The sequence below is a fragment of the Cervus canadensis genome, chromosome X (assembly GCF_019320065.1).
Source record: "Cervus canadensis isolate Bull #8, Minnesota chromosome X, ASM1932006v1, whole genome shotgun sequence".
NCBI classification, from domain to species: Eukaryota; Metazoa; Chordata; class Mammalia; order Artiodactyla; family Cervidae; genus Cervus; species Cervus canadensis.
The window spans coordinates 103,219,825-103,508,182 of record NC_057419.1 but is presented as its reverse complement, the minus strand read 5'-3'; the positions used below and the strand labels follow the sequence as shown (position 1 = coordinate 103,508,182).

Sequence of the window (288,358 nt, the reverse complement as noted above, 5' to 3'; positions counted from 1 at the left end):
GATATGAGGACTAATATTCTATTGGAAATATTGATGCCAAAGCTGAAACTCCAATACTTGGGCCACCTGATACAAAGAACTGACTCATTGGAAAAGCCCCTGATGCTAGGAAAGATTGAAGGCAGGAGGAGAAGGGGGGCAACAGAGGATGAGATGGTTGGATGGCATCACCGACTTGATGGACATGAGTTTGAGCAAGCTCCGGGAGTGGTGATGAACAGGGAAGCCTGGCAGTCTGCAGTCGATGGGTCGCAAAGCATATGACACAAATGAGCAACTGAACTGGTTCTCTCTATACATATTAGTTTTATAAATTACCAATTACAAAATGAAGCATTAGAAACAGATTGTCACCTAAATTCAGTCTCTTCCCAAAAGCAGAGGTGTCAGAACATGCCTTGTGGCCAGTGCTCCTTGCTGCTGAGCAGAAAGGGCTGAAATGTAAAAGGCAGCAGCTCTTAGGAGAGATTTTACTGCCATGGACCTCTTAAGCATTCGACTACCAGGTGACTTCAGGTGCCCTCTGACCACAGGCAAAAGAGCCACCTGCCATCAACCTTCTCAGACACACCTTCAGACTAAAAGCTACACCACTTTCCCCCTTTTCCTTTTATTCCCCTTTAAAGCTATAGTAGTTATCAGTCCAATTTGCTTGATCTCAGGAACCTGGGGAAATTTGAGTCTGTGTAACCTCAGCTGGCACCACTAATCACCTGGCCCCAGCAACAGGGCATGAAACAAATGGTACTGTAGTTTATGGTAACGATGCTGATTGCTCAGTCCTATTTTTGATTACCAGCCTAGAGCTGTGTTCCATCTGGAAGTCAAGACGTTATAATTTCATTAAACATTTTGAACCCCAAATGACCACACTGTTCCCATCAAAGAAGAGTCTTCCTTAATTAGTTTATACCAGAGTTGGTCCTTTCTTTTAAACAGGTGGTATGGAGACAGCATTTCATCAATCAAATCTTTTCCCTGGTAACTTCATCAGCATCCCTAGACAGCAACTTATGATGAGTTATCTGCCATGTAAGTTACTGAGAACTGTAACAAACATTATTTTGATAAACTGACTCTGAACACCCAGATTTGAGTGTTTGAAGTTTTAACGTGTCATCAATGACCCCCCGCCCCGGCCCCGCCTGGTGCTAGAGAAGGTTGAATAGCATAATCCTTGTCACTGTTATCAAACTTTTAGTTTGGGCAAGTTCCTGTGATTGTGCTGTGCACAAGGCTATCTTTATCACTCTAACACAGAAAGTAGATTATATAAGGAATATATGAGGGGGTGTCTCTCCTAAATATATCACTATAAAGGGAAGTTACTTAATTGGTAGTAGAGATGAGGAGGCCAGTTACTACTAAGTGAAGGGACATATTGATGTTTAAATGCAATTGAAATCGAAACGTTTACACTGGGTTACACTCTATGTAGGGATTGGAACACTAGGTTGGAGAGATACAGACCAAATTCTATAGAAAGGTCATTTCTAAAAACATAAGAAAAAGAAATTCAGCCCTAAGGAAAGGATGATATCTAGTCCTCAAAGGAATCATCTTTAAAGAATGTAATACACTAAGGTATTTTATCTCTGAAATATTATTTATAACCCAGACATTGCAACACAGAGGAAATAACTGAAGTGTATTTTATGCTTCTTACCCTAGCAATATTCAAGCCTTTATCATATTTATTTTATCATATTTCTTGGGGGTTAAATCCTGCTTCTTTCTACCTAATTGAGGTCAAACCAGAATAGCATTCAAGAGTTCATCCATAGTCTCTTTAACCAACTCAAATCAAGCACCCTCTCGTTTTTCTTATGTGTACACAAAGATTAACTGAAGAAGCAGTAGTAGTGTGCTTTCTTTGGCAAGGATGTGTGCTAAGAGAGTTGATGTTTTAGTCACAATTAAAGGAATTTTTTGGAAGAAAATACACAACCCACTTAAAGAAACCTACATGTCACTAGGGAAGCTGTGTGGAAATGCAACAGGCATTTGGTGTTGTTTCTAGCAGTCCAGGATAGGAACCCCTTCCAATGTATGGAATCCTTACCTCATAAATTTTGATGCGAGGTAGGGTCCATGTCTCCCTTGTTGTTTAGTTGCTCAGTCTTGTCCAGCTCTTTGCAACCCCATATACTAGAGCCTGCCAGGCTCCTTTGTCCATGGTATTCTCCAGGCAAGAATACTGGAGTGGGTTGCCATTTCCTTCTCCAGGGGATCTGCCTGACTTAGGGATCAAACCCACACCTTCCGTATTGGCAGGCGGAACCTTTACTACTGAGCCACCAGGGAAGCCCCACTTCTCCCCGACAGATGCTGAAAATCCCAGGTACTTGCTGCTAGAGTACTGACTTCCGCTCTAGAAGAATATTTTTCTAACTCCCCTGATAAAAATCACCTGAGGTTCCTCTTAACAGCTACATGAGCTCTTCTCGGGGAGCTTCTGACTAAGCAGCTCTGGGATTAAGCCAGGCCCTTAACAAGTACTCAGGTGATTCTTCCTATCAAGGAAGCCTGGTAATCAAAACTTGGCCTGGAAGTAGCCCGGCAATTGAATCAAAAATCATCTCTGGGGTTGAGAGAGAAAGAAAGGGCAAGAGAGAGGGAGAAAAGGGAGGGACAGAGGAATGGAGTGAATAGCTTCATAGGGAATTCCATTATATAGTGAAGCTTTAAAAACCCGTATTTTAGGCCAAAACTTCAATAAAGATGTTGGAACTTTGATATATGAATGATGGAAGGAGAGGGCAACTATGACCAGGAGTCTGTGGTCACTGCAGCACAATCCAGTGGCTCAAGTAGCCTGACAGTGGTGCTGGCGAGAGCATCCACCACCCAGTGACCTGTCCTCCAAAGGACAGAATCCAGTAAAACAGTGCCTCGTTCAGCCGATTCTTTGGTCTGAGTGTGAGCACTGCTTCCATTGCATAGTTCTGAGACTAATTTTCCATCATTCCTAGTAATTAATTCCCTTCTCTATTTAAACTAGCCAGAAGTGCTTTCTTTTGCTTGCAAATGACAATACAAAATACTACTAATACAGAGCAGTGGGGGGTAGATCCTGACTTTGCAGTTACATTTGAATCCTATGTGACCTCTCTGAATCTCTGTGTCTTCATCTGTAAAATGGGGATGTCATCTAGTTTTTCACAGCAGTTGTGATGAATTAAATAGTAACTCGAAGTACTCTTGGCAGGCTCCAGAGTATCCCTCTAAGAGGGGATGAGGGACAGCAGGGTGCAAAAGTGAGAAAGGATGTGTCTTGAAGTATTATCTGCATAGCAAACATAGCACAGACTTTGATCATATAATTAAATGTGGTGACTTTGAGGGAGATTGGTGCCCAAAGCCACTCCTGGGAACTGCCACTAGAAAAGGCTTGGCTGGCACAGGGCATTAAATGTTATTTTCCTTCTTTCATTCCTTAATATTTAATGTGCAAATCTAGTTGAAGAACTAGATCCTAGGAGAATAGGATTTCAGAGCTTGTAGGAAACTATTGTTCATTAGTGACCTAGTCTACTGAATAAATAATCTTGAGTTAGAAAAATTCCAGTGTATTTAAAGAACACAATGTACATACTCCACATATTTTTCTCTGATATGCTTAATGATGATACAAGTCCTATTTATAGCACTTATTTATGAAATTAATATGTGGTCAACATCTTCCAATCAGAAGGCTGTCTTTTCAAGTATCATCCAATGTAAACTCATTCAGTAAGGTCCTGCCATTAGTTGGCTGTTGCTATAGCAAAATGGAAATTAAAACTTGAGAATTCTAAATCCGTTATCTGCCAGACGGGTAGGATGCAGACAAAATATCTTTCCATTATGATGATGATTTTTTTTATAACTTGGCTCTCCATTTCTCTTCCTCTCCCCCTCACTCCATGTGACTCCCAGCCCCACTCCACTCCTCACAGTGAGATGATCCACTTTTAACACCCCAAATTCAATCATCCATATTTTCTCACCCTCATGGTTCTATACAGACACGTATGTGCATATATCTCATACACAGGATTTTTTTTCTGTTGGATATGTTTTACAAAGATAAGATTGTGTTATACATCATCTTCAGCATCTTGCTATTTTAATTTTGTGTGGAAATCCCTTCAATTTTTTTTCTTAATGGCTGCATTATATTCTCTGATTTAGATATACCAAATTTTATTCAGCCATCTGTCTATTGAAAGATATCTATTTTTATTCCACTTTTTTACATGATCAAAAAATTCAAAATAAGTACATGTATTAAAGTGAAAATAAGTACATATCTACATATAATATTTTGCTGTTCAGTGGCTCAGTTGTGTCTTTGCGACCCCATGGACTGCAGCATGACAAGCTTCCCTGTCTTTCAATCTCTCCCAGAGATTGCTCAGACTCATGTCCATTGAGTCAATGATGCCATCCAACCATCTCATCCTCTGTTGCCCCCTTCTCCACCTGCCCCCAATCTTTCAATATACATGTACAATATACAGTGTATACACACACACACACACACACACACACACACACATATATATATGCATAGATAAGGACCTTTCCATTAAACATAAAAAGGCAGCTGTTTTGGGAGCTTCATGCATCCCAGTTCCATGGGGACAGAAGCTCCTATGCTAGAGATCATTCTGGACCTCACCTTATGTACCTCTTCATCTGACTATTCATCTGTATCCTTTACAATAAACTGGTAAACAGCTCTGGAAGAGTGCAGAAATGTGAGATAGCAGATACCACTGATAGCAGGGTGTAGATGCTTCTAAAATACAGAAGGATTGGTTGAAAGTTTGAGTGAGAAGCCCTTACTCTGCTGACAAGAGGTACACTGTGTAGAAGCTGATCCACAGAAACTCTGCATTTAGAAAGACCAGTCAGAGCTAAGGGTGAAAACATTGAAACAAGAGGAGATTAAGGAAAAGATAGCATCCTGAGCAGAGATACCCACAATGGCTCTCCATGAACAACTAACACTGTATACATGAGGAACAACTCATATGGGAAAGAATCAGTCAAAGAGAAAAACACATGGAAAAGGAAGAGGAAAAAAAAACAGAAAATATAGGAAACAATATAAAATTATACAACAAGAACAAAATTAGGATACTATAAGAGCTATCTAAAATAGCCTTAGAAAATTAAAATATGGTAGCAGAAAGTTTAAAAATTAATAAAAATATTTCAAGATAAATTTGAAGAAATCTACCAATGTATAAAACAATAAAGAAGAGTGATACACATAGGCATTTTTCGCAAATGTGAGATTGCAGAAGTTTATTCCCTTCAATATTTGGGGGAGGGGGGCAGTCCTAAGATGGCAAAGGAATAGGATGGGGAGACCACTTTCTGCCCCACAAATTCATCAAAAGATCATTTGAATGCTGAGCAACTGCCACAGAACAACTTCTGAATGCTGACAGAGGACACCAGGCACCCAGAAAGACAGCCCATTCTCTTCGAGAGGAGGTAAGACAAAATATGAAAGACAAAACGAGAGACAAAAGAGTTAGGGATGGATAACCATCCCGGGAAGGGAGTCATGAAGGAGAAGTTTCCAGACACCAGGAAACCCTCTCAACCGGTGGGTCTGTGGAGAGTTTTGGAATCTCAGAGGGCAATATAACCAGGAGGTGGGGCGGGGGGGGGGGGAGGCGACACAGAATACACACCTAACTACAACTCCCAACGGAGAAGTAGCCCAGACACTCGCATCCGCCACCAGTGAGCTGAGGTTGAACAGGGAGGCACGGGTTGCATGATGAGGTAAGGACTGGGCCTTAATGCCCTGAGGACAATCTGAGGGAGCTAACAGGAGATAGCAACCCAAACTGTGGGACAGCCAGAGAGAGAGAAAAAAAAGAGAGAACTTTCCCGTGAAAAGCTCTAACTGGAGGCACAGCCTGGCCTGCTCACAGAACAAAGGATTGAGCGAATACCAAAAGAGAGCCAGCCAGCTGTGGACTGGCCCCTCCCCCTGCCAGAGGCAGAGAAGCAGGCAGGCAACAGCTAGAGCCAGAAGGCACGGGGCAATCTCGGCCCCAAAGACAGCATCCTCCACCAAACTGAGGAGGCTCCCAGTTGCTAACCAAGTCTTCTTGGGATCCTAGACGGTTGACATCTGCCAGGAGGGTCTCAGCCAGAGATTAGCTCCCCAGAGGAGACACATGGCACAACTGAGAAGGCGCTCTCGCTGCGCACCCAGGAAACTGAGCGACTGGGATCAGGGAGGTGATTAAGACACACCGTACACCTGGACAGTGCGCTCGCCAAGCACATGGTCACCTGAGCTGCTTGTACCTGGGAAGGGCACAAAACACACGCCCAACCGAGTCTGTGCCTTTGCGGAGTACCCGGAAATCTGAACCTGAGCAGCTTAGACCTGGGAAGTGCACAAAATCCAGGGCATGTTTTGGACAGTTCCCCTGCAGAACAACCTGGAGCCTGAGCAGTGTAGACCAGGAAAGCACATAGGCCATGAGTGGGGGCAAACACAGTGTGGTCCATACACTGAGAGCATGCCCCACACACGCCAGTGATATCTGTTTGCAGTGTTCCTCCCTCGCCACAACACAACTAAACAAGTGAGCCGAAATAAATAACCACCTTGGCCCCCTGTCAGGGTGGAAATTAGACACTAAAGAGACTTGCCAACAGAGGAAGCTGGAAAAAAAAAAAAAGAGGGAATCACTCTGGAAGAGACAAGTACAACAGATTAAAACCCTGTAGTTAGCATTGACTAAGCATTGGAAGAGGCCTATGGACCTTGAAAAGAAATATAAGCAGGGACAAGGAATTATCTGAAACTGAACTGATGCCATACTGCCCTCAAAAGCTCCAGAGAAATTCCTAGATATATTTTCACTATAATCATTTTTTAATTTTAAATTTTTTATTTTAAGTTCTTCATTACTCCTTTAATTTTCATTTTTATAATGTACTATTACCTTGCAAAAAAAGACCCTATTTTCATTTATATATTTTTTACAATTTTTGTGATTGATTTTGTTTTGTATTTTTATTATTGTATTTTTCAGAGTCTAACCTCTACTCTAGATTTTTAATCTTTGCTTTTTGGTATTTGTTATCAATTTTGTACCTTTAAGAATCTAATCTTCAGTACTCATTTGTGCTTAGGGGTGTGATTACTAGCTTGATTTCTCTCTCCCCTTTTGATTCTCCCTTTAATCCCCCCGGTCACCTCTATCTCCTCCCTCCCCCTTCTCTTCTCTACTTAACTTTGTACATCTCTCTGGGTGTTCTGGGCTGTGGAGAACACTTAGGGAACTGATTACTGGCTAGATTGGTCTCTCCCCTTCTGACTCCCCCTCTTCTTCTCTTGGTCACCTCTATCTCCCTCCTCCCTCTTCTCTTCTCCATGTAACTGTGAACCGCTCTGGGTATCCCTCACTGTGGAGAATCTTTTCACCATTAACCTAGATGTTTTATCATCAGTGCTATATGGATGGAGAAGCCTTGAGGCTACTGCAAGAATAAGGCTGAAAGCCAGAGGCAGAAGGTTTAAATCCAAAACGTGAGAACACCAGAAAACTCCTGACTCCAGGGAACATTAATGACAAGAGCTCATCCAAAAACTTCCATACCTACACTGAAACCAAATTCTGCCCAAGAGCCAGCAAGTTCCAGAGCAAAACATACCACACTAATTTTCCAGCAATGCAAGGACATAGCCCAGGGCATTAAAATACAGGCTGCTCAAAGTCACACCAAACCTATAGACACCTCAAAACCCACCACTGGACACTTCATTGCACTCCAGAGAGAAGAGATCCAATTCCACCCACCAGAACACAAACACAAGTTTCCCTAACCAGGAAACCTTGACAAACCACTAGTCCAACCCCACCCACAGGGAGCAACCTCCACAATAAAGTGGAACCACAAACTTCCAGCATACAGAAAGGCCACCCCAAACAGCAATCTAAACAAAATGAAAAGGCAGAGAAATATTTAACAGGTAAAGGAACATGATAAATGCCAACCAAACCAAACAAAAGAGGAGGAGATAGGGAGTCTACCTGAGAAAGAATTCAGAATAATGATAGTAAAGATGATCCAAATTCTGGAAAACAAAACGCAGTCACAGATAAATAGCCTGGAGACAAGGATTAAGAAGATGCAAGAAATGTTTAACAAGGACCTAGAAGAAATAAAAAAAGAGTCAATCAATAATGAATAATGCAATAAATGAGATCAAAAGCACTCTGGAGGGAACCAACAGTAGAATAACTGAGGCAGAAGATAGGATAAGTGAGGTGGAAGATAGAATGGTGGAAATAAATGAAGCCAAGAGGAAAAAAGAAAAAAGAATTAAAAGAAATGAGGACAACCTCACAGACCTCTGGGACATTGTCAAACACCCCAAATTTGAATCACAGGAGTCCCAGAAGAAAAAGACAAAAAGAAAGGCCATGAGAAAATACATGAGGAGGTAATAGTTGAAACTTCCCTAAAATGGGGAAGGAAATAGCCACCCAAGTCCAAGACACCCAGACAGTCCCAAACAGGATAAACCCAAGGGAAACTCCCAAGACACATATTAATCAAATTAACAAAGATCAAAAACAAACAGCAAATATTAAAAGCAGCAAGGTAAAAGCAACAAATAACACATAAGGGGATTCCCATAAGGATAACAGCTGATCTTTCAATAGAAACTCTTCAAGCTAGAAGGGAATGGCAGGCATACTTAAAGTCAATGAAAGAGAAAAACCTATAACCCAGATTACTATACCCAGCAAGGATCTCATTCAAATATGAAGGAGAAATCAAAAGCTTTACAGATAAGCAAAAGCTGAGAGAATTCAGCAACAGCAAACCAGCTCTTTAACAAATACTAATGGATCTTCTCTAGACAGGAAACACAGAAAAGGTTTACAACTCGAACCCAAAACAACATGGCAAAAACTTTCATTGTGTGGATCACAATAAACTGGAAAATTCTGAAAGAGATGGAATATCAGACGACCTGACCTGCCTCTTGAGAAACTTATATGCAGGTCAGGAAGCAACAGTTAGAAATGGGCATGGAGCAACAGACTGGTTCCAAATAGGAATAGGAGTATGTCAACACGGTATATTGTCACCCTGCTTATTTAACTTATACGCAGAGTACATCATGAGAAATGCTGATCTGGATGAAGCACAAGCAAGAATCAAGATTGCCAGGAGAAATAACAATAACCTCAGATATGCAGATGACACCACCCTTATGGCAGAAAGTGAAGAAGAACTAAAGAGCCTCTTGATGAAAGAGAAAGAGGAGAGTAAAAAAGTTGGCTTAAAGCTCAACATTCAGAAAACTAAGATCATGCCATCTGGTCTGATCACTTCGTGGCAAATAGATGGGGAACAGTGGAAACAGTGGATGACTTTATTTTTCTGGGCTCCAAAATCACTGCAGATGGTGATTGCAGCAATGAAATTAAAAGACGCTTACTCCTTGGAAGGAAAGTTAGGACCAACCTAGACAGCATATTAAAAAGCAGAGACATTACTTTGTCAACAAAGGTCCACCTAATCAAGGCTATGCTTTTTCCAGTAGTCATGTATGGATGTGAGAGTTGGACTATAAAGAAAGCTGAGCGCAGAAGAATTGATGCTTTTGAACTATGGTGTTAGAGAAGACTCTTGAGAGTCCTTTGGACTGCAAGGATTTCCAACCAGCCCATCCTAAAGGAGATCAGTCCTGGGTGTTCATTGGAAGGACTGATGTTAAAGCTGAAACTCAAATACTGTGGCCACCTGATGCAAAGAGCTGACTCATCTGAAAAGACCCTGATGCTGGGAAAGTTTCAAGGCAGGAGAAGAAGGGGACGACAGAGGATGAGATTGTTGGATGGCATCACCGACTCAATGGACATCAGTTTGGGTAAATTCTGGGAGTTGGAGATGGACAGGGAGGCCTGGTGTGCTACGGTTCATGGGGTTGCAAAGAGTCAGACAGGACTGAGTTACTGAACTGAACTTAACAAAACAACAAAGTCAATGGCAATGGGATCATACTTACCAATAATAACCTTAAATGCAAATGGGTTGAATGCCCCAACCAAAAAACAAAGACTGGTTGAATGGATACAAAAACAAGACCCCTATATATGCTGTCTACAAGAGGCCCACCTCAAAACAAGGGACACATACAGACTGAAAGTGAAGGGCTGGAAAAAGATATTTCACAAAAATGGAGACCAAAAGAAAGCAGGACTAGCGATACTCATATCAGATAAAACAGTCGGAAATAAAGGCTGTGAAAAGAGGCAAAGAAGGACACTACATAATGATCAAAGGATCAATCCAAGAAGAAGATATAACAATTATAAGTATATATGCACCCAACATGGGAGCACCACAATATGTAAGGTAAATGCTACCAAGTGTGAAAGGGGAAGTTAACAGTAAAATAATAATAGTGGGAGACTTTAATAGCCCACTCACACCTATGGATAGATCAACTAACCAGAAAATTAGCAAGGAAACACTAACTTTAAATGATACAATGAGCCAGTTAGACCTAATTGATATCTATAGGATATTTCACCCCAAAACAATGAATTTCAACTTTTTCTCTAGTGTACACAGAACCTTCTCCAAGATAGATCACATCCTGGGCCATAAGTCTAGCCTTGGAAAATTCAAAAAAATTGAAATCATTCCAAGCATGTTTTCTGATCACAATGAAGTAAGATTAGATGTCAACTACAGGGAAAAAAGTTATTAAAAATACAAACATATGGAGGCTAAAAAACACGCTTCTGAATAACCAACAAGTCAAAGAAGAAATAAAAAAGAAATAAAAATATGCATAGAAACGAATGAAAATGAAAACACAACAACCCAAAACCTATGTGATTCAGTAAAAACAGTGCTAAGGGAAAGGTTCGTAGTAATACAAGCTTACCTCAAGAAACAAGAGAAAAATCAAATAAATAACCTAACTCGACACCTAAAGCAACTAGAAAAAGAAGAAATGAAGAACCCCAGGGTTAATAGAAGGAAAAAAATTATAAAAATTAGGGCAGAAATAATTGAGAGAAACAAAGGAGACTATAGCAAAAACAAAAAAACTAAAAGCTGGTCCTTTGAGAAGATAAATAAAATAGAGAAACCATTTGCCAGACTCATCAAGAAAAAAAGGGAGAAGAATCAAATCAATGAAATTAGAAATGAAAATGGAGAAATCACAATAGACAACACAGAAATACAAAGGATCAATCATAAGAGACTACTATCAACAACTATATGCCAAAAAAAAATGGACAACTTGGAAGAAATGGACAAATTCTTAGAAAAGTATAACCTTCCAAAACTGAACCAGGAAGAAATAGAAAATCTTAACAGGTCCATGACAAGCACAGAAATCAAAACTGTAATCAGAAATCTTCCAGCAAAAAAAAAAAAAAAAAGCCCAGGACCAGATGGCTTCACAGTTGAATTCTACCAAAAATTTAGAGAAGGGTTAACACCTATCCTACTCAAACTCTACCAGAAAATTGAAGAGGAAGATAAACTTACAAACTCATTCTATGAGGCCACCATCACCCTAATACCAAAATCAGACAAAGATGCCACAAAAAAAGAAAACTATGGGCCAATATCACTGATGAACATAGATGCAAAAATCCTCAAGAAAATTCTAGCAAACAGAATCCAACAACATATTAAAAAGATCATATACATCATGACCAAGTGGGCTTTATCCCAGGGATGCACGGATTCTTCAATATTCACAAATCATTGTGATACACCACATTAACAAATTGAAAGACAAAAAACATATGATTATCTCAATAGATGCAGAGAAAGCTTTTGACAAAATTCAACATCCATTTATGATAAAAACCCTCCAGAAAGCAGGCATAGAAGGATCATACCTCAACATAATAAAAGCAACATATGATAAACCCACAACAAACATTATCCTCAATGGTGAAAAACTGAAAGCATTTCTCCCAAAGTCAGGAACAAAATAAGGGTGCCCACTCTCACCACTACAATTCAACATAGTTTTCAAAGTTTTAGCCACAGCAATCAGAGAAGAAAAAGGAATAAAAGGAATGCAGATTGGACAAGAAGCAGTAAAACTCACTATTTGAAGATGACATGATCCTCTACATAGAAAACCCTAAAGACACCACCAGAAAATTATTAGAGCTAATCAATGAATATAGTAAAGTTGCAGGATATAAAATTAACACACAGAAAGTCCTTGCATTCCTATACACTAACAAAGAGAAAACAGAAAGAGAAATTAAGGAAACAATTCCATTCACTATTGCAATGAAAAGAATAAAATACTTAGGAATAAATCTACCTAAAGAAACAAAAGACCTATATATAGAAAACTATAAAAGACTGATGAAAGACATCAAAGATGACACAAATAGATGGAAAAACATACCATGGTCATGGATCAGAAGAATTAATATAGTGAAAATGAGTATACTACGCAAAGCAATCTATAGATTCATGCAATCCCTATCAAGCTATAAATGGTATTTTTCTGAGAACTAGAACAAATAATTTCACAATGTGTATGGAAATACAAAACCTCAAATAGCCAAAGCAATACTGATAAAGAAGAATGGACCTGGAGGAATCAACATGCCTGACTTCAGGCTCTACTACAAAGCTACAGTCATCAAGACAGTATGGTACTGGCACAAAGACAGAATTATAGATCAATGGAACAAAATAGAAAGCCAAGAAATAAATGCACACACGTATGGATCCCTTAGCTTTGACAAAGGAGGCAAGAATATACAATGGAGAAATGACAATCTCTTTAACAAGTGGTGCTGGGAAAACTGGTCAACGACTTGTAAAAGAATGAAACTAGGACACTTTCTAACACCATACACAAAAATAAACTCAAAATGGATTAAAGATCTAAATGTAAGACCAGAAGCTATAAAACTCCTAGAGGAAAACATAGGCAAAACACTCTCTGACATAAATCACAGGAGGACCCTCTATGACCCACCTCCCAGAGTAATGGAAATAAAAGCAAAAATAAACAAATGGGACCTAACTTAAAGGCTTCTGCACAACAAAGGAAACTATAAGCAAGGTGAAAAGACAGCCCTCAGAATGGGAGAAAATAATAGCAAATGAAGCAAGTGACAAAGAATTAACCTCAAAAATATACAAGCATCTCATGCAGCTCGATACCATAAAAATGAACGACCCAATGAAAAAAATGGGCCAAAGAACTAAACAGACATTTCTCCAAAGAAGACATACAGATGGCTAACAAACACATGAAAAGATGCTCAACATCACTTATTATCAGAGAAATGCAAATCAAAACCACAGTGAGGTACCATCTCACGCCAGTCAGAATGGGTGCTATCAAAAAGTCTATAAACAATAAATGCTGGACTGGGCATAGAGAAAAGCCAACCCTCTTACACTGTTGGTGGGAATGCAATTTAGTACAGCCACCATGGAGAACAGTGTGGAGATTCCTTAAACCTTGAAATAGAACTGCCATATGACCCAGCAATCCCACTGCTGGGCATACACACCGAGGAAACCAGAATTAAAAGAGACACGTACACCCCAATGTTCATTGCAGCACTGTTTACAATAGCTAGGACATGGATGCAACCTAGATGTCCATTGGCAGATGACTGGATAAGAAAGCTGTGGTACATATACACAATGAAACATTACTCAGCTATTAAAAAGAATGCATTTGAATCAGTTCTAATGAGGTGGATGAAACTGGAGCCTATTTTACAGAATAATGTAAGTCAGAAAGAAAAACACCAAGACAGTATCATAATGCATATATAATGGAATTTAGAAATATGATGTAAAGAACAGACTTTTGGACTCTGTGGGAGAAGGGGAGGGTGGGATGATGTGAGAGAATAGCATTGAAACATGTATATTATCATATGTGAAATAAATCGCCAGTCCAAGTTCAATGCATGAGACAGGGCCCTCAGGGTCGGTGCACTGGGACAACCCTGAGGGATGGTATGGGGAGAGAAGTGGGAGGAGGGTTCAGAATGGGGGACACATGTACACTTGTGGCTGATCCATGTGAATATATGACAAAAACCCCCACAATATTGTAAAAGAATTAGCCTCCAAATAAAATAAATAAATTAATTTACAAAAAAAATATTTGGGGGATAGCTACTGAGAGAAGACACATCTGTCTGTTAAGAGAATATGATGATGCAATAGTGATAGGGACCATAAGCAGTAAGAGAAAAACGATAATTATGAGGATCAGAGAGTCACCTAAGGAAGGACATATAACATACTACATTATTTAGTCATTAAAATTTCTATGATAATAGTGGGATTCCCCAGGTGGCATTATAGTTCCCACATGCCAATGCAGGTGATATAAGAGATTCAGGTTCAATCCCTGGGTCTGGAAGATCCCCTGGATGAAGACATGACAACCCATTCCAGTATTCTTGCCTGGAGAATCCTATGGACAGAGGATCTTGGAGGGCTATGATCCAAAGGGTCACAAAGAGTCAGACATGACTGAAGCAACTTAGCACACAGCACACACATGATAATAGTAATAATATAAAGAGTGAATATGGAATTAAATTGTAGTATAACCATATAGGAGGGATGGGATCAGAGCTAGGAAGTTTGCAAGCTATGTAAGAAAGCCTAGCTCTCTTTGTTAATATTTGGAAGTGATATATATGAAAATAATTATAAAGAAATAGGGATATTACATGTTATTTATAATATATGGAGGTACATAAAATGAGAAACAGTTAAAAGGAGTTTAACTGCATCTAGGAAATGGCAATGGAGACTGGGAAACACAGGATAGTTGATTGCTATTTTTATGGAATTTATAGAGCTATTTAATTTTTAGACTATAAATATATATTATATAGAAATATTATACAATATAGAATTCACTTACTATATATTTATATATTCATATAATATAAATACATTATTTATTAATTTATTATTAATATTTAATTAATACATTTTAAATATATTAATATATAATTATTATATTTTGTTACCATTTTATTTACTCATATATTATAAATTAATATATTTATATTATATAAATGCATGTATTATATGTGTGTGCTCAGTCACTCAGTTTGACTCTTTGTGACCCCATGGGCTGTAGCCCACAAGGCTCCTCTGTTCATGGGATTTCACAGGCAAGAATACTGGAGTGGATTGCCATTTCCTCCTCCAGGGGATCTTCTCAACTCAGGGATTGAATCCACATGTCCTGCATTGCAGGCAGTTTCTTTACCACAGAGTCACCAGGGAAGTCCCATGTATTATATACACACACACACATATATATATATTCTACAAAATTATTATAAAAATAAAAGTAAAATTTCAAAATGATTTTGAAAAACAAAACCAAAATTTTAGCAGTAGGTATACCCATATGGTGAGATTAAGTGTTTTTCCATTTTCTTCATTATGCTTCTCCAGATTATGAATTTTTTCTTCAGTTAATCTGAATTACTATTATAAACAGATTGTTTAAAAATACTGAGAAAAATCCCTGAGGAAACTCACCAATTATGATTAAGATTATGACCAAGATGTGTATTCTCTAAAAATAAAGAAATATCTTCAATGTGTGAGTTTTTTTTGGCTGCAAGTAACAAAATTCTAACCAACAATGGCTTATCCCAGGAAGATATGTACTGTTTACTGAATAAGAAATCTAATGAAAGCCAGTCCCAGGGTCTCTTTGAGTGCTCAAAGACATGATCCATAAATCAAGCACTTTGTACCATTCTCTTCTGCCATCCTCAACCTTGTTGCCTCTTGGACACAATATATCTCCTGCAGCTCCAGACAGTCACATGACAAGATTCAAAGCAAAACAGGAGGGAAGAGGTGGAAGGGATCCTTTTCTAAGGTCTCCATAAATTATGGGAAAAAAATCTTCACACATGGCCCCTCATAATCTAGATGGCCAAAAATTGTGTCACATGTAACCTAACACTAGACCAGTCCAGTGGGAATGGTATTCCATAATTAATTTCGACTGGTTATGTTGTCCAGGTTACTATTAGCAAAGAAAAAAAATGAATAAAATGACTATTGGAAAGGCAGTCAGGAGTGTCTGCCACAAGAAGTTATGGAATTGATTAATATACTACTTTAGACATTCTCACTATAATATGTAGCCAATGTATATCCAAAAGAAACTTATGATTCCATTGTACCAAAAGACACATAGCAATATTTTAGTACAGTATGTTCTGTAGAAATAACTGAATATTTAAAAAGCATTGACTAAATAATTGGTAACTATAAAGCATTGTGCTAGGCACTTCAGTGGGCATAAAGACAAATAAGAATTGTCCTATACAATACAGCCACTCCAGAAGAGACACAAGAGATCCAGTGATGGTTCTGAACCCTGGCTGCACATTAGAATCATTTGGGAAGCCGGGAAAATGCTGATTCCAGGGCCATACCCTGGCCAAATCAAATCAAATCTCTGTGGGCAAAGCTCGGCAAAGGCAAAAAATCCAGGGAAATTCTAATATACAGCTAAGATTGAGAACAGCCCTTGACCAGTAAAGAAGCAAAACTGTCTACCTAGTTTATACCTTTTTCCTCCTCTTGATCTATCTCTTCATTAGGGGTCATCACATACAACTCAGAAGCTCTACCAATATAAATATCCCAATATTTGTCCACTGTCCTTTTTCTAGACTTTCAAATGCCTTTTATCAAAATGACCTACCCTATGGCCATGTCCTGCCACATGTGACATCATCACAGTAACCAATCCGCTTCATTAACTCACACTTTGCATTATATGATTTTCCACCAGCCTTCTGGAAACCTTAGCTTAATGGTAGGGCTTGGGGCTACTACTTTCTTGAGGAAAAGAGTTATGGGAACTGACTTACAGCATTTATTGTAAAAAGATTCTGCCTGCTCTGTCGATGGATCTGTCCTCTCTGGCTTTTCTCCACTTGGCAAAATTGTGCCCATCTTTTGAGGTATTGTTCAGATAAACTGTGTGCTTCCTTCTTGAACCCCAGGCATGATTTCCCATACCTTCCTCTCTGCTGCCCTAGCAGTAAATTCCCACCACTCACAGTGCACAACTGTAACCACTACATTATTTGTTTCTACCCACAGTGAGTTTTGTAGAGCAAGGATCTTCTCTTCTTGCTCCTTGACCATCACTCCAGTACTCTTGACCAAATCTCTTTTGAAATCTAACTTACTTTTAAATCTCACCCTCCACAAACTCAGATTTGAAATCAGCTCTCCAACTTGCCTAAATGCTATTGTACTTTAGAATTCTCTGCTGATATAACAAATTTCTTTCCTCCCTCAAATTTTATTTGGGATTCTCTTATTTCTTTTATAGTTTTATTCCTAATCCTCAGATTTTAATACTCCAGCTTGCTTGCACAACATAAAAGGCAATGGGGAAAGAGGAGGAAGTAAATTTTGCAAAGTTTTGATAATTTTTTAATCTGAGTAATGAATACCTGAGGCTCACAACATATAACATTGTTATTTGTCTATAAATTTATGTGTATAAACATATATAATGGTATAATATTCAAGTATATCATGAATAATATATAAATTGAAAACTATAAATATGCAACAATATAAATCTATAACATAAAATATATTTTAAAATAAAATTATATATAGCATTCTAAATAGTAAAAACAATTTTTGTTCCTAGACACTTACAATTGTTTTCTAGTGCATTAATACAATTTATTTTATCAGTATATACAATGTCATATGACTTTGTTTTAATAACTATACTATCCTTAATTATTTCCTGCTAACTGAGTAAGGCTTAGAGGAATTCTTATTTTTGCTGGATTTTAGAGGTTTTTTTTCCTTCTTGGTGTCTTATTACCTCTAAATTACTTCTCTCATAAGACATTATAAACATACTTTCTCTGTCATTGTTTTTCATAATATTGAGTAGATACAAAACTTTCATGAAACTTACATAAAATGCTTTTGCACAACGAAGGAAACTATAAGCAAGGTGGAAAGATAGCCTTCAGAATGGGAGAAAATAATAGCAAATGAAGCAACTGACAAAGAATTAATATCAAAAATATACAAGCAGCTCAATACTAGAAAAATAAATGACCCAATGAAAAAAATGGGCCAAAGAACTAAACAGACATTTCTCCAAAGAAGACATAGAGATGGCTAACAAACACATGAAAAGATGCTCAACATCACTCATTATCAGAGAAATGCAAATCAAAACCACAAATGAGGTACCATCTCACGCCAGTCAGAATGGCAGCTATCAAAAAGTCTACAAACAATAAATGCTGGAGAGGGTGTGGAGAAAAGGGAACTCTCTTACACTGTTGGTGGGAATGCAAACTAGTACAGCCACTATTACAGACTATTGGAGAAGGAAATGGCAACCCACTCCAGTATTCTTGCCCGGAAAATCCCATGGACAGAGGAGCATGGTAGGCTATAGTCCATGGGGTCACAAAGAGTCGGACATGACTGAGCAACATCACTTTCTTTCACTTCCACTATGGAGAACAGTGTGGAGATCCCTTAAAAAACTGGAAATAGAATTGTCACACGAACCAGCAATCCCACTGCTGGGCATACACACCGAGGAAACCAGAATTGAAAGAGACACGTGTGCCCCAGTGTTCATCACAGCACTGTTCACAATAGCTAGGACATGGAAGCAATCTAGATGTCCATCAGCAGATGAATGGATAAGGAAGCTGTGGTATACATACATAATGGAATATTACTCAGCCATTAAAAAGAATGCATTTGAATCAGTTCAAATGAGGTGAATGAAACTGGAGCCTCTTATACAGAGTGAGGTAAGCCAGAAAGAAAAACACCAGTATAGTATATTAACACATATATGGAATTTTAAAAGATAGTAACGACAACCCTATATGCAAGACAGCAAAAGAGACACAGATATAAAGAACAGACTTTTAGACTCTGTGCGAGAAGGCAAGGGTGGGATGATTTGAGGGAATAGCATTGAAACTTGTATATTACCATATGTGAAATAGATGACCAGTCCAAGTTCGATGGATGAAACAGGGTACTCGAAGCCCGTGCACTGGGACAACCCAGCAGGATGGGATGGGGAGGGTGGTGGGAGAGGGATTCGGGATGGGGGGACACATGTACACCAGTGGCTGATTCATGTCAATATTTGGCAAAAAACACCACAATATTGTAAAGTAATTAGCCTCCAATTAAAATAAATTAATTAAATTTAAAAAAAAAAAACAGAAAACTTAACTGGTAAGCGCAAGCAAAAAAAAAAAAAAAAAGAATAATGATTCAATCAACACTACTCACACCACCTGCTTTAAGTATCACTGATACTGATGTTCCCTGCTCTTATCTCCCTCCTCTGGCCAAAGATTGCCCCACCCTGAATGTTATGTTCATCATTCTGTGAACTTCTCTATTGATTAGCCATGTTTGTCTCCTAAACAATATGCTGTTTAATTTTATATGTTTTAAATTTGCTATGAATAGATCTATACTATATGCACTCTTCAACAACTTGCCTTTCTTGCTTAAATGATGCTATTGCTAAGTGTGTACCTTTACTTATTCAATGCACACACTCCATAATAAAGTTCTCATGCATCTCAATTTTATATAAATATGTATACACACACAAATGCAAAATGTTATTATTATTGTTATTATACTTGCTTTAAAAATGTTCATTTAGATTTACCCACATTTTCTACTTTATCATTCCTTATTCATTCATGTATTTCCACATATCCATTGGGGATTACTTTTCTTTTGTGTGAATTTTACCCTGTATTGTAAATATGCACATAGAGAGTTTCCTGTTTTTATTACTCTGAAACCTTTAATTTGCCTTTATTCTATTTATATGCTTTGAAAATTTCTCAGCTATTAGCTCTTCAAATACTATCCTGTTATCAGTCTTTGACATTAATTTTAAATATATTCAAGCTTCTCATTGTATCCTCTATCTCCGACCATCTGTTCTGCATTTTCCGTCCTTTTTGTGTATTTCACTTTGGATTATTTATTTTTAATTACTCTCTACTTCACTCACAAATTCTCTCTTAAGCTGTCAAACCCCTACTTTTTAGAACCTGATTTCACTTGCTGTGCTTTTTTCTATTCTAGGCTTTCTATTTGGTTCTCTTTCAAACCTATGTCACTTTTTATTTTGATACTTTCTAGTCCTCTTCAGAGATTTTTAATTTGGTCTCATCTGGAAGATCCCCTGGAGAAGGAAATGGCAACAACCCACTCCAGTATTCTTGCCTGGGAAATCCCATGGACAGAGAAGCCTGGTGGGCAACAGTCCATGGGGTCACAAAGAGTCAGACACAACTGAGCAACAAATACTTTCACTAAGTTCTAATCATATGAATCTATGTAGTGAAAACCCATCTTGAAATGTAAGACAGGAATTCTATTTATATTTTTTGTTCTTTCTGCTGTTTCATGTTATCATCTTGTTTCCTACTGTGTGTAGTTATATTTCATTGAGTATTGAACACTTTATTTCAAAAATTATAAGTAGATCTTAATTTCTTTAGGAAATAATAACTTCCTCTAGAGAAGTTTTTTGTTTCTGCCAGGTGCCTTCCATTGCTTGTAAACCTGGGATCACCTTAACCCAATTTGAGATTTGGGGGGCTACCCAGGTGACACAGAACTGACTGCCATCTGTGCAAGGGTCCTTCTCCTTCCCGTTTACCATTACTTATAGAATGCTTCTTTCCATGTTCTCAGTCTAAAGAAGGGGTGATCAAACTACAGCCCACAGGTCAAACATGGCTGACAAGCCAATTCCAATGCAAAGCCTGCTTTTGCATGATCCATGGTGAAGAGCATTTTTCACATTTTGGAAGGGTTATAAAAAACAATCAAAGGACAAGATGAATTGGAGACCATGGCCTGCAAAGATAAAATTATCTGGCTCTCTGCAGAGAAAGTTTGCCAACTCTGGTCTAATGCACCCTTTGTTAGATTCTGTACCCCAAACCTTTCCCCCAGACCTGGAAGGCTTTTAAAAAGAGACCTAGCATCTTAGTTACCTATTCCAAATCACTTGCAAACTCTCCCAGTGAGAAAGGTGGTCTTGAATGACAGGACACTTCCCTGTTTCCCTGTCTTCCTCCATATCTTTGCCAGGTAATTATTATGATTTTAAACTCCTTTATGCTTTTAAAAAGATAATTTTAAAAGGCAGATTAAATGTAAACATTGTGTTGGAAAAAAAAAGGTAGGTATGAATTACCCAGTTCACCATTACCCAAAAGGAAAGGTGATAATTTTTTCAGCTCTATCTTCCAATTTGTTAATTAACTATATTAATTTAATTTTACAGGTAATCATTAAGTGTATTGAGTTTTAAACTTCAATTGTACCTTTATTACTATAAATTATTTCATTGTTTTTCAAAGCTTCTTGATAACCCTTATAATCTTATGCTCATATTTTTAAACTTTTATCTAATATATTTGAATATAAGAAACATGCTTTTAAGTTTGGTATCTGATAATTCCAACATCTAAAGTTTTTTTTTGTTTCTGAATCTTCTGACATTTCAGGTGAGTTTTGTTCATAGTTCCTTAATTTTTAGCATGTTTTGAGTATTTTTTCTGTGAACTCACATTTCTTTGAACTTTAATCTATGTGAATACTTTGAATACTAGCAATATGGTAGAATATATGCCCCGAATGACCCTTCCACTGAAAGTAACTAATAATGCTGGATGGATTTTATATATACATATGTGTGTGTGTATAATGTACACATATATACATATACTATATATAATATACACATATATGTATACATATATACATATTTTATATATGTGTGTGTATGTATATAGATTTTTTATGTATTTAAATGTATTAGTTATGTATTTAAATGACTTCCCTATAGCTCAAACGGTAAAGAATCTGCCTGCAATGCAGGAGACCAGGGTTCGGTCCCTGTGTCAGGAAGATCCTCTGGAGAAGGGAATGGCAATCCACTCCAGTATTCTTGCCTGGAGAATCCCATGGACAGAGAAGCCTGGAGGGCGACAGTCCATGGGGTCGCAAAAAGTAGGACACAACTGAGCGACTAACACACACATAAATGTATCAGTGGGCAGGAAAGTAAGTAAAGAATATACAAAGTGAGAATGAGACCTTAGAAAGGTAAATCTATATGAAAGTCAATCGGCGAACACTTAGTTATTCATTGCTCAATCTACATAAATGTGGCAGCCCTGGATAAAAAGGTAAGATGTCCTGTCACTAGTCATGTGAATACAATATTGAAATCTTAGTTTCAGTCTTGAAGTTCAGTCAAGTCTTCAAAGAACAATTGCAACAATAATAAAAATTATGCACATATTTTACAAGAGGCTAAATATTGCCATTAATCATCAAAGAATAAGTGACAGTTAATGACTGCCCCATAATAGCATAGCCTATGTGGATAAGATTGATGAAGTCCACTCAAATCCAGTTCTTTTTCCCAGGTGTGTAGAAAAATGCTTTTCTCATTTATCTTATATTAAGGGGGGGACATGTGAACTAGTTTTAGTGAATGAAATATGAGAAGTGATGTGTGTCATTTCAGGGCTCAAGCATTTAAAAGCCTCTGCACAATCCTCCAGCTCTCTACTTCTGCCTCATTTTGGAGGACATATTGAAGTGACAGAGCCAGAAAATGGTCAGCTTGATTGTTAAGTCACTTCATGGAGTAGAGCTACCCAGGAGAGTCATCTGACTTACATTATACTGCACGTGCAAGAAATAAAGCTGTTGATGTGAAATCATTATGTTTTCAGGGCTAATTTGTTACTGTAGCATAGCCTAGCATTTTCTCAATGGATTCCACCCTCCAAAAGCCAAAACCACAGATATTTACCCTGGAACATTACAGGCATTATGTTAATAACAGCAGCAGAAGCAGCGGTTACAACTAGCTTTTGTTTTTGCCAAACCTCATGCCAAGCACTTTGCTTACTCCGCTTCTTCCATCTCCGCCACCACCCTATGACATAGGTACTATTAATATCCCTCTTTAAACTTATGAGGAACTTAGATCTTAGACAAAAGGAACTTCTCCACAGTCCCAGAGCGTAGAAGTTGTTCTGGACAACCACAAATCCCATGCTTATTCTTTGACACTGCCTCTAACACTTCTTTCATCCAAGAAGTATTTATTCAGGTCTTACCCAATGCTGGGCACTTGACCACAGCATCTATTGAGCCTAGGAAATGAGACAGATACTCCCACTTACCTCACAGAGGACCCTGTGTAATTGCATACAGCACCTAAAATCACACACAAATGCTCACATACACACAAGCACATGTTTTCACACATAGTAACACACAGGTTGTTTCTTGATTCACCTCACATATGCACAGACCAAAGATACAACTATTCTTCTGCACTCATCAGACAAGTGCCAGGCACTACAAAGTCAAGAGTCATGGTCCCAGTTCTTAAAAGAGATTAGAAAAAAAAAAATCAATCAAATCATCTTCCTCCGGGAAGAATGGTTAAGTGGGGGCTATGAAAAAATCCAGAGGACAAGATGGCTGGATGGAATCACTGATTCCATGAACATGAGTTTGAGCAAGCTCTGGGAGATGGTAAAGGACAGGGAAGCCTGGCGTGCAGCAGTCCACGGGGTCACAAAGAGTCGGAAATGACTGAGTGACTGAACAACAACAACACTGAAAAAATCAACAAGATGAACTCAAATTTTTATTACACTTATAAGTGTCACCTCAAACTTTGCCCAACATATACTTAAGACTCATATACCCTCTGTGAAATCAATGGAATTCTGGATATTTTAATAAACCCTAATAAATCCAAACCAACAGTTATAACTCATTCCTCCTAGAATGGAGATATTCTCACCCTTAGACAACTTCCTCAGTGTTTGCAAGGAATCTCAGGCCCAGGTCATAAAAATGCTATTACTACTAACCATGATGTGCTAAGCAATTAATAATAATAACAATGTGCTAAGCAATTAAATAAACAATGTACATTAATAAAGATACATAATATAATAACAATGGTAATAATGTACTGGGTTTCCCTGGTGGTACAGTGGTAAAGAATCCACCTGTCAATGCAGGAGATGGAGATTTGATTCCTGGGCTGGGAAGTTCCCCTGGAGTAGAAAATGGCAGTATTCTTGTATGGAAAATCCCATGGACAGAGGAGTCCGGTGGGCTACACTCCATGGGGTTGAAAAGGGTCTGACACAACTGAGCAACTGAGCACACACAATAATTTACTAAGCAACTAATTAAGATACAGATCACACACTCATATATATACTCATTTCATTCTCATATCAATCCTATGAGGGAACTGTTGCAATTATTCCTTATTTTAGAGATGAGGAAACTAAAGTAACAGAGGTTAAATGATTTTTCAGAGATGACACAGCTTGTATCCCCAATATCCATATACACCTGCTTTTGTCCCAATCTTTATAGTTTAAAAAAAAAAAACCAGACATGTAAATAAATGGGAGTTAAATCATTTAAACTGGCCTGGAAATTCAGATCATATTTTAAAATATTATCAGGCAATACATTAAGCCCATCTTCTTTCAAAGAATCCAGTCTCTTCCACAACCTAATAAATATATGATCTTCATCCTACCTAATGATAATATAGGAGACAGGGATCAAAACAATCCCCAAGAAAAATAAATACAAAAAACACAAATGGCCATCTAAGGAGACCTTACAAATAGCTATGAATAGAAAAGAAGACAAAAGCAAAGGAGAAAAGGAAAGATATACCCATTTGAATGCAAAGTTTCAAAGAATAGCAAGGAGAGAAAAGAAAGCCTTCCTCAACGACCAATGCAAAGAAATAGAGGAAAACAATAGAATAGGAAAAACTAGAGATCTCTTCAAGAAAATTAGAGATACCAAGGGAACATTTCATGCAAAGATGGGCTCAATAAAGGACAGAAATGTTATGGACCTAACAAAAGCAGAAGATATTAAGAAGTGGTGGCAAGAATACACAGAAGAACTATACAAAAAAGATCTTCATGAGCCAGATAATCATGATGGTGTGATCACTCACCAAGAGCCAGACATCCTGGAATGTGAAGTCAAGTGGGCCTTAGGAAGCATCACTATGAACAAAGCTAGTGGAGGTGATGGAATTCCAGTTGAGCTATTTCAAATCCTAAAAGATGATGCTGTGAAAGTGCTATACTCAATATGTCAGCAAATCTGGAAAACTCAGCAGTGGACACAGGACTGGAAAATGTCAGTTTTCATTCCAATGCCAAAGAAAGGCAATGCCAAAGAATGCTCAAACTACTGCACAGTTACACTCATCTCACATGCTAGTAAAATAACGTTCAAAATTCTCCAAGCCAGGCTTCAGCAATACATGAACCATAAACTTCCAGATGTTCAAGCTCGTTTTAGAAAAGGCAGAGGAACCAGAGATCAAATTGCCAATATCTGCTGGATCATCGAAAAAGCAAGAGATTTCCAGAAAAACATCTATTTCTGCTTTATTAACTATGCAAAGGCTTTGACTGTGTGGATCACAATAAACTGTGGAAAATTCTTCAAGAGATGGGAATACCAGACCACCTGACCTGCCTCTTAAGAAATCTGTATGCAGGTCAGGAAGCAACAATTAGAACTGGATAGGCAAAAACAGACTGGTTCCAAATAGGAAAAGGAGTACATCAAGGCTGTATTGGAGAAGGCAACAACACCCCCACTCCAGTACTCTTGTTGGAAAATCCCATGGAGGGAGGAGCCTGGTGGGCTGCAGTCCATGGAGTCACTAAGAGTCAGACGCAACTAAGCGACTTCACTTTCACTTTTCACTTTCATGCATTGGAGAAGGAAATGGCAACCCACTCCAGTGTTCTTGCCTGGAGAATGAATCCCAGGGACGGGGGAGCCTGGTGGGCTGCTGTCTATGGGGTCGCATAGAGTCAGACACTACTGAAGTGACTTAGCAGCAGCAGCAAGGCTGTATATTGTCACCCTGCTTATTCAACTTATATGCAGAGTACATCATGAGAAACGCTGATCTGGATGAAGCACAAGCTGGAATCAAGTTTGCCGGGAGAAATAATAACCTCAGATACACAGATGACACTACCCTAATGGCAGAAAGTGAAGAAGAACTAAAGAATCTCTTGATAAAAGTGAAAGAAGAGAGTAAAAAAGTTGGCTTAAAGCTCAACATTCAGAAAACTAAGATCATGCCCTCTGGTTCCATCACTTCATGGCAAATAGATGGGGAAACAGTGGAAACAGTGGATGACTTTATTTTGGGGGGCTCCGAAATCACGGAAGATGGTGATTGCAGCCATGAAATTAAAAGATGCTTACTCCTTGGAAGGAAAGTTATGACCAACCTAGACAGCATATTAAAAAGCAGAGACATTACTTTGTCAACAAATGTCTGTCTAGTCAAGGCTATGGTTTTTCCAGTAGTCATGTATGGATGTGAGAGTTGGACTCTAAAGAAAGCTGAGCACTGAAGAATTGATGTTTTTGAACTGTGGTGTTAGAGAAGACTCTTGAGAGTCCCTTGGACTGCAAGGAGATCCAAGCAGTCCATCCTAAAGGAGATCAGTCCTGGGTGTTCATTGGAAGGACTGATGTTGAAGCTGAAACTCCAATACTTTGGCCACCTGATGCAAAAAGCTGAGTGATTTGAAAAGACCCTGATGCTGGGAAAGATTGAGGGCAGGAGGAGAAGGGAACAACAGAGGATGAGATGGTTGGATGGCATCACTGACTCAATGGACATGAGTTTGGGTGAACTCCAGGAGTTGGTGATGGACAGGGAGGCCTGGTGTGCTGTGGTTCATGGGGTCGCAAAGAGTCGGACGTGACTGAGAGACTGAACTGAACTGAACTGGATTCTTTTTGCCAGGAGTTTATCTTTTAGTACACCTACAGTGTCTGACATCCTTTATGCAACTCTTCAGCGGTTTTCATATCAATTCACAGTGTATTAGCAGCAATTTATCACAAATATTGACTATAAATAAAAGGAAAACATTAGTTGTGACCATGAATTAATGGGAAAGTTCTTTATCAACAATGGCATCTGTTGCATTTCCTCTGTGAGTTAAATTGTTGAAATTTTTATGATGTTCATTTTAGTGTCACAATAAAGTAGGAATACAGCTTCGGTTTTTGGTATCCTTATGCTTAGCATGACAACAAGTATCAATTGCCCTTCATCAAGTACTACATTTATATATTTCTAGGGTAGTAATAGGCTGTGGTAGCAAATATACTTCAAAATTTCAGGAGCTTATCAAAACACAAATGTATTTTTTGTTCATATAATAGTGCAAAGTTGTTGTATCTGTTTTAGTAGCAGCTTTCCTTCATGCAATCATGCAAGGACCCAGGTTCCTTTTAATCTGTGGCTCTGTCATCCTCTAAGATCTTACTACTTGTATCCAGTCAATGAGATAGAGAAAGAGGAAAGAAATGGCACAGTTGTTTCATAAAACCTTGATCCCTGAGTGATATATATCATTTTCACTCCCATTCCACTGAAAGAATTAGTCAGTGGCCACAACTAGAGGCAATGTAGTTTGGAAAATATAGTCTTAGGCTGGCCAGTCATGGCCCAGCAACACCAGAGGGGACATGAATTATGTTGTCTGGTATGGCAGTTAATCTCCAGAGAAAGCTCAAAATGAACCATGCCTCACACTATTCATGCCTTTGACTAGCCCCCTCCCACACTGAACTTGAGTTGCCCTGTGTCTTGCTTTAATCAACAGAACACAGCAGAAGTGACCCTTGGCCTTTTCTGGAACAAAACCTTAAGAAGGCCTTGTAGCTTCTGCTTCTGTGCCCCTTGATGTGCTGAACCACCAGGTAAAATACCAAGAAACTCTGATAACCAGACCATGTGGAAAGGCCACCTGAAACAGGAATAAGCCAGGTGTCCCATCATCCTCTGCAAGCCCAGCCTGCAGCCATCTCCCTCAAGGAGTCAAACTGTGTAAGTGAAGATCTCTTGTATGTTTTAGCCCCAATCATCATCTGACTGTGGATGTGTGACAGATCCCAAGAAAGTCAAACAGAAGAATCACCAGGCAGAGCCAATCAATCTATAGAATCATGAGAGATAATAAGATGGCTGCTATGTGAAGCCACTAAGTTCGGGGTGGTTTGCTATCCAGTGATAGATAACTGAAGACACAGCTAGCCCTCCTTGCTAAAGTTTCCAAACAAATGACCATCTCTTACTTTAAAGGTTTTTCCTGACAAAGATCAGAAACCTGAATTTTCACAGAAGGGAAAAAAAATTTTTTTAAGACTAAAACTGTAATACCAACAGGGCACTAAAATGTCCACAGTATCAAAAAAAAGGCAGAGATATCACTTTGCTGACAAAGGTTTGTACAGTCAAAGCTATGGTCTTTTCAGTAGTCATGTACAGATGTGAGAGTTGGACCATAAAGAAAGCTGAGCTCCGAAGAATGGATGCTTTTGAACTGTGGTGCTGGAGAAGACTCTTGAGGGTCCCTTGGACTGCCAGGAGATCAAGCCAGTCAATCCTAAAGGAAATCAGTCCTGAATAGTCATTGGAAGGACTGATGCTGAAGCTGAAGCTCCAATACTTTGGCCATCTTATGTGAACTGACTCATTGGAAAAGACTCTGATGCTGGGAAAGATTGAGAGCAGGAAGAGAAGGGGACAACAGAGGATGATATGGTTGGATGGCATCACCGACTCAATGGACATGAGTTTGAGCAAGCTCCGGGAGTTGATGAAGGACAAGGAAGCCTGGTGTGCTGCAGTCCATGGGATTGCAAAGAGTCAAATATGACTTAGCAGCTGAACAACAACAACAATTTAAATGGCTGCATGACAATGTTCTTTGCAGAGTCAAGCAATTTTCTTTGAGAGTGGAGGGACTTGCTGGCTTTGTTCTAATGCTACTTCATAAGTATCTACTTAGACTTCTTACTTGTAAGCTCAGCTAAGGGTAAAAGCAGGAGGGAAGAAAAAGGAAAGAGAAAAATAGGATAAGAAGAAGAAAAGGGGAGATGGAAAGGAGAGAGTTAATGAGTTGCCAAGCAAACCTCATGAGGAAGAAATGTAAAAAAGAAAACCACAGAAGAAAAAATGTCCTATCAAATAATGATCAAAGAAATTTAATGGCATAGAATATAGTTCAAAATGGGAGAGTGAAAGAAAGAGGACTAGTGTATTTATCTTAGGGTGGTCTAATTTATAATAATATGAACTGAGTATACTTATTTCACTGCAATGTGGAATAATTTCCCATAATAATAGTCAATTTTGAAAGAATTTTCCCTTGAAACTCTTCCAGATCTATTTAGCATTTCTCTGTACCATACTGCATGTTTGGCATAAAGTTGAAACAGTAGCAGCCTCAGTTCAAGTTCAAGGATTGACATATTCCATGTATTGAAATCCCACATACCAGGGTGAACCCTATATGAAGAGTCCTAACAGAATAACATTATCTTGATGAATTATCAAGGTAGGTCAAATGTCTGAACTTTAATTTTGTAGGCTCTGAAATCTGATTTTATCTTTTATTAGCCCATTTGAAATGGAATGAGTTCATCTCTGAAGGGCAAAGTCACATTAAACAAATTTGCAGATACTTATAAAACCAGAGGTCAGTGTATTAATTTGTAATGACTCATATATTTATCAATAGAACATCTTTTGTTAAGCGTCTACCACTAACAACACAAACAGCCCTTGTAAGAACACATTCTTTTGTTGATGTCTTACTATGAGGCTACATTCAAGTCCTTCCAACCCATGAATTACTGTTTTATCTTAAGGTGACTTTGCATGCCATATCTCCTTTATTTAAAGACACCTATCATTGAAATGTACTATCGATTTAATAAGAGCATAAGGGAAAGAAAAGAAATGCTCTGTTGAATGTACACTTTGACTTGATTGCATGCGGCATGCAGGTGTTAAGGGTACATTATTTGTACTTCACCCTGGGTAGAGAATCATGGGTTACATTTCCTAAGTACACACTATGCACCAAACATTTTGCTAGGCTCCAAGGTGGCTCAGACGGTAAAGCGCCTGTCTACAATGCAGGAGACCCGGGTTCGATCCCTGAGTCTGGAAGATCCCCTGGAGAAGGAAATGGCAACCCACTCCAGTACTCTTGCCTGGAGAATCCCATGGATGGAGGAGCCTGGTGAGCTACAGTCCTTGGGGTTGCAAAGAGTTGAACACGACTGAGCGACTTCACTTCACTTCACAAGGCTACAATAGTGAGCAAAAACATGTATGATGTCTGCCCTCATGGAGCTTGTATTCTAGTGGGGGAGTTAGATATCACATCAGTTACAATACAGAATGAGAAACTGTAGTAAATGCCATGAAGGAAGCCAATGGGGTGTTATGAAAAACAAATTGAATAGATCTTAGAATGGACAAACAAGTTAAGCTATGGCCTAGAAGTTAGGTAAAAGCCAGCAGATAATGAACTTTCCCAAAAGATGGGCTTCACAAAACCCCAGAGACAGGAAATAATTTGTTGTGTTGAAGGAACTAAGAGGCAGTCAGTCTCAATGGAGCCAAATGGACACCAGGGAGTGGTGTAGGAGATAAATGGGTTTTGGAGAAACTTCGGCTTTTAGGGCCATGAGTGAGATCAGCCGCCATCAGAGAATTTTGAGAAGTATGGGAAAAGGATCTGACTGAAGTTGTTGAAGGATCCCTTTGGCTACTATATGCAGGACAGACTGAAGGGGAGCAGGCGGGGAAAAGGGAGTTTGGCGAGTGGGCTCTGATAGCAACCATGCATGACAGGATGATGGCTCAGACAAGACGGCAAAGGGAAGGTTGGGATGTGGGATGGAGGTCAGACACTTTTAGGAAATAGCATTGACAAGCCAATATCCACTCAGTTGATGCTACTGATCAATACCTTCTCAAATGTATCAACTAGTGGCTTCAGTCCACATGCTTTCAGCTTTAAAAATAGCAGGCATTCAAGAAATATGTATTGAGTTGAATGTCTTAAACCTTAGGATCTACCCTTGAATCCGTACCACATGTAGTGAAAGAAATAGCAACAGGCCTTCCTCACACATCTAGGATTAGTGCTTGGGTCCAAAGGTAGAGGGTGGTGAGAAGAGAAGGCCCTGGAGTAGAGAGAGGGGCCTGTCTGGAGTCCCTCCTCCTAGTCATGTCCTGATTTTGTGTTCTGATTTGAGCAGCAGAAAGGCAGCACTGCCTCAGCAGTGCCCCTTTCCAAAGAGCCAAACACACCCTTCTGAGCACAGACTGTGTTCCTCAGGGCATCATCACACTGGGATGCCAAGTAGATTTTTTTAGAGGTCTCAAGTTGTCAAACTCTTTCATCCTCACCATATATTTGTTTGCAGCCAGCAATTAGCAAGACTTTCAACCCCACCCCACCCCCACTCCTCTTTATCATTTTCCCAGGAAGCCCACATCAGGAGAAGTTAATTGGGTTAACCCAGCCCCCCAGAGAGCCCCAAGAGAGTTAGAACCTGTGAAAACCAACTATCAGTGCCTGTGGCTTGTTGGGGACCTTTGTGGGGGACACCTGTGGGGATCCTCTGTCTACCTTCCTTAGGGCACAGAGCTCAAATCACTTCCTTTCCTGTTTGAAATCTTTTCCTATTATTTTAGACTTTTCCCTCCTAAACCAATTGTATTGCTTATGGTCTTTATGTTCTGAGCTTCCACATTTTTTCTGCCTCTTCCAGTTCTCCTTTTAATTTCTCAAATATCTCCAGTAAGTGGGCATGAAAAGAAAATGACAAACATACCTTCCCTAAAAATGCAATAATAGAGGCAGGCAGTTGAATCAAAAGTACTTTGGAAACTAAGCCCTACACAAACATATGGGGTGGTAGTGATGATGACAATGATGGCAATGTGGTTCTGATATCAATGCTATTTTGAAAAATCTTTTTATTTTATATTGCTATTGATCAAATAAATTACCATGGCTGATGGCAAAGCCTCAACTTTCCTTTCTGCAATGCCCATTACCTCCTTATTAAGGCTTTGAGAACAAACAAAACAATACAACCACTGAGCCAACAATTCCTTAAGCAAATCAGGGGAAATATAGTGCTAGTGCTATATGCCACTCAAGCTGCTTCCAATCACATGGTTACGGTACAGTCTGTCAGCTGCATCTGAATCTGAGAACTGAGGATGCTTGACTCTTGCAACTGACCTTGACAAATTCCATCCACTCCTAGGAACAATGTTCTCTACAAGCCACAAGTGAATAGAATTATTGAGCGGAACTACTAAATCATATGTCTACATCAAACCAGGTTGAGAGGGCATTCATTTGTTTCATAACATGCTTTCTATTTCAACTAAAAAGGCACTTTCTTAATAGCCCTCTCTTCGACGTGTTATCAAAGTGAAGGCTTTTCCAAGAAGCCATGTCCAAGAAGGAGAGAGGTGAAGTGCACATTCCAGGGAGGCTGTTAGATCCCCTGTGCTGCCCTCCTCACAGGAGCACCTCAGCAAATCTGAGCCTCTCCTCTTGATGAAAAACCATCAAGTACTCTCTGTTTTCTATAAGATCATTTGAAGGAATGCAAAATTGGAGTGGTATTTGTTCTTCAAGGATGAGAACATTTCCTTTGTGGTTTCAGTGAATGCAATGCCAAGTGTGAATCAGGCAAGATCTAGGAGAGCCATAAGACTTTGATAAATGTGTTGAAATAACGTAAAGGAATCTCACAGAAACATATTTATGGTTCATTTTCTGGACAGGAAAAACTGGACCATTTGACATTCCAATTCAAAATCATTTAGTGAACCCCAGGCTAGGTGCCATGCACTCCACTGGGCCCAGGATTCTGCTCTAATTTGCAGAGCCCAAGGCAAAATGAAAATACAGGGTCTCTCGTTCAAAAATCATTATGAGTTCTAAGAGGGTGACAGTAGAGCATTAAACCAAATGAGAGACTCCTCTAAGCGTAGGGCCCTGTGTGATTGCAGAGTTGAATTCCCTGGTTGGGGCTCCTTAATAACACAGGAAGAAAGTGATGACAACTGACCTGGCTCTACCTAGGGGTGTCAGGGAAAGCTGCACAGCAAAGGTGATAACTGGGCAGGGTCTTGAGAAGGCAGCTTCCTCTACACAAAGAAAAGGAGGACCCTGGAAACAGAAAGCCATTCTATAAAGAGGAAACAGTATTCACTTATTTACCAGATAATGAGCTCCTAACTTGTTCTAGACACTGTTAGGACACAAAGATGAAAAAGACACTGCTCTTTCCCTCTAGGAATTTAGAGTTTAGTAGAGCAGACAAAGAATAAACAGGAGACTATATGGACGCTACTATAGACTGAATATTTGTCTCCCCCTCAAAGACATATGTTGAAACCTAACCCCAATGTGATGGTATTTGGAGGTGGGGCTTTTGAGAAGCAATGAGGTCATGAGGGTAGACTTCATCTGAACCGGATTAGTGTCCTTACAAAAGAGACTCCTGAGAGCTCCCTTGTCCCTTCTTATATGTGAAGACACAGCAAGAAGACAGCCATCAATGAACAAGAAAGAGGGCCCTCACCAAGCCATGGTATCTGCCATCACCTTGACCTTGTACTTCCCAGCCTTTATAACTGTAAGAAATAAATGTTTATTGGTTAATCCACAAAGTCTATGGTATTTTTGTTATAGCAGCCGAAATTAACCTAGACAGAGGCATTCATTCATTCATTCAACAAACATTTATTAAGCATCTACTATGTACCAAGTATTGGGATAGGTGCCTGGGATATAATCATAATTATCTAGATTTGGTCCTACAGTTCACTGAGAAAATTTAGCAAGCACTCATAATGAAGTGTGGGATTAGCTATGATTGGAGCACTCAGAAAGAATATCTAATCCAGTGAGGATAGGAGTCAGATAGGAAATTAAGGAAAGCTTCCTGCAAGGTTTGGGGAGCGGAGTTGTAAGACATGTTTTTCAATTTAGACTTTATTCCAAGGACAATGGAAAGACATTGAAATTTTCCAATAGAGGTGGGACATAATGATTGTAAAACCACTCTGGCTATTGGAGGCAAGGAAAAGCACAGTTTATTTGAGGACTAATACTATGTAAAAAAAATGTACATTTATGTCTTCCTGTTAATGTTTAATGAGCAAAAGTGGCCTTACTTATCTGCTAAGGAAAGAAGCAACACCTAAGGTTTAATTTGTTTTGTTGTAAGCCAAACTTGGCCACAAATAATGGAAATAAGTGTGTGTATGTGTGTGTGTGTACATGCATATATGATAAACCTTAAGATATTATCAAAACTCATCATTAACTCTTCCAAAACATGCATTTTGACAGATTTTTAAGTATTACAATGCACATATTGAAATAAACATAGTACCCAGATAGGTTGTAGACTAAATCAAGTCATTTTTCGGCCAGGGAGCAGATTTCTTATTTTTGATTTCACTGGTACACTCTTTGCAGATAATAGATGTTCAATAAATGCTTGGTAACCAATATTCATCTGCTTGGTATTTCAGAGCATTGCTCCATATGATTTAACATAAGACCACATGGTCATGCTCACAAGCTGTTAGTTATCTGACATAGTCAAAGAATGTTTGCTATAATATCTGAATGTTTTAAAAGAAGTTCTTGATGGGAATCTCCTTTTCAATCAGTGACAGATCTGCTTTGGGCCATATTATATATTAATAGCCTGTCTGAAGAGATACATGGTTTGCAACGTGACTAGTCCAGACTGGGATGGGGTGAAGTGACAGTGGTAGTCGCTCAGTCATGTCTGACTCTTTGCGACCCCATGGGTTGTAGCCTGTCAAGCTCTTCCTCTGCCCATGGGATTTTCCATGGGCAAGAATACTGGAGTGGGTTGCCATTTCCTTCTCCAGGGGATCTTCCTGACCCAGGGATTGAACTCGGGTCTCCCGCATTGGAGGCAGACTCTACCATCTGAGCCACCAGGTAAGCCTGAGGGAGTACAGTAACATATCTCTAAGAACTTGGACATGGGGAAACTAAGGTTCCCCTCTGAGAGTTCAACTTTAAAATCAATACAGAGTGAATCATAGCAGGGATATGCTGTCACCTTTAAGACACAGAAAGTCTCCCAAGCCTGCAAGACTAGACAATAAACAGGTTGAACCCCTTGATATGACCAAAGAGAGGACATGTCCTTTAGAAAATGGCTTGGTTCCCTACAGAAGCAGAAGACATTAAAGAGTAGCTGAGACAAACATTAGCAGCATCATCCAAACTCTGCCATAAGCCAAGAGTTTTTAACCCCATTCTTAGAGTGAAGATGAATGCCTGAAAGTATAATATATTTATAATCTATATTATAACATAAATATAATATATATTAAGGTTATATATTTAATGGTGAAGGACCCGCCTGCCAATGCAGGAGACACAAGAGACTCAAGTTTGATCCCTGGGTCAGGAAGATCCCCTGGAGGAGGAAATGGCAACCGACTCCAGTATTCCTACCTGGAAAATTCCATAGATAGAGAAGCCTGGTGGGCTACAGTCCATGGAGTCGCAAAGAGTCGGACATGACTGAGCATTCACACACACACACACACACGTAACTCATTCACTAGGTTTTGGTTCAATTCTCACAATATAACCTTCTTATTATGGTTTTGCTTCCCATGAAGACCAACCTTTAGGCACCATTCTCAACCTTGGTTGTACATTGGAATAAGCTAGGGAACATTTAAAAAAACACACAGATGCCTGAGTTCTACCTCAAAGATTCTAATTTAATTGTTCTGCAAAATGGTCTGGGCATAAAGATTTTAAAAGCTCCTCAGGGAACTCTAATATGCAACAAGTGTGTGAATCACTGATTTATTGGAAGAGACTATGTAGTTTATATTCTTAGACTTACAGCACTCTAGGTCCTGTCAAAGTGGAAGGTATGTGTTCCAATCCACAAACTCAAGTTTGGTAAAAAACTAATTACCTCTGTTTCTTCCATATCTATAATTAATTGCTTTTTTGAGTCCCAGGTGGTGGAAATTTAAACTTGCACCCCTCCCTTTCTCCTGAGTTGTCAAAATTGGTGAGAAGACATTGTTATGATCACACCCTCTCCTTGGTCTCATTTTGCCTCACTAACAGCCACTGAGCTGTCTTCATTTTTATCCAGTCTTTGGTCATCTGTCCACACAGGTCGCTAACCACATCTTCCTGCCAAGCCCTGACCACAGGACTTCTCCAGGTTTACCAGTTCTCTATGCCATGTCTGTGTAGCCCTCAGGTACTTAAGAAGAATCCTGCTGCTGCTGTACTTCCTAGGATATTCTGAGGCTTTCTCAAGCTTGTGCACTTACCTCACCATTCAGACACTTCTACCTGGAGGCCCTTCTGCTTCACTGGACTCGATCTGGGAAAGAGAAGCAGGAAGCACATGTCTTGTCTGTTCTCCAACTCCCCAAAACTGTTGAAAATTATGACTGTGCTTATCCACCACTGGAACTCAACTAAAGAGGCAGGCAGAAGACCACCCACTAAAACCCAAGCTGTCTTTGATTCCCCATTGACTTCCTCTCCCTCAGTCTGAAGACTCCTCAGCCAGAGCAGACAGTTTCTGCTCTCATCAAAGGCAAATCAAGCACTCAGTGTTCCTGCTCCGGCTCTTTTTTCCCACCCACCACCACTCCCAGAGCTCGGCTTTTGAAACTCAACAGCCAAGAACTGACTTCTCCAATTTAGTCTGTCACCTTTCTCCTCAGGCAAAGAATGGCACAGCTGTAGCAGATGAACTGAAGAGGAGAGGGGTTGTTAAAAATAAGAAGAGGTTAATTTTTCAAAAATATTACCTTGCCATAACATTAATGGTTCTCATTTTAAAGTAGGAAATTGGGATTTAAATCACAAATTGGATTTTCACATCAGTGTACCTCCAGTGATTCTTAGTCTTCTTTGCATCATTCCTGGGGCTCTTCAGGAATCTATGGCAACTATAGACATTCCTCCAAGAAAAATACAGTAGACATATTTGCATATAATTTTCAGGTGCCCTGAGGTCATGTGAATCCTGAGACTCCAAATTAAGAAGTCCTGACCTAAGGCAAAAGAACATGTTGGCCATGCCAGTGCACATCATCACCCCTGTGGAAGCGATTTCTCGGTGTACATTTATAACTGCTCATTGTGCCTTTATATAGCAGTCCTATGAACTTGACCACTATGAATCCAACACTGAGACCTCAAACTGCTCTCAGTGGGCTAGCCAAGCATGCCCCTGTGTTTGCAAGATTGACAGATGGCACTGGGCTGAAGCCAAACCCTGGGAGGCCTCCTTTGTTAAAGCAACAGGCTTGCCTCCAGCACACAGATTTCCCCTCTCACTTAAATGTTTTCATGAATAAGGCATCTTATCCACACAGCAAAACAACCTATCAGTAAGAATGTATAGGGCACTGCTGTGTGCAAAGGGCTTCCTCGACGGCTCAGCAGGTAAAGAAACCGCCTGCAATGCAGGAGATGCGGGTTCAATCCCTGGGTTGGGAAGATTTCTGGAGGAGGGCATGGCAACTGACTCCAGTATTCTTGCCTGGAGAACTCCATGGACAGAGGAGCCCAGAGGGCTAAAGTCCACAGGGTTGCAAAGAGTCAGACATGACTGAAGTGCCTGAGCACGTACACACACATGTGCCAAAGACCCTGTGGGAGAAAGCAATAGTCATGACCCTCTAGGAAGTTAAAATCTAGTACAGTAGAAAAAAATAAAGTACAGACCAGCTAGGACAGAGCTTGGCAAACTACAGTCCACAGGCTATATATGGCCCAACACTGCCTGTTTTTGTAATAAAGTTTTATTGACACACAGCTATACGCATTCATTTCTATAGTGTCTGTGACTGCCTTTGTGCTATAATGGCAGAGCTGAATAGCTGCAACAGAGATTCTATAAACCTACAAAGCCTCAAATATTTGCTCTCTGGCCTTTTAAAGAAAAAGGATGCTGACCTTGGCTCTAGGGTCAGGCTTCTCCATGTTTCATGTGCCTATGAATCACCTGGGCATCTTGCTGAAATGCAGATTCTGACTTGCTGAGTCTGGGGTTGGAACCAGAGATTGTGCCTTTCTGATAGGCTCTCAGGTGATGCCAATGCAGCTGGCCCAGGGACCACCCCTTAGGTAGTGAGGGTCTAGAATTCTGAACTGCTGGGTTTATTCACTGAGTGTTCCTCTGTGTCTCAGGAAGGTTCTAAAAGGTATTTTTCTCATCTTTACAATAGGGCAACACATTGCTCTTGCATGCTTGTTAATATACACAGTGTTTATTTAGAACTTCATACAGTGCCTGGTGCACAGTTCTCTTCACAAATGGTAGCTAGTGCAGTAGAAAGCTCTGCTGCCTCTACCTTTTCCTAGTGGAAAAGATCCCAGAAAACTCTCACATTTGAAAGAACAAATTGCTGCAGAAATATTAAGTAATTCTATTCTTTTTCATAGGTCCGGGCTCTCTCGGGGTGGGGTGGGGGGGGTGATTAAGTTCTATTGTCTAGTATTCTAGACTTTTCCCTAAAGGGTTGAGGGTCTTACAGATCTATTTTAAGCTTTCCACTGCAAGCTCAACTCAGGCCTGATTCATGGAAGAGAAAAATGTTATTTCTAGATCAGGTTTTCCTTTTCAATTCCCCTTTCCATTCCTTGAGAATACAATAAAGAATCCTATAGCCCATATATAGCCTATATCATACAAGGCACTGATACTTGTAGAATACTGTATTCTGAACAGTCATGCCAAAACATACATTGCACCCTGGGTTCAGTGTCTTACACTCTTTTCTCTCAAATGTTTACAGCAACACAGGACAAAGAAAAAAATCGCCTTCATATATTCTGAGAGGTTTTTCAGTTGAAATGATGCCTCAAGTCATCTTTGTGGTTTCTGATACTTTTAAGAGTTTAAAAGCATGAATGGGGACAAAAAATACCTGAAAGTGTTAAGTTATTTAAATGACATGACCCTCCAATGGACCTTGAAGGAATATACCTTTAAGATATTGGACTCTCTGGGGAAGGCATGTCTGAAGCTGTCTTTGGATAAATGTTAGTTCCAAATACCTCAGAAAAATGTGTTGGACATACAGAGTTCCAGTGTACAGCAACTGCAGGCCTCAAAATGATACTGGTCTTATCCCCCAGCTACAGTGAATTAAAGCCTTCCTCAATTCACAGAATTAAAAAAATAATTATGAAAAACTAACCCAGACTAGCCAAGCCATTTCCTGACTGTACTGGTTACTTCCTGACTTTCTACCACCTCCACAACAACCTTTTTCTACTCTATTCTATGGTTCTCTGGCTGGGACTCTGCACACATTTTCAAGACTCTCATGACAGCTGTCTCCCTAATGGTTTTGCTGAAGGGTGGATAGATAGAAGGAGACTAGAAGTCAGGAGGAGGGGAAGACAGACTCCCTTAGTGCTTGTGCTTACCCTTGGCATGGCTTCAGCATTGGAGATCAGCTTTGTTTTGCTCTAGCATCCTGCTCCTTTGAGAACTCCAGCATCTCCATTATCAGATTGTTATATTAAATCCCTGCTATTTGAAACACTCAGAATGGACTGGTTTTCCTGATTAGACCTAACTCAAAGTTATCAGGTCCAAGATCAGTAAACCAATAAAGAAAGAAGCCCCTGCAAGCAGCAGGATTCTCAGCCACCTTAGCCTCTCTCTGACTTCTTCAGAGTGGGAGAGGGGTCTGTGATCAAATGTTAAGCTAGTTATAGCATGCTGTATATAGGCTTATGTTCTAACACTTAATGACTCTATCAAGTCCTCCATGGTAGAGTTTGCAGATATCAAATTTGCAAGTCTGGATGGGTTGCTGTATGATCAGGCCACCCAAGATGGCTGTTCTCTTGCTCTCTGTACATCCCCTGCTGGACCAGCCCCTGCTTCACCTACAACCCACTCCCATGACAGACCTTCCCTCTTAGTCATAGAGGCTGATCAGTAAATGCCTATGTTCTCGCTACTGGCCCCAGCTAGTGATTGATCTAATCTTTTGATCAGAACTATCTCCACTATGATGATTTATCAAAGTGGCAGTGAGGGGTGCACCCTTCTACTGCTTTCCCTGGCAACCAATAAGCACCAACCTGACATCAATTCCCCCAATAACAGGTAACCTCCCTCCCCACCCCATCCCTAAGGAAGTGTCCTCCTGCCCACCTCTGCTGCCCTTGGTGGGTTGTCATTCCAGGACCTTGCTTCAGACAAGTAAGATGATCTCTATTCATGAAACCATTGATGTCTCTGTCGCTGACTCCAGGCTCTTTGGTTTAGAGGCTGGCAAACACAAAGCTTACAGGACAGACCTGTGGGGTACAACCCAACAGTTACTCAGCCACTAAGATAAAGGGAAAGACGCTGAAAGCCACTCACTTGTGAGAAATACTTGTCAGCTGGGGTACAGAAATTCAAGATAACTATTTACCACACCCACAAAATCTCCAAAGCACAATGTTTGTTTCTGTTTTAACCTACAAACTTGGTGGCCACAATTTCAGCAAAAAGAAATCAATATGACATTCTGAGTATATGTCTGTGATGCCACCAGGAACGACAGCACAGTATTTACCTCCAATTTCTCCTTGATAGAAGCATGGTGCATCTTCTTGCATCTGTAGCTGCTGATTGATTCTGTAAGCAGAGAGGGTAGAGAGTAAGGGACTCTCTGTAAGGAGAGAGTCCTCAGAGAAAGAGAACCAGGCATGGCTCTCTCAACAGAAAAGAAGACATTTTGGGCCTGACCATTTTGTGATCTGCGCTTGGCCACCACAATGCTTGCCCTTGAACAAGTTTCAGGAATAATGATTTTAAGAGAACAGAAGGAGGAACTCATCCGGCAAGAGAAGTAACAATAGCAAACATAACAAATCAGTTGTCAAGACTCCCAGTTCTATTTTAGGGGTAAAGACTAGCCTAAAGCAATGTCTGGAGCTGTCTTGAAGAATTTAAATACCCCCCTGGTGCTCAGCCACCAGATTAAGTGGAATCTAAGGAATGAACATGGTGACCTTTTCTTACCCTCTGATTTCAGTCAACTAAAGCTTGGACTCTGCCTGCTGGCCAACTCCCTTCATGCATATGCATGTACCCATAACTTAAGACTTGCCCAATTTTGCTGTTTGGGGAGACACTGCTTTGGGAAAGATTCCCGGTGCTCTCCTTAGCTGCTGCAAGTAATGACAAATCTTTCTTTCTCCCTTTGACTTGGGTGTGTCTTGTGCCTCAAGAGGTGAACTCAGTTTGGGGTTAACCATTTCTCTGGAATGAGTGTGGAGAGATCACCCTTGGTAAGCATAGAACCTTCAAGACTAATTAGAGTAACCATGCTGGCCACCTTCTGGAGGAACGCATTGTCTCTGGGCAGGAAGACTCAGGATATTTCCTGTACTCAGTAGTGAAGAGTGAGCAGAAAGGTGAAGGCTGGCTACAGATGTTACTTCTTGCTCCAAGGAGAACTAGAAGGGGAAATCGCTCCCATATATGATGAATTAGAGTCAGTCAGGGAAGAATCTGTGTGCAGTTTCCCAAGCAGAACTTGAAGGTATGCGAGGGAAAGGAGTGAAACTTGTGAGACAGAGTAAGGAGATGAGTGCAGGAAGACTACTTAAACATTACAGGACACATCAAGAGGTGGGTTAAGAACCATATAAATTAAAATTCTGGCTCTAAGTGGCAAAGAGAGCAAGAAAATTAAATAGCCTTCAGGCTCAGCTGCACAGCATTTGGGAAGCCTGGGGAGAATACCACCCACACGCCAGAGCACTGTTTTGTGTGTGGGAATTTCCATCCTAAGGCTCTGGATGAAAAACAGAACCAGAAAGACCTTGGGAAAATGCTTTCCATTCCATTCACTAAAGACAAACTACGAAGGGGTATGGATATAAAAAGATTTTTAATCTCGGCTTCAGTGACAAGGGCCTTGGTCTTATCTCAAATCATGTAGAAGCAAACGAAGGGATAGGCAGAGAAGAGAATGTGCCCTGTCCTTCTTCCTCCACTCAAACAGGTTGAACATGTGGCTCCCTAGAGTTCTTTTAAGAAGATATAATAGGATTCTGAGGAAACAATGCAGGGTGTTGCTCAGCTCAATAAATGATGAATGCTTTGAGTGCCTTTGGCCCTGTGCCACAGACCCAGAGGCCCAGGAGGAGCTAGGATGGGGGGGTGGGCAGGCACTATACTGATTCGTGAGCAATGATCAGTCCGGGTTACAGCCCACCCAGGCGTCTACCACTTTTATGATTCTCAGCTTCTCAATTGCTATGGGATGTGAAACTAGCTCATCACCCCAGTCACTACCTCAGTCACATCTCACCTCCCCTTTTCTGTACTTGGGCGTTGGCACTTGTTACTTTCCTTAGTTGTTCTGTGTGCTGAGGGCCGGAGCTTACATTCAACACTCTAGGGATGGACTGGAAAACACGGGCACACTCAAAGCTGGGGAGACAAAGGGATGGCCGTCCTCATTACACCATCCCCGCAGCGACCTGGCCCATACAGACTCTGCAAGCGCTGTTCCTTAGGGTAGCCTCAGGAGTTATTTACATTTAAATACAATGAATTAAAATTAAAACTCAGTTACTAAGCTGCACCAGCAACATTTCTGCTGTTCAAAAGTCACACATGCCTCTGTGTGTGTGTGTGTGTGCTCAGTTGTGCCCAATTCTTTTTGCAACCACCTGGACTGTAGCCCTCCAGGCTCCTCTGTCAATGGAATTCTCCAGGCAAGGATACTGGAGTGGGTTGCCATGCCTTTCTCCAGGGGATTTTCCCAATCCAGGGATCCAATGGGTGTCTCCTGCAGAGGTAGGTGGGTTCTTTACCCGCTGAGCCACCTGGGAAGACCCACATGTGCCTAATCCCTACCATGTGGGACAACACAGGCAGAAGATGTCCATCACTGCAGAAAGTTCTTTTGCAATTTCAAATCCCAGCCCCGCCACTTCCTAATTGTGTGTCTTTGGGCAAATTAGTTGAGCTCTCTGAGCCTCAGTCTTCTTGTCTGTGAAGTGGGATGCTTGGATAATGTACCTCACAGATAAGGGCCCAGTGAGGTCATGAAGGTGAAGTGCTCAGCAGAATATCTCGCACATAATCATTATGATGGCTTCCTCTGCAGCTCAGTCAGTAAAGAATCTGCCTGCAGTGCAGGAGACCCGGGTTCGATCCCTGGGCTGGGAAGATGCCCTGGAGAAGGAAATGGCAACCCACTCCAGTATCCTTGCCTGGAAAATCTCATGGACAGAGGAGCCTGGTGGGCTGCAGTCTATGGGGTCACAAAGAGTCAGGCATGACTGAGCGACTAACACTTACTTACTTACTTAATCATTATGATTAGTCTTTTGTCCAAGTCAACAACAACAACAAAATAATCCTGTCTGCCTCACTGACATGATCTTTAGAGTCCTGCACAGGGGGAAAATGAGCCAGTGGTTACAGAATGCGCTGCTGGACCAGACAGCTGGGGGAGAAATGGAACTGCCCTTTTCTAACTGTACCCCAGCAGAGCAGATTGTCTCCCATGTTTCTTTTTTCCCAGAGAAAGAATTGTAGAGGCTTCTGGTGAGCTGACTTTCACTTTGAGAAATGCCAGATTATTCCAATTTCATAAAAATGAGCTTTGAAACCATGAGCAGAGCAGAAAACTAGCCAGGTTTAAGATAAGCTTGGGAATTCTTAAGTAACAGATAAATTACCTCAGATAAAAACTAGCCAGGGAAAGAGGTAATCTCCTGGGAATGATGAGCTTAGAAGCATTTGTATTCAGGCACTGACATTTTCCCAAATGCTTTTAATTATCATTATTCCCAGGGTATTTGCAAGAGAAAGCCTAAAGCAGATTTTCTGAGCTGACAGCAGTCATGATTGGCAATCAGCTGGGGTTGGAGTCCCTCAACTATGACTGGTCACATTCTGTGATACTGGCTTCAAGTTCTGTTGAGTTCCCTGACCCTCTCCTCACTCTAACTAGGTCCCTAAGGTTCCTCCCACTGCTAGCCCTAGCCCATCATTCAGATTATGGCACCCACTGTCCCTGAGGCCACATCTCTCTTCAATCCCAGCCCCATTTCTCTGCTCCCCTTAACAGCACAGCCTTTTCTCTTCAGTTCAGTTCAGTTGCTCAGTCATGTCCGACTCTTTGCAACCCCATTGAATGCAGCAGGCCAGGCTTCCCTGTCTATCACTAACTCCCAGAGCTTACTCAAACTCATGTCCATCGAGTTGGTGATGCCATCCAACCATCTCATCCTCTATTGTCCTCTTCTCCTCCCACCATCAATCTTTCCTAGCATCAGGGCCTTTTCCAATGAGTCAGTTCTTCACATCAGGTAGCCAAAGTACTGAAGTTTCAGCTTCAGCATCAGTCTTTCCTTCAACCCACTTCAATCAGGCTTCTGTCCCCATCTCTCCACCAAGACCATTCCTGGGGCAGTGATTTTCTTCCATATTGCCAAGTCAAACACCAATTTCTGATTCTCACTGTACTTAATCCTGAAATCAAGCAGGCCCCTATGGGGCTCACAGGCACGGAGGCCTTTTTGTCCTCCATTTCTTGTAGGCAAGACTCCAATCTCCGTGACGTTCCCTGAGTTCCAAAGGGCAGACTTGAACAGTTGCTCATCAAAGGAAGAGCAGGATTAAAGGGACCAGAGTAGCTCAGGAAGAAGATTAACTGAGACCACATTAGAGGAGGGCAGGCCCTGCACACACCCTAATCTTGTCAGAGACCCCATCTTTGAACCTTGCCATAAAACTCCTCACCAAATCCTCCCAGGTGGGGACACAAAGTTTTTCAAGGCAGAAGTCTGGTGTCTCCCCCTTTGCCTGGCAAAGTAATACAGCTATCCTTTCCTACTTTACCCAAAACTCTGTCTCCAAGATTTGATTCAGCTACCATACACAGAGGCTGAGCTTTCACCATCAACCCCTCATCGACTGTCAACACAGTTAGCCACAAGCATCTTTTTGACCCTGTTTTGGTGACTTCTTCAACTGGAGCTCCTGGCTTCCCTGCAACCTCCCTGGCTCACCTCCATTTGTCACATGCTGGTCAGCAGAAATTTGGCTCAAAGTTAGCTTAAATTATGTTACCCCCACTCCCACCTCCACCCACCCCCTGCTTGAAGCCTTCACAAATCTTTCTCCTCCACTTAGAATGCAACCCAATCTCCTTACCTAGGCTTGCAGGGCCCTCTGTGATGGATCCCTATTTCCCTTCCCAATTTTCTGATACCACTTTCTTCCTTGTCTGATCACTTTCAGCCACATTGGCCTTTCCTTCGTTCCACAAGTGCCAAGCTCATTCCCACATCACAACTTGTGTCCTAACTTTACTCCCTCTCTGGAGAGCTCTTCCCCCTGACCTTTACATGGCCAGGTCCATCTTGTCATTCATTTTGTTGGCTAAAATACCCCTTATCCCAAAAAGCAAAAATTTGACCTGATCTGACTATGCTATTTTTAGTATCTACTGCACTCATTGTGAATGTTCATAGCTTTTGTTGCAGAAATATTAACGTATCTGATTACAGGATGCTGTCCTTAACGTTGATGAAGGCATTACACAACATACATGACCTTTCTAGTATTCTGAAAATTTTCGAATTCTCACTCACATCTGGACTCAAGAGTTCTGGGTAAGGGGTTACAGATCTGTTTAACTTCCTATTTTATACTTGAAGAAATCTGTTCCAGAAAAGAAATGAATTGTCCAAGGTATCATAGCTAGGTGGAGAAGTCAGATCTCCTATTTCCTATATCGATGCTATTTCCACTATACTATGTTACCATGATATAGATACTAGCACATACCTGGGATTTCTTACAAGGGAAATTTGTCTTGCACCATTTGACAAACAGAAAAGCAGGCCCACAGTAGGCCTTAATCCCCACAGTTCCCTTAACATACTGAAACAGTGTAGAGTAAAGTTAGAGTTCCAAGTGCTGTTTCAGAGATGGAGAAGGGGGGGGGATCAGGGTGTAGAGAAAATACTATTCTTCTCTCTCTTTATCCTATTGAGATCTATATTGGTGTGGGTGGATCAGAATGTTAAAAAAAATCATAAATTGTGTAATGGGAACAAAGAGGGGCAGTGCCACTCATTCTCCCTTGATGATAGACAGTGTCACCCACAAATCTGTCTGGAACAGTATTCAAGAATTAGGTGGATTTTAGCACCACCATGAGTAGAGTCATCCTTTCCTAGCTGGCTGGCTGTCTGTATCAGTTGCTCACTGAGCAGAAGACACTACCTAGCCTTTCCTCTCCTTATCCCACTGCTTTTCTTCTCTAAATTTAAGTTCATACCTCATCCTTAAGAAGCTTCCATATCTGGACCTATTGTGCCTTGTTCAGCAATCAAGAAAGAGAACCATGGGCCAACAATGGTCAGGGATGAAACAGACTGGAGCCATGGACAGCAAAAATATTCTTCCCAACAATGGCCACACTGTAGAGACTTCTGAGCAAAGAATGGATTCAAAGGTACAAAGATACAGCACAAGATTTTGTCATGGGATGGGATGGGCAACAGAATCAATTAAGGCATTCTACTGATGATAATAACAATGACAGCTACTGTTGACTGAGCATCTATTTGATGCCAGTGGGGTCCCATGGTGAACACTTTACACATAGCACATAATTTCACCCTTCCAACCAAGGTATCAGAGCTTTTCAGGAAAACAGAGCTACTCTGCATTTTAAATGGGAAGGTTGAATACAGAGAAATAGAAGCTTTGCAGTCTTTGGAAGGGCCAGGGGAATGAGCAGTGAAGAAGGCTACTTTCCAGAAATTCAAAAGCGCAGAGATAGTAAGGAGAGTGCTGTGATGATCTCAGCTGCTACAGCACTTGGGTGGGAGAGTCTCAGGAGGACCCCAAATCCAAGGGAAGCAGTTGGTAATCCAGCTTCTCTTTTTCTTTTGCTTTTAAAATGCACTCAAGTCCCTCTCACACAATGGCTGTAACCCAGGCTGATGCTGGAAACGGATTCTATGACATGTTGCTCCGAGTTTAAACTTTGTGAGTCAGGGAAACTTTAGAAAGAGCTGAAGATGATGCTAGTTGATAACAAATAATCCATCCCACCTATAATATAGGCTTCCTGACCCTTAATGACAGATGGGAAAACTGAGTAAATTTCAAAGGTCACACACATAGAAAGAAATAGAGCTAAGACCAGGCTACTCCAACTTTCTCAAGCTGTCTTTTCCAAAGGAAAAAAATCGTCAGTGAATCATGTTTCCTAATAAATAACTGGATGTGAGAGGCTAAGGGGACCCCAAAGGGAAACAAATTTTAATTCACACTCTCAAGGATCTTGGAGTTTGTGGAAGAAGAAGACTGAAAAGGCAAAGCAGGATGCAAGTTTAAAGGAGTAACAGATTATCTGTGAACGTGTGGGTTTTCCTAAACTGAGGCAAACACAGGGTCCCAAATGCCTGAGACAGTCCTGGTATATACCTACTGTCCCATAATCCCATTAAGTTTGGCATTTATCCTGGTAATTTTTTAATGAGGCATTAATATTAATGGTTGCATTGAAATCAGCTAGGGTGTGTTTGGTACCTTGTTCTCTGAGGATCCAACTTCTGCCATGTTTTCCCGTAGAAGAGTGAGAGAGGCCTGTGTAGGGCACAGAGTGCTCACCTTAACACACTGCTGAATCTAAAAGGTACCGACAAAGAAGACCATCTCTGCTGAGGCATGATGCACACTTTCCTTTCAAGGACATACTGAAGCACAATCACTGCTGAAATCAAGTGCTCTTTGACATGAAGAGCTAGCAATAGTTGCCTCCTCTGGCTTCAGGTAGAAGAGAGGATTATTTGTCTCTGTTGCCCTAGTTATATATTGATACTTGATGTACCAGCCAATTGAGCTGTGACCAAGGCCTTGACTTGCAAGTTACACAAAGCAGGATATGTTCGATGTACGTAAATAGGCAACAGAGACAGCAGCCTGGTTGCAGAGTATGGGGCATAGTTTGATTGTCCTTGCTACAGTGATTCTGCTATTTATTGTAGAGGATAAATGTACAGCTAGTTATTTTATTGTTAGGCAATACTTTTTTATTTTAGAAGAACCCTTTGGGGTGACAATAAACTCAAAATATTTAAGTGCATATTTAATGAAAAATTAAGTACTCAATTTCCATTTTCTAAGAATATTGACAATGAATGGGAAACTTGCACAAAATATTTGCCAGCATTTACTCTCCACCATGGGAGCCAAAGTGGTATCACTGTGCCCACAAGACAACCAGAAGAAACAAATATGCTGAAGAAACGTTCAAAGCTCCTTCAAAAGTGAGTATTTTAAAAAGAATCTGTACAAAGAAAACATGCAGCTGCAGAAGGCAGGCTTAGATATCACTCTGCGAAATGTGATTTTCATTTAGATCAAATGACTACTCTTAATTAATTTAACTCATTTTCCATGACACATTTCCTAATACTTTGAGGAAAAGGAAAGCTACAACTGTTAATATATTAGTTCCATTATCAGGAGAATTTGCCAAAGAGTTAAAAGATGCTAGCTGCATCTGGGCCATCAGATGCTTCAAACAGAATATTCACTAACTATCTGATTTCTTTTTTCCAATTCATGGAGTCAAAGTAAAGCTATGGAAGTTAATTCTGGGGAAACACCTGACTCTGTTTTGAATTGGATTGTAAATTCAATTAAAAGCTTCAACAATAAAGAGAAAATATTTGGTTTTGAGTGGGAATACAAATAACAGTGGTGAGGCACAGTGTCACTCACTGTAAAAATGTTATTTTTACTAATTTAAGAAGAAACCTATGGGGCAGAAGTGTACTATGATTTATTTGTGGTGCACACATAATTCCTATCTACACTCAAAGTTGTCAAAATAGAAGCTACAGTTGTCAGAAGGTACAAATATTTTTACACATACACAGGTACAGAAGGCAACTACAACACTGTCATCAAGAAGCTAATTTAAACCTAGATGGAAAGAGAATTTGAAAAAGCACAAATAGATGTATTGGAATGGCCAAAAAGTTCATTAGGGTTTTTCTGTATGATGTTATGGAAAAACCTGAACAAACTTTTTCACTAACCCAGCATATGAATCATTTTGCTGTACATCTGAAACTAACACAGTGTTGTAAGTCAGCCAAACTCAAATAATTTTTTTAAAAAAGAAGCTAATTTGAATCCTCCAATTTACCCTATTATATTGGTACATGCTTTCTCACCTTGATGACCATCAACTATTGAATTTTAGACATTTTTGAGTCTTGGAAGAACTACATTTTAAATCAACCTCAGTATTCTATAAAATTGAACTTGTAAATTAGTTATGTAAATTTTGGTTCCATTTTGTTCAAAATCACTTAATAATCTTAACTGGGCCTTTAATGAGTAGACTGATAAAAATGTTACCTCTTGAAGCTTTTTAGTAATTTCTATGTATTGAAAATGAAATTTGAAAGAGACACTAAAATATATTTCTACAAAGGCAAGTAAGTGACTAAAACAAATCAATGACAGAGCATATGGTGTGCAAAATTTTTATTTCTATATTCTATAATTGTGTTTTGGATTATTCCTATTTGTGAAAAGAGACTTTCAAGGAGTTCCTTTTATAATTGGACAAATATACATTCTGTACCATGATGGAATGAAATTGAGAAGGCCTATGATTTTGCACCATTTAGAATTGGCAAAGATTTGTTAAAATCATAAATTCAGACAATATATTTGACACGTTTTATCTCATAAAGTATTTGTTGAGGAAAGCATCTCCAGAGAAAACAAAGTCAGTACCTGTGAAAATTTCAGATTAAAATATTTGCACAATTAAATATGAAAAAATTAGTATTGAGATTATCTTCCATTAGGCAGAATCTGGTCTGAATTTACTAGATACCTGAGTACTCATGGACATTGACTTTTCTCAGTTAAAAATATTATGGCTCACAAGAAAAGAGGCCTGCAGGACCTTTCCTCCATTCCCTGCCTCTGGCCTTCTTTGCTCATCTGATTCAGTCTTCTCTCCCTACAACTCTTTTTCATAAGTCAAAAAAAACCTGGCAACAAATGTTCCTACATTTTACATCTTATAGCTTCAACCAATAGGTGGCTGTCTAACTTCTAAATCCAAGAGAATGGATTCTTTGGTGAAGATTTGGTCTGGTGTTTTGGACCACTAGACAGAGGACGTCATTGTGCAGCCATGTGGAGGGCTAGGAGAGAGGGGTCCCAGCACAGATGTGCTGGACAAGCAGTTCTCAGGTGTCCGCTATGTTGCAGACTATGGCACCATTCTCAGATATAGGGAAAGCAGAAGGAGGAGATGGTTTGGGACTAATAAGGAGATTATGTACTTTTTGCCCAATTGTTTATTATTAAATTTTTCAAATATACAAAAAAGTTTCATAATGGTACAGTGAGCACCTCTGTATAGCAACCATCTAGATTCAACAACTATTATCATTTTGTCATATTTGCTTTTTTGTCTCTATGCATATTTTGAGTGCATGTATGTGAATTTTTTCTAAACTATTTAAAAGTAAGTCACAGATATTATGATGCTTTCCCCCTCAATACATCAGTATAGCTCTTCTAAGAGTAAGGTTGTTTTCTTATGAATTCATAATGCTAGTATCATACATTAAAAATTAATAATAATCCCCTAATATCATATTTAATCCACATCCAAATTTACCCAATTTTACAAAAGTCTTGTATAGCTGGTTCTTTAAACCAGGATCCAATCAAGTATGAATTTATTTTTAGATACATACTTTAAAATTTCTGTTCAGAGTACTAGATGTTCAGCATACAGTTCAAAGTACAAGTCTGAAGCTCAAAAGGCAGTCTATAGTTAGAAAGAACATTAGAGAATGATAAGGTTCTATAAGAAATAGGAAAGAAGAGATGAGAAGCTTCCAAATGGAGTATCAGTGAATCAAAGGAAGAAAAGAAGTGGATCGGATCTGAGGAAAAACCCACTAACGTGACAAGCCAAATCCTTAGAAGAGCCGTTCTGCCAACAAAGGAAGTCAGATTATAAAGGGTTAAATGTAAGTGAGTTATGAAGAATTGGAAGTACAAGTATAGTTCTCTCTCCAGAAGTTTCAAGTTGAAAGGAAGTAAAGAGGATAAATGAACCAAAAGTTCCCATTTTCTTCATCACCATGAGCCTTTTTCATTTTTCTCTTCCATAACCAGCATCACTATCTTAGAGGCAATGTTTTGAAAGTTACTGTTTATCAAATCTTGTTTAATGATAATTAGAGTCATAGTTTTTCTTAATCTAGGCTTGTTGACCATTAGAGCATCTCATAATCACAGATCAGAGCTCCCTTGAAGGGACAGAGCTGGTAGACTGTGTAGTGAGCATTGCCAAAAGTGAAGGGCCATCTTTATCTCCAGGACACAAGGCAAAGAAGAGATGGACAATGCAGTGTTGAGGTAGAGAGGGTGCTTCGGGAGACATGTGTCGTAAGCTGTAAGCAGGAGGAAAAAGAATTTGAGAGAACACTTCTTGGAAGACCTCAAGCTAAGTTATGTAAAGAGGGTGAGGAAGGAAGGAGTACACTGGAGACTTGAAATATATGGAAAAGAATTGTAACAGCTGCTGTGCTGACCATGAGAGAGTACAAGTACAGCTTAGCAAGGTTGCCCATTCCAGTTCAACCAGTATTCAGTGAGCATTCAATATACTGCAAGCGCACTCACAGGCAGTGGGGTGACAAAGACACACAACCCAGATTTCACCTCCTTTCTAACAAGAATTATTACCCTCTTAACTTGGTTTTCATGACAACAGACTGCTGCTTTTCCTCCTGCCTCTTACCCTCCTCAATCCCCTTTCAGGGCCACTTTCTTCTGTAACTCCCTTAAAATTTAGGGCTTAAACATTGCTGGATATTAGATTTCCATCCTAAGTCACCTTCTCTTCTCAATTTACAAGTCATCTTCAGGTGATCACATGCACTCTCCCTGCTTCAAGCAAAAGCTGCCTATTGTTAACTGCCAAACCTCTACCTTCAGCCTACTTTCAAGAGCCAGACTCATGAAGGGAAACAAATGGGTATTTAAAATCAAAACTAACTATGGTGATGTTCCATCTAGGGGATATCATTCAAATCAGTGGTGAAAACAGTCATATTCCTTCTCCTCCACACAAAGATGGAGTGGGTGGGGAGGGGGATGAGGAGGGCTGGGGAGAACCTGGAAGATACATACCACTGTGGAAAGAGCACATTATGAATCTTTGAATATGTAAAGATGTCTTGAAGAAAGGAACTATAAAGAAATTTTGCATAATATAATGGGAGGCTTGTTTTGTTTGGGTTTGGTTAGTTTGCTTCTGTTGCTAGGAGGCACTGAGACAGGGAAAGTAGAGAAGGCAAAGTAACTTAGGAGAAGGTTGCAGCTCAGGTTGGCAGGCTGGCCAAGGGCTTCTGAAGAACAAGGATGATAGTTATTCATTTTTAAACTGTACAGCACTGCTTCTATCCAAACCCCTGGCACCTCTGCAAATTGTGAGCCCAACCTGCTGCATACCCAGTGGCCTTGTGTGACTGGGCTTTTGGTTGGGGTTTTGTGAAAATTAAGAAAAGTAGCTTAGTTCAACAGCTGGGAAAGTGTGGCACAGAACCAGGATAGGAGGATAGATGACCCGTCAACTGAACTAATTCAGCAGAGATCAGAATTGAGGTCTAGAGGCAATGAGGAACAACATTAATCACCCCCTCTAGACTCTGTAGAGACTTTAGGAAGGAGGCAAAGTGTCCACTGCATGTGGAGGGGGTGGGGCGTGTTGAATCATTTGCATGTAAATTTCAAAGGCCAGTCTGTCTCAGCAGAATGTGGTTAGACGCAAATCCAACTGACTGCAGGACCTCCCTACTTAGACTGCCATGGGACACCAGCTGTGGCATGGCCACAACCCATCCAGGATCACACATACCCTGCCACATACCCACACACACACGTACACACACTTACAGTCTGCTCCACCTGAAGCTTTAGTGAACAACAGATAGCTCCATTTACTCAAGTTCCCATGTCACTCTTCTTACCCCTCTCCCCCGACATCCCATCAATCACTAAGTCTTACTGTTTTGACTTCCTAAATATCTATCACATTCTGCCTCCTTCCCCCAACTCCCTTGGTTCAGGCCCCCTGGGTCTCCAGCCAAGGCCACACTGAGCTCATGGCTCCCATTCTCAGCCTCCCACAGCCCTGTCTCCATGCAGTAGCCTAACTGATCATTCCATAACATTATCAACAGTCACTCATAGTCCTTGGGATAAAAAGTCCATCTTGCATAGGTCCTCTGTGATCTGGTCCCTCCTGGTCTCTCTACCTTCACGTGCTCCCTCTTTCACTTGGACTCCCCACTGCAGCCACACAGAACTACTTTCAGTTCCAAGATTGCTTCATGCTCCCTCCTTTCACCCCTTAGGTTTTGCACATTTTTTCTTGGTCTACTCATTAATTTTATAATTTTTTCCATTTATTTTTATTAGTTGGAGGCTAATTACTTTACAATATTGTAGTGGTTTTTGCCATACATTGACATGAATCACATTTTTTAATTAATTTATTTATTTTAACTGGAGGCTAATTACTTTACAATATTGTGGTGATTTCTGCCATACATTGACATGAATCAGCCACGGGTGTACATGTATCCCCCATCCAGAACCTCCCTCCCACCTCCCTCCCCATCCCATCACTTAGGGTCATCCCAGTGCACCAGCCCCAAGCACCCTGTCCCATGCATTGAACCTGGACTGGCGATGTATTTCACATATAATAATATACATGCTTCAATGCTATTCTCTCAAATCATCCCACCCTCGCCTTCTCCCACAGAGTCCAAAAGTCTGTTCTTTACATCTGTGTCTCTTTAGCTGTCTCACACATAGGGTCATCATTACTATCTTTCTAAATTCCACATATATGTGTTAATATATCGGTGTTTTTCTTTCTGACTTACTTCACTCTGTATAATAGGCTCCAGTTTCATCCACCTCATTAGAACTGATTCAAATGCTTTCTTCTTAATAGTTGAGTAATATTCCATTGTGTATGTGTACCACAGCTTTCTTATCCATTTGTCTGCCAACAGACATCTAGGTTGCTTCCATGTCCTGGCTATTGTGAACAGTGCTGCGATGAACACTGGGGTACACATGTCTCTTTCAATTCTGATTTCCTCAGTGTGTATGCCCAGCAGTGGAATTTCTGGGTCGTATGGCAGTTCTAGTTCCAGATTTTAAGGAATCTCCACACTGTTCTCCATAGTGGCTGTACTAGTTTGCATTCCCACCAACAGTGTAAGAGGGTTCCCTTTTCTCCACACCCTCGCCAGCATTTATTGTTTGTAGACTTTTAGATAGCAGCCTTTTGACCGGTGTGAGATGGTACCTCATTGTGGTTTTGATTTGCATTTCTCTGATAATGAGTGATGTTGAGCATCTTTCCATGTGTTTGTTAGCCATCTGTATGTCTTCTTTGGAGAAATGTCTGTTTAGTTCTTTGGCCCATTTTTTGATTGGGTCATTTATTTTTCTGGTATTGAGCTATATGAGCTGCTTATATATTTTTGAGTTTAATTCTTTGTCAGTTGCTCCATTTGCACATTTTGATTCCTCTTTCTGGAGCACTTTTCCCATGCAGTCCACTCCTTCAGCTGGCTAACTCCAAATCAAATGTGTAGGTTTCAGCCTAGATGCCACTTCTTCCAAGAAGACTTCTCTGACTATCCCCTTCAGCTAATCTGGGTTCTGTGACTGTCCTATAGGTTTTCTTAGCAACAGGTGCTTCCCCATCATATCCCTTACTGTTCCCTATGTTAATCGCCTATTTGTCTGCCTGTCTCTCCCCACCAGCTTCTAAGTTCCTAAAGGGCTTGGATCACATCTGCCCATCTGGTTCACAACTATACCCCTACCATCTAGTACAAAGCTTGCCTTAAGAAAGCCAGTAAACAAATAATGAATGAATGTGTAACATGCATGAAACATTTTGAAGTTTATGAAGTACTTTATCTCATTTAATTTTCACCACCATGTTAGAAAGTTATAGTCAAGTTTGACATAGACTATATCTGTGAATATTTCATTTCATTTATTCAGTATTTCATTTTATTTATTTGATTTATATAATAACTGATATACTAACCAATCAAATTTTTAGACAATTCTAGAGGAAATGTGACTTATATAAGCCTTTTAAAAGTAGTGTAATAATAAGTAACTGCTAACAAAGTGTCCAAAAGGAGAGGATACCCGTTAGATGCCCTTTAGTGAATATAGGACAGTCTGCTGTGCATAGCAGAATATTTTTGCATTCATAAATGTTTCACTAAAGTCCCAGAAAACACTTAATACTCTTAAGTGGATTAAACCTGCCTCCTGTGATCTGATTTATACAGTAAATGTGCCAAGTAAAACCTTTCTCTGCAGAGAGATCAGATTGTAAACTTCAGTTGAACTCTGATAAAATTATCATAAATTCTAAACTATTGGAGCTCAAATTAATGAGATTTTCCTTTAAGCTCTTCTCATGAAACGGCCAGCCAATCTTTGTTGAACATTTTCAATGTATCAAAAATGTTCTAAAATTCATGCTGTTTACTATAGTAGTCACTAGACACAAGTGCAGACCACTTGAAATGTAGGTAGGGTGAATGAGAAATTGACATTTAAATTTTACATCATTTTAAGCAATTTAAATTTAAAAGCCAAAGCAATATAATTTTTATGTTGATAATAGGTTAAAATGAAAATATTTTGGATATGTTGGGTTAAATAAAATTATTAAATTATTCTTGCCTATTTATTTTTACTTTTTAATGTAGCTACTACAACATTTTAAATTTCATATGTAATTCACATTATATTTCTATTGGATTTCACAGTTTTAAAGCACACACTCTCTAGTTCAACTCAGACAGGAAAAAGAAATGCACAATTTATGTAAAATGATACTTGCGATTTTAAAATGTTATGCTTCTTATCCCTGATAGTGAGTTAAACTCTTTGGACTAGATGATTTCCAAATGCCTAGAGAATGTTAAATGCCTTCCCAGCTCATGATAACACCAGGTTATAAAGCATATTCTAGGAGGGGATAACTAACACTTAGCTAATTATACTATCACATAACTTATCCAGATTTGTCCTTTTTTAAAGGAACAAAAGTTGTTTCATTTTTGTAGATGTTACTTTGAATTTTTTTTTTTTTTGGTCATCTTGTGTGTCTGTTAATGAAATCTTAGCTTCGGTGCATGAGATGATGTAAAGGAATACTACTCTGGTTGGTTAGAATGGAGGCAGAGTGCAATCACTGGTCCCCGTGTGACACAATCTATGACCCTAACACTGCAATCACGCCTCTACACCTACACCTATACTTACACCTACAGACACCTCTCAGCCACCTCTGGCTTCTCTTCCTAGGCCCCTGTGATAATAAAGAGTGTGAACACCACCGATCTAGGACACAGCCTAGAATTGGGAGGGAAACAAAAAGAACCCCTGAGAACTCAAACAACATGTGTCAACATTCAGACGCTCTGTTCCCACGCTTCCCTCCTATTCGTGCTCTCTATGACCTTATGCAATCTGTTCATTCCCTCTGCTGGTACACACAGCTCTAATGTGCTCAGTCATAGTTTCCCAGTGCACAGTATATCAGCTATAGGAAACTAAGAAAGGGGTCTGTGGGGCTGGGGAGATGGGGAGTGCAGAGGGATTCTGCAGGCAAAGAGAAGATGAAGGAAGGAAGAGATGATTGCAACTGGTAGCTCCGAGTAATGAAAACAAGATAGAGAGAGAACTTCCCAAAGCAGGGACCAGGATTAATACAGCGTGACAGGCTGGGGTAATGAGTAAAGCGATGAGCGGTTCCATACGCCTTACTAGTTCCTGAGGACAGCACTGGGTCAGGACACAATGAAATCACTGATGCTCATTTTCACCCTTATGCTTTAAAGAAAAGACTAATATGGCTTATTCTGTTCAGTGTAGAAGGCAGAGGACCATCCAGTTCATTTAAGCAATCTATCCAAAAGACCAGCTAAAATAAACCAAGCTTTGGTAATTAAAGGGTAGCATCCAGCCACCTGAATAATTCACATATGTGAAACAGCTCATCTCCCACCAAACTTTGACAAATGAGGTGTTTGAGGAAGGAAAGAAGCCTCCGTGAATTACCACATATAACTAATATACATCTCCAAACAGTCAACACATTCTTGAAGATACTCTGCACCTATGGACTGTAAACTTGGCACATGAACAGAAGGCTCATTCCTGTAATTCATTCATCCCATATGGTTATAAGCCGAGTCTGTGTTCTGACAAGTGTTTCCTGAATCAAAGCAGCTGTCTGGGATCTAGATCCAGGCCGCTGTATCACTGTGGAATTCTGTAATACAACAGACACCTTTCAAGGCTAACGGGGGTACTGGTGGAGAGGGAAGGCGAGGGGGCAATCACAGGAGGCCCAAGAGGGACACCATTTGGGAACAGAAAAGTGCACCCAGGAAAAGAAGCAGCAGCTTCTTTGCCAAGAAGAAATCATCATGGGTCCTTGCCTTCAGCCCTGGACATTGCCAGACCATCACAACTGTTGGTGTAGAAGGAATGTGTTCGAGAAACATAATATCCTTCTGACAGTGCTTATCATTCTTTCCTAGTGGGAGTGTGCTGAACATGTAGGCGATCATTATGTGAACCCTGATATGACCCAGATCAGAAGTGACTAGTAAGAGACCTTGGCACTTCTCTTTTGATGAAGTTCTACTTCAGAACCTCTCAGGTGGTGTGATAGAAACAGAAAATAATGCATCTGGTAGAAGAGTACTGGCGCATAAGGAGCCGCAACAATTGGTCTCGCTCGTCAAGCTCCTCTCCCTTTGGTTATGACCAGCACACACAGTAGCCTCAGAAAAGTGCTATTATATGACCACAGTGGTTGCAATTATTTTCCTTGCATATTGATTTTCCTCACATCTATTAACATACAGTGAAATAACTCTTGTGGTATGTTTTAGGAATACATACAAGAGTCAAGGTGAACCATTTCTTATGGTAGGCAAATCATTAGACTAAGAAATAGGAGATGTGTTGTGCATCTTCGGGTGAGTCAGTTTGCCAGTAATCCTCTTCAAGAAAATGAGGAGAATGAATCTAAGTATCACATTTATGGCGCTGAGAACACCTGGGATGTGGTGCACAGAATCTCTCAAGACAAGCATTGGGCAGAAAATGTGTGCCATCATCTCGATCATGCAGTCTTAGCCTCTAACACTACCATGTTCCTACATGGCCTTGGCTAAGGGTGTCTAGGATACAATGTCCTTTCTGACTGATGGCAGCAGGCTCTCTGGATGTCTAGATGCAGCTGGTAACATGCCAACTTTTAATGGACTGTCCAATTGTTCTCGTGAATTTTATGAAAATATTAAGAATACCTTGTTGAATACCTTCTGCATTCTCCTTCCCTGGGAGCCCCCTCAGTTACCTCATTTAGGGACAGTCTTACTTCCCTGTGACTCACATTGTAACCATTAATTCAGACGAGGCAAGGACAAACTGCTGTGGGGATCTTTTGCCTCCATCCTTGGTTCATCCTCAAATGGTCATCATATGCTTATTTATATCCAAATATCCTGAACATGAAAGAAAAACACCAATATAGTATACTAACGCATATATATGGAATTTAGAAACATGGTAATGATAACCCTGTATGCGAGACAGCAAGAGAGACACAGATGTATTGAACAGTCTTTTGGACTCTGTGGGAGAGGGTGAGGGCGGGATGGTATGGGAGAATGGCATTGAAACATGTGAATTATCATATGTGAAGCGAATCGCCAGTCCAGGTTCGATGCATGATACAGGATGCTCGGGGCTGGTACACTGGGATGACCCAGAGGGATGAGATGGGGAGGGAGGTAGGAGGGGGGTTCAGGATAGGGAACACATGTACACCCACGGCGGATTCAAGTCAATGTATGGCAAAACCAATATAACGTTGTAAAGTAAAATTAATTAATTAATTAATTTAAAAAATCCAAATATCCTGAACATAATAGATATGTATGGTATGTGTGCTGTACTGTGCTAAGTCACTTCAGTCATGTCTGACTCTGCCACCCTATGGATTGTAGCCCACCACACTCCTTCGTCCATGGGTTCTCCAGGCAAGAATACTGGAGTGGGTTGCCAGGCCCTCCTCCAGGGGACCTTTCCCACTCAGGGATCAAACCTTCGTCTCCTGCATTGGCAGGTAGATTTTTTACCAGTAGCACTACCTTGGAAGTCCCAAGTATGGTGTAGTTGGCATTAATCAAATAACAAATGAGAATCTCATACTGAATAAATGAGCTCCCAGGAGGGGATTCATTATTTGAGTAATCCCCTAAACCATTTCACTCCACTAAGTTTCTATGTCATAATTATTAATGTTAAATTAATTGTTAATGTGCATGCATGCATGCCAAGTTGCTTCACTCGTGTCCAACTCTTTGTGACCCTATGGACTGTAGCCTGCCAGGCTCCTCTGTCCATGGGATTCTCCAGGCAAGAATATTGGAGTGGGTTGTCATGCCCTCCTCCAGGGGATCTTCCTTGCCCAGGGATTGAACCCATGTCTGTTAGGTCTCCTGCATTGGCAGGCAGGCTGTTTACCACTAGAGCCATCTGGGAAGCCCTAATTATTAATACATATATTTAAAGGTTTCATAATTTACAAAATTTATTCCCATTTTAAAGAGGAAACCAAGGTACAGAGAATCAGCAAGTAATGTCTCCCATTTGTTAATTTTTTCTAATATGCTTTACACCTAAAGCAGTGCTCACTGCTATTGTCAGTAACTTAGTATCCCACAGCATGGAGTGACATCAGTCCATTTTAGATTCTTGTTTAATTTCAAAACAACCTGCTGATAGAAGGAAAAGAGAAGAGATTTTCAGTTCCTCACCCACCATAGTCAATTAATAAGCCTTACTGGAATATGAATCTCTTTATCATATTAATAATAAAACTTAAAAAAGCTCGCTTTGTAATGTTACTAATATTAATATAGTAATAATAACCAAATACCGCATTGGTATGAATTGTGCAACTCCACAGCAATGTTCCTATAATGTTGTATTGCTGTGTCTTCACACAGTGAAGCTATTTCCTCCTGTAGCTTCTCTTTCCAAACAACAGAAAGCATACACGAGCAGTCCTTAGTAGAAGTGTGATGACATTGGCAAGGCTCTGCATCACCACTAAGTGACAACCTTCCTTGTCTTGAGGTAACCCGTAATTCCTATTCTGAACCATCTTTCCATCAAAGTGGAACAGGATATGATATTAGTCATTTTAGGGGAGAGTAGGGACACTCCTTGCGCTCTTGCAGCTTAGTTAGTAAAGAATCAGCCTGCAATGCAGGAGACCCGTGCTTGATTCCTGGGTTGTGAAAATTCCCTGGAGAAGGAAATGGCAACCCACTCCAGTATTCTTGCCTGGAGAATCCCATGGACAGAGGAGCCTGGCAGACTAAGTCCATTCAGTCACAAGGGTCAGACTCGACTTAGCGACTAAAGCACCACCAGGGACACCCCAGTCTTCCCAGGTGGTGCTAGTGGTATAGAACCCACCTGCCAATGCAGGAGACATAAGAGACGTGGGTTCGATCCCTGGGTTGGGAAGATCTCCTGGAGAAGGAAATGGCAACCCACTCCAGTATTCTTTCCCAGAGCATCCCATGGACAGAGGAGCCTGGTGGGCTACAGTCCATGGGGGCACAAAGAGTCAGACATGACAAGCAACTGAGCATGCACATCCACACACAGGGACACTCCAGAAAGACCCTTTCACCAACTGGCTTATGGGGTGAAAGGGCATTTTCACACTCCCCCAGTGCAGGTATAAGCTAGAATTCATGGCATTCTGGCCAGCTCCCTAAAAATGTTACCACTGTTAACATTTCTCTGTAACGGGCTAAGGAAAGGGAAAGTAAAAATTAGCATATCATCTATTTTCCTGCCTCTGGTCTGTGCATGCTTGGATGCTTCACTGACCTAAATTTTGCTTATCAGTCAATGCTATGCTCCTCTCAGGGCAAAATATAGCCACAGGAATTTTCATAGGAAGAGGTTCAGAGTAAAGATAGAAATTTAGAGCTAGAAAGAATCTTAAAGAGGTTCTAGTTCAATCCCTTGGCTTTAGAGATGAGAAAATGTGAGGCTCCAAGATGGAGGGTAGTTTGCCCAGGTGCAGCAGACAATGGACAGCACTAAGGTGTCTCAGATCTGCTCTTCTACCCTACCTATCTGACTAATGTCTCAGCTCAGAGTTTCCCTGGAGCTTCATCACTAATGGGCCCTCAGGGAAATGCTGCACATCTATCCAAAGGGCAAACTGGGAAGTCAGCCCCAGTCTAAAAATACCACTACTAACTAACAGAGCCCGACTCACCTGTCTGAACCCAGTGACCAAGAAAGTCAGGGTTACTGGTGCCTGAGCACATACATCCAGGACACTGTCACCCTCTTTTATGAAAGTCTTAGATTTCCCTCCAGTTTAGGTGACAGGATACTGCAATTTACTCATTTCTAACTCCCTTTTTTCTGACAAATGGTCTCATCTATCTCTTGAATCCAACTTCTTCACTTCTACCAAAACAATATTTATGTTTTCCAGTACCTTTTTCTGATGAATTCTGTTGTATTGTCATCCCCAAATCTACCTTTCCTAATGTCCTCAACTGCATTTCTATGCCTTCCATGGGATTTTTTTCATTTTGTTTGGAAAAAAAAAATGTGTCCATTATTAAGCAAGAAAATGGAAAATACAGAGAAGCAAAAACAAAAATAATCCCACCGCCTCTAGAATCATCACTGCTAACATTTGCAAAGTTTCAGAGGATAATTTGAATCATTGTAAGGCTTTCTTCCAGTTAACAATGGCAGAGCCATTAGATCAATGTATCCTATTCTACTGAAAAATTATACTTTTTTTTCCATTTATTTTTATTAGTTGGAGGCTAATTACTTTACAATATTCTAGTGGTTTTTGTCATACATTGACATGAATCAGTCATGGATTTACATGTATTCCCCATCCCGATCCCCCCTCCCACCTTCCTCTCCACCTGATTCCTCTGGGTCTTCCCAGTGCACCAGGCCCGAGCAGTTGTCTCATGCATCCAGCCTGGGCTGGTGATCTGTTTCACCCTAGATAATATACATGTTTCGATGCTGTTCTCTCGAAACATCCCATCCTCGCCTTAACCAATCATCTTTCTGACACCTGACAGCACCAAGTCTATTTCTACCTCAGGACCTTTGCACCAACTGTCCCCTCTGCCTGGAATACATTTCCAAAGCCTTCTCATACAGGTTCCTTGTTATTTCAGGTTTCTGCTCCTTCAGAGGAGCCTTCGTTACCAACTTTCTCACACTATAACTGTCATTTTCAATCAGATCATCCTCTTCTATTCTCAGTATAACACTTATCACCACCTGATATTTTCTTTTTTAAAATTTTTATTTATTTAGTTAGTTATATTTTATTTTTGGCTGTGCTGAGTCATCATTGCTTTGTGCAGGCTTTCTTGAGTTGCTCTGTGCAGGCCTCTCATTGCAGTGGCTACTCTTATTGTGGAGCACAGGCTCTAGGTACGTGGGCTTCAGTAGTTGTGGTGCAAGGGCTCAGTAGTTGTGGTGTGCGGGCTCCAGGACGTGCAGGCTTCAGTAGTTGCAGCACACAAGCGCAGTAGCTGTGGCTCCTAGGCTCTAGAGCATGGGCTCGGTAGTTGTGGTATACAGTCATAGTTGCTCTGTGGAATGTGGAATGTGGCATGTGGCATGTAGAATCTTCCCGGGCCAGGGATTGAATCATGTCTCCTGCATTGGCAGGTGGATTCCAATCTACTGTGCCACCAGGGAAGTCCTCTTCTTTATTTCATTACTTCTTTATTGTCTGTCTACTTAACTAAGCTCCATGAAGATACAAATGGTGTCTGTCTTGTTTACCATTAGATACCTCAGCACCTAGCATACTACCTGACACATATTAGGTAGTCATAATGGTTTGAAAAAATAAATGAGTCATAAGAAGACAAGTACTTTTGGTGGCACTGAGTGATCCATGCTTTCTTAGGTTCTCTCTCATAACCGGTAGCACTGGAGTGCCTGTGAACTCCCTGGCACTGAAAAGTGATAACAGGCCTATACAAGGTTAAGCTTAAGACTTAGGAGCATTATCAGTGAGAATGTCATTGGTTCACTCTCTTACTTTAAATTAGTCATAGCATTAAAAACACCTTAAATTCACTGAATACCACACAATATAGGTAACTTGAATAAACACAAATAGTGAAGTTTGCCTTTAGAAGTATGTCTATGTTTAACTGAGGCTCTTTGAATAAGCAATGTTTCTCATAAGTAGTTACCATTTCTATACCTTTTAACCAAGACTTAACTATGATAGTATGATGTCAACATGAAACTCTACTCCTACAAATCTACTACAAGCCTAAATATTAGTGGCCAAACCAATCCTGATCTCTAGCACATTAGATACTTGAACAGTCTCTCTTTCCAGAAAGCAGGACCTTTTGATACACAAAGTTGACTTGTCTAATTCCTATCTAATTTGAGGGAAAGACTAATTCAACCTTTGAGGCCTTTATTCATTTTACCTTTGAGGCCAATATTCAAATTGATTGTAAATATGCAAAAAGTAATAAAAATCAGAACTTTCCTTGAAGGAAACAAAGTGCTATACCCATTGTGGGGGTATTTGGTAGTCATGTCTATTCTAACTTTTAGGGGAGAAATGGCCAGTGTTGATAGGTGATCACTGAAGGCATTGATTTTACAGGCAAGAGTCCTGGGTCACATCTAAGATTCACCACTTACTAGGTAAACTTGGGCATAAGGTTTAACCTCTTTAAAACTCAGAGTGCTCATCTGTAAAATAGGTAATAATAGTGCCTACCTCTGAAATGGGTTATAAAGATTAACCAATATACACTGCACTTTGGAATGTACCTACTACATAGCACACATTCAACAAAGAATAGCTAATATGACTCCCTCTATATATATATATGTGTGTGTGTGTGTATAAATTTAATTTCTTTACCAAATGCAAGTGCTTATAAGACATAGTTAGTATGAAATGGAGCTTCCCAGGTGGCACTAGTGGTAAAGAACCCACCTACCAATTCAGGAGATGCAAGAGATGCAGGTTTAAACCCTGGGTCAGAAAGATCCCCTGGAGAAGGGAATGGCAACCCACTCCTGTATTCATGCCTGGAGAATTCATGGACAGAGGATCTGGCAAGCTACATACAGTCCATGGGGTTGCAGAGAGTCTGACATGACCAAAGCGACTGAACACACAGACATACGCATGACTGAGTCTCTTCACTGTTTGCCTGAAATTAGTATGAAATAGCTGGGAATCATCTAAGACACAGGACAAATCAGCCATGGTGACATTTCTCAAGGAGTTCAAAGCTGGGTACAAGGGATGAACTGCAAACACAAATAACTAGAATCCAGGAAATTTATAGTTAAATGCTCCAAGAACTGAAATTGTAAAGGTCAGGTTCTGCCAATTGAAGGTGACAAAAACTCAAACCAGACCAGCTTAAGCATAAGGGTGATACATTTGTTCTCAGAATCAAAAATGAGTCTTGGGGACTTGGACTGCCATTGATCACTCACTTTTGCTTGATTCCATTCGATTTTAATACAAGAAGAATCCTTCCTTGTTGTAGGAATTATGGCTACAATTGATCTCCAGTTTTAATCCTTCCAATTTACCTCTGGACCAATCAAGGTGACCAGGAGGATGGAGTATTATGATTGGCTTGGTTTCAATTATCAACCCACCTGTAAACTGCAATGAGTAGAAAAAATATTTCCCAAAGGAAGGTGGAACATGATACTGGAAAAATATAAAGAACAGATTTCCAAAAAGGAGACAAGTGAGGAAGTGGAGAAATTATATGCCAAATGGTGCAGCTGCTACAGAAAACAATACAAAGTTTCCTTAAAAAGAATTAAAAATGGAACTACCAAAAAAACCTACTCCTGGGTATTTAGCCAAAAGAATTGAAATCAGGATCTCAAAGAGACACATGCACTCCTATGTGCATGGTAGTTCTATTCACAACAGCCAAGATGTAAAAGCATCGAAACAAATGTCCATCAACAGAGAAATGGGTAAAGAATACTTGGCATATGCATATAGAAAATTATTCAGCCTTTAAAAAGGATGACCCTTCAGAATATCTTACTAAGTGAAATAAGCCAGTCATAGAAAGACAATGTTATATGGTTCTACTTCCATGAGGTATCTACCTTTTTTATTTATTTTTTTTTATTGAAGTATAATTGCTTTATAGAATTTTATTGTTTTCTGTCAAACCTATGAGGTATCTTCTATGAGGTGAACAAATATCGACTAAAACAGTCATCTGATAATACTATCATATTCAGTTCAGTTCAGTCGCTCAGTCATGTCCGACTCTTTGCAACCCCATGGACTACAGCACACCAGGCCGCCCTGACCATCACCAACTCCCAGAATTACTCAAACTCACGTCCATTGAGTCAGTGATGCCATCCAACCGTCTCATCCTCTGTCATCCCCTTCTCCTCCTGCCTTCAATATTCAGGGTCTTTTCAATGAGTCAGTACTTCCACATCAGGTGGCCAAAGTATTGGAGTTTCAGCTTCAGCATTAGTCCTTCCAATGAATATTCAGGACTGATTTCCTTCAGAATGGACAGGTTGGATCTCCTTGCAGTCCAAAGGACTCTCAAGAGTCTTCTCCAACACCACAGTTCAAAGGCATCAATTCTTCAGCACTCAGCTTTCTTTATAGTCCAACTCTCACATCCATACATGACTACTGTTTCCCCATCTATTTGCCATGAAGTGATGGGACCAGATGCCATGATCTTAGTTTTCTGAATGTTGAGTTTTAAGCCAACTTTTTTACTCTCCTCTCTCACTTTCATCAAGGGGCTCTTTAGTTCTTCCCTTTCTGCCATAAGGGTGGTGTCATCTGCATATCTGAGGTTATTGATACTTCTCCCAGCAATCTTCATTCCAGCTTGTGCTCCATCCAGCCCAGCATTTCTCATGATGTACTCTGCATATAAGTTAAATAAGCAGGGTGACAATATACAGCCTTGATGTACTCCTTTTCCTATTTGGAACCAGTCCGTTGTTCCATGTCCAGTTCTAACTGTTACATCCTGACCTGCATACAGATTTCTCAAGAGGCAGGTCAGGTGGTCTGGTATTCCCATCTCTTGAAGAATTTTCCACAGTTTGTTGTGGTCCACGCAGTCAAAGGCTTCGGCATAGTCAATAAAGCAGAAGTAGATGTTTTTCTGGAACTCTCTTGCTTTTTTGATGATCCAACAGATATTGTCAATTTGATCTCTGGTTCCCCTGCCTTTTCTAAATTCGGCTTGAACATCTGGAAGTTCACGGTTCATATACTGTTGAAGCCTGGCTTGGGGAATTTTGAGCATTACTTTACTAGTGTGTGAGATGAGTGCAATTGTGCAGTAGTTTGAGCATTCTCTGGCATTGCCTTTCTTTGGGATTGGAATGAAAACTGACCTTATCCAGTCCTGTGGCCACTGCTGAGTTTTCCAAATTTGCTGGCATACATCATGCCAAATAACCCTGAATTTTATTAGGTACATATTTTAAATTATGAAATCATTGGGAAAATTCTTTTTTTTTTTTTAAATCATTGGGAAAATTCTTAATATAAAACAAGGTCTATTTCTTTTTCTAGCTTTCTTGTCTGTTCTTTATCTGGCAGGAAATGGAGAGAAAGTCAGAATTTTTTAAAATATCCTGGTTATAATGGACTCAGTCTCTATCAGATTCTTAGTGACTCAGAAGTCCTAAGTAGTCAATGGGTTAATTTTAAAATGTAGAAATAGATTACATTTTTCTCAAGAAACAGAATCAAAATCAGAATAAGCAGTTAATTCTCTCCAAAATCTGTCATGATCTTGCCAGCTGATCATGAAAACTATTATTGAGAAATACATAAGTCCAGAAGGTGGAACAAACTTCACAAGTCCATGAAATAGGAAAAGTCCCATAATGCCAGAGGCACTGCTGGAATTTGATAGAATTCACTATAGATCTGACAAAGGTCAATGGAATCATCCAATAATGATGACATGAAAAAACATTCACATTTGGATAAGGGAGGGAAAGGACTGTTTGCATTCCCAATATCCATTGTCCCTTTCTTCTTAAGACCCCAATTTTTCAGCTGCTCAAGTAAGAAAACTACATTCCCAAGACCTCTTAGCAGTTTGAATTGGTGGAGTTCAAGACAAGTATAAGTCTGGTATGATACTTCCAAGAACAATGGAGGTGACAGCCTTCTTGCTCCCTATTCCCCTTGTCTGGCACAGGGACTCTGGATGCAATGGATGAGTCTGGGTCTCTTGGCTGAGCAACAAAGTAAGAGAAGCTTGGGCCCCTGACACCATGGAGCTGCCATCCTAGCCTTGAACTCCTCTCCAGACTGAAATAAATCAATGTCTTATTGAAGGCACTAATTTTTACGTATTTGTTACTCACAGCCAAGCCTAATCATAATTGATACAAAAGATGTCCTTAATCATTGCACCTTATTTCATTTGAATTAAGAATGCTAATGGCCTTTTCTCTGTGAATACATCGCCTGGTATCATACTAAAACCAGAGACAAATGCCTTTGACCCATTAAACATTTTTCCTAAGTTAAATGCTACCTTTGCATGAATCATAAACCTAAATTAATATAAATGTTTTCATGAAGAATGTTTTAATTTTTCTTTTAATGAGAAAATACAAAGACAAATATAAAAATGAACCTAATATTTTATGTCAGTTCTTTATAGATTCATTGTATAACTGAATAGTTTAACACTCTTGAGAGTTCCTTGGACAGCAAGGAGATCCAGTCAATCCTAAAGAAAATAAACCCTGAATATTCATTGGAAGAACCGATGCTGAAGCTCCAATACTTTGGCCACCTGATGCAAAGAGCCGACTCATTGGAAAAGACCCTAATGCTGGGAAAGATGGAAGGCAGGAGAAGGAAATAACAGAGGATGAGAATGTTGGGTGACATCACCAACTCAATGGACATGAGTTTGAACAAACTCTGGGAGATGGTGAAGGACAGGGAAGCCTGGTATGCTGCAGTCTATGGGGTTGCAAAGAGTTAGACATGACTGAGCAACTGAACAATGATTCTAGATGAGTCAGCTCCCAAAAAGCTAGCTTTAAGAGGTGAGTCAATCTAACTGTTCTGTCAACGTTTGTACATTTTATGTTAATGTTGGAAGGGTCTCAATGGAAATGCCTGTGTGCATGCTCACTTGCTCAGTTGTGTCCGACTCTTTGTGACCCCATGGACTGTAGCCCACCAGGCTCCTCTGTCCATGGGACTAGCCTGGCAAAAATACTGGAGTGGGCTGTCATTTCCTCCTCCAGGGGATCTTCCTGACCCAGGGATCAAACCCACATCTCCTGTGGCTCCTGCACTGCAGGCATATTCTTTACCACTGAGCATCAAGGAAGTCTCATGTCATATTTTAAATTATACATATAAGCAATATCATATGATATTTGTCTTTTTCTGACTTCACTTAATAGATAATCTCTAGGTACACCCATGTTGCAGCATATGGCATTATTTCATTCTTTTTTATGCCTCTGTAATATTCCATTGTACATATATACAACATCTTCTTTATCCATTCCTCTGTTGATGGGCACTTAGGTTGCTTCCATGTCTGGACTATTAGAAATAATGTTGTAATGAACACTGAGGTGCATGCATCTTTTTGAATCAGAGTTTTCATCTTTTCTGGATATATGCCCAGGAATGGGATTGCTGCATCATATGGCCACTCTATCTTTAGTTTTTTATTTTTTAATTTATTTATTTTAATTGGAGGCTAATTACTTTACCGTATTGTGGTGGTTTTTGCCATACATCAGCATGAATCACCCACGGGTGCACATGTGTCCCCCCATCCTGAACCCCCCTGCCACCTCCCTCCCCACTCTGTCCCTCTAGGTTGTCTCAGAGCACTGGCTTTGAGTGCCCTACTTCATACATCAAACTTGCACTGGTCATATATTTTACATATGGTTATGTACATGTTTCAAGGCTATTCACTCAAATCATCCCATCCTCACTTTCTCCCACATACACATAGTCCAAAAGTCTGTTCTTTACATCTGTGTCTCTTTTGCTGTCTCACGTATAGGGTCATTGTTACCATCTTTCTGAATTCCATATACATGCATTAACATACTGTATTGGTGTTTCTCTTTCTGACTTACTTCACTCTGTATAATAGGCTCCAGTTTCATCCACCTCATTAGAACTGACTTAAATGCATTCTTTTTAATAGCTGAGTAATATTCCATTGTGTACATGTACCACAACTTCCTAATCCATTTGTCTGTCAATGGACATCTAGATTGCTTCCATGCCCTAACTATTGTAAACAGTGCTACAGGGAAAACTGGGGTACACGTGTCTCTTTCAATTCTGGTTTCCTCGGTGTGTATGCCCAGCAGTGGGATTGCTGGGTCATATGGCAGTTCTATTTCCAGTTTTTTAAGGAATCTCCACACTGTTCCCCACAGTGGCTGTACTAGTTTGCATTCCCACCAACAGTGTAAGAGGGTTCCCTTTCTTCCAACCCTATCCAGCATTTATTGCTTGTAGACTTTTGGATAGCAGCCATCCTGACTGGCGTGTAATGGTACCTCATTGTGGTTTTGATTTGCATTTCTCTGATAATGAGTGATGTTGAGCATCTTTTCATGTGTTTATTAGCCATCTGTTTGTCTTCTTTCTCCATACTGTTTTCCATAGTTGTTGCGCCAATTTACATTTCTGTCAACAATGTAAAGAGGGTTGCCTTTTCTCCACACCCTCTCCAGCATTTCTTATTTAGAGACTTTTTAAGAATAGCCATTCTGACCAGTGTCAGGTGGTACCTCACTGTAGCTTTGATTTTCATTTCTCTAATAGTTAGCTATGTGGAGCATCTTTTCATGAACTTGTGGGCCATCCAGATGTCTTCTTTGGAGAAATGTCTGTTTAGTTAGATCTTCTGCCCATTTTTTGATTGGGTTATTTGTGTTTCTATTATTGAGTTGTATGAGTGAACAGGCTCAGATTTTTAAAGGACCATTCTGGCAATAACATTAGGATAAATTGAATAATAGGGGAAAAGCAGAGAGACCAGTAATAGTCTATTGTAGTCATCCAGGAAGAAAACAATGGCGGCTTGAACCAGGGTAGTAGAAGTGGAGGTGGTAAAAAATAGTGAGATTCTGTATACACATATTGAAGGTAGAGTCAATAGAATTTTTTGAATGATTGGATTTGGCATATGAGAGAGAGAGAATTCAAGAAATAATCCTTAAGTTTTAGGCTTGAGTGACTGGAAAGATGGAGTTGCTCTCAGTGGAGAAAAGGAAGGCTATTGGAAGAACTGGAAATAGTCATTTCAGGTCTGGACAAGTTGAATTTCAGATTTCTACTATTCAACCATTCGGAAATATTAAATAGAAAAATGAGTCTGGAGTTTAAGAGCTGCAGGCATTCCTTCAGCCAATGCATTTTGTTATGGCAGCCCTAGCAAACTAATCCTGCAGACTACCTGTCTATTGGGGCTGGTGCACTGGGATGACCCAGAGGGATGGGATGGGGAGGGAGGTGGGAGGGGGGTTCAGGATGGGGAACACATGTATACCCGTGGCAGATTCATGTCAATGTATGGCAAAACCAATACAATATTGTAAAGTAATTAGCCTCCAATTAAAATAAATAAATTTATATTAAAAAATAAGTAAATAAATAATTTTAAAAATTTATTACTTTTTTATCATCTGTGTCTATCCCTCCCGTTGGAGATACTGGCTCATCTGATGTTTTCAAGCTTACTAGAAAATTCTGTTACTAAATTAGGGGGTCAGTAAATTCTGGATCAAGGTTGCCTTCTGCTATTCAGTGGAGAAGAAGTGGGATGCTGAGATCCAAAGAACCAGTCTGTGTTTTTCTTACTAATTTTCTCCTACTTTTTCAAGTGTCCATTGGTTATCTGTTTCATTATTTCTATAGTTGTGCTTGGCAGAGAGGAGCAGGAAGAAACCATCTTGTCCAGAATAAAATCCAATCATTTACTTAGCAAAATAACATGTTCACAGAAAAATTTTTAGCATATGTATGTCACAAATATTGCATGGAACATACTTTACTAAAACCTAATTTACTTAAAATTCAAATCTAACTGGGCATCTTGTGTTTTTATTTGTTAAAACTGAAACTCTATCTGGGGCTACAAAACTAGAGCTCCTGTCTGCTTAATAACATTGTTATTCAAATGTGTTATTTTCTTCAATTTTTAATGTGAGATCTTATTTATTCCAAATGGCAAGAGGAAACTAATTTCCATACAAGTAGATTTTTTAAAAATGTTTTCATTTTCCTTTTTAAAAAAAATGAAACCTGAAAAATAGAAAACTGCTTGTGTCCTTTAAGGTATCCATCAGTGAGTTCAGTGTGGGTAACAGGATAAGCAGATATACATATGGCTTCCAACTGAAAACTGAAAATAAATGAAAGAATATGAAGGGTGAAACTTGCCATCACCATGTAATTACCTTGTAAAGAGATGTTCTATATAATTAGTTAATTTCATTTAATAAAGCAATCTTATTGATTATAGGATCAGTTGGGGTATACTAATGAATGTCACCTTGTCACTAAAAAGCTAGATGTGCACATATTTGGGACAAAACAAACTAAACTTATAGTTCAGATTCCAACCTGGAAAGAGATCAAGACCTGTAGAATTTTCCCAAAGACAATGGCCCATGAGGTTATGACATAATGACTCATCAAAAATGCCTGAAAATATCATCCTTCTCTTTTATAAATGTCAGAGAGCACTTGACAGAAAAAGCATTTTACTTTTGTTAAATGAAGAATTATCATTTAAAAATTCATCCTTTATCTAGAGTTAGAGAGCAATTCACCTTTAAAACAGATTTCCTTTCTTAGGAAAAAAAAAATCTTGCAATAGCCCCTTTAAATTATGCAAATACAAAGCAAGCACTCCATCACTGTTCTTAAATAAGGACTGAAGATTGCCATAGAGTGGTGGAGGTGGTCTTGACAATGGCTTAGGGTTTCCATAGTCTCACTGAGTGATGGTATTAATAGATACTAGCCCTCTTATTTCCATGCATATTGATTTGTACCCATAAGTTTATGTAGGAACCAAGGATCATTATGGCAGAAGGTGGAGTAGAATTTCTACTACCCACCACCTTGCAGTTCAAAAACAGTAAAACCAATATGATGTCTGAGGTGGCCCCAACTGAGGCCAGATGGCAGAAGACAAAACGGATTCCTGGGAGAGAAAAGAAAGTCTGAACTAGTGACCCAAATGTGATACTGGAAGCCAAGCTAGTTCTGGTTGGGTGGTGGTTGACATATCAGTGCTTACTGACTTAACTTTATTAGTGTTAAAATTGTACATTAGGAAAAAAAACTGAGGAGTGTGTGTATATGTCCATGAGAGATTCCCACAAGTTTTCTCTCTTGAGGCACATACCAGTTAAGATTACAACACCCAAGGGTGATCTTAAGACCAGGAGAAGGAGCATAGTATCTTGTATTCTGGGGTTCCAATGGTGTGGTAGAGACAACAGCAGCGACAGTGGTGGGAACCAGGGCTGAGTTTCTGTAGAGATCCTAGGCCTTCAGTGTGGAAGAATAGTGGCTATCAGAGCATTTCACAGTTCCTTTGCTTAATCTCCAGCAACAAATAAGGATATTCAGAATTAACCCTTTAAACTTAGAACCCCTGGGAACCTAGGGACTTGCCAGGGGGACAAGCCCCAGGGAAGGGTGTAGAAAGATCAGACTGCTTGAGTGTTTATATGGTTAGGAATTGAGGGTCATTATAATCTCAGGACAAAATAGAAAAGTACACTTAGCTGGGAGCCACAGATAGGTGAGGTCTGGGCTCTATGATTGTTCTGGATATCTTACTTTTTTGGAGGATAGGACCCTTTATTCCATGGCCCTCTCCATTACATTCTCCCACCTGGCATATTACGCATGCTAGGTCACTTTACTCATGTCCAGCTCTTGCGACCCCATGAACTGTAGCCAGTCAGGCTCCTCTGTCCATCAGATTCTCCAGGCAAGAACACTGGAGTGGGTTGCCATGCCCTCATCCAGGGGATCTTCCCAACCCAGGGATTGAACCCACATCTCTTACATCTCCTGCATTTACCACTAGTGCAACCTGGGAAGCTGGACAGTGCTTATTTCCCTCATGAAGATATCCTATACTTGGTTTTGCTACACAAAAGGGTAATTTAAATGATAAAAATAATCTTAGAGGAAGGTTGACATATGAAAAGAGATGCAAATATATTCAGATTCTTTGTATAAAAGGGAGAAGATTGAGAAGGGGCAGGTCCAAAATCTATAAAACTGCAATATGGATAGAGTAAGCCTAGACTGGTGAACAAAATCACAGAATAGCAGAATTACAGGACAACATTATGCTCCCCACCTTCATTCCATCCTAAAACTTCAAAGTGGCAATTTTAGAAAGCACAGAGTTTCCTCTGTTTAGCAAGTAGTACATCCAGCAGAGAGTGGCAATTCTGCATTGTGGTGTTTTGTTTTGTTTTTTAATTCCAGTTGATGACATAACTCTATCCCAAAAGAGATTCCCTTAATTGGTAGGTTCCTTCCAAGCTTAGTAGGAGTTTGGTGATTGATTAGTGGTGACTTCTACAGTTGGGCATCAGCATGAACAGCAGTAATGGTACCAATTTTCACCATCCTTGACCAAAGTCTTAGGTGAGATTCAGCATGGAATTTCTCAAGTTCTTAGGAATCTGTATAAATTCAAATGTGTTTGTTTCATATATGATCATTTTTAAATATACTGGGATTACATTTAATGAACCATTGAAGGGGACTAAAAAGATGTTGGAACAAAAGATTTACAAGGAAAATTTTGCCTATACAGAGCTACTTTAAAATAATTTTAAAAATACCTTCCTCAGAGATTTTTTTAAAAAGAAACAAAAAGCAAAGTTTGTTTTTTTTCTCGACACTCCACTGAAGAAATCTCCTAAGGAGTTCCCTGGGATATAAAAATCAGAAGACTAAGTAGGAGAACGTGTCATGCAAAGATGGGCACGATAAAGGACGTAAATTGTATGGACCTAACAGAAGCAGGAGATATTAAGAAAAGATGGCAAGAATACACAGAAGAACGATACAAAAAATATCTTAATGACTCAGATAACCATGATGGTATGATCACTCACCTAGAGCTAGACATCCTACAGTCTGAAATCAAGTGGGCCTTAGGAAGCATCACTACAAAGAAAGCTAGTAGAGGTGATGGAATTTCAGCTGAGCTATTTCAAGTCCTAAAAGATGATGCTGTAAAAGTGCTGCACTCAATATGCCAGCAAATTTGGAAAACTCAGCAGTGGCCACAGGACTGGAAAAGGTCAGTTTTCATTCCAATCCCAAAGAAAGGCAATGCCAAAGAATGTTCAAACTACTGCATAACTGCACTCATCTCACATGCTAGCAAAGTAATACTCAAAATTCTCAAAGCAAAGCTTCAAGAATACATGAACCAAGAACTTCCAGATGTTCAAGCTGGATTGAGAAACAGGAGAGGAACCAGAGATCAAGTTGCCAACATCTATTGTATCATCGAAAAGGCAAGAGAGTTCCAGAAAAACATCTACTTCTGCTTTATTGACTATGCAAAAGCCTTTGACTGTGTGAATCACAACAAACTGTGGAAAATTCTTAAAGAGATGGGAATACCAGACCACCTGACCTGCCTCCTGAGAAATCTGTATGCAGATCAAGAAGTAACAGTTAGAACTGGACATGGAATAACAGACTGGTTCTAAATTGGGAAAGGAGTACGTCAATGCTGTATATTGTCACTCTGCTTATTTAACTTATAGGCAGAGTACATCATGAGAAATGCTGGGTTGGATGGAGCACGAGCTGGAATGAAGATTGCTGGGAGAAATATCAATAACCTCAGATATGTAGATAACACCACCCTTATTGCAGAAAGGGAAGAGGAACTAAAGAGCTTCTTGATGAAAGTAAAAGAGGAGAGTGAAAAAGTTGGCTTAAAACTCAACATTCATGACATCTGGTCCCATCACTTCATGGCCAATAGATGGGAAAACAATGGAAACAATGACAGACGCTATTTTTTGTGGCTCCAAAATCACCGCAGATGGTGACTGCAGCCATGAAATTAAAAGATGCTTGCTCCTTGGAATAAACGCTATGACCAACCTAGACAGCATATTAAAAAGCAGAGACATTACTTTGCCCACAAAGGTCTGTCTAGTCAAAGCTATGGTTTTTCCAGTAGTCATGTATGGATGGGAGAGTTGAACTATAAAGAAAGCTGAGTGATGAAGAATTGATGCTTTTGACCTGTTGTTGTTGGAGATGGCTTTTGAGAGTTCCTTGGACTGCAAGGAGATCCAACCAGTCCATCCTAAAGGAAATCAGTCCTGAATATTCATTGGAAGGACTAATGCTGAAGCTGAAACTCCAATACTTTGGCTACCTGATGCAAAGAACTGACTCATTGGAAAAGACTCTGATGCTGAGAAAGATTGAAGGAAGGAGGAGAAGGGGACATCAGAGGATGAGATGGTTGGATGGCATCACTGACTCAATGGACATGAGTTTGAGCAAGCTCCACAAAGTAGTGATGGACAGGGAGGCCTGGCGCACTGCAATGCATGGAGTCACAAAGAGACAAAGAGTTGGACACGACTGAGCAACTGAAATGAACTGAAGTAAGAGAAAGTGGCTCATGATGGTGATGCTAATGTTGCATTGAAAAGTTACTCTCTGATGAGTCCACAGGTCTGTATGTGGGACTTAAAATAAGTCTCATTTTCATAGGTGAGGAAAGAGGCTTCATTCATAGATCCATTACAGTGCTGGGCAAACAGGGGTCATTCTAGGTTCACAGTCTTTAATCAGCAAGCTTTTTTTTTTTTCTGGTTAGAACCAGTTGTCATAAAAGCCAGAATTTTGTTTTGATCATGATGCAGTAAGATCCTGTCCTGTTCCTTTCCAAAGCACCCATTTGGTGAGATAAACCTGTCTCTTCTCCATCAAATACAAACAGGCTCATTGTGACAAGATTTTTTCCAACACAAAGTGCTGTCTAATGCAAAGCAAAGTACAGGACTCCTTTGATGCTCTTTCAATTTGAGTCAAATAGCTTTGAGTGCAGAGTGTGTGGGTGAAGTAGTATCCATGAGACTGACTCCTGTCCAAGATAAGTTGGTTCAATGCCTGGGTTCCCTGAGCTAGCTACAGCCATGAGGATTTGCCTAGCCAAATTCACCCTACCCAAAAGTCAGAAATAAATTTTTTCCTCTTATTCCTCAATAAGTGTCTTTCCCTTGAAATACTTTGCATTCCTTTCTGTATGGCAGCAGGAATAGAGTGGATCTCACCTAAGGAAACTCCAAACTATTAGAACAAAGTCATGTCCCCTGCAGTCAGGACAGGAACTCTGAGAACTATATTCCTAGAAAGAGTGGTTAAGGTAAGTCTAATGGAAGGAAGACAGGAAGTCCAGGAGGAATTCTTGGTACAGGAGGACTGAGGACAAGGTGTGGTAGACTGGATAAGTAGTTCCCAAGGACCTACCCTTCTCTTCCCCTTAAAAGGACATGAGTTTGAGCAAACTCTGAGAGACAGTAGATGAAACAGGAGCCTGGCATGCTGCAGCCCATGGGGTCACAAAGAGTTGGATACAACTTAGTAACTGAACAACAACAACAATATCAGCCACCAAGAGTTTGGAGTTGTTTGTTACCACAACAGAGCTGACTAATGCACAAGGTACACCTCAGCTGTGTCCAGAGAGGCAAGGTGGGAGGACAGAGGAGAGGATGTGGGAGATGAGTATGTTGCAATTGTTTTGCTTTTTTTTTCCCTCAAATCCCAGGATCTACTCAGGGAAATTCTATGTCCTTGTATCATGAAAAGGCATAAAATCTTTCATTGCCACAGAACCTATGTCTTTGGGGGATCTAGTATTCATTCCTTGGGGGTCATTCCCTGTTCCATGGTTCCCTAGATAGGGAAATTCATGCCAGTAGAGCTCTACAAGAATGGATTTTTTTTCCCCTCCTCCTCGTCCTATCTTCACTGCAATTACAGAAAATCAGAGCCTGAGTTGTTTTAGCAGGAGTTCTCAAGAAAATGATGCTGTTACCCAGCATAATATCTCTAGTGATTTATTAAAGTTCATTTAAATATTTATGGCCTCACATCACTTCCTTGCCTCACTTATCACTAGAACATGCTACATATATATATATATATATTTTTTCTTTAATTCTCAGCAGTAGAAGCAGGTGAGCAGATGTTCTCAAGCTGTTACCAACAACCAGCGGCCAATCAGTGTACTACAAGTCAGCTAAATTTCACCATATGCAAAAGTAGCTTCACACATGAGCAAAGACCCTTTTCCTTTCTATTAAATATCTCCTCTCCCCTCCATTGCTCATTTGGATGCTTCCACATATGAAGCTATCACAAACTACCAATTGTATGCCAGGCAATTTATGTATGTGATCTCTAATCTTTACAACAACCCTTCAAGGTAGGCAGTTGTTATTCCCAATTTATAGACAGTAATGCACTGTATAAGCTTCCCACTGCTGCTGTAACAAATCACCACAAATTGAACAGCTTAAAACAATACTCATTTGTTATCTCACAGTTCTGCAAATGAGAACCCAGGTGTGGCATGGCTGAACTGAGTCCTCCATTTAGGGTCTCACAGGCTGAAATCAGTGCATGGGGCAAGACTGGGCTCTTTTCTGGAGGCTCTATGGGGGAATAAATTTTCAAGCTCCTTTGGGTTGTTGGCAGGATTCAGTTCCTTGAGGCTGTAGGTCTGAAATTCCCATTTCCTTGCTGGTTGTTAGTCAGGAACCTCTCTCAGTTCCTTAAGGTTCCTGCATTCCCCATCACATTGCACCTCCATCTTCAAACCAGCAAACTCGAATCCAGTCCCTCTCACGCTTTGAATCTCTCAGACTTCCTATTCTGCCAAGGCTCTCCTGCCTCCCACTTCCCTGCATCTGAGTTCAGCTGGAAAAGATTTCTGCTTTTAAGGGTTCCTGTGATTAGTTTGGACCCACCTGCACAGCCAGGACTGTTCCCCATCTCAAAGTCCCTAACCTTAATCACATTTACAAAGTCAAGTTTACCATGTAAGGTAGGATTCACAGGTAAGGATGTGGGCACCTTGGGGGTAGGGGCATTATTCTGCAACCAGATTACCCCAGATCACGTGTTTAGCAAGTGACAGAGGTCAACGTGAACCAGGTCTATTTGGCATTAAACCCAACCTCTTCCCATGAGGCCACCCTGCCTTTCTAATACATCTAATACGTTAGAGCATATAATAAATGAAAAAAAAGGAGGGGGGAAGTGTCTTAAGCAAAGCAGAAATCTACTTAGTAAATAAAGTCTCCTTCTAATTTTCAACATGATTTATACCTTTGGAATAAAGAACTCAAAATAATCAAAGCTGCAAATAAATCAATGTTGTTTCACTCTATATTCCAAAGGAGCAATAAGAGTGTGTATTAAATATACATATACTTTTCACAATAAATAGAGATGAAAATTGCCAAAATCGTTTCACTAATTCATCCAAGACTGAGTATACATTTTCCTGGCAGAATTGAAAGTACATGAAACACAAAGTACTCTCTTAGACCCACTGTCACTAAAAGGAAGCACAGGGTTTCAACCCACTAGGCACACGTTGCCCCCAATCATCAGGGGTAACCCAGGCCCACAATACTTCCCAGAAAGGGACACCATGACTTCCTGGCCAGAGCAGAGTTTGATTTCCTCTTACCATATGCTTGAATGTAGCACCCACACTTATCTAGATCCAGGTATCAGCAGAGTTTTGTCAGAGTTAAAAGCTGTAATGTAGAACAGAAAGATGACAATTCACTTTTGGAGTTGAATCTGCCTGTCACTAAAGCCCCAGCACAGACAACAGGGACCTAAAGTAGATGCTTCAGAAATGCTTGCTTACAATCTCACCAGTGAATTCCCATCTCCAAGCATGATTTTTCCACTTATTTATTCAACATTTATATTAGGTATTTTGATCTGGCCATCACTGAGCAAGGCATTGAAGATACAAGCAATGTTTCCAATGGCCTTTGTTCTCAAAAAGCTCATGGTATAGCTGCAGAATTATAAGCCATATAAAAAGAAAAGAATGACTTGCCCAAAAAGGGATTAGTCGATATCTTTTGAATAAATAATAAAGGTTAGGATCGTATTGAAAATGTGTGAAAAGATGCTTGACATTATTAGTCTTAGAGAAATGCAAATCAAAACCACAGTGAGATACTACTTAACACCCACAAAGATGGCTATAATCTCAAAAAATAGAAAATAACAAGTGTTAGCAAGAAAATGGAGAAACAGTAATCTTCCAACATTGCTGGTGGGATTGTAAAATGATGCAGCCACTTTGAAATACTGTTTACCTGTCCCTTGAAGGATTAAACATCGAGTTACCAAATGACCTAACAATTTCAGGAATTGTTAAAGTTCACTTAACAGAATATGCAAATTGTGGAGCATTTGGAATAATGGAGTATATATACTCCTAGGTTCATATATACCCAAAAGAAACAAAGAGAGGCATTCAAACAAAAACTTGTACATGAATGTTCATAGCAGCATTATTCACGATAGCCAAAAAATAGAAACAACCCAAATGTCTATCAACTGATGAATGCATAAACAAAGGTACTATAGAGCCACAGAGGGCTTCCCTGGTAGCTCACATGGTAAAGAGTCTGCCTTCAGTGTGGGAGACCTGAGTTCGATCCCTGGGTAGGGAAGATCCCCTGGAGAAGGGAATGAGTACCCACTCCAGTATTCTTGCCTGGAGAATTCCATGGACAGAGGAGCCTGGCGGGCTACAGTCCATGGGGTTGCAAAGAATTGGACATGACTGAGTGACTAACACTTTCCCTTTCACTTCATAGCCATAGAAGGAATTATGATTCTGCAATAAAAAAGGGATGAAGTACTGACACATGCTACAACACAGATGAACCTTGAAAATATTATGCTAAGAGAAATAAGTCTGACAAAAAATATAAGTATTGTATGATTCTGTTTGCATGAAACATCCACAATAAGAAAATCTACAGACTCGAAGTAGATTAGTGGCTGCCTAGGGCTGGAGACGTTGGGGGAATTGGAGGGTGATAATTATTTGGGGTGATGAAAATATTCTAAAATTATGTCAGGTAATGGTTGCACAGCTCTGTGAATATACTTAAAAACCACTGACATGTACATTTTAAAAGGGTGAATTCTGTGGTATGTGAATTACATCTCAAGTAAAGCTACTGTTTAAAATATCTTATTGAACTTTTATGGTCCAGGAACTTTGCTGAATTACTTACATGTGTTATTTCATTTAAGTCTGACTATAACTTTATAAGGAAGTGCCATGTTTCATCCTATTTTACAGTTAGGAAAGCTGCAGCTTAGAATGAGTCCCATATCACCCAGCTAATCAGCAGGGGAGTTTGAATTCAAACCCAGGTAGCCTGGCACTAGACCTGTCTCTTCTCCTCTGTGCTGGACTGAATGAACTCTCATGGTCAGAGAGGTGACTTGGTGATACGATCTGGGGGCTGGGTCCAGGCACAGATGGGGAGATCTCCTAGAAGGCACTGGAGAAGAAATGGAAGGGGCCATGTAATCTGGCTCAACATCTGTGCTTGGCATCAGCTCCTGCCTCCACCTAAGGCCACATGACCTATGGGTACCAAAGACTTATACCCTCTCTGATTCCACAAAGGGAATACAAATATTCAGAACCCCTCTTGCCTCTCTCTCAGAGTTGTTAACAGCAGCCAAGAAGATAATAAGTGTTGCCGCTCTTGGAACCTGAAAGACGCTGTGCATATCTTGGGAATTATTATATTCACTGCTTCAAATACAAAAGTCTGGAACCGTGTGCATAAAAACTTATGTATCAAAATAGTCACCAAAGCATTGTTAGTAATGGCAAAACATGTGGACACGACCCGAGTGCCTATCAACAGGGGAATGATTAAATAAATTTCATGATGTATCTACACTATGGAATGCTGTGTTCACTGAGGTGGTAGTTTGTATGTACTGACATGATAAAATTAGTGATAAAGTAAAACTGCAAAGGCACATGCATGCTACTATCCTATTTCAGTGTTTTAAAAACTATACAAATGATTTCTGTCTTGATCTAGCTAGTGGTTACGTGTGTATGCCGTGTGCTGAATCGCTTCAGTCGTGTCTGACTCTGCGACCCCATGGACTGTAGCCCTCCAGGCTCCTCTGTCCATGGAATTCTCCAGGCAAGAATACTGGAGTGGGTTGTCATGCCCTTCTTCAGGGGAATCTCTTCCCAACCCAGGGATCAAACCGACATCTTTTACGTCGCCTGCATTGGCAGGCAGGTTCTTTACCACTAGTGCCACCTGGGAAGCCCAGTGATTACACAGGTATATACGAATGTTTTTAAAAAGCAACATATTTAATACTTGTATACTTTTCTTTATATGTAAAATTTTTAAAGTATATTCTCAAACTGTCAACAGAGGTTACTCTTATGGAGTTAGATTTGGGAGGGGGAGGAATGAAAAGGGATTTTCCTTTTTTCATATAATTGTATATGCTTCTTACAGGGTTTTGATTTTTTTCAAACTAGACACATTTTTGGCATTATTTTAAAAAACAAAGATCTTTAAGAATAGCCAGGAATCTAAATCCTGAATTCTATTTGAGCATAACTTAAAGAGCATCTGCCCTCAAACACTTTTCCCAAAGGGCACAATCCTTAGCTAGATTTAGGAGATGCATGTGTTTATAAAGCGGCTAAAGGAGCCACTCACTCTGATGGCTACTGGGCACACTTAATGGTGGTCTCTGACGTCAAAGTGCCCATTTTCAAAGGGCCTCCATTTTCAAAGGGCCTCTGTTCACAAGTTCTGTGGTGCTACCTTCAAGTACTTGCCACTCCTAAGTACTCAAATGAGTAGTTACATCTGCCAAGAGGAAAACACAGTTCAGATCCAGATCTCCAGTGGGTTGATGAAACTCTTAAGAGACCAGGCATCTTTCAAGTCAGTGGTCAGCTGGGGTATGGCCAAGGGCTACAGAACGAACAAGGCATCAGAGTGACTTCTGTCCAGTGGGAACCATTAATGAAGCACCTTTTGGGGAGGCCATCCTCTCTCCCTCTAGGACTGCAAAAGAGTATTGGCTTCATTTGAGTGCTTGACAAATAACCACTAGTAGGGCTCTGAGAGGATTTGCATTTTACCAAATATTTACATCTGTTCAAACAATGAGGGTAGATGATTCCTGAAAATTTCTCCTTTCTTTGCCCTTAACATACATTGTTTATGTGGTAAAATCAACCCTGGACTACAGTCAGCCTTTGGGGTGAGTCTGGGCTCTGCTATGTTTCAGTTGTATACTTTGGGCAACTCCCTCATCTGTCTGAGCGTCAGCTTCCTCGGGTGCTTAGTGGAGGAGAAGCCATAAGGGGCTGCTGAGGAGCACAAATGATCTTTGTGAGTGTGTTTTACACTGGAAAGACATTCACTATAACAGAAATTTTTTCTGCATGATATAATTTTTTTTCATTATGTTAATCTATACTTTCCAGATTTCTACAGAAAGCTAGAGGGATAAAATAGCATGTTATAAATTACAATGCAAATAGTAGAAGTTGCTTCTATTTAATGAATTGGATTGGAGAATCCAATGACATCGTCTTGAGGTGGGGCTGGTTTGGGTATATCAGAGAGAGCAGGCATGAGTAGGGAAGACCCACTAGTAATACAACCTCGAATGAATCAGTTAAGCTCACTTTTCCTCAGTTTTATCATCTGTAAAACAGTGATAATAAACATGATATAAAAATATTTTGTGATGATTAAATGCATATGAAAGCAGCTAGCATAAGACCTGACCCATAGTAGGTGGTCAATATGTCTGTTCTCTATACTTAGAAGGAAGGGAGGGAGGGAGGAAGGGAGGAAGGAAGGGAAGGACTTGAGCTTCATAAATTCAACCAACCTAACTTAGTGTAAGTACTTTTTAATTAATAGAGAGGGCTCTAATTGAGAAAGTGTAAAGCATTCTAAATCTCTCAGATAAAAATACATGCCATCTATTTCATGCCTCTAGGAAAAAATAAAATCAATACATGAATTAATGGGAGAAATTAAATGGCTGCAGAAATAGTTTTTGAATTTAACAAGTTTCAATGAGAAAGTAGTTGGTAAATGATGATACCGACAGCAACAGAATGCTTGCCTTTAAAACATTCTTCACAAAAATTCAGAAAGAAAAATCAATCAGTCTATTGCCTAGTAGGAACACTGGCAGATTAGCAAAGTTAATAGACCTGGGGTACACCCAGGCACTATTACTCACCAAAAAGTCAAGTCATCTAAGGAAATGTGATTTTTTAAAGAAAAATTTTAACAGGTTAGCAGTTCAGTTACTGAGCTGACTAAGTTTAGTCTCTGTGGCTGGGTAGTACACAAAATCCTAGATAGTCATCACTGAACAAGCCCACAGAGAAGGAGTCCGTGAACCATCTCACGTTATTTTAGAGATGAAGGAATGAGACCCAAAGGAAGGAAAATGGCATACTTGAGGTCCTTGAGCTAGTCACAAGCATTGGGACACCAGCCCGGAACTCCAGACCCACAGTTCGCTCTTTTTTAACAACTGTTATTTGGAGATTTATGTCCATCCAACACCAAAGCATGAAGAGAGCACATGCCTTCAATTATTCTCAAAGTTCTGGAAAAAAAGATGACTTCACTACTGCTGCCCTCCACAGGCTCCTGCCATGTACTTCACGGAAGCCTCCCCAGGGCTGAGCCCTGTCTCGAAACAATGCTCCCAGACACTTACTCATTCAACACATACTGTGACCACCTACTCCCCTTAACAGTTTGCTTTTGTAGAGCCTCTCAACCCACAAGCCCAAGGGCAAAACAAAGGCAGAAATGGAAAACCACTTGCAAAGTCAACAGGCCAAGAAGATTAGGAGCAGGATAAAATTCAGGGAATTGAGGAAGTGGTTCAGAACTAAGCCTTGGGATGTGGTGGTGGTGGTGTGTGTGGTCTGAAACAGTGCTCATACACAGTGGTTAGTGTATGCCTTAGTGCAGATGGTGGAGCTTAAAGGAGGCAAGAGGGCCAGATATCATGTCTCCCTCATGAGCTGCTGTGGATTTGTGCATTGCACAGGTGTGTGGATCTAAGGGTAACTTTGGAAAATGAGAAATTCACAGTAGCTAATTTATCATCTTGTTCTAATTTCAGTATTGTTAGACATGAGACACTTCTTAAAATTGTATTTGTGTTTATTTCACTCTGATAATGGGGAAAATAAGTCATACCAACCATATGTTGGTTTAAAATGTTCTGGTCAGTGAGCTCTGGCTACCAAAGCTTGGCTTCTTCATATTACTTAACTTTGTCTCTCTATGCAAGATAAAGAGACTGAGCTCACAATTAGATGCCCACTCCTCTGTGCAGGTCTCAGGCATAAATACACCAATGAGAAATAGACCCCTGACTCTTAACTATCTCAGGTGACGTGGACCAGCGTGAAGTAGGAGTGTGGCCCTGTCAGAGATCTGAATCATAACTGTCAAGTGATAAGTAGTTTTCCTCAAGAAGGAGGGTTTTAAGCAGACTGAATAACAGATATCCTCTACACTCTTGCCACTGGGTAGTAGCATGAAACTGAAGCTTTGGAAAGTAGAGTCTGACAGGACTTTACCTTCAATGAGACAGTGCTTCCAGCAGCTAGGCTGGGACTCAGGGTGCCTTGGAAAGCCAAACTTGCTCCTCTTCTCTGGGTGCTCCCTACACTTCCTGTAAGATTTGGGATCCTTTGGGAAATGAATCAGGACCTTCACCTAAACTTATTCTGAACAAAAGTAGTTACTTGATCTTTTCCCAAACTCCACGGCCCTCCTAAAAATGTTGTCATCTTGTCTGATTCATCCAACAATACTCTGGTGGTATTATCACACCCATTTTTCAGATAAGTAAGCTGAGTCTTTATTAACAGTAAGGAGGTTTCCCAAGGTTACAGAGCTATTAGGAGTCTCAGTAAAGATTTAACCCAGCTTTACCCCAGAATCTTAATCAATTGATGCAGTTTTATTCAATCTTTGCTTTTTTCAGAGATATAAAAAAGAAGTTTGAATTACATTAAGGATCTGAGATCTTGGGTGTTTTTTTTTTTTATTTTAATGAGAAAAGAGAGGATTGCAACAAGATTTGCCTCATGAAGGCTACACTTGAAAAGAAAACTGATCGAAATATTAGATTCCACCCACCACCCCCTCCTTGCCAAAAAATTGAATCTTGGAATATTAGAGGAGGAAGGCCCTCCAGGGTCACTTAGTCCACCTTCAATTTATAAACAGGGAAACAAGCCCAGAAAAGGGGGAATCATCCTGCCTGGTTAATAAACCCCCATGCCCAGCACAGTGCTCTTTCTATGCAAACTCTCCATGTGCAATCCACAAGGCAAGTCACCACTATATTCCAATTGCATGCTTAAACAACAATTCCTGGAATAGTGTGTCCGAGGAGTCTGAAAGCTCTTCCATATGTTGAGCTGAAATTCTGCTTCCCTCTAACTCCCTCCCCATCATTCTGGGTTTGACTCTCTGGAGACATATTCAGACATTCTTCAGACATTCCATTTTAAAGCCAGGAAAATATCTGAGTTTGGGATATAAATTTAGTTGTCTTAAGCCTCCCATGTGCTCATTTCATCATAACTTCTGCAACTTGAATTTATGCTGCATAATGACAGTTTATGCTATCTGCTTGTCCATGGCCCAGCTGATGTTTTCTTGGTTTCCAGTGAAATCTAAGGCAATCTAACCCAGCTGGCCCGTGAGCAAGGCACATCAGAAAATCAGTTCCTTCCAGCAGGTACAATACACAAGTGGAGCCCCCAAGGAACATTTTTCGAGGCTGCAAAGTGAACAAAGTTCTAGGTCCACAAAATGCAGGAGTTATTGGGAAAGAGAGGGATGCTTGCAGGGACTGGTTCTCTTTTGTACAAGTTCATTTTCTACTGCCTTCTGCACTTGATCTGTATAGAACAAGCCTCTTAAGGTAGCTTATCAAACTGAGGTTTCTGCCTCAAGGCGCATACACATATGGAGCTTCTGAGGTCTGCCATCGTGCTCTAAGTGTGCCTTTTTGGCATTCAAGCCAACTGCACGCTTCCCAAACGAACATGCCATTCATTCTACCTCCACTTACTTCGAAACTTCTAGAAGAGTGGCTTCTGCCCCCTACCCTTTTTCCAAGGGTCTTCGAAGTCTACCAATGAACTCCTAAATACAAAATCCAAAGTTACTTTCCTGTTTCTCAATAGCCCATTCGCTTATGCAGCTCTGACACTGCTGACAGTGGTCTCTTTCTTGAATCTCTTTTTTTAGCTTCTGGAACAATCCATACTTTTGCTTTTCTTTTCATCTCCCAGGGCCACTTCCCTGTATTTTCCTTGTTTCCTCATTCCGTCTAAGGGCTAATGTGGCTGGACTCTAACATTCTCTCAGTGCACTCAATTTCTCCGTGGCTTCCCAAATTCCTTCCATGTGGAGAAATGTTTAGAATTCCTAATCTCCAGGCCAGATCTCTTTTTTGGACTCTGAACCCAATACCTATTAGAGATTTCTACCTGAATATCACACAGACATTATCAACATGTCAAAATCCATACTTGTTTTAGCTTTACCTCTGAAATCGGACAGTCCCATCATGTTACTGATCTCAGTTCGGGATATTAATATCATTTAGTCACTCAGGAATAAAACCCCAATCACCTAACTCTACTTATTTCATCTCTTACTTTGCAACTGTTCTCAAATAGAGTTGGTTCTACCTGCTCAATGTTTCTCACATCTGTCTCTTCCATTGTATCATTACCACCACCTTAGTTTTTAAGATTCAGATTATACTTCAAAAGCCTAATTAATCTTTCAGTTTCAATCTCCCACTCATGACTTTTAGAATAATTGTCTTGAGTTACCACTTTGATCTTGTCATTCCTTTGCTCAAATGCTTTCAAATCCTCATTGCTGAGATTAAGTATCCATAAAGTTTTTCTGTAAAGAGCCAGAGAGCAAATATTTTTGGCTCTGTGGGCCATATGGCCTCTGTTGCTACCACTCCAACTATGTTGTTGTAACATGAAAGCAGCCACAGGCAATTTGTAAACAAAGGAAAGTAGGAAGTGCCATACCCAGCACTAAATTCCCCAATGATTACATGAATCCTATGAAAAGTAACAGGCACAGCAGAGATGTTTTGGCTTCTTTTCTGTTTTGTGCATTCATTTTTTTTCTATCTGCTTATTTTTCCAATGTGCTTTCTTTTACATATGAATCTATTTTTCCTTATTCTAGGAGAACCACAAATGTACAGAAACTATGCAAAGATTATTGTGAATTACAAAAATAAAAGGCAATTTTTACATCTTTACATACTTTCATGTATAATTTCATCATTTTTACCTGTAAACAACGGCAAATTTACCTCCCCAGGCCTGCCAGAGGCTAACCAAACTCAGTGTGAAACTCTAGTATTACTCACAGAATAGAAGATCCATTCATGATATACTAATTCAAAAAGGTTTCCAGCTCCATATAATCTTTGTATTTGGAAAGCAAATCCACATGTGGCACACACTAGAAGTTCTCAAGAGGTCAAGTTCAGAAAGCGACTCTTAGCACTGGGTTCTCTGGGTGTTTAACTCTTTATCAAATTAGAAAGAACTGCCATAGTTCTTAGTATCTCATTCTCAAGGGAAAGGTAAATATCAATATTAAGTATTTGTTTGATTCTAATAATCACTTGCACCCCACAGAAAGACATATCCCTTGGGACAATCCTGTAGAACACAAAATAGATTTTTATTTTAAGCATTCCAGTGACTGTTTTTAAGTCTGCATAACAAATACCAGAGTGAACCCAATTCTCTTAACTAATCTGAATGGCACAACAAAGAAAATATGGTGTCTGTTAAACTGATTCAAATTATGTAAAATCCAGGAGAACATCAGCAAGACGTTCTTTCTCAGGATAAACAAAAAAAAAAAAAGGAAAGAAGTTAGGTATGAGGCCTAGAGCCAAAACCATTACGAACAAACTTTGGGAGAGAATGCAGGACTGTCTGGCAACAAAACAGCACTGCTACCTGGAGGGGTCTCTGATCCATTTTTTTCCAATTAATGCTCCATGTGTAACCTTTAGGGAGGAAGAATAGAATGGCTGGCCTAGAAATTAGGGTAGGAAATCCATGAGACCTTTATCAAGTATCCACACATTAAAATAAGCTATTTCACAGACTATTTGGCCAAAGGTGCTTCCCTGGTGGCTCAGTGGGTAAAGAGTCTGCCTGCAGTGTGGGAGAGCTGTGTTCGATCCCTGGCTTGGGAAGATACCCTGGAGAAGGAAATGGCAACCTACTCCAGTATTCTTGCTTGGAGAATCCATGGACAGAGGAGCCTGGTGGGCTACAGTCCATGGGATCACAAGAGTGGGACATGACTGAGTGACTAACACTTTCACTTTCACTTTCTTTCACCTTAAAGTCTGCTGCTATATATTAAAAACTCTAAAGGATATGACCTAGCAACATTACTCGTAGCAGTGACATTCTGTTGAGCTGCCACCAGCTTAGGCTTCCATCCAAGTCCTAAGTTTGACACCATACTGCAGTGATTAGGAAATTGTGTGTATAGTACTCTGCTTTCACAGGCAAACGTTGTTATGTCTTGAGCAGGCCTTGGCCATCATTGAATGAAACTGATTTACAGAACCAATAGTATCAGTTTTGCTTCAACCAAGGCAGTGGATGATGCTAAGACAGACATGTTTTTTCTGCATTAAGGTGATTTCTCAATTGGATGCTTTCATTTCTATCTCTGGAGAATTTATCTATATTAGATGCTGTGAGTGACACTCCCTATTTTCTAATGGTAAACAGACCTATGAGAAAAATAATCAAAAGATAAAAGTTTTCAAAGTATTTATTTCACTCCCTTTGAGAAATGAATGTGGGGGCCTTCCCTGGTGGCTCAGTGGTAAAGAATCCGCCTGCCAAAGTAGGGTACATGGGTTCGATCCCTGGTGCAGGAAGATCCCCCTTGCTGTGGGGCAACTAAGCCATGTACCACAACTACTGAAACCCAAGGGCTCTAGAGCCTGTGCTCTGCAACAAGAAAAGCCACAGCAATGAGAAGTTCAATAGATCGTATCTAGAGAGTAGCCCCCACCTGCCACAACTACAGAAAAGCCCTTGCAGCAATGAAGAGCCAGCACAGCCAACAACAGATAGCTAAATAAATAAATAAAATGTAAAAAGAAAAGAAATGCACAAGGAGAAGCTGTTCTTCATTTCCCAGGGATAGGGTAAGACTCACTGTCACGTTGAAACCCCGAGACTTGGGATCTCCCCTCCAGGTGGAAGTCTAGAAACTCCACAGAGGCTGGTAAAGCAAAAATTCCCAGGCACAGTTAAAAGAGCTCTTGCCCAGTCCCATTTCAGCTTCCTTCAGGAGAGGGCACCATGGTCATCCTCAAAGACCTACAACTAAGAAAGGATAAAGCTTGGGAGGAGGTATGGGGGCCCTACCTGGGGTAAAGTGAAGGGCTCTGTCATGCTCTCACCCCCTCCCAATGGAGAGGAGCACAGTGCTGAGTGATTAGATGGAATATTTCCAGGGCAGACTAAAGCAAAAATTAATTAGTATTAACATTTCAAAGGGAGATGTGAAGGGTCTTTTTCCCTCTCCCATTTCTGAGCTCTGTCTGGGGGGGCATCTTCTGAGAGGTACATCTGACTTTGGAGAGCTAAGAAAGAACAAAATATAGCCCAGGTGACATATGGTAGGGGACTGGATCCCCAAACTGGTTATGGGCTCGAATGAAGATGGAGAGGGAAGAGAGACACAAGTCTTCCCCTGAGGTTGCCCATCTCAGCTCATTGGAGAAGGAAAGAAAATGGGGTTTGGGGGACCAAGCAAAACATGGCTCAGGAATGAAAATATGCTGAGCTAGAACATTCTCTGCGTGTGCTCAGTTACCCAGCAGCCTTACGTCTGTGAGTGCCAAATGGACAGCCCCATCAACAGAAAGAGGGACCGCTCCCTTCCCAATAGTCCACATGTGCACTTTAGAAACCTTCAACCTCAACTCTACTCTTACGGCCTGAAGAGTCAGTTCATCAACCTGGGCTCAAACCAGGACAAGAATCAGTGCCCAGGAAGAACAGTGCACACTTATTTTGCTGTGACAATTTAATTCCAACACTAATTCAGTATCCCTCTAAACACAGCAATTATAGATTTTGAAAAAGGCACAGGATGGCATTTTCCAAAAGAACACTACTGACTTGTAAAATTGCTATTACTGTTACTATTACCTACAACCCCTGGAATTTGCACCTAGATTTTTTTGTAGCAAGTTTACATTGTGCCTAATATCTCTAAAAACAAAAGGTTATTCTGAGATTACAGAGGCAATTGTTCAGGATTGTTCACCAGCTCAATCTGAGGCCTTGAACGAGTTGCTGAATTTGTCCTTCAACTTCACATTTTTAAGAAACGCAACATAAACTGAAGAGATACTCTCACAAAATGTTGAGGTGGATACATACTAGGGTTCAAGTCTGTTACAGCACTCCCCATAATCTTTTATTTATTTTTATTGCCTGGTGCCTTCCTAAGAACAGTCATAGATACAAGGCTATTGCAAATCATGTTTTCAGTTGCTGTTAAGTACTTCCTATTTTAAAGGAGGAAATGCAACTCCCTCTTTAACAAAAATATTTTTCTCTAAGGAATTGGCAAATACTTGATATTCCACATGTCCCACCGGGGTCCACTTGATGCAGGAAGTTCTAGACCAGCCAGAAAGAAGGGAGGTTTGAAATCTCATTGCCTTCCTTCTATTCCAACAGCTGCTGATGTCTTAGCACTTTCTTCAAAACCATGATTAACATTTCTATACTTGTCAGTTAAGTGTTAGTACCATGAAAGATGCTTGTTATTAATCTTCAAAGAAAATACAAGCACACATATGGGAAGAAGGCAGAAACAGATTATGTGCTGGTTCTCCACCTAGATTCTTAGCCACCTTGCCTGCACAAGACACCATGACTCTCCCTGTCCAGCTTGGTGACAGGGCTTGCATGGCTCCTCTACTTTGAACACACACTGAGATCCACTAGTTGACTGGGGAGAGAGTGTCAAGGTAGCCAAAGATCCCGAGAGGCCACACTTTAGTTGTCTGCTGTCTGCATTCTGACCTTTCACTCCCAGAAACCCAGTGCAATTTTATGCTCCTGTGGGAGTGCTCATCTTCTGACGATGCCTGAATTGGTAACTGATGCAATTAACCACTTGTTCCCCACCTTTTTTTTTTTTCTGGTACCAAGAATGAGGATGCTCTATTTCCCATCTTCAGACACAGGGCAGTCAGGGAAGGCTTCAATTAGTCTGCGGTTTGGTTATTGTTCATGAATGATTGGTGAGGAAGTTTCTTCCCACAGCAGAGTCCTGGAAAGTCCTTGGACCACACAAGGCTACCAGTGGAGTCCAGAAGACTCTTGCTACACTTCAGCTTCCTTAACCGGCTGACTTCTCCTACCCCATTTACAACAATGCAAAGGGACAGAAAGATTCAAGAGGAAATTCAAGCTTTCAACCACATCCAAAACTTCTGTCTCACAAATGAAGATACAGAGGACAAAAGATTAATGATGTCACGTGGAAACATTAGACCAATACTAGAGATAGGTGTGCTCAGGCTGTGACTGTAGTGCAGGTATGACTCCTAAGGAGGAAGTATCTGCTGCCCTACTCCTCACTGATGAATGGTTTCCCTGCATCTAGAATTAGTGTCTTCGTTGACCTGTTAATGCAATTTCCAGTGGGATCCAAATGCAGTGGAGAAAGACAAAAGCCAGGGCTATAAGTGGATTCCTCTGGAGCAAAGTGAAGATGTAGTCACTTTGCTGGTTGCCAGTTGGCAAGGATTCTCACAAGAACAAATAGATGCCTCTATAGAAACGCCATGAATGGTTAGACTTAAGAATGGATGTAGCTAATGGTATGGTACAGTATGAAGAGCTTGGGCTTCACACTCAGGCTGTTTTATTCTGCCACTTACTAATGCACAGACTTAAAGCTGAGATGGAACTGGCTATTCTTTCTTTCACTCCATTGGGTACCAGGGTAAAAGAGTCAGATCTGACTGGTTAAACATTACCTTCCTCCTTTCCCACCCCATCCACATCCCACCAGAAGCCCTACCAATAGCTCAAAGAAAATAATAATCCCAGACAGTCAATGGTACAAAGTAGCTTTAGATGGCTACTTAACCTCCCTGAACCTTGGTTTCCTGTTTATAAAATGAGAATAATGCTCCACCTGGCAGGCCTGGTATGAAGCTAAAATAAGAGGGTCTTATGTCATGGAGGTACCCTTTGTAGTAAGATTTTATGCTTACCCACATTTCCGGCAGAGCAAAGTGGATTTCCTGGACTCACATTTCCAACAGAGCAAAGTTTTCTACCTCAGATACATGCCACCACACTGACAAGAAGTGCTCTTTCAGAATGCAGTAAACAAAGGGAACTCAGTGGGAAGCTGTTGCTAGTAGGCAAAAAGGCAGTGGTAGCTATAGCTTTTTACATGGGGAGCTACAGGACAAAAAGGCCCACCCACTGAGATTGAAGCTAGTAAAAATCAACATATGGCAGGGGAGATAAGACACAAGGATAAGGAACATCTTGCTTACCTCTTTGGGGATTTCTGAAGCATCCATCAAAAGCCCAGATTATCTCCTGGGAACAAGAATGTAACTAATGGAAAGATATAGTTTATCCAATTGCATGGTGACTGGACTATGTGAAGCGACCACTTGGCAACAATTGGGTGAGGCATACTTGGAGTCAGGCCAAAGGGTCGGACTAAATCTAGAGGTCTGCAGCATTACCCAAGCCCAGCAATTCTGGTCATCAAAAAAATAATTCTCATTTTGCCCTAGTATCGTCAGGATGTGACAGCTAATGACACTGACATGGAGGCCAGCAAGTTTTCTCTACTCTCAGTCCATGCAAATCAAGACATGTCCTACTAGAAGCTTTACTTCCTCTTCTATAGTTTCCTAAAAGGCAGAGGATGGGGTTATATTTCTCAGTTTAAATTACACTGCTGTATTGTGAGCTATAGGGCTTCCCTAGTGGCTCAGAGGGTAAAGCGTCTGCCTGCAATGCGGGAGACCTGGGTTCAATCCCTGGGTCAGGAAGATCCTCTGGAGAAGGAAATGGCAACCCACTCCAGTACCCTTGCTTGGAAAATCCCATGGATGGGGGAGCCCAGTAGGCTACAGTCCATGGGGTCGCAAAGAGTCAGACACGACTGAGTGACTTCACTTTCATTGTGAGCTATACTGGTAGGGTCTCTTCAGCAAGAACAAGATTTCTGTTTTGGGCTCCACAATTAATTCTTGAGGAGAATGACTCAAAGCCAGCCTAATTCTGTTTATTCCATGTTAGTCTCCTGGCCTCTTGCATTTCTTTATCTAGTCAGTTGCCCAATGATGACTATTTGTGATTTGTCCTAAAACACCTTCCCTTCCATGTACTTGCTAAGCAGCTCTAAAATTCCTGGAGTTTGATTTGTTGATGTTCAATAGAGGACATGGGCCCCCGTCAATCACCAAGGTGACTGAGCAAACCCCATTCCTTGGTTCTTCTTAGGCAGAGCCTCACAAGATGCCAAAGCACCCTGAACAAATATCTTTGACTTATTAAACATGAGTGTCATTTTGGAGTTAGGTAGAAAAGAGTTAACACCCAGATACCAATGGTGCTCAAGATGTCATGACATCCACAGAGCTTCTGCAGAGGATGGAAAACCAGGTACTTCTTTTCTTTTCAACTTCCTCTAGACCCCATGAGTTAAGGCTGAGGACTCCATCAGTCTCTTGTGAATGGGGTTAATTGAGTTAGTTCCTGCAGCTTGATTCCCTCTGCATTCATAAGACCTCATCCAAGTCCTGAACTGGTAAGGCCAGGAATCAGACTTAGCACTCTAGTGACCCCACCCAGGAATGCTACCCTATGAGGTTGACTCTCTCTTGAACTTTATTCTTAGGTGCCAGAGGAGGAATTTAGCGGGGGACCCTGGGTTTCCACCAAAGGAAACACTGAGATTTCTATAATACTGAATGTCAATGCTAGAAGGATCTTACGGAACTAGACATCCTATTTCATAGACACAGACTTTGCAGCCAGTACGCAAACTCAGCTCTGCTGGCTTTCCAGTGTGCTTTTCACCTCATCACATTGCCTTCTGTGTCCAGGTAGGTCTGAGTGCCCTAACCCTCAATGTTTTCGAGACAGAGCAAAGGAAGAAGGAACAGTAAGGGCCTGCAAGCCCTACAATTTTTTTCAACCCCTGAAACAGGGCTGGTTGAAGCGGTCCTTTTTGGATGACAGTCTCCTTCAGGTAAATGTTTGCTCTTTCATATTTCTTCCTTAGCCCTTCGACCCCCTTCCTGTTGAGAAGGGGTGGCTTACTTCATGTCAGAGAAGAAAGAGAGCAATGATAACTCAGATCCCCCGAGACCTCTGGACTCTTTCTTTGCTCATTTCAGGGGAATGGCTGCCCTGGTGTGGTCCCTGAAGTGATGACCACTAAGAGGTCCTAATCTGGTGTTAACTGGTTAACACCTAATCTGGGTGTTAACTGATCCTATCTGTTGGCTTTATATACTGCTCACCCCTGGACCCCATTGGTCACAGTCTTAAAGTTCCTACCTATGATCACCTCTCTGACATGATCCCTGACTTGTGTTGACCTCATGTGTGGGACACCTGGAAATGTGGGTCTGCCACACACCTTGTTCAGGCCATGGAGAGCCTGTTTCATGTATCTAGCCACTTCCTCCATTACTGCTGGGCTATCATATCATTTTCCCAGTACCACAAGGGTCTAAACAGGAAGTGAAGAAAAAGTTTATCTGCTCTTAGATTTCTGTGTGTAGTAGCCTCCCAATTCTAGGCACTGCGCCTAGAGAGGGTGGTCAGGACTCATGTGTCTCATGGTAACTTCCTCTACATCAGCCTTCTTGCTCTTCCCAGAATCTGCTTAGACAGATGGGTGGGTTTCTTCCCCTTTCTTTTCTTTTGCAGTGGAGACTTTCCTTATGTCATAGCCAATTCCTTTTTCTGAGGCACTAAGGTAAATAACTGGGCTTCCCTTGTGGCTCAGCTGGTAAAGAATCCACCTTCAATGCAGGAGACCTGGGTTCGATCCCTAGGTTGGGAAGATCCCCTGAAGAAGGGAAAGGCTACCCACTCCAATATTCTGGTCTGGAGAATTTCATGGACTGTACAGTTCATGGGATCACAAAGAGTCAGACGTGACTAAGCAACTTTCACTCAAAGTCAATAACTAAGCCTTACTGGTGGAAGAACAACCTAGACACATGATAGAAGAAACCCCGTGATCTGTGTTGGCCAGGAATGATTTTTGATTCAGAAGCCCTGAGAGGACTAGGAACTACAGCTTAGCAAGAAAGGAAATACATTGGCTTCAGTTACATTGGCAAAATATTGTGTCTATCACACAGATAAAAGCAAAGATGTTCTGGTTAAAACAGGAGAATGGGCTCAGGTGATGGCCTGTCAATACCCTTCTCTCACTGCTAACCCCAAAGTATGTCCAACATTCACTATGACTCGATGGAGTCCAGGTGAAAAAGGACCACACCTAGGTAACCTGGGAAGCCACTTTTCTGCACCTGGATATGTTTCCTCAGCTGCAAAATGAGGAGCATGAACTAAATAATCTGCAAGCTTGTCAAGTGTTCTGGTTAATCATTTAAATATATATATACCTGTAAAAAATCTCCTTAGTACTAAAGCTCTGCAAAGCTGTTTCTTTTCTTATGATTCAGGAGACACGGAGGATCTTCAGTGTCTCTGGGTCATCAATAGGATAACCTCAATAGGAATGTTCCTCAATAGGAACAGCAATCCTCAATCCTGGAGCTACACCAAAATGTGGATTTGTAGGACTCTCCAACTGACTGAACATCAGATAAATCAGCATTTGCAGCAATAACCTTCTATTTACTTTATTCTGGAAATTCGTTACAAAAAACAAATTGACAAGACTTGTAATTTGCAAATTCATTGCTACACTCACAAAGTTCATTTTCATTTTCTTATCCTGGATATTTTTTAAGATTTGCATATCTGATACAGCTACAATAACACAATTAATCTATAATGAACTCTTCTTCTGAGGATGTTACTTGCAAAACCCCTCTGCAGAAGAAAAACAATACTTAAAACTGTCTTTGATTTGAATGTTCAACAAGTAAAATCTTTCCACAATGAACGTCTCATCCTTCATTTTGCTAAGGCAAGATGGAGCTCTAAACTTGACTCAAATGTGTTTGTGGGCTCTTGCAGGGAATAAAATAAAGACACCTGCAGGAAAATAACCACCAAGAGAACCTTTTTCCCTGTAACAGAAGTCACACTTCATTCCAGCCTATAAAGGTCAGGCTTTGTTGGAAACAGTGTGCTCTTATCTACAGTGAGATAGCAGCTCCCCCATGAGGCCTCAGCCAGAACTGAGAGAAACAAACAGAACAGAGAAGCAGAGTTTTTGGTCTCAGTTATTATCACTCTGAGTTTGTCCCTTGAAGCTGGGGGTAGCGGTGAATACAGGGAGGGTGGGGAGCAGAAGGGTGAGGGGATGATCTAACGCTTCTTCGGAAATAGCCCTTTCTCTTTTTTGTTTCCCTACATGCAAATTCTCTAGTGGAAAAGAAAACTGACTTCTGGTGAAATATATCACCTACAGACTTGAACATTTTAAAAACTTTGGCAATCCATTGAGTTCAGCAATGATTTCTAAAGGGAGTTAGAGAGGGAGAGAAGAAGGGAGGGGGAGAAATGGGGAAAGGAGAGAAGAGAGGGCAAGAGAGAGAAGAGGAAGAAGAGGGAGGAGAGAGATTCAGAGCAGGGGCAAAAGAGGAAAGTGAGGGGGGCTGCGAAAAAGTAGGAGGCAGGAGGCAGAGAGAAGGCTGAGGGAGGAGAGAGGAAAACAAGATAAAGAAAGAGATGAGAGAAGGCAAGAGTATGAGGGGGGAGGGCAGGGAAAGCCAGAGGCTGAACCTCATGGGGTCGGCACCTCAGTAGTGATCACACGGGGCACTTCATTTTCTCCAAGTCAATCATCCTCTTGAGAATCTGATTCCAGTTGTGTGCAAGAAATCCCTCTCTGCTCTGTGACTGGCCTGCACGGCACACGAGGCACCAGGGAGCTGGGAAATGTAAGTTTCCGGTGATTTTTTCAGCCTGGAATGAGAGTGAAGGGACTGGCCGAGCTGCTGGGCGGCTGTCTCCAGGCTGGGATAAGGGCTGGCGAAGTCATCACCTCCCCTCCAGTCCCAGCACACTCTGGGAGCTGCACGGTTGTCGGCAAGACACAGAGACTGTCTCCTGGGCCAGGGCTGGCTGCAGACTCGGCCAAATTCCTTCTCTTTAGCTGCTCTCTTTTTCCAGCTGCATTCAGGCCCAACCCTTCTGCCATGACAACACAGCACCACCTGGGAGGTGCTCCAAAGTGTTTCTCTGCTGCAGTCTTGCTGAAGGAAACCTTGGGGGCAAACAGGACTTCATGCCCAGGCCTCTTAGGACAGCTTTCTTGCTCATGGACCCACCTTCCACAACGCAGCTCTTCTTTGGATCATGTGTTTTCCTCGGCAGGGAGTGATGCAAATGTCCCTGGTCCCTCCCTACCTAGTTTTGGGCATTGCATGCCTCTTAACTCAACTGTCCTTAAAGCATCTTAGAGAGTCCAAGGAGTGCTGCCACAGGTTTTACAGTGGAATAGTAGCAGAACCCTAGCCTGGATTTCACAGGGCCATTACATCACCCTGGTATGCACAACAAATTCTGTTGCAGCCTTCCTCTGGCTGTACCCCTTCCCAGCGGGGGAAGAGTCCACAGAGCTAAGAGAATGTGCCTACCTGCAGCCCATGCTAAGACCTTTTAGACACCTGGGACCCAAGAATTCACTTCACAAATGACCTCAGCATGCTTCCAAGTTCAGCTTTAGGACTCTTTATGATGTTTGTCCTCTTAGGACCAGTTACACTCACGTGGGCTTCTCAGCAGTAAAGAAACCACCTGTAATGCAGGAACCACAGGAGACACAGGCTCAATCCCTGGGTCAGGAAGATACCCTGGATGAAGAAATGGCAACCCACTCCATTATTCTTGCCTGGAAAACCCCATAGACAGAGGAGCCTGGTGGGCTACAGTCCATGGGGTTGCAAAGAGTCAGACACAATTGAAGCGACTTAGCATGCACACAAGAACTGTATAAGGACTCTGTCCTGGGCTGAGTGTTTGGAGTACTGTCTTATGGCAGCTCTAACAAATCAATACAGGCTTTTAAAGGAAGACATTCAAAATCTCGCACATGGAGAAAACCTCTCATCCAGACACAGCATCATTTCCTTCCTTTACATTTCTGAAATTTCCAGTCACGCCATTTTCTCTATATCTAGTTCCCTTCTCTTGGCTTTACCACTACCATCATCCTCTGTGTGTGGGACAGGCATCAGTACACTTTTGAAAGAAAGTGAAAGTGTTAGTCATTCAGTCATGTCCGACTCTTTGCAAAACCATGGACTGAAGTTCACTAGGTTCCCCTGTCCATGGGGATTCTCCAGGCAAGAGTAGCAGAGTGGGTTGCCTCCAGGAGATCTTTCCGACCCGGGAATCGAACCTGGTTCTCCCTCATTGCAGGCAGATTCTTTACCGTCTGAGCCACCAGGAAGTATACCTTTAAGGCCTCCAATTACTTCCTTGAAGACTCCAGTGGTGGCAACTAGTTGGCTGTAAGGTTGATCAACTTCTAGATTCTGTCTTATTGACCTAATCTAAAATGCTTTCCGGAAGGAACACTTGAAGCTCTTCAGATCAGGAAGCCATTTATCACTGGGAATCTTTTTGTAATTTAGGTCAAGAGGAACCCTATTATCAGCTTTATATTATCCTTCCCTCTCTTCTGGCACAGTTTTAAAATTTTAAAACATGTTACTCATCACCAGAAACAAGCTGCTGACCTGACTGGATGTATCTGTGTCTGAATTTTCAGGGACAGAATATCCAAGAGAATTCAGAATTTGCTTCGCTTCTTCGTTGTTCTCTAGCTCAAAGGCAGATTTAGTGCCATGGGTTAAACTTTCACGTGCCATTCTCCCTGCACTATATGACAGTACAATTCCTCATTAATGCTGTAACCATCACCACTTGTCCCTTACTAGCTTCCCTGTCAGATGATCCTCTTTTCTCACACAATCATGCATGCATACACACCCTAAACAAGTGTGTTTAGAAATAGAAGTGAAGAAGATAGGTGGTCATGTGCCACTCACATAGACTGAGATGTGAATGGGGCTCCCTGGACTTGCTCAGTGTCCAACGTGCAACTCTTATGAGGTGGTCCTGGAGAGAACAGAGCAGCAGGGAGAGGAAAAAGTATACAGGAGATAAAGTGCAGGAGTTCTGATTTGCTGACAGCCTGAACCTGAGGCCAACCAGTCAATACTAATATTAATTACATTATATCACAAGCTTAAAATTTAATAACCAGTGGCAAAAAGATAATATTAGTTTGAAAAACCATCTTTACTGTGCACCTGTAGCTTTCAACTAAGAGTGTGTGTGTGTGTGTGTGTGTGTGTGTGTAATCTCCTATTTGGCAGACTTCTACCATGTTAGACAATTATCTAGTCAATTTAACCAATGGAAAAAAATTCAAACATGGTGATTTAAATTTAAAAACACATTAGTTAGGATCATCATTAATTAATTCATGAATAAATAATGTAGTAAAGAGACCAGCTTTGGAGACAAACAGACTAGGATTAAAATCTTAGATCTTCTACATAATATGGTGATTGCAGCCATGAAATTAAAAGATGCTTACTCCTTGGAAGGAAAGTTATGGCCAACCTAGACAGCATATTAAAAAGCAGAGACATTACTTTGTCAACAAAGGTCTGTCTAGTCAAGGCTATGGTTTTTCCAGTAGTCATGTATTGATGTGAGAGTTGGACTACAAAGAAAGCTGAGCGCCAAAGAATTGATGCTTTTGAACTGTGGCATTGGAGAAGACTCTTGAGAGTCCCTTGGACTGCAAGGAGATCCAATCAGTCCCTCCTAAAGGAGATCAGTCCTCATTGGTAAGACTGATTTTGAAGCTGAAACTCCAATACTTTGGCTACCTGATGTGAAGAGCTGACTCATTGGAAAAGACCCTGATTCTGGGAAAGATTGAGGGCAGGAGGAGAAGGGGACGACAGAGGATGAGATGGCTGGATGGCATCACCGACTCGATGAACATGGGTTTGGGTGGACTCCGGGAGCTGGTGATGGACAGGGGCGCCTGGTGTGCTGCAGTTTATGGGGTTGCAGAGAGTTGGACACGACTGAGTGAATGAACTGAACTGAACTGAACATAATACCTCTGTGGCCTTGGGCAAGTCACTTACCACAAGCATCAGTTTACTCATCTGTAAAATGGTAACTATGATGTCAGCTTTGCCCAGTTAGTATGACCATAGTCTATAAAGTGCATGCTGTTTATAGGCACTCAATAGACAATACTTATCCCATGTGACTGCATGCTGGAGCAAGTGTCACAAAGTCTCAGATCACTAAAGAGGAAAAGGTAAAGTTAGCAGTTCAGTCATTATAGGGTCTGGACATATTCAAGCAGCTTTGAAGATCCAGGAGGAAGACAATGGAAGTGCCAAGGAGAGCACTGGGCTGGTGCAGCCCCATCACACTGACTTCCTATCTGAGACACAGATCACATCACAAGACTCCTGATTTTCCTTCCATAAGGCCTTCTATATTTTTTATCCAGGAGCCAGGATGTTGGCCTTCGAAAAAGACTGTATGTAGCCCTGCCAGATTTGGTGGAGGGACAGTCTCTATAGTATAGCCCTCTCACCACCTTCCCTGTCATGGGTGCACTTTATTTTTTCTGCTATACCAGCCTCATACTGTTCTTGTCATTAGTCACCTGGCAGTCAGCAGACAGCAGGCTTTTCTGGAAGGTCAGTTTGCACTGGTAAAAAGTATCCAGTGAAATTGACAAAGCAGGCTCCTGAAACAATAAATCTCTCAGGGACCTCCAGGGAACAGCCAGTTTTCTGCTCTACTGGAATAAAATACATAAATTCCTGCCGATAACTCTTTCTTTGTAAACAAAGAAACAAAAAAATCTCTAATCAGTCTAGTGCTTCTGGGTATGGATGGAGAGGTAGACTTCTAACTTGTTAGTAGAAAGCAAATGAAGTTCAGTAGTTCATTTTCATTCCATCAGAATGATTGAATGATTCCATTCAATCATTTTCTCTCCCTCCCTCCCTCTACTCTTTCCCCACCCGCTCCTGTCCTCCCCTCCTTCCTCCCCAACACAGACATTCTTATGAAAGAAAGACTACTTAGATTATTTTTCATAATGTGTTTGTATATGACATGGTTGTCAAAGTCTTAAATTTGTTCTCTAATATAAAAAGCTTTAGTGCAAACAGCCTAAAATATGAGATAACAACAGTAGAAATGCAATTGTTCTTAAAATGGGAAACGGGATTACTTGGACATACAATGGCAGAATCTCAGAAGCTCTGAGTCACAATGGACCTTGAAAAATTATCTACTTCCATTCTTACATGATGCCTGGATTCCAACTACTTTATTAAAAGGAAGGGTTCTACATGAACACCACTCCAGGGATGAGGAAATAAGTATATTCCAGGGTAACCCTGTCTATCAGTGGCCAATTTGACTTTTCATAACGATCTTCACAAAATTACAAAGTCACAGAGCTTCATAAATAGGAACTATTATACAAGTAGAATGCTAAAAATAGTTATTAACATTTGAAATAAAACGATTCATGAACTTTCTCTAAATGATGTTTCTTCTTATTACCAAAAGAAATCCCTGGTGATAACACTAGAGTTTTGAGCTACATGAAAGTATCAGATCACTCAGTTTAGTCACTCACTCGGGTCCGAGTGTTTGTGACCCCATGGACTGCAGCATGCCAGGCCTCCCTGTCCAGCACCAACTCCCAGAGTCTAGTCAAATTCATGTTCACTGAGTCGGTGATGCCATCCAACCATCTCATCCTTTGCCGTCCCCCTCTCCTCCTGCCTTCAACCTTTCCCAGCATCAGGGTCTTTTGCAATGCATCAGTTCTTCGCATCAGGTAGCCAAAGTATTGGAGTTTCAGCTTCAACATCAGTCCTTCCAATGAATATTCAGGACTGACTTCCTCTAAGATGGATTGGTTGGTTCTCCTTGCAGTCCAAGGGACTCTCAGCAGTCTTCTCCAACACCACAGTTCAAAAGCATCAATTCTTCAGTGCTCAGCTTTCTTTATAGTCCAACTCTCACATACATACATGACTACTAGAAAAAACATAGCTTTGACTAGACAGACCTTTGTTGGCAAAGTAATGTCTCTACTTTTTAATATGCTGTCTAGGTTGGTCATAGTGTTTCTTCCAAGGAGCAAGCGTCTTTTAATTTCATGGCTGCAGTCACCATCTGCAGTGATTTGGGAACCCCCAAAATAAAGTCTGTCACTGTTTCCACTGTTTCCCCATCTATTTGCCATGAAGTGATGGGACCAGATGCCATGATCTTAGTTTTCTAAATGTTGAGTTTTAAGCCAACATTTTCACTCTCCTCTCTTACTTTCATCAAGAGGCTCTTTAATTCTTCTTCACTTTCTGCCATAAGGGTGGTATAATCTGCATATCTGAGGTTATTGATATTTCTCCCAGCAATCTTGATTTCAGCTTGTGCTTCCTCCAGCCCAGCATTTCTCATGATGTACTCTGCATATAAGTTAAATAAACAGGGTGACAATGTACAGCCTTGACATACTCCTTTCCCTATTTGGAACCAGTCTGTTATTCCATGTCCAGTTCTAACTGTTGTTTCCTGACCTGCATACAGATTTCTCAGAAGGCAGGTCAGGTGGTCTGGTATTCCCATTTATTTAAGAATTTTCCAGTTTGTTGTGATCCACACAGTCAAAGGCTTTGGCATAGTCAATAAAGCAGACATAGGTGTTTTTCTGGAACTCACCAGCTTTTCCATGATCCAACAGATGTTGGCAATTTGCCTCTGCCTTTTCTAAATCCATCTTGAACATCTGGAAGTTCACGGTTCATGTATCATTGAAACCTGGCTTGGAGAATTTTGAGCATTACTTTACTAGCGTGTGAGATGAGTGCAATTGTGCGGTAGTTTGAGCATTTTTTGGCATTGCCTTTCTTTGGAATTGGAATGAAAACGGACCTTTTCCAGTCCTGTGGCCACTGCTGAGTTTTCCAGATTTGCTGGCATATTGAGTGCAACACTTTCATAGCATCATCTTTTAGGATTTGAAATAGCTCAATGGGAATTCTATCACCTCCACTAGCTTTATTCGTAGTGATGCTTCCTAAGGCCCACTTGACTTCTCATTCCAGGAAATGAAAGTATGCATGGTGGGATAACAGAAAAGGTCAAATGGGTCCAGGGAAAGACCCTAGGATTAAATGGGATGGCATCTTTGGACTCATTGCAGAGGAAAATGTGCTGTTGACAACAACTTTACCATTTGCTGCCTTGCTCCAACCCCTTCTACATCTTCTGGAAAGTTTGCTACCACTTATCCCCTGCCATTCATTCAACACATATTTATTGAATGTCTACATATGGCTTCCCAGGTGGTGCTAGTGGTAAAGAACTCGCCTGCCAATGCAGGAGACAAAGAGACCTGAGCTCGATCCCTGGGTCAGGACGATCCTCTGGATAAAGGAATGGCATCCCACTCCAGTATTGTTGCCTGGAGAATCCCAGGGACAGAGATGCCTGGCAGGCTACAGTCCATGGGGTTTCAAAGAGTTAGACATGACTGAATTGACTTAGCGCACACACACATATGTGCCAAACAGTGTTGGAGTAACTGATGATGAAAGAGACTTTCTAGTGGCATTTTTACCTTCTCCTTCTTTACTTGTTGACCCCACATCTCTATCGAGCTTCCACCCAGACCCTCTATTATCTTCTCATCTAAAATGTCCCAAGAGAGTTTGGGATGGACATGTACACACTATAATATACAAGGACCTACTGTACAGCACAGGGAACTCTGCTCAATATTATTTGACAGCTTGGATCAGAGGAGGGTTTGGGGGAGGATGGATGCATGTATATGTGTGGTTGAGTCCCTTTGCTATCTACCTAAAACTATCACAGCATTGTTAACTGGCTATATCCCAATACAAAATAAAAACTTTAATAAACAAATAACATAAAATAAATAAATAAAATGTCCCAAGACAGTTGTTCACACTTACTACCTCCACTTCATCACTTTCCGTTCACTCCCCTACCTGCTGCTATCTTCTCACATGCCTGCCCTTCCACTTACATTGCCCTCCCTCTGGTCCCCATGATGTCGTAATTCTTCAACCTAACAGACTCATCTCTCACCTGCATTTGATGCTATTCATGGCTCCCCAACCTTTTAAAACCCTCAACTCCCTTGCCTTCATGACACTTGTCTCTCCTGGCTCTGTTTTCCCCTCCTTTCCACTGCCTACTCGTCAAATGTTGACAACTCCCAGAGTTTAACTCTCAGCCAAATACTTTTTTCACTTTACATATATTTCCAGGGTGATTCCATTCTCTCTTTGGGGTTTAGCTACTATGTCATACCTTTCCAAGCTTTAAACCCATACACCCAACTCTCCATCTGAACCTATCCACCTGGATGTCTCACAAGTATTTCTATCATAAATATGCAAAATCTTCCTCCTGAAAAGTCCTCTTCTCTCTGTTCTCTCCATATCCACGAATAGCACCATTATCCATTTAGTCACCCAAGCTAGAGGCTTAGACTTTGTCCTGAAACTGCCCATTCTCCCAACCCCACATCTAATCAATCAAGTACTGTTGATTTTACCTTTTCAATGTTTCTAGAATCTGCACACACTTCTCCCTGGCACCACTGCTTATTTCGTGCATATACTGTTCTAACCGCCTTTTTTCTAGTGTCAAGGTCCTCTACCCAAAGACTACCAGCTGCATGCCTATACTTGAACAAGTTGGGTACATCACTCACTGCGGTGAGAGAGAACATATACCAAAGGGAAAACAGATTATCTCAATAAGAGAGTGTTAAATGAACTTATTATAGGAGTTAATAATCTAGCTGGTCTAAGGAAGTAGGACTTCACTCTGAATTGAACGTCCTCAGAAAATAAATAGGGACAATTTTATGATTGGGTGTCGCAGTAAATCTTACACATGTGGAGGCCAGACTAGAGCAGAAATAAAGATGGAATTGGTAAAGAAGTATCAGTCATTCATATTAGCAGAAAGAGGAGGGTGCTTGATATTCTGTGTGCGGCACAGCAACCTGGTTTCTGTCTGTGCTTAGAGAAAATTAGACAAGATTATGAAGTGGCCTTGTTTTGTTTCACTTTATCATCATCTCAGAGTATTTTTGCTTGCTTTGGTGTTCTGTGAGATTGTGTATGTCCAAGAGAAGAGCATGACCTTGCTTTGAGTGCCAGCCCAGCTTCCACATTTCAGTGGTTGCTCTTTTATTTTTTCTTTCTCATTAGTATCCCTAGTTTAATTCCAGTCTTTTTCTGATTCAACTCCCACACTTCAGCCAAGAGAACCCCACCTAAATGCAAATCTGATTGCGTCACATCTAGGCTCCTTCATGAAGTCTCTTCCTAAACCCCTGCCAGATAGAACTCCTGTCTCCTTAGAGGGAGCATGTTGTCACTGCCATCGTGAAGGTGCACATACCCTGGGGTCTTCCACTGTAGTTACTTACGCTGGACTCTGCACCCACCCCCACCACAGTCTCAGTTTTCAATATGATGAAAGATGTTGATCCGTTACCATCTCAGACTCTTACCAACTGGGTTGAGATCAAGAGAACATGGGCTACAGTCATACTGCTTACAAATCACCATAGACTTTAAAGATTGATACGTTCAGATCAAAGACCAGTAGAGGGTGTTAAATCATCATCAAATGCATTTTTGCTTATTAGGTGCACATTTCAAATGATACTAAGATAAGAATTCATCAAATTGAGCTAAGCAGACTCACCCTTACCCTCAAGAAATTTACCACATGGTATTTAGGAAGTCAAGAAATACTTGGAGTAACAGGCAAATTTGGCCTTGGAGTACAGAATGAAGTAGGGCAAAGGCCAATGGAGTTTTGCCAAAAGAACACACCGGTCATAGCAAACACCCTCTTCCAAGAACACAAGGGAAAACTCTACACATGGACATCACCAGATGGTCAATGCAGAAATCAGACTGATTATATTCTTTGCAGTCAAAGATGGAGAAGCTCTATACAGTCAGCAAAAACAAGACCGGGAGCTGACTGGCACAGACCATGAACTCCATATTGCAAAATTCAGACTTAAATTGAAGAAAGTAGGGAAAACCACTAGACCATTCAGGTGTGACCTAAATCAAGTGCCTTATGATTATACAGCGGAAGTGACAAATAGATTCAAGGGGTTAGATCTGACAGAGTACCTGAAGAACTATGGACAGAAGTTCGTGACACTGTATAGGAGGCAGGGATCAAGACCATCCACAAGAAAAAGAAATGCAAAAAGGCAAAATGGTTGTCTGGGGAGACCTTACAAATAGCTATGAATAGAAGAGAAGCAAAAGGCAAAAGAGAAAAGGAAAGATAAACCCATTTGAATGCAGAGTTCCAAAGAATAGCAAGGAGAGATAAGAAAGCCTTCCTCAATGTGATCAATGCAAAGAAATAGAGGAACACAATAGAATGGGAAAGTCTAGAGATATCTTCCAGAAAATTAGAGATACCAAGGGAATATTTCATGCAAGGATGGGCACAATAAAGGACAGAAATGGTATGGACCCAACAGAAGCAGAAGATATTAAGAGGTGGAGAGGTGGCAAGAATACACAGAAGAACTATATAAAAAAGATCTTCATGACCCAGATAATCATGATGTTGTGATCACCCACCTAGAGCCAGACATCCTGGAATGTGAAGTCAAGTGGGCCTTAGGAAAGCATCACTACGAACAAAACTAGTGGAGGTGATGGAATTCCCGTTGAGCTATTTCAAATCCTAAAAGATGATGCTGTGAAAGTGCTGCACTCAAATGCCAGCGAATTTGGAAAACTCAGCAGTGGCCACAGGACTGGAAAAGGTCAGTTTTCATTCAAATCCCAAAGAAAGGCAATGCCAGAGAATGCTCAAACTACCGTACAATTATATTCATTTCACACACTAGTAAAGTAATGCTCAAAATTCTCCAAGCCAGGCTTCAGCAGTACGTGAACTGTGAACTTCCAGATGTTCAAGATGAATCTAGAACAGGCAGAGGAACCAGAGATCAAATTGCCAACATTCGTTGGATCATGGAAAAAGCAAGTGAGTTCCAGAGAAACATCTACTTCTGCTTTATTGACTATGCCAAAGCCTTGACTGTGTGGATCACAACAAACTTTGGAAAATTCTTCAAATGATAGGAATAACAGACCACCTGACCTGCCTCCTGAGAAATCTGTATGCAGGTCAGGAAACAACAGTTAGAACTGGACATGGAATAACAGACTGGTTCCAAATAGGGAAATGTGTATTTCAAGGCTGTACACTGTCACCCTTATTTAACTTATATGCAGAGTATATCATGAGAAATGCTGGGCTGGAGGAAGCACAAGCTGAAATCAAGATTGCCGGGAGAAATATCAATAACCTCAGATATGCAGATTATACCACCCTTATGGCAGAAAGTGAAGAAGAACGAAAGAGCCTCTTGATGAAAGTAAGAGAGGAGAGTGAAAATGTTGGCTTAAAACTCAACATTTAGAAAACTAAGATCATGGCATCTGGTCCCATCACTTCATGGCAAATAGATGGGGAAACAGTGGAAACAGTGACAGACTTTATTTTGGGGGTTCCCAAATCACTGCAGATGGTGACTGCAGCCATGAAATTAAAAGATGCTTGCTTCTTGGAAGAAACACTATGACCAACCTAGACAGCATATTAAAAAGTAGAGACATTACTTTACCAAACAAAGTTCCGTCTAGTCAAAGCTATGTTTTTTCTAGTAGTCATGTTCATGTATGTATGTAAGAGTTGGACTATAAAGAAAACTGAGCGCTAAAGAATTGATGCTTTTGAACTGTGGTGTTGGAGAAGACTGCTGAGAGTCCCTTGGACTGCAAGGATATCCAACCAACCCATCTTAAAGGAAATCAGTCCTGAATATTCATTGGAAGGACTGATGCTGAAGCTGAGACTCCAATACTATGGCTACCTGATGCAAAGAACTGATGCATTGCAAAAGACCCTGATGCTGGGAAAGGTTGAAGGCAGGAGGAGAGGGGGACGGCAGAGGATGAGATGGTTGGATGGCATCACCGACTCAGTGAACATGAATTTGACTAGACTCTGGGAGTTGGTGCTGGACAGGGAGGCCTGGTGTGCTGCAGTCCATGGGGTTGCAAACACTCAGACACAACTAAGTGACTGAACTGAACTGAGGCCAAGCCACACACATTGAGTGGGCATTAAGCAAGTGAAATACTAAAATTAAATATTTAGATTATGTTCATGAGTAAATAGTAGTGACAAATAAAGCAAGAATTATAAGGCTTTTATATTGGAGGACAAGTTACTACAAACTGATATCTTTTTTTTTGTTTGTTTTCAGGAGTGATAAGAGCTTTGCGAGCACTGAGCAGACAGAACAATGGTTGGGTCAACAGACTGCTGGTCAGGTGTTTGAGAGGGCAGCAGCGGACATGTGAGCAGGTGATCATGGCTCAGGAAGGTAGGCAAACAAGCAGGGGAGCTACTTTGGGGAGCTTCCCTGTGAAGGGCATAGAATCCTTTCAGCCGCTTCCTGCTTAGGCTCAGATCTGTGGCTTAGAACTCAGTGTCTACTGAGGGGACAACTGAGATACCTGAGTCAGGCTGGCCTCCTTCAGTGCAAGTATGGCAGTAGGACCGAGGAGTGTGTGGCTCTACTGTCCCCAAACTGAGGAAGAATCAGTTTTTCACGGCACCCCCTGCAGAGGTCCAACCACAGCAGTTTGGAGAAGAGGTTGGCCCTGATGCTGCCCTGTAATGGTGCACGGCTCAAAAGGGCCTCAACTTGGAGAAATTCTAGACTGGGCTCAGAGCTCATCTAACCGTGAACACTGATTAAGTTCAGAAATACGTGTAAATCTATGGCTGATTCATATCAATGTATGACAAAACCCACTGAAATGTTGTGAAGTAATTAGCCTCCAACTAATTAAAAAAAAAAAGAAACTGAAAAAAAAAAAAGAACCTACTGACCCCTATTCAATTCTAAAGAAAATGTAGTGATAAGAAAGACAAAGTTCTAACCCTCAAAGAGCTTGCAATCTACTAGAAGGAATAAGACAAGGAAGGGATTTTCCCTGGTGGTCCAGTGGTTAAGAATCTGCCTGCCAATGCAGGGGACATGGATTTGATCCCCGGCCTGGGAAGATCCCACATGCTGAGGAGCAACAAAGCCCATGTGTAAGGGGTGGGTGGGGAAGAAGAAAGAGTCACTGAATGACACTGAGGAGGAATGTTAATAAAAGTCACGAGAGAACAAGAGATTAGTGTCACACATACTGAGGGAGGAAAGAATTTCAAGAATTGTGAGATGATCAATAGGACAGTGTCAAAAGCTACATAAGGGTTCACAGGAATAGAGACTGAAAATAGACCATTAGATCTGGCAATCGGAAGGTCCATGATAACCTCAGTGAGTGCTTCACTGTGGTGAATTGACAAATGAATAGAATGTGGATACAGTGAATAAAAACTTCTCTTTGAAGAAGACTAACTTAAAAGAGAGAAAGGATTGAATGAGGAGTTCTTTTTTTAATGCTCCTAGTTGTAAGAATAGAAGAGAGATAATTGCTGGAGAAAGATGCCAAGGTGGCAGGAAAACACGGAATTCAAATGATATTTGCATATCCTAGAGAGAAACACATACAGAAATCAGAAGAAGGTAAGGGGACAAGTCAGTCTAAAAAAACAAGCAAGAGTAGGTGGGGAAGCTCATTCCTAACTAGTTCTGTCATCTCTTGTCTCTAGATGTATAAAAGGGATTAGCATGGCTCTGGCTCCACAGTCCTGAATTCTACTCCCAGTTTAGTCAAGTGTTACCCCCATGACCTTGAGTATAGTATTTACTCCCTAGGTCTCCAGTTTTTCATCAGTAAAACTGAAAAGACAATTATTTCCTTCCAGCAATCTTTCCATAATAATAATGCATGTAAAGGGCATTGCAAAGGACCTTGCTCATAGTTGTTGTTATATGATCACTATTATGATTATCATTATTTACAGTGGATGATAAGAAAATTATTATTATTTTTTAATACATAAAATGGAGAGAATAATATGTATTGCCCAAGTTTGCTGGGATAATTTCTTTAAAGACGGTTTGTTCGAATCCCGTGTCAATCTTCTCCTCTGCAAGAAGCACCTTCTTCTAAGACACACTGAGAAAGGGATATCTCACAGCTGCTCCTGAGTCTCCCACCTTACAGCTGCTCCTCCTTACTATTCTCAGCTCGGCCATGAGCCACCTCTTTCTTAGATGCTGGTCGTCTCCAGACAGACTTGAGCACAGTTGCCCATTAAAAAGCACACTGCTCCCCGCAAATGGACATCAGTCGCAGGGAGAATATGGAACAATTCACACTTCCTTGTGCAGCTCCCTCCCTTCCCTCCTCACACTTCCACCACTGACGGTGGTGGCACAGTAAGTCTCTACTGAGGAGTTGAGAGTAAGGGGACTGCAACACAGAAGGGAAAAGATTTGGAACTGTCCTCTTCCTATATCTGTTCCCACGGCCCAGGAGAAAAGCACCCTCAAAACTCTTCACAGAGTTCCCACTGTGGATATTCTCAGATCTCAGCCGTTTTGCTCGATTCTACAGGTCCATCCTCCTGGCCCCTCAGCACAACAGCCTGAGTAGCTGTTATCCTCTAAACCAGCTCCCCTTCCAAAATCTTCCTGCCAATGGAAAGAGCAGAACGAGGGGATATTCTGCCCACCCAGAGGGCAATCAAACACCAAATAGACACCACTCCCTTCCTCCTGAAAAACAACCCCACATACTACGATCAAGTTATAGTGAATTATTTGAAGTTGGTCTATATGTGTGTGTGCATGTGTGTGTTCTAAGTTGCTCAGTCATGTCCAACTCTTTGCGACCCCATGGAGTCCACCAGGCTCCTCTGTCCGTGGGGTTCTCCAGACAAGAATACTGGAGTGGGCTGCCATGCCCTTCTTCAGGGAATCTTCCTTACCAAGAGATCAAACCCATGTCTCTTTTGTCTCCTGCATTGGCAGGTGGGTTCTTTAACACTAGTGCCACCTGGAAAGTATATATATATATTTGTGTATATATATATATATGTATGTATATATATATATATATTTGTGTATATGTATACACACATACATATCTTCTATCTAATTTCTTGCATTCAACCCCATCTTTATATTTGTGGTTTTCTTTCTCTTTTTGGCTGCTTCATGCAGCATGCAGGATTTTACTTCCCTGACCACATATTGAATCCATGCTCCCTGTAGTGGAAACACAGAGTCTTAACCACTGGATCACCAGGGAAGTACCTCTATATGTGTATTTATATCTTCCTCCTTGTCCCCCCAGCCCCACCCCATACTATGTTTCAACCATGAATTATTTCACAGGCTTCAATGTAATATGCTACTCTTGCCTCTGAGCCTTCTTAAATGCTATTCTTTCATACAAAATCTGGACTAGAAAGAGTTCAAGAGCAAATAAGAGGAAAGGCTGTCAGGAAATAGACACTCTCAGACTTTGCTGTTGGGGTAATACAGGACAGCCACTGTACAGGGCTTTCCTACCAAATTTCAGCTGATTCTGGGATGTTGTTTATCAGTTATATCCCCCATGTACAAAATTATGCACATATATTATATATATATTTTTTTTCATGCATTTTATGAAGCTTCTGAGGTGGCTCAGTGGTAAAGAAACCACTTGCAATTCAGGAGACCTGGGTTCAATCCCTGAGTCGGGAAGATCCTCTGGAGAAGGGAATGGCAATCCACTCCAGGATTCCTGTCTGGGAAATCCTATGGAGAGAGGAGCCTGGTGGGCTACAATCCATGGGGTCTCAAAGAGTGACTGAGTGACTTTCACTACACTTCATGTATTATATACAGTATATAATCTAGATCTAATCTAAGTAAAAAGAGCATTTCCCTAACTTAAATGTGATCAATGCCAAAGAATTCTCAAACTACCACACAATTGCACTCGTCTCACATCCTAGTAAAGTAATGCTCAAAATTCTCCAAGCCAGGCTTCAGCAATACGTGAACCGTGAACTTCCAGATGTTCAAGCTGGTTTTAGAAAAGGCAGAGGAACCAGAGATCATATTGCCAACATCCGATGGATCATAGAAAAAGCAAGAGAGTTCCAGAAAAACATCTATTTCTGCTTTATTGACTATGCCAAAGCCTTTGACTCTGTGGATCACAATAAACTGTGGAAAATTCTGAAAGGGATGGGCATACCAGACCACCTGACCTGCCTCTTGAGAAACCTGTATGCAGGTCAGGAAGCAACAGTTAGAACTAGACATGGAACAACAGACTAGTTTCAAATAGGAAAAGGAGTATGTCAAGGCTGTATATTGTCACCCTGCTTATTTAACTTATATGCAGAGCATATCATGAGAAACGCTGGGCTGGATGAAGCACAAGGTGGAATCAAGATTGCCTGGAGAAATATCAATAACCTCAGATACGCAGATGACACCACCCTTATGGCAGAAAGTGAAGAGGAACTAAAGAGCCTCTTGATGAAAGTGAAAGAGGAGAGTGAAAAAGTTGACTTAAAGCTCAACATTCAGAAAACTAAGATCATGGCATCCAGTCCCATCACTTCATGGCAAATAGATGGGGAAACAACGGGTGACTTTATTTTTCTGGGCTCCAAAATCACTGCAGATGGTGATTGCAGCAATGAAATTAAAAGACGCTTACTCCTTGGAAGGAAAGTTATGACCAACCTAGACAGCATATTAAATAGCAGAGACATTACTTCGTCAGCAAAGGTCCATCTAGTCAAGGCTATGGATTTTCCAGTGGTCATGTATGGATGTGATAGTTGAACTCTAAAGAAAGCTGAGCACCAAAGAATTGATGCTTCTGAACTGTGGCATTGGAGAAGACTCTTGAGAGTCCCTTGGACTGCAAGGAGATCCAACCAGTCCATCCTAAAGGAGATCAGTCCTGGGTGTTCATTGGAGGGACTGATGTTGAAGCTGAAACTCCAATACTTTGGCCACCTGATGGGAAGAGCTGACTCATTGGAAAAGACCCTGATTCTGGGAAAGATTGAGGGCAGGAGTAGAAGGGGATGACAGAGGATGAGATGGTTGGATGGCATCACTGACTCAATGGACATGAGTTTGAGTAAACTCCGGGAGTTGGTGATGGACAGGGAGGCCTGGCGTGCTGTGGTTCATGGGGTTGCACAGTCGGACACGACTGAGCGACTAAGCTGAACTGAACAACAGGGAAAGGCAGTTTGAGACCCAGGACTAGGGAAAAAAAAAAACAGCAATTGCAGAGCTGTTATCCACCAACAATGGCTCCACAAACAAACTGCACAAGCTTTTCCCTGTACATAGATATCACATTTCTATATGTCACCAAGCTGTTTTCTCCAAGACGAAAGGATGTGAGTAAGGATTTGGGGTCCTCCTGACCTAATACACTCCTCCAATTACATACACAAAGGAGCTCTTGCAGCGCCAGGCATGTAGTAGTAGACATTCAATGAATAGTAGCTAGTATTACATCATTGTCTTGAACGAATCACCCATACATTAAGAAATTGGAGCTTCAGCCTTTCCAATAGCCCCATACTTTTTGAAGCCTAATAGTCTTTCCAAAAACATGTTGCACAAACTTTGCCATAATGGGTTGAAAAATATCAGAAATATCAGAAAAATACCAGCAAGCTAACTGATGGTCTCAGAACTCAAAAGACATAACCTTAGTTTCTAATTTCCCATTTGTAGTGTGGAGCCCTTATTCAGACAACTTATGTTATTATTGTGCTCTGAAGTTTAATTTAGATTTTCAGAGAAACCAGTGAACTTCCATCAATTTCACATTCAGGAAAGAGTGAGAGAGGAACTATAGTTTATTGAGTGATTGCTTCTTGCTGGGTACTTCTATTCAGTTCAGTTCAGTTCAGTTGCTCAGTCGTGTCTCTTTGCGACCCCATGAACCGCAGCACACCAGGCCTCCCTGTCCATCACCAACTCCCGGAGTCCACCCAAACCCATGTCCATTGAGTCAGTGATGCCATCCAACCATCTCATCCTCTGTCATCCCCTTCTACTCCTGCCCTCAATCTTTCCCAGAATCAGGGTCTTTTCCAATGAGTCAGCTCTTCCCATCAGGTGGCCAAAGTATTGGAGTTTCAGCTTCAACATCAGTCCCTCCAATGAACACCCAGGACTGATCTCCTTTAGGATGGACTGGTTGGATCTCCTTGCAGTCCAAGGGACTCTCAAGAGTCTTCTCCAATGCCACAGTTCAAAAGCATCAATTCTTTGGTGCTCAGCTTTCTTTAGAGTTCAACTATCACATCCATACATGACCACTGGAAAATCCATAGCCTTGACTAGATGGACCTTTGCTGACGAAGTAATGTCTCTGCTATTTAATATGCTGTCTAGGTTGGTCATAACTTTCCTTCCAAGGAGTAAGCGTCTTTTAATTTCATTGCTGCAATCACCATCTGCAGTGATTTTGGAGCCCAGATAATAATGTCAGCCACTGTTTCCACTTCTGTTAATGTTCCCTCATTTAATCATTTAATCCTCACAATAACCATGTAATAGAAGGATCATGTCAACTCCAGGGCTGAGGAAATAATCTATTCAAGGTCACAGTTTTTGCAATTGATGGCCTTGACAACCAACCCTAAGTTACTGCAGGTATTGGAAAATTTTCTGAAATTCTCATGCTTCATTAATTCAAAGAAGTCTCTTCCCAATTAACTCAAGTGAGTTATTTGTTCTATAGTTCAAAAGCAATTGAATTTGCATATGATCACTTAAAGCACCTAATGAAAAGTATTATTCTACCTTTTCTTAAAAGATTTATATGTACACACCTGTCTCTCAGGTTTTCTCCTCATAAGATGTGCTCAGTTCTCTCTCACCTGTACAAAGTAGACTATTATATTAATTGACAACTGACCTTCTTCATGTTATGTGCCAGGTATGAATCTCAGTCCAAAATGTCAAATATGTAAAAATATTACTTTCTTAGTCTACAATGCAAATTAATTTCTATTTTGAGCTCCATTTCACTGGATGGCAAAAACATAATCTCAGTCAGTTCGAGGTCTCCCTATTTCCCCAGGGTTGTGTCTACATTCCAAAGACCTTCTAAAATGCCAAGGCAAAAGAGGGGTGTGTCATCTGGCCTGGAGCAAGCATACATTCCTTGACAGGGTCTTTTGTTTCTTTAAGATCTCAAGCCTTTCTGCAGCTTCTGTACTGGAAAGACAAGAAACTCAGTGAGACTGTGTATGGAGCCATCTGTGCAGACACCTCTCACAGTGATTCCTTTGTTGCCTCTTGGAAGTTGTGCCTGAAAATAAGAAAGAGGGTACAGGGTCCCTCTCTCCAGAGCCCACCAACATTCTTGCCCTAATCAAATTCCTTCTATTATTTCTTCCCTCCAACCTGGAAGAATCTCTCTCCAGTCCAATGAGAGAAAGTTACATTCTTTTCCTTCTCCTATCCTTTGCCCCCCAAAAAGGCCTTAGGCTTTTGAAGCACAAACTGAGAGAGGACTTGCATACTTTTCCGCTTTCTGTCCTGTAATATCCTTCCCTTGATTATATTCCTCACTAATGAGCAGAGAGACAGCTGCACGCTTGAAAAAAGAAATGAGAAAGAAGTAAATACTCAGAGGGGAGAAAAACACAGCTTAATACCTCAAAAATAATACCCTACCATTATTACGTGGCTTATTATTGACTGTACATCCTCCTCATTCTTATTAACAATTCTTTTTTTGACAGCCCTCTTCATTTAGGAGGTATTCAATGACTTGTTCCCCAAAGTCATAAAAACAAGGGCTCATAATCTCATCTAAAAGATAGGACATCTACTCTAAATGATACTTAACAGAGCAAAGATTTAATCATATATTAACAACCAACAAAACACAAGTAGAAGGCAAAAGGAATTCTGAGGAGGGAATAATTACCAGAGGCCTAAGAAGTCAGGAGCATTTTTGTGAAAACTACCTATTATGTGGCAAGCCTTGAAGGTCCTGTGGGTTTAGAAAACTAAGATGGATCAAGAAGGATACTAGAGACAAGGAGGTATGGAATGATAACCTGCTTCTCTCATCTCCCCCTTTCCATCCATCCTGTACATAGTTGCTGAAACAATTTTGCTAAAACAGCAATTTCATCATGACTTTCCAGTGCTCTCAAGTAACTTTTCAGCTTGGCTTGCAAGACACTGTTACATAGTGGTTAAGACTGTGGGCTTGAGAAAAATGGTGGACTGAAGATATAACATGCCTCCATTCACTGTTTATCTCATAAAACAATATGAAAATGACAGGAGTTGAAAATACATATGCAGAATGGAGGGACACAACAGAATCAACATTTTAGAAGTCAGAAAGCAAAAAAAAAAAAAAGGTGGTAAATGACTAAGCAAACACAAGAAACCTGAATCTTAAGCAGATTGTAGGGGAAGCCAGGAAACAAACTGAATTGTATTAAAGAGTGTCCCTAAATCCAAACAGTTGACTGTAACAGGTACTTCCCATAAAAGGGGTGGAAGAGAGGTTAAAAACAATGAGAAGTGCTGGAAAGTTTGTTTAGGAATCCCCTAGCCCCCTAGATCTGCCCCTTCATGCTCTGTGTTCCAGGGCTGTGTGACTGAATACCATTCCTCAAACTCATCAGAAAACCAAGGTATACTCTGTGGAGAGGGTAAAACAGATGACATCTGGACTGGAGGACACTAGGCACAGATGAGGGTGGGGATGCCGAGATTAAGTAAAAGTCTCTGAGTGTTGAACATTGAGACATACAGCCTTCTCCATCAACTGGGTTCCCAGAACACTAGCAGCCAGTTTGTACAATCTAGGCAGGAGATAGGAGGATTTCTCTTTGCAGAATACATCTAACTCAACAGGAAAGATCTAAAGATATTGAGTCTAAAGATACAATCAGGGGTTCCCCCAACAAAACAGTCCAGGCACACCGCTGGCAGCCACAGAGCCCCGCCCACATTTACATTGCTAGTAATCTTAGTGCCTCACTTTTAAGTATAACAGACGTCCAAAGACCAAAGATAGCTGAGGAAATTAACATGAAAGAGAGACCAAGCAGAGAGGAAAAACCTGAAGGAAACAGACAAGATGCAGGGAGAAGGGAAAAAAGAAGAGAAAAATCCATGGACATCAGTATCCCCCATGTCATAATAAAGTGAACACCGAATACTGGACTCAGTAATGTATAGGGAACACAAAGAAAAGGAGAAACAGGAAGTGTGCTTGTGTGGGGAGTGCAGGCAGTAGTTTCATAGAATGAATTTAAAAGCTTTTCATTTTTGTTATATGACTGGCACAATTTGCATAGCACTGTAATTATATGTCTATTGAAGGTTTGATAGAACTCAACTGTAAAATCATCTGAATCAAGTTCATTGTGAGGGTAAAATTTTTGAATATCTTTTCAGATTCTTATATTGCTATTTTTTATTCAAGTTTTCTAGTATTTCTTGAGTTAATGTTGATAACCATCCATTTTCTAGTGTTTAAATGTAGGGTATAAAATTGTTCACAGAATTCCTCTTATAAAGCTTTATGTGTCCTCTATTCACTTTCTCATTCTTATCATTGTTTGTTTGTTCTTTTTTCTCATAATAACACTTTCCAAAGTTGTTTTTTCCTTGTTCTTTCCAAAATCAGATTTTACTTTCATTGATTTAATTTAGTGTATCATTGACTTGTTTCAATGCTTTTTATTGTATAATCTATATCAATTCCTACTGCATTATTCCTACTTCCTCTGGGATCAGTTGTTCTCTCTGTTTATAGTGGTCTTTCTCTTTCTAGTGGCACATAGGTGTTGCTTCATTTTTATGAATGAAGGACCTAGGTTCCAAATATAGATAGTTGATAAGGTTTTTCTGTGCAGTTGTATAAGTACATTCTCCCAACAAGGCTGCTTGAGTGAATGAGAGGTACCTTCTGTGAGCTCATGTCTATGTAAATTGATAGGGCATGAAGCATGACTTTGGACATTTTTCTTTAAAATTGTTAAACTTAAGTAGACCATTCTTGCTGCAAATTCCAACCTATGGAAGGATGTATTTATCTCCTAAACAGAACTCTTTCCTTCCATCTTACCCTCCTGGAACTGTCATGAAGTCCAAAACTAACTCAAGTTCTGTTCTACTTATGTCTCAGAATCCAATACCCACACTAAGAGCAGTTCCTAGGTAGCTAGTTCACTTCTCAAAAGTGCAGTCTCATTACTGTTTCCCCCTCCACAGTTCAATGTGTGTCAGCCTTCAGCTTAGTAAGAGTGGAGGGGTGTTCTGGGAAGGGGTTGAGGAAAAAGAGAAATTAGTCCTATGATTCTAATGCAGTTCTATAATCTCACTGGCAGTTGACCCAGGACCCCTTCTACTCCCATTCTCTACCCCAAATTTATTGACTCTGTATTTGGAGTTGCTTTGGTTTGTTTTTCCATCAGTGCTGTGCTGTGCTGTGCTAAGTCGCTTCAGTTGTGTCCAACTCTTCGCGACCCCATGGGCTATAGCCCACCAGACTCTTCTGTCCATGGATTTCTCCAGGCAAGAGTACTGGAGTGGATTGCCATTTTCCTTCTCCAGGGGATCTTCCCAACCCAGGGATTGAACCCGTGTCTCCTATGTCTCCTGCATTGGCAGGTGGGTTCTTTACCACTAGTGCCTGGGAAGTCACATTCTGGGATGTGGTTTATTTTTTTCTTGTCCGATCCTATTCACTTCCTACCTTTCAGGAATCCCTCATAATTTCTGGTCCACTGGTGGTACACTCTTTTGTTTATTAGCATTGGTAGTCATTCAGTAAATACTTACGGAAATACTATGGCATATCAGTCACTGTTCTAGGTACCAGGGATATAACAGTGAACAAAACCAGACACAATTCCTAGTTTTTATGAAATTTTATATTCTAGTGGAGGGAGAGAGACAACAAATACATTATTTAAATGCCCAGTTTATCATATGGTGATAAATGGTGTAGGAACAAATTTAGCAAGGCATTGGGGAAAGAGTGCTTATTTGGATCATGTGATGGGGCGAACTGGACCCCATCTGCATGGAAAAGAATGAAATTAGAACATTCCATAACACCATACACAAAAATAAACTCAAAATGGATTCAATACTTTATTGGATGCATGAGACAAGTGCTCGGGCCTGGTGCACTGGGAAGACCCAGAGGGATCGGGTGGAGAGGGAGGTGGGAGGGGGGAACAGGATGGGGAACACATGTAAATCCATGGCTGATTCAGGTCAATGTATGACAAAAACCACTACAATACTGTAAAGTAATTAGCCTCCAACTAATAAAAATAAATGGGAAAAAAAAATAAAAACATAATGGGATTATCTGCAAAAAAAAAAATACTTTAATGTAAGGCCAGACACTATAAAAATCTTAGAGGAAAACATGGGCAGAACATTCTTTGACATAAATCACAGCAAGATGATTTTGGACCCACCTCCTAGATAAAGAAAATAAAAACAAAATAAACAAATGGGACCTACTTAAAAGCTTTTGCACAGCAAAGGAAACCATAAACAAGACAAAAAGACAATCCTCACAGCAGGAGAAAATATTTGCAAACAAAGCAACTAACAAAGGATTAATCTCCAAAATATACAAAGAGCTCATTTGGGCCAGTATCAAAAAACAAACAACCCAATCAAAAAACGGGCAGAAGACCTAAATAGACATTTCTCCAAATAAGAAAATATACAGATGGCCAAGAGGCACGTGAAAAGATGCTCAACATCATTAATTATTAGATAGATACTGATCAAAACTACAATGAAGTATCACCTTACACCAGTCAGAATGGCCATCATCAAAAAAAATCTACAAATAATAAATGCAGGAAAGGCTGTGGAGAAAAGATAAATCTGGTATACTGTTAGTGGGAATGTAAATTAATACAGCCTCTATGGAGAACAATATGGAGGTTCCTTAAAAAACTAAAAATAGAACTACCACATGACCCAGCAATCCCACTCCTGGGCATATACCCGGAGAAAACCATAATTCAAAAAGATACATGCACACCAATGTTCACTGAAGCACTATTTACAACAGCCAGGACATGTAAGCAATTTAAATGTCCATCAGCAGAGGAATGGCTAAAGAAGATGTGGTACATACATACAACGGAATATTACTCAGCCATAAAAGAAATGAAGTTGTGTCATTTGCAGAGACATGGATGGACCTAGAGACTGTCATACTGACTGTGAAGTAAGTCAGAAAAACAAACATCATATATTAGCACATATATATGGAATCTATAAAAATGGTACAGATGATCTTATTTGCAAAGTAGAAATAGAGACACAGTCGTAGAGAACAAGCATATGGATACCAAGGGGGGCAGGGGAGTGCACTGGGAGATTGGGATTAACATATATACAAGACTATGTTAAAATAGATAATTAATGAGAACCTACTATATAGCACAGGAAACTCTAGTCAGTGCTCTGTGATGACCTAAATAATAGGAAAAAATCCAAAAAAGAGGGGGGGTATGTATGCGTATGGCTGATTCACTTTCTTATACAGCAGAAACTGACACAGTAATGTAAAACAACTATACTGCAATAAAAATAAAATTAATAAAATTAATAAAAATAAAAAGATCAAACTATAATAGAAAAGATTGATAAATTTGACAATTTCAAAATTTAAAATATCTGGCCAAAAGCAAAAATACCATAAAGTGACTGATAAAATGATTCACAAAGTGGGAGAAGATATTCCCAATATATGTAACTAACAAAGGATTAGCATCCAGAAATACAAGAACCTTACATAAGTCTACGAGAAAAAAAAATAATAGAAAAACTGACAAAAGACATACATAGACATTTCACAGAAATAGAAAAGAGAATGACCAGTAGAAGATAACCACATTAGTAACCAGGGCAACACAAATTAAAATCACAATGACATACCATTTCTCCTCTATCAGAATGACCAAAACTAAAGTATTTACTGATGATGAGATGATTAGGTTGAACCAATGGAATTCTCATACACTCCCAATAGTAGTAAAAATTGCTACAATCACCTTAGAAAACAATTTGTTGTTACCTAGTTAAATATGCACATCCTCTATGAGCCAACAATTCTACTTCTAGATATATTTGGAGGTGGTTGTTTTTGTTTAGTCACTAAGCCATTTCTGACTCTTTGTGACCCCGTGTACTATATTCTGCCACTTTCCTCTGTCCATGGGATTTCCCAGGCAAGAATACTGGAGTGGGTTGTTCTGCCTTCCTTCAGGTGATCTTCCTGACACAGGGATCGAACCCATGTCTCCTGCATTGGCAGACAGGTTCTTTATCACTGAGCCACCAGGAAAGCCCATATTTGGAGGTAACAAGCTATTTAATAACCAGTGAGTCAGAGACATTAACCAGTCAGAATGGATGTCAGCCTGTACCCAATATTAGTGTGGACCTACAGAGTATCAGTGTTAATACACCTAAGAGAAATTCTTGGACATAGGTACTAAAAGACATATACAAAAGTGCTTTCAGCGGCATTTTTTGTAACGTCCACCTACAGTTAAATAGATGACAATATTGTGGTATTTTTCACACCGTAGAATACTTTGCACTTACAAAAATGAATAAACTAGTCATACGCATAAACATGAATAATCTCAAAACATGATATTATTGGAAATAAAGATAAGCTCAGAAGAATATATATAGGTAGAATGATTCCATTTACATAAAAATCAAAACCAGGAACAATTTGATTTTCACCACTGCTTTCCAGGAAACAAGACCTAGTACCTGACATCTAGACCTAGAGGCTCAAAACTTTAAGGAGACATTAGGAGTTATCCAGCTTACCCACATTAATTTTTTTTGGCATAGGGGACAGCGGGTGATGGAAGCATTCTGGTTTAAGGGAATTAGTACAAGACTTGAAGTCATAAAACTTGGGAGTCCAGCCCTAGACCTTCAAGTAATAGCTTTGCAGCCATGGGGGAAGTTACTCAAACTACAAGAGAATAATACCTGCAATAAGGAGACTCGGGTTCAGTCCCTGGGTTGGGAAGATCCTCTGGAGAAGGAAGTGGCAACCCACTCCTGGAGAATCCCATGGACAGAAGAGCCTGGTGGGTTACAGTTCATAGGGTCTCAAAGAGTTAGACATGACTGAATCGACTGGGCTTCCCTGGTGGCTCAGTGGTAAAGAATCCACCTGCAATGCAGGAGCCTCAGGAGACTCAGGTACGATCCCTGAGTCAGGAAGATCCCCTGGAGGAGGGCATGACAACCCACTCCACTATTCTTGCCTGAAGAATCCCAAGGACAGAGAAGCTGGTGGGCTGCAGCCCATAGGGTGGCAAAGAGTCAGACACGACTGAAGTGACTTAGCACGCCTGCACTATCCAATTACAAATATAAGACGTTACTCTAGAGATAATAAGCAGCATATAATTTTTAAAAGTTTATTAAATGTTTGGTAGTAACTGTTTTGACATTATAAAGATGTATATATTTACATTAAATTAAATTTTTAGCAGAATATTGCAAATCCAAAGTGCATACATGACTCATTCTGAAGGCATATACTCTTATTCAAAAAACAAATACATTTGTAAGTGACTTAAAGTGACTTAATGACATTCTGTAATCAGAGCTCTTCTGGTCACTCACCGCAAATTCTTACTCATAGATGAGGAGACAGAGCATTGCTGAATGAAATAAGATTCAACAGAATGATGGCAGATCAAACTGGAAAATGTGTTATCTGAAGCAGGATAAGGGGAGAAAGTCAAGGGTTAAGGTCAAGGTCACAGCAGGAAAATGGCATCAAGCACCAAACTTCAAAAAGGAGTGGCTCTGATGGAAATGAGAGCATGAACTGTAAAATTAGTAGCCAGGGAAGTTGGTCCTAGGACAGAAACAGGTACTTGGAAGGAGTCAAGGAACTTGATTCCAATCTAAGTCTGGGAAGAGCAAGTGTAGGCTGAAGCCAGGCAGGGCTGAACCCCTTAATACATATAATAACATAGTCATTTCCTGTCTTGATATACTACTGCATGAAAATCTTCCAGTCACTACCTACACAGAACTAACATCACAAAGTATGGCAGGCTTAAAGCAATGTTCCTCCTTTACCAAAGAAATGTTCTATACATCCTGAGAGGATTAAGGCTTAGTTAAAAGTAATAACTGTAATAAAAACAAGCATTTGGGGGTACTTAATATGTATGCTGTAGTAAGCACTTTATATGTGTTATCTTGTTTAATCCTCAAAAAATTCCAGGATCTAGGTACTATAATTAGCTCTAGTTTAGGATAAAGAGACTTGCCTGTGTCCTAAAGCTGGTGTGGGATCAAAGCAGGACTTGACCCTAACCTGTACATCTTCACATCCTGTGTTCTTAACCACCATACACTGTCTCCTCATGCCTACTGAAATGGTACTTTCGGTGACCTCAAGTTACTACTTAGAGTGCTTATATCATGTGCTATTTTTAAATAAGATCAAAATGGATTACCTTTTCAGATTTTAATAAAGGCAGATGTGAAAATATTATTGTTGACAGTGAGATGTTTTCCTAATTACAGTTCAGTTTAATAAGATAAGCACAGCTGAAATTTGAGCTCAACTTGTCTTTGCAGGTCCTCTTGTGGCACAACTCAACTACTACAGTTTGGATCTTTCAGATAGCTTATAATTTTGGAGATTTTCCAAAAGTGACTTGTGAAAGATAAAAGTCAGCATTTAAAGGCCTGGAAACTTTAGTCTGGGAAATGTATTTTTGAGAAGAGTATTTTTAATTCCAAATAGCCAAAAAATATTTCATTATGTGTTATGTGTTATGTGTTCATTATGTGTTAATAGCCAAAAAATATTTCATTATGTATCTCTTCCAGATGACATTTATACCTGATTTTTGGTGGTAGGTACCATACCAGTAGAGCTGCACTGTCCAACATGATGGAAATGTTCTAGATTTGTGCAGTCCACTATGGTAGCCACGGGCTACATGTGGCTATTGAGGACTTAAGATACAATGCAACTGAAAAACTGAAATTTTTGTTTTATTTCACTGCTTTGATTTTAATTAAATGTAAAAATTGAAGCAGTGTAAAATATTTTTATGTTAAATTTTCATTATTTTGATAGGATAACATTTCACTTTACCCACTGAAATTTCAGCATCTGAATTGAGGTGTGCTTTAAGTGTAACATGTATACCAGATTTCAAACACTTAAAATGAAAAGGAATGTCAAGTGTTTTATGAATAATTATGTATTAAATATGTAGTAATACATTTCAAATATATTGCTTTAAATAAAAGATAATATTAAAATTAATTTCCCAAAAAAAAAAAATAAAATAAAATTAATTTCCCTTGTTTCTTTGAACTTTGTTGATGTGACTAGATCATTTAAATTTATCTATCTAGCTTACGTTGTATTTCTATTGGACAGTGCTGCTCTAGAATGTTTATATGGTAATAAGTTCCAGCAGACACTCTGTTTTGTAGAGAGAATCCATAGCTGGGATATTATACCTGTAGTAAGGGTCACAGTCAGGCCTAATCTTCATCATAGCCCAAGCAGATTTTCTTACAACTTCATGTCCCAACAGGTACAGGACAGGAATGCAAACCAGCATGTGATGACATGGATTACCACCCCCATTCCTGCACTCAGAGTTGGGGGCTGGGAGCAGAGCAGTGTCCAGACAGAGGCTACTGGCTGGCACTTCTCCAAGCATTGGCCCCAATCTATGTCCACACATGTTGGACATTACTGTCCATTTGTGGCTGACATGACCTTTTAATGGTATCCAAGCTAGCCCCATGTTGACTGATCTAAGAATGCATAGATATTCTATATTACTGAATAAGTTGATGTGAAAATACTCAACTGGATACAAGAATACACTTCATTACCAAAACTCATTATTACACTTGTGAATGAAATAAAAGAACAGTTGAATTCTTTGTATAGTTTCAATTATTGTACATTTTGAATTATAAACAATGATTTTACATTTTGAATGAAGTTTCTCATCAATGATGACTATCAAGAATTTGATGCTGTTGAGCAGCTTCAGCTGCAAGCAACAAATTCTGGTAAATTCTCTTTTAATTTTTATTCTATTACAAATGTTCTCTAATCTTCCTTGTAATGGCTTCTTAGATACACCCATCATTTAAAAGTAGATATTTAATTTCCAAATACATGAGCTCTGTTTAAAGTATCTTCAAAATTAATCTCATTTTCATAATAATTTCTCATTTAAATGCTTTCTTCTCTGCAATCACCCTCTGTGTTTTTTTCACACTTAACTTTATCAAGGCTTTTGATGGCAAAATTGAAGATCTTTCTTGGTAAATGTCACATTGCACTTGAAAATATGTGGGTTATTTTCAAATATCTTTTGATATTGATTTCTAACATAATTCCACAGTGATAAGAGAACAGACTCTAAGATTTCAGTACCTTTAGACCATGAAATTTTTGCAACTTGTTTTATGTCCTTGGATATGTTCCAGTGTCTCCTAGTTTATAGTCTATGGGAACTCGAGTAGAATTTGTATCCTACTGTTGTGTGAAGATTGTATAAATCTTATTTATATTGAATCAGTTTACAGTGCTTTTCAGGTCTACTATTATCTCTCTACTTCTCTATATATTCATTCTATTAATTTTTGAATGTTTGATATTGAAACTCCAACCAAAAATCTTAATTTATTGACTTAAAAAAAAATAATTGTAATATATAGTGGAACTGTATGTAACCTTGCTGTGTATTTTCCAAGTCTCCTGTAAATGTGTTATCATACTTTCATAATTCAAAAAATATAACATTTTTTAAAATATATGAAAAATTGAGCTGGATATACTACATTAAAATAATTTTTTAAAAAGAATTAATTCTGATCAGGAATTATAATGAGTCTTTCAAGTATAAAATCTTAATTTCCTCCTTCCTTTAACAAATTCTTTTAGTGAACAAGTTTATGGAGTACCTACTCTGTGCCCAGACTACTCTAATGCATGGACTAAATCAGTAAACAAAACAAATAAGATACCTTGCCCTCACTGTGCCAGAGGTTGGGGTAGGCACAAGGACTATTGGCCACCTCTATTTGCAAACACTCTTCTGAACATGAAATTTACTCTTGTAATATATCGTACCATCCACTCATCTTACAAACAAGAGGACTGAGCCCTATATATTGCTTGATGGTATTAATTTCTTTCATTGACCAGATTTTAATGATTTGTGTCTTAATGTTTAAAACATAAATTAGGATATTTACTTCATTTCTCCTAGATCTCAACCCAGAGGTCTGCTTTTCTTTCCCCACACCCAGTCCCTTATTCATAAGAGAATGGAATCAGATCTCATTAGGCTAGGACTTCCCTAACCAGGATTAGGAAAAACTACCAATTTGGCTGAAAAAAAACAATGATACCATCAGGGGGAAAATGCTGAACTGTAACCTATTTTTATTTAAGTCTTGTATAAAATCTCAAGACCTACCTTTGAGTCTTCTCACAACCCCCAAGTTGTCGTGGCAAGTTCCCCATCTTTCTAGGGGGCACATTTTTCTAAAGGTTGTGTGTCCTTATCTCCCCTATTTGCCTTGAGGGTCAAATACTTCTGGGACCTAAATTTGGCCTCCACAGTCCCCTCTATAGTTCTCTCTAAGAAGTCCAGAGACCTTTATGAAAATGACCTCTTGTGCTTCTCCTGACCTTACATAGAATCTGCAGTGAGTTATCTTCCCCATATATAAATAGTCTCACTAGAGTATCATTGGGTAAGACAGTATTTCCTAACTTTTTCATACAAGGGCACACACAGAAAGTGAAGTCTGCACAATGTAGTGGGGTAAAGCGGAGGGTATCTGGGGCATTTAAGAAGGACTTGTTAAAAAAAAAAAACTACAAATAATACAAGTGAACTTACTTACAAAATAAAAAGAGACTCACAGACTTAAATAAACTCATGGTTGCTGGGGGGAAGGGATAGTTAAGGACTGTGGGAAGGTCATATACACACCTGCTATGTTTAAAATGGATAACCAACAAAAACCTACTGTATAAAACATGGAACTCTGCTCAATGTTATGTGCCAGCCTGGATGGGAGGGGGTTTTGGGGAGAATGGATATGTGTGTATGTAGGGCTGAGTCCCTTCACTGTTCCCCTGAAACTATCACAATATTGTTAACCAGCTATACCCCAATACAAAAATGCTTTTGGTGTTAAAACATTAAAATAGTTTTTTAAAACTACATTTTTCTTTATATTATACAATTATGAAAAATATATTAAGAAAAATAAAATACCAAGCATTATGAAAGAAATTAAAATTTGAATTTGATGAAAACAATGAGAATTTTAGCTTCCATTTGTAAAAACAATTTTCTATCTGCTTTTCAGCAAAATTATCACAAGTTGCCAATATCCTGTCCAACTCCTCTCAATACTAATGCCTCTTCTTTCTTTTGTAAGTTTATTTTACTAACTCTTCCTACCCCATCTACACTTTTCTTATACCTTGTCTGACCCTCAATAGGCAGTTACATGTATTATTTTCTTTCTTATCCTTCCAGTGTTTCTTCATAAAAAGAAAGCATTTTATGAATGCATAGTCTCATCTTCCTCACTTTTTCTTACACATGTACTGTTCTGTGTACATGGTTTTATACACTTAGCAACATATCCTAGAGATCTTCCAACATCAGTGCATAGAGATTGTCCTAATTATTTTTCAGATGCATCCTCCTCTATCTCACAGATGTTCCATAGTTTATTTAGATAGTCTACAATGGCAGAGCACCTGGGCTCTTCTACTATAATAAACAATGGAGGGATGCATACACACACACATATATATATATATATATATATGTACGTATATAGTTTTTGACATATGGGGGGTGAAACTGATGAATAGTGTACTTCTGAAATGTAGTAGGTCATCCTATATTCATCCCACTAGCAACATCTGACAATGTCTGTTTCGGACAACCTTTTCTCTCATTCTCCCTTGAATTCTTTCCAATCAGGATTTTGCATGGAAGAACAGCATTTAAGAAGGCTCACAGGCAATAGGAAGCACAGTATATTGAAGCCTGTTAAATAATTCAATATGGTTGAAACATAGTATGGGCAAGAGGCTGGGGACAAGGAAGAAGATATAAACACAGGTATAAAATGGGGTTAAAGGCAAGAAATTAGGCAGGAGAGGCATATATATATGTATATATATATACACACACACACACATATACATAGGGGCATATATATAGAGAGGCATACACACACACACACACACACGTAGAGAGCAACTTCAAATAATTCCATATGACTTGATTGCAGTATATGTGTGTGAGGAGGAAGGGACATAGATGTAAACACAGGTATAAAGATGAGGGTAAAACCTGAATAATACATAATGTATTTTTTTAAATATAAGGATGAACCAAAAATGAAAAGTTAATCTATGGTGAAACAGATCACCAGCCCAGGTGGGATGCATGAGACAAGTGCTCGGGCCTGGTGCACTGGGAAGACCCAGAGGAATCGGGTGGAGAGGGAGGTGGGAGGGGGGACCGGGATGGGGAATACGTGTAAATCTATGGCTGATTCATATCAATGTATGACAAAACCCACTGAAATGTTGTGAAGTAATTAGCCTCCAACTAATAAAAATAAATAAATAAATAAATAAAGATATGCATGGAGAAAGAAAAAAAAAATGAAAAGTTAAATGGTTATCTCTAGAGAGAAAAGAGGACCAAGGTGCCTGAGACAAGGATGGAAATGTGCCTTGCTTCATAGATTTGATTTTGGAACTATAGAAAAAATTTTTATATAAATGTAAGAGAAAACTAAAATTTAAAAAACAACCCATAAAAATCAAAAGCAAATAAACCCAACTGTATACTGAGTTGGCAGAGACAGCAATGATACTATTCTGTTTCTATGTACATTTGAAATTTTCTATGTGGTAGGGAGAAAGAGGAAGGGGCAGAAGGAGAAGAGGAGGGAGAGAGAGACAGCAGGGAAGAGAGAGGCTAGGGCTGTCCAGAGTGATGGGAGGAGAGGGATGGGAGGAAAAGGGAAAGAAAGCAGAATCATAGAAATCATTCTTTAAGCCAGTAGGGGGATAATCCAAACAATCAAATCCTGCCCTGAGGTCAAATAAAGTAAGTACTGTGAGGCATTTGTTGCACTGAGCATCACTTGAAGAGAGCTGATTAAACATCACAAGTGGTTTGAAAAGGGCAAATGTGCTTACAACTTAAAAGAAGGTGAAATCAAGAATGAGCTGCATAATCCAGAGTGTGTGGATGTGGTTCCCTAACCTGTGGTCATTGAAATATCTGGATTCTAATTCTAATACCATTTATTCTGTTGTTGTTTAGTCACTAAGTCATGTCCAACTCCTCGCAACTCTGTGGACCACAGTCCACCAGGCTCCTCTGTCCATGGGACTGCACAGGCAAGAATACTGGAGTGGGTTACCATTCCCTTCTCCAGGGGATCATCCTGACCCAGGGATTGAACCTGGGTCTGCTGCTTTGCAGGCGGATTCTTTACCACTGAGCCACCAGGGGAAGCCCCAACCATTTACCTATGCTCTCCCATAAGACCAGTTTGACTTTGCCAAAATGAGGTGAGCTCAGGGCTTCCCTGGTTGCTCAGTGGTAAAGAATCCACCTGCCAATGCAGGAGACATGGGTTCAATCACTGATCTGGGAAGATCCCACATGCTGCAGAGCAATAAAGCCATGTGCCACAACGACTAAACCTGTGCCCTTGAGCCCGGGGAACTGCAACTACTGAGCCCACATGCTGCAACTACTTAAGTCCATGAGCCTAGAGCCTGTGCTCTGCAACAAGAGAAGCTGCTGCAATGAGAAGCCCACGCACCACAACTAGAGAGTAGCCCCTAATTCTGCAACTAGAGAAAAGCCCTCACAGCAACAAAGACCCAGCACAACCAAAAATAAATAAATAAATAAATAATGAGGTGAGCTCAGAAGGCCACTGTAAGGCTCTGAAGGCATCAGAAAGGATAAAGTAAGATTAGATCCACTTGAGTTGCAGCAAATCACATTATTATTGCTGCTGTTATAATTATTATTTAACAGATATTAATACTGTGCTAAGTGCCAAGCCCTATCTTAAGCACTTTCTAAATGTTAACTCATTGAATCCTCTCAATAGCCCTATGAGATGGATACTGTTATTATGAATTTTTGCTCTGGCCCTATTACTTTCTCACCATGTGACACTGACCAAGTCATTTCTCTGTTCTGTGTTCCAGTTTTCTCCTCTGTACAATGGAAGCTTTTGGATGTGAATTTGAAAAGTTCTTTTCAACCTCAACATTCCATAAGCTGTGGTACTGATAAAGCAGCCTCAGCCACTGATCTAACATGGTGGGAAGGAACATAAAGCTAACATGTCTCCCTTTTATTCCTTCTCCCAGCTTAGAACTCTATTACCTGTACTCCATCCTTCTCCCTACAAAAGGCAGGAAATGTCACCTAACTACAGTACCTGGCTTTTAGCAGGTATTTAACAAATATCTGTTGAGGACATTAACAAATGAAAATTAAATTATCCCAACCCCCCATTTCTTAGAGACCCTGCTATGACACTTCTCTATCCAGAGAAAGTGCTGAAGTTTGGGCTACAGATGTATGGGCACATGTTTGCACATGTATATGTGCCCATGTGTGTATTTCAAAAAGTATGTTGCATTCCTATCTAGATTCTTTTTCCTCAAGAAAAAGACTGCTATGGTCATTGAAAAGCTCTCAGTAAAGAATTTTCTTCAGCAAAAATTCAAGGTCAGATATTAAGGGAACAGATTTTTGGAAGCAGTCAAAAGTGACTTGAGCTCTTAAGAAATTTACCTAAGTAGTCGAAACCCTAAAAAGAAAGCTGCCTGTCAAACTCTGCTGTTGATGGTGTCAATGAAAAGGCTGTGCCTTCAGGCTGTGCATGGGTCTGTTAAAGCGTTCTCATGTGTGTTGGCTTGTGGATCAATCAGCAAATCATCAAAACTGGAAGGTACATTCTTTCAATGTTCTCCTATAAAATTATTGAGGTAAAATAAAAATGTGGGGGACCCATGCCTTAAAAGAACCAAAGTTGCACAATAGATACACAAGGAGGAGGTCATTCATGTTGCAAGTAAAAGTTCACTGAGTGCAGAGTTCCTTTAAATAGCCTGCTCCCTCAGTGACCTTAAGATGTGACTGGATTTTCCAAAATTGTATCTATACAAAGCTTTTTACCAACACACATGTTTTGTAAAGTGAGGCTCCTCTGTATTTAACACTTACCAATTTTAAGCTGCTACCAAAAGGGCATTAATTTTAACATTTATTTGGACTTAAAACTCAGTTTGGAGAAGTTAAAAGTAAAATCCTCCCACTGGAAGCTGTTCAGTAAGCACATTATGGAAAGTCCACACTACACGGTTAGTTTTTATGAATAGTTGGTCATCTCATGTTAGAAGCCCTACATTTTCACAGTTGCACATGAGTTTCTGGGTGACATTTTCCATGAATACATTCCAGTATAACACCTAGATCAAGGTTATCAGAAACTCTTGGAAATTCCACTCTGCTCTGTATTATTATTTTTGGTTTTGCTTCTGTTTTTCCAATGCAGCAGTCATGATTATCTTGATACCTCTTATAAATGTTTCCTTTTGTGCTATAAATGCACTACCTAGCTGATGTTAGAGTTTGTAAACCGAAAAGGAGACTTAATGGAACCTGCATGCCACGGTGGGGGAGAGAAGGAGGATTTAAAGCAGGAATATTTGAAAATGAGAAGCAGAAAAAGTGCTGCTCCTGAGGGAATAGTCTTTCTCGTGGCATGCTGCCCAGAAGCTGCTAGTCCTTCCTGGCTAAAGCCACAGAGGAGATGAAAAGTGGAGTCCAACAAACAGAGCCGAATTGTGGTGGGAAACAGAGCTTCATGGAAGTCAGCAGTTTGCAAAGCTGGGGTATGTGGTATGAGAGCACAATGGGCCAGGGGGCTACACTGCTCAGTCGGTGGCATGCGGGCAGGCCAGAGCCAGATTCAGGGCTGTCACTCAGGCCAGAAAGCGGTGTTCATGGTGAGGGGGTGACCTTGTGCTCAGGCGACTCCTGGTGAGGTTTCTCAGGAAAGTCATGAGACCTACGGCCCACCTTTTGTGCGGACAGAGCCAGACTGAGAGATGGTAACAGACCAAAGATGGGGACATGAGGAAACTTGAACCTAAAACACAGCAAGGCACAGATGTGCAGAGGCCAAGAGACAGCGGTGCAAACAGCAGTGGCCACAAGAGCAACAGTCCCAGCGGCAGCAGAGAACAGGTAGGGAAAGCACCTGATTATGCATCAAGATCATAGACACGGGCAAATGCAGAGGCAATCTGGGAGCCCCAGATGTCCACTAGCAAGCACTAATGAGCCATCCAAAATAGGGATACAAGTGCTGCCAAGAGGAAAGCAGACAACAGGAAAAAAAAAACCAGAATTGAGACCTAGCCTACACGTTTAATGTTTACTGATGTGGCAGTGCATGGAAGAATTATGTCCAATGTCCAGTGGAATCAGGTAGGGTAGACAGAACCAGGACCTAAGCAAGGTGTGCCTGCAATGGTGGTACAGGGGCTTCTTTTAAACACAGTTTCCAAAACGACCTTCCTGGGAGAAAGCCCTCCCAACAGATACTGCTCCTTCAAAGCGACCCCACCCCAGCTGGGTCTGGTTGGGCCACTTTAGTTACCTCCTGCCTGCAGCTCAACTCACTCCAGGCAAGCTGGTGCCAGCAATTAACCCTCTAGGTCACGGATTCCCCCAAGGAGTGTGACACCTGGTTCTGCAGTTTGAGCAAGATTCCAGGCCGAGTACCCTTGCATTCCATTGGCTTGTTTATTAAGCCCCACATCTACTGAAACTGTCAGAAAATTTTCAAGCTGGTTTCTCATGAGCAGAAACATAATCCTATAATCCTTGAACAATATTTTGCACAGATAAACAGTGCAGACTAATATCTGCCACAGCCTGGCACCTGCAGGCCAGCCATCTCTACAGCACAAGGCTCCCCACAGCAGATCCTTCTAGTTAGTGGGCCCCAATGCTTGCAGTTAACTTGTACCAGTCCAAGTCCCAAGCCACCCTTGGAAATAGGGCAATGTTTTAAAATCTTTTCCAGTAGGGTGCAGGTTACATTCAAAAAAGAATACACAAATAAGGTCATCTGGAATAGGCGTTAATTTTCAACAAAGAGTATTTTTGGTTGACCCAAGTGCCTAAATGGGTTACTTTGAAGGTACTATTTTCCTATAGAAAATATAGATGTTTTACCTTTGGATAATTAAAAGTTGATATAGGGGTCTGCTTTTTTTAAATTTCCCATTTAACGAAAAGTTTGGGGATTAGTTTAGGTTGATTTTTTTCATTAAATGCTACTTAAAATTTGATCCTAGGTGGTTTTGAATGTTTAAATTTCATATATTTACCTGAAAGAATAGTGACAATGTAGCTAAAGCCCTTATTAAATATGAAATGAGTACTATGTGCTGCTCGCCTGATACTATCATTTCTAACAACTTTAAGCAACTGAAGCTCAAACTGGACCTTGTAAGTAAGTGAAAACGTATCTGAACCTTTAATGTGACACCAGTACCAAAGGTCATGCAGTTAGTTTATTATGTATTTCACAAGGCTTTTCAACTAGAAACAATTATTTGTGAATTATGTGTGCTGTTTCCTTATTTGGTTTCCCCTGGTAACCTTCCATTCTTTCTAAAATTACAGTCAAATTAGAAACAATGAGGGGGTGGAGGAAGAACCCTGTGATAAATAAGTTCACTGAAAAATGAACCCCAAACAGAGGAAAACAGTCACTAGAAGAGCCACAAGAGCCTCAGCAAACAACCTTCCACACCTCAATAGCTGAAGGGCCCTGACAGGGCCACAAATACAATACAATACAATACAATACAGAATGTTTCAAGGAGTCATCAAGAAAGGGTTAAATCAGGTGGGATAAAGCACAGAAAGTATGTAAGACAGTTTAGAAATTCTTCAACGTTTGGCAAACAAAGGGATACATTTCAGTTATGTGAAAAATGCAGTCACAGAGAACACCCCATTCCTTCACAGAGAACACCCCATACCTTATAGTCCTCTGTGATAAACAGTAAGACTGGTTCTAGCTTATTGACTACCTTCACTCAGTGCCTGAGCTCAAGTTCAAATCCAGGATTTCCAGGCTCCAAATCCTTTCCATTATTCAACAACTCAACAATAAAAAGAATATCTGATTTTAAATGGTCAAAGGATTTGAACAGACATTTCTCCAAAGGAAACAGAGAAATGGTCAAGGGGCATGTGAAAAGTTGCTCAACATCATAACCATCACAAGAATACAAATCAAAAGTCATAGTGAAACACCATACCTACTAGGATAGCTATAATCGAAAAGATGAATAATAACAAGTGTTGATGAAAGTGTAGAGAAAATTCAAATCCTCATACACTGCTAGTGGGAATGTTAAATGGTGCGGCTGCTTTGTAGAACACTCTAGCGGTTACACAAAAAGTGAAACATAGAATCACCACTCCTGGCAATTCCACTCCTAGATATAAACCTGAGAAGAATGATAACAAATACCCTCATAAAAACTTGTACACAAATGTTCACAGCAGCATTCCTCACAATAAACAAACAAACCAAAAAAAACAACCCAAAAGTCTACCAACAGATAAATGGATAAACAATATGTAGTATAGCCATGCAGTGAGAATGAACCTGGGTCTCCAGCATTGCAGGGGGATTCTTTACCATCTGAGCCACCAGGGAAGCCCAATGTAATATTATTCAGCCATAAAAAGCAATGAAGTACTGATACATGCTACAACATGGATGAACCTCAAAACTATCATGTAAGTAAAAATAGCCAATCACAAAAGACTGCATTTTGCATGACTCCATTTTTAAAATATATCAACATGCAAATCTGTATAAACAGAAAGTAGATTAGTGATTACCAGGGACTAGGGGAGTTGGGTGTAGAGAAAGGAGGAGCTAAGAGGTTCAGGGTGTCTTTTAGGGGTGATGACAATGTTCTAAAATTGACTGTGGTAGTGGTTTTGTAATTCTGTGAATATCCTAAAAACACTTGAATTGTATACTTCTAATGGGTCAATTATATGATGTGTAAATTACATCTCAATAAAACTGATAAATGCATGAGTATATGATTCTTAACTCAGCCAGTATATCTGAATGATCATTAACACAGTTTATTTGCTAATGAATTTTTTAAACTACTTATGAAACAATGCTGTTTTTGGAGAAATAGTCAATGATGTACTTTTGTTTCCTTTGTTTTAAGTGTGTGCTCTTCCAAAGATGCTGAAGAGAGCCAAGATTTGATGTTGTTATTTACTCCCAGCTACAGCATAAAATATTTAGCAATTATATTTCATGGTATACTATATTTATACTAAGGCATAGAGGCAAATCTATCTTGGCATGGAGAAGTTTTTTTCTTTACATTTTAATTTATAAAATGATTGCCCTATTATAAAATAATGCATAGTCAGCATAGAAAATACAGACAAATGCAGAAAGATGAAGAAAAAAAGCCAGTCAACTCTGTTCCCACCCATGAGATAACAACTGTTAACATTTAGGGTTATTTTTTCTCCTTGTTTTGCAATGCATGTCTTTTTCACATAATTGTGATCACATGGTATACTTCAGCATTTATCTACTGTCTGCTTTCATAAGAGCTTTGAGGAATAAACTAAGTGAAATTTGGACCAGAGCACTAATCTCTCTCTCAACTTGCTCCTCCCTCCCCTCTTCTGCCTTTTCCTGGAGCTCCAGCACCACCACCGACCAAGCCTGAAGATAATAAAGACATAAGAAGTAAAGCTACCAAAAAAAGGCCTGAAGTGCCCATCACTTTGAAGTGCCCAACCATCATCATAGAGCTTACTGCTGTCTCTCCCAGGCTCACAGAGAACGAATCAATACCACAGCAATGGTTCAATTTCATCTTTGCAAAAGAGGTCATGAATACAAATGGAGACTCAGCTCTCTACTAATCAAGCATGTACTTGACCCCCTTACCATTTCACAGGCGCTCTGCCATGCTGTTGCCATCCTCTTTAACATTGTGAGAACACACACAGAGTGACCAGTTCTCCAGAAAACAGAAGGCTGCTTCTCCACTGTTAGAGCATGCTTGTTAGCAGTGTAGAATCATTCCAGGTCAAGCACCGTCCTTTAAAAGCTGTCTGTAAGCAGTGTGGAGCCTGCCTAAAGCACTGGGAAACAGAAGCTCTGTCTATTCCAAAGTCCGCTGCCAGCAAAAGACAGATAGGTCAAGCGCTTGCAGATACCAGGTTCCTAAAGACACTGCGTGGGAAATGTACACTTACAGGGCATATGTGCTGTGTTGGAGGAAGTGCAATTAGATCCCACAAAACCCAAAGCCCCGCAATTGAAAATGCTTTGTGAAGGTCAGATCCACATGGGGACTGCAAAATTTCACAAGGCAGCACCTGAAGAAGTTGCTGAGGTGTTTGGTAGACACCACACAAAAAGAGACCTGTTGCTAATACCCTGGTGAATCATAAACCCCAATTTTCTCTATTATGTGTTCATTATTAAAGTGCCTTAGTCTCTCTTTTATACAGATGCAAATAACATGTTTTTTTAAAAAGGGATAAGTCACCTTAAGCCAGTTGTTGTTTGGATCTAACTGTGATCAAAAGAACTATTAGGACAAAAGCAGAAAGAAACAGATTATGCAAAGCCTGTAACATTAGTCACTAATAGCGTCCTGTGGGAGAGAACCAAATGTAATAAGATGGGTACATAGGATGATGTCAAATTAACCCATCTTTTCAAGGACTATTGTACTAAGAAAAGCAAACTGAGAAAAATGTGCCTACTTGCAAATCCAAAGGTTAAAAGTTTTGAACAAAGCTCTTAATTCATGCCATTTCCCCAAATGACCTGAAGTTGAAGTAGCCAGTCCAGTAAATGGGAAAATACTTGGTTAAAACATCAAAAGAAGCACCACTCAACTCTTGAGAAAACACTGAGTGTTATGAAAGACCAGCTGGGGAGGAATAATTAGTTAAATGGAGGTTCGTCTTGATGAACAAGCACCTGTGAAGTAAAGTCTTAAAGAACAAGCACGATGTACAACAAATGATGACCAGGGATCAGTAAACAAGTGATTGAACTCAAAGTTCCCTTCCAAGGCTAATACTCATCGGATTTACTAATTTTTATCAAAAGCACCATAGATCTTGAGCATCCAATAATCTATCCAACACAGAAAAGAGAATCATGGAGAAATACTTCATTGTCGTACAATATTTTTTCTCGAATGTAGTCTTGTTGTCTCAAGATAACTGGAAGACACCATGATGTCACTGTTTTTAATGCCAGGGAATGGTAATTTACAGATTATTCTTTAGGCCATTCTGTAGATTCTATTTGGAGCAAAGAAAAATAATTTTGGAAGTTCATTGTCAATTTCAGTTTGTCATCTTTCTATATCAAAGACAGATGGGATTAGATGCAAACATATGGGAAGATCTTTTTTCTCAGCTTTTTTCTAAGCCTAAAATGTCTTGTATATTTGTATATTTTCTCATTATTATATGGGGTTGGGCTGTCACTTGGCTGTCACTTTCACCTGGAACATAAACACTGTCCAGTCACAGGTTAACGAAGAATATAGGAAACAGCTTTACTTAGCCCACTGAGTTTTGTTCTCAACCCTTCATAAAAACTACTTTTGACCACTGTGCTAACAGCAGTTCTAGCTATATTATGATTCTTCTTTCAGCAAACTTCAGAATTTACATGAGGCTTGCAGGATTTTCCATGGCACAACTGCTTGCGAAATTGATCTCTGTGCTATGTTTCCATTTGTATATTCATACTCACCTGTTATTTCTGAAATTGAACCGGAGTCTTTGTTGCATGTTCTTTCCAGTCAGCATTTGAACTTTGTTTGCCATGAAACATCTCCTGCCATTAAACAGGCCACCAAGAGTCTCCCTTACCCAGCTCCCTCCACTGCCCACCACTGAATCTTGTAACATGGGACATTTTCTTGAAGACTTGGCAGGACTGGGTTGTTTTTCCCACCTTCAGTGGTAGTAGATTAAATTTGTTTTCTCTGTTCCTTGGCACCCACATCTCTGAATCACTCCTTCTCCAGTTTCAGGTAAGAAGTCAAACAGGGTACCATTCCAGCTTTTAAAAATTAAAGTGACACCATGAAAGATCAAGAAGAAAATATGAAAATATATTCATCTTTTCTCAGAACGGGCCAGGTTTTTGTAAGCACAAGAACAAATAAGAAACCATAAAATAAGAGGTATGGACCTAAGAATTAAAAAATAATCAATCTTCTGTATGTTGAAACAAAACTAAACTGTAAACAAGAAGCTGGAAAAATTTGCCAAACAAATATGACATATACAATAAAAAGCGGGGGTTGTATATTCTTACTATACAAAGGAACACTACAAATCAGTAACAGACAAGCATTCTAATAGATAAATAGACAAAGGACTCTGGACTGTTGATCGTCCAACTCAGCAAGCATTCCCCACCCCGTTGTCCTTTTCCTGAATCACAGGCACCTAGGGGTAGTAATGTGACACAATCTTGCCAGCAAGCATCTGCTGGAGGAGACGGGCATTTCTAGGAAAAATCATATTTTCTTAATTCAAGTACAGAGGGCACACATATTCCTTACCTCATTTTTCCTGCCTTGGACAAGGATGGGGTGGCTGAAGCTTGGGCAGTCCTCTTGCAAATGTGATATCATTGAGCTGCTGACCCAATACCACCAGCAGCTGGTTACGTCCAGACTCCTGTTTGTGTGAAGAAAAAATGAATCCTTATTAGTTTAAGCCACTGTTAATGAGGGTTTCAGATACTTTGAGCCAAAATCATTCCTCATGGATGCTCTTCATATGATTAAGCAATTCATACACAAAAAGTAAGATACAGATAGACAATAGGCATAAACGTTGCTTCACCTTGCAAATACATTGAGAATAAAATCGCAATACTATTATGCTAAGTGAAATAAGCCAGCCACAAAGACTCTTACTTTATGATTCCACTTACATGAAATACCTAGAATCCTCAAATTCATAGAGACAAAAAATAAAATGGTGGTTTCCAGGGGCTGGGGCAAAGGGAGGGGAAAACGGGGAATTAGTCTTTAATGTTAGAGTTTCAGATGGAGAAGATGAAAAAGTTCTGGAGCTGGATGTTGGTGATGGCTGCCCAACAATGTGAATATACTTAAGGCCACTGAACCATACACTTAAGAATTACTAAAATGGTAAATTGTATGTTGTAAATATTTTTACCACAATAAAAATATGATACCAATCAGAAAAAAATAGCAACACAATACTAATTTTCAGTGTTTAAACTGACGTTTAAAATTCTTTTAAATTTTGTCAATGATGGTACACAGTGTTTCTAAGTGTGGGGAAACAAGGATTGTCACATGCTTCTGGTGGGAGTCTGAACTGGCCCAGCCACTTTAGAGGAACTGAGGTAAACTGTACCCCAAGATCTTATAAATATTCATATCCTTTGTGATCATACTTCTAGGAATACAGCCACTAAAATAATCAGAAATATAAGGTTCTATGTCCAAAGATGTTCATAATATCATTGTTTACAATAACAATTTGAAACAGAAAGGGGTTGGTTTAAATGCATTGCCATCCATCCCTTTTGTGGATACTGGCATGATGAACAATGGTGTAAGTCAAAGGCTCTTAAACTTTGCTGTATATTTGACTTGTCTGGGATTTTATCATTCCCAATATTGCAATACCTCATAGCCATTCAATCAGGACTTCTGGAGGTGGGACCCAGACATTAAAGCTTTATAAAGTTCCCTCTACCCCCACCACCCTGTGATTCCAATGTGCAGCCAAGCTTAGGAACCACTGATGTAGATTTCTATTTATTGACATGGAGACAACATAAATATTCACTAGAATTTGTTTGATGATAAAACTAGATTATAGAACAGTCTGTATAGCATGAGCTCATTTAAAAATATAAATGTGTGGGACTTCTGAGTAAAGATGATGGATTAAACACCCACATTTGCTTTTACTTCTTCCTGAAACTCCACAAAAACAATAATAAAAAGATTTTTAAAAGGTACAAGCTGACAAGGAAAAAACAATAGGAAGCGAGAAAACAGCAACACAATTTTGAAAGCTAGAAAGCATTTGAGTGGTGACTTAGTAGAAATCAGAAAGCCAAATCTTGAACTAATAGTATGGAAAACTGAGAAATAACCCAATTTCCAATGCAGAGCCCCCACCCCTGATGACAACTTAATTAGTGGAAGCAGGTACTTCTGGAAGGATGGAAAAAAAGGTCACTTGAAAGTTGACTTAGGATGTAGTTGGAACTCCAGATCTCTTCCCTAAGCCAGCTGATCTAAAGGCTTATTTTCTGAAGAGGGTAAAACAGAAGGTCTCTAGACAAGAGGGCATCAGACACAGTGGTGGGCTGAGGGTACTGTACCTGAAAGCAGACAGAGTGGGTACATGCTGAAACCTCTAGCTCTTTCCCCCTACTCAGTTCTCAGAGCTGTGGTGGTGGCCAGTTTTATGCTCTCCAGGCACAAGTTTGGAAGAAATCTGATCATCACAAGAAAAGAAATCTAAAGGGACTTGTTATGGGCTAAATTATGTGCCCCACGAAATCTGTATGTTCACGTCTTACATATGAATGTGAGTATATTTGGTGACAGGGTCTTAAAGAGGTAAATAAGTTAAAATGAGGTCATTAGGGTGGACCCTAAACAAATATGGTTGATATTCATACAAAAAGAGTAAACTTGGACACAGACATATATAGAAGGACACACACACACATATATATGTGAAGACAGGGAGAAGAGAGCCATCTATAAGCCAAGGAGAAAAGCCGCAAAAGAAGCCAACCCTGCTGACAGTTTGTCTTAAACTTCTAGTCTTGGGAACTGGTGAACAATAAATTTCTTGTGTGTAAGCCACCCAGTCTGTGGTACCGTTATAGCAGCCATAGCAAACTAGTATAGGACTATTTCAAATTCCCCTCAAAATGGCCCAGTTTATCACTCTGCAGTGAAACTCTACACTGACAAGGTCTACCCACAACCTCCAAATGACTGCTTCCAAATGACTTTTGGTCTCCCACTGAAGCATTTTAGCATACATCCAAGGATTATCAGTTATCTATGGAATGCTTCCAACATGAAAGATAGAACCCAAAGCAAGAAAACAAGAAACAAAGAAAAAAAAATCCAAGAAAGCAGAGACTATTCATGAAGGAAAAAGAAAACGCTTCTAAAGTACTAACACATTCTACAACATGGATAAACTTGAAAATAGTATGCCAAGTGAAAGAAGCCAGACACAAAAGGCCATGTAGTATAGGGATACATTTATATGAAATGTCCAGGATGGGCAAATTCATAGAGACGGAAAGTAGGTTAGTGGTTGCCAGGGGACGGGATGGGGAGGAAACAGGGAGAAACTGCTAATGGGTACAAGGTTTTAGCAGGGAGTGATGAAAAGTTTCTGCAATTAGATAATAATAATCATGGTTACACAACTCTGAATATACATTAAAAAAACACTGAATTTATACTTTTAAAGATTGAATTGTATGTGAATTATGTCTTAGTAATCTGCTATAAAAATTATATAATAATATTCTCAGAGATATCTGAAAAGATAGTGTATATAGATGTATATAAACAGAATGCTATAAACAAGGAAAATTTAAAAAAACAAAAACAAAAAAGAGCTCCTAGAAATATATTATGGTAAAAAGAATTTAATTCAATAGAAGGATTGGAATATAAAATTGAGAAAATCTCCCAGAAAGTAGAGCAAAAAGGTGAAGAAACAAAATATTAAAATTAAAAAAGGTAAGAAAATTAGAGGACCAGTCTAAGATACAACTTGCAAATAATGGCAGAGAGAAAACAGGGGAATGTATTAGTTATCTATTGCTACACAACAGGTTCCTCAAACATTCGGTGGCTTTAACAACAATAATCACTACCTACTGCGATTTCTGTGGGACAGGAATTCAGATGGGGCTTAATGGGGACTGTTTATCTGTGCTCCACAATGTCTGGGTCTCAGCTGGAAGGCTCCAGGACTAGAGACTGGAATCATCTGAGAGCTCATTCATATCTCTAGTGGTTGGTGTTGGCTGTTGACTGAAGGTCTAGCTGGGGCTGTCAACTGGTATACACATGTGGCCTAGGCTTTCTCACAATGTAGTGGCTAGATTCCAATAATAAGTGTTGGGAGAAATAGAGAGAGGGAAAGTGAGATCCAGGCAGAAATCATATTTCCTTTTATGACCTACCCTTGGAATAAGAGCAATGTTAATTCTCCCATATTCTATTGGTTGAGGCAGTTACAAAGGTCCACCCATGTTCAAAAAGGAGAGAACACAGACACTACCATTCCTTGGAGGAATGTCAAGGTCACATTGTAAGACAAGTATATGAGACAGGAGACATATTGGCATGGTCATCTTTGGAAAATGCAATCTTTCAAGATGAAAAACTTCAAAGCAATATCAGAATATTAGAAAACTTTCCAGATCTGAAGGATATGAGTTTCCAACTTGAAAGGCACCATCGCATGCCCAATATAATGAAAGAAAATAGAAACATACTAAGTCATCTCATTGAGAAATTTTAGAACATTGAGGTCAAAGGGAAGATCCTAGAAGCTTCTGTTAGTTTTCTCACTGCCCTACACCTTTTCTTTTTTTTTTTCTTTTTGACTTTAAACTTGTTATTCTGTATTGGAGTATAGCCAATTAACAATACTGTGATAATTTCAGGTGAATAGCAAAGGGACTCAGCCATACCTATCCATTCTCTCCCAAACTCCCCTCCATCCGCACTGCCACATAACATCCAGCAGAGCTCCATGTGCTATACATCTTTTCTTTTTAGAACCTTCCACTGCCCCACTGTGGAGACAATCCATCTCCACTCAATACTTCTTCCCCTACCTCAGGAGAGGGTGCCTCCTCCAGGTCAATTGAGGTGTCTGGTTGGTTCAGGAGTGAATACATTTAATAAATAAAGCCAAGCCCGACTCTTTTTCAGGGACTGATACAGATATAAGTTATGAAAGGGCCTCTTCTGAGATTGTAAGCACCAGGGACACTATAAGCCTAGAGCTGCCAGGGGCTGTCTTTGCAGCCAAGTGTGAGAGGCCCATTTGAAAATGAAGCCAACACGAAGGGAAGTAAAGCCAAGAGATGGAAAGAGAAAGAATTGAAACGATATTGTTTGAATGCCTGGAACCAGCTCTACCCCTGACCATCCAAGGTTATGTAAGCCAACCAATCCCCGTTTTTTGTATAAGCTCACTTGAGATAAATTTCTGTCACCTAAAACCAAGAATATTGACTAATTCAACAATTCATTACATTGGTATTTCAGAGGAGAATAAACATATGAGACAGTAATCACCAGAATATGCTAACTTTGTCAGTTTCCCAAGGGTAGATTCCAATAGTAGCAAGCATTCCTAGGACACTCAAAAAATTCAAGTAACAACTATAAAGATTTCCCCCCCAGATTTACTTACATTTCAATGAGATCTTTTAGTAGAAAGATCTTATTTGTCTGTCAAGTTATTTTGTACCTGTAATTCATCATTAGTGTGATGTGGGTGTAAAAATTTTACAAAGGCAGTGTTATTTTCATAAATGACATATATCTTAAATGTGAGCTCTAAGATATATGGTGTGACTGAAGACATGACAAAGGTTTATAATTCTGATCTGCTAAGTTTCACAAATCCTTTGGAATCTCTTAAACTTTCCAAACAGTATTTTTTAATTGTTCCAATTTCCTATTCATAGTCTGTATATATGTATTCTCCTCAGGGTATATTTTCAGAATTACAAAGAAAAATCTTTTTAAATACTGCTATAAACAATATGTTTATGTGGGACTCAGATTAGTGTGAGGTTCTAATTTGTTTTTTTTTTTCTTTTGGAAATTGAATACATGCATTTTTCTTTCCAGAAAGGAGGAAGGAAAATGAAAAAGAGAGAGGGAGGGAAAGAAAGAAAAAGCAAAGAGAAAGGAAAGAATAAGTTGGAATTGAATTATTATTTGTTAATTATGAGTATAATTGCTAATTTAGGGGTGTAAAAATACAAAGCAGAAGATTTTTGCATAATTATAAGTCTATCATGCCAGGCCCCTAAACTGATGTGTTCTAAGCTGGGTATAAACAAATAGTAACTCAGGAGTGTGTATTTTCCCACTACAGTATCTCAGAAGGAAAGGAAGTTTTCAAAACCAGATAGCTTTACCTTTACAGTTTAATGTCACACAGTTGCCAGAATGAAGAATCAAATAAACCATCTATTACTAGACATATCTCAAGTCACTTTAAATGGATTTAGAGTCATCAAAACACTTGATCCAGATTTTTGGCTTTGCTTATCTATTAAACATGTTACTCACCATGGAGGATACAGAGTCAACTAGGATTTTTAGGGGAGTAGAAGACTAAATATTCAAATCACTTTGATTCTTTGGAATTGACTTTCAAAAAAATTAAAATACACGAAATTATTGGCTTCTGTCTCCATTTCTTAGGTAAAAAGAAAGGTATTTTAGAGCACAATTTTCTGATGGCTCTTATAGGAACTGGACAGTTGTTTTGTCTCAGACACAGAAATGACATATATCTTAAATGTGAGCTCTAAGATATATGGTATGGCTGAAGACATGACAAAAACTTATAATTCTGATCTGCTAAATTTCACAAATCTGCTTAAAATATTTCACATATTTTATCATACTTTATTGTCACAAAATACTGGGTGGTGAGCACTGTTATTGTTTGCATTTGAGAAAGGAGGAAACAGAAGCATCGAGTTATTAAGTAACTTGCCAGAGGCCTGACAGCTAGTTAAGCAGAGGAATCAGGATTTGAACCTCCAGCACTACAGTCTCACAGTCTTAACTACCACTCTCTAGTTCCTACAACTAGAACTAGTTTTAAAATGCCCCCCTAGAAGTAGCTAACCAGTCTTAAAAAAAAACCTTAGTTTGTCTTGTTTAACAGAAAACCACATAATATACAAGTTGGAACTATCAGCCACATAATAAAATAAAATATCTTTCTATTTGATAAATATCTATTCAGATCAAATCATTATTAACAATATAAAATACAGATAAATTTCATTGTTATAAATATCCAATTCATGAGAATAAGAAAACATCTGAATCTAATTAATCATGATAAACTTTGTATTTTCATATTCAAAAAGCAATCAAATTTACTCTGTCCAAAATCAGCTAAGAGTGAATTATGGTAATTCATGCATATTGGCTTATCTCAATGCAAAACAGTAAGCATCTTTCCCTGTCTTTATTTTTATTTTATAAAAGCAATGAATGTAAACAGTAATCCACTAACAAAAAATCCAAAGACAAGAGGCCACAGACCCTCTCCCATCTCACTCTTTCCCAACAGGAAACCCACCTCTCAAAAGCAATCTCTTTTTGCTATTTCTCTCTTTAGCTCTTTGGAAGTATGAATGATATGCTTAGACATCTATTTCCTGATTTGTATCTGCTGACGCCCTGACAGCCCTGATATGAAAGAAGCACTTAATTTACAACATCCTTCTGGCCCTCTCTCATCTTCCTGATTGTTGATCTTTGTTATTTTTAGTTCTCTCTCTGGTTACCTTGGTAACTTTAAATATTGTACTTAAAGCTCTATTTCTAGTTCTATCAACTTTTGATAGTATCTCTTGGACAGCATGCAAATATAAATAACATAGACAGTATAGGAGGTGGAATGTGGACAGGGCCGGTCTGTTTGGCACGCAACCTGTGCAATCTACACAGAGCCTCGCACCAAGAAGAACTAAGCACTTGGTTTAATACTCTGCTGTCATTATCTTGAAATTCTTAAGATATTAAAGAAAATCCTCAAAATGGAAAAAGATGCCTTGTTCATGGTCAAGTGATCCATAATTCAGTGTAATTACAACTCAAATCCCAACAAATTTTTTAAAGGAATTCAACAGGCACATTCTAAAATGTACATGTTCAAGAATATCCAAGGTTTGCCTTTGCTATATCAGATGTCAAAAGTTACTATAAAGAAAAATTAACATAATATTGGTATAGGCCTAAAGAGCTGAAAATGAAACAGAATAGGGTATGGAGAAATAAACCCATAAATATATAAAAATGATATGTGCTAGAAATGGTACTATAGAAATAAGACAGATTATTCAACAAATGGTGCTGCAACAACTGGTTATCTGATCATAGTTCATACTCAAAAATCAGTTGCTAGTGGATTAAAACTTTAATATGAAAAAACAAAATTAAAAAAAATTAATACAATATAGTAGGATATTTTTATAAACTCAAGATAAGGAGATATTTCTTAAATAAGACACATAAAACAATGACAAAGAAAATACTGATAAATTTGACTCCATGAAAATTATTAACTTGTTTGTCAAAAAAGAAAGTAAAAAGTAATAAACAGGGAGAAGACATCTGCAACATATCTGGAATACATAAAGAATTCTTACAAATCAAAAAGAAAGGACAAACAACCAACTAGAAACTGGGCAAAGACTTGAACTGACATTTCATAGAAAAGAAAAATGAATGGCACATAACCATGTAAAAAGATGTTCAAACATATTAATAATCAGAGAAATATATATAAATTATATCATGATTAGACATCATTTAATATCCACTAGACAGAGGATGAGATGGCTGGATGGCATCACTGACTCGATGGACATGAGTTTGAGTAAACTCCGGGAGTTGGTGATGGACAGGGAGGCCTGGCGTGCTGCGATTCATGGGGTCGCAAAGAGTCAGACATGACTGAGCGACTGAACTGAACTGAACTGAGGCTGCCAAAAATTAACAAGTCTGGTAATACTAAATGTTTGTCAGAATACAGATCACTGGGAACTTCTGGTGGGAGTATAGACAGGTATAAACATTTTATAAAAGAATTTGCATTATGTTATTAAGTTAAGACAGTCATATATTCTGTAAGGCAGCAATTCCATTCCTAGGAATATAGCCTACATATATATGGATATACATATGTGTGTATGCATATACATATTTATGCATATATGTTTATGTTCTTGCATGTTCACCATGATTATACACAGTTCAAAAAAGCAAACAATAAAAATGGGGAAAAAAACTCTAGCAACAGGCAAATAAAGACAAATGGTTGTAAATTTAGACAATGGAATGTTAGGCCGCAGAGAAAATAAATTCACTATAACTACAGGCAACATGAATAAATCTTACAAACACAATAGTGCATTTTTTAAAAAAATAGCAAGTCACAAGACTATTTTAGTATTTCATTTTCATAAAGCTCAAAAACAATCAGGTATTTGTGTCGACACAAACACATAATCCCAAATAATAGTCAACTCTGGGGGAAAGCTTGAAGGCAGGAGAGTGAAGGAGCACATAGGTGTTTCTAGTTCGTTTTTCACTGAGACTGCCTCAATATTATTTGAGGATCTCAGTTTAAGTCTCCATGTCATGCAGTCACATGGGCTTATCTCCTGTCTGGCCACAGTCACTGTATTCTAAACCTTTTGTTACTGACGTTGGCAGAATGATACTGTAGGCTCAACTTCAGCTCCAGCTTACCCCTCTGGTTTTCAGCTCTACTTGGGAACCGCCCTTACTTTCTCTTGAGCTCAGATAAGCTTTTGACAGGATGTTTGTGAAAGTTTATCCAACATTGTCTGGTGGATTTTGCCATGGTATATCTTAAATCACTTTTGCAACCTCTTTAATGAAATTGATCTTCCCCAGTTTTCCACATCTACTTTGATCAATTTTGGTCACCACATACTTTTTAAAAAGAAATCAGTGATCTCTCAGTTTTCAGATCTGCTGCCAAACACATGTATGTAATACTGACATACTTCTTTCACTATATGTTACACACAAGTTTATGTCTCCTGTCTGCTTACAAATTTTAAGGATTTCTGTTTTTTTTTCTACTTTTTTCCCCTTAGTCTAGCAAAGAATAGGTATTTTCAAAGAATAAGCTTTTGGATTTTTATCCTGTGTATTACCATTTTTGTTTCCCAATTTATTAATGCTAGCTTTTATTTTTCTTAATTGCCTTTTCCTAGTTCTTCTGGTTTATTTCATTGTCTTTCCCCAATGTTTTTAAATAAGCACTTAGTTTATTTTTCATGGTCCTTTTAAAAATGAAGATATTTAGGGCATGAATTTTACTCTGAGAATATACATTTTGATACATATTGTACATTATTTTCTAAATAGTTTTCAAATTTTTCTTTGATCCAAAGATTATTTGGAAATCTGAGAGGTTTTTGATATCTCAATAGATGAGCCTTTATATTATTTATTTCAAATATTATTTAAATTTTTTTTCAAATGTTATTTAAATTTTATCACTGAGTATAATCTATAAAGGAACTACTTTTAAAATCCTGCTTCATGTCTGTTCTTGGACCAAGTCATGATTGGCAGTGTATTCCCCCTTCCATTCACCCTCACAAAATAGTATACTTATCAATACACATATAGTTACTAACTGAAGTTTATTAATTATATTATTCAAGTCCACTATGTACCAGACAGGAATTATGCTCAGCTGCTAGAAAGAGGATCAGTACGACAGTAGCTTAAACAAGGTACTGGTTTTCTCTTTGCCTCTCTCTCTCTCTCTTTCACACACACACACACACAGAGTAAATTTCAGCTCAGGACTGATACGGCATCTCTATGATGTTATTAATGTTCTGGGTTTCTTTTCTCTTTCTACTCCGCAATTTTTAGTGCCACAATTCATCCTCAAAGTTGCTTCATGGCCAAAAGAGGGCTGGTAGTTTCAACCATCACATCCAATATTCCAGGCAGAAGGAAGGAAAGGAAGGGGCAAAAAAGATCTTATAGTTAAGTCATCCTTCTTTAAAGAGCTTTCCTAGAACCCCCATCCAATGATTCCTTTTTATAGGTTAGTGACCAACCCTACCTTATGTATTTAGTTGCTATGTTGTTTCCTGCATATAGCTCTATGTTTCTGTTTATTATAGCCTTGCCCCTTATAATTACATAATGTCCTTCTTTGTCCTCTTTGGTTCTCTTACTTTTAAATCCCTCCTACATTCTTTTTATTTGTGTTTGCCTAATACTTTTTGCTCATACACTTAATTTCAATCATTATCATTTTAAGTGTGTTTTCAATCTACTGAACAGTCTCCATATTTTAAAGAGATAAAAAGTCCATTCAAATATAACATAAAGTCTGATGTGTCTAATTCTATGCTTTGCATTGAGCACCTAGCTTTATGTTTATTATTTATTTTACATTGCTGTTTGCTATTTTTCTTTCTAATACACATATTTCTTTACTATTTAAAATAAGATATCAAATGTTGTCTCCATCAAAATGCTCCATTTCCTTCCCCATTTTCCCCCATTCCAGGAAGGTGAAACATTTAGAATACTTTCACTCTACCCTCTTCTGCCTATCCTCATAAAGGCCTTTATTTCCTCTCACCTCCCATCTTTCAGTGTAGCCCCTACATTTTATGCTGGAACAATTCAATATCCATTTGAACAAAAAGTTTAAGTTCAACTCGATATCTCCCACCTTACACAAAAGTTAAATTGAAGTAGACGATAAAGCTAAACCTAAAAGCTGAAAGTATAAAAATTCTAGAGGATAACACAGGAAAAAAGTTTTGCCACCTTGGTGTAAGCAAAGATTGCTTTTTAGGTAGGAAATACAAAGCACAATCTATAAAGAATATATAAATTGGACTTGATCACAATTAAAAATGACTGCTCTTCAAAAGACGTATTAAAAGAGTGAAAAGACCAACTACACATCTAGCAAAGGATATGTATCCAGGATAATATGAGAAATAAACAACCTATTTTTAAAACAGGGAAAAGATTTTAGAGCAGTTTACACACAAAAAGAGATATACAAGTGAATAATAAACATATGAACTTAACTACTTATCAGAAAAATACAAATTAAAACCCAAATGTGATATCACTACATACCTATTAGGATGTCTATTTTTTAAAGTAACAATACCAGATGCTGGCAAAAATGGCTGAGCAACATGTGTTGCTGACAGAGATGCAAAATAGCACAGCCATTTTTGAAAACAGGTTGGCAATTTCTTATAAAGCACACAGTTACCTTATGATCTAGCAATCCCATTCCTTGGTACTTACTTCAGAGAAATTAAGAAACTGTATTCATACAAATATCTCCATGCAAATGTTTATATCATGTTTACACACAGTCTCCCAAAACAGGAAACAGTTTAAATGGCTTCCAAAAAAGTGAATGGATAAACAAACTGGTACACATGCATATGGGACTTTCCTGGTGGCTCAGTGGTAAGGAATTTGCCTGCCAATGCAGGCAATGCGGGTTCAATCCCTGGGTCAGGCATGGAGAAAGAAATAACAACCCACTCCAGTATTCTTCCCTGGAAAATCCCATGGACAGAGAAGCCTGGTGGGCTATACTCCATAGGATCGCACAGAGTCAGACAAAAACATGTGCATATGCACATAATGTAATATTACTCATCAATATAAAGTTATGGACTAGTACTAATACATGCAATTTCAAATGCATTTTGCTAAGTGCAAAAATTCAGACTCAAAAGGCTACATACATATTGTATGATTCCATTAACATGACACTCTAGAAAGGGAAAACTTTAGGGAAAGGAAACATATCAGAGTGGTTGCCAGGGGCTGGGTATGAGAGGCAGAGGTTATGGTTATACAACTGTAACCATTTGTCAAAATTCATAAAAAGAACCATACACTAAAAAGAGTAAATTATATTTTATGTAAAGTACATTCAAAAATAAAAACAATCCAAAGAAAGAAAATAACCCAATTCTGCACTCTATGATTGCCTCATAATCAACACAGTGATAAAGCACAAAGTTTATTCCTTCCAAGTGATCTAATGAATACACCCCATAAGAGACTCAAGTATGGGATGCGGTTTTGCCAAAACCATAGCAAGCCAACTAGGGATTGAAATTCTACTGAAACTTGGGTGGGACCAGGACCAGTAATGTATTCTTCAGCAATTTAACTGCTTGAGATTAACTCTTTTCTAGTGGCCTGTAATACCAGCAGTTCTCATTTTGCATGTCTAATCAGCACCTGCTGTCAGCAGCAAACTGACTTTGGGGGCAGCGCTCAGTCAAGCTTGGCTCCCCAGAGTTCAGTTTTCTGAACAGTGTTTTCCCCAAATTCTACATCTTCCCTGTGCCCATGCTCTGTCTCTTCTCTGAGCTCTGAAACTGAGGAGCAGCTTCTCTTCTACCAGGTCTTATATGACTTCCTTTGCCTTTCTGATTCATGACATCTTTCACCTTGGCTGTGCAAGCAGGAGGAGCCCATTGTGACCTGGCAGGGTGGGAAAGTGGGGGTTCTCAGACCTCCTGTGGAATTTCCTCCTCCTACTCTCCCCTCCCATGTGCCCATTGCTAGAACTATTATGGCACCATGAATACAATAGATTTCCATCCTGTCCATTTAACATCGCTCCCATCTTTTACAGTGTGTGAGTCCCCACCTTCTATTAAAGGAATAGTCCAAATTCTCTATTCACCAGCTCAGATACCTCAGCCTCAAGTCAAGATGTTTGTTGAAACATTCGAAGAGGAAAAAAACAAAAGAAAAGGAAACAAACTATTCTTTTCCCAAGACGCAGCCTTAGAGAGGAACTATTCAACAACAACTATCTGTGTTTATCTACAACAACCACCTCCTTCCTCCCAATGTCAGTTACATACAGCTCTAGCAGGAACATCTCCCTTAAATAAAGTCATGTCTGAAGTAAAATAAAGTGCTTTGTTTTAAAAGGTCATACTTATTTTAACCATTTAGGTAAATCGTCTGAAAGCCATTTCAGTTCAGTATACTTAGCACAGATCATCATGTAAATGCTGAAACTTAGGGATCAATTGCTCAGATCTACTAAAAGTCCAAACACTGTCTGATCTACTTACCCAAAATTCATGCATACACTGATTTGTCTTTGAAGAAAAATGTCAGAAACTGTTTTTTGTACTATTAGCCAATGGAAGCTTTATGTCTTATTCAGATGTACATATTTGGGCAGGGGGTGGAGGGTCACATTCCATGAAGAAAATCATTTCTGAATTCTTGTCCTCTGACCATCAATTAAAAACAAAAGAATTCACTCACATAAATCACAGAGCTCAAAGATTCCAACTGCTTTTAAAGAATTCTTTCAAAGAATTACTTCTAACAAAATTTCTTTTTAACTTGAAGCTCATTTCCTCCTTAGCCACTTTTGCAGGGAAAGTCAATAAAAGCAAATTTTAAAGCTCTATTGATATTACTATTATCCCTTCCTATATTTAAAACTTCAGATATTGATTTAAATCCCCTTGTTTCATAATCTCTGTACTTTGCACCATTTCTGCAAGAGTTAGCTCCATGAAAGTTAAAGCTTTATCATCTCTGCTGTCACCACTTTCTACTTCTAAAAGCCCTGGTTGCTATCAAACCCTGCCTGAAAAGTCAGCTTAACTGTTCATTTGTTAGGGTCTCAAGGTGGTCCTCAAGACATCCTTCATTTCATATAGGAATTGGGGCATCCAACTGAGATACTTTCCTCCCCTTCAGGGTTCCAACTCTCTTTTTGCTGTTAATAGAAATAAAATCAACCAAAGCAAACAAACAAACAAAGAGGGCAGCAATGTAATTTACTATCCTTTTCCCAGAACAGGAGAGAATTTGAATTATTTGGTAAAGAGCACTAACGGCAACCACAGTACAGGAGCTGATGCAGCCTAAATTGCCCTGGCTTTTCCCTGGCCTCTATGTTCCATGTGCAGGCGCAGTGTCCAGTGGCACTGTCCATGCAGGCAGGGTTCCCCAATCAGGAAAGGAGCTGGTTAGTTTCTCCACCACTGCCCTTCTAGTCTCAAACTCATGTCACTTTCTGGACAACTTGTATAACCTGCTTTCCTTTAAGGAAACGTTGATAAATAATGAGCTCTAGTGGGTCTTGGCCGGGATTCGGCACCTGTCAGGAGCACAGTCAGTGCCCTGGTGTCCCCAGCCAATACTTCATCCTCCAGCTTTTTGGTGTCCTGGACAGCCTATCTCCCCTTGGTGACTCTTCCCATCACCCACTTGGGAGTTTGGTGATCTCCTTTAATCTACGGATTCTGGTCACCCTCTCCTTTCTTTACTGTGGACTCTCCTCTACCTGTTTCTTTATCTCCTCCTAGAACTTCTGTTAATTTGTACATTAAATCTCCTAAATCTCTCCTCCAACTCTGTCTTTCTTCTCTCTCATGATTTCCATCACTCTCTATTTTTGTGTGTTTCGAGTTGATGTTCCAGGTCACAAATTTGGATCTCAACAGGGACTGTTCTCTCCTGTGATTCACTGGCTGTATGATGTAGTTGGGAAATCAACTTGCAGAGCTTCAGACTTCTTTTTAATCTACTCTTGAGTCGCCTCAAATGCTCTAGTTATTTTCTATTCGAGTTGTCCTGTATCCTTCCAGCAGGTTGCTGACTGGGATGCATCCTAATGGATCTTCCTGTCTGGCTGCTAGGCCCCTGGGTTGGTAGTTATTTTACTGTTGTTGCCCCCTCTTTGAGGCTGAGTTCTGGATTTTAGAGAGCATAAAGTTGAATCAGTCCTCCAGGTGAAGGCAGGTGAAAAAGACTCAGTCCCCAGGTCAAGAATTCGGAAGCAGACAGATTGCCAGTGCCCTGCGAGCAACCACAGAAGAGACTGCCTTTACCTGAATCACCAGCTTCTCCCAGGATAGAGAATGTCCTCCCTCTCAGACCATGGCTCTTGCATGCTTGTCTCCAGGCGTTTCTACAGCCCATGGAGAAGAAAGTCCCATACCAAATCTCTCCACTGGAGCTTCCACAAAGTTCAAAGCTTCATTTGCACCCAATAGCTGGAGGTCTCAGCGTCTGTTTGCCTCAAGAGAAGCAAAGAGACATATGATCCAGCAATCCCACTCCTGGGCAATTATTGAGAGAAAAGCATAATTTGAAAAGATACATGCATCTCAATGTTCATTGCAGTGATGTTTATAATAGCCAAGACATGGAAGCAACCTGAATATTCATAGACAGAGGAATGGATAAAGACGGTATGGTACATATATACAATGGAATACTACTCGGCCATTAAAAAGAATGAAAAAGGAAAAAAAATGAAATAATGCCATTTGCAACAACATGGACGGACCTAGAGATTATTATGCTAAGTGAAGTAAGTCAGACAGAGAAAGATAGATATCATATGATATCACTTATAAGTGGAATCTTAAAAATTATACAAATGACCTTATTTACAAAACAGAAACAGACTCACAGATTTAGAAAACAAACTGATGGTCACTGAAGGGGAAAAGGGGCAGGGAGGGATAAATTAGGTATTTGGGATTAACATACACACACTACTACACATAAAAGAGATAACCAACAAGGACCAGTAACTGGTAACTCTCAAAACAGTCTGTAATTACCTACATGAGAAAAGAAACTGAAAAGGAATGGATATATCAATATGCATATGTATAATTGAATCACTTTCCTATACACCTGAAACTAACACAATGTTATAAGTTACCTATGTGTGTGTGTTAGTCGTGTCCAACTCTTTGCAACCCCATGGACTGTAGCCTGCCAGGCTCCTCTGTCCATGAAGTTCTCCAGGCAAGAATACTGGAGCGGGTTGCCATTCCCTTCTCTGGGGAATCTCCCAACCCAGGGATCTAACTCAGGCCTCCCACATTGTAAGTGGATTCTTTACTGACTGAGCCACCAGGGAAGCCCATAAATCAACTATACTCCAATATAAAATTAAATTTAAAAAAGAAAAGTAGAGAGATTGGAATCAGGACCTGTATGTCCAAAGGCTCTCTCTCCACTCCCAGGACTTTGTAACTCCACTAATATTAGGGAATGTATCATTTTAAGCTGCAAATTGACTTTACATTAAAAAAAGAACTCTGCCCAATTTTCTGCTAGGTTTATTGCAAGCACTACAGAAATTCATGATAAAGAAGCCCCTGATTTTACAAACTACAAGATTTGTAACATTTTTGGTTTTCTTCACAGTCTTATCACAAGACCTGTCAGTGATCAGATTTATACCAGCCCCAAACCCTGGTGCTGAAGAATTAATTTCTCCTGAATAATCAATTGGTCAGTTTCCATGAATAATAAGTGTGCTTAACATGTAGCTTGTTATTTTCTTTCTTACAAGGCAAGATCACCATTTATTGGGGAGAGTAATATTTTCAAGGACACATTCTTTCAAGCCAAAGTGATTTTCATTTCCTTTTTTATCATATTGTATTTGGTCAGCATCCATAAGTTAGATTTCACACACTAAAAGAACCCAGCAAATAGCAATCAGTTCTACAGTGTTGTTATTCTATAGTGAGGCCTTACAAAATGCATTCTCGCATAAACTGTGATTCTCAGGTCACATCAACCAAGGTGTCAAAAGAGAGTCCCAATGTCAGCTGTATATTAGTGTGACTCTGACTATGCTTCTGTACAATTCTGATAAAATCTTTGCCTCTTCAGCTTCTCAAAAATACTTCTGGTGAGTCCCTGATTATGCCTCATGTGATCTCTTAGAACTAGCCTTCTTGGCTCCTGAGGCATTTTATATTTCTTTCTCCTGTATTTAGATCTCCTATCACTAAAACTATGCTACCATGGCTAACTGGAAACATGACTGCTAGTACCTCTGGCCTCCTATTAGGTCACTGATGCTCGGGGCCATTGCTAAAGGTCCTGTGACCAGCAAACTGAAGATGGAACGCCCATCACTGCTAACAGAGCCAGTGTTATGTCCATCACTTGAAAAAATCATGGGCTCAATGTAGCCGATACCTTCCATCCTCAGTACAGCTTTAAGGGCTCTTTTACTGCTTCACCTTTTTTTTTTTTTTGGTGACGTCTTTTTTTTTTTTTTTTCATTTATTATGTTTTTATTGGAATATTAGAGGCTTCCCTGGTGGCTCAGATGGTAAAGAATCTGCCTGTAAAGCAGGAGACCCACATTCAATCTCTGGGTGGGGAAGATCCCCTGGAGAACGAAATGGCAACCCACTCCAGTATTCTTACCTGGAGAATCCCATGGACAGAGGAGCCTGGCAGATGACAGTCCATGGGTTCACAAAGAGCTGGACATGACTGAGGGACTAACATTTTCACTTTTCACTTTCTAATTGGAGTACAATTGCTTTACAATGCTGTATTAGTTTCTGATGTACAACAATGTGAATCAGTTATAAGTGTGCATATATCCCCTCCCTCTTGATCCTCCCTCCTACCACCAACCTACCCCTCTAGGTCATCACAGAGCACCAAGCTGAGTTCCCTGTGCTAAATAGTAGCTTTCCACTAGTTCCACTAGCTATCTGTTTTACACACAGTAGTGTATATGTGTGAATGCTACTCTCTCAATTTGTCCCACCCTCTCCTTGCCTCTCTGTGTCCACATGTCCATTCTCTATGTCTGTGTCTCTATTCCTGACCTGCAAATAGGTTCATCAGTACCATTTTTCTAAATTCCATACTATATCTTATATCTAGAATTCTGGCATGATGCTAGGGGTTCTAGAACCAGGAAACAATCTGAATGACTATTACCACACTAACAATCAGTCCTGTCCCATGGTGGCCTCAGTCCTTGGACCACATCTGCTTGATCTCTCTACTCCAAATCTAAGTTTTTCCTAACAGGCTTTGCATCTCTCATGAAAAACAGACTCATGGTGGCCTTCCTCCCATCCATTTTCTGGACATGCATCAATTCTAGCTGTGAAAAATACCTTAGGCTCATTCTAGTACATCTGGATCCCACTCATTCTAACTACAGTGGCTACTAAGGAAGTGTAAATACTTCATTTGTCATGTAACAACTTTTTCCTCCAGCATTCCCTTAATTCTTCAATCCATTTTTAATATTGAGATAATTTTGAATTCACAAAACAGTTACAAAGCTAATCTAGAGTTCCCATACATCCAGTTTCCCCTAAGGTTAACACATCACATCACCTTGAATTTGTCACAACTAAGAAGCCAATTTCTGCATGTTACTATCAACTAAACTACCAACTTTATTCTGATTTCACTAGCTTTCCCACTACCTTCCTTTTTCTCTCCCAGGAGCCAATCCAGAATACCACATTGCGTTTTGTCAGCATATCTTTTTAATCTCTTTTTGTCTGTTAACATCCCTCAGTCTTTCCTTGTACCCCAAATTTTTAAATAGTTGAAATATTTTTATGTCAGTTCTATGAGAAGAGTCTGAGCCCTGCTCTGTCTAGATACAAAAGGGTATAGAAAATATTTCTTCTTGTTAATTCTGAAAAGGCAGGTTTGTCATTAAAAAGAGGAGCGAGAAAGCTCTAGAGTGTTGCTTTATAATATAACAATCCCAGATCCTATTTCTGAGGTTGGACTTTCCTCTACTCCTTCAAAATAGGCAACCTTTTCATGGAGGCTGAGAACAAAAATCTCCACACTTTTTACCCACATCCTTTACTCTATCAACTAGCTTGCAACTGTGAGCCAGGGTTACCCCAGTTATTACTGTTCTACAGTCGACACTGCGGATGCAAAGTGTGGCACTCTCCGCTAGCTGCATACCCAACACCACTCACAATTTTCTCTTCCAAAAGAAGCCTGGTTTTGTTTAGCACAGCAATGTGTCTGGCTAAAAAAAAGTCAAGCTTCAGGCTTCCTTTCAGCTCTGCATGGCCAGATAACATCATGCTGGCCAATGAGACGGAGGCAGAGGTCTACAAGGGCTTCTGAGAAAGTTATTATTTTTCTGATTTGAAAACTAGGGAGTGGGGAAACGAGCAGTTGGCATATGCCTTGTGCACTCTGTTCTTTCCTCTTTTTCCTGCATAGAATGTAAGCTCAAGACCTGGAGGAGAAGCAGTCAACCTGCAAGCATGGCAACATCAAGGACAGTGAGTGTGAAGCAGAAGGAGCTCCCATAGCTGCTCCACCCAACCTGTCTCCAGACTTTTTATTACATGTGATAATGAAATAAAAATAAAATCTTTTAGTTAGGTCAATATTTGTTAGGTTTAAGTGATAGATAATCAAATGTAATCATACTGATAAACAGAGTCACACTTGCAACATGCACTGACCCAGTACTGCAGTACAGTAATGGTCAGTAACCGCTGTAAATCTTCTCTGAGAAATGAAGAGGATGAGAAAAATGCCAGGAGACTGGAGACAGACAATATTCCCCATTTCATAAAGGACACACAGACCTCCAAACTCAGTTAATTCCCAGTAGAACTCTAAATGTGATTGTAACTAAACAAATCCACACTTCTGAAGGACTTTGCTTACTGCCTTTCAGGTGAAAGTTCACTTAACTTTGGCAAGTTATCAAGTTCCAATGAATGATCAAACCAAGGTCCATCATAGCTTAGAAATATTTCTCTGCCCTGATAAGAAGAGCCATTCTTGGAGTACTCCACTGATGTTAGGAGAGCAAGCCATCAGGTGTGCTGCTCTGCAGAACGAGGCAGAGTTTGTACGTTTGTGGCTGGTGATGGCAAAGCAAGCAGAGGACTACATCCACAACCCAGTCCTAATACAGTTGATACAGCCCTTACTGTTTGTAGACACTGGTTAAGCTATTCACATAGATTATCTCCTTTGATGCTCACAATGCCCCCAGTGAGCTGCATTCTATTTATTATCCCCATTTTACAGATAAGGGCTTCCCTGGTAGCTCAGCTGATCAAGAATCCACCTGCAATGCAGGAGACTCCCGTTTGATTCCTGGGCCGGGAAGATCCCCTGGGGAAGGAATAGGCTACCCACTCCAGTATTCTGGCCTGGAGAATTCCATGGACTGTGTAGTCCATGGGGTCACAAAGAGTTGGATATGACTGAGCAACTTTCACTTTCACTACAGATAAGGAAACTGAACACAGATCAAATAACTTTCCCAAGAGGACTGGCAAATTCAGAAAACTCTAGCAATCCATCCTTAGACTGGTTCCCTCTGTGCAGTACTGGGATACTGCTGCAAGCCCCACCTCCATGAAAACTGCCTTTTTCTCATGCTTGGTCACTGGTACTCTGAACTTCACAGAATCAATATTCCCTCCACATCTCACGTAACATATGTAGATAACAAATGGCAGTCAAAGCTCTAGCCCTCATTATTTCAACATTAAGACTAATCATTCCTTTCATTCTTTGAATAGGGTAGGTGTCAGCATCACTTGTTCATTGTAACCAAATTTACTGCTGCTTTTCCTCCTGTTTATCTATTAGACTGATTTCTTGGTTTTGTACCCCAGATTCCAGTTCGGTTAGGTGCTCCATCAGTTAGAACTGCATATGGCTGCAGGTTATAGAAAAGCTATCTTTGGAAAGCTTAATCAAGTAGGGGTTTATTTTTCTGGTGGTAGGTGGCTGCTGGTGACAGTCCAGTGATACCACCATGATTCTCTTGGCTCCCCTCTCATGGTTTTCCTAGCTTTCTCAGGGTTTTCCTCGTTTTCGGCACCTCATCCACTGCCAAGGCAGGCATTACAGAGGAAGAGGCAACATCAGCCAAATTTGTCCCCTTTTCTCAAAAAAAGCAAAAGCTTCCCCAGAAACTTCCCAGTAACTTATGTTTACATCTTCAGTTCAGTTGCTCAGTCATGTCCAACTCTGCGATCCCATGGACTGCAGCACGCCAGGCTGCACCAACTCCCAGAGTTTGCTCCAACTCCTGTCCATGTTTACATCTTAATTGCAAAGAAATACGTCACTTGGCCATTCTAGCTGGGGGGTGGGGGTGGAAATGTGCATATTTAGATTTTGCAGCCTCTAGGGTAGAGGCAAGCAGGAGAGAATGAGGCTGGGAATGGAAGAGGAGTTAGCCAACCCAGTGTCTGCCACAGATCACACGCTTATTTGTTCTTAAACGATAAAGAGAAAATAATGTGATTATCTTTTTATGAAGTAGCTACTGAACTGACCTTGAGCATTAATACTTCCACCTGTGCAGGCTTATTGGTGATGTTTGGACTATGAACATGAATCCTGACATTCAAACCCCAAGTACAAAAGAAATTCCAACCCAAATGTTTACTATCAAGCTCTGAAGTGTAGAGCTTAGAAATTGACGTGTAGAGTAAGAGCTTAGAAATTGTCACTCCAAGCCTTAAAACAAGAAAGACATTGAGGCAACAGAAAAGCAATGACTTTTCTTAGACCTAGAGAACTGACATCACCAGGCAAATAGCTTGCCCCAAATGTGGAGAGACAGGTGAATACAGATAATCACAACAGAGATTAGGTTACCTGAGGCAGAAGCCACTGGAACCAATTATTGGTAGGAATACTTAAATGCTGGCTTTGATGAATTGCTTGAGGCTGAGTGGGACTAGCTTGAGAGTTGAAAACTCCTGGGGGAATCAATCTTGGGATAAGTCCTATATTTTCATTGCTTTTGCCTCTGGGAACCAGCCTGCCCTTCCCCTACCCCCACCCCACCCCCATCCCACCCCCAACTCCAGGTTCTCAGAGTGAAGTTCAGAGAAAAATTCCCTCCAGTTTCCTGCAGGAGGATGGAAAACACAACCATTTTAAAATACACATAGTGTTCTTTGTAACAAATGCCTGCTTACTCAAGCCTTCCCAACCTGGGAGAGGGGCTATTAGCCATTGCCAGTCCCCTCTAACCTTTCTGTATCACCTAAAAGGAGGGGAAAAAGCTAAGATTTGCTTTTGAAGATCATAGCCCAGGGACTCAGGCCCACTAAAAATCTGGGAGTTAATCATAAGATGACAGAATGCATCCCCTCCCCAACGCCTTGCCACCACATCAACAGGGCTCCAGTATAATAGTTGATTAGAACTAAAAGAGCTGAGAAACACTATGTAAGGAGGAGTTCTTAGGGAAACTCAAAATAACAAAGTAGACAAACATAAGGTTACTAGAAGAAACTGACATTGAAACAGCTGAAGCAAACACAGCTCAGCCCCTAGTCAGATTAACATAAGACTTCAGGTTCACATGGAACATTCACCAAGAATGGCCCATAACGAATCTGAAATAGTAGAAATTACACGGGGTCTTCTCTCAGACCACAATGAAGTTAAACTAGAAATCAATGACAGAAAGATAACTGGGAAATCCCCAAATATTTGGAGATTAAACAACACACTTCTAAATAACACATGGGTAAAAGTAGTTTCAAGAGAAACTTTTAAATATTTTGAACTAATGAAAAAAATACAACTTTTCAAAATTTATGGGATATAGCAAAAGCAGTGGTTAAAGGGAGATTCATATATTAGCAATGAACAATTGGAATTTGAAATTAAAAATATAGTATCACATCAGCACCAAAAAAAAAATCAGATACTAAGGCATAAATCTTACAAAATATGTACAGTATCTATATGAGGAACACTACAAAACCTTGATGAAAGAAATCAAAGAAGATCTAATGCAGAGACATTCCACATTCATGGATAGGAAGATTCATTACTGATAAATTGTCACTTCTTCCCAACTTGTTCTATAGATCAAGTGTGATCCCAATCAAAATCCAGCGAAGTTATTTTGTGGATATTGACAAACCGATTCTAAAGTTTATATGGAAAGGCAAAAGACTCAGAATAGCAAACTATATTGAAGAAGAACAAAGTTGAAGGACTGACTTTAAAACTTCCTTTAAATCAACAGTAAAAACTAACACATTGTAAAGCAACTATACGCCAATAAAAATTATTTTTAAAAAAGCAACAGTAATCAAGACAGTGGTATTAATGAAAGAATAAATACATCAGTGAATTGAACAGAGACCAGAATTAGACCCATACAAATATAGTCAAATGATCTTTTCCAAAGGAGCAAAGAAAATCAATGAAAAACAAGGTCTTGTAAAAAAGAAAAAAAAAAAAAAAAGAAAAACAAGTCTGTAAAAAAAAAAGAAAAGAAAAACAAGTCTTTTTTTTTTAAATGGTGCTAAAATCATTAGACATTCATAGGCAAAAAATAAGTCTAGCCACAGACCTTATACCTTTCACAAAAGTAGCACAAAATGGATCACAGACCTAAATGCAAAACACAAAACTATAAACTTCTAGAAGGTGACAAAGGTGAAAATCCAGGTGAACTTAGGTTTGTTAACGACTTTTTGGGTACAACCAAAAGCATAATCGAGAAAAAATTGATTAAGTCGGAGTTTTCAATGAAAAATCTCTACTCTGTGAAAGACAGGTGAAAGAAAAGACAAGCCATAACTGGGTAAAATATCTGGAAAACACAATCTGATAAAGAGCTGGTATCCAAAATATACAAAAGACTATTAATATTCACCAATAAGGAAACAACCCAATTTAAAAATGAGCAAAAGATCTGAGCTCTGGGACAACCCAGAGGGATAGGGTGGGGAGGCAGGTGGGAGGGGGCTTCAGGATGGGGTGGACACATGTATACCTGTGGCCGACTCATGTTGATGTACGGCAAAAACCATCACAATATCATAAAATAATTATCCTCCAATTAAAATTAATAAAAATGAGCAAAAGATCTGAAAAGAGACCTTCTCAAAGAAGATATACATATAACAACAAGCATACAAAATGATGCTCAATATCATAAGTCATTGTGAAAGTCACTCAGTCATGTCCGACTCTTTGTGACCTGAATTCTCCAGGCCAGAATACTGGAGTGGGTAGCCTTTCCCTTCTCCAGGGGATCTTCCCAACCCAGGGATTGAACCCAGGTCTCCCGCATTGCAGGGCGGATTCTTTACCAGCTGAGCCACAAGGAAAGCCCAAGAATACTGGAATGGGTAGCCTATCTCTTCTCCAGGGGATCTTCCCGACCCAGGAATCCAACTGGGGTCTCCTGCATTGCAGGTGGATTCTTTACCAACTGAGCTATCAGGGAAGCCCCTATTAGGGAACTGCAAATTAAAACAAAATAAGATTCCACTGCACACCTCTTAGAATGGCCAAAATCCAGAACACTGACAGCACTAAAAGTTAGGTTGGGCTGGTGAGGATGTGGAGCAACAGGAATACTCATTCATTGCTGGTGGGAATGCAAAATGGCACAGCCACTTAGGAAGAGAGTTTTGTGGTTTCTCCAAAACTAAACATCCTGTTAGCATGGGACCCAGCAACCGCACTCCTAGGTACTGCATATACCCATATGAGTTGAACACATATCCACACAGAAACACACACATGGATGCTTATAGCAGCTCTACTCCTGTCAAAACTTGGAAGCAATCAAGATGTCTTTCAATAGGCAAATGGATAAATAAGCTGTGATACATACAGACAACAGAATATTATTCAACCCTAACAAGAAATGAGCTATCAAATCATGTAAAGACAAGGAGGAGCCTTAAATGCTATCAGTAAGTCAAAGAAGCCAAGGTGGAAAAGCTCTGAACTGTATGATTCCCACTCTATGACATACCTGAAACAGCAAGTGTATGGAGACAGTAGAAAGTTCAGTAGTTGCCTAGAGTAGGGGGTTGAGCTGATGAATACATAGGTGAAGCACAGGTCATTTTTAGGATGGTGGAATTATTCTTTATGATACTATAATGGGGGATACATGACATCATTCATTTGTCAAAACCCATACACCATACAACCAATGTACATGTGTGTGTGAGTCGCTCAGTCGTGTCTGGCTCTTTGTGACCCCACAGACTGTAGCCCACCAGGCTTCTCTGTCCATGTGATTCTCCAGGCAAGAATACTGGAGTGGATTGCCTTTCCCTTCTCTAGAGGATCTTCCTGATCCAGGGATCACATCCTGGTCTCCTGCATCGCAGGCAGATTCTTTACCGTTTGAGCTACAGGGAAGTCCATTTAAACTAATGTATGGACTTTGGTTAATAAGATGAATCAATTTTGGCTCACTGGTGATAACAAATGTACCACAGTAACACAATATGTGAATAATAGAGGAAACTGAGAGGGAGGTATCAGGGAAGCAATATGGGAACTCTCTACTATCTGCTCAATGTTTCTGTAAATCTTAAACTGTTCTAAAACATAAGGACTATGATTTAATTTTTTCCTAATGTCTAGTTCAAAGAAGATGTCAAAGTGAAGTGAATGAAGATGAATGTGTCAAAGACTGTGTCATGGAAAAAGTGAGGCTTTAGGTAGGTCCAAGAGAGTACATAGGTTTTCTAGAGTTGGAAAGGGCAAAGGGCATTTCAGTTGGGATTGAGGCAGGAAAAACGTTCAAAGGGCTCAAATTTCAAAGCAGCAGGAAATAACACAGAATAAATCAATGCAAAGACAACAGGTAACAATTTAATGGAAGCTAGGGGCCAAGGCAAGCCTAGAGGTGCTGAAGCATCATTCTCATATTGGGTAAATATAAGTACGGTAGCAGATTGGAACCAAGCTACATCCTCAACACGGATTCATTCATTTCATAAATATTTAGTAGGTACGTGCTATGTTCCAAACGCTGTGGTAGGCACTGGGAACCAGCAGTAAATTAAAAAAAAAAATCTGTTCTCACTGAGCTTACATTTTAGTGATAGAAGACAGAACTTACGTGATGTTTTCAAGAGACAGCAAAGAAGCCAGTATGGCTGGAATGGAGATAAAGGAGATAAAAGGTGAGAGACAGAGGAGATAAGTGAGGCCAGTGACTGAAGGGCACTGAGGCCAGAATGAATAAGGACTTTGGCCTTCCGCTGAGGCATTTAGGGTACAACTAGAAGGTTTTGAAAAACAGAATGACTTGATTGACACCTGAATAGGGTCAATGTCTGTGCTGAGAACAGACAGAGGCTAAGAGTGACTGCAGGGAGACTAGGGAAGTTGTTAAAATAATCCAGGTAAAAGAGGAATGGGACTTGAACCATGGTTTTAGCAGCACAAGTGGTAAGAAATAGGTTGTGGACTCTGAAAAGATTTGCTGATGGATTCAATGCATGAGAGAAAGAGAGGGTCAGAATGACAGTTTTAGGCCTGAGCAATCACCTGGAAGAAGGGGTTGCTAGGGAGAAAGAATATGGGAGTAACAAGTTCATGAGTGGGACTGAGCCCGTGTCTGAATTCAGCTGAGCTGTCTTGAAAGTGGGCATTTCAAGGACCTAGAGATCAGAGCAAGGCTGAGACTTACACTTAACTGGGAAAGACCAAGTCATAGTACATAGAGGTAGTGAGGATAGGCATGAATTCATTCATCCAAGATTTCCTAAAATCAACCACTCTGAATGTGCCAGGGACATAAAGATACCTAAGACATCTCTCCTGCCCATAAGGCACTCACAGTCCAACAAAGAAAACAGAAATGTAAATAAGTGATGACAGTACATCAAGCATCATAGGTGAGGTATTCAACATCGACTGAATCCCTTCTATATGCTGAGTACTGGAGTGAGAAAAAGGAGGCATGTACAAAGTCTTTAAGAGCACAAAAGAGGTTCTTGCAAAGGTTCATAAAGACACTCACAAGGATTTTCACCACAGTGTGACATAAGGGAGTTGGCAGTAACCTAGACGCCCATCACTAGGGAAACTGCAGTATTGTGGATATAGCTCAAGAACGTAGCATTGAGTGAAAACAGTGGGAAATAAGAGATTTACAGTCGAGGACCATCTTCATAAATGTAAAAGGCATACACAAAACCCCATGTCTTAAATGATCAAGGATCCATACCAAACATACTGCAGTTTGTGTCTAGAAAAAGAATGAGAGTGGGTATTGAGAAAGACAAGGACAAATAAACCAAAGTAAAACAATATAAATAAGAAAAGGGCCTTGCAGGGACTGATGATAACATGCTGAGAATTGTGGAGCAGAGTAAACTCTCTGCACCTGAGATACAAATTACAAGTTAATGGGAATCCAGCCGATAACTCTAATGAGAAGATTTCTGGGGGCCAAGACGCACTGGGACACACGAAGGCATGAAAGTGCATCAGAGCTTCAGGGAACAGCACCAGGTTTAGTGTTGCTTGCAGTGGTTATGAAGAGCTGATAATATTTGAAAGCCTGGAGTAAACTGAACAACATCCTACACGTGAAAGTTAGAATCATCCGTATCAATCTGTCCCCCTTTATTATATTGGGGTTAAGGCTGATGCTCTGCTCTGCTTCCATCTAGTCAACAGTGATAAGTCTCTTTTAGCCGCACTGGAATCTTTGCCTCTTGCGACTCCAGAAACCCTAGTTCAACAAATCACTCCTGTTTACGTGGCCTCAAGGAATGTGGCCTTGATCTGAGGCTTTCATGCTGGAGCCCCACCAGAGGCAAGGCGGCTGCTCTGGCCAGGAGTGGGCTGGGAAGGGAACTGGAGGCCCAAGGATGCCTCACATTCTGGGGAACCTGCCTGGGGCAGTTCAACCGCCTCCACCAACTCAGTGCTGCCAGTTAACTCTCACTGGTCACATTCCAGGTGGAGTCTTTTCCCAGCTGTGACCACCCTTCCCCCACCCCACAGTGGGTCCTGCACCACTATCATAGGTGTACCTATCCTTCAGAGCCCTTATCACAGCTGCCACTCGATTCTCTTTTCTGATAATTTATGTTCATGGGACGGGGGAGCCTGGTGGGCTGCCGTCTATGGGATCACAGAGTCGGACACGACTGAAGTGACTTAGCAGCAGCAGCAGGTTCCTCTAGGTTCCAAGTTCAATGAAGGTGGTCCTTTCTTTACTTCTTTTCACTTTTTTTTTCTTTCACCAATGTTTCACGAGCGCGCAGCAAGCCGTCTGGCACATAGTTGTTGTTTAGTCGCTAAACCAGGTCTGGCTCTTTGAGACCCCATGGACTGCAGCCTGCCAGGCTCCCCTATGGGATTTCCCAGGCAAGAATACTGGAGTGGGTTGCCATTTCCTTCTCCATTGGTATAAGGTAAAGGCTCAATAAACTTCTCAGTGGAATACAAGCCTTCAAAAGGAAACCGAGGTCGAGGTGGGTACAAGCATAGTGCAGAAGCAACAATGTGAAAAATTTAGGGTTTGTTCTACTGTGAAGGGTAAGGGGGGAGAGCTGCAAAGAGGTGCACTGGCCCCTGTAGACAGGTCACCTCCGGTGCAAGGCGGGCATGCGACAGGCATGAAACAGTAGGGAAATTAACTGCAAAGAAATCAACGGGTGTTTAGCGCATTTTTTTAAACGTGTGTCAAAACGGTATGAAACAGAACAGAGGGAAGGGGAGTACGTGGGTCAGGGCTGGGTCTGAGGAAAAACATTTCCAGAGGTCCTGACACAATCCACTGCCCCTCCTAGCACACTGGAAGGCCCAAGATCTCCCGGGGAGGGGAAAGCGTTACTCTCAGCTTCTGTCTCTAAGGGTCACACAAGCCTGGTCACCGCTGTTGCCACTGTTAACTAGTTTAAAGTCTTCGTCAATCTAATTTTTCACCTCCATTCTTGTCTCCCACTCCACCTCCAGCTCCATTAGGCTCTGCCCCACTTAAAAACACAAAACAAAAACCACCTCCGACCCAAGCCAGTCCAGACCTGGCGAAGTGAACACACTTGTTCGCTACGGGAGGCCCTTTCACGAGCCCTTGGCTTGCCCCCCAGCCCCCACTAACGGAACGGGCGCTCAGGACCCCGCCAGGCCACGCCAAAAGGCGCGACCTCGGCCAGCGATAAGACCTGTCGCCGCCCTTCCAGTCTTCCCGCCGGCCGCCGAGCCCGCGCACGCCGAGCCCGCGCGCCTCACGTTGCGCCCGGCCACCCTGGCCCGTCCGGAGCAGCGCGCAGGCGCGCGCTCCTGGGCCCGCCAGGGGAAAGAGGGCGGGGCCGAGGGGCCGAACCCGCGGGGGGAGGGGCGGCGTCGGTCACATGACGCGGTTTCACTGTTTACACGCGGAGCGGCCGGATCCTTCGGCCTCAGTCAGGCGCTCGGCTCCGTTTCGGTTTCACTTCCGGTGAGGGGCCGCTTCGGAGCAGGCGGCGAGCCGACGGCGAGCGCAGGCGGCAGCGGTGACTGCGGCGCCACTGCCGGGGGGCGTGCGGTAGCGCGGCGGCGGCGGCGGCGGCGGCTGGGCCTCGAGCGCCCGCAGCCCACCTCGAGGGCGGGCTTCCGAAGCGAGCAGGGCGGACGAGAAGATGGAGGAGCTGGTGGTGGAAGTGCGGGGCTCCAATGGCGCTTTCTACAAGGTACTTGACTCCAGGGCAGGCCCCATCTTCGCCCTGCTTTCGCTCCCTTTTCTTCTTAGCCTCGGCCGGAGGCAGGCCTGGAGCCCTCTTCCCGAGCGCCGCGCCCGGGGGCCGGGGCGCACTCGGCGGGATGTTGTTGGGGAGGGAGGGAAGGACCGGACTTCGGGCCTTTGGGAAACCCCTGGAGCCCCACTGCCTCCCCGGTGTGAGGCCCCGGCGTCTGTCGGAATGAGAAGCGAGCAAGGAAAAGAGGGTGCCCTTTTGGGAGCGAGCCCCAGCAGGGAGCGCTGGGGGTGGGCGAGGGCCGACGGCAGGTAAGAGATCCGGGCGGGAAGCACCAGTATCCGCGCGAAGTGACGGTGAAGGCTTATTTCTGTTTTCTTAAATAACCTTTTCCAGTGGGATCCGGGCCTGACGTGTGGGTAGTTGCCAAGGAGCGGGGGGCGCTTCCGTCAAGCCGCCTTCTGCCTTGCAAAGACGGTTTGCGTTCTCCTTTGGTTTCTTTTTTCCGGTCCAGCTTTGGAACTTCGGAGAGCTCCACTGTTCTGGGCGAGCGGTGTGAAGAAAGAGTAAGAAGCTGTAGTTGGTACCAAATCACAATGGCAACTGATTATTAGTGACTTCTCTTTGTGGATTTCAAAAGAGATTTTAGATTCAAAAGTTTCAGGAAGACCCTTACATATCCGAGTGATGGATTAAAGAACTTGGTAATCTTGAATGTTTGCGCCCTCCCCACCCCCGTTATAAATGTGGGAAATTTTGGAATACAGATGCTTCAGCGTCAAAAAACATTGGCAACTCTACTACTTAAGAAAAAAAAATAACCCTCCAAAGGCCTGGATATATGCCATGAAACTTTAGGAAATTTACTAAGCGTATATCATTCCTATGGATTTTTTTTAAGTGAGTGGAAATGATTTTTTTGTGCTTCAAGCGCTTGACTTACCTTTGAACGTGTAATGCTGCAGCTAACTATATTGTTGAGGTTTTAAATAGGCATGCGTGGTTTTGCTACAGGCTTTAAGTACAGCATTTCATATCTCACTAATATGTTACGTTTTCAAAAACAGGATTAATAATATTTTCATATGTCAGGTAGTGCCTCTGTTGGTTCATACTTGCTGCAGATCTAGCAATCTATAAGTCCTCGTGTCCTCTTGAATGTCTCTCTGTAACTTCGGTAGGTAATGTCCCACCTTACTACAGCATTTTGGCAACAGAAGGTGCATATGGAAGAAAGTGTGGAAATTAAATATTGCCAGTTGTCCAAGCGCCATTAAATCTACATAGAAAAACATAAACGTTTCAAACGAGGTATAGGCATATAAACATTGACTTAACTATATATGTGTTTACCTATTTCATGGAGAAATTTGGAGAGCATTATATTTCATAAGTGAGTAAAGTACGTAAACTGTTCCATGCTTTTAGCAAAATGATAAAATCTTTTGCTGTAAAAGGAGGAGAAATTTAACCCAGCATTTCTGTTCTTAAGTCTCACCAATATAAAATTCTTCCAGTTAACTGCAGTTTCTGGTTGCATTTATTTCAATGATCCATAATTATTGCTGATTAGTTTGCATAGAACCCTTCTGTTTCCTGCTGCTAAGTCGCTTCAGTCGTGTCCGACTTTGTGCGACCCCATAGACGGCAGCCCACCAGGCTCCGCCGTCCCTGGGATTCCTAGGTTGGTAGTTTTGCTCACTATATTTGGGACGCTAAATACAATAAATATGAATAGGGGCTAAAGGTGGAGCGGTAGTCTAATAGATCTGTGATATTAGATCGAATATCACTCTTACTGTCTTTTAGTGGAGTTAGCTTGCTATAGAGGGCAAGCACATCCTAGTCTTGAAGGATTTATTGTTCTCTTCCAGCAGCCTATGATTTGCTTTGTGATTTTAGTTGCAAACTGATTGGAATATAAGAAACTCCCTCTATCTCTCCTCTTTATCCCCGCCTCTTTTTTGTTTTTTTAAACAAAAGTTGCTTAATATGAAGGTGAATAGAAGGAGTGGGTTGTCTGTTAGTTCCTTGAGGGGAAATGTTAAATGGTGAACAGACACATGCAGAAAAATTGCTGAGATGCTTATAATGTTTTGTTTTTAAGAAAACCTCAAATGGTCTGTGTTGGTAGAAAAATAGTTTCTAGAATGAAAAAGGTTTAAATTCTTATAGGACTCAATACTGTTCTGAGTTATAAAAGTAAAGCAAAAGTAAGTCACTTGTCCATTGGGATGGACAGAAAAGATGGGAAATAAAGACAAAAAATGAACTGTTATGAAGAAATGTTACATTTACGAAAAATTGGAAACCTAGGTTCACCAGATTGAAAAGACTTAAGGAACTAAACAACTCGAACGACTTCACTATAATTGAATTCAGACTTTGATTTGCCTACCAGAACCGCCATACTGGAAGGTGCAGTTCTCTGTCTTCTGGGCACATGGTCCAGATTTGCAGTATAAACTGGATAGATTGTATGCTGGTAACAGGTGGGTTTTTTCCTCTAAAAAATTAACTAAAACTTCAGGTTCAGAATCAACAGAACCATGACATCTAAACCCTAAGATCATAACAGCTCATTTGTATTTTTCCCTCTGGTGTTTATTCTTAAAAACTTGAAAGTTAAATTTAGTAACTGTCAGAGCCACTATTTTTATGCTTAGGTATTTCTTTGACTTTGGAAAAGTCATGAGTACACCATATAGAGCCTAGGTTACTTAAGACATGAGAACACTTGAATTATACATCACAAAATTTTTTACAAAACATCTCCTAAACAAAGAATGTTGAAAAAGGTCTTTATCATCAGGACATCTGCCTAAAAATGTACGATCAAGGGGAAATTTTTTAACTTAACATTTTCTTCATATTTTCTCTGAAGTCTTCTGTACTTCAAGGAAGTACAACTTTAGGTCAGCTGTATTTTTTTTTTCTTCCCAGTCTAAACACCCATTTTAGTGTTTTGCAAGCAGCATTATTACCCTTTTGAATTGAGCATTTTCCAACTTCATACTCATGCACTCTGAAAATCTCCACATATTATTAAGTAAATGTAAAATTCAGTGTTATAATAGTTGGATTTCTGATTCCTGACCACTATGAGAATGTGGTTCTTGGCATAACTACGAGCATAACTGTTAACAGATACTGAGAGCTTTCTAGGTGCCAGGCACTGTTCTAGGTGCTTTACCTCTTTTAAATTTGTTTAATCACCACCCACAACCGTGAGGTACTATTGTTACTCCCATTTTAGGTAATAGATAAGGATATAGGTGTACAAAGAGATGAGGTAGGTGACTTATTACTAACTGGCAGAGCTAGTAAGGGTTAGATTGGGGCTTTGAGATGAGGTACTCTGACTTCCTGAAGCAATGAAATTTAACTTAAAGAAGTGAATTGGCTTTCCTGGTAGCTCAGACGGTAAAGAATCAGTCCGCATTGCAAGAGAATTAGGTTCGATCCCTGGGTCGGGAAGATCCCCTGGAGAAGGGCATGGCAACCCACTCCAGTATTCTTGCTTGGAGAATTCCATGGACAGAGGAGCCTAGCAGGCTACAGTCCATGGGGGTCCCGAAGAGTCAGACGTGACTGAGCAACTAACACTTTCACTTTCAAATTTTCATTGTACTTTTTTTATTGTAATTGTTATTATAACACTATCTTAACATTATTCTGGGCTTCACAGGTGGCACTAGTCATAAAGAACCTGAATGCCAATGCAGGAGGTGTAAGATTTGTGGGTTCAGCATTATTTTATAAGTTCATACAATGACATCATGAAATACTCCGTTTATGTATAGGCTTCCTTTTTAGCAACTCTTGCACACAGTAATTCTTCATGTGAATGCCTGTTAATGAAAGATAAAGTTTGAAATCTTTGATTTTCCTATAATATTTGCTTTTGTTACATTAGGAGCAGGTAAGAACTGATGCATTCAAAAGTTAGAATACATAGGCACAGGGAAATTAATAATTCATTTCATACTATTCTTTCTGTACCTGTGTGTTGTCTTTGGGTCAAGGTGAACCAGAAAGAATGCATTTTTCTCAGAATTTGTGGTAAATGCCCAAATGAAGTCAAGTATTCCTAGTCATGCACTGTGGTTGGAAGAATTGTTGATGAGCTTTATTGTACTTTGCCCTCTCTGTTGTTGATTCTCATATGTTGTTAGCGTCCACATTCAAAGGGTGGCAAAGCAATAACTCACTTTGTATGTGAAGCCTTGGCTTTGAATCATATTTTATCAGATTTCATATGTCCTTATCATCTTATCTCCTACAGCTTTTCTTGAGGAGGGATATTTTGCGATGCTTTTAAGTTTTCTCTAATGAGAATCATCATTGCACTACATGAGCTGTCTTCAGTGATAATGTAATAGCTGTTCATTGCTGGTCAGTGGCTTACACTGAAATTTCTCTACACAGTCATCTCTGTCATGTTTGTGAGAAGAGTTTGCCAAGGTGTAAGGTGTAGTGGGAGAGTAAAAGTTCGCCAGAATGGGGACAGACTTTCTTTTGGTTTCATCAGTCCGGGTGATGTGATGTTGGAATTAGATATCTAGTCATGACACACTTTGGCTAGTATGATGTTATGATTGCCTCTTTGGCCCAGTTGCCAGTAAGGTGGGGGGATCCCATAATGATTTTTTTTTTTGATTTTGTGTTTATTCCCCTTGATGATAAGTCTGTGTTTGTCTTTTTTTGTTTTTGGAGTATAGTTGCTTTAGGTGTCTTGTCTTTAACTGCACTTTTAGCAGTTTCTCAAACCCCAAAAGCTTTTGTCACTTTTTTTTTTCCTTTTAAAAGTCTGAATGACCTGTTAGTATTTAGTATCTTTGAGGAACTACCCTTTTCTTTTTCTGTCCTAAGTTTTAATCTTTTTTTTAAGTATGATTTTTTGAAATGTAACTTTCTCAAATGCAAGAGTGTTTATGGCTCTGCGTCTTTTATAAAATATGCCCCTCTCTGCTTTACCTGTAACTTACTTAGTGCCAACTATGTGTTAAGCCTCATGCTAGGCACTAGACATGTGTGATATCTTTATTCACAACAGCAGACAGCAAGTCCAGTTCTGTATCCATTCCTTACTTATGCAGACAAGGCATACAAGGCCCAGAGACCACTTCTTGGAGAGTCCCACAGCTATTATGTCATAGAATCAAGATTTTGAACCTAGCTCTCATTCACAACAAAACTCGTTTTTGTTTTGTCTTTCCTCAAAGGCTCTTTTCTTTGTTGTTGTTGTTTGCGGGGTGGTTTTTTTTTTTTTTTTTGGCCATAAAGGAATGTGGGATCTTAGTTCTCCATCCAGGGCTTGAATGTGGGCCCCCTGCTGTAGAAGCGTGGAGTCTTAACCCCTGGACCTCCAGGAAAGTCCCCACAGCAGAATACAACCACCAAGTTTACTGACTCTTGTAATTGCCCTGGTTCTCATCCAGTTCCATGCAACTCTCCTCCTGTATTCATTCAAACCCATTCAGTTGCCTTCTTTGGTAACCAACCCCACAGAAATCCCCTCAACCTATCTTATCAACTTTGATGTGTGGATAGGTAGAGAGTGCAACCAACCTTAGTTTTCCAAGTTGGTGGGTGGGGTGATAGTGCTCTGGGGGCGGCCAGGGAAGGAAAGGACATGATTATTGGGATAAGGGAGGAGCAGGGCCAAAAAGGAGAGTTATTGGAGAAAGTATGATGAGAAACAGAAAGTTGGGACCTTTGTTGGAATTTTAGCAAAAGGCCTCTGAAGTCACAGGAGACCTTTGTGCTTGGCGAGTGTGTGAACCAGAGGTAACCTATGAATTTCTTTTATTCCACTAAAAATGACTGGTTTTGAAACAATCATGCAAACATCCATATACAGATAAGCCTCATTAACTCGAAGGCAGTGGCCCTGGTAGGCTGTGATGATTGCTTAAACCATTTTTGACACTGTACATCCGGAATTGTTTTTACAGTCTTTGAGAGCAGTTTTTGTTTTTTTAAATAGTCACAACCGTTGCAGATCTTCCTCCTTTGAAGGAATGTTTAATTTTAGGAAATAGGCAAATGTGGTGAATGAGTGTGATTAAACTGCACAAAAACTTTTTGGCAAATAGAAAGAAAAGTTAAAATGTAGCTGTGTAATAATGAGACGAACTTTTAGAGTGCTTTCAACGTGGATTTGAAATCATTCCCCGAAATTTCTAAGTGTTGAAATCAGTGCTGTCCACAGATCTGTCCATCTGTGATGATGCAATGCTCTCTGCCTGTGCTGTCCTCTGCAGTAGGTCCTAAGCCATGTGTGGCTTTTGAGCACTTGAAATGTGGCAAGTATAACTCAGAGACTTATTTTTAATTTTATTTACTTGTAACCTGTTAAATAGAAATATTTACACATGACCAGCAGCTTCAGTGGTGAACAGTAGCACAGTTTTAGACAAGGGCAGTAGTATTGGAAAGATACCTGATTTAGTGAGAACAAATCTTCACCCAGCTGTAACAAGGTTCTCTTAGCTGACTAAAGGGCTTAACATTTTCAGCATTTAATATACAGTGCGTGCATGCCCAGTCACTTCAATTATGTCTGACTCTTTGCAACATTATGGGCTGTAGCCCACCAGGATCCTCTGTCCATGGGATTCTCCAGGCAAGAATACTGAAGTGGGTTGCCATGCTCTCCTCCAGGGGATCTTCCCAAACCAGGGATGGAACTTGTGTCTCCTGCATTGGCAGGCAGGTTCTGTACCACTAGCGCCACCTGGAAAGCCCCATAATATAAAGTAAGGAACTAATACTTGGAACTGCCATGACATGCAAACATAAAACTTCAGACAAGGATGAAGACAGAGGCCATGACATTTTTTGGTAAATAAGGGATTAGCTCCTAATAGAAGTCCCACCCTCAAAAAGCAAATTGTTAATTTGATACTAGCCATCATTGTCAAGACAGGGGAGAAATTGAGGGCAGGGGGGCCCTGTTCTCCCTTTATTTGTAATTTGTGGAAAACTAATTACTAAAACTAAAAAGCTAATTTTACTTTAGAAAACTAATTGTCCAGTTCCTTCAACTTTACTCAAAATCAAGCCTTGCTGTTGCTATAGTAATAGTGAGGCAAACCCCTTAGAGCAGTGGGGGCATACACCCTTATGAAATCTCTAGTATATTCTAAGATATCATGGTCAGTAGTTAACTAGAGTTCTCAACACTCTGTTGAAAATGTGTGATTTAAATATAGCTGAGGGAAAATAAGCAATATCACAATGAAAAGAAGAAAATGTGAATTCCCCCCACTTGAAACGAACAACTATAAAAATACAGACATATGTTTAATTTAGAAATAATTATTTAGCATCTTGGATATAGCAGAACACCTAGATTCCATTATAGTCCACCTTGATCTTACAAGGAAACTTTCTTTTAGCATAGCTTTGCTCTATTCTTTACAGCATAATTACAGAAGTTTGGTGTCTCTGTTTAGGTTCAATGTACAGTCAACCCTTGAACACTGGGACTGGGATACCAAAAGCAGTTGATAAATGACTCACCCGAAGGCAGGAAGGTGAAACAGCTTGGACAGAATCGGGACTCAAACCCAAGTTCCTTTGATTCCACATATTGTGACCTCTAATTGAACACAAACTCCCCCCCCCCCTTTAGATAATTTAAATGTCTATGAAGTGAAAATATGGGTACTATACTTACTGGGAAAAGTCCATGTGTAAGTGGATCCTCACAATTCAAACCTGTGTTGTTCAAGGGTCAACTGTAAATGGTTTCCAGGGCCCTGCCTTACTTGCCATTGTTTTTCTTAGGAGCAGTTATTTAATGGAGAAGGAAATGGCATCCCACTCCTGTATTCTTGCCTGGAGAATCCCATGGACAGAGGAGCCTGGTGGGCTACAGCCCGTGGGGTCGCATAGAGTCGGACACGACTGAAGTGACTTTGCACAGCTATTTAATACTTGGCTGATATGTTTTAATTTGATATTTTGGGAAGTTTTAGTTTTTAAACAGTGCTTTAATTTCTGGCTTTTGACGATGTATTTGTTTACCACCATATTTGCATTGAATTATTTGTTTAACACATCTATTGAGTACCTACTGTATACCAGAAATTGTGCCAATTACTGAGGATACATAGCGAAGTTAAAGAAGGGTCTTACTCCAAGCTAGTTATCTTCCCAATATCTGAAGTCAGGGGGATTTACTACTATATTTTCTTCTAAGAGTTGTATAGTTCTAGCTCTAACCTTTAAGTCTTTGATACTTTTTAGTTGATTTTTGTATGTGGTATAAGGTTAGGCCAAAATTTATTCTTTTGCAAGGGGATAATCTAGTTGTCCCAGCACCATATGTTGAAAGCACTGTTCTTTTCCCCCTATTGAATTGTCTTCACTTCCTTTCCACAGAGGATTTATTTCTACCACACCCCTAGCTGTTTCTCCAGGTCTGAGCCTTTGTTCCCACTGCACATTTAGGCCTGCTGCATAGGAACCTCACCCTCTTCTATTTGTCTTCCCTGATTAGCATCCCCACCCAGTCCCATCCCCCGAAACCACACAAATACCTTTCGTCCGCGAGGCTAGGATAAGAACCCCTTAGGCAGTGATCCATGATAATAACTATTCCTTGAACCCATAATAGGTACTTTGAAGTTCAACTGTAAATAAAAGATACCCTCAGGAAGCTTACCTTTGGTATGAAAATGGACAAAATACTCTAGTAGGGTAGTTTATAGTGGGGTATACTCATAAGACTCTCTAAGAAGTTAGAAAGTGAAATTGAACTTAGTCTTCTGGGTTTTCCCATAGGAGGTGACATCTGAACTGAACTAAAACCCATAGGAGATAGCTCAGTGAGAAGAGGGGAAGGAAGAAAGGCCCAAGTAGTTTAGCACTGCTGGGTTACAGCCTCCAAAAATGCTCACCTCAGGTCACCATGGGCCTTCTACAGCTGGAGGAGTTTGACCATAATCCTGTAGACAGGGAGAAATCACGAAAGCACAGACACATGCCCAGAACACACTGGGCTGAAATCTCTAAAACCATTTTAAAATGAATTAAGATAAAAAGCCCCTTGGGTTTCTTTATCCTTTATCCTACTCCTCTAATTGTCAAAACAAAAAACAAAGCCTCCTTTCCTGCACCTATTAAAAACTTAATTTTATAGAATTAAAGACAGCATGCTGATTAAAGAATTCTTGATAATTAGTTAGCTATTACTTTTGTTATGTCGTTTTATAGAATTACAGACAGCATGCTGATTAAAGAATTCTTGATAATTAGCTATTTTGTTATGTCTTTTTGCAGATTATTAGCAATTGCGTCATCAGATTTAAAAGATTTAAACTTCTGTACTTTATATTACTGTTCTTTCCACCAAGTGCCTGTGAGATTGAGAATTTAATTAAACTCTGGTAATTGGACTTTTTAGTGGTATTAGCAGCATGTTGTTAAAGAGAACTTAGTGTACTTGTGTTCACATAGATTTGAGATTATATTTAGTTATTTACTATTGTATTCTCCTAAAATTGTATTAAGGAGAAAAAAATAGGTTACAACAGATCTATACTGACTGGTATATAGCTCTGTAACAAGTTTCTTAGTTTCTAATACTTTTAATCTAAAGTATACCTTCAGCTTTGCATTATAATTTTCAGTTTACTTATCTGTCTTTCTCCTATTAGATGCTGAACTTTAGAGCAGTTCTTTTTGCTCTATTTTAAATAATCAGTATTCCTAGGGCCTAGCTCGTTGTAGGTATGTAAATATAGATGTGGTTCATGAATGAGTGAGCCTCGCAAACTAACAAACTTTTACTTGAAGCTTCATTCTGTTGTTAAACATAAAATATTTGTGTCACTGTAAAATGTAACTAAAAACAAAAACGATATTTAAGCTTAGAAGTTAATTTAACTGTTTTTTTTAATAGGCATTTGTAAAAGATGTTCATGAAGATTCAATAACAGTGGCATTTGAAAACAAGTAAGTGTCTTGATATAATTTTAATATTTAGGTTCTTTAATATTTTATGCTAATTTTTCCTTGTACTCCTCATTTAAAAAAATTCAAGTCTAGTTTGAGTGTTTTTCAGGAATGGATCTTCATGTTACTGACCAGGAAGTTCCTGAACAACTCAGTATTAAACCAATGGAATGACTGTTCCTGCTAATGACCTCGGAGATCCCTTTTGTATAATCTTGACCCTTACATCTCAGTTCCTTTGAATGTGAACAAAGAAACCAGATTCTTTTGTGCTAGTAACTGAGAGTTTGAATAGAAATATTTGTAAATATTAAAAGATGAAAGTGAATGGATTCATGGGTATTGGGAGAGTTGATATGAGTTTTGTAATGTTAAATCTAAAACTGACAGTTTTAGTCCTTTGGTATATTTTATTGGAAATGATTATGTTTGCCTATTAACATTTTTTTATCTATTTCATATATTTAAAATCATCAATAGCAGTAACTGATCTTGTCTGTTTACTTTTAGATGAGTATATAAAAATACTTAGAGACCTAGGCACATTAGCTGTATGTACAAAGGCATCAATAGTAGAGATGTTAACATTTTATTGGGGAGGCAGGTCTCTTGACTAAATTTTTTGAATGCTGTTAATAAGAGCTATTTTCAGAGTAGCCATTCAAGATTCTAAAGTACGTATAAACTCCTTTGCCAAGCCCATAGATGTGATCATGATCTTAGGATTTTACTGAACTCTCAAGGATGGTCAGCAGTTAATAATGTTTGTTTTTTATTTACCAAGAGAAATCAATTGTTGTTGTTGTTCACTTGCTTAGTCATGTCCGACTCTTTGTGAACCCATGGACTAGCAGCATGCTAGGTTTCCCTGTCCTTCACTGTCTCCCAGAGTTTGCTCAGACTCATATCCATTGAGTCGATGATGCCATCCAACCATCTCATCCTCTGTCGCCTCTTCTCCTCCTGCCCTCAGTCTTTCCCAGCATCAAGGTTTCTTCCAATGAGTTGGCTCTTTGCATCAGGTGGCCAAAGTATTGGAGCTTCAGCATCAGTCCTTACATTGGATATTCAGGACTGATTTCTTTTAGGATTGACTGGTTTGATCTCCTTGCTGTCCAAGGGACTCTCGAGAGTCTTCTCCAGCACCACAGTTCAAAAGCATCAGTTCTTTGGTATTTAGAGAAATTAGTAGTTTATGACAAACAGATTACAAATCTATAGAGAAAATAAATAAATTAGTGGTTGCTTAGGGCTGGTGGGAGTGGAGAGCCATAGCCAAAGAGTATGGGATTTCTATTTGAAGTGATGAAAATGTTCTAAAATTGACTGGTAATGATGGTAGTTTAGTTGCTAAGTCGTGTCCGACTCTTTGCAACCCCATGGACTGTAGCCTGCCAGGCTCCTTTGTCCATGGGATTTTCCGGGCAAGGATACTGGAGTGCATTAACCATGTCCTTCTCCAGGGGATCTTCCCCACCCAGGAATTGAACCTGGGTCTCCTTCACTACAGGTGTATTCTTTACCAACTGAGCTACCATGGAAGTCCCTGGTAATGGTGGCACATATCTGTGAATCTACTAAGTAAGTCATCGACTTGTATGTACACTTAAGTGGATGGCTTATAGGGTTATGTGAATTATATCTCAGTAAATCTGTTAAAATACAGTATCTGACCAAGACATGGTATAAATAGAATGTTAGCAGGATCTTTTAGCTGCCAACAGGACAAAGTACAATTGACCCTTGACCAGGGGTCATGAGTTTGAACTGTGTAGGACCACTTGTATGTGGATTTTTTTTCAGTAGTAAATACTACAGTAGTACACAAATCAGAGTCATTTGAATCCATGATACAAACCACAAATTCAGAGGAACTCTGGATATGGAAAGTTGACTATAAGTTATCCATGGAGTTTTGACTGCACAGAGAGTGAGTTAGTGGCCCTAACCTCTGAGTTATTCAAGAGTTAACTGTAGTAGTCTCAGATGCCTAAAATTTAAGGGGACAGAGATAAAAGGATTTAGAGTGTCCAACCATATTCTCAGTTCTAGACAAATGGTCTTGGTCCAAAATACAAGTTTGGGTAATAGAATACCTTTCTTTGAATACATAGAGCGAAAAGTTTCAGAATCTGCTTCGTTACATGATTATCCATGCATTATAGACTGGATAACAGCATCATGCCTCTAACAGAGGAATATTTAATAACTTGGAGAGGAATTTTTTTCTTGTAATTATACTCTTTATCAGCTTGCTTCCATAATGAGGAAAACACTATTTTCCTTAAAGGGAGAGTTTTCATTTGCTACTCTTTTAAGGTATTAAGCAAATACTTATTTCCTCTATGCGTTTAAGAATGTGTCTGGTTTCTAGTTTTTACAGTGATTAGTTCTCGTATGTTTTCCATCAGATTTCTACTATAAACTTAAAATTATTTTCTCTGGACCTTCTAGTTCTCTCCTGTACCATAGTTGTGTACAAGTTTCTCTTCTTACTGTCATGCTGGGAATTTCAAATAGATCAACTTTTTCTTTGTGCTTGTGTACTATGTATGCGATTCAACACTGGGTTTGAGCATGTCACCAGGATTTGATAGGTCCCTACCAAAGTAGTGTCTTTGCACTCCCTTGCATTTCCTTTTTGTTTTCTGATTTTTTAAAAGCAAGCATAAAAAACACACCTGATGTTTTATAAAACTTCAGTTTATATCCTTTCTTTCAATCATAAACTCCTATAATACCACACTATTTTAGATGTCTTCTTTTTGTCTTCCATGTTTCACATTTAAAAAGAAAGAATTTGAATTTTTATCTCTATTCTTAAAATAATTCTTCCTTCTTTGGAATGAAGAAAATTATGTATTACTACATGCTTTACAAATCAAATTTAGCAATGAATCTGCGATATATATGTTTATCTGTAACATTGGTCACTAATTTCAGTAAGTATATTTAAAGAAGTTTTTCTGCTGTAAAGACACTTTTTTTGTTGTTGTTTTTGGCCACACTGCACGTCTTGTGGGATCTTAGTTCCTCAACCAGAGATCAAACCTAGGGTCCCAGCAGTGAGAGAGATGAGTGCTAACCATTGCACTGCCAGGGAATTCCCTGAAGATAATTTTTTTTTTAAGTTGCAGAGTTTTCAAGGGTTTATAGTAATGCAGAAAAGAGGTTCAATGTAACATAGGCCCAAATCAGGTTTCCACAAATTCTGACTTCCTTACCTTGCTATCTTATATAATAGAATATTTTAAAAAAATCCCCCAAAACAAATAGCACATTTCTCAATAGGATTTTACTAAGAAAGCCCTTTAACAGAAAACCCAGAAATGACTGCTCTAGCAGTTGAATCCGCCAGTGTTTTGCAAAGTTTATCTTTTAATATTTCATATCATCGTGATATAAAAGAATAATTTGGTGTTTTCAAAATTGTTCCATATAACTTTAAATGAAAAAACATAGGCAACTTACTGAACTCCTGTAGGCTATCTCTATTGGGTTTCTGTGGTTTAGGAGACCCCACCCATCCAGTGCATGCTGGTACGTCATACTGATCAGCAGCCAGCTATCCATGGCAAGAGTTGACCACCTCGCGGGATCTAAAATTTAAAGGGGGAAAAGTGAGTTGTGAATTGCTAATGTGCTGACTGCCCCGTTTTGCTTGGAAATTAGAGGGCATTAAGACCAGTTTTTGTGGTGGTTGGAATGTGGTTAAAATTCCTTTGCAAGTATAAGTATGGTGATGACATTACTAACACATTCTGATACTAATGTATTTAAGCACCAAAGGAAATTGCTGTTGTGGCCTGAATTTTAGAACCCTTAGAAGTTGAAATTATTGGAAGAAAGACTTGTTAAGTTGTAATGTTGATCTATTGTGTTTAGAGAAATACTCCAAATAGAACTACAAGGCTGCTGTGTTGCATGCAGACTTTGTTGAAATGTCTCTATATTGCCATTATGCCCCCACTCAGCGAAACACTGACAGTTTTAAAGCATTTGCTTCTTTAAACTAGAAAAACGAAGGGTCTCACTTAACCAAAGGTTGATGGCAGCATAGTCATCCCTTCTATTAAACCAAAAAACGTGTTAAATAATTGTGTTTGCTTATTTGCAGCTGGCAGCCAGACAGGCAGATTCCATTCCATGATGTGAGATTCCCACCACCTGTGGGTTATAATAAAGATATAAATGAAAGCGATGAAGTAGAGGTAAGTTTCCCCTGCCATCAAGTTATTAAGCACTGAAGAACTGAGAACATTTAACTTGTTTGCGCCTTTTGTATCCCTTGTCTTTAATGCTTTTCAGTCTACCTTGAGAATTAGCTCTGATGCAAATAGGCTTTTAACTGCACCATCCTAATACGTTATTGATGCTTAAATGTGGCTGCCTGAACAGCATTCAAGGCACAGCTTGGAAAGTCACCACTGATTTCCCTTGTCTACGAGGATTTCTTTTCCCCATTTCCTCAATTTCTGAATCTTGTTAGTTTACAACCATGTCCCCATTTTAAGCAAAATGGGTTAGGGAAAAAACCATGCCTTTCAATAGAGCAGCATCCTAGGATTTCTTTAAGTAGCGATAAAGCCTTCTGGGATATTTTTAAAAACTCATCTATGAGTTTTAGTATATACACCTACAGGTAAAATAGCTTCACAGGAGATGCTGTGAACCAACTGCTTATGTGCCAGTGATGTCTTTGACCAAAAGGTGCTATGGAGATGTAACACATTGACAAAAAGATTGTGTTTGTGATTTCTGTAGCCACTGAAAATTTTTGTGAGACTTCAGGCAGTTGGAGTCGGCTTTATGTTGTAGTTGGTCTGTACAGTATCCTCTTCTTCATTCCCCTGCACATACCTCATTTTAAGTTGCTTCTCTTCTCCACAATGCCTTGTTAATGGTAGCAGTTTTATTTGCAGTATGATGGAAGCAGCTAAGAATCCATTTGTGCAGGTCAGGTGAGGTGTACTGGGTCCTTGAATGCTTATTTTCTGTGCTGGGTATAGATGGTGAAACAGAAGAGGCCCCAGCCTTTGACAAGTTCCCGTTCTAGTGAGGAGAGTTAATATTAGGGCCATTGTCAATAAGGCCAAGAAAGAAAACCAAGGATGGAAGGTGATGTAGGGGCAAGAGTGCCGTTTTAGGGAGTGCTCAAGGAAGGTCTCGATGTCCAGCCTGTGTTCTTTTCTCAAGTGCTATTTATTTACCCAAGACATACTCAGTACTTAAACAGGTGAAAGGAACTGGGCTTGGTTTTGTCAGGACTCAAGTAGAGAGTATAGACACTGTACTTGAGGACCTTTAGTTGTTCACTTCCCCAGGAGACTATATGCTTGTACTTGAGGACCTTTAGTTGTTCACTTCCCCAGGAGACTATATGCTTCCTGAAGTCAAGGACCAGGACTTTTGGTCTGTCTATATCAGAAGACCTCATAGTAGTGTTTGGGTTGATAAAAGGGACTGTTTTTTCTTTATAGTTCTCAACTGAGTCACATGACAGGTGGTAACCAATGAGATCCTGTTGCCATAGTGACCTCACTAACAGTGATACATAACTGAGGTTATCACTAGCTAGAGCAGAGATGAAAGGAATTGATGGTTACAAGAAAATGTGGGTTAAATCTAGTTATATTTAGTCACTGTATTGTATAACCATTAACTTGGGTCTTTTGGTCTGTCTACACTAGGAATGCTCATAATAGTAATGGATAGAGGGGACTTTTTGCCCACCTTAGTCACATGACCAATGGGAACCAATGAAAAGCTGTGGTCAAGATGACATAACAGTTAACAAATAACTGACATTATTTCTCTGACTAGAGCAGAGTTGAAAGGAAGTAATGGGGGCAAGAGGGAAAGGTAGGTTGAGTTAAGTTGTGTTTCATCACTGTTTTGTCACTATGAATTTCAGTAGTAAAAAGGGGACCAGAGTTGGAGCCCTGAGTTGTTTGTCTTCTCTCCTGTCCTTTCCTCCCCATCCCCTTGTCCTCCCTGTGTCTTCTTTCTACTTCTGAGTATTTCTGTCACTCACCATGTGTCTCTTTTCCTATTAACCTTGATTTGCTAGTGTCTTCACAAAAGGTTCCATGCTGCACATCATAAGTGAACTTTGAAGTGGTCACCCGAGAGATCAGTTTAGAAGAACTGATCCACAGTGTGTGAGAGGAGAAAGGTGGTATCCAGAGGACTGCCAGCGTGGAGTTGTCCATTTTAGTGGAGAGGGGACAGGAGACCAGAGAGTGACCCAGTTGCTGTCCGTTTAGTCCCAGGAGACATGAACACCAGGTGGTATCCTTAGTGGGCTGAATAGTCAGTGGCTTTACCCATTTAGCGACCATGAGCCAGGCAGTAGGCCAGGGTCACTAGCTTCCAACTTGTTATTTGCTTATTAAAATAAAACAAAAACGCGTTCATCTTTACATGTTTAGATACATTTTCATAGCTCACAAAGTACCCAAAGAAAGCATGCCCAACTTTATAAGTGGTCAGCTTTTCTCAATCTTTCATATTCAGAATACTGATGATTACTGAGGCAGCACAGAGAAATAGGAAAGTGTATTTTACAGTACTCTCCCTGGTAACCAGGTAGTTTCTGAATGTCTGTCTAGAAGCAGGGGTGCAGTCTGGTTAAAAGTGTACAACTTAACGGATTTGCAAGATACCTAAGGTCATTTTAAGAAATTTTCCTTGATGTCTGATAATTTATAGATTTCTGAATGATTTTAATCGTGAAATATTCTATGTTGTAATTTTTGTGTAGGTTTATTCCAGAGCAAATGAAAAAGAGCCTTGCTGTTGGTGGTTAGCTAAAGTGAGGATGATAAAGGGTGAGGTAGGAAAATGCCTATTTTAATTGTTTTTCTTACACTTCTCCTTTTCTAAATCCAGGTATATACATTTCTGTTTGGATTTCTATTTGAAAGTAATAGCTAACTTGATTATTTTATTTAAATGTTTATATGTTCAGTATGTTTTGTGTGTTTCAGTTAATTGATCAAATAGCTTTTTTTCCCTTTAAAAGAACTGAAAAGGTATAGCTTCTTGTTCTTAATTTAAACACTGTGATCAGGAATGACTTTCATTTATTTCTTACAGTTTTACGTGATAGAATATGCAGCTTGTGATGCTACATACAATGAAATTGTCACAATTGAACGTTTGCGATCGGTTAATCCCAACAAACCTGCCACAAAAGAGACTTTTCATAAAATCAAACTGGATGTTCCAGAAGACTTAAGACAAATGTGAGTTGATTTGCAAGAAAGGCTGAGAACTAAGAGGTGCTGTGCAATTAATTTTAAAGAATAATACATTTTCAAATAATAGGAATCAATTTTTAACCTCAGTGAACTTTGACATAAATGGTTTGCAAAAGCAGTGAAAAAAAATTTTTAGCTTTTTCTGGTTATGTAATCAAGCCAAGGCAGGAGGAGAAGGAAATGACAGAGGATAAAATGATTGGTTGGCATCACTGACTCAATGGACATGAGTTTGAGCAAGCTCCAGGAGTTGGTGATGGACAGGGAGGTCTGGCGTGCTGCAGTCCATGGGGTCACATAGAGTCAGACACAACTGAGTGACTGGACTAAACTGAATCAAGCCAAGATTCCACTTGTTTAAACTTACTTGGCCACATAGATAGCTAATGTACATTTTTTTTCTAAAATAAACATTCATCATAGAATTTTAAGATTTTTGAAACTGACTAATACAGTTCTGTCATAAGTTACAAGCCAACTTCTAGGCAATGTTGATTTCTCCACGTTTTTTTCCTTTTTAGCTAGTATTCTGAGATACATATGTAACAAGTAGAGCTTAAAGAAGCTTCCAAAGGTCATCTCTCTTATCATCCTTGATATGAAGTAATACTTAAATAAGACTTTAGAGAAGAAAGGGCATATATTAAATTTGATTTAGACATGTCACACTTTAGATAAACATTAACTTCTATTAATAGTTCAAAATGCATAGAAATCCTACTTCTTAATTATAAAGATTGCATATGTATTCTGATTCATACACATTTTCTTCTCACCCTAAAATTGATCAGCACTTTTTCTTCAGAAAAGAAACAGCAGAACAAAATTGGATACCTGGTGGCTATCGCCAAAAGTTTTTAACAGTTGACTCAAGAAAATTAGTGACCTACCATATGTAACTATGGCTTCCCAGGTGGCTCAGTGGTAAAATAATTTTCCTGCCAATACAGGAGACACAAGAGATGTGAGTTGGATCTCTGGATCAGGAAGATCCTCTGGAGAAGGAAATGGGAACTCACTACAGTATTCTTGCCTGGAAAATCCCATGAACAGAGAAGCCTGGTGGGCTATAGTCCTCAGGTCACAAAGAGTCAGACACCACTGACCATGCATGCATCATATATAACTGAAATCAGGAAGCCTGCAGAGGAGAATGGTGGTCAGTCTCTCAGTTGTGTCCAAACTCTTTGTGACCCCATGGACAGAGGAGCCTGCCAGGCTCCTCTGTCCATGGGATTTTCTAAGCAAGGATACTGGAGTGGGTTGCCATTTCTTCCTCCAGGAGGTCTTTCCAACCCAGGGATCAAACTCTGGTGTCCTGCATCTCTTGCATTGCAGGCGGATTCTTTACTGCTGAGCCACCAGGGAAGTAAGTTCCCCTAAAGATGTCATCTTCAGTAATCTAGGACCACCAGTAATTTCCTAAGAGCATAACTGGTTTTTTCCTTTCTCTATAATCTCAGATGCTTCATTGGCTTGAGTAGCCCAGCAAAGAAACTGAATTTACAAATGGATATAGCATATTTTGCATAAATCAAGTTTAATATGAATCTACAATTCTACTAAGTGCAAATGTCTCTGCATATGTTTATACCAGTAGTTGGTAATCATTCATCTTTAACTTCACAATGGTTATTCTTTTTATTTCTAGGTGTGCCAAGGAATCTGCACATAAAGACTTTAAAAAGGCAGTTGGTGCCTTTTCTGTAACTTACGATCCAGAAAATTATCAGCTTGTCGTTTTGGTGAGTGTTTCTGAGTTGTCTATTTTGGTGTGTTTCATTTAGGGCATTTGCTTTAATCGTAACTTTTTTTTTTTTTTTAATATTCTTAAGTCCATCAGTGAAGTCACCTCAAAGCGAGCACACATGCTGATTGACATGCACTTTCGGAGTCTGCGCACTAAGCTGTCTCTGATACTGAGAAATGAAGAAGCCAGTAAGCAGCTGGAGGTATGTGGCTTTCCCTAGTGATGCTTGTAAGGCTATCTAGAAATGATAACGATGTGGTTACAAAACATGACTATGGGCAGCTTGTCCTTTGTTTGTTGTTCTTAACAATTCCTTGTATTCTATATTTTGAAAAATTAAATTGTACAATGCATAATCATACTAAAATTTTTATGGCTGAGGTTTCAGAATTAAGCAGCAGTTTATGTATATTAAGGAACTTCTGGCCAACTCACTTTTTGCTAGAAGTTCATCAAAGCTGCTAATAAAGTGAAGCAATGCTTCTCCCATATAACATGTTATCATTAAAGTACTAGAGAGTATTTAAATATCTAATCATATTCCTTTCATTATGTATGTTTATCTCTGTTTAAAAGGGTATAGAACTTCTTCATTCTAATTGGTTGTCACTCTTTAAAACTCCTGTCTTCAGATTCCTGCCAGAGGCTCTTTCCCTAACTTACTATTTCGTCTTTTAAGGTGCATTTTATCTACTTTTATTAATCTTCCAATAATTTTCATCACCATACATTTATTTTCATTGATAACTATTTAGTACTTCCATCCATTACCATAGAAACTAAATGGGTTTTAGTTTAATGTGCCAACTCCAGTACATAATTGTCAGATTCCAGAGTTCCTCATCATTATTCATTTCATTAGAGGGAAAACACCATGCAGTTGAAATAGTAAATAAAAAAAGGAGTTCCAGACTGCATTTGAAAAAGAAAAGGTGACCACTACTAAAGGCTGTATTCTTGTAAAAGTCTGTGAAACTTGCCACCTTCCAACTTAATTGAGATTGCTGAACACCTAGCAGGAGAGGAGACATTCATATCTCCTTTTGCTGCTTTGTTTTCTTTTTGGCCATGGAGGTCTATTTAGTTACTCTCATTCTTTCTTGATGTCCCTATGTTCACAAGTTTGTGGTTTCTTTAGTGATTCTCTCATAGCTTTTAGGCCAGAACAGCCTCCTTAATTTCATTGTGAGTAATATGGAAATATACTCATTTACCTCTTCTTAAACATCTAATTCTTAAATGATCTGTTGTCATAACTTTGGCTTATCATTTATCAGTGAATTATCAGTGAAAAGAATGAAGCAGGTGAATGAACCAGGACTCAAAAAACATGACCTCTTGAAAAGTCCTAGGAATTTTGATTCACTTTTTTACTCTAATCTACAAAAAGAATTTTATACTTTTAAAATTGTTTATAGTAGTTAACACTCATTCATTCAGATTATCAGGTATGTTTGAATAATGAGAAACTAGTGTGCATGCCTATCTTTCCTCACTACTAATATTAAAGAGATCTGCATATTCAGATAAGAAATTTCCATTTTTCAACATGAGCCACTAATATGTTTGGTTTTCATTAATGGCATGCTAGAACTAAACATTAAATTTGGTAATACTGATGATACTCTCTAAAGAGAGTGATTATCCACAAGTTTTGGGGTGTCAGTATAATCTAGTTCAGTCATCACTGAATATAAAGAATTAATCATACTTGTGGATCCAGATCACAAGGTCTTACAGACTCTGATCTTGTTTTAGGTTGCAGACACACATATATATAAGATAAGTTGTAAATCTCTGATACTTTGTAATCATTCAGTTTAATGTACCAACAATTTTTATGATTCCTTTACTCAGATTTGGGGGTGGTGGTGGGAGGGTGTCCCTTTAATGTTCATCAGAGGGGTATCTAAACTCACAGTATCTAGTGATGTTACATAAATGGCACCATTTCTAGAAAAATATACACACCAATAACCTTTAATAAAATGAAATGAATACAGTGTTCTGTGAAGATGGTATTTAAATTTTTTTTTTTACTTAATATTGAGTCTGTCAGACCCAGTGAGCTGGTTTTTATTTGGGAACAGTTGATCTGCTTCTTAATTATTACGTTGATGTCACTGGTTAACTAAGGCAGCCTTGCAAATGGGTTTTCAAAGGTTACCTTGGAAAATTGTCAACAAGCCCTTTCCTATTAACAAAAATATATCAAATGACATAGACCTTTAGTAACCTAAAAAGTACTTAAGCTGTGCAAAATATTTTCTTAAACCTGTTAGTTTCCAATAGAAACTGATACACGGGGTCAAGATAATTTACATGGCTGACCTAAATACAGTTGTCTTAATAGTTGATAAAGCATACTAATCAGATGTGCATTTCTCTTCAGAGTTCAAGGCAACTTGCCTCAAGGTTTCATGAACAGTTTATCGTACGAGAAGATCTAATGGGTCTAGCTATTGGTACTCATGGTGCTAATATTCAGCAAGCTAGAAAGGTACCCGGGGTCACTGCTATTGATCTAGATGAAGATACCTGCACATTTCATATTTATGGGGAGGTAAGTATTTTACTAAATAGTTTGTCTAAAATAAAATGATATTTCAGATGGCTCATCTTTTGTTGATTTAAACCTTTTCCCCATTTTGATTAGGATCAGGATGCAGTGAAAAAGGCTCGAAGCTTTCTCGAATTTGCTGAAGATGTCATACAAGTTCCAAGGAACTTAGTAGGTGAGTCACAAATTGCTTTTGACACACATTACAAAAACAAGTTAGGTAAATAACTTATTTATGCTCATAGAATTTCATTTTCACTCATTGTAGAGTCATTTAGCTGAAGCTTAGTCTTTGAAATAGAGTCTGTTTCTGCAGTATACAAAAAATATTTGGTAAATACACTCAAAGATTACATTTTAAGAAAGCATACAAAAGAGACTGCTTTGGTAGTTCATACCTACTGGTTGCTGAAAGGATAAGTTTTGCACAGCCTTCTCACTGTATATATTTATATGTTAAATAATGTTTTTTCAAAGTGAATGACATTTGGGGCCTTTTTATAATTTAGAGTAGACTGGTATTTGATCTCTCTAATGTGGCTATAAAATAACAGTTAGTGTTGAAGATCTGAATATAGGTTATTTAAATCTAATAAATTCCAAAGCTAGAAGTAATTCTGAATGTCTCTTGGGCTCTCTGCAACATCAGCTGTAATTCTTCATTTTGACTTGAGTTGTTTCATGACCATCACAATCATGTGTACCAGCAAATAACATTGGAACTCTCCACCAGTGTTCTTAAATGGTGCAGTTATCTTTAGTAAAATCTATTCGCAAAGTCCAGTTTTATCAGAATACTGCATATGTTTTAAATTTATAAATAAAATTGGGACATACTACATTTAAAAAATATTTTTAACTTTGGCTAATTACAAAAAGTAATGCATGTCCTTTGGAAGGTTTAAAGGAGAAAATAAGGGCTCTGTGCATTTTCTTCATAGACTTTCACTTCTACTTAGTTTGCTGCTTTTGTCAGCATAGAATTGTAAACATCTTCCTATGCCATTATAAAAACACTTAGAATAGTATTTTTCACCCAAAGAAAATAAATTTGAAGATAAAGTGTAAATACTAGTGAAATAATGCAGAAAAATTATTTTCTCAACTATATACTACATACAGTCAACTAAAGAGCATGATGATGTAATGTTACTGCCGGTTGTGTGTATGGGAAATGTATGATTAGCACTCTCCTGATTACCTCAGGAGAAGTGGGGTTGTGAATGGTTTTTCCTTACTTACAGTTTGTCAAGCAGTTGCATACATTTTATAGTTAGAATGAAAGTAAGTGAAAGTGTTAGTCATTCAGTCGAGTCCCACTCTTTGTGACCCCATGGACTGTAGCCCGCCAAGCTCCTCTGTCCATGGGATTTTCCAGGCAAGAATACTGGGGTGGACTTCCATTTCCTTCTCCAGGGGATCTTCCCAACCCAGGGATTGAACCTGAGTTTCCTGCATTGCAGGCAGTCTTTACTGAGCCACCAGGGACGCCTTGGGGTCACAAAGAGTCAGAAGCGACTGAGTGACTAGCACAAAAATAACAGTGGAACTGAAATTATTTTTGCTTCTTTTATTCAGTAAAGTGTTTTCTAAAAACCTATCACTTAAAGTGCTAAAAGGTCAGATTTCAAACATGATATCTCACTCCCCACAAACTATTTGGTATGTACACTTATCTTTTCTAATAATTTGCTGCTGCTTCACCCACTTTGACACTGAATTTGTTTAATTGTTCAATCAGTTGTAGTTAATACACAGTGTGTGTGTATATATATATATATATATATATAAAAGTGTGTATATATATGTGTGTATTACACATACACATATACATATATGTGTGTATATATATATTACACACATATATATAATCATATATATCCATATATAATTGTATATATCCTATATATAATCATATATATCCATATATAATTGTATATATCCTATATATATATATAGGATTGTTAAGATATTAGTAGAAACATGTGCCAAAATCTCCTTTTTCTTTCTGCTAACTCATTTAAAAGACCTTTATTAAAATCAGCATCAGTTCATGAAAATGTGTTACAGATTTAAAGAAAAAAATAGGAGAAGACTCCATGTAACTTCTCTCCTCCTTCCATCCCTTTTCATTCAAAGGGGAGAATAACAGAAATAATTGCAGAAACACCTAGGTCAGGAGTCCTGATTTAGTGTGTCAGTTCTTTTCCTGACCACTGACCAGTCAGAAGAGGTTGTGGGGGTAAGTGAGACTAGCACACACAGCAGGAATACCAAGGCTGCTCTGATTTGAAGAACCACAGGGTCTTGCCTTGAGAAGGCTTTCCCTGCATTTTTATCTAAGATTGGCTCAGCAAATTTTCATTCTTGTTTTTTTCCTTTATTATTGTTGTTCAGTTGCTAACTCGTGTTTAACTCTTTGTGACCCCATGGACTGCAGCACGCCAGGTTTCCCTGACCTTCCACAATGGACATGAGTTTGAGCAAGCTCCGGGAGATGGTGAAGGACAGGGAATCCTGGCGTGCTGCAGTCGATGGGGCTCGGAAAGAGTCAAACACGACTGAATGACTAAACAACATGTCCACTGAGTCAGTGATGCCATCCAACCATCTCATCCTCTGTCGCCCCCTTCTTCTCTTGCCCTGATCTTTCCCAGAATCAGGATATCTTCCAGTGAGTGGGTTCTTTGCATCACATGGCCAAAGTATTGGAACTTCAGCATCAGTCCTTCCAGTGAATATTCAGGGTTGATTTCCTTTAGGGTTTCATTTAGGAATTCTTCAGGATCCCCATCCCTACCTTAGATGAAGTGTTGGGGTAAGCCCATTTTTGGGCATGGCCAGCTCAGCTTGCTTTAAGTACCTGGGAGCACCCTTGGAATTGGATGTAATTCATGTGTATATTTCTGCAATCAGTTGTTCTTAGTATTTGGAATGTCTTGTTTTGTTGGCTCTGAAAGCAGTCATTTCCCAGCTAAGTACATGATTAAATTTTTTATTTTTTATTTTATTTTTTCCTTTATTTTTATTAGTCGGAGGCTAATTACTTTACAGTATTGTAGTGGTTTTTGCTCTACGTTGACATTAATCAGCCATGGATTTACATGTGTTCCCCATCCTGATCCCCCCTCCCGCCTCCCTCCCCATCCGATCCCTCTGGGTCTTCCCAGTGCACCAGCCCTGAGCACTTGTCTCATGCATCCGCTGGTATTTGAAGTCTTCAGAGTTTTAACAGATGATATGATAAAACTTAAACTGGTTTTAAACTTTTTCATTGTGGTTTTAAGCTAAAGTGTGATTTCTTAATCTTTTATTCTGTAATAATCACTTCACCTGCTAACATACTAGTTTGTGAGTCATGCACAAGAGTAGTAGTCCACTAACACACTTGGCCTGAAGAATGTGTACTTTTAGATGTATGTATAGCTGCTTATGGGCTTCCCTGGTGGCTCAGATGGTAAAGAATCTGCCTGCAATACAGGACACAAGGGTTCGATGTCTGGGTCGGGAAGATCCCCTGGAGGAGGGATGTCTACCCACTCCAGTATTCTTGCCTGGAGAATCCCATGGACAGAGGAGCCTGGCGGGCTACAGTCCATGGGGTCACACAGAGTTGGACACAACTGAGTGACTTAGAAGCAGCAGCATAGTTCTGCCGCTTTTAGAGTGTCTTATAAATGTGCCATATAAAATTCTAAAAATATTTGCCATGGGCAAAGAAGCAGGTGTAAATCAGATACAGATAGGATTGAAACTGTCAAATAAGCAAGATTCTATTATTTATCCTTTTTGTTAATTCTTTTTATAGAGCTTTGCAGTAAAGGATACATACCACTCTACTGAACGTTTAAAGTGTGCCCTTTAATGCCAAATAAGAGCCTATCTTTGAAGTGCCTTAAAAAGGCAAAATTATCCTGTCAGTTCACAAGTTATTACTCAACTCATACCCGACCAAAGGAGTTTGAACTGTGATGACTTCATAGAATGAAAAGCCAGTTTCTATGTTGTTGTTGGTTTTTTTTTTTTAAAGAAGTCTCTGTTTTGGTTTTGAGACAGAATTCAAATTATATGAAATTTTATACATATATAAAATATTATAGTTTACAGTAGGGTGTGCTTACTGGTTTGAGGTGTGTGATTTTAAAATCAAACATGAATTATTCATTTTTTAACATAGGCAAAGTAATAGGAAAAAATGGAAAACTGATTCAAGAGATTGTGGACAAGTCAGGAGTTGTGAGGGTGAGAATTGAGGCTGAAAATGAGAAAAATGTTCCACAAGAAGAGGTATGTTTCTAGTGCATATGTTTCTGGTTTGTCTAATAAAGTCTTTTATTGTTGTATTTGACACAGTAACTTAGAGGCCTCTAATATGCACATGATGTGAATGTAAAACCTCTGTCAGGCATGCCAGTTAATTGCAGTTGTAGATGATGGCCTTTTTCTAGTCTCTGATGCTGTGATTGTGTATTAGTCCGTTTAACTCCTTAAGTCTTATTTCTAGATCTTTAGCATGGGCCATCACAATGTAAAAAAAAAAAATCTGAAGCTCACTTCAAATATCACTTAATGTTACTGGCAGAGACAAAACTGGGACACTAGTTAGGTTTTTAGCTTTCATCTTTTGACTTTTTTAGTTTGTATGTTTGTGTGCCTTACATTTTTTGAAGTATTTGGGATGGAGGAGGTGAAGCCGTGCTCTTCTGTACAATGGTACTGTTTAAAATAAAATCTTTCCAAATTGCCATAATTTTCATATGTTGTCTAGTCTTTGCTTTTGTGAAAGGTTCTTTTAACTGAAGTTCAATCTGTGTGCGTTTTTATTGCACAATTTTTGCATTCTGTAAGCTGGTTTACTGAAACTGTCTATAATAGTTTCTGTTCTTAAAAAAGATGATCGTTGATGGTGCTAAGTAAAATCTTAAAAATGGATCCTTTTTTTCTCTTTTATGTTTTGTGTTTTTCACCAAGGAAATGATGCCACCAAATTCCCTACCTTCCAGTAACTCAAGGGTTGGACCTACTCCCTCAGAAGAAAAAAAACATACAGATATAAAGGAAAATAGCACTCACTTTTCACAACCTAACAGCACAAAAGCCCAGAGGGTAAGAAATAATTGTCACTTTGAATTATAATGAAAGTAATTTCTTTGCCCCAAATGTCAGGTGTTGTTTTCGGTATTTTTTCTGGTTAGGCTTATAGGCTACTCATGCTGTATCTGTTTCAGATCTGATTGCCAGCTTATGAGATATTACAGACCAATGCAATAACTACTTTTCAGTTTATTCACAGTGACAAATCTTATGCTGTAAACATAAAATATTGGGTTGCATTTAGTGGTCACATTTTTCTTTTGAGGGTGGACTTTTATTTTTTCATGCTATAGCTCTTGAAATTTTGCAGGTTGTAATATATCCAAATGTACCTTCTGTTAGATGCATAAATTGTTACTTAAAGCCGTATTTTTTAAACTGACTTTCAATATTTGAACTAACCGAATTGTTTAGAAACGGATTTAGAAGTCCTGTGAAAGTCTTGCGTTCAGGCTTCTGTGTATCATTTGTTATAGTTAATGACATCACTTGCATTCCTTATACTGCCTTAGGTGTTAGTGGTTTCATCCATTGTAGCAGGGGAATCCCAGAAACCTGAACTCAAGGCTTGGCAGGTAGGAAACCATTCCTTGAAAAATCCATTTTAATTTTATATTTTAATGTTTATTCCCCTTGTTAAGAAAGACTTCAAATGATCGTCAGAGTTGGGGCATGGTGGAGGTGTGTCTGTGGGTTTTTTGGCTCCATTGCCCTGAGGAGAAAGCTCATACTCCTTCCCGTTGCTTACAAGGCCTTTCTTTCACAGCCACCTGACCAGTATCATCTCTTACCATTCCTCTTCCTTGCACTGGAGAGAGGCTTGAGCCATACTTAGAGTTGTCCAAACACTGCTCTCTACTCCTTATTGCTTCTAGACATATGCATATGTCTCCTCTGCCAGAGGCCCTGTTTTCTCCAGCTTGCCACCTTGCTGTGGGCTTACTCCATGTGCCTCTTTCCTCATGTACTTGCCATCGGGTCCCTCCCCCTGACAAGCTCAAGAGCCTTTCTCCCCTTTGATGCTCTGATGTAGTCATCCCTGTCTGTAGCACTACCACATAGATGTTTGCTTGTTATCTCCTCACATTGTTGGTTTCTTGAGGGCACGCCCCCCCTACCTGGCCTGTAAGAACTGTTGATGGGAAAAAATGTTATGAGTAACAAGAGATTAAAAGCAAAAATGCCATTTTATAAAGAGAAATGTAACTGCAAATGGATTGGACATTGCTCTCTGCAGGGGAGTCCAGTTCTCATCTGAGATTGGGGAATCACTTTTTCTGGTATCTACATTGAAGGTCACTGTTCTGCTCTTGCCTTTCTTTGTCTTAACTATTCTGGTCCACTAGTGATGTGCTTAATAGAGTGGCACTTGGGTACATCATCAGTTTGGAAATGTTGAAAGGTAATTTTGTTTTTTAGTATTTGCTTCAAAGTTGATCAGCTGCATCTGTGGCATTAAAGTTTATTTTGATAGTATGTGATCCAGGGAGAAGGGCATTTCCTCATAGGGCATTTTGGAAAATAATATGGTTAACTGCTTTGTAAGAAAGTCAGTTGTGGAAAAAAAAATTAACAGTCAAAAATGTTTTTGAGAATAAGAGATCTGGGTCATAGGCCTGATTAATTCCATAGTTCATCCAGTCAAAAAAAAAAAAAAAAGGAAGCCCATGCGTTTTCAGTGGCACCTGACTCTTCAGGTGGTCCTTGTTACTAGGAAGCAATGCCTTGCTTACCAGATGGATGCCAGTTTGCAAGCAGTATTTCCTGATTATTCAGTGTTGTACCCTGTCAACAGCCATGTTCATGTGGAAGGAAAAAGAAAAAAACCTATTCCAACCCCACGTATGTTTAAGATGCTATATACTGAGTGCAAGCAAACAAAAGCAGCCTAGCAGTGTTAACACCTATCAAACAAATGCTCTTTTTAAAAGAGCGGTACATTTTTTTTACAATTATTTTTATTCGTTGGAGGCTAATTACATGTGTGTATATATAGTATTGTATATATGTACAATATACAATACAATGTACTATATACAATACACATTAGTGTCCACATGGACAAACAAATTAATGAAACTGTATAAGAATCCAGAAATAAAACTACATATGTATAAAAAAATAAAAGAGTTAAGTTTCTTGGCTTCTCACACCTAAACTTCACCTAGAAAATGCTAATATATCTACATCAAAAATACTGTGTGCTTTTTCTTCAGTCACTTGTGACTATCAGTAACCATGAGAATTTCATCAGTAGTGGAATACTGAATTATTCTCAGCTTTGAAGGTCACAATTGCCAGCCATTAGTCTACAGAACTGGCCTAGGCTTCCCTATAACTTGCAACAAGAAATAATTTTTTTTTTCCTCATTTCTACTGATGAGCTAGAAGTACACATATTGAGCTAGAAAGTACACATTTTTAGTATACTTGTTTTTCAAAAAATCTATCCTTAAAGTTGTATCACAGGGAGATCAAAGTTTCCTAATGATTCAGTCCTTTACAGTGTTCAGAGTACATTATTGAAGTATATTGAAATGTTAAATTTGATTTCATGAATATGCCCAGTTTCTCCCCCTCACAGAATAATTACTAAGTGCACATTAATTTATCCTAACTCTTTTTGTTTGTGTCTTGTTTGTGCTATGTTGACTTGGTTAGCAAAGTTGATTTAGTTTTTACTTTTGTGCCCTAGTATCTAATTTTAATTTTTTAAAAAATTTTATCTAGATAAAACCTGTAGTAAATTAATGAGTATTTTAAAGTACTCATTTTGTTTGTGTCTCATGTTAAAACTTGTATAATTTTGAGTTACATAATTTATAAGCTTGCCAACATTTAATAGTGTGTAAATCATAGTAACCCTGATGCATTTAATGGTTGCTCTGTTGATTTGTCCTTATACACAGATGTGTAAAATATACTAACTACTCTTGTTTTTATATATTTCATATTTTCAACAAACTTTTCTGTACCTACCATTTGTCAGATCCTCTGCTAGGGATTTAGTCATTTGCATATTTCAGATTGTAATTCATCATTAATTTTATAAGATTATTGTTGTCATGTCTTTTTCAGGGTATGGTACCATTTGTTTTTGTGGGAACAAAAGACAGCATCGCTAATGCCACTGTTCTTTTGGATTATCACCTGAACTATTTAAAGGTGAGAACAGGAAGAACTTTAACTTTGAATCTTTTTGCACTAAAATAGAAAAACTCCATAGTAAATCTTAACACAATTAAGATTTGTTCTAGCATGTACATGATAATGAAAGACATATAAAAGATAATAGAAAAAAACTCATTTTGTTTAGCTTATTGTATTCTTTCTGAAAACCCAAGTCACTTTTCTATCATTTTGAATTTAAGAATCAGTATCCCCGTTCTGAAGAAATTCCTGTATATCCCATTATTCTGTTAAACCCTCATCCACTTTAGACAATCCTGTCTAAAATCCTTTTCCTTTTCCATTGATCCTTTCTAGCCCTTGAGAGTTTTTTCCAGGCCAGATTTTATGTCTGTAACACTTGCTTTGTTGTCCCCTTTATGTCATTTATCAGGAATAGACCAGAGTTTCATGAAGTCCTCTGTTTAAAAGTGTATCCTTCATAATTTTCTCTATACTCTGTTTTACAAACTAGAAGCAATTTATGTCTTCTTGTAAAAATGCTCATTTTAGTTGGTATTTGTACCACTGTGCCTACTCCAGCTTAGAATATGGAAAGCAGGAACCAGGAGGCTTCAGGGCATAGCAGAAAAAGCAGTGGATTGGCAGTCCAGCACTTGCCTGTAGTCTTCTGCCATGACCAGCTCTGTGTCTGTAGGCAAATCACCTCCCTAGACTAGGTGTGTTTTAAAATTTATTTTGGCCAACTCTTCTGTAATTCAAAACAGAATTTTACCAGTGTCACTTTTATAATTCCATCTTTGTATCCACATGTATCGAAAACATACTGTAACTGGTACTAAGTACTATTTTTAAAGTAATCCAACTTTCTATTGTATTTATGAGGCTATCTTATTAAGAATTTTTCTGCTGAATTCTTAAATAAAATGAAGCAATTTATAGTTACATGTAAATAAGGAAGAAAAACATAATAGCTAGGCACTTCTTGTCCTTCTTATGATGGTCAATTAATAATTGAAAATGGAGAGGTTTCATCCAGCAAGGTTTGCATGGGTAGGATACCCCGTTGATTTGCTTATTCATTTTTGTTTTAAAGTGTGTTTTATGTGTAATCTGTTCTATGTGTTTTTCTTCCTACTCTTAGCTTAAGTAATGTTGAAGACCTGGAAATTTAAGGTTGCACTGTATCAGTCCCTTGTTCTTTTAACCAGTGTTCTTTAGATATTTTGATTTATTCTTCACAGTTGAATATATTTTTGGATTATTAGCAGCTGTCCTGTTGCCATGCTTCCCATCACCAGATCTTCCCTTGAGTGGGCTTGGCATCTCTCACCGAGTAGTGACTGCTTTGCCCCCATGGGATAACCTGGACTACCATTCTGTTTTGCAAGATCCACCCATTCCATGAGCTATAACTGTACTTTTGCAGTAAGCCACTCACTCAGCAGCATCTCTCCTTTAATTTAGTCCTTTGTAAAACAATGGTTCAGAGCACAGATGACACTCATCTAGATCCTTACCTGCCCTTTTCCTGAAGCTGCTGTAACTAAGATGTTAAGAACTTAGCTTTACAGGGGCTTCCCCAGTGACTGTTCATGTGGACAGTCCCTGTGATTGCCTCTGCTTGACTGAGACACCCACCACTGCTCTAGTTGTGGATCCAGTCCCCTGTAGCTAGTAAATCGATGTTTATGAATAGATTGGAAGGAGAAGGGTTAGAACTGAGACATCATCTGGTTTTGACAGAACCTAGCATATTGGAAGCATTGTGTGAGAGGGTCTGTTAGTGGACCCCAAGTGTATATTTTGATCAATTGACTTTATGCTGTTCGTCATACTTGTTTTAGCAGAGTTGTAGTCTTTAAGAGGTTTTCAAGGCATGATATCCAATGTTTTGGGTTAACTATTAGATAGTTCCTGTTCTTTGAAAGTAGATGATGGCCCAAATTCAGTGTTTCATTAATTAAGTTTATTTACAATGTGTGATTTTTAAGCTTAGCTGGTTAAGCCTTAAATGTCATTTATCTGTATTCATATGTTTTAGAGTTGTTTTATTCAATAACCTATTATCAAGAAGTCCCAAAACTACCATATCTGTGCCTTAGCAGATCTGTTGGATAATATTGCCAAATTAAAGAACTTTAAATTCTGTCAGTATAATTTTAATGCTGAGTATTTTTGTTATATCTCTTTTAATTCTGGACATCAATAATATGTTACCTATAGTAATTTTCTTTTTAAGGAGACCATTCAATTTCCTGATAATTCTGTGTAACAGTGTCTACTATAAACTTGGAGCTGAAATTGAAATATTTCCAGTATAATTTTTATCTGATGAAAAGGAGAAAGGTATTATTAAGTAAAATGTCAAATTATTTTTACTGTTATCTTGTATATTTTAAATAGGAAGTAGACCAGTTGCGTTTGGAGAGATTACAAATTGATGAGCAGTTGCGACAGATTGGAGCTAGTTCTAGACCACCACCAAATCGTACAGATAAGGAAAAAGGCTATGTGACTGATGATGGTCAAGGACTGGGTCGAGGTAGTAGACCTTACAGAAATAGGGGGCACGGCAGACGCGGTCCTGGATATACTTCAGGTACAAACTAAGCATTTTACTCAGTAACTTTATCTGTTCCTAGACTTAATAGCTGCTAATCTCTAATATTCATTAGAACCCCATTATAACAATTTCTCACTACATGGTTTCCAATTCACAGTGGGTCAAATTGTGTTGCAAGACACATAGAGTGAAAAACCTGTTAATAACCCATAGAGTTCACAGGGCAGGTGTGAGTTCTGTCCACAGTCTGACTGGGGATAGATCTGCTTAAGCCCTTGTATGCTGATGCCTTTCCTAAGGCCTTTCCTGATCTTATTACTGTATAGCCAAAACTTCTTTCATTTGTGTACTGTGGCTCATGTTTTGTCAGGCATGTGCTGGTCATACTTGCTGGATGGACTGTGTAAATCAGGGGTCTGCATCCTGTGGCTCATAAGGTGATTTTTGAGTGGCATGGCCAAAGTCAGCCCTAGGCAAAGTCAAGAAGTAGGCGAAGTTTCTCTTTGCCTCCCCAGCTCTTCTCTCTGTGCTTCTTTCTTCTCTCCCAGTACCTTTCACTGAACACTGTCCCACTACCCGTGCCTACTGTCTTGCTCAACTGTGTATCTACTATGTAACTTGCTAATGATGGTGTAAGGTATAATCCATCTCACAAATATTTGCATTTCAAAAAGGAACTCTGTAAGATGGAAAAGCCTTCAAGATCCACAGGAATGAAGCTATAATGGTGAAGCTATAATTGCTCATTAGCTCCAACAGAGGAAGAGAGAGGTAGTAGAGTTGCTGTTCTGGAGTGGGGGAGAGAGCTACCTACTCCTAAGGCCAACCTTGAACCTGAGCCCTTATCCCTTTCCCAACAGTCTGTTCTTGATTCTGTGAAAGGTCCCCCCTTACCAGGAAGTTCATTTCCCATCTCCCATCCCCTGTGTCATTAACCCACCCCCTCAGGCATAATAAGTTCACTACAGTAAATCCTTTCTAATGATCAGTTATTCCTGCTGGAGTGGGAGGGAAGGTTGTGGACCAAGCATCAGGAAAGCATATCCCCATTCAGCAAGGTCCAGTCCCTGATCCCACAAGAGACCATTCCCTGAGATAGTAGCCATGATGGCCACCTTTGCCACCCTCTCTAAAATGACCAAAATGTGTGCATTCCCCTTTGTCCCTGGGCCAAACCTTGTTAAAAGGAACTCTCTTTCTAGAAGTTTTGTTTATCAAGGTATTACATTTAACTGTTGTAGGCAACTTTTCCTCCAGAGAGCACAGATGTTTAAAGGAGCACAGCTGTTTAATGATGTGGCATACTCAGGTTTGAACTTAGATGGCTAATAGGATTCCTTTTTTTTTAATGAGAACCAAAGATGTTTGAAACAAAAATGACCTCAAATATTGTGAAAACCTTCATTTTGAACTTAAGATAATTTTGTTTTACAAAATGGAAGGTGATAATATACTCTTTGGTGGGCTTATAAATTGGGAAGTACATTGGATTACCCCCAGAAACATCTCTGGAAGCTTCTGTTAACCTAACATGTTTTTAAGTCAGACAATGGTATATAACTTTTAACTCTCGATAGGAACTAATTCTGAAGCATCAAATGCTTCTGAAACAGAATCTGACCACAGAGATGAACTCAGTGATTGGTCATTAGCTCCAACAGAGGAAGAGAGGGAGAACTTCCTGCGCAGAGGAGACGGGCGGCGGCGTGGCGGTGGAGGAAGAGGACAAGGAGGAAGAGGACGTGGAGGCGGCTTCAAAGGTACAGAGGGTTTTTCGTTTAAGAAATGAAGATGAATTGTAACAACTGTCTGAAATTTTATGAAAAAGCTAGGTGATTCAGTGACATACTATCAAGCCCCCGTTTCTCCCATTTTGTACTGGTCACCATAAGAAAGACTCATGTAATTAGCAATATCAGACAGGCTTCCTTACAGTTTACATAGAATAAATATATGAATAACCCCTGATAACTAATTCAGCTTCTTTGGGAACTCTAAACATCACATCTAATCATTAGTTCAGGTTGACCTATCACACGGTTGATATAGAACTGTGATGACTTAGGAATGTTTTCTGTAACATGTGCTGCTGTGCACTAAGCTGCTTTAGTCATGTCCAGCTCTTTGCAGCCCTGTGGACTGTAGCCCGCCAGGCTCCTCTGTCCATGGGATTCTCCAGGCAAGAGTACTAGAGTGGGTAGCCATTTCCTTATCCAGGGGATCTTCCTGATGCAGGGATTGAACTCAGGTCTCTTATGTCTCCTGCATTGGCAGGCAGGTTCTTTGCCACTAGTGCCACGTGGATGCTAGATTATTAGACAGTGTGTATCTGAAATTGCTAGGTTGTTGATTATATTTTAGATTCTGTGGTTGGTCTAAATAAATTGAGGATGTGGGAACAAAGAACTCTCCAGTAGGCATGTCAGAATCAGTGACCATTGAACCTTTTAAAAATGTCCCTATAGGAAACGACGATCACTCCCGAACAGATAACCGTCCACGTAATCCAAGAGAGGCTAAAGGAAGACCAGCAGATGGATCCCTCCAGGTAAACCTGTGTGCCTCTTTTCACCTAAATTATCCCAGTTACAGAAGTTTGAGATTTATGTGAATTTGCTATACTATATAGGTATTTGTGAAATACTTTCCTTTCAACATTACATTGGTGGTCAATTTTAGTCCTTTATGACAAGTATACAAAGAAGATTTCTCTAGAGAATGTGCAGTCTCGGTATTTGTAAAGATTTCAACAACCACATTATGACTTCAGTACCACATAGGTGGTCCTCCCTACCCCCATTCTCCAAGGAAAGAAACATCCAGGAACGTACTGAGAGAGACTTGTATAAGCCCTGTGGAACCCACATCCCTCCTCACTGGAGTTGCAAGGATAGGGTGTCCTCTTTGACTGGAAAAGTAAGAAAAAGAAGGTATCTAGCTCACAGTAGACAGGCTGATGACACTCGGCTAATAACATGCTGAATCAGTCAGCTGCTCATTTAGAGCCAGCCTCTTCCCTGAGAACCCAGCTCATGTGGCCAGCACCTGTGCTGACCACATTGTTAACATAATTTTAAAATGAGCCCCCAAGCATGGCCAGGTACCTTGGCTGGGTAGATTGTATCTCACTTAATGTTTCAACAGTATCCTGAGGTAAGAAGTTTTACTATTCTGTTTTATAGGTGAGTAAACTGAAGTTTAGAAAGATTGAGTCACACAGTTAGCATACACTAGAGTGATGTTTGAACCCTGGTACCTCACTCCTAGAAGGCATGATCTCTTCAGCTGCTTCTTTAACTCTAAAGACTTAATCCAAGTAGTTGGGGGTCCCTTCATGACTATGGATTGGTTTGGGACCAGTACTTAAAGTTAGTGAGACATAAATTTTAAGAGCAGAAACTTCATGACAGAATATTCCTTAGAATTCATAGCATTTGTAAGTAGGTATTAACTATTAGCTGGTGCTTAAGGATCATCACAGAAAAGATCTTAGACCTAGAGACTGATGAAATGATGTACACATGTGTTTTACAGAGATGTAAGGTGTTTATGTACCAGTTTTATAATTCCCCTCTTGACAACCAAACAGTTAAAATGCTCACCCAGGACCAACAATTAAACACACTTTGAAATTCGAGTTCACCATTTTGTGACTATAGGTAGTCCCATTTGTACTTGAAGCAGATCAATACTTTTATTAATTGTTTTAGGCCTGTGTGTCAACATTATCTTTCTTTTATACAGCATCTACAATTGCATTAGCAGTGTTTTAAGTGTTCAGTGCTGGCACTTAAAATATTATATAAATCTCAGGATATTATTTTTAAATCGTATTCGTCTCTAGCCTCTTCCTGGGATTCCAGTTCTCCCACACGTTAGTGTCTTCAAATTTCCGTGTACTATTCTTATTCTTCAGAGTTTAAGTTGTATGATGCTCTGACTTTCCTTACTGTAATACAAGCTACTAGAAACCAGTGCTCATATGAATATATATGAGTATATATAGTGTGTGTATATATATATATGAGTATATATAGTATATGTGCATATTTATATACACACACACACATATTGTAAGACAAAGGGAGCCCTCAGTGTAGAAAAAGTTAATCATACTTATGATGGAAATGAAGATGTCAACTAAAGGCTAGTTAATAAGTGAGTTAAGTTATTGTTCTGGTAACATCAGAATAGGAAGACAATAATTTGTCTCTTTCCTGGGTTTCATATCTTTGAAGAATAAACAATGTTTTTGAACAGACATTTATATTTTGCATATATATTTTGCAATCAGTAATAGGAGTTCATTTTAACTATTTGTTTCTCATTGTTTTGTTCTACTTAGAAGAAGACACAGTAGGATTGTGAGTTTTTATCTAACTTTGGATGCAGTGAGATGACCAAGGTGTTCCAGTTACAGAAGAGGAGTGTTTTAGAATCATAAGCCAAATAAAGCTCTTACCTGACCTTAATTTCTCACACTTCTTCTATTCAAATCCCTTTTAAGATGTGGAATTTACACTTTGGGCTTAAATTTCTTGTCAGGCCAATTACAGATTACAACAGAATATGGTCTTTGTATATAACAACTATAACTTGTTTTAGATCAGAGTTGACTGCAATAATGAAAGGAGTGTCCACACTAAAACATTACAGAATACCTCCAGTGAAGGTAATCGGCTGCGCACGGGTAAAGATCGTAACCAGAAGAAGGAAAAGCCAGACACCATGGATGGCCAGCAACCACTTGTCAATGGAGTACCCTAAACTACATAATTCTGGAGTGATATCCCCTATACCATTTCCGTAATTCTTATTCCATATTAGAAAACTTTGTTAGGCCAAAGACAAATAGTAGGCAAGGTGGCACAGGGCATGAAATGAACAATTCGTTAAGAATTTTGCTTTTTTCACATTGGCCATAAGCAGCAATTTTCAAATTTGCACAAAATGAAGTCTTAAAATTTTTGAGACATTACTTTTAAATAATTAAGTATACTTAGCACTTCAGGACAGGATTTTTGTTTGGTTTATTTTTTAAATACCAAGCAGTGATATTCTTTGTTAATTTGGACCGTTTACCCTGCATTGGGTGATAACTCACTGGTATATTTCAGTTTTTCTGAATAATAGCATTTATGGTAATCATGTTAGACTTCTGTTTTCAATCTCATATAGAAGTCCATAAAATACTATGGCATTTCATGTCCTGTGTCAGTTTATGTTTTGGTCCACTTTTTCAGTATTTTAGTGGACCCTGAGATGTGTGTGATGTGACGTTTGTCATTTTCATTAGCAAAAAAAAAAAAGTTGTATGATCTGTGCCTTTTTTATATCTTGGCAGGTAGGAATATTATATTTGGATGCAGAGTTCAGGGAAGATAAGTTGGAAACACTAAATGTTAAAAGATGTAGCAAACCCTGTCAAACATTAGTACTTTATAGAAGAATGCATGCTTTCCATATTTTTTTTTCTTACATAAACATCAGGTTAGGCAGTATAAAGAATAAGACTTGTTTTTGTTTTTGTTCTGTTGCACTGAAGTTTGACAAATAGTGTTATTGAGGAGGGATGTGTAATTTTTCTGTATAGACCGGAGAAGAAGTAACGGTCTTTTCATTTGCAAGAGGCTCAAATGTTTTCAGCTAGGAACAAACCTTCCTGGTCGAAAGTTAGTAGGATACGCCTGCTCTTTGGCCTGATGACCAGTTTTAACTTAGAGCTCTCTTTTATTTTGTCCTCCCCGAGTTTTGTGAAGTTTCTCATTTTCATTTCAAGCTTATTTGGGGGAGGTAGAAAGGTCATTTCCATGTGTGCATAATAATCCTGTGAAGTACAGGTACTTTGTCTGAGAAACATTGGAAGCAGGTTAAATGTTCTGTAAACTTTGAAATATTAGGTCTAATGTATAAGCAGAATTGGAAAGCAGACTAGGATTGGTTAACACATGAAACTTTTTTCTTTAGTTTTTTTTTCTTTTGTTTTTTTGACATATTGGGTTTCGGTTTTGAGGTTTTTTTGTGTTTGTTTGTTTTTTTTTTTATGAGATTTACTGAGGAAAATATGTGAAGGACCTTCACTCTAAGATGTTATATTTTTCTTAAAAAATAACTCCAAGTAGGGGTACCACTGAATCTGTACAGTGCCGTACAAACCGAAGTTCTGCCTCTGATGTCTGTTGTGAGTTTGTTTCTTTGAATTTTCATATTACGGTTACTTTTCCTTGCATACAAATAAGCATATAAAAATGGCAACAAACTGCACATGGTTTTGAGAATATTAAAAAGTCTTTTAAAAGTATTGCCAAACATTAATGTTGATTTCTAGTTATTTATTCTGGGAATGTATAGTATTTGAAAACAGAAATTGGTACCTTGCACACATCATCTGTAAGCTGTTCGGTTTAAAATACTGTAGATAATTAACCAAGGTAGAATGACCTTGTAATGTAACTGCTCTTGGGCAATATTCTCTGTACATATTAGCGACAACAGATTGGATTTTATGTTGACATTTGTTTGGTTATAGTGCAATATATTTTGTATGCAAGCAGTTTCAATAAAGTTTGATCTTCCTCTGCTACACTGATGTTGATGCAATCCTTACAAATGATTGCTTTTAAAATTTTAAGATAGGAAAAGTCTATAGAAAGTGTTCTGTTACAAAATGTATCTGTTACCATTGGAAATTTCACATGTCATAGGAAGTTAGCCGATATCTACCAACTTTCAAGAACTTGATCTTGTTTAATAAGGTGAAAAATACCAACAAAATGGTACAAAAGCACATTGTGCCATTACAATATGCACTAAGTCTCTTTTTTACCACGGCTGAATTCAGCAAGGCGCTAACTTGCTTAAATGTGAATTACTAACTTCTAAAACTGTAATTTGAGTCACATGTTTTCATGTGGAGTTGGAGTTGATTCATATTACAATATTTGTGTGCTAAACATGTATGTTTTTCAGTTCAAAGTCATGATGTTTTTAAAATCTTATTAAAGTTTCAAAAATCTGAAGATTGTTTATCTAGATGTAAATTTTTATTAAAAAGTTGCACTTATGAAAAAGCAAAAATTTAGTCTGACAGATGTTTGCTCCTGGTCTTAAATTTCTAAATGTAACAAAACTTAAAGATGGGGGGAGGTATTAATCATGCAAAGCATATGTTATGCCTTGCAAATAATCTTTTATGTGCTCTTAAAAGGCAGAAATGTAGATAATTGAAAATAATTCTATATATTTCCAATTAGAGGATTTGAACACATTAATTACATAGGATGCTACTAAACCATGTTAAAGACATGCTCCTGTCTGTGCAACACATAAACATACTTTCCATTTGGAAAGTATTAAATATGTCTGAATCTTTTAAAAAAATGTTGATGTCAGTGTCAGTAATAGAGAACATGACAGTTTGTAGGTAGAATGTGTCTGAATTGATTATTGTGATAACTTGATGGAAACTCTGGCACAGCCTAGAAGAGTAGATAGAAACAGATGACCGTGTCAAAGTTCTTCCCAGTGTTAGAATCCAAAATGATTCAGTGATAAGCAGGACAGTCACTCTATGTATAAATTTTTTTTCTTTTCTGGAGAAAAATCCACCTTTATTTTCTGGCTTTCTAGTTTTCATTCTGGTACTTTTTTTGAATTTCTGTTATCTGTTCAGCCTAGTTCTAGACTCTTGCACAATCCATTAGAGGTGGTAAGTAGCAACCATCCTCAAGTAACTATGCTGGGCTTTCATGGTTTCGTGTTTCAGTGCTTGCTACATGGGAATACCCTATTGCTGGCAGCAGGCTTGAGACTGAAGCCTGTCTTGTCTTAATTGGCTCACTTGGAGGCATTTCTCTCATCTGACCATGAACTTCCAGTTCCTGGTGGTTAGGAGTATAGTACCTTTTAGAGTCAATATACTGATTAGATCATTTTTGACCAATTTGCTTCATGGCCATAAATAGTGTCTTTGCATCATGACACTTTGAGGCTCTGATAAGCAGTTATTCTGAAATAGCCATTACAAGATGCTAGTCTTGATTGCTCAGAAGGCTTAATGGGTACCAGTATTTAAATTTTGATCATCTTTCCCTATCTTTATCTGAGGCTGTTTGAAGGTGTTTTTTTTTGGGGGGGGGTGCTATTTAAAAATTTTCTTGCCATTTCTCTCCGAACTTTCCATGAAGAAACAGGGAAAATATGTTTTATGGTAATGAGTTTCATGTTAATGGGAGACGCATTAAAAGTCTTTGCAAGTTGTACTCGCTAAGTGATTCAAGAGTAAGCTTCAAACTAAGTGCCTAAAGGTTTTCCCACCAATTTCTATATCAGTTCAGTTCAGTTGCTCAGTCGTGTCTGACTGCGACCCCATGAATCGCAGCACGCCAGGCCTCCCTGTCCATCACCAACTCCTGGAGTTTACTCAAACTCATGTCCATCGAGTCAGTGATGCCATCCAGCCATCTCATCCTCTGTCGTCCCCTTCCCCTCCTGCCCCCAATCCCTCCCAGCATCAGGGTCTTTTCCAATGAGTCAACTTTTCTCATGAGGTGGCCAAAGTATTGGAGTTTCAGCTTCAACATCAGTCCTTCCAATGAATATTTAGGACTGATTTCCTTTAGGATTGACTGGTTGGATCTCCTTGCAGTCCAAGGGACTCTCAAGAGTCTTCTCCAACACCACAGTTCAAAAGCATCAATTTTTCGGCACTCAGCACAGTCCAGCTCTCACATCCATACATGACCACTGGAAAAATGATAGCCTTGACCATACGGACCTTTGTTGGTGAAGTAATGTCTCTGCTTTTTAATATGCTATCTAGGTTGGTCATAACTTTCCTTCCAAGGAGTAAGCGTCTTTTAATTTCATGGCTGCAGTCACTATCTGCAGTGATTTTGGAGCCCCCAAAAATAAAGTCTGACACTGTTTCCACTATTTCCCCATCTATTTTCCATGAAGTAATGGGACCAGATGCCATGATCTTAGTTTTCTGAATGTTGAGCTTTAAGCCAACTTTTTCACTCTCCTCTTTCACTTTCATCAAGAGGCCTTTTAGTTTCTTCACTTTCTGCCATAAGGGTGGTGTCATCTGCATATCTGAGGTTATTGATATTTCTCCCGGCAATCTTGATTCCAGCTTGTGCTTCTTCCAGCCCAGCGTTTCTCATGATGTACTCTGCATGTAAGTTAAATAAGCAGGGTGACAACATACAGCCTTGACGTACTCCTTTCCTGGTTTGGAACCAGTCTGTTGTTCCATGTCCAGTTCTAACTGTTGCTTCCTGACCTGCATATAGGTTTCTCAGGAGGCAGGTCAGGTGGTTTGGTATGCCCATCTCTTTCAGAATTTTCCACAGTTTATTGTGATCCACACAGTTAAAGCCTTTGGCATAGTCAGTAAAGCAGAAATTTCTTTAGACCATACACTTAATTACAGGGGTAGGTCAAAATTAGAAGGAAAATTGTCAACAGGAAATGGTTACATGGAATCCTGAGAACTAGAGTATGTTATACAGTATCAAAGAGAACATAGATGGCTTATGGTAAGAGAAGAATTCCAGTATTATTTTTGGTAAATAGTAAGGCATGTTTGTCAGATTTCTCTGGAGATTGAAGCCTGTAAGGTATTGCATCAAAGAATACTAGTGCTCAAGGAACAACTCTTCCTGGCTTTAATAACATTAAAAGTTGCAAATGCAGCCTGGATATTACATGATAAAAAGGAACCTAAGGAGTTAGGCTGTGAAGAGGGAGGAATCAGGAGGTAGATTCTACACTTGACCTGGGTGCACACTAGCTCTCTGGTTCCTGGAAGAGTCATTTCACCGCTTCATGTTCCAGTTTCTTCATGGGTTAAATAAGTGGTTGCCAAGGTGTCATAGAGGCTTCCCTGGTGACTCAGTGGCAAAGAACCCGCCTGCCAATGCGAGACGCAGGTTTGATCCCTGGGTTGGGAAGATCCCCTGGAGGAGGGCATGGCAGCCCAGTCCAGTATTCTTGCCTGGAGAAACGCATGGACAGAGGAACCTGGCAGGCCACAGTCCATGGGGGTGCAAAAGAGTCGGATGCGACTTAACGACTAAACAACAACATGTTTTACATGGAGAAAGCTAGTAATTGTTAATGAGCCACCCACCTGATTTCATCTCATTCTTATTAAATATTCAGTGAACATTCACTATATCAGGCACTTCACAGGTGGATTAGGGATATAGAGATAATGTTTCAGATCTTCAAGAAGTTCAGTGTCAAGTGGGCGAACTCGGTGAGGCAGCGGGCAGTTCCAACACTTGGTACAGTCAGTGCTCAGATGCACAGGGTGAGGTGTGTGCACATAGAAACAACCCAGATCAGGGTGGTGTGGAGTCAATAAAGGGCTTCTCGGTGAAATGAAATTTACCGAAATTGGAGGACAGGTTAGAAAGTTTAGCCAGGAGAAAAGGGGCCAGGGCCATTGATCTGGGCATGAAAAAGCCAATTAGGGGTGCTTTCTGAAGTTCCATTGTGGCTGGAACAGAGAATTTGAGGCAGAGAGTGAAAGGTGAGACAAGCAATATGGCCAAGGCGCAGGTCTATGGCACCGTTTAGAGGTTTGACTTGCAGGAGCCTCTGAAGGGTTTTAAATGAGATCAGATTTATGCTTGAAGTGTGGAGGGACAGACATGACTGCCCACATCTTCAGGAGCCTCTGTCAAGTTGCCTGGTAACCAACAAGCAGGAGGGACTGGGCCCACATCCAACTTTGTGGAGGTTCCACTGCCCGTGGTCCAAATCCAGCTTCCCACAAGGTCACAGGTGGTAGCAGCCTGTGTTCCCAGACAGCTCCCCTGACAGCCGGCATTTAAGCCCTGGTTTGAACTTCTGCCTGCAAGGCCGCTAACATCAATGCTGCCCTGCGAAATGGTAATTCCCAGGGAAGACCTTTCCCTGGAGCCAAGCCCCAAGGATGCAGGCTACAGGGCCCCAGCCTTTGTCTGTGGCTCTGCTGGGAGCCTGGGCGTCCTTGAGCCTCTTCTTCCTGAGCCTTGCTGGTAAGTTTCCCTCATTAAAACCTTTTCCTTTTGCATGCTGGCATGCCGTTTACCCGGAGAAGGCAATGGCACCCTACTCCAGTACTCTTGCCTGGAAAATCCCGTGGACGGAGGAGCCTGGTAGGCTGCAGTCCATGGGGTTGCGAAGAGTCGGACATGACTGAGCGACTTCACTTTCACTTTTCACTTTTATGCATTGGAGAAGGAAATGGCAACCCACTCCAGTGTTCTTGCCTGGAGAATTCCAGGGACGGGGTCGCACAGAGTCGGACACGACTGAAGTGACTTAGCATGCTGTTTACCTTTGCCCTCTGAGGCACAGATCGTGTCCCACAGGAGGCAAGCTCCTCTTCTTCCAGCTCTGGCATTTGGGAAACCGCAAAAGGGCTCAACTAAGCCATACCAGGGCTGCGTGACACCCCTCCTAGGTAGGGCTGGTGGTGGGAGACCTGGAGAAACTGGTGATGTGCAATTTCAGGGCTTGGCTGGGCCCTCGCCAGTTGCTACAAAGACTATGGAAAGCCCTCCATGGAGGGCAAACAGACCGATTCCTTGGTACCCCCTGTGAGTCAGCCAGCCCTGTAAGCCCTAAGGAAAAAGAAGTTGAGAGAAAAGAGCCCTTGGTCTAAAGTGCCGTTGGAGTGGTAGATGCAACCTATCCTCAGATTTGAGACCTGTTGTGCAGTGTACCACCCAGGAGCTTGTGGAGAGGGCCGGGGGTTGAGGTTCAGACAGAGAGGCTTCATCGCACAGGGAATTGAACTCCCTGTAGTAGTCACAGAAGTCCATTGAGGCTTCAACTACTTACATGATGAAGAAGCTACACCCAGGAGGTAAGTGGTAACGGATGGCCAGCATTGGAGCTTTACCACCAGATTCCCTTTTGCCAAGTGAATTGGCTGGTTCAGCCAAGCATGTGTGCCTGCCCTGGGCTTAGAATCAGATGCTCGCAGGGAAGTCAGATTCACATACCACAAAGAGGAGACTTCCCTACTGAGGTTGCTGGTACTTCAAGGCACCTGGGCTTTATAGAGCTTTATAGAAGCTCTATATGAAAATCCTGGGCCTCAGGGTTAACTTATACAAGGAGGACATCCCTCTAATTTTGCTCCTTCTACCAGGAGTAAGGGATAGGATGATCCCTTGGTGCTGATTTAGGCCCCACCCAAAAGAGTAAGAGGAAATAAGGGGGGTGTAAATTGTCCCAGGTCTCAGCAAAAGTGAAAAGGCCCAGACCAACACTTCAGGCTTACTGCAGTGCTCTTAGGGCTCTGGTCCTCAAAGGGATCCCTAAGGAGGTGGATGGGGAAAGCCAAGAGCGGAGATCAACATAACCCAAATCACCCTAAAGAGGATGTAGAGAGAAGATAGGGGTGTAGGAAATAAAAAGGACTGATAATCGAGCGGGCATTAAGGCGAGCCCAGTGGAGAGCTGACACAAGGAGGTGGTGGATGTTGGAGGCCATGAATGTTTCCCACTGCCTGGCCAGGAAGTTTCCACAGCCTGTTGTGTACTTGGAAAAGGGTGCAGAGGAGGAAACTGAGTACTTAGCCACATATTCATGCTGCTAGAATGAGACTCCCCAGGCCCATAAGCCTCTGTGTGATCCAGGAGACTTGATTTTTCTGGCCTGACTGCTAGAGGGCCATTCAGTCCAGATTTGAATCCCGTCCAAAGCAAACTTGGCCTTGGGCCCAGTCCTCTGCCCTCTTCAGAGGGATGGCTGACTTTTGCCCTTGTCCATGTGGCCTGGAACATAGGTGCGGGGAGAATTCTGCAGACCTGCCAGGCACTGGTGCCCTAGTAATTGTCATTCTTGGATCTGATGGGTCCACAGTAAGTTTCCCTGGCAGGGTTTGGGACCGGTTTTACTTACACCCAAGACACTTGGCACCATTGCTGCAGAGGCCTTTGGCCCCTTTGAAGGGACCATGCTTGGGGTCCCTTCAACTGACTGCAGGACTGGTACAGACATGCTGGGTTCCCTCAGTCCAATCAGAGTACACTCATCTGCTGGGTGGGTGTGGGCACCGCCATCCCTCCTGGTGACTTCAGGGCCTCTTGAATTTTCAAAGCCTGCCAGGATTGCGCCATTGAAACAAGTATCAAGTACCAGTTGGTGACAAAGAAAACCGAGAAGGCTTATTCTGTTGCCAGGAGGGAGTGGTAGTGCATACTATCTGCCAGCTCCCAGCCTGGGTAGGCAGTTAAATCCAGTGTCTGATTGCAGATCGTTGTGGCTTTAATAGTGGCCACCCAGTCACTCAAAGCACCTGATACACCAGCAGATGACTCAACTGACTGCCTCCATCACTGGCGCTCGGTGTGTGGCCGGCAGCTGCACTATCCAGACCCTCAGCCACCAGCCACTGCTGACCACTCAAAGGCTGCTCTGAACTGAGATGTGCAATTCTCACTGTAGAATGCACAACAGATTTTGAAGACTTAGTTTGAAAAAAGAATGAAAAATACCTGTTTTTTATATTTAAATGCTGGAATGTTACTATTTTGGATCTATTTTAGGTTAACTGAACCATGTTACTAAAATGAGTTAGACCTGTCTCTTTTGACCTTTTGTTTTTTTAAAATATATAGTGACTACTAGGAAATGTAAAATTACATGTGGGGCTCACATTATATGACTCTTGGACAAAATTGCCCTAGACATTGCTCATGTTCCCTGCTCTCGATTTCTCCAGGAATTAAAAAAATTGTTTTCACTTAGCAGAGCGTGAACCTCACCTTAAAAACCATCCTCCCTCAGGCATGTTGAACTTCCCCAGCAATACTTAACAACTGCAGTAGTCCATTGTTTATTAATAGATTATGAAGATCAATAATCCATTGGGAAAGCCCATTGTCTCCTACTGATGGTAGCTTTGACAGCGGCCCCCAGAGGAAAGTTTTCTCCCTAATGCAAGCTCTCTAAGCACAGCTGTCCCCGGTGGCAGGGCCTTGAATGAGGACAGCGGTCAGAGCGAGACCACTGGAGTACGTATAAGATATTCCAGAACCTCATAAGGAAAGCAGCAAGGAACTTCCCTGGTGGGTCAGTGGTTAAGACCATGAACCATGAACCATGAACTGTAACCTGTCATGGGATTTCCTAGGCAAGAATACTAGAGTGGGTTGCCATTCCCTTCTCCAGGGGATCTTCCCAACCCAGGGATCGAAGCCGGGTCTCCTGTATCTCCTGCATGGGCAGGTGATTCTTTACCACTGAATCACCTGGGAAGCAGCTAAATTCAACCATGGGCCGCAGCAGTAAGAAGCCACAGAAGCAATACCTGCCTCTCCCCACCCCCAACTCATTCTGATCCCATGGAATTTTCATTATCTGTGATGAGCCTCACATCTGATGTCTCTAACAATGCTCTGCCAATATTGGGGGTGGGTTGTCTCACTGCTACTGAATGGTGCAGGCACTTTGAATGACAATTATTGGCCCTGGCGAATGAGAAAAGTGTGACTCTCAGATCCAACATTCCCGTCCTACAGTGGGTTGTTACCGAACTGAATTCCATCACATGGGTGGATCCCTGATGGTCCAGTCGGGAAAACAGAAATCACACCCCAGTGATTTTAACAGAGAATTTAATGCAGAGATTGGTTAATCCAATCTTAAAGGACTGAAAATGCAAAACTGGAGCATTAAGATGTCACAGAGTTGAGTTCTGCAAGAAACATTGACCATCTGAGGCCTGGATGAACAATGGGAGGAGGCCGGGATGATGAGCAGCCAAAAGCTCAAAAGCAAGACCCGCAGAGTTAAAAACCCAGACCTCTAGGAAAGAAGCACTATTGGTCAGTAGTGATACCCCAGTAACATGCGGGAAATTAGACCACTGAGGACAGGGTGCCAGCCAACACTCTGGTGCTGGCGTGTCTGAGGAGACATGATGATGCTGGCTCTGAGAGGAGTGGGGAGTCAGAGGGTGAAACCTGGAAATTGGATTCAGCAGCTGCTACTAGACCCAACTATTCCTGCCAGAATGAAGAACCACGGTCTTCCAGTCTCCCCCTAGAGCCTCTTATCAGCAGAATCTAATAGGCAGCACTGGTAAAGGAGAAATGGGGTGTGCAGAATGCCAGCCCCAGCCTCACAGAGCAAAGTGTAGAAGGATGGTTTGGAACTGAGAGAAATAATTGACAAAGTGCAGCAAGCTGGAAAAAATGCAAAATGGAAATGGTGCATCCAAATGGTCAACCCAACTGTAAGAATAGGTGACTACCCACACAGTAGGTACTAAGATGGCCCTGTTGCCTGCCTTGCCTTAGCTACTGGCTTAATGTGGCTTCAGCTTTGAGACTTGGTACCAAACACAGAAGCCTGTTTCACTGATAGGTTAGCAATTTTCAGTGGGATACTGCTAAGCCATTCGTTATATGATGATAAATGCTGACAACCCCTGGCATTGACTAATCTGCACAATGGGTGGAAGTGCAGTGCTTTTTGGGTAATAAAGCATTGAAATATCCCTTTACATAGACTCATGGGCTGCTGCCTCACTCTTTAGTCAGGAGTCAGGTCATTGAGTCACCCAAAGCTATTAAAGTTATACCCTGTAGAAACAAATACAACTCACTCACAAGCCCAGTTAATAAGTCACATATATATTTGTCTCCTAGAAAAGCAAAGCACCTGCAATGAGAAAATCAACTGGACCTCTGAGTCATCTTATCCGTAGCGCTTGCTGCTGCTGCTGCTGCTAACTGGATCTATATCCCACTGTGCTTGGTTATTGACTGAAGTAGTCTACAGGAAATATGGCACAGACTCAGTGGAGGATCATAAAGACAGTGCCTGGGACTGTAAGGCAGTCATGCTCTAGACAACAGATTGAAGTGGCATGCTTGTGTGGCTGCCATACTGCATAGTAATCATTTCCCTCCTTTTTTGGACCCACACTGACCACGGCGAGTAGCTGGGGAAGATTTTACCACATGGATCACAGAAATGTGTATGAACACAAATGTGGAATGGCTTCTTGTGTTCTTTACCACTGGGCAGACAACTCTGATGCTGGGTTAGCCACTCACTTCCTCTGAAAACTGGGGGATACCTATGTTAAAACAAAGTCACCTTTGTCCTGAAGCCATCTTCCTTAATCTGAAGAGATTGCTTTGGGTAAAAGAATTGTTAACCCTGGGTCTCTGTGTAGTTTTTCATTCCAAGATGTAAAATTAGGTCTGGTTAATTCTTGCCTGGAGAATGCCACAGACAGAGGAGCCTGGCAGGCTATGGTCCATAGGGTCACTAAGAGTCAGACACAACTGAAGTGACTTAGCACGCATGCACGATGGACCATAGCTCACCAGGCTCCTCTGTCCATGGGATTCTCCAGGCAAGAATACTGGAGTGGGTTACCATGCCCTCCTCCAGGGGATCTTCCCAACCCAGGGATCAAACTCATGTTTCTTATGTCTCATGCATTGGCAGGCAGGTTCTTTCCCACTAGCGCCACCTGGGAAGCCCTACAGCCTACAGTCCATGGAGTTGAAACTATATATATGTATAAATTTATTTATTTGACTGCACCTGGTCTTAGTTGTGGCATGTGGGGTCTTTGTTGTGTCATGCAGGATCTTTCATTGTGGCACAAGGACTCTCTAGTTGTGGCACACGAACTCAGTAGTTGTGGCACACAGCCTTAGTTGCCCCATGGTACGTGGGATCTTAGTTTCCCAACCAGGAACTGAACCCATGTCCCCTTCATTGTAAAGCAGATTCTTAAACACTGGGCCACCAGGGAAGTCCAGTTCATTCTTGAGGGTAGCTCAAGGGCCCCACATGGACAAATTCAAACCTGTGAAGCCAGTAGAGCACTATAGAGGACATAACCTCTCCGTTTTCCTAATCCAGTTATGGACAGACTGTACCAGTCTGGGGCAGTGACCATAGTACCAAATATCACAAAGCTAGATCTGTCACCCCCAATTTCATTTGTCTATAAGGGATCTTACCAGCATTCTACTATCAGACAGTGTCTCAGGTGTCACTTCTCCCAGGCAGTGGCCTCAGCCACCATTTTCCTTCACCTTCCACACTCATGCATCCACACCCCATGATGTCCATGCTAAATAGATGCAGAAGGTCACCTTGGAACCAACTTGAAGCAACATTATATGCTTCCCACCCACTTCCAGGACTAGATTTTCTGGGTGCTAAGACACTCTCCCTTGCCTCCACTGCCTTTCACTTGGAGACAGGGTGACCCACTTCGTGCAGGTAGCACACAGTTCAGTTCAGTTGCTCAGTCGTGTCCAACTCTGTGACCTCATGGGCTGCAGCATGACAGGCTTCCCTGTCCATCACCAACTCCCGGAGCTTGCTCAAACTCATGACCATCGAGTTGGTAATGCCATCCAACCATCTCATCCTCTGTTGTTCCCTTATCCTCCTGCCTTCCGTCTTGCCCAGCATCAGGGTCTTTTCCAGTGAGTCAGTTCTTTGCATCAGGTGGCCAAAGAGGCACACAACTCTTCAGTAATCAAAGATCCAGTGGGCATAGGCTATATATGCCCAGTCTCTGGTGCCATCAGCAGGCTGGCCTTGGGGGCGATAAGAGACACAACAATGCATCACCATTTTGCATGCATTTCCCTCCATCAAGAGGTGTTTCTAAGGCTTATCTGGGAGATTACCAAAGAGATAGCTGAGAGTTACACTAGCAAAGATACTCTTGACTCCCTACCTCTGATTGTCTTGGATATCTGCATAGCTTTGGGTTATTACTGACTAGGCAGTGTGTATTGTGGTCAGCTTCTGGCTGAATAGTTCACTGCAAGCATAGGAGCTAGCTACGTGACTCTAAACCACTCCCCATCTCAGCCCTGGGATTTTTTTCTTATGACTTGGCCTGGAGTCCGTGACTAGAGGTTTTGGAAAACTCTACAGTTGAACTTTGTACTCTTTGTACAGATGAACTTTGTATTCTTATTTAGAACCCTCCTTGTTTTACAACATCTTCTCTGCCATCCTCACCAACTCCAGAAACCCTACTGAAAAATCCAATCAATTTCTGTCACCAGGCGGAAGGCAGGTCTCACTGTGAGATGCTGACAGAATAAGAGACCACATATGTCATCTTACTAACACTTGGGCTTTTAAGTTATCTCAATGAAACCTATTATTGTGCCCATTCTCCACGATATAGTGGGGTTTTCTGTAACTCACCTTCCAAAGATGGATTACAGGGGGCAAGACTAGAGGCAGGGAGGTTAGGGTGTTGTAATAATGAGCCAGTGCATGGCAGTGAGAATGAAGAAGGGTGGGATTGCTATGATATTTAGGACATACAATTAATGAGACTTGGTGCTTATTACTTGTGGGGGAAAGGATAGGGAAGAAACTAATGTTATGATTCACAAATTTGTGCCTTGAGTTATAGTTTTCTTTTAGAAGAAAGCAGATTTATTCACTCAATTGTTTATTAAACATATACCATGAGTCAGGCAGTGAATTTGATGCTGGAGATACAGAAGAAAAAGACATTAGCACACAGAAAAATTAGCATAAAAGGTAATTACAGGTACAAATAGATAGGTACTTCTTCATATGGAGCACTGAGAAAGGCAGAGCACACTTCGGTAGTGTTCCAGCTAAAAAACTTAATAAACTGAATATAACCATGTGGAAGCATCACACATGCTAAAAAAAATGGGCATTTTACAAAATAAATGGCTTGTGCTCTTTATACCTATCAAGGTCATGAAAGACAATACTGAGGAACTGTTTCTGGTCAAATGATACGAAGAAGATATGATAGTTAAATGCAATATGTGATCAGGGATTTGCCTCTTGGACCAGAAAATCTTGTTGTCTTTTGTTATAAGGGACATTACTGGGAAATTTGGCTATACATAAAGTAGATTACCTGGTGGCTCAGACGGTAAAGCGTCTTTCTGCAATGTGGGAGACCCAGGTTTGATCCCTGGGTCAGGAAGACCCCCTGGAGAAGGAAATGGCAACCCACTCTAGTACTATTGCCTGGAAAATCCCATGGACAGATGAGCCCGGTAAGCTATGGTCCATGGGGTCGGTTGCAAAGAGTCGGACACAATTGACTGACTTCACTTTCACTTTCAAGTAGATTACATAGTAAGAAAATGTTAATTTCCCAGTTTTGAGAATTGTACTATGACTATGTGAGAGTTTTCTTTAAAAAAATAGATGAAGCAAAGGGCTCAGATATAAGCTGGAGGAAGTTTTGAGTGGTAGCATTGTGGCTAAGCAGGCTTAGACTCCCTGAGTTCTATTAATAATCTCAGCACAGCTGTGCACTACATATGAGACTTTGGGTAAGTTATTTAAACGTTCTATACATTACATTTCCTCATCAGTTTAAAAAAAAGATGATGTTAATAATAGTACCTGGGGCTTCCCAGGTGGTGCAGTGGTAAAGAATCTGCCAGCAACGTAGGAAACACAAGAGATGTGTGCTTGATCCCTGGGTCGGGAAGATTCCCTGGAGAAGGAAATGGCAACCCACTCCAGTATTCTTGCCTGGAAAATTCCATGAACCGAGGAGCCTGGTGGGTTATAGTACATGGGGTCGCAAAGAGTCAGACACGACTGAGCAACTGAGTGCACACACACACACACACACACAATAATAGTGCTTACCTTATAGAAATGGTATGAGAGCGAAATTAGTGAGGATATGTAAAGGCCGTAGACCCGTGTCTGGCATGTATGTATAACTAATATTGGCTGTTATTTAAGCTATTCTGCTTCTTCCCTGTAAACACAGAGAGAAATGGGATGTGGTTCCCTTGTTCAAGTTGTCACAGTCCAGTGGAAGAAATTAGGTTAACAGATAATATTAATAAATTCATGTGATGAGTGTCCTGCTAGGGATTTGAACTGAGTGCAACTGAGGCTGAGGCAATGAATTCTGCAGGAGGAAATCAGAAGTTTCATAGAGGACTTCCCTGGTGGTCCAGTGGCTAAGACACTCCCAATGCAGAGGGCGCAAGTCGCTAAGAGTTTGAATACCACAACTAAAGATCCTACATGCCACAGCTAAGACTCTGCACAGCCAAATAAATAAATAAATAATTTTTTAAAAAGAAGAAGTTTCACAGAGAGATCTGGTTAGAATTGGATCACAAGGAGTGAACAGGAGTTTGACAAAATACACTTTTGCCAGGACAGGAACATCAGAAGTGTCAAAGCACAGGGTTCTGGAAAGGGCATTGAGTTCTGTGGAGTAGTGTAGGTGATGCAATCTGGTTGGCAGACTCACCTGCCAGGTGTGTGTGGGCAGAGGGGCAGCTTAAATATCACCTGTAGCCTCAAAAAGGTCACATAATCTCTCTGAATCTCTGTTTTCCCTAAAAGTGGAGATATTAACACTGACCTCAGGTCTATAGGGAGGATGAATGAAATGTGCTTAGCAGAATGTCCAGCACACAGCTCCTCCTTGGTAAAGGACAGCTGTTAGCAATGATGCTGGTGTTAAATGTTTCTAGGGCTCACCCAACTTCCTGGATCCCGTTTCCTTCTGAGCATGTGTCTCCCTCAAGTGACGCGTGGCCCTATAACTTCCTTTGGCCAATGAGGTGGAAAAAGAAAGGCTATATGTCCTTCCTGAGCTCTTGCTTTCTTGACACGGCAATTTGGAAGCTCAAGTGGAGATGGTGGCATCACAAAGCAAGCCAGGTCTCAGTGATGACAATCAGCAGAATGCCCCTGTCAATCTGTGCTGGGCAGGTAGTGTGAACAAGCACTCAACCTTTGTTGTTTTAATACACCAAGGTTGGCAGTTTATTCTCTTAAGCCACCTCATAAACCCTGGAGGGTTTGGGACTTTTCTAGACACTTTGGTGTCCCATGCCAATTTCAGAAAGAAGAGAAAAAATTCTCCACTCTCCCACCTTTGTTGATGGGGTGGTAACATTGGGTGGAGGGTTTGGAAACATATGTGTTTAACAGATGAAATTCAACTCAATGTAAACAAAGAAAAGCTACCAAGAACATGTATGGCTGCTTCAGTCCATTCTGTCCTGCAAGAGCTCCCAAACAGGGAATGCAGAAGGCAGTAAACATGGAGCAGATCTTTCTCTGAATTAACTGTGAATTCTGTTCTTCCCATTCAAGCACCAGAAGATTAGTGATGTTATAACGTAACCTCATAGGAAACTACAAAAAGGGGATCTAACCTGGTCTGAGGGTTAGGAAAGTTCTCCTGAAGAAGTATGGACAAAGATGATGTCACACACACACACACACACACACACACACACACACATACACACACACACACACACACACACACACACACAGACACTGGAATGTTATTCAGCCATAAGGAAAAAGAAAATCTGCCGTTTGTGGTAACATGAATGGAACTTAAGGACATTATGCTGCTGCTGCTGCTAAGTAGCTTCAGTCGTGCTCTGTGTGACCCCATAGATGGCAGCCTACCAGGCTCTTCTGTCCATGGGATTCTCTAGGCAAGAATACTGGAGTGGGTTGCCATTTCCTTCTCCTGAGGACATTATACTAATTTAAATAAGGCAAATACTGTGTGGTATCACTTACATGTGGAATCACACACACACACACAAAGTGAAACTCAGAAACAAAGAATAGGGGGCTGGTGGGCAGAGGAAACCAGGAGAGGTTGGTAAAGGGTACAAACTTCACTTGTAAGATGGATAAGGTCTGAGGAGCTAACATAGAGCATGGTGACTACAGTCATTACATTATATTGTATAATTGAAATGTCCTAAGAGGAGAACTTGAAATTTCTCACCAAAAAAACAAAAAAAAAAAGAGATATGTGAGGTGACAGATGTGTTAATTAACTCAATGGTAGGAATCTGTTCACAATCATCACGTGTACACTTTAAGTATCTTACAGTTTTATTTGTCAATTATAGCACAAAAAAAAATACTGGGGAAAAAAAGTTCACTTACTAGAACAATGAAATGAATTGTTGAAAAACTAGTTATGATACCACCTCCGAAAAAGCACACTGAGTCTGGGGTGCTGTCTGGCAGGATGTGTGGTGCATTCCAAACCAGGGCCAGTAACCAACATGAGGTACCATGTTCCCCAGACTCAGAATACATGGGGCTAAAGACTAAGGGATAATGGTGAGAATGATGCCTAATGATGCGCTACTACAAATGTTTGCACTTAGCTTCTCATTCTCTGATTTCTGCTATTTTTGAAGCTTATTATTCAAGAAAGAAATATCTCTTTCACGGAACACAATGGTTCCACGGAATTAGAAGCTGAAACTGCCACCTCATGCCACTAGGTAGATCCACCCCCCAAAAAATAAATAAATAAAAAGAATTACTGTGTCAGCTAAGGTGATTGATCCTGATCATCATTAAGTACTACCTATTAATACATTGCAGAAACAAACAATTTGTTTCCACTTCCCTGCATCACAAGGCAATCTCAGTGATCCTTTACGTTGTTTTCATCATAACAGTGAATGTCCTTGTACATGTCATGGGTGACAGGAGAGATACCTAAAAGTGGAACTTCTGTGTCACAGACAATGTGAATATTTAACCTTTCAAAGTGCTGTCAAATTACTGTCTTAAGTGGTTGTACACTTTTGCACCTTCACCAAAATGATTGAGTTCACATTTCTGTACATTCTTGTGAATATTTATTAATTTTTGCCAATCTGATTAGCATAAATTATCTCATTGTTGATTAATTTGCATTCCCCTGATTGCTTGTCTATAGTGATATTTTTAAAAGTGTCAATTCTCAATTTTCCACAAGAATGATAGTTACATTCTGAGCAGTGGATGTAACCATCTCATGAAGCACTTCTTGTATTCATGTCCATGCAACAGATTTTTCTCCCTAATTACAACTGGGTTGACTACTATCAAATTTTGTTCTTGTTGAGTCACCCAGTCATCTCCGACTCTTTGCAACCCCATGGACTGCAGCATACCAGGCCTTCCTGTCCCTCATCATCTCCCGAAGTTTGCCCAAGTTCACGTCCATTCCATCAGTGATGCCATCCAGGCATCTCATCCTCTGATGCCCTCTTCTTCTGCTCTCAGTCTTTCCCAGCATCAGGGTCTTTTCCAGTGAGTCAGCTGTTTGAATCAGGTGACCAAAATACTGGAGCTTCAGCTTCAGCATCAGTCCTTCCAATGAAAATTCAGGATTGATTTCCTTTAAGATTGACTGGTTTGATCTCCTTGCTGTCCAAGGGACTCTCATGAGTCTTCTCCAGTACCACAGTTTGAAGGCATCAGTTCTTTGGGATTCTGCTTTCTTTATGGTCCACCTCTCACAACTGTATGTGACCACTGGGAAGACCATAACCTTGACTATAGGGACCTTTGTTGGCAGAGTGACATCTCTGCTTTTCAACACACTGCGTAGGTTTGTCATAGCTTTCCTGCCAAGAAGCAATTGTGTTCTGATTTCATGGTTTCAGTCACCATCCACAGTGATTTTAGAACACAGGAAGAAAAACTATCAAATTTAGTTCCCTTAAAAATACAGGATGAAAGAGGAGACCCAGTGCAGGATTTAAATCTCCATCTGATAGTCTATAAGGTGGATACTTCACATGGCTTTTAGTGCCCCCCACCCAATCTTGAATTAGTGTTTTGTAAAACAGGAAGTGCCTAGGCTCAGTCTTAGAGATTTCATCCTCCTGAGTTTTTGTTAATAATGCAGATTTCTAGCAGCATAATGTGAATTGCTCACGAGTATTGCACTGGTACAGAACTGCCATGCCTTGCCTGTTGACAGCAACATCAAATGCTGCAATCAAGTACAAGTCACAACGAGCCAGAGCTGAAAGACTCTTCACAACCAGGATGTCCACAGCTCATCATTTGCAAAAGGAAAACTAAAGCTCAGAGAGCACAACCCGTGAAGTGGCAGAGAGCTGAGTTCCTAATCGTGTGCTCTAGCTTAGTCCATGAGAGATCAGGGTGGCTCTGTGCCCCTGGTCACAGGCTCATTTTCCACGGATTCTATGACACAAACGAGGTTGCTGTTGGAAGACAATTGTTCATGAATCTCTCGAGTGTCTGCATGTCTTGGGGAGGTTTTGTCCTTTGTCCTTAACCCAGCAGTCTTGCATCTTCTGCCAGCATTTATGAGACTATGGCAGTCTGCCTTGTTACTCAGAAGTACAGTAAAATCTCAGACACTTTTCTCAGACCTTTCAACTCACAGTTGAAGACAGTAATTTCAAAAGCTGTTAATACAGTTGTCTTCTGGTCAAATTAGTTTTGGAAAAGTTGAGGACAAAAAAAAAAAAAAGAGTGATATTTAAAAAAGATAAAAGGGAAGGAAAGCAGCGCCTTTTTCTGTCAGCTCCTTTGATAAACTACAGAGCATTATGAATTGCTCCTAGATGTGGGGGTGAGGTGGAGTATGCTACATTTCAAGAATTATTTATGTAGGAAAAATTCCTTCCTCCTCCCCACTATAGAATGCTTATTAACATTGGAAAAAATAACAAGGACAATAGAGTACAATTAGTAGAAAACCATTTGGAAAGTCAGAGTAAAATTTAGTAAGAAAAAAGATGAAAATGCATTTGAAGGGGGTGGTTTTCACATCACTTGAAAACTAGACCAAGGTAGTTGAACAGGTGCTCCAGCATCACCTACAAGATGCTTTTCCAGATGTGCCCGAACCAAGCCAGTTAATGGGATTTTGCCCAAGAGTCAGATTTTAGAATCAGGAGGGGACTTTCAGACAATGTTAACTCTCTCATTTTACACATGCAGCACTGAGGCACAGGTGAAGGCAGACACTTAGGACCACCTAATTCATTAGTGACAAATGATGGGAATCAAACCGAAGGGTTCTGAGTCTCTTTTTTGTGTTCCTCACACACTTTGTGGAGAAAGCAATGGCAACCCACTCCAGTACTCTTGCCCGGAACATCCAATGGATGGAGGAGCCTGGTGGGCTGCCATTTATGGGGTCGCACAGAGTCGGACACGACTGAAGCGATTTAGCAGCAGCACACACACTGTATTATCATACTGTCCCACTGTTTCATTTATTCATAACAACCTTAAGGGCTCTAAAGGGAAATACCATGTTGTTCCACTTAAAAGCTCCTACTGCAGGGTAGCAAGCACTTGAATATCTATCATAGTCCCGATGGTCACTTTTCCCATCCAGCGCTGCCCATAACGACTTTCTGCCATGATGGAGATGCTTGTTTTTTTCCCCTGTCTGATATGGTCACCAGGGCCATGTGTGGCTACCAAATGCTTGGTACAGGGCTACGGGGACTGAGGAAGCAATTTCTTAATTCCATTTAATTTTAATTAATGAAAATTTACATTTAAAAAGCCACATTTATCTGGCGGTGCTGCAGTGTCTAACTGTGGTGACCACAGAGGTGTCAGAGGACTGACTTTGAAGCGGAATTAAGAGCCAAGGCTGATGTACAAATTCCAGTGAGGCTTTTCTGTTGGTGCTTGACGCCACTTGGCTGCTGGCACAGGCCGCTGGGGCCCACCCATTCATTAGACGTTTACCATGCTCTAGAAGGGCTGGGCCTTGCGTGAGGCGCATGGACACAAACAACCAGACACGCCACGCCGTTACGAATGGGCGTGGCCTAGGTACGGCACAAGGGCCGCACGTGCCGCAGGGGAGGGGGGGTGTCACGTAAGCGTCACTGCCCCGAGGTCTTCTGGGTCTTGGGCGGCCATCAGAGAGGGAGCGCCTCAGCCTGACGGGCATCCGGAGTTATGCCTACTGACGGGAGGTCGAGCCGGGGGAGGGCCCGGCCGAGGACCCGGGCAAAGATCCGAGCCTTGCGGCGGGCGCGCTCCAAGATGGTCAATTTGGAAGGGGAGAGAAGTGCGAACCCAGCGACGGGGTCGCACCCTGGGGGTAGCATGGCGTCTGCGTCACAGTCTAGCGGGCAGGCATCTGTGCGTGGCGTCCGGGGTGAGATACTCCGATCTACAGTAAAGGTGTGGGTCAGCCAGCGCTTCGGACTGTTCCTGCTAGGTTTCTGGTTCCTCCTGCTGCTGTGTTTCTACATAAATGCTGGTGAGTGCCTGCCTGGAGGACATTGGGCAGGGGTCCCTCAGGGGAACTGGAGGGTGAGGGTGAGGAGCAGATGCCGAAGGGGGCGACCTCTGCGCGCGGCGGTGTGAAGGCCATCCATGCCTCCCTCAGAGTCGGCCCTCTTATTGACAGACAAATGGCTTCCCTACTCCCCCTTCAGAGGCACCTTCCGTCCTTTCCCTCAGCTCAGAAAGCCCTTCCCTCCCCACTTGCCTGCACAAAGCCCTACCCCCCCTCACCTCCCGCCATTTTATAAAACAAAATGGAGGTGAAATTCTCGGAACATAAACTGGTCGTGAACAGCGTGGTGGCATTTAGATATTGAAACATTGAGCGCTCTCTAGTTTCAAAATATTTTCCTCACCCCGGATTCAAACCTATACCCACTGAGACTGCAGTTACTCATTTTCCAGGTCCTGTCCCTATGGATTTGTTTTGGACTTTTACTATCAATGGGAATTTGTAACAATATTTGTCCTTCTTTGTATATGGTTTGTTCTATTTGGTGTAATTGTTTCGAGATTTTGGAACATTGTAGCATATGTATCAGTGCTTCATCCCTTTTTTATGGCTGAATACTATTCTATGGTATGAATATACTCCATTTTGTTTGTCCATTTATCAAATTGCTGGGCTTTTGGGTTTTTTTCCCCAGGGTTTTTCTTTTTCCAGTTGCTGGCTATTTTGAATAATACTGTTAGGAATGTGCTTAGTCACTCAGTCATGCCCAACTCTATGACCCCATGGACTGTAGTCCACCAGGCTCCTCTGTGCATGGGGATTTTCCAGGCAGGAATACTGGAGTGGGTTGCCATGCTCTTCTTCAGGGGATCTTCCCAATCCAGGGATCAAACCCAGGTCTCCCACATTGCAGGTGGATTCTTTACCATCTGAACCACCAGGGAAGCCCAAGAACACTGGAGTGGAGTGCCCTTCCCTTCTCCAGGGTATCTTGCCAACCACGGAATTGAACCGGGGTTTCCTGCATTGCAAGAGGGTTCTTTACAGCTGAGCTACCAGGGAAACCCCATTGTTATGAATATTCTTGTACAGATTTTTGTATATGTTTTCAGTTCTCTTGGGCATGTACCTAGGAGTGGAATTGCTAGGTCAAATGGGAATTCTATGTTGAACTGTTTGAGGAAGTCCCAAATTTTTTCCAAAGTGGTTGAGCCATTTATATTGCCACTGAAAGTGTATGTGTGCTGTGTGCTAAGTCGCTTCAGTAATATCTGACTCTTTGCGACCCTATGGACTGGAGCCCACCAGGTTCGTTTGTCCCTGGGATTCTCCAGGCAAGATTACTGGAGTGGGTTGCCATGCCCTTCTCCAGGGCATCTTCCCGACCAGTGATGAAACCCGTGTCTCTTACATCTCCTGCATTGGCAGGCAAGTTCCCAGGTGGCACTAATGGTAAAGAACCCACCTACCAGTGCAGGAGACGTAAGAGACACCGGTTCAATCCCTAGGTGGGGTAGATCCCCTGGAGAAGGAAATGGCAACCCACTCCAGTATTCTTTCCTGGACAATCCCATGGACAGAGGAGCCTGACAGGCAATAGCCCATAGGGTTGCGAAGAATCAGACACGACTGAAGTGACTTAGTAGATAGCACAGCACAGCACTCCCTGGGAAGCCCATGATAGTGTATGAGGGTCCTCATTTAACCAGGATTTTTTACCATCTCCCTTATTTATGAGCGCCATCCTAGTGCAAGTGAAGTGGTATCTTATTGTGGTTTTCGTTAGTATTTCCTTAATGACTAATGATATTGAGTGGCTTTTCATGTGCTTTTGTATATTTGTGTATACTCTTTGCAGAAATATCTATTCAAATCATTTGACCATTTAAAAGTGGATTGTTTGTAGTTTTGTTATTGAGTTGTAAGAGTTCTTCATATATTCAGAATGTGTGATTTTTAAATATTTTCTCTCATTCTGTAGGTTTTCTTTTCACTTTCTTTTTTAAAAAAATTATGTATTTTTAATTGAAGGATACTTTCCTTACAGTATTATGTTGGTTTCTGCCATATATCAACATGAATCAGCCATAGGTATACATATGTCCCCTCTCTCTCAATTCTCCCCCCTCCTCCTACCCCATCCCACCCCTCTAGGTTGAGTTCCCTGAGTCATACAGCAAATTCCCATTGGCTATATATTTTACATATGGTAAAATGTAATATGTATATGTTTTCATCGTACTCTCTCCATTTGTCCCACCCTCTCCTCCTGCTTCTGCCCCCATATCAATAAGCCTCTTCTCTATGTCTGAGTCTCCATTGTTGCCCTACAAATAGATTCATCAGTACCATCTTTCTAGATTCCAGATATATGCATTAGTGTATGATATTTATTTTTCTCTTTCTAACTTCACTCTGTATGGTAGGCACTAGGTTCATCTACCTCATCAGAATTGACTCAAAACATGTTCCTTTTTGTGGTTGAGTAATAGTCCATTGTATGTATGTATCACAGCTTCTTTATCCATTCATTTGTTTTAATAGTTTTGCGGTTTTAGTCCTTATATTTAGGTTGTTGACCTGGTTTGTATTAATTTTTGTTTGTGGTGTATGTTAGGGGTCTAACATTCTTTTGCATGTGAATATCCAGTAATTTCAGTGTCATTTGTTGAAGAGACTATTCATTCCCCTTTGGAAAGTCTTGGCACCCTTGTTGAAAATCAGTTGACCATAGACCTATGGGTTTATTGATGGACTCTTAAGTTCTGTTCTGTTGGTCTATGTGTCTGTTCCTATGCCAGTACCATACTCTGATTGCTGTAGGTTTGTTGCAAGTTGAGAAATTTGGACATCTGATTCCTTCAGTTTTGTTCCTTCTCATATTGCTTTGAGTATTCAAGGCCTCTTATAATTCCATATAAATTTGAGGACTAGCTTTTCTATTTATGCAAAAAGGTCACAAGTTTTGATAGAGATTGTATTGAATCTGTAGATCACAGTGGGCAGTATTGCTGTCATAACAATATTAAGTCTTTCAAGCTATGAACATGGCATGACTTTCCATTAATGGATATCTTCTTTAATTTATTTCAGCAATGTTTATAGTATTAATTATACAATTCTTTAACCTTCTTGGTCAAATTTATCCTAGATATTTTATTCTTTTGGGTGCTATTGTAAATGGAGTTGTTTTAATTTCCTTTTTGGATTATTTATTGCTGGTGTATAGAAGCACAACTTATTTTTGCATGTTGATCTTGTACCCTACAGCTTGGCTGAATTGTATGAGCTCTAGTAAGTTTTGCTGTGAATTTTAAAAAATATTCTGCCTATAGAATTATTTTATCTGTGAATAGAGATAGTTGTTTTTGCTTTACATTTTGGATGCCTTTATTTCACTTTATATTCTATCTGCTCTGACTAGAATTTTCAATACAGTGTTGAATAGCAGTGGTAGAAGTGGGCATCCTCATCTTTCTCCTGATCTTAGAGGGAAAGCTTTTGGTTTTTCACTATTAATTATGATGTTAGCTGTTGATTTTTCATAAATGCTCTTTATCATATTGAGGAAAATCCCTTCTATTCATAGTTTGGTGAGTGGTTTGATCATAAAAGTTGTTGGATTTTGCCAAATATTTTCTCTGTATCAATTGAGATGATCATGTGAGTTGTTTTTTTTTTTTTTCCTTCATTCTGTTAAGGTGGTGTGTTCCATTGATATTCTTATGTTGAACCATACTTGGATTCTTGGGATTAAACTCTACTTGGTCATTTTGTATACTCTTTTTAACATGCAGTTGCATTTGATTTGCCAGTATTTTGTATATATATTTATATGTGATATTGGTTTGTAGTTTTTTTTTTTTTCCTTGTGGTATCTTTGTCTGGCTTTGGTATAAGGTTAATACTGGCATCATAGAATGAGTAAAGACCTGTTCCCTCTTCTTCTGTTTTTGGAAGAGTTTGAGAAGGATCAGTATTCTTTAAATATTCGATAGAAATCAACAGTGAAGCCATCTCCTCCTAGACTTTTCTTTATAGGGGGGTTTTGATGAGTGTTTCAGTGTCTTTACTTAAAGTAGGTCTTCTCTGAAAGGTCTTCTTCCCTAGCTTCCTTTCACAAGCTACTAAATTTCCTCACCAACTTGCACAAATGCCCTTCTTTCCCTAATGAATGACTTCCATCCCTCATTTCTCCTAAGAACTTTTCATTATCTCCTATCACATAATCAGTATCAGTTCAGTCTCAGTTCAGTCGCTCAGTTGTGTCCGACTCTTTGTGACCCCATGAACTGCAGCATTCCAGGCCTCTCTGTCCATCACCAACTCCCAGAGTCAACCCAAACCCATGTCCATTGAGTCAGTGATGCCATCCAACCATCTCATCCTCTGTCATCCCCTTCTCCTCCTGCCTTCAATCTTTCCCAGCATCAGGGTCTTTTCATCTGAGTCAGCTCTTCACATCAGGTGGCCAAACTATTGGAGTTTCAGTTTCATTATCAGTGCTTCCAATGAACACCCAGGACTGATCTCCTTTAGGATGGACTGGTTGGTTCTCCTTGCAGTCAAAGGGACTCTCAAGAGTCTTCTCCAACACCACAGTTCAAAAGCATCAATTCTTCGGCGCTCAGCTTTCTTTATAGTTCAGCTCTCACATCCATACATGACTACTGGAAAAACCATAGGCTTGACTAGACGGGCCTTTAGTTGGCAAAGTAATGTCTCTGCATTTAATATGCTATCTAGGTTAATGTCTCTGCATTTAATATGCTATCTAGGTTGGTCATAACTTTCCTTCCAAGGAGTAAGCATCTTTTAATTTCATGGCTGCAATCACCATCTGCAGTGATTTTGGAGCCCAAAAAAATAAAGTCTGACACTGTTTCCACTTTTTTCCCATCTATTTGCCATGGAGTGATGGAATTGGATGCCATGATCTTAGTTTTCTGAATGTTGAGCTTTAAGCCAACTTTTTCACTCTCCTCTTTGACTTTCATCAAGAAGCACTTTAGTTCTTCATTTTCTGCCATAAGGGTGGTGTCATCTGCATATCTGAGGTTATTGATATTTTTCCTGGCTATCTTGATTACAGCTTGTGCTTCATCCAGCTCAGCTTTTCTCATGATGTACTCTGCATGTAAGTTAAATAAGCAGGGTGAAAACATAAGCCTGACGTACTCCTTTTCCTATTTATCATTACTAAGCTCCCTCACCTCACATTAAAAGTGCTAATCTCCATACCTGCTCGCTCTTTCGCTTTTTTTTTAACATTTTATTTTGTTTTTTTTTTTTTTGGAACCTAATTACTTTACAATATTTTATTGGTTTTGCCATACATTGACATGAATCTGCCACGGGTGTACATGTGTTTCCCATCCTGAACCCCCGTCCCACCTCCCTCCCCATCCCATCCCTCTGGGTCATCCCAGTGCACCAGCCCTGAGTACACTGTATCATGCATTGAACCTGGACTGGCGACCCATTTCACATATGATAATATACATGTTTCAATGCCATTCTCCCAAACCATCCCACCCTAGCCCTCTCCCACAGAGTCCGAAAGACTGTTCTATACATCTGTATCTCTTTTGCTATCTCACATACAGGGTTATTGTTACCATTTTTCTAAATTCCATATATATGCATTAGTATACTGTATTAGTGTTTTTCTTTCTGGCTTACTTCACTCTGTATAATAGGCTCCAGTATCATTCACCTCATTAGAACTGATTCAAATGTAATCTTCTTAATGGCTGAGTAATATTCCATTCTGTATATGTACCACAGCTTTCTTATCCATTCGTCTGCTGATGAACATCTAGGTTGCTTCCATGTCCTGGCTATTAGAAACAGTGCTGCGATGAACATTGGGGTGCACATGTCTCTTTCAATTCTGGTTTCATCAGTGTATATGCTAGAAGTGGGATTGCTGGGTCATATGGCAATTCTATTTCCTTTTTTTTAAAAAGGAATCTCCACACTGCTCTCCATAGTGGCTGTACTAGTCTGCATTCCCACCAACAGTGTAAGAGGGTTCCCTTTTCTCTACACCCTCTCCAGCATTTACTGTTTGTAGACGTTTGGATAGCAGCCATTCTGACTGACGTGAAATGGTACCTCACTGTTGTTCTGATTTGCATTTCTCTGATAATGAGTGAGGTTGAGTATTTTTCATGTGTTTGTTAGCCATCTGTATGTCTTCTTTGGAGAAATGTCTGTTTAGTTCATTGGCCCATTTTTTGATTGGGTCCTTTATTTTTCTGGAAATGAGCTGCAGGAGTTGCTTGAATATATTTGAGATTAATTCTTTGTCTGTTGCTTCGTTTGCTATTATTTTCTCCCATTCTGAGGGCTGTCTTTTCACCTTGCTTATAGTTTCCATCAGTGTGCAAAAGATATTCAGTTTAATTAGGTCCCATTTGTTTATTTTTGCTTTTCTCTGGGAGGTGGGTCATAGAGGGTCCTGCTGTGATTTATGTCATAGAGTGTTTTGCTTATATTTTCCTCTAGGAGTTTTATAGTTTCTGGTCTTATGTTTAGATCTTTAATCCATTTTGAGTTTATTTTTGGGTATGGTGTTAGAAAGTGTATAGTTTCATTTTTTTTACAACTCGTTGACCAGCTTTCCCAGCAACACTTGTTAAAGAGATTGTCTTTTCTCCATTGTATATTCTTGCCTCCTTTGTCAAAGATAAGGTGTTCATCAGTGCGAGGATTTATCTCTGGGCTTTCTATCATGTTCCATTGATCTATATTTCTGTCTTTGTGCCAGTACCATACCGCCTTGATGGCTGTGGCTTTGTAGAGCCTGAAGTCAGCCAGGTTGATTCCTCCAGTTCCATTCTTCTTTCTCAAGATTGCTTTGGCTATTCGCAGTTTTTTGTATTTCCATACAAATTGTGACATTATTTGTTCTAGTTCTCTGAAAAATACCATTGGTAGCTTGATAGGGATTGCACTGAATCTATAGATTGCTTTGGGTAGTATGCTCATTTTCACTATATTGATTCTTCTGATCCATGAACATGGTATATTTCTCCATCTATTTGTGTCCTCTTTGATTTCTTTCATCACTGTTTTATAGTTTTCTATATATAGGTCTTTTGTTTCTTTATGTAGATATATTCCTAAGTATTTTATTCTTTTTGGTGCAACTGTGAATGGAATTGTTTCCTTAATTTCTCTGTTTTCTCATTGTTAGTGTATAGGAATGCACGGGATTTCTGTGTATTAATTTTATATCCTGCAACTTTACTCTATTCATTGATTAGCTCTAGTAATTTTCTGGTGGAGTCTTTAGGGTTTTTGATGTAGAGGATCATGTCACCTGCAAACAGTGAGAGTTTTACTTCTTTTCCAATCTGAATTACTTTTATTTCATTTTCTGCTCTGATTTCTGTGGTCAAAACTTCCAAAACTATGTTGAATAGTAGTGGTGAGCGTGGGCACCCTTGTCTTGTTCCTGACTTTGGGGGAAATGCTTTCAATTTTTCACCATAGAGGATAATGTTTGCTGAGGGTTTGTCATATATAGCTTTCATTGTGTTGAGGTGTGTTCCTTCTATGCCTGCTTTCTGGAGGGTTTTTTATCATAAATGGATGTTGAATTTTGTCAAAGGCCTTCTCTGCATCTGTTGAGATAATCATACGGTTTTTGTCTTTCACTTTGGAAATGTGGTGTATTACGTTGATTGATTTGCGGGTATTGTAGAATCCTTGCATCCCTGGGATAAAGCCCACTTGGTCATGATGTATGATCTTTTTAATATGTTGTTGGATTCTGTTTGCTAGAATGTTGTGAAGGATTTTTGCATCTATGTTCATCAGTGATATTGGCCTGTAGTTTTCTTTTTTTGTGGCATCTTTGTCTGGTTTTGGTATCAGGGTGATACCATAGAATGAGTTTGCAAGTTTACCTTCCTCTGCAATTTTCCGGAAGAGTTTGAGTAGGATAGGTGTTAGTTCTTCTCTAAATTTTTGATAGAATTCAGCTGTGAAGCCGTCTGTTCCTGGGCTTTGGTTTGCTGGAAGGTTTATGATTACAATTGCAGTATCCGTGCTTGTCATTGGTCTGTTCCAATTTTCCATTTTTTCCTGGTTCACTTTTGGAAAGTTATACTTTTCTAAGAATGTGTCCATTTCTTCCAGGTTGTCCATTTTATTTGCACGTAGTTCCTGATAGTAGTCTCTTATAAATCCTTTGTATTTCTGTGTTGTCCATTGTGATCTCTCCATTCTCATCTCTAACTTTGTTGATTTGATTTTTCTCCCTTTGTTTCTTGATGAGTCTGGCTAATGGTTGGTCACTTTTATTACCTTCCCAAAGAACCAGGTTTTGGTTTTGTTAATTTTTGCTATAGTCTCTCTTGCTTCTTTTGCATTTATTTCTGCCCTAATTTTTAAGATTTCTTTCCTTCTGCTAACACTGGCGTTCATAATTTCTTCCTTTTCAAGTTGCTTTAGGTGTAGTGTAGGTTATTTATTTGGCTTTTTTCTTGCTTTTTGAGGTATGCTTGTATTGCTATGAACCTTCCCCTTAGCACTGCTTTTACAGTGTCCCATAGGTTTGGGGTTGCTGTGTTTTCATTTTCATTCATTTCTCTGCATATTTTGATTTCTTTTTTGATTTCTTCTGTGATTTGTTGGTTGTTCAGCAGCGTGTTGTTCAGCCTCCCTGTGTTGGAATTGTTAGTAGTTTTTCTCCTGTAATTGACATCTTATCTTAACTGCATTTTGGTCAGAAAAGATGCTTGGAATTTCAATTTTTTTGAATTTACCAAGGCTAGATTTATGTGATCTATCCTGGAGAAGGTTCTGTGTGCACTTGAGAAAAAGGTGAAATTCATTGTTTTGGCCTGAAATGTCCTATAGATATCAGTTAGGTCTAATGGGTCTATTGTATCATTTAAAGTTTGTGTTTCCTTGTTAATTTACTCTTTAGTTGATCTATCCATAGGTGTGAGTGGAGTATTAAATTCTCCCACTATTATTGTGTTATTGTTAATTTGCCCTTTCATACTTGTTAGCATTTGTTTTACTTATTGTGGTGCTCCTATGTTAGGTGCATATATATTTATGATTGTTATATCTTCTTCTTGTATTGATCCTTTGATCATCATATAGTGTCCATCTTTGTCTCTTTTCACAGCCTTTGTTTTAAAGTCTTATTTTATCTGATATGAGTATTGCTACTCCTGCTTTCTTTTGGTCTTTATTTGCATGGAATATCTTTTTCCAGCCCTTCACTTTCAGTCTGTATGTGTCCCTTGTTTCGAGGTGGGTCTTTTGTAGACAACATTTAAAGGGGTCTTGTTTTTGTATCCATTCAGCCAGTCTTTGTGTTTTGGTTGGGGCATTCAGCCCATTTACATTTAAGGTAATTATTGATAAGTATCGTCCCGTTACCATTTACTTTATTGTTTTGGGTTTGAGTTTATACACCCTTTCTGTGTTTCCTGTCTAGAGAAGATCCTTTAGCATTTGTTGGAGAGCTGGTGGTGGTGCTGAATTCTCTCAGCTTTTGCTTGTCTGTAAAGCCTTTGATTTCTCCTTCATATTTGAATGAGATCCTTGCTGGGTACAGTAATCTTGGCTGTAGGTTATTTTCTTTCATCACTTTAAGTATGTCTTGCCATTCTCTTCTGGCCTGAAGAGTTTCTATTGAAAGATCAGCTGTTATCCTTATGGGAATCCCCTTGTGTGTTGTTTGTTGTTTTTCCCTTGCTGCTTTTAATGTTTGTTGTTTGTGTTTGGTCTTTGTTAATTTGATTAATATGTGTCTTGGGTGTTTCGCCTTGGGTTTATCCTGTTTGGGACTCTGGGTTTCTTGGGCTTGGGTGGCTATTTCCTTCCCCATTTTAGGGAAGTTTTCAGCTATTATCTCCTCAAGTATTTTCTCATGGCCTTTCTTTTTGTCCTCTTCTTCTGGGACTCCTATGATTCGAATGTTGGGGCATTTCACATTGTCCCAGAGGTCTCTGAGGTTGTCCTCATTTCTTTTAATTCTTTTTTCCTATCCATTACCTTTATTTCTACCATTCTATCTTCTATCACACTAATCCTATCTTCTGCCTCTGTTATTCTATTCTTGGTTCCCTCCAGAGTGTTTTTGATCTCATTATTCATTATATATTGACTTTTTTTATTTCTTCTTGGTCCTTGTTAAACATTTCTTGCATCTTCTCGATCCTTGTCTCCAGGCTATTTATCTGTAACTCCAATTTGCTTTCAAGATTTTGGATCATTTTCACTATCATTATTCGGAATCTTTATCAGGTAGATTCCCTGTCTCTTCTTTTGTTTGGTTTGGTGGACATTTATCCTGTTCCTTTTTCTGCTGGGTATTTCTCTGCCTTTTCATCTTGTTTATATTGCTGTGTTTGGAGTGGCCTTTCTGTATTCTGGCAGTCTGTGGTTCCTCTTTACTGTGGAGGTTCTTTGCTGTGGGTGGGGTGTGGCTTGTCAAGGTTTCCTGGTTAGGGAGGTTTGTGTCGGTGTTCTGGTGGCTGGAGCTGGATTTCTTCTCTCTGGAGTGCACTGAAATGACCAGTAATGAGTTTTGAGATGTCAGTGGGTTTGGTGTGACTTTGGGCAGCCTGTATATTGAAGCTCAGGGCTATGTTCCTGCATTGCTGGAGAATTTGCATGGTATGTCTTTCTCTGGAACTTCTTGGCCCTTGGGTGGTGCTTGGTTTCAGTGCAGGTGTGGAGGTGTTTGATGAGCTCCTATGATTAATGTTCCCTGGAGTCAGGAGTTCTCAAGTTTTGGAATTAAGACTCCTGCCTCTGGTTTTCAGTCTAATTCTTACAATAGCCTCAAGACTTCTCCATTTATACAGCACCAATGATAAAACATCTTGGTTAATGATGAAGAGTTTCTCCACAGTGAGGGACACCTGGAGAGGTACACAGATTACATGGAGAATAGAAGAGGGAGGAGGGAGATAGAGGTGACCAGGAGGAGAAGAGGGGGAATCAAAAGGGGAGAGAGCAAGCTAGCCAGTAATCACTTCCCTTTGTGCTCTCCACAGTCTGGATCCCTCATATATGTTCATGGAGTTACACAGTGACTAGAAGAGGGAAGAAGGAGACAGAGGTGGCCAGCAAGATAAAAGGGGGAATCAAAAGGAGTGAGACTGATCCAGCCAGTAATCAGTTCCCTAATTGTTCTCCACAGCCCGGAACACACAAATAGATTCAGAGTTCAGTACAGAAGAGAAAGGGGAGGGAGGAGATCGAGGCGACCTGGTGGAGAAAAAGGAGAGTCCAAAGGAGTAGAGACCAATCCAGCCAGTAATCTCACTCCCAATTAAGAATTGGTACTGAAGATTGGGTTCTTAAAGGTACAAAATTGATAGCAAATACCAAAAAGCAAAGATTAAAAATGTAGAATAGAGGATAGATTCTCAAAAATACAATATTAAAGAAAAAAACAAAGTCATAAGAATTATAAAATACATATACATGTAGTTTGCTTTAAAAATAGGGTCTTTTTTTTTGCAAAGTAATAGTAGGTTATAAAAATGAAAATTAAAGGAGTAATAGGGGACTTAAAAATTAAAAAAAAAGATAATAGTAAAAATATATCTGAGACTTTCTCTGGAGCTGTTGCAGACAGTGTGGGGTCAGTTCATTTTCAGATAGTTCCTTGATCCAGCTTACACTTCTCAAGATCTATAGGCACCTTCCTATGTAGTCGGATGCTAACTGCAGGGTTTTATTCTATTGCACCTGTCACTTCCAAAGCAGTTCCCTCTGATTATTTTACCTTCTTCTGTTTGCTGGCCTCTTCAGTGTCTTAATTTCCACCCTGACACAAGGGGGTGGTGATGGTGGTCACTTTTTTTAGTCTCACTTGTTCAGTCATGCTGTGGGGAGGGAAGAACACTGCAAGCAAATGTCAGTGGCGTGTGTGGGGAGTGCTCACAGTGTCTCAGCCACACTGGGTTTGCCCCTGGTCACGGCGCGTGTGCTTTCCCAGTCTACACTGTTCAGGCTCTAGATTGATCTGCCGGGAGCTGTCTGAGGTGGGCCCTGGTTTACATGCACTTCCGAGGTCTAAGCTTACTTACTAACCCCCCTTACCTATCAAATTCCTTTCTACATCACCTCCTTTCTCAAAGACCTTTCCTTGCTCACTTTTTCTCACAAAAGTGGAGGTGAATGTGTTAGTAGTTCAGTCGTTTCTGACTCTGCAACCTCATGCACTGTAGCCCACCAGGCTCCTCTGTCCATAGGATTCTCTAGTCAGGAATACTGGAGTGGGTTGCCATGTCCTTCTCCAGGGGATCTTCCCAACCCAGGGATCGAACCCTGATCTCCTGCATTGTAGGCAGATTCTTTACCACTGAGCCACCAGGGAAGCCCTTCCCTTTTTTTCATGGTTGCCATCCCTGCCTGCTCTAACCTCACAAATGACTTCCCTTCTTCCCCTGTAAGGCCTCTTTCCCTCCAGTCCTTTCACAAAGTGTAGGAACTTCCCTCTCTCCACATAGTACTAAACTCCCTCACCTTTCTCAGAGAACTTTCTCCTTTATGTATGCTCACAAAGACCCTCCCGCTGTCAACTCAGTCACAAATCTGTTTCCTCTCTTACTCTCACAAATGCTTTCCCCTCTTCATCACCACTCCAGAAGTTATTAACCTTAAGTCAAGGTCTTTTCATTCTTCACCTCCCCATAATGACTTTTCAAGCCTTCTCTCCCCTCATTCAAAAACTTTTCTTCCTTATTCCATAAAGCCCTTTACTCCCCTCACTCAAGGTCTTCACTCTCTCATCTCTTTCTTAAAATGCCTTCATTGTTCTTCTCATTCTAACTTACCTTCACAAAGAGCTCCTCAGTCAAAATCCTTTCCTTCTCTTCTTATTTACCTTCCTTGAGACCTTTACTCACCCTCCTCCCCCAGATGCTTGTTTTGGCCCTCCAAAGACCCCCTAATCTCCCCACTCACAGGTTTTTCTTCCCTCACCACCCACAGGTACTCTCTTTCCTTAGAAGTCTTATTTTTCTCCTTCTACTCAGTGCTCTTGTGGCCTCACTTTCCTCACTCAAAGTCTTTCCTACTTACTCCTCCAGATCTTTCTTGAGCCGCCACCCCCCCCCCCCCCGCAAATCCAGTACTCCTTTCCCCACAGCCTCCTCTCTTAGCTCAAAGATACCCTTGTCAAGAAAGGGCCTTCTCTACCTTACCTCCTTCAGCCTGCCCTCCCTCCCAACCCCCTCACTATTTTGTCTCCTCCCTGCATAAAGGACTTGGGTTTCCCACAGTATTTCCCCCTCCCTCCCTCCAGCTTGAAACCCAAAGACCTTCCATGATCCCCACCTCTAATCTCAGTGACTTCTCTCTCCCTGCCCTCCCCAGAGTCCTTCCATCTCTTCAACTAAGGTCCTCCACAGTCAAAAGGAGGAGGCAAAAATTGGGCAGAGGCATTGTAAGTAAAAGGAACAGAGACCACTATATACTGTGTCATGGCTGCTTGGGGATAAAATTTAGTGTTAAATAAAGTATACGTTATGCATTCTTATCAACTATTTTAAATAAGGCAGAAAAGTATGATTCCTGCTCTTTGAAAAATATTTTAAGATGCATTTTAAATGATCATTTACAAATCATATTACTTCAGATTATTCATATGTATTTTTCCTACTATTCATCTAAAATACAAAGTATTTCTGAATTACTTTTAATGTATTTGTAAATGTTAGTTACAAATAAAACTGAGAACTTTGCAAACTGAAACCTTTTTCATTCTCTGAAAAAGTAATTTAGAAAACACAACTATATATTGTACATTTTTATTTTCTTAGTTCATGAGTTCTTCATTTTCTACTTCTGTTTTGAGTAGATCTCTTTGAAAAAGAGAATACTGTTATTCAGTGTGATTTCTTTATTTCCATGAGGACTTTTTCCAATATAGGTTTAGCATGTTTTCTCTTAAAATAATCCATGATTCATTCTTCATGTTGTCAAATTTCCCAGATCCTCAAAAGGTAATATATGACTGGACGGATTAAATATCATTTTGCATTTAAAATGATTTAACTCAATTATGTGATGGGTTGACGTGTATCTCCCCCCTCCCTGCATCACAAAATGTTGTAGTACATTTTTTGTACCAGTACCTCAGAATGTGACCTGATTTGGAGATAAGGTCTTTATAGAGGTAATCGAGTTAAAGTGAAGTGGGCCCTAATCCAGTATGAATGGTTTCATTATAAAAAGGAGAGAATTGAACCCAGAGATAGACATTGATAGTAGAAAGGCTATATGAATAGACATGGGGAGTAGACAGACATCTATAAGCCAAGGAGAGGGGCTTTCTCTCACAGTTCTCAGAAAGAATCAACCCTGCTGACATCTTAATTTTGGACTTTTGGCCTCCGGAATTGTTGAAACAATAAATTTCTGTTGTTCAAGCCACCAAATTTATGGTGCTTTCTTACAATGACCTTAGCAAACTAAAACATACTGTTGTTGTTCATTCAGTTGCTAAGTCATGTCTGACTCTTAGCAACCCCATGGACTGCAGCATGCCAGGATTCCCTGTCCTTCACTATCTCCTGGAGTTTGCTCAAATTCATGTCCATTTAGTTGGTGATGCTGTCTGACCATTTCATCCCCTTCTGCCCTCTTCTCTTTTGCCTTCAGTCTTTCCCAGCATCAGGGTATTTTCCAATGAATCAGCTCTTTGCATCAGGTGGTCAGAGTATATTCAGGGTAAAATAAAGAAAAATAATTTGGCCATGCCCTTGGAGTATTGCAGTGAAAGCAGGGTACATGATCCCAGAACTAAAATTCCTAGATAGAATCTTCTGAGTTATCTTAGATTTGATGCCACCAGGGAGAATTGAGGTTGAGGGATCTGAAGTAACTGCTGGGATAACTGCAGGTTGTATTGTCATTTTGACCTTGCGTTTCAGGTTGTTTTTATGCACAAGACATATAAACTAGTGGCATACAGGATGAAGAGACCAGTAGTTTAGGACTGGGAATTTGATCCCATTTCCTTCACCAATTCTCGAACTTATTGGGTTAGTCCTTATTGCATGTCCTTTTTGGGGGAAGGTTAAAAAAGAAAAATAAGGATTGACCAGTAGGTAACATATTCAGAATGTTTTAGCTCCATGGGGGCGGGGAACCTCTTCACTAGTTTTTGTATTATTGTACTTAATTTCTCTGTTATGCTTGGTGAGTAAATGAGGCAGTGAACCTCGATAGAGGGTCTGACTGACTGCTTTATACCACACTAAGGACCAGCTTTGGTCTTGCTTTAACCGTTTGTATATGTGGTGTAGTTGGAGGAGCCCTGAACTAGGAGTTAGGAGACCTGAGTCATCATGATTCTGCCACTGACTTGCTGTGTGACTTTTGATGAATCGTTTTACCTGTTTAGGTTTCAGTTATCTTGTCTAAAAATTGAGATTTCACTAGACAGGTGTTTCTCCTGTCTCAGTCATTTGTATAACACCTTCATAATTTGTTATCTTAATGCTACCAATTATTCATATTTTCTTTAAATTGCCTCACTTTTTAATATAAATGCATTTATTTTAAAAGGAAACTGTAGCACTGTTATAAACGGAAAACTGGTCATATTTGTAATTAAGAGAATTATTTATAAAAATAAATATCCTGAAAACAAAGTAATGTTATTAAAGTTAGAAACAATTTAAAAAGTGAAAGACATATGATGAAATATTTATGGTTTTACATTGTAAGCATTTCATGTATGACTTCATGTAATGCTTAGAATTCTTCAAAGTAAATTCTATTCCCATTTTTCAGATGAGTAAACTGAGGCAAAGAGAAGTTTACTAATTGCCCAAGTTGACTAGCTAGTACCTGGCAGAGTCAGAATGCAAATTCAGGTCTATTTGAGACTGAGGCCCAGAAAAGACTGCAGCATAGGTAGACCCTCAAATAATGCCCTAGTGAAATCCTCTTCAAGCTGATACCATTAGCTACTGTTCGCATTCTGTCTCTTCACCCTTTAATCTAGTTCCTCATCTGAGAGACTTCACTACAGAGCAGGGCTGGCAGCATGATTTTCAAAATGAAGATGTAGGAGGGGGGCTCCCTTGTTCAAAATGTATTATGAATTTCAAGATGTAGCAGAACATTAAACCAAGTGTAGGACTGTTTTAAGAGGCATATTCTGTAGATTGCACAGGTCACATGCCCATGAAGCCCACAGCTTTGAGTCTGTTTTATTTTTTCCCTTTGAAACATAGTTAGATTTTCAGTCTTTTTTTTTTTTCTTTTTTGGTAACAGGGAAATTAAAAAATAAAAATTCTTTGTGACAGGGAAACATAATTGGTTCTTTACCATTTCTTGTCATTTAGGGATGCTGGTTCCTAATCTTCTATTTGCTGAGCTTAATGAGTGTACAGATGCAAATTAGAAGCATAGAGGATAGAATTATTCTGCATATGAAAAACAAGGGGGAGGGGAAAGAGTCTGGAGCCTAATAAGGTGAAGAGGAAGCTCTGAAAAGACCTGGGCACTGGCTGATGGGAGATTCTGGAGAGAGAAAAGGACAGCTGCTTCTGAGAATGAAAGAACAGGGATATCAAAGGGGATTTTTATAAAGGTTTGCCATATGGTGAGTGATGTCAAACCTTGTTTGGTGTCATGGTAGTTTTGCTATGCTGGTCATGTATATTTTTTTCTACACTTTCATAGTCAATACCTAAATAGTGAAAATTAAATACACCCATAAATATTCAGCTGTGTTCCACCTAAAATCAAATCATGTAATGCTGATGATACTTATATATACTTTGGGAAATAGTGCTCATGTTAATTTAAAAATAATTGTCTTTCAGAGTAGGGAAGAGAGCAGTGGTAGAGAGCAGATTAAACATGCTGGAGGCTTTTGGTTCAGGCTGCTGCTGATGGGTGCTTATCTGAGTAAACATTTAATTGCCTCTTCCTTTTGTACCCATTGAAGTGACCAAAAGATCTCTAATAGTTGAAAACTCAGAGAGCCAAGAAGGGTGCTACCTTTATTTATATACCAGAAATTTGGAGGGATTTCTGAAAGATAGCCAAGCTAGACACTACTGAGATAAGTTCCAGCAGACCTGTATTTCACTTCAGCTAAAGCCAAGCCTGTCTGGCAGGGTTTGGAGGCTAGAGTACCCTGAGTTGGAGATCAATCTGCATCCTGCAGGGACTCCAGAGAGCACACTCTCTGCAGAAGACAACCTAGTATGGAGACTCAGGTCACTTTATGCTACTGCCAGCTGATACATCCTTCAGATGGCATGTTGACAAGGGTAGTCAAGGTTGGCACTGAGTGAACAAATGGCAGTACAGAACACAAAGGTCCTGTCAAGGCTCCTTCCACCTGTAGCTCCTTTCCTATATGATGCAGAGCAATGAGTCCTCTAATCTGGTAAAATATGGCTGGCAATAGTAATCTAATTTCTTGTTCCCTGGGCTTCCAAGCCCCTTGTATGGCCAGTTTCTCCTAATCTTTTTTTTTTTTTTTTTAAGCTGAAATATCATCTGAGAGAGGTCAGCTCCTGTTTAAAGTAGATCCTTTACCCTATATTGTATTGATATCCACTTTCCTCATAGCACACATTGCAATTTACAGTTATTTAATTTGTTAGTTTACTTTTTTTTTCTCTACTATATCATAAGCTTCATGAGGGTAGGGATCTTATCTGAGTTGTTCATTGATGTATTCCCAAAATCTCAAGTATAATATGCATTAACCGAGCCAGAAGGGAAGCCCAAGAATACTGGAGTGGGTAGCCTATCCCTTCTCCAGCGATCTTCCCAACCCAGGAATCAAACTGGGGTCTCCTGCATTGCAGGCAGTTTCTTTACCAACTGAGCTATCAGGGAAGCTCATAATTGTTAGTTTACGTTTTTTGTTTTCTCCACTATATGGTGAGCTTCATGAGGGTAGGGATCTTACCTGATCTGTTCACTGATATATTCCCAAAACCTCAAATATAATAGGCATTAAAAACATATTTATTGAACGAGTAGGGGTTAGGATAAAACAGAACAAAATGGGTTATTTTTAACATTGTCAAGATATTGTAATACACAATGAAAATAAAACTATCATGAATGAACATTTATGCATAATGCTAAAATATATAAAACAAATGCTCTTAGAAATTCAAGTGGGAATGGACAAATCTACAATTGTAGTGGCAGACTATGATACACATATTTTAGTCCTTGACAGAAAAAAATAAGAATATTGACCATTTGAATAATACAATTAGATTGATTTAGCATGTATAACAAAGTTCATATTCATATAATAAAGTTCATATTGCAATAAAGTACCCTACAGGCTGAGAATATACATTCAGGTACATGTGTATGGAAGCTGGTCTCATTAAAATAAGAAATAATATTTTCATTGATATAAAGGAGATTTAAAAATTGAAAGTGAATATTCTTATGATTCCATCTTGATAATTACTTTACAAGCAAATGATTTCCTAGGAAAATTAAAATAAACTCATGAGCATGAAGAAATAGTTATTTTCTGTAGAATGGAACCGTCTAGAAAGGAACCATCCCCCTTCAAAACTTACAGACTCAGACTATTTATGGATGAGTTTTTCCAAACCTTTAATGGATCAAATATTTCCTATTCTGTTTAAACTGTTTAAGTATAGAAAAAAATATGAAAAGCTTCCCAGATTATTTTAAGAAGCAGATATAACCGTCATGCCAAAACCTACAGAGATAGCAAACAACAGAAAGCTGCAGGCCCACTTGTCTTAGAAATGTTGATCCACAAATTCTGTATACAGCATTAACACTTTGGGCTTTATTTCAGGAATGCAAGAATATTTTAATATTGGTAAATATGTTAATATTCAGCAATTAAGAGGCAGAGGAAATATGATCATGGTAGTAAATATTAAAAGCATTTGATAAAATCCCACTTCCATTCTTGCTTAAAAATAAAGCAAAATAACAGAAAATTTATAGTAAACTAGGACTATGGGAGTACATTCTTAATTCAGTAAAAAATTTCTTTCTTAAGCCAGAAATTTCTGTCTACATCTGTATTTAGTGATATTGTGGTTGTATATATCTGAAATGAAACTGAAGACCAGTGAGCACTAAGAAGAGTCAAATAAAGTAATAAGTTAAAAAACAAACTCCTTAGCTTTCTTACATACCAGCAGTAATTGGCTAGAAAATGTGGTGAAATAAATCATATTCATGTAAGAAGAAAATACACTTGACATATGGAAATAAGTGTAATAAGAATGGAATAGGACCATTATATGGTCCTATGTACATATGGTCTTATGTAGTTATATGAATGTAACTATAAACATTACTCAAGGAGATAAAAAACAGACTAGAATGAGTGAGATTCTAGGGTGAGGTAATTTTGTACTGTTATCCATTCTCTCTCAATGAATCTGCATTTAAGAAAATTCAAACCAGGTATACAGGGCACACAATAAATGTTTTTGAATGAATGTTAAATAATTACCATAAAACTATTTTTAGGATTTTGTGATTTGACAGAATGATTCTAAGTTTCATCTAAAAAATTCTTCAGAGTTGAGAATAAAATTTTCATAATGAGGATTAATGAAAAGATTGCCAGATCAATTATTAAAGCATGTGACAATACAAGATAAATTATAACAGTGGTATTGGTGGGTGAATGGATAGTTTAATGGAACAAAATAGGAAGTCAAGAAACAACTTTATGACTAAGGACTTAGACTATGCTGATGATATCATAAGTAGGAAAGGGTGGATTTAATAAATGGTATTAAGAAAACTGGAAAAAATGTATCCCTGCTTCATATGTCAAAATATTTTCTAGGTGAATTAAAGATTTACATTTAAAAAGTGAAATTACATTTTCTCAAGTGCACATGGAACCTTCTCCAGGATAGAATACATACTGGGCCATAAATCTAGCCTTGGTAAATTCAAAAAAATTGAAATCATTCCAAGCATTTTTTCTGACCACAGTGCAGTAAGATTAGATGTCAATTACAGGAGAAAAACTATTAAAAATTCCAACATATGGAGGCTGAACAACACGCTTCTGAATAACCAACAAATCATAGCAGAAATCAAAAAAGAAATCAAAATATGCATAGAAACAAATGAAAATGAAAACACAGCAACCCTAAACCTATGGGACACTGTAAAAGCAGTTCTAAGGGGAAGGTTCATAGCAATACAGGCTTACCTCAAGAAACAAGAAAAAAGTCAACTAAATAACCTAACTCTACATCTAAAGCAACTAGAAAAGGAAGAAATGAAGAACCCCAGGGTTAGTACAAGGAAAGAAACCTTAAAAATTAGGGCAGAAATAAATGCAAAAGAGACAAAAGAGACCATGGAAAAAATCAATAAATCTAAAAGCTGGTTCTTTGAGAAGATAAATAAAATTGACAAACCATTAGCCAAACTCATCAAAAAACAAAGGGAGAAGAATCAAATCAACAAAATATAAATGAAAATGGAGAGATCACAACAGAGAACACAGAAATACAAAGGATCGTAAGAGACTACTATCAGCAACTATATACCAATAAAATGGAGAACTTGGAAGAAATGGACACATTCTTAGAAAAGTATAACTTTCCAAAACTGCACCAGGAAAAAATGGAAAATCTTAACATACCAATGACAAGCATGGAAATTGAAACTGTAATCAGAAATGTTCCAGCCAAGGACCAGACAGCTTCACAGCTAAATTCTACCAAAAATTTAGAGAAGAACTAACACCTATCCTACTCAAACTCTTCTGGAAAATTGCAGAGGAAGGTAAACTTGCAAACTCATTCTATGAGGCCACCATCACCCTGATACCAAAACCAGACAAAGATGCCACAAAAAAAGAAAACTACAGGCCAATATCACTGATGAACATAGATGCAAAAATCCTTCACAACATTCTAGCAAACAGAATCCAACAACATATTAAAAAGATCATACATCATGACCAAGTGGGCTTTATCCCAGGGATGCAAGGATTCTACAATACCCGCAAATCAATCAACGTAATACACCACATTTCCAAAGTGAAAGACAAAAACCGTATGATTATCTCAACAGATGCAGAGAAGGCCTTTGACAAAATTCAACATCCATTTATGATAAAAACCCTCCAGAAAGCAGGCATAGAAGGAACATACCTCAACACAATGAAAGCTATATATGACAAACCCTCAGCAAACATTATCCTCTATGGTGAAAAATTGAAAGCATTTCCCCCAAAGTCAGGAACAAGACAAGGGTGCCCACGCTCACCACTACTATTCAACATAGTTTTGGAAGTTTTGACCACAGAAATCAGAGCAGAAAATGAAATAAAAGTAATTCAGATTGGAAAAGAAGTAAAACTCTCACTGTTTGCAGGTGACATGATCCTCTACATCAAAAACCCTAAAGACTCCACCAGAAAATTACTAGAGCTAATCAATGAATAGAGTAAAGTTGCAGGATATAAAATTAATACACAGAAATCCCGTGCATTCCTATACACTAACAATGAGAAAACAGAGAAATTAAGGAAACAATTCCATTCACAGTTGCACCAAAAAGAATAAAATACTTAGGAATATATCTACATAAAGAAACAAAAGACCTATATATAGAAAACTATAAAACAGTGATGAAAGAAATCAAAGAGGACACAAATAGATGGAGAAATATACCATGTTCATGGATCAGAAGAATCAATATAGTGAAAATGAGCATACTACCCAAAGCAATCTATAGATTCAGTGCAATCCCTATCAAGCTACCAATGGTATTTTTCAGAGAACTAGAACAAATAATGTCACAATTTGTATGGAAATACAAAAAACTGCGAATAGCCAAAGCAATCTTGAGAAAGAAGAATGGAACTGGAGGAATCAACCTGGCTGACTTCAGGCTCTACAAAGCCACAGCCATCAAGGCGGTATGGTACTGGCACAAAGACAGAAATATAGATCAATGGAACATGATAGAAAGCCCAGAGATAAATCCTCGCACTGATGAACACCTTATCTTTGACAAAGGAGGCAAGAATATACAATGGAGAAAAGACAATCTCTTTAACAAGTGTTGCTGGGAAAGCTGGTCAACGAGTTGTAAAAAAAATGAAACTATACACTTTCTAACACCATACCCAAAAATAAACTCAAAATGGATTAAAGATCTAAACATAAGACCAGAAACTATAAAACTCCTAGAGGAAAATATAAGCAAAACACTCTATGACATAAATCACAGCAGGACCCTCTATGACCCACCTCCCAGAGAAAAGCAAAAATAAACAAATGGGACCTAATTAAACTGAATATCTTTTGCACACTGATGGAAACTATAAGCAAGGTGAAAAGACAGCCCTCAGAATGGGAGAAAATAATAGCAAACGAAGCAACAGACAAAGAATTAATCTCAAATATATTCAAGCAACTCCTGCAGCTCATTTCCAGAAAAATAAAGGACCCAATCAAAAAATGGGCCAATGAACTAAACAGACATTTCTCCAAAGAAGACATACAGATGGCTAACAAACACATGAAAAATACTCAACCTCACTCATTATCAGAGAAATGCAAATCAGAACAACAGTGAGGTACCATTTCACGTCAGTCAGAATGGCTGCTATCCAAACGTCTACAAACAGTAAATGCTGGAGAGGGTGTAGAGAAAAGGGAACCCTCTTACACTGTTGGTGGGAATGCAGACTAGTACAGCCACTATGGAGAGCAGTGTGGAGATTCCTTTTAAAAAAAAAAGGAAATAGAATTGCCATATGACCCAGCAATCCCACTTCTAGCATACATACCGAGGAAACCAGAATTGAAAGAGACATGTGTACCCCAATATTTGTCACAGCACTTTATAATTGCCAGCTCATAGAAGCAACCTAGATGTCCATCAGCAGACAAATGGATAAGAAAGCTGTGGTACATATACAGAATGGAATATTACTCAGCCATTAAAAAGATTACATTTGAATCAGTTCTAATGAGGTGAATGATACTGGAGCCTATTATACAGAGTGAAGTAAGCCAGAAAGGAAAACACCAATATAGTATACTAATGCATATATATGGAATCTAGAAAAATGGTAACAATGTGAGACAGCAGAAGAGACACAGATGTATTGAACAGTCTTTTGGAGTCTGTGGGAGAAGGTGAGGGTGGGATGATTTGAGAGAATAGCATTGAAACATGTATATTATCATATGTGAAACAGATTGCCAGTCCAGGTTCAATGGATGAGGCAGGGTGTTCAGGGCTGGTGCACTGGGATGACCCAGAGGGATGGGATGGGGAGGAGGTTGGAGGGAGTTTCAGGATGGGGAACACATGTACACCCATGGCTGATTCATGCCAATGTATGAGAAAACCACTATAATATTGTAAAGTAATTAGGCTCCAACTAATAAAACTAAATGGGAAAAAATAATAATAATAAATGGAACTAAAAGTGTAGAAGGAGCTTTAGAGTTTAGAATGCTCTCAACTGAAAAAATGCACAACCTATATTTAAGAATTACGTTTTTTTGGCAGACTTTCTGAGGACTTAAGCCTGGAAACATCGTCTGAGATAGTTCTGAAGGACTGTTCCAAAAGAAGTAGGGGAGGACCCAGGATTTATAGGAATTTTGGCAAACACAAAATGAAAACAAAAAAACACCCAAGGTGTCGAACATCAAAAGATTACTGCTAATTAAAGAAAAACAAACATCTCTTGTAGACTTTTGGATAGCAGCCATCCTGATTGGCGTGTAATGGTACCTCATTGTGTTTTTGATTTGCATTTCTCTGATGAGTGATGTTGAGCATCTTTTCATGTGTTTTTTAGCCCTCTGTATGTCTTCTTTGGAGAAATGTCTCTTTAGTTCTTTCGCCCATTTTTTGATTGGGTCATTTATTTTTCTGGAATTGAGCTGCAGGAGTTGCTTGTATATTTTTGAGATTAATCCTTTGTCTATTGCTTCGTTTGCTATTATTTTCTCCCAATCTGAGGGCTGTCTTTTCACCTTGCTTATAGTTTACTTTGTAGTGCAAAAGCTTTTAAGTTTCATTAGGTCCCATTTGTTTAGTTTTGCTTTTGTTTCTAGTATTCTGGGAGGTGGGTCATAGAGGATCCTGCTGTGATTTATGTCGGAGAGTGTTTTGCCTATGTTCTCCTCTAGGAGTTTTATAGTTTCTGGTCTTACATTTAGATCTTTAATCCATTTTGAGTTTATTTTTTGTGTATGGTGTTAGAAAGTGTTCTAGTTTCATTCTTTTACAGGTGGTTGACCAGTTTTCCCAGCACCACTTGTTAAAGAGGTTGTCTTTTTTCCATTGTATATCCTTGCCTCCTTTGTCAAAGATAAGGTGTCCATAGGTTCGTGGATTTATCTCTGGGCTTTTCTATTCTGTTCCATTGATCTATATTTCTGTCTTTGTGCCAGTACCATACTGTCTTGATGACTGTGGCTTTGTAGTAGAGTCTGAAGTCAGGCAGGTTGATTCCTCCAGTTCCATTCTTCTTTCTCAAGATTACTTTGGCTATTCGAGGTTTTTTGTATTTCCATACAAATTGTGAGGCTGCTATCCAAAAGTCTACAAGCAATAAATGCTGGAGAGGGTGTGGAGAAAAGGGAACCCTCTTACACTGTTGGTGGGAATGCAAACTAGTACAGCCACTATGGAAAACAGTGTGGAGATTTCTTAAAAAACTGGAAATAGAACTGCCACATGACCCAGCAATACCACTTCTGGGCATACACACTGAGGAAATCAGATCTGAAAGAGACACATGCACCCCAATGTTCATCGCAGCACTGTTTATAATAGCCAGGACATGGAAGCAACCTAGATGCCCATCAGCAGATGAATGGATAAGGAAGCTGTGGTACATATACACCATGGAATATTACACAGCCATTAAAAAGAATTCATTTGAATCAGTTCTAATGAGATGGATGAAACTGGAGCCCATTATACAGAGTGAAGTAAGCCAGAAAGATAAAGACCATTACATTATACTAACACATATATATGGAATTTAGAAAGATGGTAATGATAACCCTATAATGCAAAACAGAAAAAGAGACACAGATTACAGAACCGACTTTTAGACTCTGTGGGAGAAGGCGAGGGTGGGATGTTTCAAGAGAACAGCATTGAAACATGTATATTATCTATAGTGAAACAGATCACCAGCCCACGTTGGATGCATGAGACAAGTGCTCGGGCCTGGTGCACTGGGAAGACCCAGAGGGATCGGGTGGAGAGGGAGGTGGGAGGGGGGATCGGGATGGGGAATACATATAAATCCATGGCTAATTCATGTCAGTGTATGTCAAAAACCACTATAATATTGTAAAGTAATTAGCCTCCAACTAATACAAATAAATGAAAAAAAGAAAAACAAACATCTCAAGTTAATGAGTTTAGTGCTTTTCTATGTATTGGAATATGTAAGAGTCTGGGCTTATTGAAATTATTCACTTGATATGCATCTTAACTGTCTAGGACCAGTATCCTGCTCTTCTCCACGTTGAACCCCTCTCAGGGTGCACTGTCTTTGGCAGCTGCAATGGCTGAGGACTTACTGCATGTGGCCGGCAACATTCTTTGTTTACTGTAATGGCGGGTGACATTCCTTGTCCATAGTGCCTTTTAAAACATGACCTGAAATGCAGAAATATTTGGTGGGAGATTGATACCTTTGATTACATAAAATTTTTAAACTTTTTTTTTTACTTTGGCTGCACTGAGTCAGTCATTGAGGCACACAAGCTCTGGAGCATGCAGGCTCAGTAGTTGGCATGTGGGCTCTCTAATTGTGGCACCTGGGCTCTCTAGTTGGTAGTGCATGGGCTTAGTTGCCCTGCTTGTGGCATGTGATTCTCAGATCCCCTACCAGGAATGAAACCCATGTCCCCTACATTGGAAAGAGGATTCTTAACTACTGGACCACCCAGTCTGAAAATATTTTACACTTTTGAATTTCCCAAAACATCATAAAAAATATAAATGTAACTGACTGTTTTGAAGAATATTTCCAACAGATGTGGCAGATTAAAAGATAAGTTCTCTACTACACAACAAATATATGAAAGAGATCAGCCCACTGATGACTAAAAGTGAGGTTAAAACAAGGAATATCATTAGTTTGGCCATCAAACTGACAAGCAACAGCAAAAAGGTGAAGGTTCAAGAATGTTGGCACTTGCCTGCACTGCTGGATGATGTTATACTTTGCAGCAGCCTTACTGGAGGGTAGTGTGGCCAAGGTCAGGAGCCATTCCTTAAGAATTTATCCTAAGGAATTTTTTATAAATATCTGCAAATATGTAGCTCCAGTGATAATTGTTACATTGCAGAGTTCTTTATTTTTTTCTTTTTCTTTTTTAATTAAGGTATAATTGACATCTAACATTATATTAATTTCAGGTGTACAACATAATGATTTAATTTTTGTATATATTGTGAGATCACTGCAGTAAGTATAGTTAACATCTGTTACCATACACAGTTACAAAACTTTTTTTTTCTTGTGATGAGAACTTTTAAGATTTACTCTCTTGGCAACTTTAAAATATACAGTACATTATCTCAGGACTTATTTATTTTGATAACTGGAAGTTTGAACTTTTTGACCCACTTCACCCAATTCTCCCACCCCACCCCATCTGTAGCCACCAGTCTATTCTCTGTATGTATGAGTGTTTTAGGCAGTGTTCTTTCAGTTCAGTTGCTCAGTCGTGTCAGACTCTTTGCGACCCCATGGACTGCAGCAAACCAGGCCTCCCTGTCCATCATCAACTCCCGGAGTTTACCCAAACTCATGTCCATTGAGTTGGTGATGCCATCCAGCCATCTCATGCTCTGTCTTCCCCTTCTCCTCCCGCCTTCAATCTTTCCCAGCATCAGGGTCTTTTCAGATGAGTTAGTTCTTCGCATTAGGTTACCAAAGTACTGGAGTTTCAGCTTCAACATCATTTCTTCCAAAGAACACCCAGGACTGATCTCCTTTAGGATGGACTGGTTGGATCGCCTTGCAGTCCAAGGGACTCTCAAAAGTTTTCTCCAACACCACAGTTCAAAAGCATCAACTCTTTGGTGCTCATCTTTCTTTATAGTCCAACTCTCACATCCATACATGACTACTGAAAAAACCATAGCCTTGACTAGATGGACTTTTGTTGGCAAAGTAATGTCTCTGCTTTTTAATATGCTGTCTAGGTTGGTCATAACTTTCCCTTCAAGGAGTAAGTGTCTTTTAATTTCATGGCTGCAGTCACCACCTGCATTGATTTTGGAGCCCCCCAACAATAAAGTCTGCACTGTTTCCACTATTTCCCCATCTATTTTCCATGAAGTGATGGGACCAGATGCCATGATCTTAGTTTTTTGAATGTTGAACTTTAAGCCAAGTTTTTCACTCCCCTCTTTCACTTTCATCAAGAGGCTCTTTAGTTCTTCTTCACTTTCTGCCATAAGGGTGGTGTCATCTGCGTATCTGAGGTTATTGATATTTCTCCTGGCAATCTTGATTCCAGCTTGTGCTTCATCTAGCCCAGGATCTCTCATGATGTACTCTGCATGTAAGTTATATAAGCAGGGTGACAATATACAGCCTTGACGTACTCCTTTCCTGGTTTGGAACCAGTCTGTTGTTCCATGTCCAGTTCTAACTGTTGCTTCTTGACCTGGATACAGATTTCTCAAGAGGCAGGTCAGGTGGTCTGGTATTCCCATCTCTTTCAGAATTTTCCACAGTTTATTATGATCCACACAGTCAAAGGCTTTGGCATAGTCAATGAAGCAGAAGTAGATGTTTTTCTGGAACTCTCTTGCTTTTTTGATGATCCAGCAGATGTTGGCAACTTGATCTCTGGTGTCGAGACTCCCTCGACAAGCAGGGTTTCTGAAAGTGCGATACTGCAAGAGAATGAGAAACAAGACACAAGAATTCAGTGAAAAGCAAGGATCAGGGTACCAACACTGCTCCAAGGTGAAGGTGCCAAAACTGAATCTAAGCCAGCTGTATTATACTTTCAGCCATGAATGAAAGTATATGTGGGCAGTTAAGTTATAACTCATGTGTCCTTCAGGGCCAAAGAACAAAATGATCATTAACCATTGAGTAACTAAGAAACAGTAATCAATAACAAATGGGTAACTAAGACTAATATTCTTATCTATGGATTTTCCACCAGATACGTAAAACATGTGACTCTGAGATGCCAGTTGAGAAACAGTCTGGGGTCAGTTTTCTGAACCCAGGATCATATCTTGTTTTCAAGACTATGAACTCTTCCCTCTAGACTTGTTCCAAGAGTCTCATGCCGTATAGCATCCAGTTTATCAATAATTATAAATTTCTTTTGTGGCCCTTACCAGGGCATACTTTTCTTTTATTATTCCTGTCTCCTACACTCTGGTTCCTGTGCCTTTTCTAAAACAAGCCTGAACATCTGGAAGTTCATGGTTCACATATTGTTGAACCCTGGCTTGGAGAATTTTGAGCATTACTTTACTAGTGTATGAGATGAGTCCAATTGTGTGCTAGTTTGAACATTCTTTGGCATTGCCTTTCTTTGGGATTGGAATGAAAACTGACCTTTTCCAGTCCTGTGGCCACTGCTGAGTTTTCCAAATTTGCTGGCATATTGAGTGCAGCACTTTCATTTCACAGCATCATCTTTTAGGATTTGAAACAGCTCAACTGGAATTCCATCACCTCCACTAGCTTTGTTCATAGTGATGCTTCCTAAGGCCCACTTGACTTCACATTCCAGGATGTCTGGCTCTTGGTGAGTGATCACACCATCGTGATTATCTGGGTCATGAAGATCTTTTTTGTACAGTTCTTCTGTGTATTCTTGCCACCTCTTCTTAATACCTTCTGCTTCTTTTATGTCCATACCATTTCTGTCCTTTTTTGAGCCCATCTTTGCATGAAATGTTCCCTTGGTATTTAATTTTCTTGAAGAGATCTCTAGTCTTTCCCATTCTATTGTTTTCCTCTATTTCTTTGCACAGATCACAAAGAAGGCTTTCTTATCTCTCCTTGCTCTTCTTTGGAACTCTGCATTCAAATGGGTATATCTTTCCTTTTCTCCTTTGTTTTTCCATTCTCTTCTTTTCACAATGATTTGTAAGGCCTCCTCAGAGAGCCATTTTGGTTTTTTGCATTTCTTTTCCTTGTGGATGGTCTTGATCCCTGTCTCTTGTACAATGTCATGAACCTCTGTCCATAGTTCATCAGGCACTCTATCAGATCTAGTCCCTTAAGTATTATTTCCCACTTCCACTGTATAATCATAAGGGATTGATTTAAGTCATAGCTGAATGGTCTAGTGGTTTTCCCTACTTTCATCAATTAAGTCTGAATTTGGCAGTACGGAGTTCATGATCTGAGCCACAGTCAGCTCCTGGTCTTGTTTTTGCGGACTGTATAGAGCTTCTCCATCTTTGGCTGCAGAGAATATAATCAGTCTGATTTCAGTGTTGACCATCTGGTGATGTCCATGTGTAGAGTCTTCTATTATATTGTTGGAGGAGGGTGTTTGCTGTGACCGGTGCATTCTCTTGGCAAAACTCTATGAGCCTTTGCCCTGCTTTAGTCCATACTCCAAGGCCAAATTTACCTGTTACTTGACTTCCTACTTTTGCATTCCAGTTCCCTCTAATGAAAACGATATTTTTTTGGGGGGGTGTTAGTTCTAAAAGGTCTTGTAGGTCTTCGTAGAACTGTTCAACTTCAGCTTCTTCAGCATTACTGGTCGGGGCATAGACTTGGTTTACTGTGATATTGAATGGTTTCCCTTGGAAACAAACAGAGATCATTCTGTCGTTTTTGAGATTGCATCCAAATACTGCATTTTGGACTCTTTTGTTTACTGATGGCTACTCCATTTCTCCTAAGGGATTCTTGACCACAGTAGTAGATATAATGGTCATCTGAGTTAAATTCACCCACTCCAGTCCATTTTAGTTTGCCAGTTACTAAGATGTCGACGTTCACTCTTGCCATCTCCTGTTTGACCAGTTCCAATTTGCCTTGATTCATGGACCTAACATTCCAGGTTCCTATGCAATATTGCTCTTTATAGCATTGAACCTTGCTTCCATTACCAGTCACATCCACAACTGGGTGTTGTTTTTGCTTTGGTCTCTTTATTGTTTTCAGAGTTATTTCTCCACTGATCTTCAGTAGCATATTGGGCATCTACCGACCTGGGGAGTTCATCTTTCAGTGTCCTATCTTTTTGCCTTTTCATACTGTTCATGGGGTTCTCAAGGCAAGAATACTGAAGTGGTTTGCCATTCCCTTCTCCTGTGTTCTTTGTAATATCAATAAATTGTAATAAACCTACATGTCTTTGTTTGGGGGAAATTATCAACTAATTTATAATAGACTTGCATAATGGAATGCTGTTAAATTAAAGATAGTGTTGGAAAATACTTAATGATATGGATAAATCACTATTATGGGAATGAGGATGGATATCCTCTCCCCTTATATAGGAAGGAATCATGCAAGTAAAACTGAAACCAGACTTTTCTGAAGTGGTGAGGAAGAAGATAATGTTTACAATGTCTAAAACCTTGATTTTTTTTCCATTTATTTTTATTAGTTGGAGGCTAATTACTTTACAGTATTGTAGTGGTTTTTGCCATACATTGACATGAATCAGCCATGGATTTACATGTGTTCCCCATCCCAATCCCCCCTCCTGCCTCCCTCTCCATCCCATCCCTCTGGGTCTTCCAGTGTGGCGATTCCTTAAAAAACTGGAAATAGAACTGCTGTATGACCCAGCAGTCCCACTTCTGGGCATACACACCAAGGAAACCAGATTTGAAAGAGACACGTGTACCCCAATGTTCATCGCAGCACTGTTTATAATAGCCAGGACATGGAAGCAACTTAGATGCCCATCAGCAGACGAATGGATAAAAAAGCTGTGGTACATATACACTATGGAACATTACTCAGCCATTAAAAATAATTCATTTGAATCAGTTCTAATGAGATGGATGAAACTGGAGCCCATTATACAGAGTGAAGTAAGCCAGAAAGATAAAGACCAGTACAGTATACTAATGCATATATATGGAATTTAAAAAGATGGTAATGATAACCCTATATGCAGAACAGAAAAAGAGACACAGATGTACAGAACAGACTTTTGGACTGTGGGAGAAGGTGAGGGTGGGATGCTCTGAGAGAATAGCACTGAAACAAGTATACTATCAAGGGTGAAACAGACTACCAACCCAGGTTGGATGATTTTTTTTTTTTTTAATCAGTAAATAAAGAAGCCAACATATTTGCCAAGAGTTTCTGTGATGGGGTCTAATTTAATTGGAATACATACTGTTTTCATGTTGTTAACTGATTGGGCCTCTGAATGTCAAGGACTTCCCTGGAATGTTAACTGGTAAAGAATCCACCTGCAATGCAGAAGACCCTGGTTTGATTCCTGGGTCTAGAAGATCCTCCACAAGTGGAGGCTACCCACTCCAGTATTCTTGGGCTTCCCTCCTGGCTCAGATGGTAAAGAATGCACCCGCAGTGCAGAAGACCTGGGTTGGATCCCTGGGTTGGGAGAATCCCCTGGGGAAGGGAACAGCTACCCACTCCAGTATTCTTGCCAGAGAATTCCATGGACAGAGGAGCCTGGCAGGCTACAGTCCATGCGGTCGCAAAGAGTAGGACATGACTGAGCAGCTTTCACACTGAATGTCAAGACTATTAGAGGCAAATTCACTATTGTAGTTTACAGTTCAACAATGGCATGTTATGGCCTATAGTTTAAACATCTTAAAATGTATTTTTTAATTAATTTATTTAAACTTAATACTCAGTTTTTTAGTTTCAGAGCACCAATGTATTCTGATTATTAATTGTACCTAGCTGCTATGAGTTTTAAATACAATGTCTGTTAGTTCTTAGACTTTCCATATTTAATTTAAACAAAGGTAGTTACTTTTAAAGGGTCAAGGAAGGTGATAACTTTATGTTGGGGTTAATAATTTCTCTTTTCTTAAGGGTTTATGGATTCTGTATCTGCAAGTAACTATAGTCTGTGGAGCAGTGAAAATGCTGATGGACAATCTCTGAATGAATCTTCTGCCTCGGGATCTCTGATAAGATTTTTCTTTCCAACAAGTAAGTTTCTGTTTTATTTTATTCCTCCCAGTGTCCTTGTTTTGAAAACAGTAGTTAAATGTTTAGGAGGCAGTGTAGTCTATTGGTATTGGAGTGATATACACCTGAGTTTTAATCCTGACTCTGCCCTTTGCCTTAGGCAAGATAACCTCTGAACCTCAATGTCTTCATCTTTAAAATGAAAATGCTTATCAGAAATAATTGTGAAGATAAATTGAGACAGTATTTTAAGGCATTCCATAAATGCTTGTTACTCTTTATATAATACTTTTCCTTTACAAATTTCTAAACCTCAATTTGCCCTAATGGCATTGCTTGAAATTTAGTCACTGATCCAGTTTTGTGAAAGCAGTGTCTTCTGTGGCATTAATCAGGGTACCGTGTAGCTCTAATATTATGGAATATACCAGATGTTTCCCCATCTGTTTTAATGATAAAAAGTTCAGGCCTCAAGTCACATTATCTTTGTCTTTTTGTGGTTCTGTATATAATGTGTTTATGAAGCACATGATGGCTCCTGAGATTAACCACAAACACATTTCATTTTGTACAGCATGTGGTGCCCTTTCAAGGAGAAAGTTCAAATAAATTGACATATGTGAATTACAAAGATGAAGCTTTTATTAAAAATCATGCAGAGTTTATTCTAACAAAATTTGATATACAAATACAAGCACGAAATTGTATACATTGTTTAATTCCAGACTCTACCACTGAATTCTTCTGTGACTTTCATAAATCTCTTCATGTTTCTCTATAGAGATTTCAAATTCTAAATAAGCATTATAACACCTACTACTAATGAGAATAGCAAAATAAACAAACTCAAATAATTTGTTTAAAAATGCTTCTATGGTTAAATTGATTGGAGAAAGAAAAGTCTGATAAGGTGATTTGTTGTGAAGCTAAGAGAATAGTTTAATGAGTGTTGGAGTAGGTCATAAACAACAAATGATGATTCAGGCTTTAGAGCTCAAGAAGATAGCAGATGTAAACTATCCCAAGCTACCTATAATAAGTACATTATACAAACACTGAAGCCACCTTTAAAAATAGTCTAAATAAAATATCTGCATTTATGAAATACTCCTCCAATATAGTGCAGTAAGTTGAGTGAAAACCAATTTATGAGTTGATGTTTTCACCCAGTAAAATCATACTGTCCCGATTTAAGAGAAATATCTTACCTAGGTTGATTCAGAGCTTCCCTGCTGGCTCAGACAGTAAAGAATCCACCCGCAACATGGGAGACCTGGGTTTGATCCCTGGGTTGGGAAGATCCCCTGGAGGAGAGCATGTCAACCCACTCTAGTATTCTTGCCTGGAAAGATCCATGGACAGAGAAGCCTGGCGGGCTACAGTCCATGGGGTCGCAAAGAGTCAGATATGACTGAGAGACTAAGCACAGCACAGGTTGATTCACATCTTTCAACAGTGATTAAATATTAATACTTATAAAATGTACATACCTTATTCTCAAAAAAGAAAAACTATAAGCTTATAAAATATGAAGTACTTTTAGCCAATTTATTTCTTCTCCTATGTAATTAGAAATGAACATCCATCCCACTTATGCACTAGCAAAAAGACTGTCATCTCATTGTTAGACTGTTTTTAGTAGGCATAGCAACCCACTCCAGTATTCTTGCCTGGAGGATCCCATGGACAGAGGAGCCTGGCAGGCTACAGTCAATGGGGTCACAAAGAGTCAGACATGACTGAAGCAACTTAGCATGCACGCACAGTAATAGATTCATCTCTTGCAGATTTAAATGAAAATGTTGAGACAGACAGGGAACCTTGAGAGGTCCCACAATCCTTCTCCCTTTGGACAAAATCATACACTTACAGCTGATAAAAATTGTTCTACCTTTTTGTTATTCAAAATTAGTGATTTGAATCTGAAAGCTAATTTTAGTATCTGGCATAAACTCCAGATACTAATTTAGATATAAAATAACAGAAGCCCAGCATTAGAAAGGACCTTACAGATGATCTAGCCCAGTCTCTTCTATGATTTAAAATCTTTTCTTGTATGATTTTCATTCCTGGAAAGTGGTCTTTGAACAATACCAATAGTGAGGATCTCAGCACACAGGAAGTTCATCAGCTCTCTGACCAGAGCCTGACAGTTGTCACTCTTCTTGAGTGTGTGATGTCCAGGACTGAACATGGTATTCTAGATGCAGTTCATCCTGGGGAGGAGAGTCACTCTGGGCCTGGCATGATTGAGGAACAACTTGTTTAGAGTATAACAACAAAGTAGGCTTATCTCTCACATGACTAAAATGTTTGGGAAATGAGTATCCAGGCCAACCAGTAATGTATTAAATTTGTGACCTTGCACAAGTTACTCCAATCCTTTATTTCTTAATTTTAAAACTGGAGGTTGTAAAACCAATTTTGAGGTTTGTTGTGAAGATTAGAAATAATGTGTATAAAGCAAGATACTTGGCCCAAATAGGTGACTAATGAATGGTAGGTGTTATTATTTTTACCTGAGCTTCAGGAATTCTCAATCTTTAAAGAAGAGGAATATAATAAGAATATACCAGGAGGTAATAATATAACCATTATGTTGTTTTTTGCTGATGTTGAAATGCTTTAGAGTGATGGTAAAACATCACTTAACTACTTTTCTAAGTCTGTAGTTGTTGATAATATTGGAGATTGAACTGATTTTATGCTGACCTTAAGCCATACTGTAGAGGTTTTCTTTTTGAATAAAAATCTGATATCTGCCTGTTAAGTTGTCATTTGTTTCTCATATAAAGCAGGGTGTTTAAAAAAATCAGCTATTTGAGCTTGTGAATCTTACAGATTCAGTTATGTATGAACTTACTGTAGTTGCATGAATCGTGGTATTCATGCCATAAATTATTGCCTATTCAGAATTAGAGTTGTAACTTAAGGCCAAAAGGAAGAATCTTAAAACATATTGCAGTGCCAGTATGGTTAAGTGTTGACAGAAACTAGGTCGATGCCAATAATATTACTCTATTTTCTAGCAGTAAATGCTGTGAATTTTACTTACATTTTCATTGATGAATTCAGTACATTTCTGTAACTTAGTAAAATTGAGTTAAGAGGGAGGTGGGAGGGGGGATTTGGATGGGGAACACATATAAATCCATGACTGATTCATGTCAGTGTATGGCAGAAACCACTACAATATTGTAAAGTAATTAGCCTCCAACTAATAAAAATAAATGAAAAAAAAGAGGGTATCTGTGGTATTCTTTTAACAAGGCGTTAGTTTTAAAGATGGAGAAGGAAATGACAACCCACTCCAGTATTCTTGCCTGGAGAATCCCAGGGACGGGGGAGCCTGGTGGGCTGCCGTCTCTGGGGTCGCACAGAGTAGGACACAACTGAAGTGACTTAGCAGCAGTTTTTTTTTTTTTTTTTTTCCAGTGGGTTTTGTCATACATTGATATGAATCAGCCATGGATTTACATGTATGGGCATTTGGCCCATTCTAGCTATTTAACACCTTCTGTGTTATATTTGTATTACTACTGCTCAACTTATGTTTAAAGTCATTTTAAAACTACCTTACCAATGATCTGTTAACAATTTATGTTTTTCTGTAGTTCATCTAGAATTGGAAATGTGATGTTGAGTAACTTTGTGATAGCTTTTAGTTTTACTTTTATTTTTTCAGTGTTCATTACTATTCGTATATGTCATTCACTCTTTTCTTTAAATGTACAAGCTTGTTTGTTTTTTCTTTGTTTTTATCCTGCATAATTATTTAATTTAGGGGAAGTGCTTATGCTGAAATCTCTTTCTTGCATTTTGTTTCTAAAAGCATGTGTTCCAGTGGAGGGTCAGGTGCTAAAGCCTTGCAAGCAGGGGCAAGATCTTAAGAAGGATGAATGTTTGAAATACAAATGCTGTTACTCTTCACTCAAGACCACTACGGTTAGCTGTTTTGCCCCGCTGAGAGACAGTAAGTTAATCCTTTTACATTTATTATATTCCTGTTTTTTTAAAATTGAATAAACAGGTCACAATGGCATATGTTTACAGTTGGATCTCTTAGCTTAACCCTTAAAGGAGGCTCCCAGCCCTAGAGCAATACTGCCATCTGTAGAAAGGCCTGGAGACCTCTATTCATGAGCTGTTTCTGCTTCGTCCTTAGGTGTGACTATGGCGGGTTTTTGTTGTTGTTTTTTTTGTTTTAATTTTTTGGCCAAGTGTCATGTGGGATCTTAGTTCCCAACCAGGGATCAAATCTGCACACCCTGCATTGGAAGCATGGAGTCTTAACCACTGGTGCCTACATGCTCAGTTGCTCAGTCAGTTGTGTCTGACCTTTTGCGATCCCATGGACTGTAGCCCACCAGGATCCTCTGTCCATGGGATTTTCCCGGCAAGAATACTGGAGTGGGTAGCCATTTCCTCCTCCAGGGATCTTCCCTACCCAGGATCCAACTCGCATCTCCTGCTTTACAGGTAGATTCTTTACTGCTGATCCAACGGGGAAGCCCCTTAATCACTGGACCACCAGGGAAGTCATAACTGTTGCAGTTTGAGATTGTTTTAGTCACTATCTTCTCCCATAGATTCCAGGCTTTACAAGATATAACCATCAATGTGCCTGGGAGAAAATACCAGTCAGGCATGCTTTAGCTTACTTTCTCTTCCCACCATCTCTTCCTGAGTAGAATTCTTCTCATTTATCTTTTTCTGCAGCATCTCAGTATGTAACAGTAAATTGAATGTTTCTTGTTAAGTCTGTTTATCAGGTTCTTTCTTTGTCATTTTGTTTTTGAATTAGGTTCTTCTCTTAAGATTTTTTTTTTCTTTACAATGTTTTGAGCACCAGACCATCTGCTTTTGCTCCTTCATTTGGATAGTGGGGACATACTACCAGTTGGTCCCTTGATAGACATATTTGATTGATATGATTAAGCACTAACAAATGCTGCTAAAAGGATGCATGCAAAACAGTGTCTTAGGTTAATATAGGCCCCATTCAATTGTTGAGCATCTAGTATTAATGATGGAAACCTAAACTCGATTGTGAATGTAGTATTACAGTTTTAACAGTGTCACATGGTGTTATAATTCATTCATTGATTTAGTCTTTATATTATGTGTGAAGAAACATTTGATTTTTGTAGAGGGAAAATTTGAACCGTGACTTAAAATCCCCCAAACATATTAGAATGCATTTCCAAATGAATATAAGAATAAAATATACTTAATCACCTGCAAATTCTTGATTTTTCATTTAATGTTTTATATTTAGAAGTAAACATTTAAGAAACCATTCCTTTCTCAAGTTAGCTATTCATAAGTTGATTCACTCCCTGAGTATTCTAGAGTATATAACATATAGCCAAGGAAAAAACATGCCTAGGTCACAGGAAGAAATATATATAGTCTGAATAGTAGTAATCAAGTATATTAACAGAAACAGGATTGTTTTGTTAAGGCTTCCTTTGGAGTTGTTGTTCAGTTGCTAAATCATGTCCATTGGAGAGAACACACAAACTGAACCTTTAGTTGTATTTCTAGAACATTTCATAAACTCCTGCTGCTTATAGAGTACCAATGATATTTACCTGCCATGTAAGAATATCTCCTTATTTTGCTTTATTAACTAATAGGTTTTTTATAAAGACTTTATGAAAGAGCTCAGATTTGCTTCTCTTGCTTAAGTCATAAAAGTAACAGGATATAATTAAACCACCAGAGCCTACGCAGATGTTCCGGATGTTTGGGTTTGGTGCGATGAGCATGATCTTCCTGGGATGTCTGCCCATTTATTGCTGCTCTCTCTGCTGGAGGAGGTAGGCAAACAACTTTTATTTGCCAGTTGCTGAGTATACTTGAGAATTCCTGTGTAGACACATTCATTCATAGCTTTGAAAGTACAGGGATTACGTATCGGTCCCTTTTGCTGAAGAGGAGGTAGCTTGGGAAAAAGTTAAGTTACCAGAATATTTCTTCATGCATGCTATTTTTATTTTCCACCCATTGAAGACATCCTCTTGCATGTCCTAGTTTGTACATTCCCTCATAAAACAAAGTCCCAATTGAAAGGAAAAATAAATAAGTGAGCTAAGGGTATGTGGAGTAGAGGTGGTTAACTGCAAATCAGAAGGATTCCCAGAAGCGCTACTCTCCATCTAGTAGATGGTCATCTACTATTGGGTTTGAAAGCCTTGATCTGACTTCAAGCCAATTCGTATCAGATTTCTTATCAAAATCCCAGTGGGATGTTGGCATGATGCTTGTAAGTTTTGTTTTTTTTTTTAAAATAGCTTCCCGCCTACTGAGACAGAGTGTGTGTACAGGTAGAGAGCAGGGCCAGGACTAAGATGGAGTGAGTGAGGCGCTCACTGTCAGGTTTGTGCAAGTGCAGGGTTGGCACTAGCACAACCCTGAGAACAAGTACCTATTAAATTTTCTGATAAAGTGCCTGTTGAAGATTAAGCATCGTTTATGTTTTTATTCAAGTTAGATTTCACTGGAAGATTTAGACTATACATGTTACCTTATTTTGCATAAAGATTGTGTCTTTTTCTTTTCTGTACCTTTTTCTTGAGTCTGGTGAATCTGTCATATTCCTCATTGTATTTTCAATTTATAGCAAAGTGCCTCAGATACAGTGGATGCTTAATATATTTTTGTTGAGTAAATGAGTACTTGAACAAATAAAGGAATACAGTGGATGGAGATGGCTAGCCTGGAAGGCAGTTCTGTATTGATTTAAACCTTCTCATTGCTTTCATAACTTTCTCAGACCACTTTGAAGACACTGTTGGATCACAGCCTTTCTTTAAGCTTTTCCAGTTTGCATATGACTGTCAATTCTTTTCTCAGTTTTTACTTAGTTTCCTATACTGAGTGAGTTATCTGTCTTCCTAGGCTTATTTCTTCTGTTTCTTTTCACAGGTGAATGGGAATAGGAGTAGAATTCTTGACCCTTTCATCTTCCCTTCAAAGCTTGTGTTCATGTAAAAGGAAACCCATGAGTAAAACTGAAATATTATTTCTTAGAAATAGGTGGCTAGGATTCAGTTCAGTTCAGTTCAGTCACACAGTCGTGTCCGACTCTTTGTGACCCCATGGACTGCAGTACACCAGGCCTCCCTGTCCATTACCAACTCCCGGAGTTTACCCAAACTCATGTCCATTGAGTCGGTGATGACATCCAACCATCCCATCCTCTGTTGTCCCCTGCTTCTTCTGCCTTCAATCTTTCCCAACATCAGGGTCTTTTCAAATGAGTCAGTTCTTCCCATCAGGTGGCCAAAGTATTGCAGTTTCAGCTTCAGCATCAGTCCTTCCAATGAACACTCAGGACCAATCTCCTTTAGGATGGCCTGGTTGGATCGCCTTGCAGTCCAAGGGACTCTCAAGAGTCTTCTCCAATACCAAAGTTCAGAAGCATCAATTCTCGGTGCTCAGCTTTCTTTAGAGTCCAACTCTCACATCCATACATGACTACTGGAAAAACCATAGCCTTGACTAGACAGACCTTTGTTGGCAAAGTAATGTCTCTGATCTTTAATATACTCTCTAGGTTGGTCATAACTTTTCTTCCAAGGAGTAAGTATCTTTTATTTTCATGGCCGCAGTCAACATCTGCAGTGATTTGGGAGCCCCCAAAAATAAAATCTATCACTGTTTCCCCATCTATTTTCCATGAAGTGATGGGACCAGATGCCATGATCTTAGTTTTCTGAATGTTGAGCTTTAAGCCAACATTTTCATTCTCCTCTTTCACTTTCATCAAGAGGCTCTTTAGTTCTTCACTTTCTGCCATAAGGGTGGTGTCATCTGCGTATCTGAGGTTATTGATACTTTCCCCGGCAATCATGATTCCAGCTTGTGCTTCATCCAGCCCAGCGTTTCTCATGATTTACTCTGCATAGAAGTTAAATAAGCAGGGTGACAATATACAGCCTTGATGTACTCCTTTTCCTATTTGGAACCAGTTTGTTGTTCCATGTCCAGTTCTAACTGTTGCTTCCTGACCTTCGTACAGATTTCTCAGGAGGCAGGTCAGGTGGTCTGGTATGCCCATCTCTTTCAGAATTTTCCACAGTTTATTGTGATCCACACAGTTAAAGACTTTGGCATAGTCAATGAAGCAGAAGTAGATGTTTTTCTGGAACACTCTTGCTTTTTTGATGATCCAACGGATGTTGGCAATTTGATCTCTGGTTCCTCTGCCTTTTCTAAAACCAGCCTGAACATCTGGAAATTCACTGTTCACGTATTGTTGAAGCCTGACTTGGAGAAGTTTGAGCATTACTTTATTAGCATGTTGAGATAAGTGCAATTGTGTAGTAGTTTGAGCATTCTTTGACATTGCTTTTCTTTGGGATTGGAATGAAAACTGACCTTTTCCAGTCCTGTGGCCACTGCTGAGTTTTCCAAATTTGCTGGCATATTGAGTGCAGCACTTTTACAGAAACATCTGTTAGAATTTAAAATAGCTCAATTGGAATTCCATCACCTCCACTAGCTTTGTTCATAGTGATGCTTCTTAAGGCCCACTTGACTTTGCATTCCAGGATGTCTGGCTCTAGGTGAGTGATCACACCATCGTGATTATCTGGTTTGTGAAGATCTTTTTTGTACAGTTCTTCTGTGTATTCTTGCCACCTCTTCTTATTATCTTCTGCTTCTGTTAGGTCCATACCATTTCTGTCCTTTACTGAGCCCATCTTTGCATGAAATGTTCCCTTGGTATCTCTTAATTTTCTTGAAGAGATCTCTAGTCTTTCCCATTCTATTGTTTTCCTCTATTTCTTTGCACAGATCACTGAGGAGGGCTTTCTTATCTCTCCTTGCTCTTCTTTGGAACTCTGCATTCAAATGGATATATCTTTCATTTTCTCCTTTGTTCTTCCCTTCTCTTCTTTTCACAATGATTTGTAAGGCCTCCTCAGAGAGCTGTTTTGGTTTTTCTCATTTCCTTTTCTTGTGGATGGTCTTGATCCCTGTCTCCTGTACAATGTCATGAACCTCTGTCCATAGTTCACCAGGCACTCTATTAGATCTAGTCCCTTAAGTATTATTTCCCACTTCCACTGTATAATTGTAAGGGATTGATTTAGATCATAGCTGAATGGTCTAGTGGTTTTCCCCACTTTCTTCAATTTAAGTCTGAATTTGGCAATAAGGAGTTCATGATCTGAGCCACAGTCAGCTTCCTGTCTTGTTTTTGCTTCCCTGTCTTGTTTTTGTCTTGTTTTGCAAAGATAGAGCCTCTCCATCTTTGACTGCAAAGAATATAATCAATCTGATTTCGGTGTTGGCCATCTGGTGATGTCCATGTGTAGAGTCTTCTCTTCTGTTGTTTGAAGAGGGTGTTTCCTATGACCAGTACATTCTCTTGGCAAAACTCTATTAGCCTTTGCCCTGCTTCATTCTGTAATCCAAGGCCAAATTTGTGTTGCTACAGGTGTTTCTTGACTTCCTACTTTTGCATTCCAGTCCCCTCTAATGAAAATGACATCTTTTTTGGGTGTGTGTTCTAAAAGGTCTTGCAGGTCTTCACAGAACCATTCACCTTCAGCTTCTTCAGCATTACTGGTTGGGGCATAGACTTGGATTACCCTGTTATTGAGTGGTTTGCCTTGGAAATGAGCAGATCATTCTGTTGTTTTTGAGATTGCATCCAAGTACTGCATTTTAGACTCTTTTGTTGACTGTGTTGGCTACTCCATTTCTCCTAAGGGATTCTTGACCACAGTAGTAGATATAATGGTCATCTGAGTTAAATTCACCCATTCCAGTCCATTGTAGTTCGCTGATTCCTAAGATGTCAACGTTCACTCTTGCCATCTCCTCTTTGACCAGTTCCAATTTGCCTTGATTCATGCACTTAACATTCCAGGTTCCTATGCAATATTGCTCTTGCAGCATTAGACCTAGGATTATGCCAAGCAATTTAGAGTGTCTGATATATTCTGCCTTGTATAATGCCTCTGTTATGGCCCCTCCTAGTGTTCCTCTGCCAAGGTATGGGGACGTTAAAGTACACTGGATTTTTCTCTAAAATGAATTCCAGAGGATTATCCCTTGATAGGAATATATTTTCTTCTTTTTACATAATAAACAAACTGCTTGAGAGACTTAACCAATGTGAATAGTATATATATCTTGAACACCATAAACTTGGCTTACTATGATTTATTTATTTACTTACTTATTTTACTATCTTGTGTAATAGTAGTAGGTACCTTCAGTCATCCTGAGCTGTTCGTTGCAGCCTCAGAGCAGGTATCAGTTTCAGCTTGCTGCTTAGCTAAAGTTTTAGGAACAATGGATGGCTGAGGGTGGATGGAGCACTGGCAGCTTTTCCTGGTAAGCTGATTTTAGAGGCAAGGGCAATCATGTGTTAGACTAAAGATCCTATCCTTGATACCAAACAAGGAGTTTAAATGAAGGCCAAAGTCTGCTAAATCTTCCTTTTGGGTGGTAAGTTGTCTTTTTTGAGCTATCCCATTAACTCACTTTCTGTTTTCCATCTCAAAGAAGATTCCCCCTCTCGAAGGGAATGGCTACCCACTCCAGTATTCTTGCCTGGAGAATCCCATGGACAGAGAAGGCTGGCAGGCTACAGTCCATGGGGTCTCAAAGAGTCAGACATGACTTAGCAACTAAGAAACCACCAGCAACCTAAGGAGAGCTATGCTGTACTTAGTAACTCAGTCGTGTCCAACTCTTTATGACCCCATGGACTGTAGCCGGCCAGGCTCCTCAGTCTGTGATGACTCTCCAGGCAAGAATACTGGAGTGGGTTGCCATGCTCTCCTCCAGGGTATCTTCCCAACCCAGGGATTGAACCTAGGTCTCCTGCATTGAAGGTGGATTCTTACCATCTGGGCCACCAGGGAAGCCCCAACCTAAGGAGCTAACAACCTGCAAGTGTTGGAGGGATGAAAAATGGGAAATAATATGAGGAGAGGAGAAATGAAAGCAGTTTATGTAAAGAGGATAGTCACTTTCCAAAGACAAGTGCATTTCATTTTTAATGCCTAATTCATGCTTTCTACAATTGACCATATTCAGTCACTGCTTATGCTAGATATTAGGATACAAAAATGTCTTAAGAGGTGGATTTTCATTTTGAGGAACTTAAATATACCTTAAAATACATCCCAAGCATGACATACATAAGGTGGAATATAATTAAGGATTAAAATGAGTGGTGACAGTGAGTTGTAAAAGTTCTGAGGCACTGGGGATCAGGTTGAATGGAAGAGAGCAGGTGGGCTCCATGGTGGAGATGCTATTTGAACTAAATTTCTGAAGGGAGAACAAAATTTGGGTTAGGTGGGAAGGGGGCTCTCCCACAGAATTCATTACATTCACATATAGTCTTCCTAATAATATAGACCCCTTAAATGCCTATCATTTCTTAGCAAGAGTGGCTGAACTTTGCCCCTTTAATAATTTATAACTGAATCTGTGGTTTACTTATTCTGTGTGTGTAGTTTACTTCTACTTGACTTGAATTCAAATGTAAACAGAGAAGCTAGTTTGAACTGTTTCACATATACAATAGGGAGCAGAGAATATTAGTGAAAAGCTTTCTAAGAATTTGCTAGTGATAGCCTTATTAAACTTATATATAAGATGCATTTTGAAATTCATTATGTCCTCAAGGTTTTGTAAGATCTATTTTTATTCTCATTAATAGGGATCAGAAGCCTCATCAGGTTTAAGTGTCACTGGTAGACTTAAGACTTACACAGAGATGAAAAGCAAAAATATCAGGTGGATGGGACAAAAGGAAGCAGGTGGGGGCTCTAGGGTGAGAAAGAAGACAAGTAGCTGAATTATTTCTGTTACAGTTGTAGAGTGCCAAGAACAGTAGTTTCAAGTGCAAATTTAGCTTCTAATATTTACCTGTTTTTATATAAAGTTTAATCTGTATGTATATGCCAGTTAAACATCTGTGTATTATATAGGGATATGATACTTGAGTATATACGTAGCTTTGGCAAGGGGAAAGATTCAAACACTGTAATGCAATGACTGTTCAAATCAGATGAAGTGTATTTTCATGTTCTTTTTCTTCCTATCAGATTGAATTTGTAACCTCATATTAAGAAAATTCAGAACTCAGTGTGAAAATGACAAGACTCTGTTTCTTCCAACTAATAAAACCGTGTTTTTTAAGATTGTAGATCATCTGATAAACAGATGATGTAAATAGCACATCCCCCATACTCTTTCAATGTTGCTGCTTGCCAGATGGCTGCTACTGAGAATTTCTACATTTAGACAAATCCTGCTGAGTGATTCTCTGTATTATAGTGTGGTTTTCATTATGTAGACAGTCTTATTACCACTTACTTTCATAGAATGGGAGGTAAAGAATCAGGAATAAATATGCCAAAAGTTGCCTAAAAACATGACCCATTGAATTTTAAAAATGAGCATTTACATTTTCAAATCCCCATGTTTGTTTGTCTCATTATACTGTACAATATAATTAGTAATGTTATTTTGAAAAGGTTTATGCAGTAATTAGCCAACTGCTGAAAGGTTTGAAGTTCCTAGCATTATAGACATATGAATTCAAAGAAAGGAAATAGAGTCTATAAAAGTATTGCTGGGCTGGGCTCTAAGAACTTTTATAAAATATGGTCAGATGAAAATGTGAGCAACTGGAACCCTTCTCAAACATGAGTCACTATAGATTTGAAATTCACATAACACCAATTCTTATTGGACCCCATTCAAGGTAATTTAGTTATTGAAATAATAAGAGAACCTCATTATATGCAGATTATATGTCTGAGGTGTTCCTATTGCAAGGACTCCAAGGGTGGCATTTTATAAAATTCTGGGATATTAGGTACTATTAAAAGGAAGAATTTGTTGCCAAGTAACTAATAACCTCATTGCAAAATGCAGTGACATTTTCTGAATTTCAATCTGACTTGACATTTTTATCACATAAGTACACTATTGACTGTTCGCTTTTTGAAAGTTTCCTTCCTTGGATTTCGTTGTTCCTCTTCCCATTCTGATACTCCTCAGTTTGGTTTTCTTTGTTTTCCTAACTGTGGTTGTCTCCCAAAGCCTTACTCTCATCTATCAGAAAATATTACAAGTATGTAGCAGAAAGAGTATTTTAAAAGATCTTTGTTCTAGTTCTGTCTTTACTACCAGTTTTATAGTGAGCTTAACTTCTTTTGATGTTGTTTTTCTCATAATATTAGAGTAGAAAATTGAGTTAGAAGTCCTTTCTGAACATAGTGTTCTGGGTTTCTCTGCATAAATGACTCATACATACTGAAATCACCTCTACCTGTTTTGTATTTCTAACTGCATTTAATGCAGTGTGTGCAAAACTAGAGTTCTTTTTCTCCCAAATCATCTCCCCTTGACACCTGTTCATTTCTATCAGTGATTTCTTTAGTCTCTCAGGCTAGAATCCTTGAAATCATCTGTGACTATTTACTTTCCTTTATCTTTAATATGTAATTCTATTCTTTTAGACTCATTGTCATTTTTTTTGTTTCCTTTGGAATGAATTTGGGATTCACTTCTTCTCATATTTTATAGTCACAGCTTAGTCCAGCTCTAGTCCTCTTGTCACCTGCTGTCTTAACAAGTAAGCGGTTTCCTGAGGTGCAAAAGAAGGGCAAAATGTGTTAGTCTTCCAGTGCTTTCATAGCAAAATGCCAGTTGGCTTAAACAATAGGCATTTATTTTCTCATGGTTCTGTAGGCTAGAAGTCAATGATCAAGATGCCAGCTGATTTGGTTTCTGGTGAGGGCTCTCCTCCTGGCTTGCAGATGGCCACCTTCTCTTTGTGTGCTCACATGGCCTTTCCATGATGTGTGAGAGTAAGACGAGCAGGTAGTCTGGTTTTTAGTAAAACAAAAATTTATTGTTTTTATACTGAAATTAATTTTACTGATCAGCACCCCATCTTTATGACCTGATTGAGCCTTAATTATTCCCTAGAGTTACTGTCTTCAGATGCAACTATACTGGGAGCTAGGGCTTCAACATGAATTTTAGGAACACAAACATTCAGTCTGTAACAGGAGGCTAGCTGGCATTCAAATGCAAATGCAGGATTGGAAACTGAGGAGAACATTGAGATGATGCATCCAATCCAAATAATTTATACAAGAGAGACAATAACTGGGATGGGGCTGCAAGTGGAGTTTGGAAGATGGCTAGGAGTTGGGTCCTGGAGAACTTTCCTGGCATTTCAATAGGAAAGTATGGCTGTGCCTTTCACATGGAGGGAGTGAGAGTGAGTAAGGATGCTTGCCAAGCTAATTTGGACATGTACATGGATTCCTCATCTACTCTCCTTCTAATTCACCCAGTTACATCCAGCCAGGCTTATCTCCCTAAAACAGCATTATTTCATCTCATTATATCATTCAAGAACTTAAAATTTGGGGAATACCGGAAGAGGAAAATGGCGACCACCTTAGTAGCTGCTGGGGAGCCAGGCCGGCACTATCCTGGGGGCCTGAGGACATTGCCTCCGACTGGGAAAACCGGGAAGTTTCCACAGGGACCACTGTCATGGCCGTGCAATTTGCTGAGGGCGTGGTTCTATGAACTGACTCCAGATCAACCACTGGGTCATACATCGCCAGTCGAGTGACTGACAAGCTGACCCCTATTTGTGACCGTGTTTTCTGACCCCTATTCATGACTATATTTTCTGCTGCCACTCAGGCTCAGCAGCTGATACCCAGGCAATAGCTGATGGAATCATTTATCAGCTTGGTTTCCTCAGCATTGAGCTGAATGAGCCTCTGCTGGTACACACGGCAGCCACCCTCTTTAAGGAAATATGTTACTGATACCAAGAAGACCTAATGGCAGAAATCATCATTGCCAGCTGGGACCCCCAAGAAGGGGGGCAGGTGTACTCAGTGTCCATGGGGAGTATGATGGTATAACAGTCCTTTGCCACTGGGGGCTCTGGGAACTCCTATATCTATGGCTGTGTCAATGCTACCTACCGGGAAGGCATGACCAAGGAAGAATGCCTGCAGTTCACTGCCAATGCTCTCACTTTGGACATGGAGCAGGACGGCTCCAGTGGAGGGGTGATCCACCTGGCAGCCATTGAGGAATCAGGGATGGAGTGGCAGGTACTTCTGGGAGACCAGATTCCCAAATTCACCAATGCCACTTTACCATCTCTCTGAATCCTGAGATTCTAAGATACAATAAGACATGCCCCATACTGCTGCAAAATTCAATAAACAGTTTGTCAGTGAGAAAAAAAAAAGAAAATTCATTCAAGAATATCTTGATTCCAGGCCTTCTGTTGGGTGCTATGAAGGGCAAAAAGGTGAATCAGATCATGCTTTGTGCTTTCAAGGGTCACATAGTTTAATAAAAATATATAAAAGTATCCAAGATAGAAAGTCACACTCGATAAAAAAGGTGCAGTTCAGTTCAGTTGCTCAGTCATGTCCGACCCTTTGTGACCCCATGGACTGCAGCACGCCAGGCCTCCCTGTCCATCACCAACACCTGGAACTTACTCCAACTCATGTCAGTCAAGTCAGTGATGCCATCCCACCATCTTATCCTCTGTCGTCCCCTTCTCCTCCCACCTTCAATCTTTCCCAGCACCAGGGTCTTTCAAATGAGTCAGTTCTTCACATCAGGTGGCCAAAGTATTGGAGCTTCAGCTTCAGCATCAGTCCTTCCAATGAATATTCAGGACTGATTTCCTTTAAAATAGACTGGTTGGATCTCCTTGCTGTCTAAGGGACTCTCAAGAGTCTTCTCCAACACCACAGTTCAAAAGGATCAATTCTTCACCACTCAGCTTTCTATATAATCCAGCTCTCACATCCATACATGACTACTGGAAAAACCATAACTAGACAGACCTTTGTTGGCAAAGTAATGTCTCTGCTCTTTAATATGCTGTCTAGGTTGGTCATAACATTTCTTCCGAGGAGCAAGCATCTTTTATTTTCATGGCTGCAGTCACCATCTGCAGTGATTTGGGAGCCCCCCAAAATAAAGTCTGTCACTGTTTCCACTGTTTCCCCATCTATTTGCTATGAAGTGATGGGAACAGATGCCATGATCTTAGTTTTCTGAATGTTGAGCCTTAAGCCAACATTTTCACTCTGCTCTTTCTCTTTCATCAAGAGGTGCATTAGTTCTTCTTCGCTCTCTGCCATATGAATGGTGTCATCTGCGTATCTGATGTTATTGATATTTCTCCCAGCAATCTTGATTCCAGCTTGTGCTCCATCCAGCCCAGCGTTTCTCATGATTCACTCTGCACAGAAGTTAAATAAGCAGCGTGACAATATACAGCCTTGATGTACTCCTTTCCCGATTTGGAACCAGTCTGCTATTCTATGTCCAGTTCTACATACAGATTTCTCAAGAGGCAGGTCAGGTGGTCTGGTATTCCCATCTCTTTCAGAATTTTCCACAGTTGATTGTGATCCACACAGTCAAAGGCTTTGGCATAGTCAATAAAGCAGAAGTAAATGTTTTTCTGGAACTCTCTTGCTTTTTTGATGATCCAGCAGATGTTGGCAATTTGATCTCTGGTTCCTCTGCCTTTTCTAAATCCAGCTTGATCATCTGGAAGTTCATGGTTAATATACTGTTGAAGCCTGGCTTGGAGAATTTTGAACATTACTAGCATGTGAGATGAATGCAATTGTGCAGTAGTTTGAGCATTCTTTGACATTGCCTTTCTTTGGGATTGGAATGAAAACTGACCTTTTCCAGTCCTGTGGTCAGTGCTGAGTTTTTCAAGATTGCTGGCATATTGGGTACAGCACTTTCACAGCATCATCTTTTAGGATTTTAAATAGCTCAACTGGAATTCCATCACCTCCACTAGCTTTGTTCATAGTGATGCTTCCTAAGGCCCACTTGACTTCACATTCCAGGATGTCTGGCTCTTGGTGAGTGATCACACCATCATGATTATCTGGGTCGTGAAGATCTTTTTTGTACAGTTCTTCTGTGTATTCTTGCCACCTCTTCTTATTATCTTCTGCTTCTGTTAGGTCCATACCATTTCTGTCCTTTATTGAGCCCATCTTTGCATGAAATGTTTGCTTGGTGTCTCTTAATTTTCTTGAAGAGATCTCTAGTCTTTCCCATTCTGTTGTTTTCCTCTATTTCTTTGCATGGATCACTGAGGATGGCTTTCTTATCTCTCCTTGCTATTCTTTGGAACTCTGCATTCAAATGGGGATATCTTTCCCTTTCTCCTTTGCTTTTTGCTTCTCTCCTTTTCACAGCGAAGGCCTCCTCAGAGAGCCGTTTTGGTTTTTCTCATTTCCTTTTCTTGTGGATGGTCTTGATCCCTGTCTCCTGTACAGTGTCACAAACCTCCATCCATAGTTCATCAGTCACTCTGTCTATCAGATCTAGTCCCTTAAATCTATTTCTGACTTCCATTGTATAATTGTAAGGATTTTGATTTAGGTCATAGCTGAATGGTCTAGTGGTTTCCCTACTTTCTTCAATTCAAGTCTGAATTTGGCAATAAGGAGTTCATGATCTGAGCCATAGTCAGCTCCCGGTCTTGTTTTTGCTGACTGTATAGAGCTTCTCCATCTTTGGCTGCAAAGAATATAATCAATCTGATTTTGGTGTTGGCCATCTGGTGATGTCCACATGTAGAGTCTTCTCTTGTGTTGTTGGAAGAGGGTATTTGCTATGACCAGTGTGTTCTCTTGACCAAACTCTTACTAGCCTTAGCCCTGCTTCATTCTGTACTCCAAGGCCAAATTTGCCTGTTACTCCAGCTTTCTCTTAACTTCTTACTTTTGCATTCCAGTCCCCTATAATGAAAATGACATCTTTTTTGGGTGTTAATTCTAAAAGGTCTTGTAGGTCTTCATATAATCATTCAGCTTCTTCAGCATTACTGGTCAAGTCATAGACTTGGATTACTGTGATATTGAATGGTTTGCTCTGGAAATGAACAGAGATCATTCTGTCATTTTTGAGATTACATCCAAGTACTGCATTTTTGACTCTTTTGTTGACTATGATGTGGCTACTCCATTTCTCCTAAGGGATTCTTGCCCACTGTAGTAGATATAATGGTCATCTGAGTTAAATTCGCCCATTCCAGTCCATTTTAGTTCGCTGATGTCGACGTTCACTCTTGCCGTCTCCTGTTTGACCAGTTCCAATTTGCCTTGATCCATGGACCTAACATTCCAGGTTCCTATGCAATATTGCTCTTTACAGCATTGGACCTTGCTTCCATCACCAGTCATAGTCACAACTGGGTGTTGTTTTTGCTTTGGCTCCATCTCTTCATTCTTTCTGGAATTAGTTCTCCACTGATCTCCAGTAGCATATTGGGCACCTACCGACCTGGGGAGTTCATCCTTCAGTGTCCTATCTTTTTGTCTTTTCATACTGTTCATGGGGTTCTCAAGGCAACATTACTGAAGTGGTTTGCCTTTCCCTTCTCCAGTGAATCACATTTTGTCAGAACTCTCCACCATGACCTGTCTGTCTTGGGTGGCCCTACACAACATGGCTCTTAGTTTCATTGAGTTAGACAAGGCTGTGGTCCATGTGATCAGATTGGTTAGTTTTCTGTGACTGTGGTTTTAATTCTGTCTGCCCTCTGATGGAGAAGGATAAGAGGCTTATGGAAGCTTCGGAGAGACTGACTGAGGGGGAAATTGGATCTTGTTCTGATGGGCAGGACCATGTTCAGTAAATCTTTAATCCAATTTTCTGTTGGTGAGTGGGGCTGTTTTCCTTCCCTATTATTTGACCTGAGGCCAAACTACGGTGGAGGTAATGAAGATAATGTAGACCTCCTTCAAAAGGTCCCATGCACACACTGCTACACTCAGTGCCCCCACCATTGCAGCAGGCCACCGCCAACCCACGCCTCCGCCGGAGACTCCCAAACACTCACAGGCAAGTCTGGGTTAGTCTCTTGTGGGGTCACTGCTCTTTGCTCCTAGGTCCTGGTGTGCACAAGGTTCTATTTGTGCCCTCCAAGAGTATGTTTCCCCAGTCCTGTGTAAGTTCTGGTGGTTCTATGGTGGGGTTAATAGCGACTTCCTCCAAGAGTGCTTATGCCATACCCAGGTCTACTGCACCCAGAGCCCCTATCCCTGCAGCAGTCCACTTCTGACCCGTACCGCCTCAGTAGACACTCAACACAGTTCTGTCTCAGTCTCTTTGGGATCTCTGGGTCCCAATTTCACCCCTCCTTCCGTCTTACTGGGGCTTCTCTGCCCTAGGACATGGGGTGTCTCCTCACAGTAAAGGGTTATGTTACCAAATAGCCTTTTCCTTATAACCCACCATTGTTATTTATTATGTTATCACTGTTCAGAAATAAAGTTTCACTTTGAACTTTTAATATTACAGCAAATGGGCTTTTCTTTTACGAAGAAGATTCAACAGATCTTTAAAGCGTTTGAAGAAACACAGAAAGAAACCAAAGAGGGATACTGAAATGTTGGAGACAGCAGTGGATGAGGAAGGATACGGTGACGAAAAGGACCAGGAGACTACAGGTAATGACAAGGATTTAAGGTTAAAGTATTTGATATTTGATTTTTGTTGTCCTCATCTTGGTTCAGTTGATGCTTATTTTTTTATCCTGCAAATGTTTGGACCACAGGAGTATCAGTTTCTGAAATAATATCACTATTACCATTTGGATGGAAAGAAGGTGGACAAGAAATGTGCTAGGTTGTTTGGGTACCATATTATTTGGTATATGTAGTTCAGCCCTTCAGGGAAACAAATAAATAGAATCTGCTTGCCCTAATTCTGAAGCTCCATAATAGACACCCTTGCTAAGTAATAGTGGCCATGGTCCTCCATGTTGTGTTGACTACATGACATATGCAGGGAAAAATAGCATAGCCTCAGGAATCTGACAAATCTTGGATCAAATCCTAGATCCTAGCTAATCCTAATTCCAGCTTCCTGCTCCCCAAAGATACACAATGTAGTATTAGAAAAGGCTCAGAGAGGGGATCCCAGAATCACACACCAGGGACTACCTGGGCCTCACTTCATTTGTGCAGGCTTACAGATCCCGTTCCCCCCCCTCCCCCGAGCCTTGGCCTGGATTCCCTCCTTCCAAAATAATTGTGAAGGATCAAGTAAGAAAAAAGTGGTTTGTGGGAAAAGGAGTGTTCTTCAAGGAGTAGAGGACTGGATTGAAAGTCAGGAGACTCGGGCCATTAACTAGTGTTTCCATGGGCAAGTAACCGTTCAGGTCCTTGATACCATTAGCTGAGATATTTGTGTGTATATGTGTGTGTGTGCGCGTGTGTGTATAGCTGAAGCAATATAACATATGTGAAAATGCTTTGAAAATTGCAGTGCATTGCTCAAATGTAAGGTGTTAATTTCTAGCCTCAGTTATGGAGAAGGGGAAGAGTGGAATACTAGACCATTAAACTGAGTGTCAGGAGATTCTGGCTTTAGTCCCAGCTTTCCTGTTATTTACAGTGGGAGCTTGGGTAAGTCCTTTAACCTTTGCTCAGTTGATTAAACTGCAGAATAGAGATTTGGACTACATGAATAAGAAAAGTGACTTACATCAGAAAAAACAAAATAAAATCCTTATAACAAGGTATTATATGTATATATGTAATTGATATATTATTTCTATAAGATAATACATAAGTATATACAATAATAATATATGTATATTATTACACATACCTATATATTAGTTTGTATAACTTTAATGCAGTACACGCATGCATATATATATGCACATACATACGACATTATAAGTAGACTAACAAAACTTGATTTCTGTGGGCAGTTCTCCAGGGCATGGGATTTAACTTTGTTATTCAGAAATTGTCATTGTAATGGTATTTGTTGTAGTATATCAATATTTTGTCTGTATGCCTCACTGTAATAAGATGATATATTGGCAAACTGAAAATAAGCTAATTGTAGCATTCAGTATATAGTTGGAGAACTTTGTTTCAGTCAGTTCCTTGTATAACAAAGTATGATGTATGTATACTAGTTTTGAAGTTGTTTTAACTCTGCTTTACTTTTCTCCTGTAGCGTTATTTTCCCGTTGAGAAGAACTCGTACCTTTCAAGAGCAGAGGAGGCTGTCCCAGTCATCTAAACCTGGTGGAACATTTCAGAAGGATAAAAACTTTTGTTGTGTTTATTTTCAGATAAAAAATAAAGTTGTCTGCATCAAACTGTAATCCGAATTCTTATTAGAAGTAGCTTCTATAGAATTAAAAAAACCATATGAAAAGTACTGCTTGCATTTCAGGTCCTGGACAGTGATGGATTTTTGCAACTTGGGTTTTGTTATCAGCATATATACTTCTGTTGGTGTTAAATAAGACAGAGATATCACGCTGTTATTCACCTTCAAGCAAAGTGATGGAAAAAAACAGTGATCAAATTTCACTGTATATGACACTTTGTTTTGAGGGAAAGAGGTAAAAGTATTTTATATTAGTGTTCTTTGTAGTTTATAATTTATAACATTTTTTCCACCCTGAAAGTAAGACACACTCATTACAGAGAACTTGGTAAAAAGGTTATGTAGAAGAAAGAGGGAAAAAGCAACCATAATCCACCACCCAGAGCTGAACACTGTTACTATATATTTTTTTTTACTTTAAAAAAAAATTATGTCCTGTGACATAGATAAAGTTGAATTTTAAAGAAAGTGATACTTTTTTATGATTTACTTTCCTCTTTGAAATGTCTAGGGCTCAAGTTTGCCCGGGCTTGTTGCTCATTCATTCAACAAACATTGCTTTAGTCCCTGTTAGGGTATGTACTTTGGACATAGTCGTGAGCAAGATAGACTTAGCCTTTCCTTCATGGAGCTCACCATCCAGCTGGGGAGGAAGCCACATAAAGAAGTAATGACAGGGCTATGATTAGAGGAGTACCAAGTTCTATGGAAGCAGTTGGCAGGGGAACTAGCCCAGACTTTAGAAAGAGATACAAAATGAAAGATAAGAGGGCTGAACAGGGTTTGCCATGCAGTCACTGTAGTGGCAGGAATGTTTCAGATATGAAGGCCAAATTTCATGGAGTATTTGAAGCATTGCAAACAGTTTAGGGTGGCAGCGACTTTGACTTAGGTATTAAATCAGAAGAACTTATAACCCACATTAAAGGGTTGGGTTTTATCCTGTGGACCGAAGGGAAACAATGATAGATTTCAAGCAAAAGAATGGTATGGTTAGATCTAATCTTTAGAAGTCAGTCTGACTATTGTGTGGATAATTGGGAGTGAACAACATTGGGGTCAAGGGAACCAGTTACGAGGCTGTTGTATTAATGCGGATGAGAAAATGTCCTGGGCTGGGGTAGTGGCACTTGTGGATAGAGGTAGATTTGAGAGCTGTTGAGTGTGTAGCATCAGTAGGACTTGGTGATTAATGTATGTGTGGCAAGAGTTAGCATGCTGAAAGGAGAGTATGAATTTCAGGTTTCTGAATGATGGGCCAACTGGAGAGATAGTGGTGCTGAGCTGGACCAATGAGAAGGGCAAGTTTGGCAGGAGAAGATGGGTCATTTTTGAATGAACTCTTTTTTAAAAATTTATTTAATTGGAGGCTAATTTACAATATTGTGGTGGTTTTTGCCATACATTGACATGAATCAGCCACGGGTGTGTCTATGGGTCATCCAAGTAGATATGACTAGTAGGCAGTTAGATATATTGTTCTGGAGCACAGGAGAAAGGTCTGGCTGCATATAAAAGTTGAGAGTCATCAATATATAGATGATAATTGAAATCACAATGAAAAATTGATTCTAAATGGAAGGAATAAAGGGAAAAGGGGGGACTAGAATAGAATCCAGAGGAACACCGCAAGCATCCCAAGCATTTTTAAAAAATTAGTTTAGGTATTTTAATTGGAGGATAATTGCTTTACAATATTGTGACAGTTTTTGCCATACATCAACATGAATTGGCCATAGGTATACTTGTGTCCCCGCCCCAATCCTGAACCCCTCTCCCACTTTCCTCCCCACCCTATCCCTCTGGCTTGTCTCAGAGCACCAGCTTTGGGTGCCCTGCTTCATGCATTGAACTGGCACTGGTCATCTGTTTTATATATGGTAATGTATATGTTTCAATGCTACACTCTCAAATCATCCCACCCTTGCCTTCTCCCACTGAGTCCAAAAGTCTCTTCTTTACATCTGTGTCTCCTTTGCTGCCCTGCATGTAGGATCATCATTACTATCTTACTAAATTCCATATATATATATGTGTGTGTGTGTATATATATATGTGTGTGTGTGTTTGTGTGTGTATGCATTAATACACAGTATTTGTGGAGAAGAAAATAGCAACCTACTCTAATATTCATGTCTGGAGAATTCCATGGACAGAGGATCTTGGTGAGCTACAGTCCATGGGCTCTCAGAGTCAGACACGACTGAAGTGACTTAGCACACATGTATACAGTATTTGTCTTTCTCTTTCTGACTGACTTCATTCTGTATAATAGGCTCTAAGTTCATCCACCTCATTAGAACTGACTCAAATGCATTCTGTTTATAGCTGAGTAATATTCCATTGTGTATATGTACTACAACTTCCTTATCCATTCATCTGCCAATGGACATCTAGGTTGCCTCCATGTCCTAGCTATTGTAAATAGTGCTGCAGTGAACATTGGAGTACATGTGTCTCTTTCAGTTCTGGTTTCCTTGGGATTTATAGGATGGTCAGAAGTAGTGTGGCTGTCAGTGGAAACTGAAGAGTAGGAGGATAAGTAGGAGAGAACAATATAATGAAACTCAGCAGGATGGCATGTTTCAGGGAAGAAGTACTCAAGAGTTTCAAAGTTCAGATTCATTTCCACTGGATTTGATAACATGGAAGTCGTTGGAGACTTTGGCAATAGCGGTTTCAGGGAAGAGGTAGGAGCAGAAACTAGATGACTTTGAGTTGCAGAGTAACTGGAAAGTGAGAATATGAAAGAGTGTAGACTATTTGTTGAAAAACTTTCTGAAAGGAATCAGAAATAACGGTGCAGTGATCTATTGATAACAGAATGGGGTAGAATAATTTTTTTCAAGATACAAGAGTAGATGGAACATTGAATATAAAGTCTGGGGATATAGGGACATTTCCATGTGCCCTCCTGATCCGTGGGGACTATACCCTGCTGTTTTCTCCTTAGCATCTATCATCTGTGAATATATTATGTAATAATTCTTGTGCTTATTGCCTATTATTTGCCTTCCTGTGCCAGAATATAAGTTCTTTGAGGGCAGGGGTTTTTATGTATTTTGTTCAGTGATATTTCCCAAGTGCCTCAAACAGTATCTGGCACATAGTAAGTGCTCAACAAATAAAATACCTATTGAATGATTAGATTAGGAAAAAAGATGTTTTGCTGTGTTCTTCATTTTTGCTATGACGATCAGGTACTTCCAAGTGAACTGAAATCTTAGGGAAGAAAAACAGTTCAGTAAAATGTTGCTTTTAAAGCTGTTGCCCAAGAATCTAATACTGCTTCTTTAAGTTTTAAGAACGGGGCTGGTGCACTGGGATGACCCAGAGGGATGGGATAGGGAGGGAGGTGGGAGGGGGGTTCAGGATGGGGAACACATGTAAATCCATGGCTGATTCATGTCAATGTATGGCAAAAAAACCACTACAATATTGTAAAGTAATTAGCCTCCAACTAATAAAAATAAATGAAAAAAAAAAAAACTGCATTCAGGGAAAGCTAAATGAAGAACAACCAAAATTTTCTCTTGGTAGAAATAAGTAATAAGACAACTCCATAAGGAAGCAAATACTTTAGAATACAAAATTGAGATTTTAGCAAAAGCTGCTGCAGTCTATGCAGAATATAAGCATAGTCTGAAACAAATAGTACTCTGAAAGCAATAGAGAGGAACATCTGCAACCCTTCTCTGTTTAACAGATTAGAAGTTGAGTTGCAGGGTCCACTGACAGAGATTACCATGAAGTGGGTAACATGAGAGGAAAGAATGTGAGCATAGAGTGGCAGCCAAATAAATAACTGGACCCAAGATGAAAAGTTGAAACAATTGAAAGTTGCTGTTAGCAAAGATTAAAAGCCAAAGGGACCCTCACAAGAGTGGGAAGGAAATAAGGTGGTCAGAGTGCTGGCTCCCAACACAGTGCCAATAACAACAGTAGTAGTCAGCAGTACTAAAGTCGTGTCTGACACAGATGATCAAGCCCAATGAGACAGATGAGTAGATCATACACATGTCACTAACATTCAAACCTTAACAGTCACAGAGTCATTTCCCTTAAGTCATTACCATATCTGTTCCAAATGGAAAGATACTAGTGAAGTGATAGGTATTATGATGCAGAGCCTGAACTTAAACTGATCATAGTGACTGCTTTAAAATTAGAAGTGATAGACATTCTCCCAAACTCCATGGGCATTGAGACTTTAACTTCAAAATCACCAGTCAAAAGATCTCATATCTGGATCACTGGCCAACCAGATGTTGGTAAAGAATCTGGATAGACTTCCCCGGTTGTTCAGTGGTTAAGACTCTGCACTGCTAGTGCCAGGGGGCACAGGTTCAATCCCTGGTCAGGGAACTAAGATCCTGCATGCTGGGTAGCGCAGCTATAAAAAAAAAGAATCTGGATAGATGTAAAGTTAGGTCACTTGGAAAATGAGGAGAAAATCTTTCTTGAATGTCACTGTCACAGATAAGCTCTCCATAAAAGAAGGGCTTCTCTTTACTGTCATAAAGGCCTATTTTATTTGCTATGGCCTTTTGTGAGTATTTTTTTGTCTATTTATGGCCTAAGTGATGCACAACTTGCCCTTAGGAGGACTGGGAAACTGATATACTTGCTATGGAATTGTTAGGCTGAATTTAGAGCCTTAGACCCAGCTGTAACATGTGGACCATCCAAGTTACTTGCTGCCTGCCCTAGACCTCAGAGACTTGCTAAGAAAACATATCTGTACGTGGGTTATCGCTTTAGGGTAGAAGACAGAGCAAAGAGAGGTGATACTCAAATGGGAAGGTATCCAGGAATAGTAGGACTGGCTATAGAATGTGTGGGGCTTAGTGCAAAATGAAAATACAGGGCTCCATATTCAAAATTATTAAGAATTTTAAGATGATGACAACAGGACATTAAACCAAGTACAGGGCTGTTCAAGGAGCTGGGCCTTATGTGATTGCACAGGTTGCATATCCATTCACACCTTGGAGAATAGTTGTGATATGGCAAACCAAGTTGTATATGGATTCCTCCACCACCTTCACACCTGTCAGTGCTATAAAAGTGATAGGGAGGTTAATGGAACTCAACATCAAACTTAACTAAAAATATTTTAAAGGCCCCTGGGCAGAGTCAGTATATGAAGGGAAATGTGGGAGACGGCTAGGCCTACAGATGCCAGAATGGTTAGGCTAAAGGCTTCTAGTTGCACTTTTTATTTTTCCTTCATTGCCCCCCACCAGATCTGACCCCAATTTCCAATAATGTATTAAGTAGGCTTTGTTCCAGAAGTGCAAGTATGTTTCAGTGCTGGAATGCAGAGGAATAGAATCATATTAATGGGCTGAAGAATAAAAATGATATGATTTTCTGAAAACATGTGAAGAAAACCAGTTGAGAAATATCAACACTCATTTATAATTTTAAAAAAATCTTAGCAAGCTAGGAATAGCAGGGAGCTCCTCTAACCTTATAAAAGTAAACTAAACATATTTAGTGGAGAGATTCTAGAAGCAGTCCCATTGAGATCAAGAACAAGGCTGTGCACTGTTTATAATAACCAGGACATGGAAGCAACCTAGATGCCCATCAGCAGACGAATGGATAAGGAAGCTGTGGTACATAAACACCATGGAATATTACTCAGCCATTAAAAAGAATTCATTTGAATCAGTTGTAATGCGATGGATGAAACTGGAGCCCATTATACAGAGTGAAGTAAGCCAGAAAGATAAAGACCAATACAGTATACTAACGCATATATATGGAATTTAGAAAGATGGTAATGATAACCCTATATGCAAAACAGAAAAAGAGACACAGATGTACAGAACAGACTTTTGGACTCTGTGGGAGAAGGCGAGGGTGGGATGTTTTGAGAGAACAGCGTCAAAACATATATATTATCTAGGGTGAAACAGATTACCAGCCCAGGTTGAATGTATGAGACAAGTGCTCGGGCCTGGTGCACTGGGAAGACCCAGAGGGATAGGGTAGAGAGGGAGGTGGGAGGGGGGATCGGGATGGGGAATACATGTAAATCCATGACTGATTCATTTCAATGTATGACAAAAACCACTACAATATTGTAAAGTAATTAGCCTTCAACTAATAAAAATAAATGAAAAAAAAAAAAAAAAGAACAAGGCTGTGAAGCCCTATATCACAGCTGCTATTTAACATAATACTAGAGGGTCTAGTCAAAGAGTCAAATAATAGAAACAGATGACTTGTAATGGCTAAAAGACAACCACTGTTATTTGCATACAAATATCATTTACATAGACAATCTAAGAAAGTCTACAAATTGTTGGGACTAATGAGTGTTGGATCTAGCCCCTAGAGTCATTATCAGTCCTGATATGCCTACAGATATCCATTATTTGTCAGCTTCTTACTGCTCTGGGCAAGTATGGCGACTGTGCAGGTTGCCCAGGACTGAGGGTTTTCCCTGGATGCAGAATTTTTCATGCTAAAAATGAAACAGTCACCCTAGTTCTGACTTGGATTTCTTTCTTCTGTCATAACCCCTGGAAATTTCCTTTCAAGCTAGGCTATATATTAAAATTTGTTTTTTTATTACAGTTATCCAGCATTTATAGGTATTTTTAGCATAAGGTATGGATCTGCATCAGCTCAATCTTTACTTTTGCCAGAATTTCCCTTATTAAGCCTTTAAGAATAAGGAAGCATTTAACGACATGAGCAAATGTTCATGTATCGAGTGAAAAAAAGCAGACTACACAACTCTATTTTTATTGTAAAGATATGTCATGTATTCACATCTTTGAAAATTTTTGAGATAGCTAGCAGAACTTCAGATAGAATTGACTTCAGTCTCTTTCAGAGAGATGACTATGGATGAATGGAAAAGAAATCTTACAGGATGAGCAGCTGGAAAGGGGGAAGGATGGAGGATAGGAGAGAAAAATGGTGAAGATTGTGAAAGGTAACCAAGGGGGAATGCTTTCATTACAGTGAGACAGTTTGTATTTTAAACACTTACAACCTGTAGCTCTTTCTCTCACATTGTCTGACTACTTTCATCTTGGAGAAAGTGATCAAATGTTATTCATCAGAGCCCTGGATCCAGATTACATTGTCTTAGTGAGCATGCAGCTAGGTCATTGGATCAGGCATTTTAAACAATCAGTTACTAAGGGAATTTTTAAAAAATCTGTGCATTAACCAGGGCAGGAATAAAATAAGTTAACTAAAATACATTTGAATGTTAATTAGCCCTAGAAAGACTCTGATATGGTCCAGGTTTTTTTTTTAATGTTAATTAAGCAATCCAGTACCTGTAAACCCAGGCTCAAAACAGAGCTTTGATGAGTTGTTAGTGGTTTCTTAGTCA

At 39.8% G+C, this 288,358-nt stretch overlaps 2 protein-coding genes and 1 pseudogene across 13 annotated transcripts; all 3 read left to right on the top strand.

Moving 5' to 3' along the window:
- The first annotated feature begins 168,981 nt into the window (after nt 1-168,981).
- Nucleotides 168,982-208,697, top strand: FMR1 (FMRP translational regulator 1). Of its 12 annotated transcripts, none has more exons than XM_043458419.1 (17): nt 168,982-169,290; nt 179,207-179,259; nt 183,377-183,470; nt 186,023-186,094; nt 186,358-186,506; nt 188,173-188,266; nt 188,357-188,473; nt 190,664-190,834; nt 190,928-191,006; nt 195,009-195,118; nt 195,803-195,937; nt 196,438-196,500; nt 199,004-199,090; nt 201,461-201,656; nt 203,273-203,380; nt 204,086-204,168; nt 206,277-208,697. In XM_043458419.1, the coding sequence occupies exons 1-17, from the start codon at nt 169,240-169,242 to the stop codon at nt 206,385-206,387; spliced, it is 1,773 nt and encodes a 590-aa protein (XP_043314354.1). In that variant the 5' UTR covers nt 168,982-169,239; the 3' UTR covers nt 206,388-208,697. The 12 variants fall into 12 exon arrangements, with proteins under 12 accessions (XP_043314354.1, XP_043314351.1, XP_043314347.1 ...); XM_043458416.1 differs by having other exon boundaries at nt 203,234-203,380; XM_043458412.1 differs by having other exon boundaries at nt 203,234-203,380; nt 206,226-208,697.
- An 18,576-nt stretch (nt 208,698-227,273) lies between these two features.
- Nucleotides 227,274-280,984, top strand: FMR1NB (FMR1 neighbor). The gene is made up of 6 exons (XM_043458374.1): nt 227,274-227,677; nt 259,684-259,803; nt 263,615-263,755; nt 265,508-265,604; nt 279,166-279,314; nt 280,840-280,984. Exons 1-6 carry the CDS (start codon nt 227,371-227,373, stop codon nt 280,854-280,856), a joined length of 831 nt encoding a protein of 276 aa, XP_043314309.1. The 5' UTR covers nt 227,274-227,370; the 3' UTR covers nt 280,857-280,984.
- LOC122434725 lies at nt 274,229-274,973 on the top strand (annotated as a pseudogene).
- Nucleotides 280,985-288,358: the final 7,374 nt, after the last annotated feature.

Excerpts from the sequence above, each read along its gene's own strand:
- FMR1 (XM_043458411.1), top strand. The coding sequence starts at position 169,240 with ATGGAGGAGCTGGTGGTGGAAGTGCGGGGCTCCAATGGCGCTTTCTAC. Across the intron at positions 188,267-188,356 it reads ATTATCAGCTTGTCGTTTTG|TCCATCAGTGAAGTCACCTC; the intron begins GTGAGTGTTTCT and ends AATATTCTTAAG. Across the intron at positions 201,657-203,197 it reads CGGTCCTGGATATACTTCAG|GAACTAATTCTGAAGCATCA; the intron begins GTACAAACTAAG and ends AACTCTCGATAG.
- FMR1NB (XM_043458374.1), top strand. The coding sequence starts at position 227,371 with ATGCCTACTGACGGGAGGTCGAGCCGGGGGAGGGCCCGGCCGAGGACC. Across the intron at positions 259,804-263,614 it reads AAGATTTTTCTTTCCAACAA|CATGTGTTCCAGTGGAGGGT; the intron begins GTAAGTTTCTGT and ends TGTTTCTAAAAG. Across the intron at positions 263,756-265,507 it reads TTTTGCCCCGCTGAGAGACA|AGCCTACGCAGATGTTCCGG; the intron begins GTAAGTTAATCC and ends TTAAACCACCAG.